The 277,312-nt window shown below is 40.2% G+C and overlaps 10 protein-coding genes across 13 annotated transcripts; 5 read left to right on the forward strand and 5 right to left on the reverse strand.

Annotated features, from left to right (window-relative positions):
* Positions 1–802: 802 nt before the first annotated feature.
* Positions 803–228,522, reverse strand: LOC145440732 (WD repeat domain phosphoinositide-interacting protein 2-like). The gene is made up of 4 exons (XM_080318471.1): positions 228,515–228,522; positions 3,840–4,032; positions 3,592–3,734; positions 803–3,076 (listed from the first exon to the last, which is right to left on the reverse strand). The coding sequence occupies exons 2-4, from the start codon at positions 3,975–3,977 to the stop codon at positions 1,996–1,998; spliced, it is 1,362 nt and encodes a 453-aa protein (XP_080174597.1). The 5' UTR covers positions 3,978–4,032; positions 228,515–228,522; the 3' UTR covers positions 803–1,995.
* On the forward strand, positions 6,851–24,890 carry LOC145440734 (GLIPR1-like protein 1). The gene is made up of 10 exons (XM_080318474.1): positions 6,851–9,272; positions 10,191–10,301; positions 12,439–12,533; positions 12,661–12,808; positions 18,753–18,865; positions 18,937–19,040; positions 19,403–19,453; positions 21,965–22,124; positions 23,587–23,680; positions 23,754–24,890. The coding sequence occupies exons 1-10, from the start codon at positions 9,102–9,104 to the stop codon at positions 23,895–23,897; spliced, it is 1,191 nt and encodes a 396-aa protein (XP_080174600.1). The 5' UTR covers positions 6,851–9,101; the 3' UTR covers positions 23,898–24,890.
* Positions 25,505–26,866, reverse strand: LOC145440739 (thioredoxin-related transmembrane protein 2-like). Its single transcript, XM_080318481.1, has one exon. It carries the CDS (start codon positions 26,779–26,781, stop codon positions 25,948–25,950), a length of 834 nt encoding a protein of 277 aa, XP_080174607.1. The 5' UTR covers positions 26,782–26,866; the 3' UTR covers positions 25,505–25,947.
* On the forward strand, positions 28,985–39,444 carry LOC145440743 (lactoylglutathione lyase-like). Its single transcript, XM_080318485.1, has 6 exons — positions 28,985–29,001; positions 31,184–31,307; positions 33,491–33,573; positions 34,520–34,660; positions 36,228–36,385; positions 39,258–39,444. Exons 2-6 carry the CDS (start codon positions 31,233–31,235, stop codon positions 39,335–39,337), a joined length of 537 nt encoding a protein of 178 aa, XP_080174611.1. The 5' UTR covers positions 28,985–29,001; positions 31,184–31,232; the 3' UTR covers positions 39,338–39,444.
* LOC145440742 (tRNA-specific adenosine-34 deaminase catalytic subunit ADAT2-like) lies at positions 34,675–35,604 on the forward strand. Its single transcript, XM_080318484.1, has one exon. The coding sequence runs from the start codon at positions 34,687–34,689 to the stop codon at positions 35,251–35,253; it is 567 nt and encodes a 188-aa protein (XP_080174610.1). The 5' UTR covers positions 34,675–34,686; the 3' UTR covers positions 35,254–35,604.
* On the forward strand, positions 54,550–209,411 carry LOC145440738 (ryncolin-1-like). 2 transcript variants are annotated; one of them, XM_080318479.1, is made up of 5 exons: positions 54,550–54,912; positions 54,987–55,057; positions 55,408–55,504; positions 56,820–56,916; positions 209,004–209,411. In XM_080318479.1, exons 1-5 carry the CDS (start codon positions 54,582–54,584, stop codon positions 209,323–209,325), a joined length of 918 nt encoding a protein of 305 aa, XP_080174605.1. In that variant the 5' UTR covers positions 54,550–54,581; the 3' UTR covers positions 209,326–209,411. The 2 variants fall into 2 exon arrangements, with proteins under 2 accessions (XP_080174605.1, XP_080174606.1); XM_080318480.1 differs by lacking the exon at positions 209,004–209,411 and adding an exon at positions 61,629–62,160 and having other exon boundaries at positions 54,551–54,912.
* On the reverse strand, positions 82,642–152,287 carry LOC145440729 (trace amine-associated receptor 7e-like). 3 transcript variants are annotated; one of them, XM_080318468.1, is made up of 8 exons: positions 147,926–152,281; positions 139,246–139,418; positions 128,504–128,651; positions 128,122–128,276; positions 127,892–128,057; positions 126,267–126,369; positions 126,118–126,206; positions 82,822–82,915 (listed from the first exon to the last, which is right to left on the reverse strand). In XM_080318468.1, exons 1-7 carry the CDS (start codon positions 148,806–148,808, stop codon positions 126,125–126,127), a joined length of 1,710 nt encoding a protein of 569 aa, XP_080174594.1. In that variant the 5' UTR covers positions 148,809–152,281; the 3' UTR covers positions 82,822–82,915; positions 126,118–126,124. The 3 variants fall into 3 exon arrangements, with proteins under 3 accessions (XP_080174591.1, XP_080174594.1, XP_080174593.1); XM_080318465.1 differs by lacking the exon at positions 126,118–126,206 and having other exon boundaries at positions 82,642–83,001; positions 147,926–152,287; XM_080318467.1 differs by lacking the exon at positions 82,822–82,915 and having other exon boundaries at positions 123,102–126,206.
* Positions 87,322–98,990, reverse strand: LOC145440731 (uncharacterized). The gene is made up of 12 exons (XM_080318470.1): positions 97,840–98,990; positions 95,065–95,275; positions 94,887–94,993; positions 92,829–92,898; positions 92,613–92,745; positions 92,326–92,488; positions 90,317–90,485; positions 89,848–89,948; positions 89,710–89,781; positions 89,060–89,218; positions 88,035–88,215; positions 87,322–87,969 (listed from the first exon to the last, which is right to left on the reverse strand). Exons 1-12 carry the CDS (start codon positions 97,933–97,935, stop codon positions 87,857–87,859), a joined length of 1,575 nt encoding a protein of 524 aa, XP_080174596.1. The 5' UTR covers positions 97,936–98,990; the 3' UTR covers positions 87,322–87,856.
* LOC145440737 (ficolin-2-like) lies at positions 175,204–184,588 on the forward strand. The gene is made up of 5 exons (XM_080318477.1): positions 175,204–175,565; positions 179,940–180,010; positions 180,148–180,244; positions 180,981–181,077; positions 184,084–184,588. Exons 1-5 carry the CDS (start codon positions 175,208–175,210, stop codon positions 184,394–184,396), a joined length of 936 nt encoding a protein of 311 aa, XP_080174603.1. The 5' UTR covers positions 175,204–175,207; the 3' UTR covers positions 184,397–184,588.
* Positions 214,439–240,359, reverse strand: LOC145440730 (uncharacterized). Its single transcript, XM_080318469.1, has 12 exons — positions 240,188–240,359; positions 239,149–239,359; positions 238,971–239,077; positions 233,074–233,143; positions 232,858–232,990; positions 232,573–232,735; positions 229,170–229,338; positions 227,631–227,731; positions 227,494–227,565; positions 227,028–227,186; positions 214,871–215,051; positions 214,439–214,806 (listed from the first exon to the last, which is right to left on the reverse strand). The coding sequence occupies exons 1-12, from the start codon at positions 240,281–240,283 to the stop codon at positions 214,694–214,696; spliced, it is 1,575 nt and encodes a 524-aa protein (XP_080174595.1). The 5' UTR covers positions 240,284–240,359; the 3' UTR covers positions 214,439–214,693.
* Between the last annotated feature and the right edge of the window lie 36,953 nt (positions 240,360–277,312).

The raw sequence follows: 277,312 nt of genomic DNA on the forward strand, positions 1-277,312 counted from the left end.
GGACTGCAATTACTACCATAATTGTGGCACTGATTGTGATACCTGTTGGCGAGAAAATAAATAACCTATGTGATTCACAGTCCAGGCGAATGTTATTACTCAAATCGAATTAGAAATCAGGTTGCACAGTTTTAAACATGCAGTGTACATTATACGGATACTGAATGGATTTTCCTACAAAGCAAAAGCACTTTCAGTGAAAGGAAATGACCTATTCGTAAAGCACACTGAAGTAACCTTCTTCGAAGCTATCGTAAGCCCGTGGGAGTTTAATTGATTGACTTCACCAATTCGTTTGCACTCCTACTCCCTACTTATAATTGTGTTGTAATTCATATGGTATCTTGAACTGATAACAACGGCAATAAAATTATACTGCTATTGATAAAGGAGCTATTTTACTGGTAATGACTATTACTCGTTAATCAGTGTGATTTTATCCGTTAAATATAAAATTCAGATCCACCAGTATCGAGTGTGTACTGCTGCCTCTCACACGTGCTCAACAAGGATTAGAAGTTGATCAAAAATCCATTTATTAGCAAAAATAGAGGCAGCCTATGTCGCCAGTATATAGGATAGGCATCTGATCCTCTTTAAGTGCAGGGATTAGTAAGATAGACTTTTGTTATAACACCGGTGGACTTCGTTCCTGACTAATCTAATGTATTTTACCTCTCGCAAGCAACTACCGACTAAGTATAGTACTAGCTGATTCGCAATGCTACTGATTTATATGTTACACACCTGCGGTCCTGCGCGTACAAAATCTCCATCCTCACTAACAGTCATCCAACCACTGTAGGCGAAACTTTCGGTTTATTGTATAGCCATTCGCGGCCAAGATCAGTAATGGGAAAAAGCGAAGTAAGATACACCGGCATGACACGGGCTTAGTTAACGCAATGGAAAGAACAGGTACTCGGCGACAACTCGCGTATACGAAAAAGACACATAACTTTACAAAATAGGAGCAAATCTTGTACCAGTATATTAGGCGCGGTGCGCGACCGAACTCACCAGATCTAGTTTACAAAATCGAAAGTTATCAAAATATAAACATTTACTAAGCAAGGGTTGGTCGCTGTGCCAAACCCTGTTCTCATACAGACAGGTATTAAGATGAGCTCCGACAAGATATCCAGCTTCACAGTGGAGTCGCAATGGATGTCCCTGACTGAAGAAACGCTTGGTGTAGCCAATAAGAAGAGATCAAATTTCTAAAGTGCAATAACTAAAATAGAAGGCGGCAGTTGATGAGGTGGTTCAAACCGACTGCGTACCGAACGTACGGCGGCATCCGCAATTCATGACCTGCATGACACCACAGGCCCGAGAATGCAATTTCTATGAATTGAGCATCATACGGTTTACACCAACAAAATATCAATTTGAGATAACAAGGAAAGAAAATAGCATGCAAATCAATCAGAATTCAGTGATGGGCATTACCATTTTGATCAGTATATGGATCACTTATTGATAGTGATTCAAATTTACTTTTCAAACAACTATTTGACCTCAATTGAAGCAGTTTTATGCGAATGTTGGCATTGTATTTTGATAAATTCGATATGGGATGGCTCACCGAAGCCAAAACTATTATCAGCATATAGGGCACCAGCAGAAATGAATCACAATAATCACTTCACACCGCAGAGGTGTTATAAATTAATTCTTATGAAAAATAGAGTTCTGAAAGATTCAGTGCAAGCAAATAAAATACAGGTTAACCACTATAGCACAAAGCGTAAGTTTCGAAAGATCCATAAAAATATCTCCATAGCGGTCAGACACTTTGAGAATTTAGCCAGTGTCCAAAAGGTAATCGTTTCGTTCTCAATATTCTATTGCACATGAGCATGCAGATCGACCACGCCCATTCACACCCATGAAAGGACGAACGGAAATCTACAAATAATACGCGGAAAAAAAACCAAGTCGCTGTACTGTACAGTCTGAAAAAATAAAAGTTTGAAACGTATGTACAGCACATCACTTGGCTGAGACAGCTACAGGAGGAAACTCTTTTACATCATCCAACGGTAATGGGTCTACCGAGTCATCATCACTGGGGCATTGTAAGATCGCGTTATTTAAGTACTGGCGATAAGAAGAGGATGAGTCACTGCTACCACTAGCAGAACTACCAGTACTTTCGGTTCGATTTTTTATCCGTTTCACCCTTGTGGCCTCAGCATAACTTGCGGGTATATCAATTGAAGGCGTGTTGTTCATAAATCCGGGTTGTACATCAAGTCTGTGCTGCCTTATCAATGTACATTCCCCACCGTCTTCCGGGTCTAAGTTGTAGATGTATAAGTAGCCATCGACAGAAGCTACCACCACTCTCAAAAGTTTCTGAATTACTGCGAGAGTGCAGATATTTCGCTTGCTCGATGATGGCAGCTTTACAGTGGCGAAGGCACGGTCTTGCGTTAACATGTCCGAAACTTGGGCTGGAACAGGCAGGTACGTTGACGACGACGCCAGGACTTTGCTGAAATAATCCATCCAGGACATTTCGGTTTTGGCGGAATTGGAGCGTACGCTTGGGGGCGGTTGGTTCGCTGGCGAATTTTCTTCGAGTTTGAACACGTGGACCGTTTCTGTGTTGCTGGAGGCTGCCAGAAAAGTAGAGTCGCCGCTAAACGCAAGGGAGCAGATGGTCACACATCGTTTTACCCCGCGTCGAAACTCATGTAATTTCTTGCCGTCTTGTACCGAAAAGACTCGGATGACAGTGCCTTTGTCAGAGGCGGTGGCGATGAGACTCGCGTCTCTGCTAAAAGCGATAGCGGCCAACGGATTGTTGTGCGCTTGAAACGTGGTGACCGCTTTCAAGTTTGTGGCGTCGAAAATTTGTACTTCGCCGATGTGCTGACTGCCTGGGTATGCGAGAAGGGAATTTTCCGACGTGCAGCTTAACGCGCATATTCCTTTGAGGTTCGATGGCGTGTCGCGAATAGTGTGCAGCGATTTCATGCCGGCGCTGCTCAGGATGTATATGGCGTTCTCCAAGACAACGACAATCCTCGACCGGTTCATTTTGACAGCCAGGATGGTGTTGGGATAGCTAGGATGAATTTACAAAAAATATTTAGTGATTATTGCGAGTCGTGTTAACGCGACAGACTTGGACAACTAGATAATTCTGGTTGCCTGATTAGACTAATTATAGCGAAATGCCGTTGATTCAATTCAATGAATTGTTTCTTTGTTCTAATGGTAATAATAATTTAATTTCTCGTTTCACTGAAAATGCCACATGAGAACTGTATTGTGTAAAACGAGCCAAGATTGTCGTACGGTATTTATGAGAATGAACTTTGAACTGAATTTAATTCAGTATCCAAGTTTTCATGAATTAAACATTTCTAATTCTATCGAATTTGGAAAAATTGTGTAGGCTAGCTAAAATTCTAATTCCTGTATAATTCAGAAAAAAAATATGTAGCCATAATTCTAATTATAGTATGATTTGGAGAAAAACTGAGTGGCCATATAATTATAATCATAATCTAATATAATGTAGAAAAGTTTAAAATTTCTACCAAGTTGTCCAATTCTATAATGTGGATTAAGGTTTACCTGCTTTCCCATATGTCGCGTCCTTTCTTCATGTGGCACAATTTGACTTTTCTCGGCGAGTTGAGGCTGACCATAGCCACCAAACTGCTGGAAAATAACCTTTCCACCACGTTGACGTCTTTCACGCTGTCATCGCAATGGACCTGTGATAATAAAGAGATTGATTTTCTTCATGTTATTATATACGTTAGACACTTATATCAACAGAATGCCACAAAGGCAGCAAAAACAAGCAAAACAATACTTACGGGTTCGAGCTTGTCGACAGAGTCCAACGAATACATTTTATATCCATGCTGGCCGCCAATAGCAAGTGAGGTAGAGTTTTGATTGAATGCGGTAAATAGCAGCTCATTGGATTGGTGATCGCTTTTTGTAAAGGCCATATTTTGTGATTGGAGGTAATGACAGATAAAATACGATAGCGCAGTAGTCAGATGTCTGTGATCGCAAAACAATTCATGTCAGATACTATTAGAAATCATGCATGTCTATGAATGTTAAAATTGCCATGCTGCCCCTATGGAATCTCGGTTCATTTTTTGAAATAAATCCTGCGTGATGAGAGCTTTTCTGCTTAGAATAATCAAGTAATTAAATAGAAAGTTCTGCGTGACATTGCCACCAATTCCACTCTGGCCATGCTGCAAACACATACATTGCTCAAGAGACAATGGAGGTGCAAAACTTCAGTATGCAACTAAATAATATCTTCATATAGAAACACGCCCGAATATTTTTCGGGTCTGTTTCAATATGAATGCATTATGTAACTGCATACAATGCTTAGCATGCAGCATTGGTTCAATTTGTTGAGTATGCAATTATCCTGTTTGGCTAGACTGCAAGTTATGTAATTCCTTCCTACATACTGGATTTACCTCAGCAGTTAACCGTAAAATCTTACTCAGCTGAAAAACCTGCGTTACTCATAATTTAGGAATGCCGTCAAGCACTGCGGCGGTTAGCGGTTGTTATTGCCGCCGCAGCTGAGGTAGTTTGTCCTGCGCACTCAGCGTCCTGATATGAAATGAAATTCGCTACGTAACGTCATATCACTTATATCAGACCGCAGTCATAAATATTTGAGCAAGACCAGTTCGACTTGATTTTCTTTGTTGCGCCAAAACCCACGGATTTGCGTCCATTTTTACAGTGGCCTGACATCCGCGAAGGGCGTAATGTTCTTTGTTCTGCTGCCTCGCGCGAGAGAGAGCCGTCCGAAAATTTTCCACTGTTTATCAACAACATCACGTGACACAGCCGAGCAGCTGATTGGGCGGGTCGAAAAGTATGCGAGAGACGCCAGGATCGCGTCACGTTTCCTTGACAGTTTATCACGCAGAATGGGCGTGAGCCACAGTGCGTCGACGCCCTCCGTGAAGTTATATAACCGAATTTAGAAACTTATAAAGGCGAATGAGGATCGGATGTCGCTGGTTCGTGCCAGCGGCTGTTCTGATCAACAACAACAATCTCTCCCGTATCGATGTGACTCTGTTTACAGATACACAAATAAAGAAATAGCCTACTTTCCAAAACGAACAGGCATAACAGCTGTAATACTACTTATCGATCAGCTAGATTGAAAGCAAACTTGTACAACCAACTGAATTTTTAAAACGCTCCGCTGGAACTAGAACTTTTCAAAACTCGCAACTAGAACTAGTTCTAGTATTATCGACATTTAAAAATCCGCGACTAACTAACTAACGCATAGTACATTGGCGTGTCTTGATCGGATCACATTATAATCTCACGATTATTGACATTATTATTATAACACAACTAACTGATAACGGATGACGCGAATTACTGAATTGCAATTGAGCTAAGAAATGTTGGAGATAGAATCGGCATTTCAAAAGGACGGGGTTTCTGGTTTGAAGTGGGAGAGTTTTCGACCCCAAAAACCCACCCCAGGCTACGCTACGGTTAGCCGCGATGGCTCTGAGCTAGCCATGGTTGCAAGAACATCACACAACAGAACACCGGTGTCACGATTCATGCCAAGGAAAGACCCGTGTTTTCTAGTTACTACAACTAAATTTCTTTTGAAATGCGTAACTAGAACTACAATTACTCATAAACAGTAGTTAGTTTTATACCGTTAACCAGGTAGATTGGTAGTTTGGTTGCAAGTGAACAATGAACATGCGACCGGCTGCCCTATTTATTACACACGCTTGAATAACGACGATCGCCGCATCTGTTCTGCGAGCAGCACGGTAACAAGCCGCTTTCAATTGTTTAGACGCGGTCTATATCAGTGCTCTTCAACCTTTTTCGTCGTGGTACACCCTTTTAACATTTTCTCAAAACTCGTACACCCCTGACCGTATAATACACCGATAACGCCGAAAGCCGCATTTTGATTACATATACAATACGTCCGGATTCCAACGGGGATTCGCCATGGCGCATGGACGACAAATGCTCATATGAAATTGGATACTGGGAACTTAACACCACGGAGAGCCCGTGTGGTGTTCTGTGCCTTCACTTATTTCTTGAGATATGCAATGCGCAAATTTTCTTACTGTAGAAGCAAAACATCCCAGCAGGCTTACAATATATAATTTATGTACCAAAATCGCGAGTATAAATATCAAGAAAAGACACTAGTATTATGTGTGTAGTCGCGCAAAGCGCGAAAATTTTGCACCTTAAATGGATTTCATCGAAAATGTTGGTAGTTTCACATATTATTGTCAAAAATTTATTAATTCTCAGCTCACGTGATCAGATTAACCCGTAGAGCTGATGGAGGGTGTTTTCGAAAATATTGGGTACAATATTAATGATGATGCATCTTGCGGTTCCTATTAATCACTTAGTTGCATGTTGTTATTTCTTGGCCTCTCACCAGGATTGTTTGTATTGTTATTAATAATATTTTATTACACATCAATGACAGTGGTGATAATCGCCTGTTTAGAATTTGTGCGCCACGAAAGTGCATTTCCTAAAGTTTAGTATTTTTGCTTTGGGTAATGAGGACGACTTTTGCTTGCACGCGCACTCCCATTCTTCATTCTCTCTCGCTAACGTGCGTCCACTTTCAGGACTTTGCTGCTGACTTTGAAGCTCGGTTAACTCTTCTTCTGGGCTTTTCATGACGCTACGTTAACAGGGGGTCGGCGACGAGGAGCCTAGATAAACATCCGACACATAGAAACATGGCAGAGCCGAGACTAGAACCAGCAACAATTGGTTTTATAATGACGGTCGCCAACACACGCTAATCTGAATATGTGTAAAAGATCGCAAAATTATGGTTATGCGGCTGAATGAGGCCGTACGTCCGCAGGTTGAGCACCCCTGACGTAGCCGAAATAAGGATGGACATTTGAGCAAGGCTGCAACGTATAGTAAATGATAATACGAATAAGGGCTCGAGGTTACTGGACCACCATCTAACGCAGTGGTTCGCAAACTCGACCCCGTGCCTGCGTAAATTGGCTATGTATTCTGCACTATTCATAAGCTGGCCGCAGGAAGCACAAATTCAAAATGTCCGAGATCTCCTCGAGAATCATCAGACGGATATCGCAAGCTGAACACATGCTAACTCCACCCTGCTCTACTCAAAAAGGAAGTAATAAGTCCATTACCAAAGGTTGAATGATTAGAAACATTTGCTTATGACATCACATTGTACGATATTACACATCCGGTCATTCTGTTTTGAAGCATAAACTGGCGTATTTTTGTGATAGCTATATTCATCGTATCATCGGTTCATCATAATGTGGAACTGGTACACCCCTGTACACCCCATCCGAGTGGTACACCCTTTGAAAATTCTGGTACACCCTAGGGTGTACGACCACCCCGGTTGAAGAGCACTGGTCTATATTATCTCAGAAATCGGTCGAGAACAGCTGTCTGATCTGGCGTTGAGTTTGAACTGAAATTTTGACGCTACAGACCGCGCGCTGCGTTATTACGACATGAATCAGTGCGTGCCCTGTAATAACCTTATTCATGACAGGTACCGTTTTTGGTTCTACGACTGATGTTCTTGATCAGTACAATGTCAGAATCTAATTCACCGTGACTTATGTTTTGAGATAGGAGATGACTTGGTCGCATTAACACTCAAATTTTAAGCTTCACATACTGCAAGTTATCGCGAATTTCATTATAAAACGAACTGATCTAAACCGGAAAGTTGAAACGAGTATTTCCAAGAGCTATCTGTCTGACTGCACAGTGCGCAACTGCACATGCTGATGCATATTGCATGTCCTTCAATAATCCACGTACGATTTACAAGACTGAGTAAGCTATCTGATGTTTTCACCAATACCATGTCGCGTTGACAACCATATTCCGACAAAAATAATTGTACTTGAACCATGGTAACTGTGCCTTTCTCATTTATTTGGTTGCTTCTGAAACGTTTCATCATACATGGTATTTTCCGTTTCGTTTGTTACAGAAACTAGCACGCCGGATGTGCACTTGTACAGCACAGTTATGCGATACAGCTTTACATTTATCCAGTGTGTTGTGTTAGTTATAGTAACGAAATGACGTATCTTATTGACAAACCTCTACCATACCTACACTTAAATATTATTAAAGCCATCCAATGCCCTGTACCTTACTTCGTTTAAGTTCCATCGGTTTTGAAATAGCGTGGTACGTCATACGTGCGTAGTTGAGGTTATTTTTCATTTTAAACCTACCAAGCCTTCAAAAACGCCCTGTTGCTGACCAATGGGGTTCGGTCAAGTTATTCCGTCACAGAGCAACTCAGGTTCGTGACGATTACGAACATTCGAACAATCATGACGCAAGAAAGAAGTATATTACTAAAATAGCTAAGTCATTTATACATATTCCATGGTCTACTATACTACATCAGGCCATGTACGCTCTGCTCACATTGCTCAATGCTCATAGCTCATCAAAACATTTTGACGTTGCAACCAACTGAATCCTGAGAAGCAAATGTGGTAGGAAAGTGAAAGTGTACTTGCATGACTACGCGAGATGTATCACCGAATGGCGAGTTACCACACCACCATAAAATTCGGGATTCCGTTCCCGGCTATGAGCCTGTGTACCTGTACATGCCATAGCACACGTTGCAATGTTCAAACATGCCTATTCCATATTAGGCGATAAAAGAAGATGGCATACTATACGCACTACTCGACATATGAACTGCATCGCAGCTATTTTGAATTTTGTCTTGATTGTATATCGGTTTGAATTTATCAATGGTGGCGAGCAACTATACCGTGTAAGGAAAATATCATACGACACGATTTCAAGCTTAAAACCTGATAATACAGCTGTTGCTTTATATTTGTTATGGTTTAATGCTACCTAAAATGTTCCTAATGTGAACGTTACATATGAATTCATATAGATGGGCCCGATATCCGTCTGGAAAGTCTGATACAATCCAATGAGATCATCGACATTCGGTTTGAATGTAACAAAACCAATATTTGGACGTATGGCTACATCCAAACAACCCGTATTGGTGATTTCGGATGTACGTCACAGAGGAAATATTGAAATTCGAAGTGAAGGTGCAGGATACCGTCGGTTCTGGTGAGATGAGTATTGTGTCTGGCGTGATTTCATGTAGAGTTGCAATGTGGTCGCATCTAATCTATTTATTTATCTTCCAGTGTTACGTAGTGGCTTCCCGGGTTGGTAGGGTGAGTTATTGACTTACTACTTTACGTCTGGGTGCGGCTGTGGTGTAACAGCAAATATTGCGCTACGATGTTGTTATTACGAACATAGGATTGCGGTCGGTGTATATAGCTACAGGTTGAGATAAGCTTCGGAAAGTATAGCCATCACGTGACCGCATAGTTACCAAAAATCAAAAACAATTGCTGAAATCAGTCTCAAAATGATCACTTAAAAGGATTGAATAGTATATTCATATTGAACTGAGACTGAATATTTTCGGCTGACACTCGTCAGCGGTAATGGTCAGCAACTAGCAGTTCTGTTGTCACAGTCTTGTTTGGCGTATTTTGATAAAAGTCGACTCCAAGGCATACAATGTTCTTTCCAATTTTCCGCTAGTTGTTAGCGATTAAGAACGGTCAAAATCGAATTACTGTCAACTAGGAAAACATAAGTAGTTTGAACTTCAGTGATACGACCGATACACCATTAATACTTCAAAATACTCCTGTCTCGAATCAGCCATTGTTGAGCACTCATGGTTGTATTGTAGTCAATATGCTTCCGCGAGCCATCGCTCCAATGTCAAAGAAAATCGTTCACTATGATCGATCATGTGAGTTAGTTAACGTAGCAATGAAGAGCTATCAATAAAAATCGATTTTTCTAATGAGAAAATAAGAATAATTCACGATGTGATCATTTCAGTTGGTTAGCTTCGAACCATTCGAGTTTATCTTCAAAAGACTTCATTAGCTTCGAAAGGCATATTTCGAATCTTAAACCCCGAAAATCATTCGAAGCGATTTCAAATCAATGATTCGTATATCCTATCCCTATTGGCTACACCAGTACACCCTTCCTTGGTTTACCGATATTTCAATTCCTTCCGATACCGATATCATACAGACTTCACGGTCAATAATATGTATTTTCAGGCAAGAAGGAGCGTGGTCCAAATCACATTAACTGACAGGGACAAGTCTGACATCCTTCTGCACCACAATGACCTACGGAGATTATCGGCGTCTTCAGACATGAGATTCATGGTACGCTCATGGGTGCATAACAATTAAGACACGAGTTGTTTCAAAACGCTTTGTTTTAAATACCTTAACAAGCAAAATTGTTTTTATTTTAGAAATGCCGTATAATTATATCATAACTATGTAAACACTATGTAAACATGTAACATTAGCCTTCGGACAATACTTGCACTAAATATATTAGACTTATACGCAGGGTTGCCATACCGTCCTTATTTCTAAGATTTGTCCTTAGTTTTAAGGGCCACGTCTTAGAAAACTCGACTGTCCTTATTTCTAAGAAATGTCCTTCTTTTCGACTTGCGTCCTTATTTTGTCTTATTTTCAACAACTACAAAACTTCGATCGTTTTCCTCTGGTAGGCTATTTGTGTTGCATAATATTTTAAAATTACGCTTTTGCATCATGAATGAAAGGAACTGCCGTTGCGTACTTACCCCAAGATTTGACTTCCATGTGGTGAGATAGCTAGGGCAGTGAGTGGTATAGCAGTTTCGGCTGTACCAAGCTATGGCAGCGGACGTCATTTTAGCCGTAAACAGCAGCACCAGGTTTCTGCTATTTAGTGTACAGCAGAATATAAGCTGTGGGGAAAGCAGCATTTATCGGTACTGAAAAGGGCCCAGTGCAGTCGACACTTGGGTTAAAAGTAGTAAAGCTATAAATCATTGATAAATTGATCTAAATTATATTGCACATATAGTTTTAGCTATACTCTAAATCTTATCAGTTAAAATGATCAGGCGTAAAACGTTTTTCCTGAGGGCGAGTGTTTCGCACGTTGCAATATCTGCAATTGTGACATTAACCTGGGGGCCGTAGGAAAGACCGCTATTTCAACCCCCATTGATACCCCAAAACACAAGAAGTGCGTCATAATCATAGATTCGAACCAGTCGATGAATAATTTTCTGATAAGTCGATCACCACCAACGACCACATACCACAAGAGGCAGCTGTTGCTGACGGTACCTGGGCATTCCATACCATCAACCACCAGCAATCATTCCTCTTTTACGATTGCACATCGCAATTGTTCAAAGGAATATTCCCGGATTCCAACATCGCAAAGAAGTTTGCTTCGGCCAGGACCAAGACCAATGTTCCCTCTAATTTTTGACGAGTCTGCGCACACTCACCAACTCACTGCGCAGACCCTTGGACAACAGTGCGTAACAACTAAAAAAAAAATGGTCATCATTTCGGTTTTTTTTTGCGCAACTTATATTGTCTGTGCGCTGAGACCTTATCTTCACTGCGCATTTGCGTACGTGCGCAGCTTAGAGGGAACACTGACCAAGACTACAATCATCGTTAGTGGAGTTCTTGCTCCACGCGCTCAAAAAATGATTTGTCTAAACTCTTGATGTACAGTGCAGCCTTTATCCATCTTGGTTGACGCATCTAATCAGAACGAAGAGAAGGAGTTTGGTTTATCACCCTTCGAGGCGCCCCAGACCAACGGGTTCTTTTTTTTTTGGGGGGGGGGCTGACGAAGTGATGTTTTGGCCCGGAGTAAAGGTAAACCTAGACCTCAGCTATCGTGAGATCCGTGAAGATCTTTCTAATAACAAAAAGTTGCTGCAGAAGGTTGTTTCTTGCGAAAAGTATAGAATGTGATATTCCACGGCTCGTGTAAATACAACGTCTGCACGAAAACGCTTTTTAATCTAATTTTTCGACTGTCCTTATTTTTGGGTCCATGTCGATGGCAACCCTGCTTATACGATATGGAATGGTGGGAAACCTCAGAATCGTCTTCGATCCAGCAGTTATAGCACGTAGTTATATATCACTACAACAGAATGGATGTTCTGATGATGATGACCGCAATCCGCAAAAATGCTGCATGACCAATGGCCATGTATAGTACTGGTCAAATATATTTTTGGGCCCGCTTATGACAAGGGTCGGAATCGTTTTTCATCAATGGAGAAATATCAATCCTATATTTTTAATTGTCTTTCGTAAGGAGACATATAACAATGTCGATCAAATGTGATGCCATAATTCAAGGATCCTTCAATTAAAACTTGTTTTAAACATGGTTCTCTTAAATAGATTTTTGTTTTAAATGCAACCCTGCATACAATACGACCATGAAACGACAACTAATTAGAATTTCTTTAATTCACTACAGTCATGGGATAGCGAACTGGAATGGATGGCTGCAGAATACAGTAAAACTTGTAATTTCCAGCATAACCCGAACAGAAAGCACAGCCGTGGATGGAGGTTAGTCAATATGCGGTCTGTTTTCGCATTCGGATAATGACGGTATCATTACGTATATTTGATATCAATGTTATGCCCAACGCACAAATGTTGACACATGCATAATATCATTATCATGCATTGGCAGCGTCGGTGAAAATATGTACACGCAGTCGGGAGATATGACCGCTACGGATGTGCCTAGCGCGATACAAAGCTGGTACGACGAAATAAAATATTTCAACTACACTGCGAGAACTTGCAAATTGGGTCATGCGTGTGGTCACTATACTCAGGTACGAATGGTGTTTTCTTGGACACGTTAGGGTTTATTATTATTATTATTATTTGCACAACACAGTGGCGCTTATCGCCTTTTCAGGCTATGTGCGCCACGACAGTAACATGTGTAACAATTCATTGTCTTTGATTTTTCGTCATCTTCCGGGCGACTTTTCACGCTCGCACTCTTTCACCATCGTTCTCCCTCGATTTTCATGCGCCCGTATATCTTCGTCTGTGCTGCCGACTTTTTTTCTGGCGCGGCTCACCAATATCTGGGCTTTTCGTACGACACTGCATATGCACTATGCAGTGAGGTCGGCGATGAGGAGCCCAGAGAAACCTCCGACACATAGAAGTTGGTCCGAACCGGGATTCGAACCACTACAATTGGTGTCGTGACGCTGGCGCTTAACCAACTGCGCCACTCGCTTCCCCGACACGTTAGGGTCTTCAATCATTAAAATCATCATTATTGTCTTACGCTACCAAGTACCATCATTCTAGCACTAGTTACTCTCGACCCATGCCCCGAATTTGAATAGGTCCATTGAGGGCTGAGCGGTTCCATACAAACTATCTGAACTGCCAAAATGTAAGCCACGCCTTACGCCCTTATGATTGTATAATGTATACGAGACGTTGGATTGATGGTGGTCTTCACCACGTAATGACAGTGCGGTCGGTTCGGTACGGGCTCTCAAACGGACGTCAACAATCGTTTCGGGTTGTTTCCCCATTTAATGCACCTGGTATACGTACCCCACTGCCATACTACTACTTTCATTCACGACCGGCGTTTTGCCTCAGAACATTTTATCAACCCGAAGCAAATTTTCGCATTATATTTGCGACTTTGGATAATGAATACCCCATCTAGTGTTCTTTCACTAAATGACATTCTGGCAGAGTCCATTTACTCCATGCGTGCGATCGTGAATGCATGATGGTGAACATATTTAAGTTCACTTTGATTTGACATACGTTGCGAGCGATACTGACTGGGTGTGTGTCAGCCGCGCAGTGTCACACATGACAGGATTTACGTACGTTCTGACTGATATGCAGTGACGTCGACTTTGGCTTTCATTCATCAGAATCAAGGGCACTATCATCTGATACAGACCCTTTGCACCATGGATCAGTAAATTCAGGCAAACAAAGGCCTGCGAACGCCTTGCGCATTTATGTGTCAGTATAGCTTGTCCCGTATAATTATTGTCTCATAATCGTAAGTTGTTCAAAATGGTTGGGGATAGGTTGAAATTACGGTTAGGCTAAGTCAGTGGTTCCCAACCTTTTTCTACCCACGTACCATTTCCAGAGGTGGTCAGAAACGAAGTGCTTCTACTTTTTTGAAGTACTCAAGTAGTTTTCCTCTACTTCTGGTACTTACCCAAGTAGATATTTTTCCCGCTACTTCTACTTCTACTTTGTAAGATTTTGTGAACTACTCACTTACTTTTCGCTATTTTCAGTTTGTCAAGTAAAAGTAGTTTAATCCCCCAACAAGAAAGATAGCCTAAGGAATTTAGGGGCTGTTTTCACGTAGTACGAACATTTAAATTCAATAAAAGTCATGCAATACCCAGAATTTTCGTTGCGCTTCGCCTACAGTAGATATGGAGTGACAAATATGTTTTTACAAAAGTATCGCTGAATATAATTTAGACGCTGGGTTGCGTGGTTCCGTTCACACCGCATTGTCGTCTATACCAAATATTTCATCACGGTAAGTATGGCCCCCATAACGTTTGAAACTATCGTTTCGCAATCTAGCAATAACCTATTATACCTAACAGCCCATGATGTGTCCTAATCTAGAAAATCGGACTTTGAATTTAGACCTGTTTTAGCAGACCACCGTTGATACTTTCTGGACAAAAGACATGAAATATATTTTCCGCTTTTTAGAAGTAGTATTTGTATTTTTCTTTCAATTACGAGTATTATACGTTGAGTTCTAATTATAGTTTCAGTTGTTTTGTCTGGAAAACATACATGTTGAAGTATAAAAGCAAGTGTAGCAAGTAGCAAGGCCTTATATTTTCCGAAAATAAAGTTATACACTATATGGCATTTTTACGATCTGCCATATTTTTAACTAACGTATACTAATCGCGCAAAGTGTTAAAGCCATATCCGACACAACTTCCCCGTATTGTTCCTCGACTGAACTAGGGGCCTTATATTATGGGAGAGGGCGCCATTCCATAAACTTCTTTAAAACCAGGCGTTCGAGTAAACAAAGAATTAGTATCGCATTTCCATATCAATGCTATCATTTACATTCCATGAAGTGGACGACTGCTTATTCTGTCAGAAATTGACACCTCCTGGGATGCATCAATATGAATCAAGCTTTTTACACCTTCCGCATAGCTCCATTTGCAGCTTTTGACAGTCCATGGGAACAAACTACGATCGTTTTGACAACTACTTACTTACTTGAGTAGATTTAAAGTCAGTCAATTCTACTTCTACTTCATGTAGTTTTAGGTTGCTTTTAAAAAAAGTACTTCTGCTTGTACTTAAGTAGATTTTTTCATCCCTACTTCTACTTCTACTTGAGTAGCTTTCTTGACTACTTTGACCACCTCTGACCATTTCAAAGTTGTATGCAGTGCTCGCGTACCACCTACATAAGTTACTCGCGCCAGAGGCGGTCAAAAATGTCTCCACCGTGTTGAGCTGCCGAAGACAGCGAAACAGAAAATAAAATGACCATTTTAAGGCGCAGTATATGATTTCTGTAGTGGATCCATTTGGAATTCTTGTGGTCAAATATACTAAAACGGAATTTGGTTAGGTAAGAATCCCAATGCTTTACGACTAGATCTCTTCCCCGTAGGCCGTCATTGGTGGGATTACCCCTACCCACGACGACGACGGCTTCAAAAAACTCAAAATCAACTCTTCCACAACTAAGAACTTCCTTCGGTCGAAAAAGAAAACAGAATCTACTCGCGTACCACCTGGAAGACCTTCGCGCACCACAAGTTGGGAACCACTGGGCTAAAGTCTATGCGATAGTTTAAAGTTCGAGTTGAAGTATGGTTAGGTTAGGGTCAGGTTCAGTTTAAGTTAGGTTACGGATGGACATTGTTAAACCTATTTGACAGTTTGGCTGACCCGCAATTATGATACTCACTGTTTTGACACTTGTCATTTTGATACAGTCGCTTTTTAAAAGATTCTGACACTCCCTAACTTTATAGACTCGCTATCTTGAATAGGTGGCTGATGGCTATCATAACAGCCTTGACACTTGCTATTCTGAACGCAAGCCGTGCGCAATGCATGGCTTATCACGCGGTACATCGTGCTGCATATTGTCATGTCGCACCTAGCAACGTCTGAGCGTAGATCTAATGTGATACTGTGATGTGATACATCCGACAATTTGGCGGAATGCGGACACAACAACCGCCACTAATCGATCACAAGCCGATTGAATCGCGATTGATGACTTCGATGGAAACCTAATCAATATTTCTGTGAATTTTAATGTCTGATCTATTAAATACCACGGTGGGGCAGACCAGCAAAATATGAAGTATCGCGCTACGATTATTGTCTCTGAAAAGCTTCCTGGAGGTACAGTACAGAACTTCAATATACAATTGAAAAATATATTTATATTGAAATGAACCGAGTATTTTCGGCTGACACTCCGCAGGTAATTGTCAGCAACTATATAGTAGAGAATTGGAAATATCCATCATTCAATTTCGAATAACCGGGGCGGAGAGAGCGCTTAAGCTCAATGTACTATTTCTAGATGTTACACAGACTCTTTCTGTAGGCACAGGCACAGGCTTTGTTGGCGTATTTAGATAAAAGTCGACTCCAAGGAACCCGAATGAAAGTGTGAAAAGTGTGAACGGACTTTAAAGCTATACTGGATCGACTGGTTGTCAAGTTTTCGCATTGGCATCGCGTGTGCGACCGGGCTTGTGTCTATTTGCTCAATGCTGATTCAGCGGTCACAGTATCTTTTGTTGCATTGAATGTCGCCGAGGGCTACTTACAATGACTAAATCAATATGAGTATTCCAAGTCACAAATATGAAGGAATGAACTCGTCTGATCCACGGTTCGGGGTTACAGCTAACTCGCATCTACCGTAATGCACACCATGCTACGTAACTATACCAATGAACTTCGCAGCGACGTAGTTTAGCCGGCGCCCTATAAAAACTGCGGATATTAACAGAACAACACGGTCATATACGTCATGAACACCTGCGGATAATGCTACACACCTGCGCATTCGTGTTCGGTACTTTTTCTTTCGAGTTTCTGCTTGGATATAAATAGCGTTACAATATTTTGGAGTCGGGAAAAGAGGACACTTTTATGAATTCATAACAGTTAGTTACTGGAAATAGAAAAAATGCTTTTGGAATATTTACTGGAAATCTTGTTGTGTTGACTGATTAAAAGGTCATCACTTCGATTCGGCTCCCGAATTACCCGCTTTATTACGTTATTACGTTCTTTGGTGGTGTTGACAAAAAGAAAAAAAGGTCATCATTCTGATTCGACTCCCGAATGACCCGCTCGAACGTCCGCATAACCTACTTTGCGTCATTTAAGCAGATTTTCAGCTGACCCCTGTCCTTTAGCCTAGCTGTAAAAGCTGTAAGGAAGGACCAATTTCCATAATGGAGGACATTTTAAATTTCCTGAAAAAGTAGGACAAAGCCCCCTAAAGGACGTAGGCCGTATGTTAACGTATGATAACCCTAATATAAGCCAAAAGTTAATCCCATACCATAGATATAAAACTTGAAGTCGAACGAAGCAAACCAATTACAATAATCGTAGACCCTACATCAGGGCTGTGGAGTGGAAGTTTTGTTAAATTATATCGCGGCGGAGTCACATAAATTTTGTAAAACGGTTTGGAGTCGGAAAGTCGGAGTTTTCGGAGTTCGTGAAAAAGCTCGGACTCGAACTACTTTAAAATTGAACGAAATGTTCTCAATTATTTCAAAAAAGTGTCGTTTCAGTGACCAAAGTTAGCAAGTTTTACACGTAACCTTCTGTAAGCACAATTTGTTTTGATTCAATTGATAGGTTAATTCGCTTGGTAATAATAATCATTGGAAACACATTAAACGATAAATTTTGCTAGAGGATTTCCACACAGGAATGTTGGAATCAGAGTCAGAGTTCTATGACGAAAATCATCTGAGGAGTCGGAGCTGGAGTTAGTGCGGTTAAAATCTGCGCGGTTCGAGTCAGAGTCGGTATGAAAGCGTCTGCATGGTGTCTGTGGTAAGGCAAACCGGTGTCTGCTAATAATTTGGGTATACTTTTGGCATTATAGATATCATCGATTTATGCGGGTGAACTATAATTAGCATAATGTCCTTGATATCTATGTCATCGGCATAGGAAGGAACGTGTTGGGAACTATAATACTCCCCGGAATACTCGGGAGAATTCGGTCATGAATGAGCGCAAAAATGTTCTTAAGTTTACATTATATCTCAGACTGGCAGAATTAATACATCCGCAAAGATTAATCACTGCATACTTTATACAGTGATTTAGAAGAGTACGCTATGCTTCCAGGCCATTCATGGCAAACAAGCTTCTGGTGATACCAAATTTCCACAAGCGAATTAATATCGAGGCGTTCCATGACCTTTGACACCAAATTACACTCGACGTGACTTCCAATATCTACCGTATATTTATGCTATATATATTTTATAGCCAATCCGGAACTAAATTGTGTCGGTCAATTCTACGTAAGATGGTGCAGATACACGGAATAATGGACATGGACACTGAATAGCGATTCATAATGTATATTTCGTTTAAATGAAATCTTTCTCCGGAAGAATAACCTCTGCAAGCAGTACCTATTAATCCAATCCCTTGACTGTAAATGAGTAGGCAGGAATATTGAACAAAAGGCAAATACATGGATGTTGTTCAACGCAGATGGTATGGGCGCGAACGTTCAAAATTGGTTGCGCTTTATCGAGGTGCAGTTGGATTCGAAATTTCTCCATAAGAGGGCGAGGCAGCATTCTGATTTGTAATTATGCAACCAGGTGCTATCTGCTTTGCAATGCCGTTTCAAGTAAGCCTTGTATCACGCGATTTATGCTTCTTGTCAGCGTAGCGGAAACGTAGCTGGACGCGACCGAACACTTCAATCCGTTTACGAAAAAGGCGTACCGTGTTCTCGATGTGATCAATTCGACTATTGCCGCGATCATCTGTGCGGTGAGTAAATAATAAACACGCTGCCTGTCAGACAACCCGGTTCATAGTCCGTCAACAGGATCGGATTTTGTTTTCTATCCGTTCTGACAATGAGATATTCCAAACCTTCATGATTAATTGAAGCTATATTTGGATCATATGCATCATCTGTCGAAAAACGATCCCAGATCCCACAATTGCCATAGCGCGCGAGTGACTCATACAAATCAACATATGGGCAACAGATACATGCCGGCATTCCGTGTAGTTTTTAACCCGTTGTTAGATTTGTTGCGTTGATTCCCATCTGAGGTTGACAAAGTTTGGAAACAGTTATGGATTCAGCATCGCGGTTCGTAATGCTGTTGTTATTCTATTTATAGCGAATTCGGCCAGAGATTTCGTGGGACCAGAAGATGAAGTCTTCATAAAAGGTATAGGTTTGGTGGCGACATCACTGTCCTAATCATAGTCATTACATGTTCTCGCACATCTGCCCCAAACTTGAATGGACAATCCGATCTGATTCAATATATTAGTCGGGTGAAGAGGTAATTCTTACCGATACATAAAGTAATCATTATAATACAATTCAAGTTTGGTGGGTGATGTAGGTACTCTATTCAAATCAGGCACTCCGACAGGTCGCTTTATTATGTGATTACTATACGACAGGGATATCTCGACTATGGGTAGGCCATACAAGAGCCGTTCAAGCAATAAAATCTGTTGCTGAGAACATCGATTAATATTTGATGTTTGGTTTTATCCAACCGTTTCAACTGCTTAAAATTGCAACTGAATCAAATAAGCAGTCGCCGGGAAGTAGTTTCATCACATTTCGCGGCAGAAACCTCTTAAATGACGTCCTATACGTTTATCAAAATAGGTCTACTGTGCCATTGATTAAGTAAACAAAGATGTAGGCCATGCTTGTGGTACTTTAATAGAGAGGCCGTAATCCTACAGCGTAGTGACACAATTGTTCAAATCATGTCAAAGAACGTTAGCAACACTGTCGGCCAATTGTACGAACTACCTATTTGTCAAAGTGTCCAAGTATACGAAATAATTGTCGTCAACCATTGGCGTGGTTTCCTTTTAACACAAGAACTACCGGAACTTCGAACTACCTAAAACTACCAAGTGACTTTTTGACGCATGTTGAATTTTTTCCGATTAAATGCATTCAAGGAAGCTAAAAATCGACAGAAAGATCTACAAACGGCAGGAGAAATCATTGTTTATTGCGCTGACTGTTACCTGTAATATTTTAGACACACTTTTGTGCAACACTTATCACAGATCGCCGTTTTGTTTTTGGTGCAACATATCAGTGTGGTTCTGATGCGCATTTGGTATTTGAGCACGTTCTGTAAAAATTTTGGGTAAGTTCCAGATCCGCTTTAGCCACATCACAATTCTTGGTTCTTGCTCACATATCACAAAGCTCATAAGCTAAGAGTTGCATAATGCAATCTCGCGACTAATCCTCGATTTGCACATTCTTATAGTATCGACTTTTTGGCGAGTGGAAGATCAATCACATTCTAAGAAAATATGCATGGACCATAATCGACATTGCTGGTATCCCTACAGCATGAAAAACCCATTCAGTTTTCCATGCTTTTAAATACTACATTATAACTTGGTCAATAATATCCCCCCTGGTTTTGTTTTGTTATAATATTTAACCGCCAGTGGGTTCTTGTTTGTATTGTTTCTGAAGGAAACAGTTACCTCCTGTTGAAGTGGGCTCAATATGTATGTGTACAGTACAGACAGACTTCGATCTCTACACTGGAATCTCGCCGTTACACTAATCGACGAGGTGATAGTTTTGAAAAGGGTGGCTATATGAAGCTGCTTTTTTTCCTTCTGGGCCTGGAAAACCTCCAGCAACTTTTGACAATAGTGTCAACTGTGATATTTTTCTTCACCAAGCGTATACAACCACATCCACGTAACACTGTTTCAATATGGGTTGCATCAGATTCTTAACATTACCATGCTTGGAAAATATATAGATTATAGAAGAGGTGTCGCGTCTTATCCTTGCCTAAATATGAGACGCCCTTGTACAAATACTCGGTAGCAGCAGCATCCACCATCTGACATTTTACCCCAACTTTTTTCTGCTAGTTGATCATTGATCATGTAATAAATGAAAACAAAATGATCTCTATCGAGTCTACACCTTCTTTCACTCTTTATGTCGATAGAAAGTTCAGGACTTCCATAAACCTCTTCCACGAGAGGGTCTGACTAAACATAATGCACTCATGCCCTCAGTCCTCATATGTATTCAATTTAGAAGATCCAGCTCCCCCCCCCAAAGATCCATCTCGTAGACTAGAGCAAAGGCTCTTCGCCCTGGTACAACTCTGGTGTAATAATATGACCAATACAGATGTCGGCTTGGTCTAGTGGTAGCCTACGTTCCAGTTGTCATGTCCTGTAGCACGCAGGTTTTCAAAAATATGTTAATACAGATATTTGATGATTCGGAAAGCGGAAGATGCACTGCCTTCTATTACAAGGGATGTTGTTGCTAACACAGTTAGACCACTGAGCCGATATTAACAAAGTTCAGTTGTTGCAAACGACTTTGGCAGATACATAACCAGTGTCAAGAATATGAAACTGCGATGCCTCGCGGTAGAAAAACTGTAATGCGTCAAAAAGCCACTCGGTAGTTCTGTGTATACCTTATTTATTTTTACTAGACGAGCGATTGAAATCATAGGTAAGGTGGCCGATATAAAATAAATAATTGGCAAGAAGTTTTAGCCGAACAGCGCAAGATTTGACCAAATGCGAGCTCTTCAAAAATGACAATGCGTCAAAAAAGTCACTCGGTAGTTCTAGTGTTAGTCATGCCTGGTGGCTTTTGAGATACGAACCATCACTGGATAAGTGATATCTATTTATATTGTTCCATTCAGAGTCAGCTGATTGTCTGGCATTGTTTATCGCCGTGATATCTCTGGCCGTTGCGATACTCGTCCTGCTTGCTGTCATTTTGTATCGCGAAAGAGTGAGAATTATGGTTCGCATTGGTCTGTGGAAAGCTCGGAGAAGACCAATGAAATCGAGTCGATTCAGGTAAATGGGAAACCATTTGTATTCCCTAGTATTCTACTGATCTTGCTGTTGCCCTAGCTAACGTGGGATAGGGTTGCCATACGTCCTCTTTTAAGAGGATTTGTCCTCTTTTTTGACTTTTTTGAAAGTGTCCTCGGAGGACGCACTTTTGTCCTTTTTTTTGAGATTTTGTCCTCTTTTTTGAAACTTCAGGTCATCTTTAGAGCAAAATGCGAGTGATATGCCGTAAATTAGCACAGAAGTGACGCTCCGGCTGGGCGAAAAGTTGACCTCTTTTTTTTAGTCAACCGATCACAAATTGAGAAAAATTCACCGATTTTTGAGAATTCTTCTCCGGTTTTGCAAGTCTCAAATTTCTGAAAAAGTGTCCTCTTTTTAGATTTCCAAAATATGGTAACCCTAACGTGAGAAGTACTTAAAGTAGGGTTTTACCATAATTTTAAATACGGAAAAGAGGACACTTTTTACAGATCACAAAACTTCATATCGGACGAGAAAACGGGTAATGTATGGTAATCCTACTTAAAGGCCTTAACTTATACAGCATACAGAATCTGTCTGAAATTTAGGTTAGCCGTTTGGAATTATCGTACTTGCATTATTCTAGTGAAATTAAACAACAGTGACAATTGACAGACATTCGTTCACATTTCAAAACAATCTCCTTGATTTCACCAAATAGATTACTGAGTCCCACTTATCAAAGTCCCTACAGTTGGAAAAATAGAATGAACAAGAAAAATGCCCGCAGTTTAAAGCAAACCTGCGCCTCCCCCATGGGCGTGCTACATGCGAGTACGTGTAATATCATCGTCTAAGGTTGCGGTATTGGATTGCAATACTCAAAATTGCAATGCAAATGCAATATTCTGCTGGATCTATCAGCCTACAGACTTGTGCGTTCTGTATTTCATTTGAAACCTACAAAACATCTTAATTGGCATCGCAATTGCCAACTCGCAATTGCCATCTGTCAGGACATTTCGGACTATGCGCACTAGGCCAAAGCTGTTCGGTATTAGGCTCTCCAGCGCCACGATAATTTCCTATTCAAGCAAATTTCTCTCGGCCACCATCATTATTCATCATCCTTTCTTGAGTCCTGACAGTCCATAAAGTCATCATGCAACCTTTTCGATAGCCGGGCCAAATTTAATAACGCGGTGAAATTTCGAAATCACAATAACGCGAAAAGTCTGAGGTGTTGAATTTTGTCAAACATATTCGTGCGCAAAATCAGCATATCTATATTTTAGTTATTTTGCCGCTTTTCATAGCCCACTAGATATTATAAGCCATATCAGGGCTTTATTACAAACCTATTTCGTGGGACGTACCCTATTCAAAATTAGAACACATCTCCGGGGGACCGCAGGTCCACACCCGTGATACGGACAATTTGAAGAAAAATGAACCCTTATTTGTGTATGCGTCTTACTAATATTGCATATTTTTTCAAAAGTAATCAGAACACTCCATCGGCTAGCGTGATAAACACCCCTCGTCATTCTGTGACTGCACTTCACGGTATCCATCGAATCGGTTCGGCTTCACCGGTAAATACATATGTTGGCATATAGGCTACAATATACGATGCGGTGTCCCCATGTAATAAATCCTTACTTCCAGAGACTCGACAGAATTCAAACCAAAGTAGCAACGTCATCCCCTAAGGAAATACGCTCCGCGCGAAGAATTCCGCCAATGTCAAGGATACCGCCAATCGGTGCGCCTCCATCTCTTCCATCAAGGATCGATAACGTTGACGAATGAATGTATTCACCGATGGAAATTCTCAAGAGCAGAAAGGAATGAGATTTTAGCCTAATGTTCGACGAAGGACTCGATGGCTGACGCGTCCGTAAAAGCTTGCGGCGCATCATTTCACAATTTTGGACAATGTTTAATGGATTTATTGGGAGACGGGCTCGGGCCATACCTGGAATTTAGACGTGTGAAGCTTTTAATATGTCTTCTGTGTTCAGTTCACACGCCTTATCGACAACATTCACCAATTCAAGTCGGACGAGAACAAGATTGCTCCACAATATCCCGCATTAAAGAAACCCACCTTGAAACCATCACGCGACTGGAACTATGACAGCAATCTTACTAAGGTTGCCTGGCAATGATTCCGCTTCACAGGACCCTACATCACCCAGCAACCCGGCACATATTTCGAAAACCATTTGTCACGCAGCAAACTTTACTGTGGTTGATATAAATATCACAAAATGTAATAACATAAAAAGTCGCTATCACGTAACTAGCACACAGGGGAGAGAACCCTATTGCATTCATATGTAGGTGTACTATGGGCGCAGGTGCATAAGAACAATAGCTTCCTATTTGAGATAGGAAAGCAAGCACAAACACTGAATCGAAAAGTGGTTATCATGTATTACAGAATCGTTAGTCTTGGCGATTCTGATGTCTTACCTTTACCTTGGGATAGTTAATGATCACTAATTAGATATGGCTTTGTTAGGGAGTACCATTAGGGTTTGAGATCCGAAAAATAGGACACTTTTTACAAGTTACAAAAGCTATAATAACAGAAAGGAAAACGGTAATTTGAAAAGAAAGTCATTTTTCCAGCTCGACTGCCGAAAGGCCCAGTCTCCACAACAATCGGTTGGAGTTGACCTTTTTTTTGGTCAACCATGCCGTCACACTCAAGATTTCGTGTCACTCAAGGCATTTTTGTTGTTGCCTGGCTCTCGAAGCTATAAAGGAGGACGGATTGCCAAAATGAAGGATATCTTTGCGATTCCTTTAAAAAGGAGGACGTAAGGTAACTCTCAGTAACATATCAAATGGTACCATGATATTGTCTCACTTTTGTACAGCATATGTAGTATGAAAATGGCGTGGACCATTGGTTACCTAACTTTTTTGACTCACCGCCCCCTTATCAAGCTCAACGTATCTTTTTTACCCCTAAAGGCAAGAGGTCATCCTTCTACTTTCCCATAGTATTCAAGTAGATGGTATCCACTTAGTCAACTAGCTTTCTTGTATACTACCTATACTTCGACAATGTTTTTGTCACTGGCAACCACAGTCATACACACATGCTGTAATCATGTGCTATTTCTAAAAAGCCTTTTAGGACCAGAAAGCGATTGAGAAAGGGAAGTCAGCCATGAATTGTCTTGGTTCGCTAATTTGGAGTGTTAATTCAGAATACTAGATGGCAACAATCATTCATGCCACATATACAGTAATTTCAGAGGTAGAACAGGCACATAGCCTGTATTTTATCAACACTTAATGCTCCGGTTCTCACAAACCCTATCATCCACCTCAGGCAGATTCCAGGTAGGTTTGGTAAATTCATCAGAAATACGATGCCGTGATGTCCAAAACCATTCAAATAGTTCTTTCAGTAGATGATTGTTATTTGTAATACACAAATGCAGTGAAAATGCATCCCGTATCGTGCTGATATGCCGCAACTGACATGAAGCATGCCACATATTCTATCGGATATTTGCAATAAAATAGCATGAAGATGGCACAGCATAAAATGGTGCATTGCATAAAGTATTACTGGGTTACTACTAGGGCTGGGTTGAGTGACTCCATTCTGAATCAAGCATTAGTCTTCGAGTCGTGTATCACTCATTATTACCTAATTAATTAGTACTTGATTAATATTCGAGGACTCGAATTATCTTGCCCAGCCCTAGTTACTATTCAAACCCCCATATTTTAAACCACAATAAAGTTCCCCGACAAACTACACGGCACAGTAAGCTTGACTGATCAAGTCACATCAATCCCTGAATTTGTGCAGCGGCATTATCACGTGATATTTCACTCAATTCTGTTTCTTTTTCTTCATGTACGTTTCTCTCTTCTTTTCGGCTTCTTCGTGTAATTGCGTGAGACAGAAATCCCTCACGATATTGTCTTCCGTGAACGCGTACTTGACAAGTTTCCCGTTTTTCCCAGCCATTGGCCGCCATGTAATTGGTTTCGTGTCTTTGAAGATAATTACAGTGGGGAGTTGTTTGCTCATGGTTGTGACATCGATACCATATTCCTTTGCAGTCTTAGAGGATTTGTTGACGTTAATTTTTGCGAATCTCAAATATTCGGTGGAATATCTGCGTGCAAGTGCCGCAAATACGGGCGCGACTGCGTGGCAAGATGATGCCCAATTTGCATAGAACTCGACAACCCAAATTCGCTTTGTATTCTCACGGAGGACGTCTTTGAATGTGTCGTCGTCAACGTGGAGGACTTCATCTTCTTCCTCGTTGAAGATATCAGGGAAAACCCAAATACGCATAAAACACAACAGCACGTATACAAACCCAAACCTCGGATCGATACGAAAAAACAACACCGTGTTCACGACCTTGGAGTATGTTAAAAATCGATCTATCATTTCTTGTATTGAAACTGCAGTCCGATTTTTAATCATAATCACACACATGAGACACATGTACATCTCGGCTTCTCGCCACTGGAACTCGCATCCACCGCCGTCGCGCGTCTCGCTTGGCAGTTTGGAGCAAATCGGTGGAAATTTGCGAAAGATCAGAAACAGTGAGCTGAGCAAAGTGCTGGTGACTAAACCCGGCGTGAAGATGTGCTTGACGGATTTGTAGTTTTTGAGTAATAAAATAAAAGGCGTGATGATTGCCATAGTAAATGATTTTATATGACTACTGTACGGTATATACTCAACAACCTGCAAAAAGGCAAAAGCGGTTGATGAAATAGAAGGTATCACTAAGAATAAGAACGTGACGTTACTTCTAGTTCTATACTAGTGTATCAATGACTACCACTTTGACCACATCTGCCTGTATCAGCTATGAGAATTATATATCAATATTCCAAATCTAGCAGTCTCAGATCGATTACCTACTACCAGGCTGAGATGCAACGAAAATTGCCTATATGTTTTTAAATTCTAATGGCCAATACTGATGTTATCGACAAACCGCTAAGGCGCTATTAGTCGTGCTCTATAAGGAATCTTACTATGACAAATTATATCCCCGCACAAGAGACATAGTACACAACATACGATGTGATGCATTTAACATATAGGAGAATGTTGAAACAACCTATAGTAGCCTACGGTCTGTCAATGACTAGCATGGTCCTCGGCCTAAACTGGCATTAGTAATAAAAATAATGCTTGATCAACATCGTGGACTGTTCTCTACTGACTACTGTCCATCTTTTTGACCCAATCCATGCCATCCGTCCAGAGTGGACATGGTGGCAACGTCACGGGCAACTTTCCATTCAATTACTTAATTAGTCTAGGCAAGAAACCCCATCGTCACACGCAATTATTGCCGATAAAAGCCAACAACTCCCACGTTACGATATTGATATTAAATTACGTGAGTTTACATAAAAACATCTTCGTCTCACATATTACCCTATTCATATAGTATGCTTTAAGGCTACTCTCCTCACTATACACCATTTACAACGTTACCAATACGACACCAATACTGATTTTGCCCCCCAACCTCCGCTCACTGATTGTGTTCACTCTCGTTAATTTGTTAAACATAAACACCATTCACTTCACATCACCAGTGGGATTTCAACAGACAAACAAGTTCTTGACTTGACTTCGCGGGCTGCGACAATTCCATATTAACCATTCATCCTGACCATTTCCTTTAAATTCAAACGACCTTGAACGGCATTGCCAAAACTTCACTGACAATGTTTTTGCAGACAAAACATCGCCAAGTGCAGGAGGCCAGAGATGAGCGGATTTGAAATTTCTATGCCCTAATCCAATCCATATCCGAAGCTTCAAATCCTAATCCAAATCCTAATCCAGAACTTTTGTATATTCAAATCCATGTCCAATCCTAATCCGATTGTAACTTGAAATCCAGATAAAATGCTAATTTATGCAAAAAAGTTTTCTTTCACAACCAACAATTCTCTTGATTTAAGATAACTTAGCATAGGGCTGCAACTCTCATGTTCGTTGGCAGCGGGTGTATCATAGTTTAGTGTACCATAAGCACTTTAAAAACTGATCTAAATAACGTTTGTCGCCATTCGCCACACGACATATCAATTTCACAGAAAATCGGTTAATCCAATCCAAGGTCACTCAACTATGAGTCATAGTTGAGTGACTTTGATCCAATCCAAATCCTAATCCGCTCAGAAAAAATATCTAATCCTAATCCAGTCCAAATCCGACAAGAGAGAGAGAGAGAGAGTCTTTATTTTCATCGAACCAAAATACATAACAAACGGCAGTGATGGTGGTACAGAAAATATGCGTGCACAGTATTCGGTATTAGATAGGAATGATCGATAAGACCGTGAAGGTCATCTAGTCTGACAAAATTTCACAAATCCGTTTTTTTCAAATCCTCATCCTAATCCATGCTCATCTCTGTGTATAGATAAAGTGGGTGTCAGATTCCATAGACAACCTAGTCGCTTCGACATCTTCCTTTCTTTCATTGTATCGCATTTTTTGTGGTGTATTGAACTGATAAAATTGCTAATAAACCAATGATGAGATAACTAACCTACGTAGGTTAGTTATCTATACTCTGTGCAGGACCACAAAAGCCACCAGAGCATGGATGCGGATCCGGAGTTGGTATTGGTCGGAGTTTGACAATATCCGACAATATCAGACTTTGCAAACCCCTTGAGATAGTGTCTTATGTGAATAAAACCCTTTTGTAAATCAATAAGCACAACAGTGATACTGTAATGGAAATTGTAGTTGCTTTATACTTTTGAAATAATCGAAAAGCTGGAAAACTTGCCCGAAGTCAATCAACCATTACCTTTGAATGTTGAGGGTTCGCATTTCGCAATGAGCAAATTTGCAACTGTCTCGAAAAAAACGAACAAAAAGTCGGTAAGTGTTTGTTATCAGGATTTGACCTTGCAAAATTATAACGTAGTTTGTACCGTGGGCACTGGGCATAGAAGTAGACCTATAATGTTCGCCGGTTGAATTATAATGTTTGCCTGCTAAATTACGACGTAGTTTGTACCGTGGGTGTAGAAGTAGACCGATAAAAATAAATGAAAGAAAATTTCAGAATTTTCTGTTCACCCCATGAAAGAGTATGGTTGTCTACAGAAATTTATCTTCACGAAATCTGGTTCAATTCCAACCAGTGGAAGCGGAGTTATTGCCGTCGAAAACTTTGGATTATCAATAAAATAGTATTTACAGTGACTAATTCTTTAATTATATATTATAGGTGTGCCTACCATACTATTTTATTCGAATCCAAATTTTTCGACGTCAATAACTTCGCTTCCACTGGTTGATGGAATTGAGCCAAATTTGGTGAACACCGTTTCTATATAGACAACCTAACGCATTCATGCCGGGTGAACAGAATATTTTGATTTTTTATTTATTTATTCATTTTTATGTAATAAATAGAAACTTTCTTCTCCTGTAGCAATGCGGCTACTGGGTGGAATTGAACTAAATTTGGTGTGTAGGCTTGAATTAGGTAACCTAACAATTTTATCAAGTAGCCAGAACAATTTGAGAAAAAAAGTCATTTTTGAACACCCCTAATGCCAGACTGGAATCGGTGGTTGTTTTCGACAACATGTTGTGCGTGACAGACACATTTCTCGCGTGATTGTAAGATTTCATCCGCGTGGCGGAAATATTTTTTGCTCTGATTCGATACTGAATTACTTATTAGACGACAATATGTGCTGAAATATACCTCGTATACACCGGACTAGGGTTACACCGTATATTCACTGTTGCGCAAATGCCACGGTTGCTTGCGTTCATTGTAAAGCGCAAGCGCCTTATTCTGCATCTGGACTCTGATATCGCTTTGTGACGTCAGCATAATTCATTAATCGGCGTGATCAGATATAAATGCTCGCGTGACCATGCGCGTGCCGTTGCCACTGATTCCACTCTGGCCCTAATGGACAGCTGTGGAATGGGTTGCCGGAGAACCCGGACCTTGGAGAACCCGGCCCTACAAACTCGGCCCTCGGAGAACCCGGTCCTTGGAGAACCCGGCCCTCGGTGAATTCCGCTCTAGGGAAATTTTGAAATTAAGTGTATTCACAAGTATTAATATGAATTATTAAACTAATAATGTTATTATCAACTGATTTGTCAATCTTGTAAGGAGGTCAGGGCATGCGTAGATCACGCAGTCACGGAGTGATCAGATCACGTGATCACGATTGCGTATCTGTTCATGACATCGCATTGGGTCTTATCGCATTGTACATTGTGTGTGAATTGTTCAGATGAAAAATATATCCCAACGATTGTTATTGCTCACATATCAACCACGCGTGGTCTGCTCGTTATTGCAACTGTAGGTTGAGGTGGGGTGTTAGGGTTGGGTAGGGTAGTTGGGAAAGGAGACATTAGGGTTCGGGGAGTGGGACATTAGGGTTGCCGGAGGTGGGATACTAGGGTTGCCGGGGTGGGATATTAGGGTTGCCGGGGGTGGGATATTAGGGTTGCCGGGGGTGGGATATTAGGGTTGCCGGGGGTGGGATATTAGGGTTGCCGGAGGTGGGATATTAGGGTTGCCGGAGGTGGGATATTAGGGTTGCCGGAGGTGGGATATTAGGGTTTCCGGGGTGGGATATTAGGCCACATGCTGCAAAGCTGCGGCATCAAACTCCAATTGCCGAGTTCCCTGGCTACCAATCATGGTGAACCGGTAGCATGCGTGGTAGATTCTTCGATATCAGGCTCTCGCACTGGGAGATCTACCACGGCACGTGATTTTTCTCTACCTGAGAATCATATCACATTTAATGCATTTTTAATTCATAATTGTTCGAGGGCCGCATTCACCGAGGTCCAGAGTCGTCGAAAAACACCATGAATACCACAACAAGTAGACCACGCGTGCTTGATATACAAAATTTCGAGTTCGTCGAGGGCCGGGTTCTCCGAAGTCCGGGTTCTCCGAGGGCCGAGTTTGTAGGGCCGGGTTCTCCAAGGTCCGGGTTCTCTGGTAATCGTGGAATGTAGATCAATAGATTCAAAGCTCATGATCTTCTACTTCATTTATTTTTCCTTCATATAGGTATATCCTCAGTATTTGACAGTCTGACAGTGACACTGAATGTTACAAGATGTCGCAGGATGCTGGACCTCTCACTGATGAAGAGATCAACGCGTGCGTTCATCAAAAGGATCCAGTTACATCAGTAAGCTTGGATCATTTAAAAATTCATGTTCTGTGGTATGGTATGTTACGCACCCATGTCTACAAAGTTTTCAGAAGTCCCCTGTTGTTGATATTGATGGGGGCTGAAACTTTTATTGTTTGAAGTTGGTCACAAGTAGCGTTGGGACCCCGGGAAATCCCGATCCCGGGATTTATAGCAATCCCGATCCCGGGATTTGAAGCAATCCCGATCCCGGGATTGGTCCAGATGAAATCCCGGGATTTGTGAACAACATCTACCAAGGCTTATGTAGCGCCATATCTCTTATTTTGGTAATAAAGCAGTGTCACAAACTCGACTGATTGTCTAGAACAGTGGCCTCAAACACGCGGCCCGCCAGAACTGTTTTTGCGGCCCACGTCGGCGTTTTGATTTTTCAAGCATTCGACAATAAACTCAAAAATTTCAGATTTCGGATTTGAGAACTTGAAATTTCATTCTGAAACCACTCCAAAAACCTGAATCGCTATCACACATCAAACGTCCACTAGCTGCTAAATTATAATGCGACAGCTTTTACGATGACACGATGCATTTGTCGTCTCGCATGGTTTCTAACTGTCCATATAACTCCCTATGTCGCCAAATTATGCCAAGCACAACAATATTTTTAAAAAATATTGAAAAATATGACTTTTTCGTGGCAACCGTGAATATTACAATAGTGTATTACATTTTCACAATGTGTATGGAATGCCAATGTGCAAGGTCCGACAAAACAGGCGTACTGGGAAATACATATTATACCCCTATTTGATGCTGCTGCCCGCCGCGAAATTAGCCCGCGAGCAAATTGGAGTTTGGGACCCCTGATCTAAACGATGATACTCTTGATGCTCTTATGTTTTGCGTCAATTCAATATCACAAGGACTAAATGTTATTTGTGTAACTTGTATGTGTATTTCACAACTTTTCTAGTCCCGGGATTGAGGAGCGATAATCCCGGGAAATCCCGATCCCGGGATTTCAAATTTGATCCCGAAGTCCCAACCCTAGTCACAAGGCATATGGAGATGTGTGTGATGTCCATCCGAATCTCGATTTGAGTCTTCAGTATTTACCCAACATTACACTGATCACATAATGGCGTAGATTTCACAGTGCCAACGTGCCAGTATGTGTTTTACATCCAGTGTGCTGTAGGATTACCAGTGAACTCGGACCTCGGTGAACTCGGCCCTCGGGAAATTTTGTATTCGTGGATTGAGTAAGCGTGGGAGATAACGCGACGCTCACATATCAATATCCCACCTCCACCAACCCTAATATCCCACCTCCCCCAACCCTAATATCCCACCTCCGGCAACCCTAGTATCCCACCTCCACCAACCCTAATATCCCCCCAACCCTAATATCCCCCCAACCCTAATATCCCACCTTCACCAACCCTAATATCCCACCTCCGGCAACCCTAGTATCCCACCTCCACCAACCCTAATATCCCCCCTCCCCCAACCCTAATATCCCACCTCCACCAACCCTAATATCCCACCTCCGGCGGAACCCTAATATCCCACCTCCGGCAACCCAAATATCCCCCCTCCCCCAACCCTAATATCCCACCTCTACCAACCCTAATATATATCCCACCTCCCCCAACCCTCATGTCCCACTCCCCGAACCCTGATGTGTCCCTTCCCCCTATACCCTACCCAACCCTAACACCCCACCTCAACCTACAGTTGCAATAACGAGCAGATCACGCGTGGTTGATATGTGGGCAATAACAATCGTTGATATATATTTTTCATCTGAATAATTCACACACAATGTACAATGCGATAAGACCCAATGCGATGTCATGAACAGATACGAGGATGTCGAACGTCGCACGTCCGCCCCTCGCCAAGTCAATTCAACACTGAGCCGACCACGCAATCGTGATCACGTGATCTGATCACGCCGTGACTGCGTGATCTACGCATGTCCCGGCCTCCTTACAAGATTGACAAATCAGTTGATAATAACATTATTAGTTTAATAATTCATATTAATACTTGTTAATACAAATTTCCCGAGGGCGGAATTCACCGAGGGCCGAGTTCATCGAGGGCCGGGTTCACCGAGGTCCGAGTTCACCGAGGTCCGAGTTCACCGGCAACCTGCTGTAGTATAGCCAAACATCAGGTAAATAAATTTTAATTTTGGCTATTCCTGACAGGAATTCATCATGCAGCAAACCATGTTGAGAGTGAAAGATCCAAAGAAATCATTGGAGTTTTACTCGAAAGTACTGGGAATGAGGTTAGCATAGAATTTGCTGTAGTTTAGCATGTCCAATTGCAGAGTAGGTTGAATTGCGTATGATGGTAGGCTATGTTACCAACCATTACCATTATTACTGCCGTCAGTGCCATGCATAGAAATGTCTTTTCTAGTCAGTCTAAAAGTCTTATTTTTTACATACCGTTTCAAGCTCATACTGTGATATGTGGCCAACTAGTCATAGTTGGTACTTGTGTGGAAGTAAGTGACCAATTTTTACGTTGAAAATCTGTTGAGTAGAGTGAAATTAGTAAAAAAAAAACACTAGAGGAGGGTGAGTGAGCACTCTGGAAAAGTCAAACTTCCGCACACAAACTACATTCATATTAATGACAATTGTAGTAGCCTACTGAGAGGCGCAGTTTTTTAAGATCCATGAATTTGGATTCTCCAGGAATGCGAGGCCCAGTGTTGCTGCTTAGTGCTTACGCTTAAAGACGATACCTTAATCATAATGAACGACCCGTCCTAATATTCCCAGACGACGGATCAACATTTAGTATAATTTACACATTATGACAGACTTGGACAATGATATAATTTTACTTGTCCAATTAGAATAAATAGAGCAAAATGCTGGTACTTATAATCTAATTCTAACCCAATTTGAGAAATGTTTCTATGCCCTAATTTTAATTCTAATCTGAATTCTGACTTTCCTGAAAACGCTACAGGAGAAATTAACAGTGCGAAATGAGCCAATCTTGGTGTACATACAATTGCCGTTTCCATGCTTATGAGGATGAGGTCTGATGGATATGCACTTACTTGGTTTTTTGATATTCCTAAAATTCTGATTTTGAGTTTTTGCGAACTCAGTATTTCTAATTTTAATCTAATTTGAAAAAAAACTGGGGCTGTAATTTCAACTCTAATCTGATTTGGAAAAGCTGGAAATTTTCTACTTTTCCACCTCTTCATTCAGACTCCTTTCAGCATCACACTTTCCTGCGATGAAGTTTTCTCTGTACTTCATGGGTTATGAGGACGAGAACGACATTCCTACTGACACCTTAGAGAGGAAACGATGGACATTCTCAAGGCCAGCCACGATCGAGCTGACGCAGTAAGTATTTACGACACGCGTTCTCCATGTTTGTGTATTTCTACAGGTTTTTACTCAACCATATCATGGTAGATAACTCTTATAATAAACATTGGATGCATAAAGCATTTTCCTTTGCGGAAGAAGCTTTACGGCATGGAGAAGTTCCGGTTGGATGTATCATAGTTTTGAACGATGAAAATATAATCGGCGTCGGCAGAAATGATGTAAACCGGACAAAAAATGCAACGCGTCATGCGGAAGCTGTTGCCATCGATGACTCATATCGTTATTTACTCTCAAACCATGGAGATAATGTCACTGACACGGAAATTTCGGAGTATTTTCGAAACTGTACCTTGTACGTAACGGTGGAGCCTTGTATCATGTGCGCGGCGATGTTAAGAGTGATGCAGATACCAAAGGTTGTGTATGGGTGCCGGAATGAAAGGTTCGGGGGTTGCGGGTCTGTGTTGGAAGTCAGCTCTGAAAAAGACTTGACCTCTAGTCTGGGGCCGGAGTTGGTTTGTGTCGGCGACGTTTGGTCGGATAGAGCCGTGGCGCTGTTGAAAGACTTTTATAAACAAGATAATCCTAATGTTGCGAGCAGCTGAGAATTTGTAATTGGCTTGACAATATGATAGCCCTCTGTCAAGTATACTCTTACATTCTTCAACCAGCTCGGTACTAGAGTGATCGACTGATCATGCTTGCGGGGCATGCTTTTTATTTCTACAGATTTGTGAAACGTGTCGCTTATTTGTTTTGTTGCATTGTTAGTACATTTTGAGTAAATTTACGTCAAGTTTTTGTTTGTCACATTGTTTAAAACATAACCATGTCCAAGATGAGGCCGAAAGAATATTAATATTTTACAAGAACTTGATTTTCCCAATGTCAAATGGCCATAAGCTACTCTAATTCCACGGCTACGACATGGTCCTTTTGTTACAATCCCAACCCCAGTGTAGTTTTAATATTGCACTTCTAGCTTCGCATCCTGTTTGCAAAATGACAGCTTGTAACTTTGGAATTCGCCACGAGCTATAGCACCATAAAAGTTTTGCAATGTGTTCTTGTCACTATTTATTAAAATGCTTCTATGAATGGGCTGTGGATTACCGATAATTGAAATTGCGTACTTGTTTTATACTTATACTCGGTGCCTCTGCACACACATTCAAAATTTTTTGTTTTATTTATACCTGGTTATCATCAATGGCGACTTCACATACATCTGCATTCATGCAGGTACCTAGACCTGATGTAGTTAAAAGTGGGCCGTGCTACAAGTCGCGGGTCAGGAATTGTGATAAAGAATATAGACTTGGTGTAAATGACCATTGTCGTCGAAACGCTATGAATACCAACACAACAACCTGATGTAGTCCTTTATGTTCAGGTCTTCAGGTCTTATTCAGGTACTTGCGAGTACTGCAACAAATTCCTGGATTCAGACTCAACTTGGTATTTGGCTCACATTTTCATTACTTTGCACTGCTTTTGCCTATATCTTGGAACTGAAATGCTGCGTCTATTTGTTATTCGTGTTTTTCCTTTGTTTTCATCACTCCGCTTTCGATTTCAGCAATTGGGGCTCCGAAAGTGACCCGGACCAGAAATACCACAATGGAAATTCGGACCCGCGCGGTTTTGGACATATAGGGATCGCAGTTCCAGACGTTTACGCAGCTTCGGAACGCTTTGAGAAACTAGGTGTGGAATTCGTAAAAAAGCCTGATGATGGTGAGTTTGGTTTTTGATTGTTTGTGAACTCGAGCCGAATTCAAAGTGGAATCTTTCTGAGTCTTCGAAACAGACATGGGCAACTAGATAATCAAGATGATTAGTTGTCCAATTAGAACGAAATGGTGGTAATCGAATTCTAATCTGATATATTTGTAAAATGTTTCTGTGATCTAATTTTAATTCTAATATAATTTCTGGTTTTCTTTCAAACATTATGGGAAAGCCCATCATTTCAGCAGGGAGCTACCTTACACGATTCGAACATAGGATATTCTATAGTACTAGTACTAGTCAAATATTTTAATATCATTTCTAATAATAGAACAGATGAACTTCAACATTAATAGTAGTGACATACTAATTTTTTTGTCATCTAATACAGTGGTTCTTAACCTTTTTCATACCGTTACCCCCAAGAAGAAAATGACAGGATGCAATTACCCCCAAAAAATAACAAATTACAGCTTGCACTCAACGTGACGTCATAATGTACACTGAAATGCCTGTTAGGAATATCAAATCAATGGGAAGGCTGATGCTGTTTTTGTGTTATCCAGTTGTCACATCTAGGAAAACAGGAGGATCATAGATAGCATCTCATGCAATTGTCAATCACAAACTTATTTCGTTTTGATGGATACCATTGAAGGAAATTCAATCAGAAAGTTCAACACTATTATGACGAAAAATGATTATTCATTTTGAAGGTGGACCCAAAAGGTTGCAACATCTTCCCCCATTTTCTTGGAAGGCATTTCGATGATGTCAGACATAATTTTTCTAACTGGACTAGACCACTACACTTTTCAATACTAGCAACTATATTTTTACGATATTGTTACTGCATTATAGGCGTAAAGCTGAACTTAGACAGCCCTTGTTGTCTTTCAATTTGCCAGCATATGTAACAATATATGATCCTCACTACTGCAAAATAAATTGGACTTACCTAGCATTATACTAAACTACATTCGACCCTGTTATTCATAATCACTATTGGTTCTGGTAACTATGATATCAGAGCAGGCATGGCATGTTAAGTGAAACACAATATATAGCCTACAAGCTCGCAAAAACATATGTTAACCTACATTATTATTTACGTTTTAAGTGCAGCGTCATAGGAATATGTCACTTCGAATTACCCCCCGAAAATTGGCAAATTACCCCTTTGGGGGTAATTACCCCCAGGTTAAGAACCACTGATCTAATAGAAATGCACAATCGTAAACGTACTTCCGTTAATGCAGGAATTACGTCGCATAAGCGCCTTCATTCTACCAGAGTTTGTCAGAGTAGTCAGTGTTGCTACCCAAGCTGAGTAAGTAGCGTCCACTCAATTACAAGTTGAAGTAAAAGTTTCTAAGACCTGTCGAAACCACTTGGTGTGAAATTCCTAATACCTATACAATGCAATATATATAGGAACAATTGTCCAAAATATATTCAGTTCGTCGTCGTACATGAGTTATTTCGTGCGGTTATAACCAATGTAACCAGTAGTCTGAAAAACAACCACTTGAGCATGTAGTCAAAGTAGGTAACTCTAAAAAAGTATAAATATGTCATTGCAGACCACCACTGCATTCTACACACCACCGGACGACCGTATTTAAATTGTTGCAGCCTACATTAAAAGCATATGCAAAGTTGACATATGGTCGGCATGGGCTACGTGACATGCAGCCAGTGTTAAGATTGATAAACACAGGCTGAAATGGGCAAAACGGCTTGTAAAATGACTATGGTGAATCTGAGCGTATAGGAAATACAAGTACCGGTAATGAAAGAGATCAATCTCCAGACTTGATGTAATCATAGTAGCAATATATCATCATTTCGTGGGAAATGACCACCTAGTATTCTGTGTTGCATAATCTTGTTGTTGGCCACACCAAAAAGCCTAGAGTAGGCCTATTGCTGACACCTGCTCTACTTTGTCATCATCTACTGTGTTTTTACGATTCACTGACAAGAATTGGATGCGGGCTGAACCGTAACTTCCGCACCTCAAACCCCCCAATTGTGAGATCGAAGGGGGCCCGAAATTATTTTGTGAATGACCAAAATTATGGAGTATTTTGTTAAAAATTTATGCTACTTTATGCAAAGTTTTTCGCGCCGCGCGTGGTTTAATGTTTCAAAACATCTAGTTATTGGGTACCCTACTAACAAGAAAAAATACGCAGGATTTATAGGAATTGGCATTTCAGTGTCGGCTGTTGCCGCGCCACGACGTACCAAGACATTTGTAGTTTTAGCCCACGTACCATGCGATTCCAAGAAGTGTGCCAGAATGATCGGCAGGGAGAAAGCCTTGACCGAAAAGGACTGCCCTTATGCAGACCAAAAACTTCGTTATAGATACAGCTACAACTACATGTTTAATTGTCCATAGGCGCCTAAATGGCCGGCGCCAAATGTTCCTGTCTTGGCAATCTGAACCCTAAAAGAGAAAAGCCGCAGAGAAAAGTTATTTGCTAGTTCAGAATTAACAACTTGAAATCGTGGGTGATTTCAACATATTTTCACATCGCAGACACGAGGTCACGAAATAACATAAAACAGTCATAATACCAATGGTCCCGCCCAAATATGTTCAATTATTATTAGATATAGGTCCTATACATTTTTTAAGACAACACCTACCTCAGCTCTACCGGTAAATCTGATTACGTGGGCAGAGAGAGGATAAAAAAAATTATAGCAATATATATGCAATTCCCAATATTATTGACCGACTCAATCATAAATTATGGGGAATTTTCACGCGAAGTGCAGTTTCGGCCCTGGTGATGGGCCATAGCTGAAGTCCTAGCTTTTATCAATCAGAATATGCTTTGAATCTTGATCATGGAATATGTTGCAGGCAGCATGAAAGGATTGGCCTTCATAAAGGACCCGGATGGCTACTGGATTGAAATTTTGAATGGGAAGATTTTCAAATGAGCGCCTACCACACAATCTACACACATTTATAGTCTAATTTCCAATCACTGCTGCTGAATTACTGACATCTCTTAATTTCGTTTACAAATACAATTATGTTTTATGAATGTCTGTGTTCCTCTGTATTGATTACATACAGTTCCAGAAACCTTTGAAACTATATGTACAGTTGCACAATGTATGTATGGACAATTGGACATGGTAATGAGCAGAGGTGGTCAAAGTAGTCAAGAAAGCTACTCAAGTAGAAGTAGAAGTAGCTACGAAAAAATCTACTCAAGTACGAGTAGAAGTACTTCTTCCATAAGCAACCTAAAACAACTTGAAGTAGAAGTAGAATTTACTTACTTTAAAAGTACTCAAGTAAGTAAGTAGTTATGAATACGATCCCAATTCGTTCACATGGATTGTAAAAAGGTGCAAATTGAGCTATGCGAAAGATGACGAGCTTGATTCATACTGATGCATACCAGCAGGTATCCAATTGTCGATAGCATAGCCAAATCCACATCATGGGATGTAAATGATAGTATTGATATGGGAATGCGATACTAATCATCTGTTTTCTCGAACAGCACGTTTTAAAAAATAGCATGGTACGGCGCCATCCCCTATATTATAGGGCCCATAGTTTAGTCGAAGAGCAATACGGAGAAGTGATATAGTAGGCTTACCATATTTTGGAAATGTAAAAAGTGGACACTTTTTCAGAAATTTGCAAGATGCAAAACCGGAGTAGAATTCTCAAAAACCGGTGAATTTTTCCCACTTTGTGATCGGTTAACTAAAAAAAAAAAAAAAGTTCATCACTTCCTCTCAGAGCCCAAAATACCGTTTTTTTCTCCACATTTCCAGGTGGATGACTAAAAAAAAAAGGTCATCACTTTCGCTCAGAGCTCGAAATACAAAAAAAAAAGGTCATCTTTTCGCTCAGAGCTAAAATCACCGTTTTTCACTCCGAAATACCCGCCGGATCGTCACTTCTGTGCTAATTTGCGGCATATCACTCGCAATTTGCTCTAAATCTGACCTAAATTTTCAAAAAAGAGGACAAAATCTCAAAAAAGAGGACAAAAGGGCGTCCTCCGAGGACACTTTCAAAAAAGTCAAAAAAGAGGACAAATCCTCTTAAAAGAGGACGTATGGTAAGCCTATGATATAGGATACGGTGTAAACACTTCGCGTGATTAGTAAACGTTAATAAAAAATATGGTGGACCGTAAAAATTTCATATTGTGTAGCTTTATGTCCGGATATTAAAGGTATTACTACACTTGCTTTAATACAGTGGTTCCCTACCTTTTTCATCTCGTGCCCCCCTTTGCCGAAATTTGAGCCGGAACTCCCCCCTTAGGAGAAATCAGCCCAATGATTAAAAAAATGTTATTTTACCGCGCGAGCACCTGATGACTGAAGAATAAGATGGGCGGCACCGAGTGTTTGTTTCTTGCAGGGCTGTAACAACACTTTGTAGACCTCCAAAAACAATGGTATTGGTCCTAATCAAACAAATTCTGGAAGGCTTGACGAACAGACCCCCACACTTCCATTTCTGTTTTCGGCTGACCATTGTGGAGCTCTGGCCCCTTCTCTCTCATATCTGTACATCACGTGACTTATATCTTTCTTCTCGCTACCACGTGACTTACCATTTATTAGCTCGCGCATTTCAATTACAAGCAGACTCATATGCGGTACCCTACTGTATATTCCATGCATATTCGACCAATATATCTATCTGAGGCAATACTGTCGTTGGATTCACGTTGAAGTTGTCAGACCAAGGACTAACGCAGGGACGTGTGCCTACTACCCTGAGCTAAGTATATCTACCCAGCCACCCATTACGTGGGACTCAGGTTACAACTCTAGCAGGTTATCAGACGACCCACTTCTTCTACATGATGCCAACTCGTGAGATGATTTCAGCTTCAACGAAGGACGAATCGCCTCCTACACAATTGGACTTACAACTGCTATATGGAGCCATCCAGGACTTTTCCACCCTTACACGGTAAATCCGTTTATTTGACTTCGAATTTCGGGAATGCATTTTGCAGTGAGAATGATTTATCTCACTTGGCTTTATCGGCTAGCAGCAAATTTCCTCGTTATTGCTCGATTCGTGCTTTCTACATAATTATATTAGTTGTTTGTGTTTCTGTATTCAATGCCATGACATTCAGAGAACCAGATTTGAGTGATACTCTGACACTGACAAGACGTTGTTCATTGGTTTCGTTTTTATATTACGGCCTTCATAACTATTATTTGAATCTTAGCGTTTTGCTTTCTAACGAAATTATCACACCCATTCCTCGTCGGGAATTATACTCTCGACCACCCGATAAAATTGCTTCTCTCTCCCGTGAAATCGAATAATTACTACCGATCCATTATTCACTAACTTAACTTTCGCACGAATAGCCTACCTTAGTCGTGTAACATACCATTTGCTTACAGTTGTCTAATTGTTCAGCAACTTAATTTCGATTGTAATTATAAATTTTGCGGTTTTTCCTACCTTCATATTACCACGTAAATCACTGCCAACCACCGTCGTTATTTACCAATCTGTTTTTTTGTTCGTTTCATTAAATTCACGGCATTTCCGTGGAACATAACTACCAATCCCATTATTGTAATTTTATAATATTTCTTTAAACCTAATTCATACATTGCTTTTTGTGATTTCATCTGTCATTCCTGCTACATTGACTTCCGCGCGTATTTAAGCGCTACCCTTTTTTTAACTACCGTAACTATATACCGTCACTGGGAATTCCATAACAATAGTGACGCGTCTTTTCGGCCGACTATAACATAACATCCCACCGTATTTAATATGATAATTCTGCGGCAACAGCAGCTCTTTTTAACCGGCAATTTAGATCTCGGCTATGAACTATTAAGATATACCAGTAGCACTGGGAATTGGGATTTTATAATTAACTTTATTTTTCTAACTTCAATTCATCTTATCTAATTACGCGTATTCGCATAGCCTCGCTTTACTACAATTTCTCATAATGGTTATTTGATTTTAATCAAATATTTGCATTACTTAAAACTCAGCCTTATGCTGTAATTTGTGGATACGGAATTAATTTCCCATTTTTTTTTAAAAAACATTGACTTATTTACTTTCTTTATACTAGGTCTTTTACATAATCACTTACTTCTAATTACCCATGCTTAAATAAGGCCTCTTTAACACGGTAACAAATTGTCATTTTTCTTCGTAAATTGCGTCTTTACATACTTACCCGCGATAATGTCATCTGAACATACTCAGATTTTACAACCTATTTACATGCGATTAACGATACATTTATTTTACCCCCAATGCCATTTGGACGCAATATTATCTAAATATCCCGTGATTTATTTTCGCCACGGACATTTCCCTTTTTATATATGCTACTCCGACTAGGAAATCAAGAATTGTTTCGGCTTATGTGTTGTGATCTAAGGCACAAATTTCGACCCGGGGGTATCCGAGTCTTCTCAAAGCGTCGGCCACGGGATTGCATATCTGGTCCCGCTTTACCGCCTTGATCAAGCGGTGGGGCGGAGTCAGTGTTGTAATTAGACTCGTGGTCTCCAGCGCTCAGACTCGCGATATTACGAAATCTGATGCTGACGTTCGCACCGCAATCTGAGTCATTTCTTCGATCTACCTAGGAAGTCCGTACTTACAAAAGCGTTACAGTCACTGTATATTATATATATACTTTTAATGTGAGGCACGATTCTTACTTACGCAATTGTGCATTAACTGTCGCGACGTGTTTTAACGGCACACGTCAATTTATTTCCGGAAACCTTTTTATATCTGGATAGCATATGGCGCGCAGATCCAGCGATATGTCTGGATTTGTGGTATACCATGCGGTGTACATATCGCTAGGGACTTTTCTTGACATGACTGCGTGTTCGCAGCACTAAATTCGTACATGCCATTAGGCTACCTAACAATACACACATTTGTCATGAATTCGGCTATTGTTATTACATTCTCTTTATAATTTTTACACTATACCTTCACGACTTACTTTGTCATATAATTAAATGACGAATTCCCCACGTTACGCTACGATTACATTCATCTTGACATGCTTTGATGCGAATATTTCATTTCTAGATACTTTTGAGCTGATTAATACACCCGGCTAACCCGGCATAATTTCCATTCACTTCGAGATTCCGTAAACTTTTATTAATTTCTACTTAAAAGCTCAAATTACTCACAAGGCTTATATAACGGCCTTGCGTCGCTCCTTCACGCATGTAATAATCGATTCAATACTTAGTACTTACGCTTACATTATAGCGTAGGCCTACTCGGCTCATTTCATTCCTATCGGTGCAGATTTTCACCACTTCATATCTGGTTCGCTGACATATAATGTGTCTATTGTGTTTAATTTCTTTTCAAATTTGTCATTAGGCTATCTATACTCTTATTGCTATTATTATTTTCCTACTTTGTGAAATAGCCTGTTTGCTGCCGATATTGCTTTGCATCCCAGATTCGTCGTCTTCTGCCAACGGGTCTCGCGTACTGCCGAAATGCTCACTACTACACGACATTCCTCCGCTCTCCGATTCAGCCACATATGTCAATATTTCGGGACATACAAGTTCAACATGGCTTTGGTAACACCACTTATATATACGCACTTTTAAGTCGACTTCGACAGTCGTGAAGAATATTCGCAGAACAGGCGATACGCGTTTTAACCTTGGCGGAGTGAACTAATTGGATCTAAATACAATCATTATTGTGCAATGAGCATTGACTGTTAATTATTCCAGGCAGGTTCGCGGCCCACGGTGCATGGCTTAACTGTATATAAATAATTATTCGGTCTTCCGAAAGACTGATGGACTGTTCACTTTTCAAACGCGGCGAATTTCGTAATCCCTATACACGCGATTATGATTCATACTTTTATCTATCTCTCCCATACGGACTTATTAGCATTTTAAAATTCATTCGTATAGGCTACCCATTAGCGAATGCGTCAATACGACTGTTCTTGCCGAAAATATATACGGCTCACATAATTTCGGGCCCCGGTCTTTGTGACTATTCCGTTGGTCATTAATCTTAATGGTTCAAGAAATTTCCCACAGATCTCGCCATTCTACGCGGTTCGACTACGGGACGCCATTTGAATAATTTTCTCTATTTCACTCCATTGACTCATAAAAGCAGTCTCTGGTCGCTAGAAAACCCAGACATCAGTTTCCTACTTTCGTTACTTCCTATCTTCTAATACCACGTGTTTCGATTAATTTGAAAAGTAGTTTTGACTTTAATATGCTCCCAAACCATACACTAGATTCCGCTTTTAGGATTTTGCATTTACAAATAACATACACTCATTTCGACTTACCACCAATTTGTTCTGGCGTATGACGCATTCGCCATACCTAATGTCAATTCCTTTGTGTACATATTTTTTTCTTCTTTCGTTTATTGTTCTTTTAATAAAACACAAAAATTGCCTCAGATATGACCAATTCGCCATTTTGACTATATTTAATCTAATCCTTAACGTGTTATCAATACACTATCTCATATATGGTTTCATTGCTATCATGTTGTATCAATATTGCAACATCAGGCTACAATATTGCATTTTAAATTGGTGTTATCGCCTTTCTACCAATACTTTATTAACGGCAAACTTCGGCCTTACCACGTTAACAATACGCTATGTTTTTTTTTATGTTGCAATTATTACGCTTCGTAATCGTACCGGTCTGCTATTCATGTAAATGTCATTTTATATTGTCGCTAATCACGTCTTTTATTGGAGACGGTGTGGAGCTCTGGCCCCTTCTCTCTCATATCTGTACATCACGTGACTTATATCTTTCTTCTCGCTACCACGTGACTTACCATTTATTAGCTCGCGCATTTCAATTACAAGCAGACTCATATGCGGTACCCTACTGTATATTCCATGCATATTCGACCAATATATCTATCTGAGGCAATACTGTCGTTGGATTCACGTTGAAGTTGTCAGACCAAGGACTAACGCAGGGACGTGTGCCTACTACCCTGAGCTAAGTATATCTACCCAGCCACCCATTACGTGGGACTCAGGTTACAACTCTAGCAGGTTATCAGACGACCCACTTCTTCTACACCATGCACCAATCGCTAATATAACTGCTGTGAAAAATCAGAACGCATAGATTTACTGGTCTTGCGATTTTTCCTCAAGTTTGCGTATGCATTTGGCCAATAATATTGGTACTTTCATATATAGCAGGGTTGACCAGACTCGAATCCGACTCGAGTCATCATTTTCTGATGACTCGACTTGACTCGAGTCATTTTCTCAAAATACGGAAACGACTCGACTCGACTCGAGACAATATGTGTATTAACTCGACTCGAACCAAGCCATATGACTCGAGACTATAAGACGGCCAAGACCGACATTTCATTGTAATTTCTAAGAACAGTAAAGTGACCACCCTATTGAAATTTCGTCTATTGGTCCAGGTACTTGAAATTGCGACAAGAAACTGCTCAAAGTGAGGAAATTTAGTATACTATAATTCCAAATCATTCAATATCACCAAATAGAGTTATAAAAATTGGGTTTAACAAGACTTCAACTGGAAACTGAGCAGTCAACGCAATGACTTGGACTCAGACTCGAGTCATAATACCGTGACTCGGACTCGGCCATCAGCTCGGTGACATGGACTAGGACTTGACTCAATGGTGAATTGAAAATGAACATGACCTTTTTCGATAGGGTAGCTGTTCACTAAAAATAAAGCAAGGGTAGCGATCTCTTTGACTTGAATCGATGACGTTGGAATATTCTGTCACTGTTTGAAAATGTTGACTTGAAAATGTAAGATAAATATTTTGACTAAAGGCCTTGTTGTGATAGATTCGGCACGACATTTGCTCGCTTAGGATATATTTGATTGAGAGGCAGTCGCTGGTCTACAAAATTGTCTTGCGAACTGCAGCACATCTGAACTAGTTTAAAAAAATCAAGGGGGAATTTGTATGTGAAAAAGAGATTTCAAATAGCATTGGAACATACTTCCAGCAAAAAAACAGCCGTAAGGAGCATACGTTCGGAAATAACCGGTTGACTACATGACAGTTCGGACATGAACAATTTGGGAATTCCGTTACAATTCTAAAGTAGAATTCCTCCCTAAAAATTGCAAAATTTCCCCCAAGGGGGAATTCCTCCCCGGTTGGGAACCACTGCTTTAATACTTCAACATGTATGTTATCCAGACAAAAGAACTGATAACAATTATAACTCAAAGTATATGATGCTGGGAATTTAAAGTGAAATATAAATACTACTTCTGAAAGTGGAACATGTATTCCATGCCTTTAGTCTAGAAAGTTTCAAAGGTGGTATGCTAAAACAGCTCTAAAACTAAAAAAAAGTCGGAGTCCACTTTTCCAGATTAGGACACGCCATGGACATGCTAGATTACGATATAACAAGTAAATGCTAGATTGCGAAACATCAGTTTCAAACGATATTACGAGCCATATATACTGTGATGAATTATTTCATATGAGCGAAGGGCGACAATGTGGTGTGAAGGGAACCACGCCAACCCGCCACCTAAATTATATTCACCGATACTTACGTGAAATCATACCGATCACACTGTATCAATCTGCGCGCGAAGCGCGACGAAAATTCTTGGCTTTACTCAACTTTTATAAAAATTAAATGTTGATACTGATACGTGAAAACAGCCAAGAAATTTCTCAGGTTATCTTCCTTATTGGAAGATTGAACTACTTCTACTTGACAAACTGAAAATAGCGAAAAGTAAGAAAGTATATCACAAAATATTACGAAGTAGAGGTAGCGAAAATCAGATCTACTTGAGTAAGTACCAGAAGTAGAGGAAAACTACTTGAGTACTTCGAAAAAGTAGAAGTACTTCGTTGCTGACCACCTCTGGTAATGAGTAATGACTATATGGAGTTAGATTTAGAAAACAATGATTGGTGACAAATATCTACCATGATTGGGGATTTTGAACGGGAGATGCAATTTTTAATGTGATTTGAGTCATTGCCACTTTGCCAGTATTCAATCATTGGTTTCAAAACTTAAATGCAGGTCTCGATTAGGATTGGAAGAGAAGAGAGGGATCGATCAGATTTATTTTCGCCTGCACCAACGAGATGTCTCGACGATGGAGATGCGATACGACCTTTAAATAAGGTCGTCTAGGCTGCACCACCATATTTTCTTCTCCATGCTATCCGTGGATGCTGATTTTATTTTATTTTTCGACATATGCATATATACTTTTATATATTCACCTGGTGAAACTATATAGGCCTATCGCGCGAATAAATGCTCATATTGGTTTAGAAGTATAATCAGACCGCATTCGGCCGTGGTGTAGCATATCGACTTGCTAACAAAATTATAGCTGATATGAGTTCGCTTCCTGGAGGCGCTATGATTTTCTATTTTAAAAACTTCTGTTTCACATTTCGCAAATGTGGTTATAATTCAGAGGTGGTCAAAGTAGTCAAGAAAGCTACTGAAGTAGAAGATGAAGTAGCGACGAATAAAATCTACGCAAGTACGAGTAGAAGTTCTCCTTTCATAAGCAACCTAAAACTACTTGAAGTAGAAGTAGACTTGACTGACGTTAAATCTACTCAAGTAAGTAAGTAGTTGTGAAAACGATCGTTCGCATGGATTGTCAAAAGCTGCAAATTGACGTAGGCGGAGGTGTAGAGAGCTTGATTCATATTGATGCATCCCTGGAGGTGTCAATTATTGACAGAATAAGCAGTCGTCCACATCATGCGATGCAAATGATAGTATTGATGTGGAAATGCGATACTTACTCTTTGTTTACTCGAACACCCCGTTTTAGAGAATATTATGGTATGGCGCCCGCCCCCATAATTATAAGGGCCTTAGTTCAGTCGAAGAGCAATACGTAAGAAGTTGTGCCGGATACGGCTTTAACACTTTTCACGATTAGTATACGGTAATTAAAAATACGGCAGATCGTAAAAAATGCCATATAGTGTATGGCTTTACTCTCGGAAAACATTATGCATTACTATACACTTGCTTTTATACTAAAACATGTATGTTTTCCAGACAAAAGAACTGAAACTATAATTAGAACTCAACGTAAAATACTCGTAATTGAAAGAAAAATACAAATGCTACTTCTAAAAAGCGAAAAATAGATTTCGCGTCTTTTGTCCAGAAATTTTCAATGGTGGTGGTCTGCTAAAACAGGTCTAAAACAAGTCAAAGTCCACTTTTCCAGATAAGGACACGTCATGAGCTGCTAGGTATAATATATGATTGCTAGATTGCGAAACGATAGTTTCAAACGTTATGGCGGACCATACTTACTGTGATGAAATATTTGGTATAGGCGACAATGCGGGGTGAACCAAACCACGAAACCCGGCATCTAAATTATATTCAGCGATACTTTCGTTAAAACATATTTCTCACTCCATATCTACTGAGCGCGGAGCGCAACGAAAATTCTGCGTATTACATGACTTTTATGAAAATTAAAAGTTGCTAATACGTGAAAACAGCCCCGAAATTCCTTAGGCTATCTTTCTTATTGGGGGAATAAACTACTTCTACTTGACAGACTGAAAAAAGCGAAAAGTAAGTAAGTAGTTCACAAAATAATACGAGGTAGAAGAAGCGAAAAAAGATCTACTTGAGTAAGTACTAGAAGTAGAGGAAAACTACTTTGAATACTTCGAAAAAGTAGAAGTACTTCGTTACTGATCACCTCTGTTATAATTAGGGTTGCATTCAAAACAAAAATCAATTTAAAACAAACATGTTTAAAACATGGCCTTTGTTTAAAACATATTTTTGTTGTTGTTTTGTCATTACGTCACGAATCTTTAGTTGTGAAGTCACAGTGGATTTACATTGACAACTGAAAAAATAAGGTAAATATGGCTCCTTTGACGAAAAAGGCTTCCGACCCCGTCATAAACGGACAAAAATCATCTTTAAACAGGACTACATTGTTATGCATAAATATGGTCGATTAGCACAGCTATGTGTTGCAGTGTAAAATAAAGGTACCAAATTAATGTACGATGCGACAGTTTGTAATACCGCACCAGCACGACACGAAAAAACATCGGGGTACTAATTGCGAAACTTTTATCGTTACGCACCGTATGCTCCTCACAGCTCACGGCATGAGTTAAGTATATGTAATTGTATTATATCCTCAAAGCTTTTGAATCTGGGATACGCGGAGCAACGACGCTTTTGAATCTTGGATACGCGGAGCAAGGAATTGGTAATTTCCGCTGAACAGCACCTATCGTAGCGTCTTATTTTCTGATGCTAATTCTTGATTCATCGAGTTTAATGCTCCATACATCTTGAATGTCGATTGCCTATAAATATATCCTTGGCATTTGGTGAATTCGATTCATTGCTTGGGAAAGGCAAAGGAAATGAAAGTAGAGGCAACTCGATGGCCCCAACATGTAATTTCTCCATTAAAAAGCTCAGAACTACATGGTTTTAACAGCCATGAGAAACAAAAACGGAAGTATTCCAAAATGGTGATAGTGATGTATTCGTGATATAGTTGGAAAGAAATTACTTGTGACAAGGATAAACAGTACACGGAGTTGGCGTAAACTTGTTGCAAGATTTCCGAAAATGATTTGCAATAATCTCGCTGAGAAAGTAGGCTATCAACGTCAATGTTTAGTGTTCGCTTTTGAAATGTACGGCCTTCAAGGAGTTCAATTGGCCAGACGTAGACCTGGATAAATATGGATGGGATGCGTGATAAATAGATATTAGGCTAACGTAAAGGCGATAAAACAGCTATCGTTTGTCGAAGCCATTACCACTCGAACCGAGGTAGATTGAAGGTATATAATCGCCGACTAAATATGCAGACATACAGTCTTATATTTGGATTTTTTCTTCAACTGTTGGTTATGAATAGGGGAGCGTAGATATGTAAAAATAGACAGGGATGAGCAACGGGGATCACTGATACGAAATTAGCGTTAATTCTTCTTGACCCCTGTCCTTCCGATTACAATCAGCCATTTTGAATCGATTAGGTTTCTGCAACTTTCGAATTAGATTATTAGAAAATCATATTGTGAGCACGTTCTAATTTGGCAAAGCAGTTTTGTTTGACAGCTTTCAATAACCATATGTAAGACGATTAGTGTGCGTGTCTGACAGCGCGTAAAGATATTTTAAAGGTCTTAAAATGAAGGAAAATGGCGTGTAGACATGTGCATTGGTGCAATTCAAATATTTGTGCACCATGGAGAACCCGGTACCCAGCAAGCATTGATACACGCCAGGGTACGGAATCTAACATTATAATGATTTCTCAGAATAATTTGAATGGGTCCGATGGACAGGACGTAAAATAGCAATGCTTCTTTTTTTAACACGACTGTTGTAACGACACACAACAGCGCTTATCTTTTCTCTCTTATTCGAAATAATATTGACTTTAAACAATATCATTTATCCTAATATCTGGAATGCTGATATATGCGAGTAAATTTTGCTTCATTGAAATTAGAGTTGTATTTAAAACAAACGGTGTTTTAAAACACTTTGTTTAAAACATGTTGGAAATGAGCCGCGAAAAATAACGGTGACCATAATACTTATTTAATTATTTCTATCAGCACATTTCTTTTCTAGTCGTAAAGTTTTCAAAGTCAATGAATCAATTTATTCCACAGGTGTCAAACTCAATTTGGGTCGCGGCTCGGATTGAAACATTTTGATCGCTCGCGGGCGGCACCAGCCAAATGATGCCAGGATGTTACCGCCAAATACAGACGTTTTTTTACTCGTGGAATGATTCATTACGAAGCGTATACATAATATATAATATTACGAATGATAGGGGCGATATTCTGGCAACATCCGTATTCGCAAATAATGGAAATGGCAAAATACGATTAGAGGCCGATTGCATACAATACGGATGTAAAACAGTGGCTCGAACCTAGTCACAACGCTATAAACTGACTCGTTTGTATGCCCTCACCCCTTGTTTTAGACGTGACGCGGCGTTTGCCCTGAGTATGTGTTGTGGGGCAGAAAAAAAGTAGAACTGTAAATGCGTACGCTGGAATTTTGCTCGTTATCATGCCATCATCGTACGGGTTTCTACAGAAGCCGGGGACCTATAGCATTATAAGTTATACAACTGGACGAGCACGAATATTTTCATTGTGTTCTTTTTGAAACCATACAATCTCTATATAACTTGCATAGAGTGGTTTTGCATTGGCGTTTTGGCTCCTGTAAATAATTGCGTTTTCGCACATTAAAAAAACATCTTTCCGGAATTTGATGACGATGTCACTGACTTGGCACTACTAGTAATTATAAAGCAGGGGTTCCAAACCTAGGGGTCTCGACTCCAATGCGGTCGTTTGCGTACTCTTGGAATCGCGAAGACGAATATTAAATACCAATTAATCTTACAGTAAGGACCCCGAATTCTGTCGGCGACTCATTTCTGAGGCATGCGAACCCGGCAACCAAGTATCAGATCAGTTGAAGCTTCATTTTAAAGCGCCGGCTACTATAACGTGTGGTTGATGCCTGGCCACCAACATATGCTGGTTATAATGTCGGGTGCATAGAAATCAAGAAAACAGGAAAACTACGAGTGACAGGTAGTGCCATGTGTCAACAGTATACGAACACACACGGTCAGCTCGGCGTGCCACATATAATTCAACGTGTAACACTATAGTTAACTACTTTTATTGGATATAGAATAGAGTCGTCCCAAAACAGGCCTGATTACCGGTATGCAACCATCATGTTACTCCATACCAGAGTTGGATCAATTGTAATTTGTAATGTAATTGAATGTAATTAATTACATATTTCAATGTAATTGTAATGTAATTGTAATTGAAGCATTTTTATTTTGTGTAATTGTAATTGTAATTTGACAAAAATTTTGCTCAATTACAATTTCAATTACATTAAATTGCTATTGAGACCTGACAAGCACAACATAAAATAATTGACTTATAATGCATTCTCTTTAAATATCGACAAGGAATTTGGTGGATCCATTCGCGGAAGCCCTTGACTGCGCCCTTGCGGGCGAAGTTTTTTATTTTTACCGCTATGCTGGCCTCGGCTGCCATTGTATACAATTATTAGATTACTAACCAACGGATGGATTCGCAACACGTGACTCACGATTGAATACGCCGAGAAGCGAACTGCTGAGCCGGCTAAAAGCAGCAGAATTGATAGTCCCATAGCTTCATCATCATCATCATTGGTTTATTAGCAATTTTATCAGTTCAATACACCACAAAAATGCGATACAATGAAAAGACAGGAAGATGTCGAAGCGACAAGGAGTAGTCTATGGAATCTGACACCCACCTTGGCCTAGGCGATGTAAAGAGGAGGCATGCACACTGAATGAAAGTAAAGAAGATAGTATAGAAAAAGAATGCGACAAGAAATAGGGCGATCCAAGCGTCGAAATTTGATATGTATGGACCTAATCGAAAGCTAGTGTCGCACTGATTCCGCAATAAAAGTATATTTCTAGGCAATGGTACCATCCCAAAATAGTCGTGAAAGTCTGGGAATCGGCATTGTTCTGAACAATCGCTGGGAGTAATTGGTCATTGTTGTGGTCATGCTGCTGCGGCGCTCTCACTTTTCAGAACAGTCGGCCTTAAACGGCTATTTTGGAGCAGTTACATTGCCCTGACGAGATTTTAATTTGTACTTTCGGAATTAGTGCATCAATAGCTTACGATAAAGACCAGATGCATCAAATTTGGACGCTTGAATCGCCAGCTCTAGGACTACAAAGTTGGCTGGTTTTAGCCGGCTCTGCAGTACGTTTGTCGGTGCATTCATCCGTGACTCACATCTTGCGCATCTATCCGTGGGTTGGCAATCTACAATACGATTTCAGATCACGATGCTGCATCGTTACTTCGTCTGGCTAACTAACCAGACCACCGGATATTATATATCGTCTTATCTGACAAAGCACGGTTTTGTTTTCACCCCTCATCCTAATTCCTACGTCCCTCGATGAAAATAATATTATTTCTTTAATTATATACTATATACGCAAATCCAATAATATAATACTTTTTTCAACGACATACTGCGTACTGGAATAGTTCGAAAACGTTTTTCTTTTATTAATTACCGGGTATTTGCGTATTATGAATGAAACATGAATACTTGAATTGTTGTTAATTACGACGCTACGGTTGTCAAGGAGCATGGTTGAATTTATGATTATTCAATTACATGTTCAACAGCAGCAATTGTAATTGTAATTGTAATGTAATTGAAGCGTGCAAGGAGTAATTGTAATTGTAATTGTAATTTGATATTTTTAGCATGGAGTAATTGTAATTGTAATTGTAATGTAATTGAAACATGCATGGAAGTAATTGTAATTGTAATTGTAATTGAACTGAAATAATGTAATTGATCCAACTCTGCTCCATACCAATTCCAAACAGGTTGCTGTCACTTTTGGCTTACAGCATTCACATTACCAAACCTAGAGTGGGTCTTTAATTTAAAAAACAAACAAACAGGAAAATATATCCTCCCGACAATAAAGCGTTTAGGAATGAGACTGAATCTCAGAATCATATTGGTGATAACAGAAAACTGCCTATTTATTAGGTCAAATCCTCATATCCGGGCTCTCATTCGTGAATTACAAAATCTGCTGATTACTATCGACAACCCTACTCCTACTGCCGTGATGATCATCTAATTCCTACCCGTTGGATTCATGAATCAACGGATTTGCCGTAAATCCAAAATTTATGTACTCAGCTTTTGGCATATTCTATACGATTTCAATTTGCCTTCTACGGACCCCTGAAAACTAGTCCGCGAACCTTCAACGAGTACACAGTCCCTGGTATATATAAGATCCCAGTATATATAAGACCTCCTGGTGTAGACAGACTATCGTGATTCCCGAAATGGATTCTTGATTTCAGTTTGTTTAAACTTTTATATACTCACATTTTCACTTCTTTCAAACTCCTCCTATTCATTTTCCAGAATTTTGAAATCGCATTGGCGGCCTCTCGAAAGACTCGTATGCCTGCATGTAGATTGAGCACTCGGGATGTAGTTTGCCTTTTTTCATCATATTCTCATGTAAACTATATTGCTATCAGATGAAAGTACTCAATATGCTTTTTATGCTCGCTATGAGCCAAAAAATGGACGCTACTCCAAGTTTTGGGGCTACCTCGTTTAAATCGATAGTCTGCCAACAATGCGAGCGCTGGTGCGATAGCGCGGACACTATCAGCGTTGACAGTCCGATTAGAGTAGGAAAGGCTGGAGCTACAGGAAGCCGTGGACCCCCCGGTCCGATTGGTCCAATAGGAAGACCAGGTGCTGTCGGTCCCAGTGGTATTGCTGGACCTGTCGGACCACCGGGACCAGAAGGAGTCGTGAACATGACTGCTATCGAGGAGCTCATTGACAGAAGGGTCGAATTAGGTAGCCTATTCATAAGACAATTCCAATCATCTGGACAGTATGATAAAATGAGAAAAACAATTATCTGTTTTAAGCTCTTGGAGCAAACGTTGGATTGGAAAATATCGGTGAAGTAAGATCGAGATTGGAACGAGGAAACTGGATTGTGAGTTCCGTGCGAAGTATTTTTCACGTCAAAGCTATGGGCATTACGATATCACTAGCCTGTAAAAGGGATACCGAGATACAGGGCTGTAATGATTCACCTAAGAGTTTCACAAAAGTGTGTTGAACCTGACGTGAACTTGATAATGACCAGTGAACTCCATGACTTGGAATCGGACTCGAGTGTCCAGGTCCACACTATGACTCCGATTCGACTGTTTGCTCCCTGACTGGAACTTGCACTTGACTGGGTAACGAATTGAAAATGACTCGACTTGACTCGGGTCAAAACTATTAAAGTAAAATTGACTTGTGATTCGAAACCTCATGACTTGGAACCTCTTTTGTCAGGTGTTCCAGAGGAGAATGGACGGAAGCCTGGATTTCGATCGGAATTGGAGCGATTACAGGGACGGATTTGGGAAGACAAATGGAGAATTGTGGCTTGGTAAGAAATCTTACTAAATCTATTCATAAATAGAATTTACTAGTAATTGCAAAATACGCTAAGCTGTCATGTTGTCGTTGCACTACAACCGCAGCATCAGAATGAAGATTTTATTGCAACGCAAATGGGTAATGGATTCCATCTCCCCGATCGGATGACTCCTGGTATAGTACTTTGTTTGTTTGTTTGGGGTATTCATGGTGTTTGTCGACTACTGTAGTCATTTACACCTGGATCACCATACGTCCTCTTTCAAGAGGATTTGTCCTCTTTCTTCAATAAATTGAAAGTGTCCTCGGAGGACGCCTAAATGTCAGTTTTTTGGAATTCGTCCTCTTTTACTCTGAAAAGGCTTAAAATCACGCAAAAAAGGCGACTCCGAGTCAGCGAACGCCAGAGTTTCGTAAAACATCGGGTAAATCGAGAGCCGAGTCAAGGTGATGAACTTTTTTTAGTCAACACAGTACTATCGGTCGAAAAATCTTTGAAATCGCCAGTTTTGTTGGAGTTTTCAGAATTTACAAAAAGTGTCCTCTTTTTAGGATCTCAAAATATGGTCAACCTATTTACACCAGGCCACACACTATTATTCCATAGCTGCCGACGTAGCACGGCCCACTTCTAGTACTAGCTACATATACCAACATACGGTTGGCTTACTCACATCTCTATTTATATTTCGTCGTAAACTAAAAATTGAAATAAGCGGTTAGTGGTAAGTGGATTGTACATGAAAAATATTCTGCTGTTAATGTAATATTTAAGGGCGAATATCGTAAAATAAATCGCGCTTCGCGACATGTAGAAAACATTGTAGAAAACGTTGTACACAATGACGGTGATCCTGCTATGTTCCTCCCTGATCTTTGAGTTGATAATGTTCTTGCATGAATCCATCCAAGCGCGCCCCCCCATTCAGATTCTCGCACGTTTCCATGTATCCGCTTCCGATACCTTTATGTTGGGTGCAAGCACTTTCCGTCTGCGCTTTTAAAACTCACTTCAGTCATAGTGAGATCGGCAGTGCGTAGGCTCTACCAGATTAACGTCCAACACGTTGGAGACAGGCAAAATCGGGATCGAACCAGCTTCCATTGATCGTGACGGTGTTGTTCAACCATTCGCGTCACTCGCACTTTCTCATATTGTGCAATGTAAAGAATAGCCCATATACCCAGTACCCAAATAGCGTCGCTGGTTTCTGGAATCAACTGCAACTGGTGCGATTTTGAATTGATTCGTTAATTTTTTAAAATAGACTTCATCGTTGTCAAAAAGTCGGAACTATATTTGTTACATTTGCTTTCTACTGCAGGTCTGGAAAAGTTACACCAACTCACTAATTCTGGAAGCCGCGAGTTGAGAATCGATATGATTGCAAGAGATGGAGCACATTATACTGCAAAATACAGGTGACTGTATGATTTGTTGATGAGGTATAGCTGCGGTTGGCTGGTTCTGCGATGGAGTTTCACCCCGACAGGAGAGAACAAAAACAAACTTGGGAAAGGGTAAACTAAGTATATGGTATCAAGTGATCTTGTGATTATTCCATGACGTCCCATGAGATATGGAAGCAGGGTGGCCAACTTCTGCGTAGCCACGTCTTGCCTCACGTAATTTAGCAATCAAAACTTTGATTAGCTTCATTAGCATGACCAAGACATTCGGGAAGTTGGTGACTTGCAAATCAACAATGTCGACGCATTGGCGTAGCCATCAGGTAAATGGACCATCCCTCACATTTCCGTAAATCGTTGTAAATCAACACAAAGTGGAGTATTTTACATTGATTTAACCCAGTGGTTCTCAAACAGGGAGGTGTGAAACCATCCGAAGGGGAGCGCGAAGCTCCGTTCGAATGAAAATTTTTTTCGCGCTCTACGCGATTTACCTGCAATTCATAGTTATTGCTCCGTGTACAGTCCGCATTTCATATTTGACAATTCTCTCATCAACCGTCATAACCATCCACACCATCAAACTATCCGTTGGGATTGCCAACATTCTGGTTGCATTTAGTGATATGACGATAAGTGATTAACCTGTATTTATTCGCGCTTCGAGCGGCTATCTAGATTTCTTTCTTCTAGAAACCCTCTCGAAAAATTAAAGTGATTCAATTCTTTTCATTAAGCGTATGCAATATTCCATCTAATTTTTGACGCGTCTGCGCACACTCACCAACTCACTGCGCAGACCCTTTGACAACAGTGCGTAGCGACTGAAAAAGGTCATCACTTCAGATTTTTTGTGCGCAGAGGCCGTGCCAGCACTGCGCATTTGCGCACGTGCGCAGCTTAGAGGGAACAGTGCGTATGAGTGTATTTGCAGTTACTATATCAGTGCTCTGCAATTTTTTTCGTCTTGATACACCCTTTTAATGTTTACTCGAAACTCGTTCACTCCTGACCACATAACACACTGATTCCGTATATTAGGCGTAATCCAGGGGTGACCCTTTTGCTATAAACGGTCGTGTATTGATTACATATATAGCATAAGCCGCTTTCCGGCGGAGAATCGTCATGGCCAATCTGGACGTCATATACTCATGAAAAAATTGGCTACTGGGAACTTCGCACCGCGGAAAACCCGTGTGGTATTCTGTGCCATCACTGATTTGAGTATAAAAGTTTCTGATTGTAGAAGTAGCGCTCCTCGGCAGGGTTACTATATATTATGCACCAAAATCGCGATTAAATGCCAGGAAAAGTTATCGGGATTGCGTTTCTAGTGGCGCATGCAGTGTAAAAATTTTCCACTTAGAAAATTAATTTCGTTGATAATATTGGTTCTTTTATATATTATTTTCAAGTATTTATCCATTCTCAGCCCACTTGATCATAGAGCTGATGGAAGGGGTGTCTTCGAAAATTTCGGGCACAAAATTAATGATAATGCATTTTCTGGTTTTTATTAATCACTTTGTTGAACTGCCATCGGGATAGTAGGCATAGGTTAAATCAGTGGTTATACCCTTTTTCATGCAGCGCCCCATACGAAAATTGCCGGGGTATGGCGCCCCGCATATTTTAAGGACGGTAGTAAAGACAAGGGGTAGGAATTCGAAGTACGGTCAGTTTTTTCAGGTTGGGAATTCAGTATTGGAAATAGCTTGAATCGCGCCCGAGGACCACTCGATTGATTAACGCTATGATAATTCTATGTGCTATATTCGGGATCGAATCAAGGTTGTTATAACAACCATCGGGCCGGGCTCATACCATCTGCTGGTCGATTAACTACAGCATTAATGTATTCCAAACAAAGCAACCCATTTTATATTACGTTCATGTAAGGTTGAGGGTCAAAACACTAAACAGTGTCATCCTTTATGATACGATGAAGAAATATTCTGAAGATTTAATTCTGCAGCTCTCAAATACAAATATATTTAGTTATAATCATTTCGATCACAAAGCTTCAAAGCTTCTTTAATGTACAAAGGGCTCTTACTCTTAAAGAGTAACAGTGCCTCTTTCGTCGATTTCGACACGCTGTTAGCTGCGAGATAAAATACCTAGTTCGAAACATTTTGTGGATATTAACGTGAGGTAGCGTACTCGCCATTAATTTTTCATGAATTATAATAATAAACCCACTGCCTACATGGAAACATTTTGCAAACATTGTCGGCATATATTTTGCGCGTAGAGCGACGAAAAAGTTCGAGATTTGACTGATTTTGTCGAATGTTAATTTGCAATAAGAACTCAGGGATACAGGCTATAGAACTGTTGTTGTACTATACAATCATATGTCCCTACTGCACCCTCTACCGCGACAACATTTTTCTTCAGCGCCCCCCATACCGATCCCTGAGCGTTTTCGCCCCCTTAAAAATCCATATCGCCCCTTGGGGAGCACTAGCGACAAGGTCCAAAAAACACTGCTCTAAATACATATTGGACGTGTCATATAAACATTTAGCGGATATTTCACGTACCACGACCATAGGTTAATATTTTACAACGTAACAAATATTGATCGGATATCAAAGCATTTGAGCAGTGTAGCCTAATTCGAGTTTTGGCATACTTCTTGTCAGTGTTGGGATGACTCGAGTCACCTTTTTCGTATGACTTGACTTGACTCGAGTCACTTTGGAAAAATGACTTGACTTGACTTGACTTGACTCGGAGCTTCGAAAATGTGCATTGACTCGTGACTCGGAGTAAAATTTACGAGTCAATTTCAAGTCATAAAGTAAACAGTGTCAAATACATCGCTGTATCTTGTGTATGTTCGTATTTCTCCATATGCGCCGGTGTCACTTGTGAGAGCAACCAGTCATTCAACGATTCTACGTTACACTAATCCTCCATTGTTACATCACAAATAAACTGACCGCAAACGAAACGATCACAGCTTACGTTGTCGAAGTAGTAGTAGAAGATTGATCTAAATAGCAATGTGCCTCTGTTTCTTAGGCGGCACAATGCTTACGTTGCGCAGTGCTCACATTTACCAACCGTTATTATTTAAATCAAACAAATACGATCTGTGCGTTTATATTCTCACTGTCGTGTAGATATGGGTAGTACAGGCTATTGTATCGCATCAATTTGTTTCAACTTATCGAAGCTTCGCATTAGGTCCTATATTTTGGCTGATAATAACTGACTGTAGCATGAAGCTGTACAGTTACTCGCGTATTTTATTAGCAGTTTTAATAGTGCGCGAGGGATACAACGTCTTTTTACATGTATATTTACCTAGATATTTGTTACTTGATTCAAGATAAATGATCAATTAATCTATCTTTCACACAACTAGCAAAATGTATTGGCTTTGAATCATCACTCATACTTCGAAAATTCAATTTGACTAGAATTTTGACTTGACTCGTGACTTGACTTGACTTGACTCGACTTGACTCGAGTCACTTCCAAAAAACGAGTGACTTGACTTGACTCGAGTCACCTTTGAAAATCGATTGAATTGACTTGACTCGAGTCAAAATCTGCAATGACTCGAGATGACTCGTGACTCGAAGGTAGTGACTTGATCTCAACACTGCTCCTTGTAAGTAGGCTATTGATCATGTCATTACCAAAGTCAAATTGAATCAGCATTCGAATATTGAAACAGATCAACAGCAACTTAAATATAATAATTGTGCGATTGTAATACAAATGTCCGATCGCCGAAGAATCCATTGTTGTTACAGCTGTGGAGCGTACTCCTACTCACCTTCAATTGGCGATAATATCATCGATAAAGAGACCCAAACTGGCGCATGATGCAACTAACTAACTAGACATCAAGGGGGTAACAATATGCCAATGGTTGTCATACGGACCTGCACAGATAGCTAAACGCTACGCAACGCAAGCAACGACTTTTTGATATATTACTATTCTTCATGACATTTTGATAGTATATGTTGCGTCCCGTGATGGTACCAAGTCACGACGTTTTCAGTCACAACTCCTTCTCTGATTTTAACGTTTAACCCGTCTTAACTCGAGTCAATTTTATTTTATCAACCAATCAGTCCGAGTTCGAGTAATTATTAGAAAGGTCGCGCCCAAGTCCAAATCACAATTTTCAGTCACGAATAATCAGCGGGTCATATTTTATCATCGTGATCCGGTAATGTGACATCTTTATATCTGATCTTCCATTGCATGGTATCTTTTAAAAGTGCTGTGATAGCGAAGTTTGATGAGTAGTTTCAGGTTTTTGGAGTAGTTTAAAAATGAATTTTAAGCTCTCAAATCAGAAATATGATATGTGCCAGGTAAAGATTCTCCAATACTTGAAAATCCCAAATGCCGACGCGACCGCACAAAATTGTTCTCGCGGGTCGCGTGTTTGAGACCACTGATCTAGGGGAAAACTGAACAGTCCTGCAGTCACATGCTTCGAATCTATCCGTCAGTAACTAAAACCCACCGTTATGAGACAATGACCTTCTTGTTAATATTATGTTTATCAAATCAAAAATCAAAGGACATAACATCTGCACAAAATAACAAATCATTATAATATGTTCAAATGACTTGTGGCACAGTGAAAAAGTATTGGTATATATCGGAGTTGATTTTTCATTTTCCACATATCGATTACGCATTGCTTGCAGATAAACTGGCTGGATGACTCTCGATTTCCCTTGCAGTACGTTCAGGATTGGCTCGAGTCACGACAACTACAGATTAGACGTTGGTGGGTATTCTGGAAACATGAGTGGCAGTGGATTCATGTACAATAACAACAGAGAATTTACAACTCGAGATGCGGATCATGATGGTTGGAGTTCTGGCAATTGTGCAATTGATGATTATCACGGTGCATCTATTGACGGTGGATGGTGGTATGTTTACTGCAGCTATTTATATATCAATGGATTATTCGAGAACATGAGATGGTATGGCGCAGCTGGCAGGATAAATCTGCGATTCACCGAGATGAAGATTCGGAAAACTGCATAACGTGGACCGCAGCAGCTAATGCGTTAATTATTATGGTGGTATCATTTAAAGTGTTAGCAACCATCCACTTATTCACGCGACCCATATTTGAAAAATATTGAACCTGGAAATATATTGCAATCCGAATAATTTTGATCATCAAAATATTATGTTATGAAAACGTGCGTTTACATCAACTCATCGATAACATGACGAACATGAGAAAGGTGGTTGATGCAGTCCGGTGCCGGGAAAGGGATGTACTAGCAGGGCATTGGAGCAGCCGTAAATTTTAACTGCTCCCGCTCCGGCGCTTTCTTCTATCATACATTACTTCCGGCTCCAGCTCCGGGGCCGCATTATCACCACTGCTACGGCTCCAGCTCCGGCTCCGGCTCTGAAAACTATCGAAGGAGTCTGTCTATATCGCAGGAGTGGGCAACCCGCGGGGTGCGGGCCATATGTGAACAGCGAGAAGGTTTTGAGTAGCCCGCGAGCTAATCTCCCATTATAATATCGAAATCCTGTTATATTATCGAAATTGAATTGCTCTGGCAAGGCCAACCAAAAATATGATTAGTCTGGCCGCAACACTTGGGATGTTGATGACTAAAATATCCGTTTTTACGCATTGGCAGATCCAGGGTCCAGTCACATTTTTAGTAAATCGTCGTACATTACAATAAACTAAAATAGTATAGTAAAATGTTTCTTCCCGCTTCGCGTGTTTAATTGTCACACGATTTCTTTCTTTGTAGCCTACCCCCACCTGAAAATGAAAAAACGCCTGATTTAGCCGATTGAGTCTAACTATATTCGTAATTACGAGATAAAGTATTTTCGCGTTTGCGCTCGCAGAAAGATCGTTAGCCAGACTGTTTAAAGTCAAGTGTACCTGTTTGATGCTGGTGTGATGACCTTCATGGTCTTATCGTTCATTCCTACCTAATACCGAATACTGTGCAAGCATATTTTCTGTACCACCACCACTGTCGTGTGTTATGTATATTTTGGTTGGATGAAAATAAAGACTCTCTCTCTCGGCGATGAAATGTAGGCACAAAATGATTGTCGTATATTAGCGGAAATCCTCTATATCGATATGTCCAGATGCCAAATAGTCCTGTCCTTGCAAACTGAGCGCAGTGGGCGGTATACCGTCCACCCGCAATATACCCAAATAATAATAATATTAACTTCGAAAATTTTACGCGCCTGGCACGGCTAGTGGGCAGCGCACTCGTTCGTCAATTTCATGTGGCCCTTTAGCCGAAAAGGTTGGCCACGCCTGGTCTATATAGATTACTAATTTACCCGTAGGTTAGTTATCTATAGTAATCTAGAGTCTGTCACCCGTCAGTAACATCGGATGCAGCAAGGAGAACATAGGTGCCGCCGTACCGGCTTGTGACGACATAATGAATACTTGTCAATTGTCGATAACATCATAGTTGCACTAGAACGCACTAACTCCGTGCCATTGCTGTGTACAGCATTACAATTCTGGTGCGGCGTTTTAACACTGGCACTGTATTCGTTAACATTAAGCCATACAGCTCAATTCAATTTTTAAATGTGCGATTATTATTCAACTGTAACTGTAGTAAGAGCAATATGGGCGGATATAACAACGTGGTCAAGAGAAATTCGATTTGGCCAATGGTTTGACGTTCGATATTGGTTAGGCTTACCCAGTGTTGGGACCAAGTCAGTACCTTCGAGTCACGAGTCATTTCGAGTCACTGCACATTTTGACTCGAGTCAAGTCAAGTCAATCAATTTTCGAAAGTGACTCGAGTCAAGTCAAGTCACCCGATTTTTGGAGGTGACTCGAGTCAAGTCGAGTCAAGTCAAGTCAAGTCACGAGTCAAGTCACAATTCAAGTTGCCTTTTCGAAGTATGGGGCATGATTACGTTATTGCATTGATTTAGCTGTCTGAAATGCAGATTGAGTAGTCATTGATTCTGAACCGATGAACGAATGAAAAGTTAAATATACACGCTGTATCGCTCACATATATGTAGAACTGTTAAACTACATGGGTAATTGCATAGCCTCAGTGTATAGTTCGCAGCAGAATAGAGAATAGAGAAACGAATTGACAAGATGCAATACATTACCCTCTTTCAAATTGATTTGATACAATTCGAGCCTGCGCCAATGATTGAGAACTATATAAACTATATTCGAATTCAATATCAATAAAACAAGAGGCTTGGTTAAGGTAAGAACAGAAATAGACATTTTGCTGTTAAATTATTTTACCATAAGTTTACGACAACGTAAGCTGTAAGCTTCGATGACTTCGTTTGCGGTCAATATATTTGTGAGAGAACAATGGTGGCTCATTTAATCATTGAATTATTGAATGATTACTCACTCCCACGGGTTACGCTAGCGTTTCGCGAACAATTCGACCATATGCAAGAAACAGTGATTTTTATCGACACCGATTACTTGATGACTTGAAATTGACTCGTGAATTTTGCTCCGAGTCACGAGTCAATCCACATTTCTGACACGGCGAGTCAAGTCAAGTCAAGTCATTTTAGCAAAGTGACTCGAGTCAAGTCAAGTCATACGAAAAGGTGACTCGAGTCTAACTCGAGTCAAGTCATGACTCGAGTCATCCCAACACTGGGCTTACCATATTTTGGAAATCTAAAACGAGGACACTTTTTCAGAAATTTGCAACTTGCAAAACCGGAGTAGAACTCTCAAAAACCGGTGAATTTTTCCCACTTTGTGATCGGTTGACTAAAACGAAAAAAAGGTCATCTTTTCCGCTCATAGCTCAAAATACCGTTTTTCTCTCCACATTGCCAGGTGGATGACTAAAAAAAAAAAAAAAAAAAAGTCATCTTTTCGCTCAGAGCTAAAATCACCGTTTTTCACTCCGAAATACCCGCTGGAGCTTCACTTCTGTGCTAATTTGCGTCATATCACTCGCAATTTGCTCTAAATCTGACCTAAAATTTCAAAAAAGAGGACAAAATCTCAAAAAAGAGGACAAAAGGGCGTAGGGCGTAGGCGAGGACACTTTCAAAAAAGTCAAAAAAGAGGACAAATCCTCTTAAAAGAGGACGTATGATAAGCCTAATATTGGTGCACTCGTTACCAGTCTGATTATCTGAAGATAATATTTTCCGGTTGAAACAAATCGAATAATCGAATTAAACACTGTGCCATGCACATTGCGCCATGCCCATAACGAATTAAACTATGCAGTATGCACATTGCACATTTACAAGTCACAGTGCGCGAAAATCCGGGAATACTAGAGTATCAAGCAGACATCAAGAATGAATTAACGAAACAGATGATTACAAATTTGAAATCGCGCATCAAATCAGTAATTTGTCTCCAACCTAAAATACCATGGGGTTTTGGGCTACTCTTCTGCCATCCCCTAGCTAGGCTATTTACGCTCGAAAATCCTTACTGGAGTGAATGACGATGATGCGCAGTAATGAATTCCAATTAGCATGCATACTCAATAACATTGTCCAATTTCGCGGCCCGATTAAAGAACTATCACGAAAGAACGAGTATTTGCTTATCCGAATCATAGCAACGATAAGATGGAATTTCTCGGCTCGTGCTCGTCATATCGACATGTGCAACGAAATCACGTTTTTATCCTCTCTCCTAGGGATGGTGTGAACGTGAGGTTCACGTTCGCGTTCTGTGTGTGAACCTCGTAAATTTGGAGGTTCACGTTCACAATAGAACCTTGATAGGTTCTGCACTGTGAACCTTTTTCATATATTTCAATTTTCACTTCATTATTACATCTTTGGTTCGAATTTATTGCATTTCAACTGCGGACCACTCTATGCACGGCGCTGGCAGCTTAAAAATATCAACACTAAACGACCATGCACCTTGACAATCTCAAAAATTTTACTTGCTTTGTTTGCTCGAAATATCCAGCTTTCCGGTTGTGAATATTTAGTGACTCTCTGCTGTGGTATTGACCCGCAATCACACGACATCACGAGCGAAATACACTACATGTAGTCAGCGAATGATGCATATCCAACCAATAAATGAGATTGACATCGTTTTCTGATGTAACAAATATAGCGGGTTTACTGTATCATTAAAACCAAATCCGTGCGATTGAGGTGTTGGCTACAGCTGTATAACTTGTGAGGTAATATCAGTAGTAGGGATGGTGTGAACCCCTGAAAGGTTCAGGTTCGTGTGAACGCGAACCTTTTTAAAAGGTTCTGTGTGAACACGAACGTGAACCTCATGACGTCACGTGACGTCATATTGCTAATTCCAACCCTATCTTTCAATGAAGTGATAGCCTATATTAATGTAGACGATACCTAGCGACGACTTGGGCCACATAATGCAACAATTCTGAAGTACTTATTGGTGTTTTAAACGTCGCTAAATGTATCAACTGAGGCAATCAAAGGATATATAATCCTACCATAAAATCAATATCTTTCGTCGCTTTGCCAACAATGTCGACGAGGACTTACCATAGGGAATATACGCTTATCCCTTATCGGTCTAGGCCAGACCGGACAATGTATTCAGTGTCTATGAGTATTGCTACATTGATATTGATCAGAGTGTAAAATGGGTTTCTATATTTGCTACCGATATTAATGATACAGTAAAGATATGAAGTCCAGAGTGACCCCATACGCCTTCTCGAATTTTTATATCAGAAAACGATATCAATCTTATTGATTGGTTGAATAAGTATCCTTCGCTGACTACGTATTTCGCTCGTGATGTTGTGTGATTGCGGGTCAAACTCACGGCAGAGAGTCACTAAATATTCACAAACGGAAAACTGGATAATTCGAGCAAACTTTTGTAACAAAGCAAGTAAAACATTTGAGATTGTCAAGGTGTATGCTCGTTTAGTGTTGATTTTGAATGCTGCCAGCGCCATGCATGGAGTGGCCCGCAGTTCAAATGCAATAAATTTGAACCAATGATGTTATAATGAAGTGAAAATTGCAATATATGAAAAAGGTTCACAGTGCAGAACCTACCAAGGTTCTGTTGTGAACGCGAACCTCTAAATTTCTGAGGTTCACACACAGAACGCGAACGTGAACCTCACGTTCACACCATCCCTAATCAGTAGCAAGTATAGAAACCTGTTTTACACTTTGCTCAATATCAATGTAGCAATAACCAGACGCCGAATGCATTGTCTGGTCTGGCCTAGACTTTTAAGACGTAAGCTTACATTCCCTGGCAAGTCCTCGTCGAAATTGTCGGCAAAGCGTCGGAAGATATTGATTTTATGGGATTATTATATCATTTGATTGCCTCAGTTGATACATTTAGCGACGTTTAAAACGCAAATATGTAGCCTACTTCAGCATTGTGGCATTATGTGGCCCGAGTCATCGCTAGGTATCGTGTACATCAGTGGTTCTCAACCGCCGGTCCGCGGACCGGTGCCGGTCCGCGACGGCATTCCTGCCGGTCCGCGAGGTATAATACAATTTTATACTTCAATTTCAAGATGCAATGTTGAAAGCTTGTCCATTGATAGAATAAATAAAACATCAATTTTTAAAATAATTAAGAAGTTCGTGAGGTAACATTAGGGCTTGAAACATGTTCGATTTAACTTGACGTTCAAGACGTGTTATTTGGCGAGCGACAAGTACAGAACAGGTACGAGCTGACTCATCGCTATACAGCGCAGTTTGCGCGATCATTCGTTTTCGATTCATTCATTTTGTGTAGGATCGTATCTGGGGCACCCAAAACCACCCAATTGGAGAGGGGTCGAGCTTGAAAGTGCCCAAAATTATTTTGCAAATGAACCTAAATCATAGCGTATTTTTCTGAAACCTTTTCCAACATTTTTCGATTTCTTTTCGCGCTTTGCGCGATTTAGTGTCACTAAATGTCTTGCTTATTAGGTGCCCTTCTCCGAGACGTACGCATGATTTATAGAAATAGGCATTGCGGCGTCAGCCATTACCGCGCCACGACGTACCAACCCCTAATGAAGTATAGGCTAACATGGAACTCCGAAGGGTGTGCAAAAAATTCGGCAGCGAGAAAACCGATTCAGTCATGAATGATCGATAATATTCGGTATTGCCGCGATTAAGCTACATAAACTCTCTGCTTACGCCGAGTAGAATGAATGTGCTCACAAGTACAGGTGAAAACATTCACCGAACTGTAGGGTCTGGGGGTGAATCCCCCGGAAGTTTAGCTTATCTCCATGTGGGGGTTCAACACCAACGTTTTTGGGGTGGGCTAACGAAGTGCTTTTGCGGCCCGGATTTCCGGATGGCCGGTATAGTTGCTGTAAGGTGTTTTCCTCCGGCACACATTGTATTCGTAGTTGCTAGAGTAGCGTATGCGTCTGAAGTGGGCAATGAGTAAGGTAGCACGGCAAGGTGCTTGGTTCGACTTGGTGCTTGGTTCGAGTTGGCGTGGTCGGTTAAACCCACGGCCTTCGGCGCGAAAGACTGTAAACGACTCTCGGCGGTAGCACGTTTATCTGGATAAGACAATTTTACCTCGAGTCTGCAGACTGACTACCACAAAATCACATGGATGTTATCATGAAGATAATTAATTACGATCGAAACCCTTTAAATGTCACTCTCTAGCACCATATAATTGCAAAAAACGGTTGCATACTTTACATTTTGGCTTCATTTCATTTTTCGAAGTGCACCGGTCCGCCAGACATTTTTTAAAATTTTACCGGTCCGCGAAGTGAAAAAGGTTGAGAACCACTGGTGTACATTAATATAGGCTATCCACTTCATTAAAAGATAGGGCTGTAATTAGCAATATGACCTCACGAGACGTCATGAGGTTCACGTCCGCGTTCACACAGAACCTTTCAAAAAGGTTCGCGTTCACACGAACCTGAACCTTTCAGAGGTTCACACCATCCCTACTCTCTCCCATTTCACGTAATACTTGCAAACCGTATACAATTGGCCAACAAGGTTGTGCTGATGATGAAATTGCGGGTATGCCGAATACCAACAATATTCACAGGCATATTTCGCATACCGAGGTTCGGCACTCATGTATGAAAATTGAACATTGAACATATGACTGCTCTGTTGTTAAATCCCCAGGAACATGGTGAGTCGAAAAAGGTAGCGCAATAGAGGAAAAGATTCTTAATTTCGCGAAGGCCCGCTGTTGAATTATGTGAGCTCAGCAGATATGGTTGTTGCATATATAATAGCATCTTATGAAATACGTCGGAGCCGGAGCTACCCCTCAAATAACTGGCTCCAGCTCCGGCTCCGGCTGAATTTTATGTAGAGCTCCCGCTCCGGCTCCGACTGAATTTTATGTAGAGCTCCGGCTCCAGCTCGGGTAAAAATGCACGGCTCCGGGGCTCCGGCTCCGGGCTCCGGCTCCGGCTCCAAAGCCCTGTGTACTAGCACTAGCGTTCTTGCCAATATTAGTCAATCATATATTTGAGAAGATGGTAAATGTTTTGGAAACAATAAGTGCAAGTGGATTTTCCTCCGAAATTCGTCATAGGCAGGCTTGACCCTATCGACTAGTATTCAAAAATCCGATGTTTTGGTCAGATATTATGATATTATAATCATCCAAGACAACTTCTGAACAAGGAAAGGTGTTCATATGACCTTTTCCACACATCACCAGTCTTGCCACGTGGTGTCTCAAATCTACTATGCCGTGTTTCGCGTTTGATAATTTTGCCACGGCCGACCGAATACCCAAAAAACTTCTCGTGAACCCGACTCCATACATATGGCACGTTGTCGATTCTCGGTACCGTATATCGGACATGCAAGTTTTATAGACAGGCGTTCAGTTAAACCACAATGACCTCGTGAGCCATTGAAAGATTTCAACAGGGTTGCTACTCAAGTAAAACTACAAGTAAATCCAGGTATGATAAGCAGGGCATGGTATGGTATGTTATGGAATGGGAAATTTCCATACTCCATACCAGCCTCAATCGTTCCATAACATACTTAACAATTTTCCATACCAGAGGAACATTCTTTCATGCCATATTTGGTACATTTTCCATACTTTCCCAGTTGCCCAACATCTCAGGTTATGTTTAATTTTTCATGTGTGGAAAGTGTCTGGCGTTTATATTGTGATTATTGTGGATGCAATTAACCATTGAAACAGCCTGATGAACCAATTCCATCCACAATTTCTTTGTTTAATATGTCAGCGATGTAGGTTGATAATCATAAACATAAAATATTCACAAGATTATTTGGGAATGACAACAAAGACTCCGGTTATGTAATGTCATGCAAAACTAGTGTGGCAACGCAGTCCCAGCAGTAACACGGAGATAGCATCTACAACAGTGGTTCCCAATGTTTTCGGTGACAGGGCCAAATTTAGAATTTCAGAGCACGGCCGGGGCCGCACGAACACCAAGGCAATGAAAGGAACCCAAAATAGTCACCAAAATATGAAAATTGGCATTGTTCCGATCATTCGCTTGACGCCATTGGCCATTGTGTTGCCGTGCTTCCGTTGTTCAGAACAATCAACCTTTGCTGGCTATTTCGGAGTAGTTTTATTGCCCTGGCGAGATTTCAATTCGTATTTTTTGAATCAGTGCGACACTTGCTTTCGACAAACACCGACATTTCAAAATATTCGGACGCTTGGGTCGCGAGCTATAGGACTACCAATTATGCTGCTTTTTGCCGGCTAAGCAGTACGCATCTCGGCGTATTCAATCGTGAGTTACTTGTTGCACATCTATCCGTAAATTAGTTATCAATACCCAGGGCCGTAACGGCACTTCGTCAGCCCCCCCAAAAAACGCTTCTCTTGCCCCCCCCCATAGGGCGATAAACAGAACTTCGAAGCCCCCAGACCCCTCAGGCCAAATGGCTGTTTACCGCTAATTATCATCTAAATCGGGTGTCCATTTTAGGCAGCCTATATCGACTAATCGCGCGAGGCGCGAAAAATTTCTATAATGCATGATTGAATCGGTCAATATAATCGGGCATTGCATATGGTATCAATTTTTATCCTCTCTCTGCTCACGTAATCAGATTGACCGGTTGAGCAGAGTGAGTTGTGTTTGAAAAGGTAGGACCACTCTATAATAATTAAACATCTTCGGGCGTATACCCGTTGGCAGGAACGAAACAGCACTTCGTCAGGCCCCCCAAAACACTTAGGTCTTGAGCTCGCATAGGGTGATAAACCGACCCCCCGTGCCGTTGTTCGCTTCTGCCACGAAATCAGGATCCCCGTTTAGTGAGCCAGCGTGGAGCGGGAAAATTTTCGATAATTCAAAATAAAATAGGTCAATAAGATCGGGAATTGCCTATATATTGCTATCAATTACTTTTCCTCTCTGCTCACGTAATCAGATTTACCGGTAGAGCTGTCTTGGAAACTGTAGGGCCCCTAAATAATAATTAAACATATTCGGACGGGCGGCCCCGTTGGTACGACTTTAGGACATGATGTTATTTGTTATTTCGAGACCTCCAGTCTGCTATATCAAGAAATATAGAATCGCCCAAACATACTACACTAAAAGATGCACACGATTTCAAATTGGTAGTTCTTCACTGGAATATGATTCTTCCCTGCGGGCTGGTAGTCTATTTGTCTCGTGACGTTCAGATTGCCAAGAGAGGAACATTCGGCGCCAGTCATTTCGGCGCATATGGTCAATTATACCTATATAAGTGATGAGCGGATAGTGCTTTTCGAGACTCCGAATCCCTCCGACAACTTTAGTGTCTGAGGAAAACTCCCTCCGACTCCGGAGACCTCAATCCCAGACTCCGAGATACTCCGATGAATCTCGTCAAGTATCCGAAACAGTGGGAAGCACGGTACACTTGGTAATGTGTTTTACTAAATTAATCTGATAATATGGTTGGCCTCATATAGTATTGTCTATTCTCCAGTCCCCAATTGCAGTGCAGATGGCTGATTTTTATGCACTTGGCAATCATTTTTGCATGTTATCCGTCATATTACAACTGTACAAGGTGTCAACTGTCTGTGTTTTGGTTTGTAATCATAATCAAAAGTGTATTCTGGTCAGCGCTATTCAAAGATATCGGAGACAAAAGTTACAATACTCCGAAATTCCCCGAAAAAATATCTTTAGTAAACTCCGACTCCGCTCCGACTGTCACAAAATCGGCAAAACTCCGCTCCGAATCCACTCCGACTCCGCTCCGATGCTCATCACTGACCTATATGTATTTTGAATATGCATAACGAAGTTTTCGGTCGGCGTAAGGGCAGTCCTTTTCGCCCAAGGTTTTCTCCCTGCCGATCGTTCTGGCACACTTCTTGGAGTCGCATATTACATGGCCTAAAACTTTATATGTCTTCGTGCGTCGTGGCGCGGTAATTGCCAACGCCTATATGCCCACTTCTATAAATCTTGCGTATTTTATCTTGGTATAAGAGTATCCAATAATTGAACTACTTGGAAACTTGAAATCGCACGCAGCGCGAAAAATCTTTGAAAAAGCTGCATAGAATTTCATAATATACTCTATAATTTATGCTAATTCACTAAAAAATTTTGGGCCCTCTTCGAGCTCGCTCCTCCAATTGGGGGGCTTGGGGAGCGGCAGTTACGGTCCTGTCAATACCTTTATCTATACCTATAGCTATAGGTACTGCCCGTTCAACTGGAAAGTTAGGGCACATTGCATTGAAACAGCAGTGACGTAATCTTAGCAGTCTACTCACAACTTTCCTGCAATCCTAATTGAAAACTCCAGACTCCAAGCCAAGCAAGAGTATTTAAGGGGGCACTTCTATTTAGAAATATTTTTTTTGTGTTTTTTTTTCTTCATCGATCTAGAACGGAAATTTCACGCTCTTTCCAAATATGTCCTTATTTTTATGATATTACAACTCCTTCTTATCCAAAACTAGTTTTATTTGGGGACCATTTTATAAAAAAAAAAGAATTACAGCCCAATTTTTGCTGCAGTCGTGTTCATTCTAATCCAACATTCGCGTTTGCTGGTGGAAGTAGCGCCACCTGGCGAAATCTCTCCTGTAGAGCTCGAAATGAGTGTTCTAGCCAGTCTGCCTTCATAAACTTGGCTGCTTCACAGACTCAGTAAACAGGCGAGGTGAGGCTGTTTTTTTTTTCATTTATTTTTTGATTTGTTGACTGATAACTGACCATATTGGGTAGCATTTATTGTATGCTTATAAATAAGTGTTCTAGCATGTATGCTTTCATATACTTGGCTGCTTCATTTATTCAGTACCAAGGAAATGGTCGAGATGGAGGTTGTGTGTTTTCCTATTTCAGCTGTTTTTATTCATTGACTGCTGACTGACAATATTGGGTAATATTTATTGTTTCAGGATAACTGTCTTGGATTGGTTTTCATTTCTAGCTATCAATTTGCCTAGAATGAGTCGATCAAGGAAATTTAGAGTTTAGAAGAATCTTTGAAATGGAAAGATGCATTGGTGGATTCACCAAATCCCAAAATGAGTCATTCGTCGTGACCATAGGGACAAGGCGCCTGAAGAATAAGTACTTATGAACTATGGCAGTAAAACGTGCTGTAGCTACGTCCGTACTGAACTGGAATATTGGATGTAGTGGGTACTTGAGTGTTCTTGAAAGCCTAAACTTGCTAGTGAACACTTTCACAAAAATGAAACTGGTTTGAAGGACAAAAAAAGTAAGACTGCATCTCGACGGTCTTTCGCTGTGAAAAATTGAAAGAGTTCAAGACTCCTAAGACACATCAGACTATGTGCCTGGCGGCTATTAATGCTCAGGTTGTGTTATATATGGTTCAATGTGTGATGCAAATCAACTAATATGGTCATTGATGTCATGATCAGTGTTCTTATCCTTGTTTTTCGAAGTTATTGTGGTTTTATTTTTTCAAACGCGATTTTCTCAAAATATACTTTTTCTGCACAAAAATTGTATCTCCTCTGCACCTGCTTGTTCGATTCATCTGAAATTTTGTACAAATGATGGTTAGGGTATGTATAATAAAATGATTGAGCGTTTTCTCAAAATTTTGTCCAGAAAAATTTTTACAGAGGAAAGAATTTTGAAAAAAATGAAAATTTAGGGTTCGCTGACAAAAAATATCATAAATTTTATTAGAAGACCTATTTTTGAAAATCCCTCAATTGTTTTGTAGATATATATATGTACTATTACTACAGTAATATTTGAAGGAAAATCTTGAAAGACTTTTGAGTTTTTAGGATTTTTAATACGCGTGTTCAATATTTTCATTATTTTTTGAGTAAGTGTACCGGTGGGGTACATGCTCATGGTACAACATAAAGACCATATTTGGAAAGGAAATTTCCTGCCCTTTCCAGCAATGTATGAATCATGGGGCTCGCATCTACCTTTACGAATTCATGACTACAAACGTGAACACCTAAAAAAATCATTTTCAAATAGAAGTGCCCCCTTAATAAATATAATTTTTTTTCACAAATCGATTTCTCAATATTTTTGTGGGGGCCGCAAGAAGGCTAGCTGGGGGCCGCATGCGGTCCTCAGGGCCACGGTTGGGAATCACTGATCTGCAAAATTACACAAAATAAATATATTGTTCCATTAGCACAGTGGTCGGGAACCTATGGCTCGCGAGTCATATAGGGCCCTTTTGGGTGTAACATATGGATCTTTGAATTTTTTATATTTTGTACCTAATTTATCAATATTGCAGCAACTTCTTAGTACATTTTCATGACGATGAGAATAATAATTCTCGTGGCAGCGCAAACATGCCATTGAGAGGTCAAGACAGTGGGGTGTCCAGGGTTAGGGGCTCGTACCGCCCTCTTTTCAAAATCCCCAAATTTAAGTTGCTGTCGCACAGGCGACTACCACCACGTACGAATTCGATCTACCATCCATAGCGCGCCTTGAAATCTTGAATTGCACGATACCTTGATTGACGAAAGATTGTAGCAGACGTGGCGACACTTGTAGAACCAGGCAATTTTCAAATACACAATGTCTTCCTGATCCACACCGAGAAATAAAATGCCTTGGAACGACATTCTCAATTACAAATTCAAATTAAAAACAACGCCATACCTATCCATTTTCTTGATTGGTTATTAACTTTTTCAGCACCGCCGTAAAAATGTAGTCGTGTAACGCAACGTTACGTTACGCCGAATATATTAGGATTCCATCAATACTCAGATTTTCAGAATCCGCGCGACAATTACATTTGATTAATATCAGCGATTATAAATTCTAAGCTATTTACGATGAGTTGCGCTGTACCAGGTGAGGCTTGGTCCGCCTGTGCCTCATCTGAGTCTTATACCACTCCTTTCGCGCATTATTTTCGAACAATAAATATGAAAATTCCGTGATTTTGGGAATAAAAATAGTCAAAATCTAGTCATTCATAAACATCGACAGAAGATACCAATAATCATTGAAGGGTTCGCAATTTTCCTTCACCCGTCCCTGACGACATCTGAGGCACTACCTCAGTTGCCTCCCCTAAACCCACGTCACTGACGTATCACACGGTGGGTATATACTGCTGTAGTGACCATGTTTGGCTCCACCTACCCATGTGGGCAAACTAATATGGCGCACACCACGCATCCCACATATTAGTGTTACCAATTCGTCACGGATGTCCAATTGTGACGTGACAGTTGATTGACATGCATGGCTCTTTGAGAGTTACAACTAAAAGTATTGGGTCAATATGGCTCTTCGGTCGAAAAAGGTTCCCGACCACTGCATTAGCATATATCTTAGAATACAATTTTACATCGCTATAATCATTAGGGATCTCGTGACAGTGGGTCAAGTGTCCGATTCTACCATTAATGTGCCCATCATGCTCATTATAGCTTTATAAGCCAACATCTGCGTGTCCACTGTCCATTCTTTTATCAGAAATAACCCGACTTATGAAGTTGCAACGATTTTTGTAGGCCAGCATGCCGTAACGTCCCTCCGAGACAAGCTACAAATTTATTAATTAGAAAGTTGCATCATGTCAAATAGATATTGCGTGATGATCATCCGATCAAATCGCAGGAAACTACTTCCAAGTTCAAAAAATTGCTATGAATATTCATGTAACTGAGTCACGGAGTATACGATTTCAAAACCCCTGTTGGTAGTTTACGGAGTGGAAGTTACCATCATCGAAATGTTAGCTTAACGCTGTACTGCCCCAGCGGTCTCAAATCATATATTTTTATGTTATTTAGATTTGGATGATTATCATAGATATTATTTTCATTCAGATGCGAGTTGCACAACTTTTTGTCTTCAAATATATCAGGGGTCACCAACGCGGTGCCCGCGGGCCCGAGATAGCCCGCCAGGAACAGATGAGTAGCCCGCGGGCCAGTGTTAAAAATAGATTGAGTAACAGCGCTTACCAGTGAGCTTTCAATATAGACATTGATTAATTTATTTAGCTTTTTTTGTGTAAATCTCGCAAACTTGTAACAAATTAAAATGCATATCCAAGGCCGTAACTGCACTTCGTCTGCTCCCGCCAAAACATTGGTCTTGGGCCCTCATAGGACGGTAAACCCAACTTCCAGGGATGTGGTGTCCCAGACCCCCATTGGGATCCACGTTATTGTCACTGCTTGTGAGAGAGATTTCTTATACTCATTAGTCAGCAGGTTTGTTTGCTCTACTCACTCAGAGTTGAAGTCTCGAGTTACATACCAGAGTACAACCCACTAGTTGATAGCATGAAATGTCCGAGCGAGATAGTGTAATGGTGACGCGTCCTGCTTCTCAATTGGTACGTCGTGGATTCTATCCTCCGGCGGGTCAGACCAAAGACTCAAAAACCGGATTCCACGGCTATCCTGCTGGGCGATCAGCATTCACGGACAGATTGGAGGAGAATAAAACGGGTGTGCAGTAGGGTTGTTCAAAAAATTTTTTTTCCAAATTTCACTCGCTTAATGATAAAATTCTCAGGTTTCCTATAAAACGTTACACACCAAATTTCTGTCAATTCCGACCAGTAAAAGCCGCCCAATCTTAAATTGAAATTTCGATCATTTTTGAAATTGTAATATTTACGGTGGCAAATTTTGACTGAGGGGAGAATGATGCTTTTTTCACGCGCGTACATTTTGTTAAAGGCCTGTGATATAGTTTGGATGATGAAATTGCTAATAACTAAAAAATGAATATGACACTGATAAGCTGGAGCTACATTGAAAGAGCCCCTTGAAAACGATGGGGATATACATTGCAAATAGAATACTTTCAGCACTGAAATCTGGGACCATAAAGAGGAAGTAAATTGTCAGGCAGGTAAAATACAGTAAAATATATTTCCCAGGCTTTAGGCGATATCTTTAGTCGCACCAGTGTGAATTTCACGTAATCAGAGCAAATAAGCTTGTGGATGTAGACTTCACAACGCAATATGATATTTGTTTTATCCAATATCCTGCGGTAGAATGTTTATATCCCTTGCTGGCAAGCCAACTATACTGCTTGCGAGACGTTTTGTTGACTTTCAGAGATGCCACATCATTCTCCAGACATTTATATTAAGGGAACTCCAGTATCTCGCGTGTTCAAGGAATCTGAGGTCATCATTAGGTTGATAGCGATGCTGGTCTCACGTTTCGGTATTTGAGACAACGACCTCGTAGATACGCCATGTTGAACTCACTGTCCAATGTTTGCTTACACCTTATTTTTTCATGGGGTCACAATCTTGTGGTGTATTGAACTGATGAAAATTGCTAATAGAACAGAACAAACTCCGTTTGGATTGATTCTAACTTCTTACTGATTCCAAATACGCAGTTCCAAAAGCATTAGCATCGGTCAGCAGCCCAATCAAATGCTGCTGATTGCAATCGGGAATGATCTGCACGACTATGGTCATTTACACCAGGCCGGTATTCTTCTTATTTTCCGTAATTGCCGACTTATAGCACGGCCCACCTATTAGGCTTTTGTAAGACACCGCTGACGCGGATGAGGTGGCGACAATTAATGACATATATGATACTTCACTTCAGATTCGCCTTGCAGAGGTATAGGAGTCGAGAAAACCAAATATCATAACGCATTGCGAAGAAGACAGCCACAACAACGTTCTGATTTCATCAACTCTACATCGGCACGACATAAGATACTTTCGGGTATCGACATTAACCTCGAAAATATATTTTGCTGTATTTTACCTGAGCGTCAGTTCATTTTTATCTTCATGGTGCCCGGTTTCAGCCTTAAAAGTATTGTATTTGCTAATTTTATCCCCACCATTTCAAAGAGACTATTTCAATATCGTTGACTAATTTCCAGCAAATCAGTGACAAAATAATTTTTCATTAATTAGCAACTTCATTATTTCAACTCTATGTCAGGCCAGTATCAATATGTACACTAGGGTTCTGACTTGAAAAAAAATTCAAAATTTTGTGTGTCCTGTAGTCACAAACGATGAACTTTTGTGTCCTGATTGCAAAATTACCAAAAGTTAAGACTGGTTAGACAAAAACGTCCCGCACAAAAATTTTCCAGTTTTCACGGTATGAAGGATAGGCTTTTTTGTAGATACAGACTATATAATATATATACCGACTGATTTGAATTTAACTGACACAATTCCAATTGCGAAGATTTAAAATAGTATCTTGGTGAATTTTGATCGCTCAGATAGAATTATTTCTATCGTTTTCTTGCTTACAGTGAAAATTAAATAATTAATAAATAATTTCGATTTTAGATGTAGACTGTATAGATCGTATAATTTCAACTTGTCTGACACAAATCGAACTGGGTGTTCGAAAAGGCGAAAGTAGAACAACTCAACATATTTTCAGCGGTCTAGAAAACCGATTAGAGGAATATGATGAAAATTTGAAAATGTCATATCATATGTGACTCAGCATCTGTTGATACTGGGCGGCGGAATGGCGTTGTTGTGAAACTGCAAATTGCAGTGATGAGCAAGGGTTTTCATAAACCACAATACATTGGTTGCCAACATAATATTATCGATTCTTTAAAGCACATATTAGAGTTCTTCAATCCAACATCCTCAACAAATCCAACTCTCAGCTACAAATTTGGAGATGATATGGCAAAATACTACGAAAACTTGGTACAATCCATCAAGCCAGGATTTCAAATGAAAATATTAGAAAACCGAGGATGGAGGGATGATTTTAAGTTTATCTGTGTTGTGCAGAGCATCCCGCTCTTTCAAAGGAAATAGTAGATTACCACTAAGCCGTTGGCATAAACCTCCATCTCTACGCAATGCGAGATGGAGCTCAAGGGCTTTTTCGGTACTTCCAAGTCCCCAGATGGAGAGTATCTCTTGAGATATCATGCTTATTCCTCGCAAATGCGTGTCAGGAAGCCTGGTATTCTAACCAGATGTCTATAGATGGAATATACTGGAGCCCGACCGTTTATCGGTTCGCCGATAATATCGGGACGATATCACACTTCGACAGAATTATCGGTATCAGCCATTGAAGCTGAAAAATTATCGGCAATTCTCGTGACTTCACAACATGGCGGTAGGAAGTCAGAAAACTATAATCTTTGACCGCTAGATTGAGAATATTGATATATGTCACAAGCTTACACTTAACAGGTGTCCAGATGTAGCCATTCTAGTTTATTTCATGTTCAAATATAACAATGGCTGTAAAGATGTTCAAATAAATGCTCTGAAGCTTTGAAAATGTGCTTATGTATATCCAACTTCTTTTGAATATCGGCTGAATGTGTTGGGGTTCTCGGTCAAGGTGTGAGATATCGGTTTTATCGGTATCGACCCAAAAATCCAATATCGATCGGGCTCTAGAGTATACCAAAGATTATTTGATGCTATTTTTGCGCTCGAATGTCCTGCAGCGATAAAGTGCCTTAAAATCCCATTGGAAGTCGGATATTTGCGTTGTAGATGTCCCTGGCAATAACATAATAACAGAAAAAGAAGTCAAATTGATGGATGAACTTTACCAGAAGTACAAAAGGACATATATATGAAGATTAAATTTGTAGCAAAGAATACCTTTGAATTGTAAATTTTTTCTATATTTGGACCAGTGTCGAAAATTGAAGTTGGTTTGTGCGGGTCATTTTTTTCGATTTGAACAAAATGATTATAATTTTTCTAATTTATACCAAAATGCTCATCAATTCCTGCTACAGGCGAAATATTTTTTCTTCTAGTCATAACCCTAATGTACATCCGTGGAAAAAGCATCATTTTCCCTTCAGGCATGCCTGGAACACGATGTTTGGTCAGATCGAAGTGTCGAAATTTGCCACCATAAATACTATAAATTCATAAAATGGTCGAGATTTAAATTTAAGATTGCGCGGCTTTTACTTGCCGAAATTGACCCAAATTTGGTGTGCAGCTTTTGTGTTTAGGCAACATGACAAGTTATCAGTAAGCAAGTGAAATTTGGAAAAAAAGTTATTTTTGAACAACCCTAGTGTGCAGACTTCATGACCTTATCGTATCGCATCTCCGTCGTCGAAGCATCTCGATGGTGCAGGCGAAAGAGAATATCATCCCTCTCTCTCTCTCTACCAGGTTCCCTCTAATTGACACGGAAAAGTGCCACGTGTCCCGTTCAAAGTGTGACATGATTTATTTAAAAGTTTCAGTTGACTGTTGTATTTCACAAGATGATTAATAATTGAAACAAACGTGGTGCAAAGTACTTGAAGATTTCAAGAGAAATATTAGTGGCTAGCTAGTTAAAATGAAACGTTGGGATCCCGCAATGTGATTCCTGTCCAGTGCTCTGAATATCAGAGTGGAAATTCAGTCGGCACGGGTAAACGGTGGGAGTGAATTAAAGCCCGTCGCGTCAATCAGTACCTAAGAAGTAGCTCTTGGTGGCAAAAAGGTTGGTGAACCCTGAAATAGATGTTGACCAGGTTGGACGAGTCTGAGTAGCAATTTGACAGATTAACATAGACCTGTCACTGTCATAGGGTTACCATATTTTGAGATCCGAAAAAAGAAAATTCTGAAAGCTGAAGCATCGGAAAAGAAAACTGGTGATTTTGAAAACTTTTCGACCGATAGCACTGTGTTGACTAAAAAAAGACTATCACTTTGACTCGAATCCCATTTTGCCGATTTATTACGAAACTCTGACGTTCGCTGATCAGGGCTGAGTTTTTGATCGCATTTTAATACTATTTCTAGAAAAAGAGGCCATATTCGCAAAAAAAGAGGACATTTGGGCGTCCTCCGAGGACACGATCAATTTAGTGAAAAAAAAACGACAAATCCTTTTAAAAGAGGTCGTATGGTGACCCTGTCAGTGAACTATTTTCTGAGGTATGCAATCTATATGGCAAATCGAATGTTTGATCATTGTTATGGTTCTGGCAAAACTGCCAGAGTATGGAAAAAACATTCCATATCATACTTGTAAATTTCCATACCATACCATAATTGCAAATTTCCATATTCTATACCGAAATTTCGATCCATACCATACCATGCCCTGCTGCCTACTCATGCCTTCGTAGTTTCAAAATGTGGACTTGGTGGAGGGGTCAGATACTTCTAGCAGTTGGTCTACCTGTGTTAATATTGAACCCATAGACATATGGCTCCATAAAACAAAAATCAATTTAAAACAAACATGACCGTTTTTCAAACATACATATGTATTTTGTTTTTTGGTCACGACGTCACGAATCCCTAATTGTGACGCCAGAGTGGATCGACATTGACGATTTAAAATATAGGGTAAATAAGTCTTCTTTGACGGTAAAGGCTTCCGACCCCTGCCTTAAACGGACTAAAACACATCTGTAACCAGTACTGCATCGTTATACAGCATTTATATGAAGTCGGCGGTCATCGTCATCAAAACATTCATTCCGTGCCAATGATATATGTCTAAACCTGCCATAACTGTTGAAGCGACGACGATTTCAAAGGTTCCAACCATTCCGCATCGTATACATCGACTACATCGGGTGAAAATCGGCCTCATACTATATGTTTTTTCTGCAGAATTTTTACACAATTATAAAACTGAAAAAAAAACGATTTACTTTTGAACAGTGCTTTAAAGCACCAGTTGTTTTAAATGCAACCTTGGGTGTAATAAAGTAAGTACAGCTGACTTTGCCTAGCGTTAATTTTTTATTATTATATTATTACGTCATACTTTGCCTTTTTGGTTTTCGTTCGAATCTCTCTCTGTATGCTTATTATTGTGCCGTTAACTCTCGATAAGGGGCACACGAAAAGTCTTCGAGTTAATAAATTCTTTACTGCAATGAATGTAGTTGTGAAAGCAATACTCAAATAAAGTAAGTAAAGCCGTTGGTTTCCGTCGCCAGTAAATATGCTGTGAAATGAAAATGTGAAGACACAGCAAACACCCTGGAATATTTATGTATGTCTGATGCAATAATTAGTGCTGGGCGCAATGATTTGAGTACTCGAATCAGAATCGAGTATTAATTCTAATAATTCGAGTCGAGTAGTGAGAGATGGTGTTCTCCAGTACTGAAATTATCCGATCCTTGCCAGTAAGAGAAAATTTATCACTGAGAATTATAACTTCGATACTATTTTCCGCAACGGAAGGCTGTAAACCTCGACTTCGCTTTTACTTACTGGGTAACAGCTACTTCTACTTGTGTATCAATGATAACCACCTCTGCTCACGATACACCCGGTGGAACCGTACCTCCTTAGGAACGTGGAAAGACTCAATCATCCATCTCGTGTGCTTTGGGTTTTATTCGAAATATGAAAATTGAAAAATATTGTAGCCAGCCGAAACTTTTTATGCAATTCATGTGGCAGTACTCAAAATGTCCGCCGAGCCTGTTTGAAGAATTCGCTTCATTCTTATACCTAGGCTATGTTTAATAGTTTCAACAATGTGTGTATTTTTGAACTGAAAATATAACCAATAACAGTTGTACAATGCAATCGTCTCTGCGTTCCAAGTTGCTAACAAAATTCTTGCTGATTAAAAATAAGGAATTCACATCTATTTCACGATTTAATCCGCAACAATCGTTTGACGGCTTCACGAAACTTCGCTCCCTCACCGAATACGCCAACGCGTTTGACAGACTGTAACGACCGCAATAAAAACACCTTTTCCACGGCATATCTAGTTTCCGTCCATACACTCGCTATTCTTGGATATTATAATGAGCGAGCGCAACTAAACTATAAACGGGTAATCCGGAGCAATACACAGTATAGATTCAATAATACTGAGTACCCAATGAAAGAAGGTCACACGGCGTCATTGTTGGAGTATCGGCCATTGTTCGGGTCTGGCATGTTTCCCCGTCAAGCGCATTCATTGCTCTCAGTCGGTTCAAGCACTTTGTCACAGGAAGGAATGGCAGCTCGTTGATTTACGAAACGACCATTTTTAAAGGCTTTTTCCACAAAATAATTGAATGAGTTTTTGCTTGTCTGCATCCTAATCCTATTCCGTGGTCGGTGCAAGAGCAATCAACAATACAATACCATTTTCATCTTTATAACTATGCGAACACGACTTTTGTGACCCCAGAGGAGAAAAAGATTAAATCCAAGATGGGTAAACTATGGATATTATGACATGATTTCACGATGTTGTAGATATCATGAACTCCAATTAGCCTACCGCACGCAGGCATGCATCCTCTATCAAGAATTGCTTCCAATATTATCAATATGAAACTCTACTCTGTAATTCAAATAGAATTACATGCGCGTTGTGAAAGTCTGTTTAGACCAGGGGTCGCCAACTCAAAAGCGGTGAATGATCAATTCTGTCACTTCATATAGACGCACCGGGTAGCATGGTCATTGGTCGAACGGTCTACGTATAGCAGTCTTCATAAGAAGAAACGATATTATATTGAACCTAAAATACCTAAAATAAATTATGCGCAGTTTGTGTCGGTAGCCTAATTTTGAATTTGCAGCAGACTCAAGAGCAGCACGCGAGTTTAATCGCGAGGACTTAGGTCGATGTAGTGTAGGATCATGTTTAACGTCGATGCCCGTCTGACAACCTGCATGGGCAACTTATTTTTGGCATTTTTCAGATTTTATTTTTGGCAGTTTTTGCATCGCCATGAATTCATACGTGGGAAGAACGTCAAAACGTCTGCAGGAACGCATAAACCAACATGTCCCCAGATTTATCAGAACACGTGTATCACGCTCAGTGAAAGCTCACCCTTAACTCATCCGCTTAAGATTGATGCTGACCGATCAAAGGCCATTAACTCTGCCATCGGCAAACATCTGTTGGATAATCCGATTTGTGCGAATAATTATCGAGACGACCGATTTCGAATCGTTGGGCGGGGCCGTTCACAATTCCATTTGTGTGCCTTGGAGTCGACTTTTATCAAAATACACCAACCAAAACTCTGTCAACAAAAGGAGTTCGTGTACCACCTAAAAATAGTACATTGAACGCTCTCTCTTTCATGCTGGTGACGTCATATTTTGTGATACGATTGTTGATATACAAAGTTCTTTCCAATTCTCTACTAGTTGCTGCCGATTACCCCTGACGAGTGTCAGCCGAAAATATTCGGGTTCATTTCAATATGAATATACTATTGAATTCATATTTATAGACTCGAATTAACGCTTCAGTTCGGTATTTCTTATGAAACGGAAGTCACAAAACATGCAGTATCCACACTGGGCCATCAAACAGCAAGATTTCAATCCGAATTGAAAACGATGAGGGAGATAGAGACCAAATTTACCCGATACTAAACCGGGTGCCTCAGCAATATATATTCTCAATAGTCGATTCAATATGCGCGCGACCTCAATTACCGGCATTCACACAGGTAACAATCCTTATGATAACAATTCGAAAGGATTTCTGACACGTTTGGATCGCAGCCTACACTACCCAACCAGTTGTTAGAAATCATGAGTGACTTTAACAATCAATATTTATAATATGGAAAATTACTCACCCGGCAATGAAAAACTGGGAAAGGACTGAATGTACTGTACATATGTATGTATGGTACTTATAGATCTGGAGACCTTTTGCACAATGTCTGTTCATTGATAAAACTATTTGAAAACATGACACAATCTATGAGGTATTGAACAATGAACATGCAGACAGTTTTCAATTGCAAGTTGAAGGGGAATGGAACCTAGTATAATGCACATTGAGCTAAATACAGCCTGGGTCGCACGTGGCGGCTACATGATGTAACAAAATGCATGATCCTATTCATCTAATTTTGTGATTAACATTGAGTCTAAAGCAATTCATCCCGGCGTGGTGCAATATTTTAATGGTGTGCATTAGTGAGAGCCAATATTTCAACAATTCATCGTCACGCGGTTCGTATCCCGGCGTGATGCAATATTTTAATGATGTGAATTATTGAGGACCAATATTTCACCACTTGATCGTCACAGCTCTGGTGCGCGTCCATTTCGCAGACGTGGATATATCCATAAAGAACGCAGCTAATATTTTGTTTTACTCCGCAGTTTGGAACAAGGCCGAATAAACCATGATTATTGGGGATTGTAAACGAATGGCAAGATTGCTGATCAGTGATTACGAAGCGATCATGAGACACTATAGGCTAAGTAAATGTAGAATATTGATTCAGCACGGTTGCCATGCTCTCAATTTGAATACGACTCCGTGAAATGTCAGGGTTGTGAATATGACAAACCGTGTCAGAGTGTCAATAATAAAATATGTTGATTTTCATCGATTTTTAAATGGGATAGTGAGATCTCGACAATTTCATTGGTGGATTTACAGAGAAATGGTCCAGGTTTATCGGTTACTAAAAATAAACCCAGAGCAGTGGTTCTCAAACTTTTTCCGTGATGACAGTGAAAAATTTCGCGCCTCCCTTATCGTCATAGCAAAGAATATTAAAAAGAGAAACCAGAATGTTTGCAATCCCATTGCATAGGTTGATGGCATGGAAGGTTACGAAAGTTGAGAGACATCTCATACATGAAACTCGGGATATACAAATAGCAATAGACATAGGATGGAGGTAAATTGCGGGGAGACCTAAACATTTTTCAGTTGAATATTTTGTCAAATATATACATGTGTAATGATAGCACGTAGCATATAAATATTTTAGCGATTTCGGTGTCTATATACCTTCTATTTACCGACTTGGTCTTGGCTCAAACGTATCGTACCTGACCATAAGCGAAATCAAAAACCATTGGCGCGGGCCACACACCATTCAAACTTGGCACTTTTTCACGAGACAAGCAACCTTTTTCAACCAGTAGCAGGTGTTCAGCAAAAGGATAATTCAATTGATTACTTTTGGGCTGTCATAAAATGCGCTTCTGAAATGTGGGATTCTACAAAATGTGTCCTAATTGGGTACACACAGAGTGGCTACTTCTCGACGTTGTAATATTAAGCCACTTCGACTTAAATCCTTGCTTCTTACATTCAAAAGGCATGATATGTAGGGTTACCACTTACCATACGTCCACGTTTAAGATATACTGTTTCGAGGTGTCATTTTATTGCAGCCATTGTTAAGTGAGAATCATCACTATTAACAGTGGCGTTGCCAGTGCTGGTTTATGAAGGTCGAGACCCCATCCTGTACTGATCTTCATGTTGACTGGAAATTCGATCCGATTCCGATAAAATGAAATTGCGGAATTTTAAAGGCCGTTATAGTTGTAGTCCTAGTTCTAGTTGCTGATTTTGTAGAGCGAGTGGTTTTAGTTTTAGTTCTAGTTGAGCATTTCCAAAATCCAGAAGTTTGTATTATTCTATTGATGCAATATCTTCAAGAAAGCCGGAAGCTGAAATTCAAAGACGGCTTGGAGCACTAAACGCATCTTTTTAGTTTGTGCCGATGCAGGGACAGCGATTTTCAGAAGAACTACAAAATTCGCTCAACAGCAAGGCTATTTCACCGAGCTGCACACTGCTCGGAAGGCAGCGACTAAGACAATAAGCTTTGTAGTATCCGAAATACATTCAATGCCTTAATAGAAAAACGTGAATAGGGGTTTAAAGAGAGTTTAAAATGTATCATGTTTAACATTGTTCCGAGGTATGACGACAAATTATCATTACTATTGTTTTTATCAAATAACGGTCACTTTCTCATTACCTAATATCAACACATCTACTGTGCAGCATTTATTATTGATGTAATTCACTGCTTCCAATTTAGAAAGAAAATTAATACACTGGAGGATACAGCTAAGATTTTTGACTCGGCCCGCCAACGTATTTTCTGCTTTTCCCTGTGGAGAAAAATATTGCCCAGTCCAGATCCAAACGGAAGTTACTAATTAAGTCCGTTAGACGACATTGTACGAAAACACGGGAGACCATACATGTCTACCATGCACGCAGAACGACTTAATTGGTATAATTTGAAGAGAAAGTCATTGACATGTCACTATCACAAAACTTGTTTTATTATCATGCCGTGTATCTATAGACAAAAACAGCTATCTCATTTTAAGCACGCGACAAATCATAAGCTACAGTCTCGGTACCATAATGATTTTCCATCTTACACAAACTATACATATATTCCGTCAATTTAAATTCGGGTAACTAAAACTGCTCCGGTTCGATTCCCGTCGGAGGTTTATCTGGGTTCCTCTTCCCCCGCCGTCGCCGTTCTTACGGCGATAAAAAAAAGCCCAGAAAAAGGCCCGACGAAAGAAAGCATCCACAAGGAATCGAAAGAACTAAAAAGGGCCGCGGCTTTAAAAGATCAACATCGAAAAGAACTGTTACATCGGGCACGCTAGGTCGAGTGGGATGCCAGTCTAAAACGATCGCAACTGCGTGTTGTTCGATATCCTCCAATCCTTTCATTACATCGCATTGTGTCTTATCGCATTGTACATTGTGTGTAACTTGGTCAGAAGAAAATTATAACCCAGCGATTATTGCACACGGCAAAATGGAAATATACATTCAAAATCCAGCAAGTTTTCTCAAGACGCCACGCTGCATCTTCCCGGTTGCAGATACGGGGATTGTGAAGACTAACTCCACCCTTCGCAAAAGCTTGCAATCCAAAATTTGTTCTGGATTGTATGCATGCGTGAAAGATGCTGAAATAACCTTGATTAGCAATCGATCAGAGACTAACCGCTCAGGCTTTGATGCATGCTTTCGGCCGACACTCTGTGATCACTTGGGACGATGAATGCGATCGGTACTTCGCCGTGTATTTCGTCAGGTATGCCAACCACTCCGACGTCAATGACTTTTGGGTGTTTACTGATAGCCGTCGCCAGCTCAGACGGAGATATCAGATCGACTTTTCCACTCTGTAGATTGAATTATTATTACAAAAGAAAGGCGCTTTCAAGATGTAGTACGGTTCTCATTTCGTACAACAGTGCGTACGCATATATGCGTCTGTATATAAAGCACATACGTTTAACATACGACTCGTTTTCACCCATGTATTTTTATTAATGCTTTAGCCATGATATATGAATGGTGATTTGCGACAAATAACATTCATATATGCAATATTTGGCTCATTCGTATGCATCTGACCGACATATAATGCTAGGAAATTATAGTATACTGTAGGCCCACTGTATTAGAGAAACCGTGTCGTGTTTTTAATTCAGTTAGAGGCGTCCATGAACGGCATCAGACTTAGCTGGTCTTAGCAGAAATACCTTTACTTACGCACGTCCTCTTCAATGCTATCCATAAAATGTCATCTTAAGTCATGTCCGAAATTGCAAAATGAATTATGTTGCATATTTAAAATGTGTCATTGTCAATATGACAATTTTTCTGGTATCAAACGTGCTTCAGAAATGCGCTGACGCTGAGATTAATTCCATGCCCTGATGTATCCATTGGGTGCATTTCGTAGGTTTGAGTTGTACGTTTCAAATGATCAAATATGACTCTAGTGACACTACATCTTTTTAATAAAACCTTTGTTTCATAGTAAAAATTGTTTTAAATGTACTCTAAATGCAGGCTATATATATTACTTGAGTCCTAGCAAAAGTGTTCCCACGCATCCCTTTAAGTATATTTACGCTATAACGGTAAGTTTCGTAAAGACTCAGTCAAGTGATTATATATTCATATATCGCAATCACTTAAATACATGCTATATAGTAAAATTTATCATAGCTTCATCACCTGTTGTGTGGATTTATACATGATTATATCTTTCAAGCGGTCTACTATGAAGAGTTGTCCATCTTTGGTCACGTGACCTATATCTCCGGTCCTGAACCAGCCATCTTGGTCAAAGGAGCTGGTGCTTGCAACTGGATTCTTGAGGTATCCTTTTGTAACCTGTAAAGGGATGCCAAAAGTATTGGTCGCCTTGTCGATCACATAAAACATCCATAGCATATATATGCCTTTACTTATATATACAGAAGAGATCAAGATAGCCAGCATTGTTACTCGAGTACGAGCAGAAACACCACAATAAATTTATTCTCAATTACAGCTAAAGGTATCGATTTTCAAGTTACGCCAAAACGATATCAATGTAGATGTAAAAAGTGAGTGATTTCAAAAGTACTGGACAATTTAAAAAGTTTATTTGGTCGAGGCGTCACATGGTGGTGCAAACCTACCCAAAACCTACTTTCTACTTTATAAAATTGGAAATGTAAAGCTATGTAATTTTTCTTAATGCTTTCAAGTAGAATTGGAACTATAGTGGAACAGCATATCGAATAAGTAGGCAAAGCCTACTCAAGTACTTCGAAAAGTAGAACTAGTTCGTTACGGAATATTTTTATGTTGTGTTAAAAATTTCTGTCGAAAATACATACCTGCGCACTTTTAACACAGATTTCACCGTTCGACCCATTTTCACATTCTTGCCCACTCACGACATCTGAAATCTTGGTAACAGAAGCATAAGATTATTAAAATTAATAAATTGGTTACACAGAGACACATCACCGCACCTTAATTTGGATTCCAGGTCGGATTTTCCCAGCGGACACTGGAGGGTCATTCTGTGATATCATGATTAGGGACATCGAATCCACTTCGGTCATACCATATTCTGTAATGGGTCGTATGTATCTGTGATGTTCAACTACAAATTCACGAGTAGTACAGCTAAACTTTGATCTCCTTCATCGAGTTGGATGTCTACATGCATCGGACGCGACTGAGTAACAATGATAGAGTTTTTCAGCTTTTCTAGATCTTAGCGTTGCCCCAGTTCAAGCGTGCGCACACCGCCTTTACCGGCGTTTTTCTTCGGAGGCCCTTCCGAAGGTAATGTGTGCTCACCATACAGTGACTAAAACAGCTCACCAGTGTTTTTAGATACAGATATAGTCAATCGAATCAGATACCTCTGGTATGCGAAGGCAGAGATGCCACCACCGAGCGACGAGCTCAGTGAAATCGTAAATTATACTATACCTAATATCAGAGTGCAGTTGAATTCCTTTGTTACTTTACGAATGAGGTCAGGTGCGTGAACTGCTCCACCGCTAAAAATCCATTTCAAAGACGACAAGTCATACATGAGACGCTCCTTTGCTTCTAACATCTGTCTCAGATCCGAAGCTACCGATGGTATTGTAGTTATCTGCAGAAAACCTTCATTCATGGCTATGTTACACCAGTGATTAGCGGATATAGTGATTTCTGAGAATGTCGTCCAGAATCGGGAAAATCCGAATCGAATAACTTTTCCGAAGAATCCTAATTGCACATCTAAGCAGAACAGCCTTTACAAAGGCCAAGGTTAGTGTTAACTGATATATAGGCTATTTGCGTAAATTTTTGACAGAACAGCTTTAGAGTGCTACCAGTGCTATCAGAACGTGTTTGTAGTCCGTGTTTAGCTGTTTAGCGGACGATGTTTTGTTTCGGATTGAAATCAAAAGTTAAGTCCGGTCAGAACTATCCAATCATATCCGAAGCAAAAGTTATAACTATCCGAAAATATCCTAAATAAAATTTGCAATAGAATCCGAATCCGTTCCGACTGTCTCAAAATTGTGTCTGATGCTCATCAATATGTCACACCTCTAATATGTCAGGATTTCTGGGTGTCGAGAGTGCAAATTTAGGCACTGCTGCAATGGAATGTTTTCTTCGAGCTTTGCGCAATCCTCTGTAGTACGTTTGTGCGTATCCGAGTCCAATGTATTTCGTAGTATAGCCAATCGCACGGCCATCTTCATCGGAATTCACGAAATAACGACTTGATCGAACAAAGTGATTGATACCAATAGACCCGCCCGAAGCTAACACGCGAGACCCCCTAGTCTTAACGTTGTGGCCTGAACAGGACTTATTATAATGTAATATTGCGTGACCTAAATTCTAGAGGACACAACCTAGATCAGTTCCAACGGTGAGTCTGATCACATGAGCCAAGAGAGTAATATATGGAAGTAATAATATTATCGACCTAAGTCATTCAATTACACGCTTTTCGCGACTAGAGAACTTATGCTTATTGATATTAAATAACCTTTATTGATTGCTATTATGGTGAGTAGCCAATGGGAACAAATACATACGTTTTTTGGTTCCCATATACCTATATACGCATGTTACATTAGTGTTACCATATTTTGGAAATCTGAAAAAAGGACACTTTTTCAAAATTTTCAGACCATCAATACTGATGTAAAAACCGGAAAAATGGTAATTGTTTTCCGACTTTGGGGTTCGTTGACTTTAAAAAAGTCATTTTTTTGACTCGACTCCAGAATTAAACACTTTTGTTAAATTCTCCGTTGGTTGACTAATAAAAAGGTCAAGTTCCGGCTTAACTCCCGAAATACCCGCCGGAACGTTACTTGAGTATAGGCCTATTGATTTCCTTTTTCTTAGTCGAATTTTAACCTAAATTTGCCTAACATTTTCAATAAAGAGAACAAATTCCCAAAAACGAGGACACTTGGGCGTCCTCCGAGGACACTTTCAAAAAAGTCAAAAAAGAAGACAAATCCTCTTAAAAGAGGACGTATGGTCACCCTATGTTACATGGAATAAAAAAAACTCGACGACCGGGCGGCTAAATAATTGCGGTAGGGTAAGTAGGCTAGTCAAAGTAAGCGGTATATTGAACGTGATACATGCTTCGACAAGGAATGTCCGGTGAAAGTCATATTTTTTACAATGTAACAGTATATGGACCAATGTTCCCTCTAATTCCGGACGCGTCTGCGCACACTCACCAACTGACTGCGCAGACCCTTGGAAAACAGTGCGCAACGACTAAAAAAAAGGTCATCACTTCGGATTTTTTGTGCGCAACTTAGATTTTCTGTGCGCAGAGACCATGTCAGCACTGCGCATTTGCGCACGTGCGCAGCTTAGAGGGAACATTGATATGGACTACTGATTCGAGGTTCTTAACTATACTTAAACCATGGTTCTATTGCAACCGAAATCATTACATTCATGCTCACCCGATAATTCTCAATCATCTTTAACATCTTAGGTACTTGACAGTCGCAATCTAAAATGACTTTGGCCCCAATTCTCAGACCGGATAATGCAACTCCGAATCCGCCAATGTGGTACATGGGCCGGTTACAATAGATGGTGTGCTGAATCTCTGTCGAAGGAAATCTGTAAATTTCAGAAGTTCAGAAAGTACGGAATTCTGTTCAAGAGAAATTCTGCGATGCTAAAGTATTGTAAACCGTATATTTTCGAGAATAGCTTTGTATCAGATCCGAAATTACAAACTTACATCTCAAGAATAGCCGAAGCAACGTAGTTTCTATGAGTCATCATAGCACATTTCGGAAGTCCAGTCGTCCCGCTTGAATAAGGTGCAGTCGCAAGGTCATTCTCTGGGTCGATATCCACCACCTGCAACGATTCTATAACAAACAAGATAATACAATGAAATCGCTTGGACTTACGATTATTAGGAATAGATATCTTGTGGATCTAGCAATATTACCTGAATTTCCTTCCTTCAATATTTGATCCACTGTTAGAAATGTTGAGCTTGGGCCAATCACGAATATTTCCTTGTGAAAGAATTTACAAGTACGCCCAGGACCGTAACTGTTGCACCCCAAATCCCCAATTGGGCGTGGGCGAGCTCGAAAGGGACCGAAAATTACTTCGTGAATGAACATAAATTATAGAGTATTTTTATGGAAATTTATGCAACTTTATTCCAATATTTTTGCGATACTTGCGATACTACCTCAAGAAAAAATGCGCATGATTTATAGAAATGGGCATTTCTGCGTCGGCCATTACCGCACTAACACATATGAAGTTTGAAGCCATGTAACATGCGACTCCGAGAAGTGTGCCAGAACGATCGGCAGCGAGAAAAAATATTGGCCGAAAAGGACTGTCTTTATGCTGAGCGAAAACTTCGATATAGACACATTACACATATATCGTCGCAGTGGAATCAAAGTGACTTATGTCCCATTTTCACATTTTGAGAAAATTGACTTTACGTAAAGTTGTCATCTTCTTTCTGCCATATATTGGTCCTGATGAACTTTGAATTAATGAAACAGACATAATCATGGCTAAGATATGACCGAAAGAAATTGAAAATGTTTCAAAAACTTGATTTTTTTCAAGTTTTAAAAATGGATCTTCAAAATTTGAAAACTGGACATAAGTCACTTTGACTCCACTGCGACGATATGTTTAATCGTCTCTATGCGCCCAAATGGCTGGCGCCGAATGTTCCTGCCCTGGCAATATGAATCCCACAAGAAAATTGCCATTCCGCAGAGAAATATTATTATCCAGTGAAGAAATCCCAATTTGAAATGGTGTGCGTTTTGTAGTTCAATACGTTTGGACGATTTCAATATCTTTTGATATAGCAGACAGGTGGTCACGAAATAACATTATATAACGAAGTCATTATACCAAAGGACCCTCCCGAATATGTTCAATGGGCCCTACATTTTCCAAGACAACACCTGACTCTGCTCAGCCGGTACGTCTGATTACACGGGCAGGGAGAGGATAAAGAATGCAGGAATATATATGCAATTCACGATATTATTGACCGATTCAATCACGAATTATTGCAATTTTAGGTGATTAGGCGACATGAACCTGCTCACTAATCAGTATAACAAATTTCGCTCTCAAAGTAGCGGTTAAAACACATATCCTGACATGGGGCTTCGTCTCTTAGAAGTGTGGTTTACCACCCTATTGGGGACCATAGACCAGCGCTTTCTTTGGGCGGGGCTGGCGAAGTGCTGTTTCGGACCTGTGTAGGCCTATCCTGGTAATAATTTTCAATAGTTCATAGAAATCTATGCTTTTTCGACAGTTGAATCCGTTGTTAAACATTCCATTATGCAGTTATGTGGAACCAAAGGGCATGATATCGCCCTCTGGGGGATTTTTACAGACAGGGGCGAAAAACACTGATGAAGTAGAATATTCATGCAAATCCAATAACGTAAGTGAATAAAACCTACTTGAATACAAGGTAAAAGTATAAGGATAAGGTTCCTAATGATCTCTAGTCTTTAGAAAAGCGATAAATATATGTTGACTAGGTGAGGGGGCGATGAGTCCAAAATGTTTGGGAACTACTGTGTTTCAGGTTTGAACCAGAACGTTATTCCTTGAGAGCAATGCTACCTTTCTTTCCTGTACTAACGTGTCGGAAGAAGTAGCGTCTTTCAATCCAAGCTGGAACTAATTCATTAAAACATACTCTTGCCATCAAAACTACTGATTAACGGAGAATAAAATTGCAAAAGTAAAATATATATGATTTTACTTCTACTTTGACGATACCTCTGGTTTGAAATGCAGTGAATTAAAAACGAATGGTGTTCTATTATCAAATTTGAAATTGATCACATCAACAAACGAAAGTAACACACCTTAAAGTGTTCCACGCCGGTGGACACCCTACACAGTTTTATAGAATTTCTGATGGATCTCTGTGGCCTATTGATTATACTCGGCAATAATTCGCATATTGCCACGTTCAGCCGAAACGCTGACGCCGGGTTACCTCAATGCATGACATTTCCGACTTAACCGCCACCATTTTCTCCACGGTGTCTTCGTCTACGAAAACTATCCTCGGCCGAGTCACCGCAAATTGTTCAAGTATTTCATCTAAACTCAGAAAAATAAAGAGCAATTCGAAATCTAACGTGTTGACTTAGTCCAGAAGGGGGACGTGCTACCTTTTCGGTAATTCGGATTGCACGGAGTTAGCACGGCGCCGCATCCCAAAATTCCTATGGCAAGAAAAATATACTCCGTGCATCCAGACGCACATATGGAAATAAAATCTCCTTTTTTGATGCCAATGGATTGCAAATAAGCTGCGCATGTTCTTGAACGCTCATACATATCCAAGTAACTCAAAGACAGATCATCCCGAAATGCATCGATCTGGAATTAGGTTTTGAGGATAAGAAGTCAAATAAATCTTCATAAAGATAATACAGAATCAGGACATATTCGATATGACCACCTCATCACATATTACATACTCATTAGTGAAGTACGGAAATTGCGTATTTTTGCAAGCCAATTTACAACACTTTGTCAAACTGAACTGAATTTCACATTCCTTGTTGATTTTTTTTTAGGGGGGGGGGGGGTTCCAGTACTCTGACAACAGCATTACAATTTTCAGAATCAGTGCAAAATTCGAATTCGATCAATACCAGGTAATGAAATATCTGAGCTGTCAATGATAAATAAGGATATCACAGGTTGAGCACGGCTCGTGTGTGCCTGAGCCGTGCCTCACCTCTCCGTCACTGCATGTTTTAAAAAATGAATCATTCATGAACATCTCTAGAAAAATTACCAATATGCATTGAAGGTTTTGATTATTTTAGTTTGCTTATCCTGACGACAGCTGAGGCACTACCTTACTCCCCCTATGCCTACACTCCAGTTCTACAGACCGTTATAACACCACATATGTACAATGTTCAAAATTTGCAGTAATGACTATAACTATAAACCAGTGGTTCTTAACCTTGACTCCAGCGCCCCCCAGGGGGCGCTGGCGATTTTGAAGGGGGGCGGAAACGCTAAGGGGGCGATATGGGGGGCGCTGGGCTCAGGGGGGGCGGTATGGGGGGCGCTGGAGAAAAATAGCTTCGCAGTAGATGATGTGGTAGTAGGACATATCCTTAATGAGTATATTCAGAGCGAATTAACACCGAAAACTTCGTTATTTATAGCCTACAAAAGACATAAAGGTTTAATTGTCCATAGGCGCCTAAATGACTGGCACCGAATATTCCTGTCTTGGCAATCTGAACCTCAGAAGACGAATTCCATCTGGCAGGAAAAAATAATATGCCAGTGAAGAAATACCAATTTGAAAGCGTGTACGTCTTTTAGTTTAGTACGATTGGACGACAGGGATATGTAGAACTAGATATACCCGTTGGGCGATATCCCTGTTGGGCGATTCTACATTTTTTGATATAGCAGACAGGAGGTCACGAAATAACATCATGCTACGAAGTCATATCAACGGGTCCGCCCGCCCGGCTATGTTTAATTATTACTTACGGGCCCTACAGTTTCCAAGACACCTCACAATGTTCCCTCTACGTTTTGACGAGTCTGCGCACACTCACAAACTCACTGCGCAGGCCCTTGGACAACAGTGCGTAACGACTAAAATAAGGTCATAACATCGGATTTGTTGTGCGCAACGTAGATTTTTTGTGCGCAGAGACCGTGTCAGCACTGCGCACGTGTGCAGCTTAGAGGGAACATTGCACCTCACTCAGCTCTACCGGTAAATCTGGTAACGTGAGCGGAGAGGACAAGAAATTGATAGCAATATATAGGCAATTCCAGATCTTATTGACCGATTTTATCGTGAATTATCGAAAATTTTCGCGCTTCGCACTGTCTCGCTAAACAGTACAGCTGATTTCGTGGCAAAAGCGAACAACGTGATGGGGGGCGGTCGGTTTATCACTCTATGGAAGCCCAAGACCCAAGTTTTTTCGGCGGGCCTGACGAAGTGTCGTTTCGTTCCTGCCAACGGGTATACGCCCTAAGATGTATAATTATTATTGAGGGGTCCTACCCTTTCAATCACACATCACTCAGCTCTACCGGTAAATCTGTTTACGTGAGCAGAGAAAGGATAAAAATTGATAATAATATATATGCACTTCCCGATCATATTGACCAATTCAATGAATAATTATTGAAATTTTTCGCGCTTTGCGCGTCCAGGCGAGAATAGCTGGCTCAGTAAATGCACACCCAATCTAGATGACAAGTATCAATAAATAGCGGATAGCCGAAGGGGGCTCTGAGGGTAGAGCCCCCCGGAAGTTTGGTTTATCTCCCTACGGGGGACTCAAGACCAACGTTTCTTTGGGGGCTGACGAAGTGCTGTTACGGCCCTGGTAACGAATTAATTGTACCTACGGGCACGCCCGAATATGTTTATTATTAATTACGTGCCGTTTATTTTCGAATACAACAGCTCAGCCCTACTGGTAAATCTGATTACGTGGGCTGAGAGGATAAAAAGTTTATAGCGACATATATATGTGATTACCACCTATCCATTTATGGATTATAGAATATTTTGGCACCTAAAGCGACCAGGCCTAGGCCACACAAACTTTGATGACCATCAAAATCACGTTACGGGGTTCTTGGGGCGAAGCCCTCAGAAGTTTGGTTTATCACTCTATGGGTGCGCAAGGCAATCGTTTTTAGGGGACTTGACGAAGTTCTGTTACGGCCCTCCCTCTTACTCATTGTCTTTGGTACATTCCTTACAATATGAGGTTGGGGGGCGCTGAAGCCCGATAATCTTTGAAAGGGGGCGCTGGAGGAAAAAAGGTTAAGAACCACTGCTATAAACTAACTGTAACTATGTAACTGTAAATATCGTATCTTTGAAGACAAATAATGATATATCATATATAAGTATTTCAGTATGTTATTTCCAAGTATCTCACGATTGCAATGCGACTTCCATATGTCAATATCTTCTCCCACATAAGCTCATGTAGTGATATATTCGGCACAGATACATCTCCACCACAGAAAGGCATTATTACGGCGTAGGTTTACGTGCTTTGTGGTTAGTAGGCCTTCACAAAGTATATATGAATTCAGGATAATGGTTTCGGAAAACAGTACTAATAGTACGACGTGGAATAGGGTTGTTCGGGATTGACACACTGTAAGAAATTCGTTGGGGTCCGTCAGTTCTCCATGCCTTGTACTTTGGAAACATACTATAGCTTCACTTCGATTCGTTTTTATCACTTACGACAAGGTAACGAAATCGAAAAATAATGGGGATTCGCCCTGTTGCGATTTTGCTTAACCTTCCAAATGCAATAAATAGTAGGGTTTCTGCATTTAGTATGGAATACAGTGTCAGCGAATCCTACGATTGTAAATCCCTCGAGTCTAGGGCGACACTTTCATATCGCACACTGTCTTAAAAATCACCAGGCGCAGTGTAAACCAACTATTGAATAGTAGATTAATTACAAATATTATCATATGCAATCGTAACAAGAAGACCTTCCCGAGTGCCTCCAACTAAAGTCTTTCATTTGACATCGTAGTAGGCCAAGTGTACTACACTTGTGTTTATTCCCAACATATTGATAAACAGTCGACTCGCTTGATTCGGAATGGTTGGTTCCGCTCACTTTAGGCCGAATCAAGCGAAGAAACGGCGTTGCTAGAGTCAGGCGGAAATCGCTTCGGCGTCGTGCGTAAAGGCACACAACGTAAAATATCGTAATGTTGCGTAATAAATTAATTGCAGCTGCGATGCACTGCAGTAATTGGCACAGATCGCATAAAACGCGCAATAGTTATACCTTCAGGTTATATAGTTGTATTGTACACTGTACAATGTACAGTATTTTCGATACCAAACCATTCATCAAATACTATATTACCGGGTAACACACACATGCAGGGTTCTAACAGTACATTTTGATATCCCCAATAACGTAGCTAACTGCCGAACTGTCAAGAAAGCGTCTTTACTTTTTCTGCTAAACTTTTCTGCTCCAATTTGTTCTACAATATGCACGCCATGGCGCCCAAATAAAAGCGACTATGAAGCTGAGACGTCCGTGTGTGAGTCCATTGTTGATTGTGACTGCGTGGGTCGTCATTGTTTGACTTAAATCATTCACCTTGTGTTGAAACGGACGACGTACTATTTATTGTGTCACAAGCTAGCAATAGGAAGAGGTAGCCTGTGTCTGAATTAGGCGGAGTATTGTCCGATTTAACTTTTGTTTCATTCCCGATCATTTTGGCAGAATATAAAGCGGTTATCCGGTGTCCGAATTAAACGAAGTCGACTGTATATCCAACTGACAATTACCTCGTCAATAAAATGACGTTAATTCACCGAGATAGGCCACATCTTCCGGTATTGGGGCTTACGTTATTATCGAATTCAATACCTCGTGTAAATTTATTCAATTGGAGAATATTAAGTAAATGGAATTTTTTAATTCTTTTACGACAAATGGACGCAACTTCAACTCATGCACGCCAGTATACAATACTCGCTTAGGTAACGAAATTTAGAATAGAGATTCCTGATTTCGCTCTAATAGGCATATTTCATAACATACTTCTACAAGGCACTTCAAAGTATAGTCTTCGGTACGCCCGATAGATGCGCCCCTTAGTCATGATGACATTGAATAATTCGAACTTATCACATCCAGGGATAAATACAGCATATGACAGAGGCTACCGCTGCGTCTTTCAGGAATTGGAAGGGGATAAATGATTCAACTCTATTATAGTCTGCTATGTATTGCATCCTAGCCTGGTACAAATGATTGGCGATTATGTGCGACTTTTCGACTTCTGCAATAATTTTTGAACCTATCTATAGGAACGAGCCCTCCAACTGCTTCTTTGGAATATAGCAACCAAAGTTATACGCCCTGCCGTATGAATTATTAATTTCCACACAATTTGTCAACCGTGCCAGGAGTTGCCGACCCCTGATGTGGCATACAGCAGTTCTCCATGTAGTAGCTTTGGCGAAAATATCGTACAGTGATTTCGTACCGTACCAAAATCGTAACACACTAAATATTCTACATAACCGTTCCGTATCTATTCTCTGGTTACAAGTGATAAAACCGTAACGAAGTGAGGATGAAACGACTTTTATGGTACATGGAAACTGATTTAAAACAAAGTTTCTGAAAGTTAGCCAATCCTGGATATACCTAATGGACGTTATCAATGGAGAAGTTGAGATTACACCTCGGTTAATAGAAATTCTGTAATTTGAAAGCAATAATGCTGACTGTCTGCAGAAGGAACATCTTTCCACGCTATCTGCTCATAGGCTTATCACCGCCAAACGATTTGAATACGGCCCTAACGTTGGACATCCCAATAAAGTAGGTATAGCTGTGTCATTGTTGGTTGCAGAAAGCAGTTTAAAAACCACCGTGCTTCTACGAGACTGGTAGATTCACTATGGCATTCAGAAATTTCTGTTGGAGAAATTAGGGTAGACGCTCTTTCGCTGACACGTGTATAAATTGCTCTTTGGTTCGTACATTACGCTGTAATGCCTATATAAAACATTGGCTGCTCTGTGAAAGAAATGCCGATTCCTTTCCCTACAGAAACGTACTCTAGTCCGATTCAGTATATGTCAGACAAATCAACTGCAGCGCAAACCTTTCATACGATACGACGGCTAAAATGATATTTGTATAAAATACTCGATGATGTCGAACACTTCTTCCATTGCATAGTCAACTCTGACATTCAAAAGTATAAGTTGAAATTGTCGCTGAAATATTAACTAGCGCTTGTGCAATACCTCTTCTTCAAAAAAATGCCTTTTGCCTATTTCCATCCGGAAAATAAACAAACATTGTTGAAGTTGAACTTGATATTGTGAGTGAAAAGAATGTGACTGCGCGTAGTGATGTGATACTGCAACTGCAGGAAATGGGACAGACAGTAAAAAAATCGATACCGAGATCATGTCACAATCTTCTACATATTAGAACACACACAATTCGGTCGAGCTATACTGATATTGGGAGTAGGTTCACTGACTCGCTTGCGACAAAATTCCCTCCTGCAATAGGTATCGCGACTCGCCCTCCAACTCAGCTTCAGTTAAATTGGCCGAGGGTTCGATATCCACCGAGGTAAACTCCGGATTTCCTGCAGATCTCTAAGCTATGTCTTTGGGCTCTTCATCATCACCAGCTCTTCGCAAACGGTGTCTTACAAATTTCCGACAACGGAATTGCGCCAAATGACTCTAATCAATGTATTTTGTGTAGGCCAGTGGTGCCCAACCTTTGCGGTATTCACGGTCGCATTTCAATTACTTCTATAGCATGAGCCGAATGCCGGCGGTCAGTCGCAAAGGACAACCGGAACGCTAAATATCCCTGTCAGATTCAGTATACGTGGATAGCCTTTATGATTTCTGTACTATCACTGTTTGTAAAGCATAATGCGCATGACAGTTTCGAATTGCGGAAACAGAACGCTTCATCTACCATGCTTTGACTCGGACTTGACTCAGTGGTGCAACGAAATTGACTCGTGTCAAAACTATAAAAGTGAGATTGACCTGTAACTGTGGCCTTGTGACTTGGTGACAACCCTGATACAGTACTCATCATCAGAGTTGGATCAATTGTAATTTGTAATTAGCTGAATGTATTTATTAAATTTTTTCATGCAATTGTAATTGTAATTTAAGCCTTTATATTTTGTGTAATTGTAATTGTAATTGTAATATGATAAAAGATTTGCCTAATTGTAATTACAATTTCAATTACAGTACATTGTTAATGACACTTGACAAGCACAACATAAGATAATTGGTATATAATGCATTCTCCTTAAACTTGGACTAGGAATTTGGTGGATCCATTCGCGGAAGCCCTTGCGGGCGCAGTTTTCTGTGTTTTTCCCGCTATGCTGCCCTCGGCAGCTTAACATTGTATACGATTTCGGATCATGATACTGGATCGTAACTCCGTCTGTACAGTTCTTAGATTGGCTAACTATATCCAGACTACTGGATATTGTGTGGCGAGATAGCGTAGTGGTATAATCCACAGCTGCAACAACAATGGGTTGCGGGTTCGAGTCCGAACGAGGTCGACTGCAGAATTCCTACCCAAGTGTTGGAGGGTTAGCTAGGCTCCTCCTCGCCATATCATCCGTGTAAGTCGTGTCTTGTAAAAGTCTAGAAGTGCGAGTCGTCATCTACGGAATGAAAAATGAAGAAAATTGGCCTGGTGTAAATGACTATAGCAGTTGATAAACACCATGAATACCACAAACAACAACAATAGAATTATACTGGATATTATAATATATAGCATATTATCTTACAAACACCTTTTTGTTTTTCATCCTCATCCTAATTCCTACGTTCCTCGATAATGATATCATTATTTCCTTAACTATATAATACAGTAGGGGCGGGAAACATACGCGAAGGGATTTTGTCCGGCCGCGGAAAGTTTTCCGTCTTACATGATAATGCGGCCCGCGCCCCCAGTGTGCCAAGATTCCGCACTACTTGCTTACTATGTCAAATTTTATTGACTGTGATGTTATTATAGACGTGTATGCGCACTGCGCATCGTGCGAGAGGGGAGCTTGCGCGTAAGTTCGTCGAAGCGGGAAGACTTGCATTATCAGCATCTACGATGTACTCAACCCCAATGTCGTTTGTGGTAATCATGGTGTTTGTCAACTACAATGGTTATTTTCACCAGGCCGATATTTCTTATTTCTGATTCCGTAACCGCCGACTTGTAGCACGGCACACTTCTAGGCTTATGCCAGGGGTCGCCAACTTAAAACAGGTCGCAGGCCACTTTTCAAATTTCGTAGAGGCCGTGAGCCACATGAATTCAGTATCGATATAAAATAGGCCACACAAGTGAACAACGCGCTATCTTGTTACCTACTCAACCCTAATGAATTGATATCTTGGTAAATTTGGGGTGCCGGGCTTATCGAACGCCTTGAAATCTTAAATAAGGATTGCACCGTGTGTTGATTGATCAGAGAGAATGTTAATGCTGTTCTAAAATCCGCATTGTCTTCCTTGTGGTATTCATGGTGTTTGTCGACTACTATGGTTTGTAGACTTCTAGGCTTTTTGTAAGACACCACTTACGTGGATGTGGTGGCGAGGGGGGGGGGGCTAGATAAACCTCCAACACTTTGGTATAGGAATTCGGAAGTCGACCTCGGTCGGAACCCATTGGTGTTGCAGCCGCGGATTATACCTCTGCGCTATCTCACCATATTCTCTACCCGAATGAATTGATATCTTGGTAAACTTGTGGTACCGGGCTTATCGAGCGCCTTGAAATCTTAACTAAGGATTGCACCGTGTGTTGATTGATCAGAGAGAAGCAGAGATGGTGACTTCATATTCATGACAATGCTGTTCTCAAATCCACATTGTCTTCGTTATTATCGGCGAGAAATGGCTTTGAAGTGACATTGCTCTCGTTAAAATACTTCCATTACATACGATTTATTCCTTGTATAAGTGGATAAATGGGCGAATAACGTGTCGATTCAGCAATCCGGTCCACCAACTACCTAATTTTCCTATATCCGGCCCGCCGGCTGAAGAGGTTGCCCGCCCCTGTTCTACAGTATACTCATTAGGGTTGTCCAAAATTTGGAAAATCTTAAAAATACCCCGTGATTGTGTCTCATTCCATAGATTATTGATAAAAAATCACAATGAGCCCAAAAGAAGCTCACGGGAACGCTGTTAAGATTTCGGCCAAAGCGTTTTAAAGTAGCTGCCCAAGAATGGACGTGCCACCGACCATAGAACGGCGAGAAGACTAGTAATTAAATAACCACGACTCCTGATTGGCTAATTGGCTATGCTTCAATGATCACCACAGCAACAATTTGCTGATTATGTGCTCAAGGAGTCTGCTACCGGTGGGGATTCTGAAATCGCGTTGTTGGTAGGTTGGCAGATGATGATTTAAGATTAATTCAGGACATGTTAAGGTACGAAATACATGATGAACAATCAACAGCTGCTTCACAAAAACTTCTACAGCATGACTGCTTTATTGGAAGGAAACGGCTGTAGCCTACATGCCGTGTTTTCACCGAGGGAAAGCAAAGGCGCTTATGCAAGCGGTAAACGAATTCCCCGTTTGGAAAGGATCCATCATCAGTGAACACAAATATAAAGCTTATCAATGACACGATACCGTAATTTGTGTGATCTTATTAGGCTCAAGCTGTAATATATAGGTGACGTTTTGAATGATATTGGAATCGGCTGAATCAGCGGGTTATGCTTGGCACTCATCAGATGCTTACAGTAAATTGAATTCACTTTTACGTGTTGCTAAAGTCCCTAATGATAACGCACACTCGCACAGGCTATGCCCAATGTGGTATGTCAAAGTCCCTATTGATCCCGCAGAAAATAGGTGTAAAGATAATCACAGACTATACTGCATAGTATCCAGCATAGTTTGGACATAATATCCAGCATTGTGCTTACTTTACACCTCTTTTCTGCAGCATCATTAAGGACTTTGACAACACATACATGTGAATTCAATTTGCTGTAAGTATAACTGCCAAGCACAACCGGCTGATTCAGTCAATCCCTAGAGCATTCAAAATATCAACTATATACTACAACTTGAGTCCAATAAGCTCACACAAAGTATAGTGTCATGGTCAAGCTTTATATTTGTATTCACTGATGATGGATCCCTTCTGAAACGGGGAATTCGTTCACTACTTGCATAAGCGTCTTTGCTTTCCCTCGATGAAAACACGGCATGTAGGCTACAGCCGTTTCCTTCACAGCAAAGCAGTCATGCTGTAGAAGTTTATGTGAAGCAGCTGTTGATTGTTCATCATGTATTTCGTACCTTAACATGTCCTGAATTAATCTTAAATCATCATCTGCCAACCTACCAACAACGCGATTTCAGAATCCCCACCGGTAGCAGACTCCTTGAGCACATAATCAGCAAGTTGTTGCTGTGGTGATCATTGAAGCATAGCCAATTAGTCAATCAGGAGCCGTGGTTATTTGATTACTAGTCTTCTCGCCGTTCTATGGTCGGTGGCACGCCCATTCTTGGGCAGCTACTTTAAAACGCTTTGGCCGAAATCTTAACGGCTTTCCCGTGAGCTTCTTTTGGGCTAATTGTTATTTTTTATCAATAATCTATGGAATGAGACACAATCACCGGGTATTTTTAAGATTTTTCAAATTTTGGACAACCCTAATACTCATATCCTAACTCGTAGATTTATAGTATTTTTTCTCTCACTATCAGGGGCCGGCAGCCTTTTGTGTGCAGAGTGCCAAAATTCCAAAAAAATGTCAAATTAGTACTACCTTGCGTGCCAAACATTCAATATAATATTGTTTAACGTTACGAGCAAAGAATACCACCAACCGTTTTTCTGCAGCTGGCAGTAACATCCGTACCGCCAGTGACTCTTGAATTTGGTCGCGAAGGGATTCAATTTTGGTCGTTTAAGCAACCGACCAAAAGCTTACACGTACGTAATATTTCCGTAATTTATTTTCAATCGAGCCATGGTAGATCTTCTGTGGTTGATTTGGTCGTTTCCGAGTCTACTGTGTTCGGTATCATATCCAATAAGTGACAGGCCAATGAATGTTGTTACGATTATATGGTCTGATTATGAGGAAAAATGTGCCCACCCCCGTATCATTCAAGTCGGTTTGGTGTCTGACACCGGATTTGTCTGCAAAGGCCGCGGTAAAGCGGTAAAGATTGTCGTTGCTCCATATATATTGGAATCCCTAACAAACCAGACGAAACTAAAAGAATATCTCCTTCCGAGAGACGAACACGATTCCAAATTCGCATTTCGACACGGGACTCATCATTTACCTCGGCGGGTCCCATTTGATACGTGCGGCTCAAGCTGCGGGCGCTGCACTATTTGCCGCAGGTCACTTCGGCGCCTGGACAGTGGGCATATCAATAACGAACGCTTTGGTCAGCACGCGGCAGTTATTTTATTTCAAGGTTTTATCTCCGTCAATCATTTTGGCAACGCATAGCCTACAGCGGCCGGGAGTCGCATTGTGCCCATTGCTGGAATGCTGGTTCGTACAATAGTTGCGCTCCCGTAGGCTGCACACTGCACAGTGAACACTCCTAGACTAAAGCATCCAAACGGTCTCATACGATATTTGGTTGGTGTTATTCCATAACTGCTAACGGTTGAGTAATTTCTGTACATTATGCATAGTTTTTAAAAACATTTTCTATATACGTAAACATTTGTTTATCGGGGTTTCCCACATTACAATCAAGACATCAGGTTCCAATGAATCGCGCGAATCGCCGAAAAAAATTCAAGATAAGTAAAATCTGCCCTAAAACACTGTATTTTATGTTGATTTAGGAAATAATATTTGTATATTTTGAAAACTTCTGTTTCAATTTTTGCAAAAACATGCTCTCAATATGACGATTGCGTGAAATCATTTGGCGTGTAATGAAAAGTCATCTCGCGTGCCACAAATTCTTGCACGCGTGCCGGTGGTTACCGACCCCCTCTATAGACTACACCAGAACCCTAACATGTGCATATATAATAATACCTTTTAAACCATATACTGCACCCCAACCCTAACCCTAACCCTGTCATGTAGCCAATTCGTTGTTAGTCGTTGCCAGTCGCTCAAACTTTTGGTTGTTAACAGTCGCTCAAAAATGTTTTCTGTGTTTGTATTTTTCAGTACTCGTAATTACGAATAGTTCGAAAACTTTCGAGTGTCTTTTAATTGACGGGTAGGCTATTTACGTACCATGTATGAAACATGAATTGAATGGCTTGTGATGTTTTTTGTTTTGCGGGGTGTAAACTAAATTTAGATCGACGTATACATTTTTCTTTGTAACCTTCAACACGAACAAACCAGCAATCATTTTTATTGTGAAGTCCAGGGTTTGTATCAGGCTATACAATGGAACCTATTATTTTTTTCAGTACTTTCCTTCAGTGGAATTGTTTTCGATTCATGTACAAAATTAGTAGGGTGGGGACCGATGATACAATAGCCAAATCAAGCAAAATAATCAAGCATACTAATCATGAAACAAATGAAACATGACTACGTACAGAAAATCTTTATGTAATAATTGCATATGATGTTTTATCGCTATAACGAGGTATTTGGAAGTCACACTGTCGATTTTCGGGCAATATGAATGTACCCTCAAATTTATAAGTCCGAGCCTAAATCGAAACGTGATTTTATGACAACATTTGAGTCAATATTTAATCTATTTTTTGACGGTTGCGACCGAAAATTCTTCTTTGGCTTGCTGTAGCTCAGATTATAATACTGAGCAGGAAAAGTTGTCTCATCTGAGTTTTTTATGGTATATGTCTCATAGATCCCCGGGTCGTGTGCCATTGGACCCACCGGGTGGGGACCTATGACATGTTCGAGCAACAAATTTTAAACGTCCATAAATATTTTTTGAGGAGAAGACGGATATTCATGTATATGTGCGCGATAGGTAGAGCTTGTATCAAAGTGCTGAGCCAGCACATGATCTGCTGTTTTCGGCTGAACATTTTGGGGCCAGCGATCATTTTCCAATTTTTGATCCATCGGTACCACATCTCCCCTACCTCTCTACCGAATTTGAATTTTTGATTGTTCAATTACATGTTTAACAGTAATTGTAACTTGATATTTTTAATATGGAGTAATTGTATTGTAATGTAATTGAAACATGCAAGGGAGTAATTATAATTATAATTTGATATTTTTAGCATGGATTTTTAGCACGTAATTATACTACTACACAGCCGAATTGACTTGTTGTTGACTGCCCTCATATATAGGCAACTTATTGCTATCACGTACCTGTTTCCTTCATTTGAAGGATGAGCGGACCAATTCTTAAAATAGGATAACAGGTGTTCATGTTCCAACTTGCAGCGATGGAATGGGATGGTAAATTCTGACGAAAGTGTGCATGCTATTATACACCGTATCTATCTTTGGTTTTGAAGTACCGCGCATAGTAAGCCTGTAGGAGTGTAGGACATACAAACCTTCTTTCTCCTTCGATGTGACACATCCATCACATCAGTTTATGATACAACATCCTGCCTAAAATAAGCGAACAGGATATGTAAGCAGTCGAGAATCACGATTCGTACTATCGTTCATCTTTCTTACGCATGAACGCATCCTCACAACTGTATCTTGATTACGAGATGACTTAATATCAATCTCCTTCGCTATCAACTCCCAACTATAGGTATGAAACAAAAAAGATCGGGGAGTTTTTAGACTAGATTATCCAACCATACTACCGGACCGGGTAATACATAACACAGGGACGTAAGGTCAGAGGAGGCAAGCGAGACAGTGCCTCAGATCTCTCCAGGATGAGTAGGAATAATTGTGAAGACCTTCATTGATTATTGATATTTAGCGTTGATGTTCATGAATAATTAAATTTGAACACTTTTTGGTCAAAATACCACCAATTTTCATATTTATTGTTCAAAAATACAGCGCGAAAGGGGCGGGTCTGGCGGGTCGTACCTCACCTGCGACAATGCCATTCATCATAAACAGCTCAGAATTGATAAAAACTGGTATCACTAAAATGCTATTGTCGCAACGATTCCGACAATACGAATATTATAAATCGCACAGCTCTGGAGCCCCCTCAAATAGCCAAGGTATGTGAAATTCGGCTTTATTACGTACAATGACAGCTCACTGAAACAATAGCCGGGTGAGGCACGGACGAACCTGCCTCATTGACTATTCGCTGACAATTGGATAATCGCAGCACAGTGCAACGCGCTATCAATTTCAGAAACCGACAGTGATGTATGAATCGTGAAGTTGCGGAGCAAATGCATTCCTTTACAGACGTAGCTGTATTTTCCATCCATACCTACCTTATATTAGGCTTACCATATTTTGGAAATCTAAAAAGAGGACACTTTTTCAGAAATTTCAGACTTGCAAAACCGGAGAAGAATTCTCAAAAACGGTGAATTTTTCCCACTTTGTGATCGGTTGACTAAAAAAAAGGTCATATTTTCCGCTCAGAGCTCAAAATACCGTTTTTCTCTCCACGTTTCCAGGTGGATGACTAAAAAAAAAGTCATCTTTACGCTCAGAGCTAAAATCACCGTTTTTCACTCCGAAATACCCGCCGGAGCTTCACTTCTGTGCTAATTTGCGGCATGTAACTCGCAATTTGCTCTGAATATGACCTAAATTTTCAAAAAAGAGGACAAAATCTCAAAAAAGAGGACAAAAGGGCGTCCTCCGAGGACACTTTCCAAAAACTCAAAAAAGAGGACAAATCCTCTTAAAAGAGGTATGGTAAGACGTATGGTAAGCCTACCTTATATTGTGTTATGTAATAGCTACTTACATAACATGCGTTATTGTTGTTATTGCCATTTATACTGTTTTTGACTGCGATGGTCATTTACACCATCCTACATTATAATTCTATATTTGCCGACTTGTAACCAGGCCACGTCTCGGCTTTCGTAAGACACCGCTACGCGGATCAGATCAGATGGCGACCGGAGCAGTCTAGACAGCATGTATGGGAAGATAGCTGCAGAGAAAACGATATGGCCTACCAGCTTTCTCTTGCTGCTGATGTTATTCACATCTTTGCGTATCTTTACGGGGTACTTTACATGTGTGTATGTGTGTGTGTTTGGGGGTGGGGTCAATGCCTCACCAGCCATGAACCTCACCGCACGTCACTGACAAAACATAATCCTGGTGTTCATGTCGCAAATAGTGATAACGGTTGGTCGCTCCTGATATGAAGGGGAGGACATGGGCCCAAAAAGAGTTAGAGTCCGAAGCGCCACATGTGACGTCAGAATCCTTCTGGCAGTGAATGAGTACGATATCTCCATGTTCATCATCATCATCATCATCATCATCATTGGTTTATTAGCAATTTTATCAGTTCAATACACCACAAAAAATGCGATACAATGAAAAGACAGGAAGATGTCGAAGCGACAAGGAGTAGTCTATGGAATCTGACACCCACCTTGGCCTAGGCGATGTAAAGAGGAGGCATGCACACTGAATGAAAGTAAAGAAGATAGTATAGAAAAAAAATGCGACAAGAAATAGGGCGGCATGTCATGGGAAGCGAGATCGATAGGTCAGTCGTGGTCCGGTAATCTTGAGGATGGACTGTATTTATTTAGTAGTAATTGTTTGTATTTCGACTTGAATGTGGACATGCTCGTCGACTGTCTGATGGCCGGCGGGATACTGTTCCACACATCAGGTCCGGCATATTTGATGGAGCGATGATCTTTTCGGTCGATCATATGATATTTGGACGACGTGGACGCGCGTGTGTTGTACTTGTGCGCTTTTGATTCAGAGGTAAAGAAGTCATTGAAATATTCAGGGCAACGACCGCAGTGAAACTGATACATAAACTTGGCGATTTCTAGTTTCCGCATATCTTCTATGTTTAGGACGCCAAATCTCTTCAGCAGCGACTTATTGGATGGGCAGCCAGGCCCCTTTGGAGCCCTAGCTATGATTCGGATGACATCCCAAATTGTTAACACGACATGACATCAACGGTTCCCGGTAGACCACAGATCTATTGGGGAAATTATGAAAGTGCTAAACGGTTTATTTTATTCGTCTTAATATTTCATTGAAATACATGAGAATTGGTAATATATAACATATGACTTTATGGATAATTATTGCCAAAACTACGTTTACCCGATGCTTATCGGCTGCATCAATGAGCATAACTATGTGCGGGCAATTGGTATAATATTGATAACAAAACAACTCTGACGCAGTCATGAGATTCATGACGTAAATATTTCGTGAACAATTTACTTATGAGAATCAGAAATACTTTCAATAAATTGTTTAAAAATCATAAATCAATATCAAAAACACGGCCTGAATATGGCACCACCACAATCAGTAGTAACCAGACATGGGGTAATCGCGATTATTAATCGTAATCGATTACGGCGATTACAACATTTCCAAGTAATCGTAATCGCAATCGATCACATTCGAAAAAATTCCAAAGTAATCGTAATCATAATCGACTACTTCGCATATCTAATCGATTTCTTTGTGTAATAACGATCACTTTTTATTCGTACAAGGACCATGACATAAACTGAACATTTCTGAACAAGGAAGCGATATTATATCAGGCTTATTGATAGCACCAACGTCTTATTTTCAAACGTCACTGCTCATTATTACGTCAGAAGCATTGGCTTTGCTCATCATTGCGTAAGAAGTATTCACACATAGTAAATAGATATCCGATGTACAATGTAGAGCACATTGTACATTGTAATGTGATTGCAAAAACACCCGCTCGCGCTGGATATCAGGTTTTCAGTGCAGTACAGACGTCACTCCTCGCAGCAGGATAATAATTAATAATCACCACTCTGCCTAATTTCACTTAGTAACTTATTAATTGATGTTTAGGTAATGGGTATGCTTAATTTAACGCAGTTGGACTGTTGTTGATTGGCGAGCCGTATGCCTATGCATCTGCGTACGTACACCGGAAATCGATTTGAAATTTTGTACTACTAAAATGAGACATTACGATTTCCACAATGAAGCATTGAAAACGAACAGCTGCATTTATATACCATAATCGAGCCTTTCTTTCTCGTAACGGCAGCTTGCAGCATATCTGTATTAAATGGAAGGCAGAATTTTATGTTCACTTTATCTTTTTCTCATATGACTCTATTTGAAACGGGCGCCAATCGTTATTGTCCAATTCTTTACTCAATATTTGGACCTGCGCCATAGCCACCCGCTTATGCACCATGTTAGTGTGGGTTGTAGCTAGAATCAGGACCAAAACAGCAATTCGTCCCCTAACTCCAAACGTTGGTTTCGGGATGGCTCCCATAAGGTAGTCAATTTTCAGGTTGATGACTGAAATTCGTTAGTAATATTGATAATTACATAGTAATATTGATAATTACATAATATTATTATTCATTTTCAATCGTCTCCCAGCCACCGATGTCCAGATTTACCGGTCGAGCTGCGAGCTCGTAATTCATATTTATAACATCTGATGTGCTGTTATAATTACATTATTGCATGACGTCTGTTATATAATCAAAATATATTGTAGTCACCCAAACTTGTAGCAGACTAAAAATGTCGTGGGACGCACACACAAACTCCCATGCATTCATTCCTCTGAGGGTGCCAGGGTTGCATCTGTATTTTGGGGCTCAGATTGGGAGGACATGACTATTCATCACGTCCATCCATCGTGGTTATTGACAATTAACACATACGTAAAGTTTCGGTGTAAGACTTTTTTGGTAGCACACTTCGTGGAATCACATGTTGGCTGAAACTGCACCGGTCTTTTGGTGTGTCGTGGTGCGGTTACGACGTGCACCGAACTTCCTATTGCTATAAATTAGGCATGCTATTTTGCTTAAGGGCAGACGTATGCATTTCAGAACCAAGGTATCTACAGAAATTAAATTATGAAGCTTGACGAAAATTTTCAAATTGATTAAATTTCTCGAAAATAGGCTACAATTTATGTTGATTTACGAAATACTTTTGATTCCCCTTCGAGCTCGCTCCAGGACCGTAACTATACCGCACCCCAAAACCCTCCAATGGGGGGGGGGAGCTCGAAGGGGGCCCAAAATAATTTCGTGAGTATTTTTTGAATATATATGCAACTTTATGCAACAACAATTTGATGGTGCCGAACCTCTTCGTTCTTGAGTACCATTCTCCAAGAAATATACGCATGATTTATAGAAATTGTCAGTTCGGCGTCGGCCATTACCGCGCCACGACGCTTCAAAACAGTTTTAGGCCATGCAATACGCAACTCCGATAAGTGTGCAAGAACGATAAGCAGCGAAAAAAAACTCGACCTACTGCCCTTATGCTGTCCGAACACTTTTATATACATACAAATATGTTCAATTGTCCATAGTAGCCTATAAATGACTGGCGTCAAATGTTCCTGTACTGACAATCTGCAAGACTATTGCCACCCCGCAGAGAAAAAAATATTTGCCAGTGAGGAAATACCAATTTGAAATCGTGTGCTTCTTTTAGTTTATTACGTTTGGGCGATTTTAATATCATCTGACATAGCAGACAGGAATACATGAAATAACAAAGGGCCCACCCTAATATGTTCATTGTTCAATTATTATTTACGGGCCCGACATTTTCCCAGGCAACACCTCACTCAGCGCTACCGGTCAATCTGATTATATGGGCAGAGAGAGGATAAAAAATTTATAGCAGTATATATGCAATTCCCAATAATATTGACCGAATCAATATTGAATTATATAAAATTATCAAAAAAATTATGTTCCCATGGGTGCCCAAGAAAAATGATTTTTTGGTGGGGGGAGGGGGACGAAGTGATGTTTCGGCCCTTTCTCGCTCACCATCATATTAGGGAGTTTGGGGTGCGGTAGTTACGGACCTGCCAAGAATGCAAATCGGTGGGTGCGATAAATCGTCCCATATAAAGTTGAGCAAATAGTATGACGTAACAAGAAAATGACGTATCATCGGTAAAAAGGTTGTTTTCAGGCGTTTTCATCGTAATCCTTATATTGTCTTCCAATACATTTTCTTTGTTTTCTAAGCAAAATGAATGTAATCGTGAGTAATCGTGATTACTTTGCCAATGTAATCGTAATCGTAATCGACTACTTCCTGAATTTGCTGTAATCGTAATCGTAATCGTAATCGCGGGATTCAGAAGTAATCGTAATCGCAATCGATTACATTCATGAAGTAATCACCCCATGTCTGGTAGTAACGACTAGTCCAGTGACGTCCTGTCAGGGCTTGCAAGTGTCACAGTGCTTCATCTGTCGTCAGGATGATGAGTATTCGAGTATCACCTATTATGACGTCGTCACAGAATGGATGATGTGGAAAATCAAATACGTGCGTTTTATACGACCGCAATGAGAATAACGCCAGACAAAATAAAGATAGTTTTGTGTTTTTCAACCATACCATTTTTATTGTACTTAGTGAAAATGATGTGGGTCGATCACGACTCCACAAAATTTAAATTTCCATTAACTTGCATAGTCTACTACTGCATATGGTGATGCTGTGATTAGGGTTGCATTTTAAACAAATTGTATTTTGAAACATTTTGTTTAAAACATGTTTTAGACAGTGTTTTAGAAAAATGGTACTTTAAAGATAACGTAACTGTTTTTTTAAAGTTGTATAACTATAGATAACTAACCTACGTAGGTTAGTTATCTATAGTATTACCATGTCATAATTGTCTAAATCAGTGGTTCCCAACCTGTGGTACGCGTACCACTAGTGGTACGCGAAGGTATTCCAGGTGGTACGCGAATAGATTCTGTTTAGATAATGAAGTTTCCCGTGAAATCATTGATCACCTCTCTCAGCTCAATGCTACGTTGAGGCATTACTTTCCGGATGCGACATGTTGCGCCTGCATGACCGATATATTCTCTCTTGATCCAGCCGAACTGCAGCCTGTCGGGGCTGGGAAACATGAGCAGCTCATAGATATCCAGGATGACCAGACAGCAAAGACGAAAAACAAAAATTGGTCTCCAATAAACTTCTGGCTAAGCATGGCCTCCTCGTTCTCGACGCTAGCTTCTCACGCTCTTCCCTAGCTGCAAGTGCGAGTGCGAGCAAGGATTTTCATCACTGATGACTATCGAGTCGAATAAACGAAACAGACTTGTTGCGCCCATACATGATTTCTGATGCGCTTTGAGCAAACGTATGCCACGCATCGAACAACTAATACTAAAACAATGCAGCCATCGCACTAAATAAATGGACTTCTGTTGCTTGCTGTTATTTAATTATGCTGTTCTTCTTGTGACTGGTGGTGAAAAAACAATTCCATGCATCCCATCGACCCTGGCAGATAATGTCTAATTTGATAGGATTTGTTATTGCAACTCGCATAGGTCAAATACGTGATTGTGACGTCATGAATGGGGGAGTTTACGTAGGTGGTACGGGAGCACTGCATAAAACCTCGAAATGGTACGTGGGAGGGAAAAGGTTGGGAACCACTGGTCTAAATACTCTAAATACTTTCGAAAAACATGTAGCATGAGCATACGGACGATTTCAACCCGATATAGCCTATGTACACGATACGGAATGGTTGGAACCCTCGAAATCGTCGTCGGTTCAACAGTTATTGCACGTAGTTATAAATCGTTGATACGGAATGGGTGCTCTGACGATGATGACTGCCGACCGTACAATGCCGCATTACAGTGTAGGCTTTGTCAAAGATATTTTTGATCAGTTAAGACAGGGGTCGGAAGCCTTTTCCGACTAAGGAGCCATATTTTCCCTATAGTTCCAATTATCAATGTCATTCCGCTGTGGCGTCATTATTAAAGATTGATGACTTCATGGCTAATAAAAAAGAAATAAAACAATAAAAACATGTTTTAAATAAGGGCCATGTTTTAAATATGTCTGTTCTAAATTGATTTTTGTTTTAAATGCAACCCTAGCTGTGATACTACCAAGCAAAGTTTAAAATCTTACGCACTGAGAAAAAAACCGAAAGTATAATTACAGTACCCGAAAAAAATCGTGTTTTACTACTCGTCTCAAATCATAACATTATTACTCGATTCAGATTCGAATACTCGAATCATTGTGACTAGCCATAATAACGTAAGAACTAGAGATACCGTAATAACTATGGCAAGTTTGTGCATCTTTTGCAACTTTTTTTTACAGCTTCCGGCAGCTTCCTAGATACCCAGAAGTTATGCAGTATGGTGTTTTAAGCTGTTTAGGGGGATCTTATACTGCAACTTTTTACAATTTTTCTCCATCTTTAATGCCACTTTTTGCAATTTTTTGCAACTTATTTCGATTTTTCATGCCACTAACTTTTTACTGGAAATATTTGGCACTATATGTAAATAGATCTCTTGATTATTTCACTGTCGTATAAATTTGAAGTCTTTTCTGATTTGACGTACTTTCAGGCTAGACCGCCGAAAATTATATTTTCACTGGCTCAATTTTTTCAGGCTATTGATTTTGTTGTAGTCGCCAATACCGAGTTTTGCTACAATGCCTTGCATACAGATCGATTCGAGTATTTCATACCATACTAATTTCAAAGAAGTTGTCCTTGAATACAACTTTTTAGTGCAACTTTTGTGAAAAATAAATGCAACTATCTGTAACAAAACTTGCCCTAGTAACAACTGATAGGCATATATAGCGAGGACTCAAATGTATCAACTGCGGATAAATCAAATGATATAATACTCCTATAAAATCAATATCTGCGATCGCTTTGTCAACAATTTCAACGAGAACATGTAGGGGAATATTTGCTTACGCCTCAATGGTTTATGCCTGGCCGGACAATGTATTGAGAGTCTGACTACAGCAAAACAGAGCCTTGCCACCGATATCACCCCATTAACAAGTTATACAGTTGCCAACACCCAAATCGCACGGATTTGGTCTTTCTGATACAGTAAACATACAAAATCAAAATGGATCCTGTTCGCCTGCTGGATTTTTTACGTTAGACAACGATATATTCTTTATATCAATTTCATTGATTGGTTGAATGAGCATCATTCGAGGACTACCTTCATGTAGCGTATCTCGCACTCGATGTCAATAATCCGATAAAATCAATATTTTCCGTCGCTTGCCAACAAATTCGTCGAGGACTTGCAAGAGAATGTAAGATTATACTTATTCGGATTCTGACTATGGCCACATTGAGATTGATCAGAGTGTTTTGTTTTGTTTTGTTTTTATACTTGCTACCGATATTACATCTTAAACCAGTTATACAGTAGCCAACAACCCGATCGCTCGGATTTGGTTTTTCCGATACAATAAACATATAAAATAAAAATGGATCATGTACGCCTGCTAGATTTTTTACATTAGACAATGATGTATTCATTATATAAATTTCAATTGAAAAGTATATTGTATATAGAGGTATATTAAATTGTATATTAAAGTTCTGTGCCTCCAAGAAGCTCTTCAAATATCAATTTCAGTGACTGGTTGAATAAGCACAATTCGCCGACTACCTACATGTAGTGTATTTCGTTCTTGATGTTGTGTGACTGCGGGCGGGGCTCACAGCAGAGAGTCACGAAATATTCACTAAGAGAAAGCTGAATATTTCGAGAAAACTTTTGTTCAATTTACTTTATTGTTGCCAGCACCATGCAGAGAGTGGTCCGAAGTTGAAATGAATATACGCAAACGTCGATTTCAATCGGGATTGGGAAGATTACAAAATCGGTTTCGTAAAAATCGATGGTGAGTTATGGCTTGATAGGAAAATGTTTAAACAAATAATAAGTAGTACTGAAATCTTTGTAATGATTCCAAATTAAGCTGTCAGATCACCAATCTGTACCCATCGTGAGATGGCTGACTGAAAACGACGCGAGTCTAGTTGTAGAATGCAGATATATGTAATTGCATTCATTTCCGAATCTGGGTCACAGACAATTTTGAAGTCTCAGTGGTCACATATGGGTATCCGACCTATCTTCAGAGGCAACATCCACGCAACCTACACGATATATAATAATTTTGCCTGGATGTTTTTGAGTCATATAGCCTACACCGATTCATGCTACGCACGATCTGTACATGTACATTAGGGCTGTTCAAAAATAACTTATTTTTTCGGATTCCAGCCATTCACTGATTAAATTGTCAGGTTACCCTAAAAAACGCTGCACACCAAATTTAGTTCGATTCTAACGAGTATAGGACTCCGCAGATCCAATTAAAATTTTTAATTTATTATGGAAAATTAAAAAAAAACATTTTCCAATTTTTCTGCCAACCACATGAAATTGTTGAGCTGTCTTCAAAGACGTTGCAAAACAAATTTGAGCCAATTCCGACCAGTAGAAGCGGAGTTATGTGAGATTTTCGTTGATAAATCGCAGATTATCCACCGATCAAGGATAATCCGATGAATATCATCGAAAAACTCACATAACTCCTCTTCTACTGGGCGGAATTGACTCAAATTTGTTTTGCAACGTCTTTGAAGACAGCTCAACAATTTCATGGGGTTGGCAGAAAAGTTTGGAAAATTTTTTATTTTATTTTCTATAATAAATTAAAATTTTTAATTGGATCCGCGGAGTCCTATACTTGTTAGAATCGAACCAAATTTGGTGTGCAGCGTTTTTTAGGGTAACCTGACAATTTAATCAGTGAATGGCTGGAATCCGGGAAAAAAAGTTATTTTTGAACAGCCCTAATGTACATACCATGATAGCATAATGATATGGCTCTCTAAGTCTTGCTCCACCACTCCAGGATATGCTTATCGCCAAGCGGGCAAGCCACAGATACGAGATTTACTGATCAGGTCTTAGGTTCGACCCGTCCATGGATCGAATCCACGACCCCCGATCAAGATTCCGGACGCTTCACCATTATGTTACCTCGTCGGCAATCTCATAATTAGTCTTCCCAGGTCAGATCTATACAACTAGCACCTTCAATATTCATTCCTTTGCGAGCGCGTTTCGTGTCTATAGTATTCTTTTTAGCTTAGATCAGGGGCGTCTGACCCGTGGCCCGCGAGAAAGTTTTGAGTGGCCCGCGAGGTAATTTTCAAAATTTGTTAAGTTATCAAAAAAATCATTACCCAGGTAATTTATTGTGAACTTCTAAGGCCAACCAAATAATAAAATATTTCGCGGCAGATTTACTTGACTTGAAATTTTTCTTAGAATTTCGCGCGTTTAATTTTCACTCGATTTCTTGATTTTAGTATTGGTGCCCTCTCCAGAGTTGAGTCTAACTATGTTCGCAATTATGAAAGAACATGTCGTCCAACACGCGTGTGCACTCGTAGAAAGATCGTCGGCGATGAAAAGTTGGCACAAAATGATGTATGTGTGCTTGTTCGCCGAAACCTTCGATAATGATATGTCCAAGCGCCTGATAATCATGTCCCTGCCAAATCCGCCCATCGGTATACAGACTTACAGAGGCAACCCGGAATATATGCAAGCAACAATATTACTGACCGAATTCATTTATTATCTTTGCGAAATTGTCGCGCATCGTGCGGCCAGGACAATGCTCGTTGAGTATTCATGACATAATTGTTATCGCTTTAGATGCGTAGTAAAACCGAACCTGGTTCGCTCCTACTGGACGACTAATAAAATGTCATCGACATTAAAGTGGCCCACGCAATGATTCGTAAATCTCATATGACCTTTTGGCCGAAAAGGTGGGCCACCCCTGGCTTAGATGGCCCTATCAAGCACAATGAATCCGTAATGAAGTAGTCTTGCTTTGACTGAGTTCACAGGACGGTTTTATGTATGGAATATGGAAATGTGCAAATATGGTATGGTACAGAAGTTTCCAGAGTATGGTATGGAATTGTTTTTCATACTTCCATACTTTGACAGTTTTGCCAAATCGATGAAAATGATCATACTTTCGATTTGTTAAATTGATCGCATACCTCGGAAAATCGCTCACTGTCTTTGTTCATATCTCAAATTGCGTTTCATGACACTCCTACCCCAGTCGACATCTGTTTGAAAACATAGTTGCGCAACGCGCATATGAAGGGAAAATAGTATTAGTAACACAGGCCAACAAAATAAACAAAAAACTTTTCGGCAGAACATCTGAGAGCCGTTTCTGGGTTTTTTGAGGTTGCTGATTACGAATATCACATTAGTTTTGCCAAATTGGCTCTTTGTCAGAAGATATTTATACCTCTAAAAAGCCCAGAATTACTGTATTTACCCTTAAATATTTCACTTGCTAGGGAGAAAATCGTAGTTTTTCATAATTTTACACTGTGGATAAATAGATTATTGACTATAAAGAACCCTCATGTCGTTCTCAGTCATTTTATCAATATTAAGATGACATGATGCGAAATATTTGTTTGTCAAAAAAGCAGTTTGTGAAGCCAAAAATTGTAATTTTGCACAAACGGAAATACATATTCTTCTGTATCAAGTGGTCATTCTACCAAGATTAAAGAGGAGTATAAAACTGTAAATTTTGTCCTTGCAAAGCTTAACTGCAATACTCAAATGCGTCTCATTTCTCTTGACTGGTAAATGGATAATTTTACGCTGAGTCAACAAAATCTGGTATTTGGTATATTCGAATTCGAATGAAAGATTCCAATTTCACATTAGGAAAGAGTTCACTGCATGTAATTTCCCCTAAGATGTAGCAAATAGAACTTTTTAGATGATCACAAAGCACCCAACTGTACAAACAGTTGGTCCGAAAATTAGTAGCTGCATATCGAAAACTTGAGTACAAACATGAGCTAAAAGTTCACTTCCTGTTCAGTCATCTTGACATATTTCCTGGTCATCTTGTTGATTAGCAAGGAACCTTTCGAGAAACTGCACTAAATAGCTTACAGGCGAAAATTGTACACAAAACAATTGTGCTTTAAAATAACTAATAACATTATATTCCAACTGATTATTTCAAATTTACAATAGGTGGTCAACGTACAACTGATTGAAATATTGCCACGTTATTTGAGTATTATGGTAAATACCTATATACATGACTGGAGTTTATTTATGTACATGATATCCGTGAAAGTCTGTAACTATGATAAATCTCTATTAACCCTAAATAAAGTGATGCATCTGTATTTTGATTTAAAAGAGTCTTCTGTGTGTAAAAACAACTAATTGATTGAATTTTAAAACATTATACTACGACTGAGCCGATTTTATATCTAGTCATTACCGCGAAAATGGGATATTTTGGTCAAAATAGGCCCATGGGTTATCTCCACAACAAGAGCCAATTTGAAAAAGTAAGGTCATATTCGGAATCAGTGGCCTTCAGAACCCCCAAAACCACTCTTACTTTGTTTGCCTAAAAATAAGTGTTGACCAGTGTAATTATTCCGATCTAAATAATATGAAAATGAATGATATTCGACCGCTGTCGTGGTTCAACTTGAATTTCGCTTATCGTGACTTACACTCCGTAAACTACCAAGGGAGTTTTCAAATCGTAGACTCTAAGAATGTAGCTACATGGTTTCATAAATATGTATCAATTTGTTGAACTTGGAAATAATTTTTTACACATTGGTCGGATGATCATCAGATTCATCACGCAATATCTATTTGACATAGCCATCGTTGTAATTCAAAAATTTGTAGCTTGTCTTGGAGTGACGTTACGATGTACCGGCCTCCAACACACATTGTAACTTCGTGAAATCTGGTTATCCAGGATAAAAGAATATGCCTTGCATAGGCTACCCTGCTGTTGGCTAATGAAGCTAATATGTGTGACTGTTTGACCCACAAATTTACAAGGAAATGGGACATTTGATTCGCTGTCGCAAAATGATTGTGCGGATGCAAAATGATATGGTAAGCTAAAATATAGACTAATGCAGTGGTTTCCAACCGGTGGGGCACTTAGGGGTTTCTAGTTGGGAATGGGCACTTCAAAAAATTCTTTACATTGTTAACCTCGTTTGTTAAATGTCTTTATCAAATGCCGATCGTATCTCTAATATTTCTCAGCTCATTTGCAATTCAGCACTTCGTATTATCAGTGCCTCCAATGAACAGGAATCGCCTGGACCGCGGTGCACGATCTATATTTCATGAGATTTTGTTGTGATTTCAAAAGAATCTCGTCTGTTTATATTTTACGTTCCGTCCTCCATGATTAGACAGCCTGCGGGACAAAATATGATATAAAGAAACTGTTGATATCATTGGGGCATCAGGGCTGTTCAAGTGGATGATTTCATTCAAAATAATTAGAATGTAGGTAGCACGCCGGAACATTTCCACACATAAAAAAAGAATATCGCTTGAGAGATTGGGCAAGTTGCGAAAGTATGGAAAAAGTATCAAATATGGAATGGAAGAATGTTGCTATGGTATGGAAAATTGTGAAGTATGGTATGGAACGATTGGGCCGGGTATGGAGTATGGAAATTTCCCATTCCATTCCATACCATACCACGCCCTAATGGTTATATCACGTTTGTCTCCCTGTGCTATAATATTGGCCCCATAGTAACGTGTCCAGGGTTGCTTTTAAAAAAATGAAATCAATTTGAAACAAACATGTTGAAAACATGCCCCTTCTTAAAACATTTTTTTTAGTTTATTTTTGTTCACCCACGACGTCACGAATCTACGTTCTGGAACTGTTGAACCGACGACGATTTCGAGGCCCGCGGGTCAAATGCGGCACGGGGAGCTATTCTGAGTGGCCCGTGAAAGGTTGCTTGAAATTCAAACCATAAAACCCACTTTTTAATGTTGCGGCGTAGACTAAATCCATATGCCGTCTAAACAAAAATTCGTTTACTTTCAAGTCTGTTCAGTAATATGCCGCGATTGGGTAGCCTAAATACCTCGCATGCGCACTTCATATTCGAAATAAAGTTAATGTAGAAAATTATGCTGTACCAATTAAAGTCAGAAGAAGTCGCCAAACATTCTTTTTGGTCATGGTCACATTATGCATGACAAGGTATGTGCTTCAAATTGTTACGTTGTTGTTGTTGTTTGTGGTATTTATGGTGTTTGTCGATTACAATGATCATTCACACCAGACCGACAATCCTTATTTTTGATTCCGCACCTGTCGAATTGTAGCACGGCCAAATTCTAGGCTTTTTAGGACACCGTGTCCGTGGATGAGATGGCGAGGAGGAGCTTATAGATGAGCCTCCCATACTCAGGTAGAAATTCTGGAGTCGGCCTCGGTCGGATCAGAACCGACAACTCATTGGCGTTGCAGCTATATGAATTATACAACTATGCTATCTCGCGACACATTGTTACGCTATTTGTTTCCAGATTCCTAATTCGTAAAACAAAGTCAATCAGTGCCCGTAATTACTATCATCACACATAAAGGATTAACGAGCATTTTAAAAAAAGGAAGTCGAAAGTTGAAATTCCAAGAAGGTTTGGAGCACGAAATATTTGTTTACTGAAGTCAGGGGTAAACACTTAGTTGCAGAGGTGGTCAAAGTAGTCAAGAAAACTAATCAAGTAGAAGTAGAAGTAACGACGAAAAAATCTACTCAAGTACGAGAAGAAGTACTTCTTTCTGAACCAACCTAAAACTACTTGAAGTAGAATTGACTGACTTTAAAAGTACTCAAGTTAGTAAGTAGATGTGAAAACGATCCTAATTCGTTCACATGGATTGTAAAAAGGTGCAAATTGAGCTATGCGAAAGGTGACGAGCTTGATTCATATTGATGCATACCAACAGGTATCCAATGTTCGATAGCATAAGCAATTAAGCATTCATCAACATCATGATAGTATTGATATGGAAATGAGATACTAATCCTCAGTTTTCTCGAATAGCACGTTTTAGAAAATAGCATGGTACGGCGCCATCCCCCATATTATAAGATCCGTAGTTTAGTCGAAGAGCAATACGGAGAAGTTGTCTAGGATACGGTGTTAACACTTTGCGCGATTAGTGAACGTTAATAAAAAATACGGTGGACCGTAAAAATGCCATATTGTGTAGCTTTACTTCCGGAAATTAAAGGCATTACTATACACTTGCTTTTATACTTCAACATGTATGTTATCCAGAAAAAAGAACTGTTATTAATTATAACTCAAAGTATATGATACTGGGAATTAAAGTGAAATATAAATACTACTTCTAAAAGTGGAGCATATATTTGATGCCTTTAATCCAGAAAGATTCGAAGGTGGTGTGCTAAAACAGCTCTAAAACTAAAAAAAAGCCAGAGTCCACGTTTCCAGACTAGGACACGCCATGGACATGCCAGATTACGATATTACAAGTAAATGCTAGATTACGAAACATCAGTTTCAAACGTTATGATGAGCCATATATACTGTGATGAATTATTTCATATGGGCGAAGGGCGACAATGGGGTGTAAACGGAACCACGCCAACCCGCGACCTAATTTATATTCACCGATACTTTCGTGAAATCATACTGGTCCCTTCGTATCCACTGCCCGCGAAGCGCGACGAAAACTCTTGGCTTCACTCAACTTTTGTAAAAATTAAATGTTGATACTCCGTGAAAACCGCCCCGAAATTTCTCAGGCTATCTTCCTGATTAGAAGATTGAACTACTTCTACTTGACAAACTGAAAATAGCGAAAAGTAAGTAAGTAGATCACAAAATATTACGAAGTAGAAGTAGCGAAAATCAGATCTACTTGAGTAAGTACCAGAAGTAGAGGAAAACTAGTTGAGTACTTCGAAAAAGTAGAGGTACTTCGTGACTGACCACCTCTGTTAGTTAGTGCCAAGCAGGTCGCCGTGTATAAGGATTATAATTTAAGTCAGTTATATGACAAAAAACGCGAAGACATGCACTAGGTCAAGAGAGGGCGCATTTCAGACGAACTGCAAGCTTCGCTCAAGAACAAGGCTCTCCCTTAGACGATCGTCCATTCTCATTCGAATGTAAACGGGGCATTGTAGACTAAACGCTCATCTGTATAGACTTGGACTTCATGGACCGGGAGTGTGTGACACATGTAATCAACCAGAGACGGTTGAGCATTTTGTTATATCATGCAATCGCTACGACCGATTCAGGGTTCATCTAGTTAGTTCAATTCGCATATAGACACAATATTCCACTTTCGTTTAGTTCGCTATTGAAAAATCGTTACACGATAAAATTACTGATGTGAGACCTTGTAATATTGTCGCTAGGGATCTAAAGTTCCATGAATAAACAAGCAAGGTGCAAAAGGCCTCAGTTTCCCGAGAAGCACCCCCCTTTACATACATACATACATACATGCAAGGCTATGTCGCCAAGTGACACTGATCGGAAGGCAGCGACAAAGACAATAAGCTTTGTAGTATCCCAAATACATTTTAATGTCGTCACAGAAAATCGCGGATTGGGGTTTAATGAGAGTTCACAATCTATCAAGTTTAACATCGTTCCGAAATATGACGGCAAACAAATATCATTGTTTGGTAATAAATCGCCACTTTCTCATTCCCACCGACACATCCACTGAGCAGCATTCATTAGCAGTGTAATTCACTGATTTTAATTTAGAAAATAAAGTGATACGCTGGAGGATACAGCTAAATTTTTTGAGTAGACCCGCCAAGGCAATTTTTGCTTCTCATTTGGCCCGCGGAGTAAAATAATTGCCCACTCCTGCTTTAGGCCTATATACTGAGCACTCGTAAACAAATTTAAATTCTTTGATATGAGATTCTCAAAACTTATCTTAACCATGACATAGAGATCTTTTTCACGCAGTGCATGTACATTGCGTATCTAATTGATGCCGCTTTGAAATGATATGTTTGCAATGTTTGCATACACAAATGACTGTCACTAGAGCACAACCGATATCGGATTTTTGAGCCCGTACCGATGAAACCGATCACTAGCGGTGTCGCCGATATATTCATCCGATATTTAAAAGATACGCGGCATCTAGCGTTAAGGCACATTTTCAACACTTCAGAGCAGTATCCATTGCTATGTTTGGACATGAAATGACCTGAAAGGACTTCATCTGGACACCTCCAAGCAGAGGTGGGCAGTAACGAAGCAGTTCTACTGTTTCAGAGTACTCTAGTCGGTGTTGCTTACTTGCTCAAGTAATTATGATTGCATACTACTTCTACTTAACATTTTTCAATTGTGAGGCAAAAACGATGCCTAGAACACTTACTCTCTTGATACTGGGAGCTAGCCACTTCTACTTGTGTATCAACGATCACTACTTTGACCACTTCTGCTCAAAATGCACCCCAGTGGAACCACGCCTGCTTGGGAACGTGGAAAGACTCATTCGCTCATCACGTGTGCTTTGGATTTTATGCGGAATCTGAAAATTGGACAATATCGTAGTCAGCCGAAAATGTTTGCGCAATTCATGTAGCAGTACTCAAAATGTCCGCCACGACTCTTTGAAAAATTCGCTTCATTTTTACACATAGGGTATGTTAAACAGTTACAACAACGTGTGCAATTTTAAACCAAAAATATAAACAATAACAATTGTGCAATGCATTCGTCTCTGTGTTCCAAGTTGCTGAGAGAATTCTTGCTAGTACAAATATGGAATTAACGTATATTTCACGATTTAATCCGCAACAATCGTTTGACGGCTTCACGAAACTGCGACTCCCTCACTGAATACACCAAGGCGTTCGACAAACTGTAACAAATGATACGCACACCAAAGTTATTTCGACATCTTGACAACTGCGAGACGTACCTGTTTAGTTTTCCGAAAAAGAAACATGTCGCGTACACCTCGGTATGGTTTGAACAAGTAAGAGCGCCTGTCAGGAAAAGCAGCGTAGCAATTACGAAAGGAACTGGAAAACAGAAGTAGAAATTAGGAATGGCGGAAGTCTTTTTATCTTCCTATGTTCAATGTCTTTTTATATATTTTTCCATCTGTAAAAATGAAATCAAATATTGGTGAGGAAGCAACGGAATCAATAAATGACACTGTTCAAGAGCTAATTTGCTTCTGAAACGAAACAAGTCAATCTTGGCTAGTTTGGGTCACAGATCACGAATATCAACTTGAAATTAGTTGCTTGGCGCTAGCTGTGGAGAAATGGCACTATGCCACTATGCCTGTACCCTAGGTCCCTACGTAGGGTCATGAAAATATGTTTTAGTGTAACATATGGTATATAGATACTGTAGGTCCCTCCATATAAGTTTGTGGTATAACTATGCATATACAATATAGCATAGCATAGGAATATTCCATATAGAGCGATGTACATGGGTTTACCATTGGACAATGCATATAAACTTATACAGTAACTATAGTATACCTTATGATCTGTACTCCTGGCCCCTCTATAGGAGTCTAACATAGGACAGTGCGCATGCGCATACCCTGTATCTATCCGAGCTCAATCTGACTGAGTATTCAAAAGCAATATCTGCCTCCATGCATATGGTATGCAGAAATACGAAAACATGCAATTGATAGACTACTTCTACGTTGAGTTCAATAAAGTTTACCAAGGCTTGCCATCGGTAGATTTCCAAACAAAAATGTGAAATAAATTTTTCAAATTGGAGCTAATCAGCAATTTTACCTGAAATTTCTGGATTTAGCAACCAAAAGTATATACGAATCAACTCTGTTCTTTTCGGAAACACAACTTTTCAAGAATTGCCGAACCGTGTTATTAATGTTCATGTCCAAAAAACTGATGTGCTGCTCACCGGGGTTACATGTGAAACAAAAGGCCGTAAAAAAAGTAAACGTCTTTTTTTGCAAATGACTGAAGAATACGTCTCGACGAAGATAATAATAATTCGAGAACCGCTTAGGCTCGGACTTGTACAATGTACATATTACCGATGTAGCTATTTGACTGTCAATTAACTACTGTTTTTTTTTTGAGTAGCTCTAGTTTTAGTTATAGCTGGGCATTTAAAAATAAACATTAGTTCTGGAACAACTAGAAAACACGTCTCGTCGTTTGGCGTGTATCGTGATACCGGTGATCAGTTGTGTGATGCTCTCGCAGCCATTGCTAGCTCAGTGGCGTAGTCATGGGTTGTGGAGGTCGAAACCCTTCCCATTTCAAACTCGAAACACATTCTTTTGAAATGCCGATTTTATCTATTTCCGAGTTCATTTGCGAGAAAGCCGATCAGATTCCAATGAAATTATCTTTATTGAGTTGTTTCGGAATTGAAGCAGGTGATTTTAATAATTATTACAAAAAATGGTTACCTGCGTTTTAGTTAGTTAGTTAGCCGATTTAATGGGTCGGTAATTGTAGCTCTAGATCTATAGTTGCGCGTTTTAAAAATTCAGTAGTTTGCACAAGTCGGCTTGGGCCGCATTTTCAGAACATTACTTACGCAAGGTTAATGTGAATGCTGCGATCATGAAGAGTATCGTGATAAACACAGATATCTCAGATTGGAGACGCTTGTCGACCGAGTTGCACCGAGAACCGTTTTCAATAGATGCTCCATGCCTCAACCTTTGACGCGATACAACTCCCGTAAGAACACAAAATAAAACCTAGAATATAATTAAGGATATGAACTGAATTTATCAGTTTCACAATTCCATACACTGCACGCACCGTGAGTAGGTAAGGTATGAGGAGTTCCACTACTGCAAGAAATATACCAGCGGAAGCCGCTTCAAAATCCAAGGCACCGCCCCGTTCTTTCAGCATCAGCAATTGCATGAGCAGAGCGGGTTGAAATTTGTACTCGAAATGGTTGGGAAGGAATGCTGAAAGGTTTCACATCATATTTCATTGCAGGACAGTTTATCTATACATGGCATGATTTCGTTATTGCAAGTATAGTTGTATCTAAAAAAATACTTATAAGTAACCCAAACCTATTCGAGTACTCCAAAGACGTACAAGTACGCATGTGTTGCTATTTATACTTCAACTCTAGTACCGACGATGACTACACTGAGCAGCAGTGAGCACCTCGTGTAGATTTGCATACCTGGCATAAACGCCGACATGAGAGAGAAGACCCAGATCAGCGCAAGAATGATCTTGATCGTTACGGGACGTCGCCTCCTATGAGCCAATGGCCACTTAATGGCCGAGAATCGTTCCATGCTCATGAAGCATAGGTGCAGCAAGGATGCCTGTGAAAAGGGACTGGTTATTGATAGGGCTGGACACAATGATTCGAGAAATCTGAAATCAGAATCAAATGGTAATTCTTATGGTTCGATTCTATTCGAGTCGAGTAGGGAGAGATGACTCTGCCGAACTTACCAAAATAATACCCTCGTAGCCACTAAGAGTTTAATTAGTTAGCGAGAATTCTATGTTCTATAAAATTGTGGAAGCCTGCTTCAACCTTCGATTGGTGGTATCGCATGTGGCACAAAGTTTCGCAAGCGATTGAAATTACATATCTGTGAAGTCTTGATCAACCCACAGCACATGTCAAAAAGTACAATAAAATACAACGCTATTTTTAATGTGATGTAGAACTAGGACTGTATTCTTTGTGATCGCAGAAAAGGTGCATATTTGATCTTTCCCCATTATTCATACTGTCATGACGTCATAACGAGTGATTCTCGACTAGACGCCCAATGTCAATTCATAATCGAATAATTGAATTACTCGATTTTGCCCATCTCTGGATAATAGCTATCGAGCGAAGTTCAGAAAGTAGGCGATATCCGACTTTATAAAAGGTAATTCAGTTTTCAAACCGGCGGTTCCCAAATATTTTAATCTAATGGCACTCTAAAAAAATTGTAAAAAGTTCGCGGCACACCTGTAAGAGTAGAAGCGTTGCTATAAAAAAGTTCTTTCCACGGTTCAATGAGAAGCTTGCTCATGCGACTGAAATGAGGTTGCTTCGTTGATAAATTGTAAGTAGTGTAGTAGGTTTTTTTGTTGCCCTTTCGTGACGTCACAATTTCATCAACTTGCGAATTCAGTTATTTGCACTTATAGAATGAGGTCATTCTGGGATTTGGACTCGGTAATTGCGGAAATCGAATCAAGAATTTTTCCATTGTGTTATCACGCTCAAATGTTACGATAATCTGTATTTGTGAGCAACGTTCCCTCTAAGCTGCGCACGTGCGCAAATGCGCGGTGCTGAAACGGTCTCTGCGCACAGAAAATTCAAGCTGCGCACAAAACATCCAGAGTGATGACTTTTTTTAATCGTTGCGCACTGTTGTCCAGTCCAAGGGACCCCGCAGGCGCTCAGACTCGTGAAAAATGAGAAGGAACATTGTCAGGGGTAAATAGTGCTATCGCTGAAGTCTGAAACCGAGGTAGGCCTACAACTGCGTCCCGCAAAGGTAAATATTGCGTTCCGTGAAGAAATGAGAATTTGCAATCGCGTGCGCCTCACGAAAGAGATTTTTCTTTTAGTATGGTATCGTACGCGTGAGCGATACTGATATCATTTCAATAGCGCAATCCTTTGTGGGAATGACAAAATAACATGGTTTAACATGGTTTAACAAATTTATAAATAGCAATGGGCTAGCTCGAAGTTGATCTGCGAGAAACTAACGAAGTGTCTTCTCCGCGTGGCATGAACATTGTGTAAGATTTACTGTACAATTACATGCCGCGAATTTTCGAAGTCATCACTTCCATGAGGCAAATCTGATCACGTATGGTGAGATAGGATAATATGCAGAATATGCAAGTACAAGCACCAATATTTTTGAAAAAATCGATCCCTTTGCAAACGTTGATCGGGAAATACTGCAACTGTGCACTGTAGGGCGTTGCATTAGATCAGCTTCTCAGCAGCACAGATTTGTGATTTTATTCGATTTGTTTGAACGGGTATCTTCTGTCGATAAGGTCACACGCTGATATTGTTCTTGCTTCAGTCAGACTTGAATATTCGTATCATTATATCTAACTGTATGTCTTGATAGTAATGAGTGCATTGCCGGCATTAAGACGTCACATCAGTGTTTTAACGCGATAGGCCTACATCGATCGCATGTATTGATTTGAAGTGCGTTCTCGTGCGTGTATGTCTACTAGTAATCTATAGCAGTGCTCTTTAACCGGGTGTTTCGTACGCCCCAGGGGGTACCATAATTTTTATAAGGTGTACCACTTGGACGGGGTGTACCAGATTCGCGTTATAATGAACCGATGAGACGATGACTATAGCTATCACAATAAATACGCCAGTTTATGCTTCAGAACAGGTTGACTGAGTGTGTAATATCGTACAATAGGATGTCATAAGCAATTGTTTCTCATCGTTTAACCTTTGGTAATGGACTTATTAGTTCCTTTTGGAGAAGAACAGGAAGGAGCTGGCGTGTGTTCAGTTTGCGATATCTGTCTAATGATTCTCGAGGAAACCACCGCTATAGCTCAGACATTTTGAATTGGTGCTTCTTGCGGCAAGCTTATGTAACTGTAATTGTAATTGTAATTTGATAAAAATTTTGCCTAATTACAATTTTAATTACATTGTTATTGAAACCTGACAATCACAACATATAATAATTAGCCTATATACATGGGTGTTCTATATGCGTGCCTCGTCAAGTAATTCAGCCTTGCTAAAGTTGTTTCCCATACCTCAGCAACAACAGAAAACTTGGTGAATTACAATATAGGCTAAACCAATGGTTCTTAAACTGGGGGGCGCGCCCCCTTGGGTGGCGTGAAAGCATCTGAAGGGAGGCGCGAAGCTCCTGTAAACTGAGAAAAATTTCCGCGCTTTGTGCGATTTACCTCCATTTCATAGTTATTGCTCTGTGTAGAGCCCGAATTTCATATTGGAGAATTCTCTCATCATCGGTCATAACCTTCCATACCATCAAAATATCTGTTAGGATTGCTAACATCCTGGTTCCATTGTGTGATATGACGATAAGGGGAGCACAAATTATTTCACTGTCATAAAGGGGGCGCGTCTAAGAAAAGTTTGAGAACCACTGGGCTAAAGTAAATCCTAATATTTGAAAAATGGACGAACAGAAAATAAACTCTTCTGAAAACTGTGTTGAACCATTTCCCACACCACGGTCAGAGTTTTTTTTAAATCTCTCACCAGTACTGAGGCTTGCTGCAACAATTGCAAAAAGAAATTCAGGATTTCAACCAAGGCTTCATCAAACTTGATCACGCATTTGTGGAGATGTTATCCTATTCTCACCTATAATCTTAGCAAAATTTACTGGGGCCAGAAACTTTCCGCACCCTAATGTTCATCAAATGCAATCTAACGGTTTTTTAGCAAGTGAAAACGTAGATGCGAACCAAAATTTTGTAATTCGTAGTTATCAGGAGATTTTTTACTTTTGCATTTATCTTAATTTTACACAACTTATCGGTATCATCCTTATCGCTGACGCCTTACCAATTGCATTTCATTTGCCTTACTCAACTCTCAGTATTCCTTTGATTACATTTCATTTACTGTCTTGTAGCCTATTCGCTGTTAGTCGTTGCCAGTCTCTCAAGCTTATGGTTGTTAATATTCGCCTAAAAATAAATTCTGTGAATGTATTTTTCAGTACTCATGATTAGGAATAGTTCGAATACGTTCAAGTTTTTTTTTATACATGGTATTCTACGTATCATGAATGAAACATGAAGAGACTGAGATTGTTGCTAATTATGTCACTGCGGTTGTCAACGAATCAATTACACGTTTACAGTAACAGTAATTGTAATTGTAATTGTAATTATTAAATGTTTAACAGTAATTGTAATTTGATATTTTTATCATTGAGTAATTGTAATTGTAATGTAATTGAAAGATGCAAGTGAATAATTGTAATTGTAATTGTAATTGAGCTGAATTATAGTAATTGATCCAACTGTGATGTAGACACTATTGTCGGAATGAAGCAACATGGTGTGTCACCAGCAGTGTACGCACGCACAACTTCAGTGTTGTCAGCCAACAACTGCTATACTGTTGAACGTTCTTTCTCCATTCTTGGCAAGCTACTTACTAAGGACAGACACTTTCTACACGAGAATGTGGGAAAGTATCTTTCGTTGTACTACAACAGATTTTAATTATTTTTACCATAATACGTGATGTAACTACTGGAATTCTTCATAGGGCCAGATTTCGCTGAAATCAAGCATTTTCATGAAAAAATTTGTCAGTTTTCATGTCAAAAAAGTTTTTTCAGGCCGAACTACTTCGTAAGGACAGTCAGTTCGAACCAGAAATGAAGATAAGTAGTACAATTCTAACATTACGTGGTAAAACACCTAATTTGCATACGTCAGGTCAAAATTAAGTTTTTAAGAAAAAAAAAAGTCGAATTTTTGATTTTTTTAGGTCAAAATTTTCCGTTTTTTAGGTAAAACAAAAATTGCCCTACTAATCATAATTTGTTCATGAGTTGGACTATTATTTTGTAATTTAGTATGACGTAAATTATTGAAACACTTTAAGTCAGTGAAAGAAGTTGCTGAATACGGGATTACGAATCCGACTATCTGATTATACCTGCTTCGAAATCAATCTTTCTGAAAGTGACATGGGAAAAATTTGCAATGTTCCACTATTGCGAGATAATTGTTTTGACCTAACGCAAAAGTTGGTATTGGTCGGTGTTGATTTTGACAATATACGGAGCTTATGAGACAAGATTTCACACGACATTACGATCATATGACATCTGACGTCGAGCCAAGTTTCAAACCCTTAATCCAATGATTAGGGTATAATTTTTGCTCTCGAAGTCTCTTGTTTATACGAGGCGCGCACTCAACTAATATTGGCCAACGCAAAACAGATTTATGCAAAAGTCGATACTGGTCTGTGTTAAGTTTGCAGATCTGGCCAAAGCAGTCCAAAAAGCTACTAAAGTAGACTTAGAAGTGGCGACGTAGAAATCTACTCCATTACAAGTATAATTGGTATTTTTAAATGCTTTTTCACTACGATTTTGGAAAATAAAAATGCAAAACTTGTGTCAGATATGCTTGCGTTACTCTTTACGGTTACGGAGGGTTGAAACCAAGTCACAAGATTCCGAGTCGCAAGTCAACCTCACTTATAAGTCTAGTCGAGTCATTTTCAATTCACCACCGAGTTAAGTCGGTGAGCAGAGGGTCGAGTCCGAGTCATAGTGTAATGACTTGAGTCCGAGTCCAAATCATTGTGTTCAGTTTCGAGTTACAGTATTGGTAAAGCGACTTTGTATACCTCTGCTGGGTGATATCGAATGCTTTGCATTTATAGTATACTATTTTTCCTCACTTCAGCTTCGAGTCGCATTTTGAAGTACCAGATGAAAGACCAATACTGTGGTAACTTTATTATAATTACAATGAAATATTGGCCTTGGCCGACCGAGTCTCGAGTCATATGACTTTGTCCGAGTCATGGGCAATAACTTGAGCATACAAGTCGAGTCAATACACGTTGACAAGTCTAGTCATTTCTCGTATTTTGATAAAACGACTCGAGTAAAGTCGAGTCATCAAAAATCGCGACTAGAGTCAGACTCGAAGCGAGTCATGACTCGAGTCATTACAATCCGGAAGTTACTTTCTCACAAAACCTACCGAAATAACCCCACTCCGAAACCGTAAATCACTTCGGTAAAACTAGGCCTGGACTACTTACTTTTACTTACATGATAAGCCAGTTTTACTTGTACTTAAGTTTCGTTTTTTTCTGTGATATTTCATGTGGACTACGGTATTAATTAGAACGCTAGCATCGATTTCATTCAACTCCCATAACGACTCAAGTGACTACGGTGTTAGACTACATTTACTTCTACAGTTTTCAGTTTCAGGTAAAGTTCGGTCTAAAATAACATCCGATTTACTTACTTGGAAATAGCTTTATGACCTTTTAGACTACTTCTACTTAGCAGATTTCAGTTTAGGGAGAACTCGTACTAGAATAGTATCTTGTTATTTACTTCGAAATCGTTACCCGATTTCTCGGTCGATTTCCACCCGCCACACTTACGCTCAGTAACGGATTATTACTCTTTTTCACAGTATTCAAGTATATTTGGATTACTGACAAAAATTACTCAAGTGGTTACTATTCTCGACTACTCCTGCTCAATAATTTTTAGTTGTTAGGTGAACTCAGCCTAAAATAGTATGTGAAATGGGAAATTAATATGCGGAAAACGCATGCGATGAAGTACTTATAAACATGACCCGATGGCAGGTTCCCGCTATGTCAGGTGTTATCAAAAGCACCGTAAACCTGGCAATGTCGGTTTTGGCTCAATCCGGTAAATATTATGGATTTTATGAGCTTTAGTAAAAAATATGCCGCCGCTTCCTGGCATAATTGCATTTTACGTTTCGGCGTATCGGTCTGATGACGATGTTAGTCCCCAGCGAGACTGGATCATTTTCGCGTTAAATCGATATATTTGAGTAAACTTTGGTCTGACTCGGTGAGAAATATTATTATTCTGATTAATTATTAAAATCGTGCTGTGATCCTTTTTATGGCAATTATAGCTATTTTCGCAACATGACTGTTTCCAAGGGACAATAAGCGCTGATTAGTTATTTATAATACGGATATGACTTTTATTATTAAAAAAATGGTTATCCATGAGCAATAGCGACGTATGCGTATATTTTGTTAGTTATACAGCATATGCTGGAATAGAGAGCCGTCAGAATTCGAGGACATTTGTATGAGCTTGTAGTCAGAAGTGATAGATACAGTCAACATTGCCACTCAAATACAGTGAAGTAAAAGTTGAAGTAATACCGCAAATATCTACTCAATTAAAAGTAAATAGCTTGTTGCGCAAAAGAGCTTCATTGGTATAAGCGTCACAAAGCGATTTTAATATTTAATAATAATATTAATAATTAATTTCACAAGTCAGACCAAAGTTTACTCAATTTTATCGATTTAGCGCAAAGACGATCTAATCTCGTTCTAATCAGACGAATACGCCGAAATGTTAACATGTAATTATATAATGTAGCAGCAGCATATTTTCTGAAGCCGACATCGCTCATAAAAATCCTTACTATTTACCGGATTGAGATGAAACCTGTATCGCTAGGTGCTGAAGTTTACGGTGCTGTGGAGTGAGGCTGTAGAGTCGGTAAACTTTATCACCGACTCGAAATCCGGCTCCGACTCCAGCTATTTCAAATAGACCGACTCCAACTTCGACTCCAGCGGCCCTCCAAATTTACTTCGAAAATTAGAAGCCACAGTGGTTTTCTTGTAACCATAAAACGTATGAAAACATATAAATCATGCTGACACGGTAAATTGTTTCATTGTGACGCTACTAGTAGCCTACTCCTCACTGCGCAATTAGCATGACTGTATCCATGTCCAAATATCCTTCCTTGCTTCATACATCATAACAAGTTTTCAAAACACAGACAACCCACAAATACTTAAATATGTATGAATAATTCAAAATGATATATATACATCCCATCCTCTATAATTAAAATGTGAATACAAAACAATAGAATTTTAGCTGTTGTGTCGAGTCGGCAACCAATAGAGAGATTCACAAATTCTCACTCTACATACATGCTATACTGATGCCAAGCACACAGTCGGCAACGGTTCTGGTCGCAAACGAAATTTAGTGAGTAGTAAATAGTATTTGTCTGCATAAAGTATTCATGAACTACTTGCACTATTTGTTCGACCCGAGCGGCTGAAGTGGAAAGCAATGTTTGATTATATTTGCATCAATTTGATAAGTGACGTTGTCACTTACGATACACATGGTCCCACCCGCGACGCGATTTTGAGCGGCCCCCTATACAGTTTCCGGCCATACACTATTATGTGACCCGCGTCCACAGTCTGCCGCCGTCCCCTACTTACTTTTACAGACTGTAGGTTATTCTTTCACTTAATAAATTCAAATTTGCCAACCTGAGAAATGTGACTATGAAACTACTTAGTTCTGGTTGGGTGTACATACTTTGCAAACAAGCTTTTCCGACCATGAACAATAACATGACAAAGCTGCGTTTCAATCCAACTGAGTTTCAAGTGCAGTGCAGGGTTTCTACTTTCGACATGAAGCAATAGTTCAAAAAACTTATTGACAACTTTGATCGATCACAGATGTCTCGTTGAATTCAACGGCCCTTGAAATACATTACGCTAATAAGTTCAATAACTACTGTTTTGGTCTTTACGCTCTAGTCTGAAGTTTAAATTAAATACGCTTTATTCTTCGTATAGGTCAAGCCTGGGCAAAGTGCGGTCCGCGAGCCAGATGCGGCCCGCGAAGCCATTCTGTGCGGCCCGCGAAAGGTTGCTTGGAATTCATAACATTAAACCTGTTGTTTGAATGTTGATGCGTGGACTAAAACCATAGGCTGTATCAACTAAACAGGAAATTCGTTTACTTTGCAGCCTGTTCATTAATATGCCACGATCACGCTGCCTACGTACCTCGCATGCGTAAACCAGATGCAAAATAAAGGCAATGTGGCAAAGTATGAGTAACAGTTATATTCACAAGAAATCACTATTTCCCTATAGTTTTGCTCAAACCTTCTTTGTTGCCATTTTCACATTACTCATTCGGGTAGGCCACGTGTTTCAAAATGTTACGTGAGGCGTTTCCAAATCCCTAATTCGAAAAACAAGTCAATCAGTGCTCGCGATTACTATATGACTCATCATATCTATCACCCATAAAGGATGAACAGACATTTCAAAAAGAGAAAACTAAAACCTGGAATTCAAGGAAGGTTTAGAACACCAAATATTTGTATACTGGAGTTAGGAATAAACCCGTCCTTTTAGTTTTTGCCGAGCACGAAACACTCGGTCAAGGAAGGGCGAATTTAAGAAAAACTGCAAACTTCGCTCAACATCAAGGCTATTTGAGCTACACACTGTTCGGAATGCAGCAACCAAGACAAGCTTTGTACTATCCCATATACATTTCAGTGCAGTGGCTCTCAAACTGAGGGGCGTGTGTGCATCTGAAAGGAGGCGCGAAGCTGAAGTTGAATAAAAGAATTTTTCTCGCTCAGCGCGATTTAACCCTAGCTTATAGTTTATTGCTTTGTTTATTGTCCGACTTTGATATTACAGAATTCTCTCATCAGCAACCATAACCGTCTATGCCATCAAACTATCCGTCGGGATTGCTAGCATGCTGGTTGCTCTTTTTAATATTTCGTGATATCATGATAGGGAGGTGGGCGCGAAATTGTTCACTATCATAAAGGGGGGAGTGTCTAAAAAAAGTTTGAGAACCACTGTTTTAGTGTCTTTATTAAAAGAACGTGGATAGGGTTCTAAAGAGAGTTAAAATTGCATCATGCTTAACATTGTTTCGAATCATGACGGAAAATAGATTCTTTTTAATTAACCGCCACTTTCTCATTACCTAACATCAACGCAATCACTCAGCTGAATTTATTACCAATGTGATTAAAAAATAAAATTAAAATACGTTCGATAATATAGCTAAATTTTTCACTCGGCCCGCCAATGTATTTTCTACTTCTCATTTGGCCCGTGGAGGAAAATAATTGCCCACCCCTGGTATAGGTGGATAAACACGCGAATCATGTATCGATTCCTGAGCCCGTTAAGTACCATATTTTTCCATATCAAGCCCGCCAACCGGAGAAGTTGTCCGCCCTCAACTAGAGCCTGACCGTTATCGTGTATATGTCCCGATACAGATAAAACTGATTACTAATATCCTCACCCATAAGCTCGATATATTCAGCCGATATTAAAAAAATATGGCTTTTTCGGCGCATTTGTGAAACTTCAGAGCATTTATTTGAACAGCGTTACATCCCTTGCCCGACAAAAAAATAAACTAGAAAGGCTTCATCTGGACAGCTGTAGGGAGAAGTCGTCAGTGACGAAGTATTCAAGTAGGGTTTTCCTACACTTTGACTGACAATCTCAAGTGGTATTTATTTTAGACTGTTTGTGTTTCTGCTAGGCCAAGAATACTACTATTTCATTTACTTGCAAATCAGTACCAGAGGTGGTCAAAGTAGTCAAGTAAGCTACTCCAGTAAAAGTAGAAGCCGCCTGAAACTACTTGAAGTAAAAGTAGAATTGACTGACTTTAAATATACTCAAGTAAGTAAGTAGTTGTGAAAACGATCCTAATTCGCTCGCATATTAGACTGTCTAAAGCTACAAATTGAGCTATGCGAAAGGGGTGCAGAGCATGAATCATATTGATGCATCCTAGGAGGTATAACTTTTCGACAGCATAAGCATTCGTTCGCACCATGCGATGAAAATGATAGCATTGATATTAGGGTTGTATTTAAAACAAATGGTTGTTTAAAACGCTTTGTTTAAAACATGTTTTAAACTGTATTTTAAACAAAAGCCTTTCAAAATTTTTTTTTTTACTTAAAATCGTAAAATCATGCCATAATTGTGTAAATACTTTCCAAAAACCATGTTTTATGAGCCTACAGACAATTACCAGCCGATATAGCCGACGTATACGATATGGGATGGTTAGAACCCTCAAAATAGTCGGTTCAACAGCTATAGTACGTAGATATTTTGTCAAAGAAGCTATATTTACTCTATATTTTCAATTGTCAATGTCAATCCGCTATGACGTCACAATTGAATACTCATGACGTCATTACTTGGAAAACAAACAAAAAACAATAAAAAACATGTTCTAAATCAGTGCCTTCTTTTAAACATGTTTGTTTTAAATTGATTTTTGTTTTAAATGCAACTCTAGATACAATTATGTGGGCTCAATCTGTACTGTTACATACCTCCATTGTCACAGTTAGCATAGAGCCAACTACAATAGCCGATGGCGAATTAACATCTTCAAGGATAAATGTCGCCAGTTCCACTTCGGTTAGTGTTCGGACCCAGCCTGAATCCGGAAGAACGGTGGCAAACACCAGAAACCCGATCAGAGAGTCGGCAATTGCAAGTGAGGCTGCAAAACGTCAAAGATAAGAAATCTCAATGCCAATATCGTTAAACAAATACCACAATGTAACAAAAAAATTTTTGTTTTGTTTCCAGGTTCTTACCAATTTTTCCCTATTGCTTAGGATCATTAAGTGTCGAAAATCAACCTTATTTCATATAAACTTTGCTTTTCTGGTTTAGAGAATGAAATTCTAAAAACGCAATATTTTGGAGAAAAGATATCAAAGATATGGCTAAAGAGCATCCAAGACGGATGTTAATCTCTTTTAAATGTTAATATACTCTGCAAAATTTGTCATTTTTGAAAACTATGAGAATGTTGAGACTTTGTTGAATGTTTTAAAGTATGATTAATATAACTAAGAAGTAATTGGGAACTTTACAATGGAAGCGTTTTGATGGGTATGCAAGGGGGGTTCAACAAGTATCTTCGTCAACTTTGGCTTTGGGATAGTAGGGCTACCACAGAGCACTACAAAAAGCAAATATGACCAAAGCGAAACGAATTTGTGGTTGGAGAGAAAAACGAAAAGCAAACTCGGCTTATTAACCCAAACAAAGTGCCTCACATTCAAATAAAACTTGGCCGCATAAAGCAATTTGTGAAAGCATATGATAAATGTGATGACGCATTCCAGATTCTCCAGAACTTGTTTCCCGAACTATCAGAAGCTAAACTAAAAGCTGGTGTTGGCCCACAAATCAAAAAAATTCTCAAGTCGAATGATTTTATCCTAGTGCTTAATGCTGTTGAAAAGAATGCTTGGGATAGCTTTGCAGATGTGGTCAATGGGTTCTTGGGCAATAAAAAGGAAGACAACTATGCTGAACTCGTTGCCAATTTGGTAAAGTCGTATGGAAACATGGGGTGTAGAACGTCCATGAAATTACATATATGCTTGATCCTCACATGGACGAGTTTAAAGACAATATGGGAGCTTATTCAGAAGAACAAGGGGGACCGGTCCCACCAAGACATAAAATCGTTTGAAAGGAGATGCCAAGGGAAATATACTGAAAGCATGCTGGGATATTATGTCTGGGCCTTGATGCGGGAAAGTGATGTAGAGCAGTGGTTCTCAACCTTTTTCGCCTCGCGGACCGGTAAAATTTCAAAAAATGTCTGGCGGACCGGTGAACTGTCAAAATTGAAATGAAGCCAAAATGTAAAGCATGCAACCGTTTTTGGCAATTATATGATGCTAGAGAGTGACAATTGGAGGGTTTTGATCATATTTAATAATATTCATGATGGCATGGATTTTATGGTAGTGAATTTGCCAAGTCGAGGTAAAATTGCCTTGTCCAGATAAACGTGCTACCGCTGAGAGTCGTTTACAGTCTTTCGCGCCAAAGGCCGTGGGTTTAAACGGCCACTCCAACTCATTACTGACCGACAATATCAAGAGAAGAAGCGTATCGGAGTCGAACCAAGCACCTTGTCGTGCTACCTTGCTCATTGGCCACTGCCACCAGACGCAGGCTACTCCGGCAACTGCGAATACAGTGCGTGCCGCAAGAAAACACATTACAGCAGCTATACCGGCCATCCGCAAATCCGGGACGTCAGCCCACCCCCAAAAACGTTGATCTTGGGGCCCCCACAGGGCGATAAGCCAAACTTCCGGGGGCTTCGCCCCAAGACCCTACACTTGGGTGGATGTTTTCACCTGTACTTGTGATCACATCCATTCTACTCAGCGTAAGCAGAGAGTGTACGTAGCTTATCGCGACAATGGCGACAATTTTCGATCATTCACGAATGAAGCGCTTTTTTCGCGGTCGAATTTTAGGCCCAAATTTCGGAGTCCCATATGTTAACCTAAACTTCATTATGTGTGGATACGTCGTGGTGCGGCAATGGCTGACGCCGAAATGCCTATAAATCATGCGTATTTCTCGGAGAAGGGCACCTAATAGGCAAGACCTTTAGGGACACTAAATCGTGCAAAGCCCGAAAAGAAATTGAAAAATGTTGGAAAAAGTTTCAAATAAAACGCTATGATTTATATTCATTTGCGAAATAATTTTGGGCCCTTTTCAAGCTCGGCCCCTCTTCAATCGGGCATCATGCGTATTTCTCGGAGAAGGTCACCTAATAAGCAAGACATTTAGGGACACTAAATCGTGCAAAGCCCGAAAAGAAATTGAAAAATGTTGGAAAAAGTTTCAAATAAAACGCTATGATTTATATTCATTTGCGAAATAATTTTGGGTCCTTTTCAAGCTCGACCCCTCTCCAATTGGGCGGTTTGGGGTGCCTCAGTTACGGTCCTGCACAAAATAAATGAATCGAAAACCAATGATCAAACTGCGCTGCTTAGCGATGAGTGAGCTCGTATCTGTTCTGTATTTGTCGCTGTCGTCAAATGAAACGTCTTGTACTTTAAGTCAAATCGAACATGTTTCTAGTCCTTATGTTACCTCACGAAGTTTTGAATCAGTTTAAAATTAGATGTTTTATTTATTTTATCAAAGAACAAGCCTTCAACATTGCATCTTGAAATTAAAGTATAAAATTGTAATATTCCTCGCGGACCGGCAGGAATGTCGTCGCGGACCGGCACCGGTCCGCGGACCGGCGGTTGAGAACCACTGATGTAGAGTACAAAAGAAAATCCCGCAAAACATCCCATTTTTAACTGATTTTATACCCAACTGTTTTAGCCTGAACTATTTTGTTTTGCATTTAACATTTAACGGTGGTATTGATTCGGATAGTTAATACATTTGTGTGCAAATTTCCATGTACTAAATGTCCGTGCTTTGTGATTTGGTTAGATTTACAAAAATTCTAATTTGTTGCCTATTACTATGAAGCTTATAGAATTAACCCTTCGCCAGACAGAAAAATAGCCAAAAGTTGACTGTAATTCGCTTTGCGAAAAAAGCAATCGATAGCCTATACGACTGACGCGTCAGAATATTTAGTAAATACATTGACAGAATATAACTTCTTAGTCGATGCCAAGCGATTAAAAATGGACTTACAGCGATAAAGACAGTTTGATAAATATCCATTTCCTATAGGGTATATCAGTATAACTGTTGTACCCTTCGATAGAACTCAATACGATCGGTTCCTAGGCTTTTATTAACATAAAAGTAAGCTAGTGTATCTGAATACAACATGGCAATAATACAGAGTTAACGTAGGTACAACTAACAGAAGCGACGCGACACCCAACTAGTACGAATGAAATGAAAAGTCCCGACGTGAAGGTAATCAGAAGAAATCAGTATAAACACCCACTAGTGGTCAAAAGGGACTGATATACCACAAAAACCAATCACAATACTGCACATATACTAGCAAATTCAAACAAATACTCTTCTAACCGCACAATCAATGTTTGGAATGAACTATATTGATTTTTGGACGTTTCTGGGCGAGAGAGATCAAGAAATATCAATTAGAACCCGGGAACAAAAATCGTGCCACACGGTGTAATTTATATAAATGCCACGTGTAAGTCTAAATCAGATGTGTTCAACTTTTTTGCTCTTCACGTCCGAATTTCGACTACATATATGCTGTAGGAACCAGAGTTGGATCAATTGTAATTTGTAATTGAGCTGAATGTAATTATTACATTTTTCATGTAATTGTAATTGTAATTGTAATTGAAGCATTTATATTTTGTGTAATTGTAATTTTAATTGTAATTTGAACAAAATTTTGCTCAATTACAATCTCAATTACATTTTCATGGAAACCTGACAATCACAACATAAAATGATAATTTAATAAATCATTTATTCGTCGCACCAGTGAAAATCCTGTACGAACCAGGATGACGACGAGGGGCCATAAGGCCTTAGAAAACAGTCATCACATGTAATAATTAGCCTATTTACATCGGTGTTCTATGCGTGCTGCGTTATAACTAGATAATTCAGTCAAGCTAAACTGTTTCCCATACTTCAGCAGCAACAGAAAACTTTGTGAATTACAATATAGGCTAAACCAGTGGTTCTAAAACTGGGGGCGTGCCCCATTGGGCGGCGTGAAAGCATCTGAACGGGGCGCGACGCTCCGATGAACAGAAATCTTTTCCGCGCTTGGCCCGATTCACCTCCGTTTTATGGTTATTGCTCGGTGTAAAGTCTGAATTTCGTATTGGAGAATTCTCTCATCAACAGTCATAACCAGGCCGTGTTATTTTTGGCATTTCAGGAGCCAGATGCCAAAACTGCCAAAAATAAAAATTTGAAAATGCCAAAAATAAGCAATTTTTGGCATATGCCAAAAATAACGCGGCCTGCCAAATAGTGTATTTCGTTCATGGTGTTGTGTTAACAGGACCGCGTTTCAAGCGAGAAGAGCGTTTGTGAAAGGCAGGTTTCTTAATCTGGGTCCAGCCCACCCATTAGGTGTGAAAGCATGGTGTCCTAAATGGTGTGGGCACAGCGTGATTGAACGGCTGACTGCATTTGGTTTACGTCATACTTTCCATTTGTCCAAAGGCAATTTTACGACCATTTTTGACCGGCTTGTCGAGCACTAAATTTGATAAAACGGGTATCATTGAGAAGCTGCCGCAGTACTGATGATTAAAATATAAATTATATTCTGCTCATTGAGCTGGAACTCCCAAAATCAACCACGATTTTTGCATTGTGATCGAGTTGAGCATTGTGACGCAACAAACTGTCTGGCTATTTCTGAGCTGCATAGTCTCGTTTTTCCGGACAGTCTTGTTGCATCAATGTTCTTAAACAAGCTCAGGACTCTTCCATGCGAGTTGGTAATATTAAAGCCACCTGGAGTGACAAAAGTCCTCCGAAAATATATCGGTAGACTGAAGGAGAAATGATAGTCGGGCTACTAATGTGTTGAGAGATCCTGAAAAAGGATCGGGAAGAAAATTCTTTCCGCGATGAGACCGATGGCACTGGCGAAGTGATCTTTTTTCATGATGCGTGGAAGCCGGTCCGGCCCTCCAAAGATTTACAAGCTCTGAAAACCTTTTGTGGATGACTGGCTACATTCTTTCCCTCAACGGCTACTGTTGAAGCCGATATTTCCCAGATTCGCTGGGCGAGAAATGAATTTAGGAGAAACTTAGCTGACCTGAGTTTGGAAGCACTGTTACAGTGCAAACGATTTAAGTCTATTCAACAGCTGTAACAATCAGCTGTTGAGCGTATTTGTTAGGCTTTTCTTTTTTTTTTTTGCTTATTGGCTCCGAGTCCGATGGATACTGCACATTTTGTGGTTTCGTTTGATATTATTAACCTATGAAATCGTTAGGTTTTTTCTTCTTCTTATTGTTTGTTGGCGCTGATTATACGTGGATCCTGCACATTTTGTGGTGTCTTTTGACAAACTAGCCCAAATAAAGCGTTTTTGTGACTAATTCGAGGCTGAAACTATCTATTTAGAGGACGATGCCAAAACTGCCAAAAATAAAAATCGAAAAATGCCAAAAATAAGTTATTTTTGGCAGTTTTGGCATATGCCAAAAATAACACGGCCTGGTCATAACCTTCCATACCATCAAACTATATGTAAGGATTGCTAACTTTCTGGTTTCATTGTGTGCTATACTGCTATGACGATAAGGGGGCACGAAATATTCACTGTCATAAGGGGGGCGTGTCTAAAAAAGATAGAGAACCAGTGGGCTAAACTAAATCTTAATATTTCAAAAATGGATGAACAGCAAATAAACCCTTCTGAAACCTGTGCTGAACCATTTCCTACACCACGGTCAAAGTTTTTTGAAATCTCCGACTAGTACCGAGGCTTGTTGCAACAATAGCAAAAAAAATTCAAGTTTCCAACCAAGGCTTCATCAAACTTGATCACGCATTGGTAGAGATGTTATCCCAATCCTACGCCCACCAAATTTACTGGGGCCGGAAACTTTTCGCACCCTAATGTTCATCAAATGCAATCTAACAGTTTCCGAGCAAGTGAAAATGTAAATGCGAACCAAAATATTGTAATTCTTAGTTATCAGGAGGTTCTTTCCTTTTGCATTTGTTTTAATTTTACGCACCTTATCGGTATCATCCTTATCGCTGACGCCTTACCAATTACATTTCATTATCCTGACTCAGCTCTGAGTAGCCTAATCGCTCGATTACATTTCATTGACTGTCCTGTAGCCTATTCGCTGTTAGTCGCTCAAACCTTTGGTTCTTAACAGTCGCTTGAAACATTTTTCTGTGCTTGTATAGTTTTCAGTACTCATGATTAGGAATAGTTCGAATATGTTGGAGTTATTTTTAATAAAAGGGTATTCTACATATCAGGGAGGAAACATGAATAGCTTGCGCTTGTTGCTAATTACGTCACTACGGTTGTCAAAGAACACCTCTTTACTGAATCAATTACCTGTTTAAAAGTAATTGTAATTGTAATTATAATTGTAATAAATTACATATTTAACAGTGATTGTAATTGTAATTGTAATTTGATAATTTTAGCATTGAGTAATTGTTATTGTAATGTAATTGAAACATGCAAGGAAGTAATTGTAATTGTAATTAAAATATTGTAATTGATCCAACTCGGGTAGGAACGCATCTCTACAGACATACGTATTGGACCACTTGGACGGCAAATATCCACGTTGAATTGGCTATCAAGGGACTTCTCATCGGGGACAGCCATTGATGTGTTCTATGGCATCAATGTTTTCTGGAGATATACGTTGCGCACGACGAACGCTTTTAATTTAGAATCAGAACGTCCCGGCAGGCTTTCCGTACGGACCGAACTCGCGAGCAACTAATTAATAATTATGCATCTTCGGGTGGGCGGAGCATTGTTATTTACAACTTTGTCGCATGTTGTTATTTCTTGACCTCCCATCAGGATTGTCGGTTTATAGTCTAATATATATTGGGATCGGCCAAACGTACAAACGTATACCGTATCAAAATCGAAAATTCAACTCGCCCTGAATCCCGTTGAGTGCGAAGAAAATTTTTCAGTTCAATTAAAATGTCTCAAGAATTTGGAAGCAGATTCGTAAATTCAAATTGCACGTTGACGACCACCAACACACGTATTCGTACACGCTAATTGAATTACCTATGGCCGCACATTAGGCTTCTACGACCGTAGGTTGGCCACCGGTCGTCTAAATATACCAAGAGACGAATTATCAGGTCGACAAGGATTATGTCAATTTCAAGGAGGACATGAAGTCGCGCAGCTATTGAGTACGATTGGAAGTTGATTAAAAACATATAGTCCTTCGAAAAAGTATCGCAAGTAGGGTTGCATTTAAAACAAATGGTTGTTTACAACACTTTGCTTAAAACATGGTTCAAACAGTGTTTTGAACAAATAATTTTATAAAACAAAATGTTTTTTTTTTTCAAGTTGAATAATTAGGCCATAATTGTGTAAATCCTTTCCAAAAACATGTTGTGTGAGCATACGGACGACGATTACCACCCGATATAGCCGACGTATATGATATAGGGTGGTTGGAACCCTCGAAAAAGTCGGTTCAACAGCTATAGCACGTAGATACAGATGATTGGTACGGAATGAATGTTCTGATGATCATGACCGCCGACCGTAAAAACGCTGCAAGACGATGTAACCCTGGTTAAAGATATTTTTGCTCCAAATATGACAGGGGTTGAAAGCCTATTTCGTCAAAGGGGCTATATTTACTATATTTTCAATTGTGAATAATTGTGACGTCACAATTGAATATGCGTGACGTCATTGCTTAAAAAAAAACACAAAAACACACACAATAAAAACATGTTTTAAACAAGGGCCTTATTTTGAACATGTTTGTTTTAAATGGAATTTTGTTTTAAACACAGCCCTAATCGCAAGTATAAGAGAATCCTGCTGAATTGAGTTCTTCAAAAAGGTGCAAGTCCTTCATTACTGGTCAGTGTACTGTAGAGAGTTGCGTATGTGAATCAGGTGAATGGCATTTTCAGGTATCAAATTTTGCTTTCACTCTCTTTCAATGGATGAAAATGAGCACAAATCCCTGATATATCCAACGGGTGTGGTATAATTTTATATCGGAAAGTTTGCACCAGCGCTCTGGTGAAATTCTAATAAATACATCCATCTTATGCCCACATTGTACAATGTGTGACCACCAGTGCTGTTCAAAAATGTATTGTTTTTGAATTTTACTGGCTATTTGATTAATTTGTTAGCTTGGTTAAAATAATATCTGTAAACCAAATTTGACTCGTTGGTGTTCGCTGTTCAAATTTTGGATTTGGGGAAATTGTTTAACCATCAGTTTTTGCACCATCAACCGTAAATAATATTATTTGAAATTCAATAGACTTTAATTCGGTCGCTCGCTTCCGCTTTTTATTTAATAAAATATTTTTTAGTAAATTCACAATTTTCTATCTCTGATAGCTTCGCTTCTACAGGTGAGAATTGACCCAAATTTGTTGAGCAGTGTTTGAATCTGACAATTTATCGAATATGCAGTAAAATGAGAATTGAAAAATTATTTTATAACAACCCTAGTGACTAGACTACCTCTGATAATAGGTGTTGCATACCTTTTATGTAGCAGTACGGAGTCCTCATTTTCGAGTTGGTCACGATTACAGTCAAGATGAGTAAGTTCACAAGAACAACGGCCGTCGCCGTCGATCCGACAATAACCGTGAAGAAAATACGGCCGGATTCATACTCGCAATTTGAGAGTGGGTCCGTGAAGAAATTTTGCGATAAACAAGCCGTTCTGTTGTTGTAAACAGGAAGTCCGCAACTCCCTGCCACGGTGCTATTATACGGGATTAACGTTCCGGAGGGACTATATCTGGGACGTACTTGTGAAGTATTTTCTCTCATTACAGAGGAACCATGTTTGTTCTTCTCGTAGAATCGATCGCTGACATTCGTTAATAGATCGTTCATCCTGCTGAAAGTGTTAAATGCTTGTGTAGGTTCCGTAGCATACGATCCATTTACGGAGTGACTTGTGATGCGATGTTTATTTCGCGACAAATTCACGTCCACTTTCATTGGTGTAATCTCAGATGTACTGCCCGTGGACTTGGACACTGACACCGTGGTCCGCGTCCTGTCAGCAGAATTCGTAAAAGTCGGTAGTGCGGTAGAGATGAAGAAATCCGGGACGGCGCTATGATTGACTTCAGGCTTTATGGTTGCAATCGAACGCTTTTCCAGTAAAATTGACGGTCTTATTGTGTCTGCCGAAAACTTTGTCTGGGTTCTTCTTTTCGCAAACCACGAAGAACTTGGTGTCAGTGTTCGGGACATCTTACTGGTTCTTTCAGTTGGCGTAACATTTTTGGTACTTGTTAAGACAGGTGTTAAGTCGATTGGGCTATGTTGTTCGGTCATTGTACCGCCCATATTCGCAGGGGTGGCTAAAATCGAAATTGCTATATTGATTACAAATAGGTTGCTTTTCATCTTTATATCTCTGAAGAACTATGAATTGGGTGGCTTCCGTTCCCTTCAGCTCATTCGACAATTCTTCATAATTACTGCTTCGATTCATTTCCGGACCATGCGAACACGGAATTTACAGATATCGAAAATTAGCATTCTGATTGAAAGTATTCTATTGTACATAACGGAATGTAGGATATTTCTCACGATAGTATTCGGAAACGAAATGTCAAAGTAGCCTACATATTTCTGGGAATTCATGCAATAAGTCGCTAAATGGTATACTGCCACTGCTTTAGACACTGTTGCAAATGATGCCGTGATTCCGTCTGGCCGCAAAAATTGAGTAGGCTACACTCGAATCCGAGTGGAATGTTGATTGCAATGACTCGGGTCAAGTAGATAGTGTTCTTTTCGAATACTGAAACTATAGCCTAGAACAGGGGTATCAAACCTTTGCGTAGTTCGCCAGTCACTCTTTCGAATTCGCATGTATGGAGTACCGTACCCATTGAAATAATATCTCATAAAGCAGCGCGTCCCAGCCTGCGGGTTGCGAATAATTTTTCAATGCTACAGTTTCCCTTTGCCAAATATGTCCGACACTTATCTTTCCGTGAGTAGACGAGCACATATACGTTCTCCTCTAAATTAAATTGTTTTTGCACCCGTAATCGTCTCCAGCCACGCTCCGTGCTCATAATAATTCGTTAGCCAGATTCTCGTGTCAATCATTTTGATTGAAATTTGGCGGTATGTTATTGTGTATGTATGAGACATGGAATTATTTCCTTCCTACAACGTTAAACGGTAGATGCAGCAATTCAGCCCGATTTGTTGTTGTAATCAGCCTACAACTGGCGCGACAAAAGCCACTCTGACCCCTTTGTGTTCGACATAAAAGACGAACACGCGCTTTATCGTTTGTAATCAGCAGCTACGTGTACTAATTCTTGTAAGCGTGATACACATTACTTACACGACGCATTGTGCCCATGTCCTGTACAGTGTACACTGTACATGCTTGAAAAACCGTGCCAAAAAGTCAGCGAAAGTGCGGGAGAAGAACAGAAGACTCCACGCAACATGTTGACAAGGCTGGATACGACTAAACGACACTAGACCAGTGACATAAACTATAGCCTGATTTGTACTTAGAAAGAACACTGAAGATTGCAGCAGCGCTAATAACATAGCCTTCTAGTAGACCTACAGTTCTACTGATTTACAAATCCAATCACCGAGGCTCTAGTTCAGTGGTTCCCAACCTTTTTCCACCAACGTACGATATCGAGGTTTAATGCAGTGCTCGCGTACCACCTAGCCTACATAAGTTAACGCGCGCCGGAGGCGGTCAAAATGTTTCCACCCTGTTGAGCTGCCGACGGCAGCGAAACAGAAAATAAACCGCTCATTATATGGCGCAGTAGGCCTATATGATTTCTGTATTGGATCCATTTGAAATTCTTGTGGTAAAATATATTAAATCGTAATTTGGTTAGGTAAGAATCCCAATGCTCTACGAATATATCTCTTCCACGTAGGCCGCCATCGGTGGGACTCATTGCTCATACCCACGACGACGACTTAACCACGACGGCGACGGCGGCTCCAAAAAACTCAAAATCAACCTCACCTGAACTAATCTCTGCCTTCGGTCAAAAAACCAGACTCGCTCACCACCTGGAAGACCTTCGCGTACCACTAGTGGGAGCCACTGCTACTACGAAAATCGTAGATGAAGTGAGCAAGGTTACACAACAATGTAATTACATGATGTTGGCGCCACCGGCCAAAACATAGGTATATCGACATGCAAAGGTTCCACGACACTGCTGCGTCACCCATTTCCATAACAATATTTCGTCCTATATGTGACCCCTGATTTGGTAAGCTCAAAGTTTTTTCTCGCTTGTCACAGAAACGCTAAAACCGCTGTTTTTCACAGGACCAGAAAAATGAAATTACATGCGTACCCCATAAAATTCTCTGGCATATACCTCGTTTCGAGAACCCAAGTCTAATAACTTTTTTATCACTGAGAATTATCATTTCGACACTTTTTTCACAATTGACGAACAGAGACCTTGATTAGCGTCAACACAACAGCCAACACCAGTAGCATATACGAATCTTCGCCATTGTGCGTGTTCATTAGGGTTACCATACGTCCTCTTTTTAGAGGATTTGTCCTCGGAGGACGCCCTTTTGTCCTCTTATTTGAGATTTTGTCCTCTATTTTGAAAATTTAGGTTATATTTACAGCAAAATAGGACTGATATGCCGTAAATCAGCACCGACGTGACGCTCAGACGGGTATTTCGGGAGCTGGGCGGAAAGTTGATAGATAGAAACGACCTTTTGCTGTAACTACATCGTAACGATGCCCTCTAGTCCGAGGTGTGGCTATCAGATATGAAAACACTGATTTCGGTACTTGTAAATGACAGTGTACTTACAATTTGATTTCGTGAAAGGTACTGATTTCTTCTTTCAGTTCAATTACTGGATATCACAAGTACAATACTAGATATTGCGTAATAATGATTGGAAGTCCACTCGTAGCTCAATTTGGAATCAAACCATGCAGCCAGATACTGGGTATGCCTAGTCCTATAGTCGCGATAGGTATTGATTAATATTTTATAACATGTTACGCGACAATCAATGTATTGCAAAAGTGTCACTACCTTTACATTGATAATGATTCTAATGCTGTGCCCGAAAACCAATTGTTGACGAAGACGAAATTTCAAACCCTTTCCTTTATGCCAGTGGTTCCCAACCTTTTTCCTCCCACGTACCATTTCGAGGTTTTATGCAGTGCTCCCGTACCACCTACGTAAGTTCCCCCATTCATGACGTCACAATCACGTATTTGACCTATGCGAGTTGCAATAACAAATCCTATCAAATTAGACATTATCTGCCAGGGTCGATGGGATGCATGGAATTGTTTTTTCACCACCAGTCACAAGAAGAACAGCACAATTAAATAACAGCAAGCAACAGAAGTCCATTTATTTAGTGCGATGGCTGCATTGTTTTATTAATAGTTGTTCGATGCGTGGCATACGTTTGCTCAAAGCGCATCAGAAATCATGTATGGGCGCAACAAGTCTGTTTCGTTTATTCGACTCGATAGTCATCAGGGATGAAAATCCTTGTTCGCACTCGCACTTGCAGCTGGGGAAGAGCGTGAGAAGCTAGCGTCGAGAACGAGGAGGCCATGCTTAGCCAGAAGTTTATTGGAGAACAATTTTTGTTTTTCGTCTTTGCTGTCTGGTCATCCTGGATATCTATGAGCTGCTCATGTTTCCCAGCCCCGACAGGCTGCAGTTTGGCTGGATCAAGAGAGAATATATCGGTCATGCAGGCGCAACATGTCACATCCGGAAAGTAATGCCTCAACGCAGCATTGAGCTGAGAGAGGTGATCAATGATTTCACGGGGAAACTTCATTATCTAAACAGAATCTATTCGCGTACCACCTGGAATACCTTCGCGTACCACTAGTGGTACGCGTACCACAGGTTGGGAACCACTGCTTTATGCAATTTGCAGTAACATCAGGTACATACCTTGATTACGTAATGCAATAAAAACTTGCTATAACCAGACGTTTACATCCTTGATGAAACTCAACACAAACCTGTCTGGATATACTAGTTGAAAAATCCTAAAATTGCCTTCATTACCAACTTTTATCATCCAGAATTCACGACTTTAACAGACAATACAACAATAGCCACCATCTGAGACAGAATACGTCTTATGTAGGCTATACCACGCATGCAAAAACCCAACCCAAACAATTAACACGACTGTCGCATTATTGCACAGAATCGACGCTTAAGCAATTTTAATTGAACTATTCCGATTTCCGTCGATCAGAGGTCACACGATGGTTTGAAATGGTTTATTTAATTTGAGTGTGGCGCCCCAAATAACATATTGCACGTATGGCAAGTACTCAGTACGGTCGTATTGCGTTCGCGTCACTTCAATATTATTCATTCGCTATGACATACATTCGTTGTAACATTCAAAATAACGATATATAGTCGAAAAAACAAGTTCTGCTCTCTCTTCCCTTGCATAAACATGCAATGCGTCTTGAAATGTGATTCTGTTACGTTAGTGTCATGGCGAATAGCAACATACATTGAAAAAACGGAGTACGCAATGTATGCATCGTCCACGCGCGTGCCTCCCGCGATCTGATTTGAGATCTCGTACGAACGCCTGGTTGTGCATTTTAAGACGCTGAAATTATATTCAGTTTCAAAATGTTGTGTAATTTCACAGCGATAAGCTCGTCTCCTGCGCCCATATTGTCACTTTACCTCTCAGTGGCTAAAGCGGCTTTGGCGATGGCAACAGCGAGCTTACGAAACAGACTTGCTGTATTAGACAATTCCAGTTGTATAATAAAGCGAATCAGAGTGAAATGCGGAGAATGTAATTCCAATCTGATTTTTGAAATGTTCCTATGATCTCATTTTAATCCTAGTCTAATTTCTGGCTTTCATGAAAATGCTTCAGGAAACCGTGATATAGTGTGAAACGAGACAAGCCTTGTAGGGATGGTGTGAACCTCTGAAAGGTTCAGGTTCGTGCGAACGCGAACCTTTGTGCAAGGTTCTGTGTGAACGCGAACGTGAACCTCATGACGTCACGTGACGTCATATCGCTAATTCCAACCGTACGACGATTCGGGCCACAATACTGAAGTAGGCCTACATATTGACGTTTTAAACGTCGCCAAATGTATCAACTGGGGCAATCGAATGATATAATAATCCCATAAAATCAATATCTTTCGTCGCTTTGCCCACAATTTCGACGAGGACTTGCAAGGGAATATTTGCTTACGCCTTAACGGTCGAGGCCAGATCGGACAATGTATTTGGCGTCGGAGTAGCGTTGATATAAAGCAGAGTGTAAAACGGGTTTCTGTACTTCCTACATATATTACCCCATCAACAAGTTATACAGCAGTACCCACACCCCAGATTTGGTTTTTATAATACAGTAAACATGAAATCAAGGACTCCGTACGCCTTCTAGATTTTTTACATCAGCCAACGATATCAATTGCATTGTTTGGTTAAAAAAGCATTATTCACTGACTACACATATGTAATGTATTGTGCTCTTGATGTTGTGTCATTTCCGGTCAAGCTAAGAGCATAGAGTCACTAAATATTCACAAACGGAAAGCTAGATATTTCGAACAAACTTCTGTAAAAAAGCAAGTATAATTTTTGAGATTGGCAAGTTGCATGCCCGTTTGATGTTGATTTTTTTATGCTGCAAGCGCCATGCATATAGTTGTGAGAAGTTGAAATCCAAATAATTTCAACCAAAGATGTTATATTGACGTGAAAAATGGTATTATATGAAAAAGGTTCATTATATGAAAAAGGTTCGTTTGTGAACGTGAACCTGTAAATTTCTAAGGTTCACACGCAGAACGCGAACGTGAACCTCACGTTCACACCATCCCCAAAGCCTTGTGTACACTACAGACATTGCGATTCCCGTGCTTACGAGAATGACCTCTGATTTGATGTGAACTGAGCTTGAATCCTGCTGGATTTTTAATTCTAATCTAATTCGGAAAATTATTGTCTCTATCATTTTACGTCTAATCTAATTTGGAAAAGCCGAACATTTCTATAGCTGACAAACTCTGCTCACGTTGAAAAATCGGCTGGTATGAATGGGCTTGGCGTCTCGGTGTTCGGTTATATGCAGTCTGACTGCTGGCATTGCTCGAGATTCTATATTTTATCAGTTCGTATCATCCCGAAGAAAGAATGTTCTCATGCCAGAACATGATATTCGATACCGAGTGCAACGGCCGAACCCGATGCCTCGTCTGCTGCTCCGCCGTTGCTGTCTAAAAGCGATACAATCTTTGTTGGCACTATGAGCCATTGCCCGAGGATAAATTCCAGAACTATTCTGGTAAAGACGGTAACAGTGTTGCAACTAAATGGCACCAAACAGACATGTGCAAACTTAACTTTGCAGGATGCGCAACTAGAACTAGAAATGGATCTATACTCGTTTCGTAAAAACTCTCTCCTAGAACTGACACTGACGACAGGGAAACACATATCAGCAAATGATGGTTGTTGATTAAGTTTTGGGACGTCTCAAATCTCGTTGGCTATGCCTCTTGATGTGATGTGAAAAAAGTGACGGTATAGTCCGACCAACACAAGCCTTGTAAGTGGAGCTTGTGCAACGCTAGGGTTACCATACGTCCTCTTTTAAGAGGATTTGTCCTCTTTTTTGACATTTTTGAAAGTGTCCTCGGAGGACGCCCTTTTGTCCTCTTTTTTGAGATTTTGTCCTCTTTTTTGAAAATTTAGGTCAGATTTAGAGCAAATTGCGAGTGATATGCCGTAAATTAGCACACAAGTGACGCTCCGGCGGGTATTTCGGAGTGAAAAACGGTGATTTCAGCTCTGGTGTCCTCTTTTTAGATTTCCAAAATATGGTAAGCCTATGCAGCGCTCCATATCCTCTGCTATTCACAGAGAGGCCTGATTCAAGTTCTGGATGCAGTTGATGTAAAATGTTGATGGAGGTGACCATGTTGCACTTGAAAATTGCTGCAACGACTACTGATGTAGCTGCAACTAGTGCAACGTCATGTGTTGACAGCATATGATGCTTTATTTGCAAACTTTTGAATTTAAATTATTAATTTTTACCAGCAAAACCCCAAATCCCGTTTTAAGTGATGCTGATCATCGTTGAATTATAGAGTACAGAACAGTATATAAATGCTTTAGTATAGCCGGGGGAAAAATTGAATTGTTAATCGTTTCACTGAGAGATGCATTTTGCTTAATTTTCTGCGGCGGAGTCGAGGTGCCGACTTATTTCCTGTTCGTCATCAGGAAACTACTCGACACATGGTTTCGCCACAGAACTCCCCGAGGCATATGCAGTGTGCGCCGACGACTGCTACCTAAAACTATTCAAGTGGTCAAGAGTTGGGGTCAAACATACTAAAACTAAGTTTGTCACATCGGATTAAAATGACTGACTAGGAATTGTAATAGCACAGCGATGGTTGTGCCTGTACCAGCATCTTCATTTGATGCGCCCTTTCCTATTCTTCTTGCTTTTTGTGAAACCAGTGGTACTTGCATTACTAATTGATTCGAAATTATATTATTATTACCAACTATCCTAGAAAGAATCTTCGTGCATGATGGTTTTAAATACCGCCGACTGATATAACCCTACTCTTTCATTACTTGGAAATCCATCCAACTATCTGAGCTTCTATAGGTTGTTGTTGTTGTTTATTTATCAGAAAGATGTAGTGCTTATCGCCTGGCGGCCTTTTGCACCCCGGTAAGTTTTTATAAGTATATTGATTTACTTGAAATTCAGCTACTAGCTTGAAAATGTTAGCGATCTTTCGACTTGATGCAATCATAATTTGCATGTCCGATTTGGACCAAGCTATTGCCAACTGCAACACTTCCGTTTCGCTCCAAATATTACCCCTTACCATCTGACAGTTGTCGAGCATGTCCGCATTCAAGTCGAAATACAAGCAATTTCTTCTAAATGAATACTAGCCAGCCTTCATGATTACCGGACCACGACCTAACATCCGCCTCGCCTTCCGCCCAATGTCACCTCATTTCGTCGCTTGCGTCTTTTATTCTCTGCATTACTTTTCATTCAGGCTACATGGCTCTTCTTTAGTTCGCCTAGGCCCTAGGCCAAGACGGGTGTCTGATCTTGAAGACTACTCCAATTTGTTTCGACACCCTCCTATCTTTTCATTTGAAGAGCTTCTTGGAGGTACAGAACTTCAGTATACAATTGAATAGTATATTCATATTGAAATGAACTCGAATATTTTCGGCTGACACTCTTCAGGGGTAATCGTCAGCAACTAGTAGAGAATTGGAAGGAACATTGTATATCAACAATCGTATCACAAAATATGACGTCACCAGTATGAAATTTCGAATGAGAGAGCGTTCAATGTACTATATTTAGGTTGTTGATTTACAATGTTCTTTCCAATTCTTTACTAGTTGCTGACGATTACCCTTGACGAGTGTCAGCCGAAAATATTCGGGTTCATTTCAATATGAATATACTATTCAATTGTTTCTTTTCATTGTATCGCAATTTTGTGGTGTTTCGAAACGATGAAAAGATTATTAAAACTGATTGATTGATACACTGATACAGCCTAGTTTCAAATATGTGAAATGTAGACACTCTCTGGAACACATACATCATTACTATATAAACTAGGGTACCCAAAATATATACAGTAGGCCTCTCTCTCTCTCTATATATATAAGTAGTATATAGTTTGGGCGGAATCCCCCCATTCGAGATTTATAATAAACAAACAAAGAATATCAATATAATAATTATTTAAAGAATTAGCTCATTCTCAATTTTGCAGCAATACTTTTATGACCCTGTGTGCGGCAATAAAAAAGGGGGAATAATTAACGATAGAGAGAAAACGAACAAAGAATCTGGATTGACCTTTGTACTCAGACATGAGACTTGGGTCATTCTACTTGTACTTTTCCACTCCTGATTTTACCTCGCTTGACCTCTGAACACGAGACTTGTATATTTAGTTTTTTTTTTTTTAATGGGGCTTGATAATAGCTACCTGCCCTGACCTATCGGTCCGTGGTCAATCCAAGGACGAGTCTTGGGAATAATTGCCCGTCAAATCCCCTGGATGACTTGTCGTTCCGCGGCTGATTCAATTTCGTGTACGGTGGGTCATAGGAATAATTGCCGGTCGTTACGTCAGTATAGTTTTCTCCTGATCCGTTAGATTCTGGTGCGTGTTTTAGGTGTCCATACGTTCGGCTGTGTAAAGTGATGCTTGTGGTCTGTCTCATACTGTCGTACTTGTCCACCTTTTGCTTTTTTATTGACTTAAATAGTGAGGAGAAAGGATCTGGTATGATGATAAATATGTGTGTCATTTCGAGTCATATCGAGAGTCAGAATGGATGTCGTAGTAGAAATTGGTATTAGGCGATCCGACATAGATTAACTTAAATAAAGTAACATTATGACATAATAAGTAATTAAACAAATAGCTGATTCTCAATTTTGCTCGCATCAACGTGTTAACTTCCGGTATTACGTACCTAGTAATCGGTACAAGCAACAACTGTAGCTGTTCCATACCTATACCGCGTTCTAGCGTCTCATAAGGACAGAAAGTCCCAACCAAATAATGTATTTATGATGGGTTCTTTTTACTGCTTCACGTCTGGTCAAGCGTAATCATGCCGGTGACTGTAAATAATATGTAATTTACCACGGCATAATAATTTTGCATGCTGTACATGATATACAACTTGAATCGATCTGTTGGCGAACTAATGCATCGTCCACATAGATATCGATCACGAGCTCATCGCGCACTTGTCATTCGAGAGCGACTCATTTCGCTGCAGACAATCAGTTGTGTTCGCGTGTACCGTAACATATCCTCAACACTTGGTATGCCAACACCTCCACGCATATTTACAATATCATACTAAGGAACTATTGCTTCGGCAGCCACGCACTGTCGTTCGAATTCGACAAATTTCGCTGCAGACAGTCAGTTTTGTTCGCGTATGTGTCGTAAATATATCCTCAACACATGTTATGACAATACCTCCAAGCATATCTGCGGCATCATACTACGGATATATTAATTCGGCGGAGTGTTACCGTCAGAGAATTGCTGTGTCACCCCTTTGAGCCTTCGTATTCCCCGTTCGAACTCGGTAACTGCGAGTGCGATATCAGATTCAATTGTACAGTGACGAATCTGGGATAGCTCGCTTCATCAGGGATCAGTGGACTGTCTTATTTGGCTGAAACGGGCTCGGTGGTGCAATAATGGCAATGAATTGTGACAGATCATACCTGATACGATCTATAGCCTGAGGTGAGGTGTAAAGTAGAGTGGGAGATTTCGAAATCGGAATCCACTGCGACTATAGGATTGCAAAATCAAAGTCCAAAAAATCCGACTGGCCCGTAAAGTCCTGGTATTTCCATGTATTAGGCTGGTAAAATGTAACATAAATCCAACTCTCAAAGACACTTGGCCGCATCCAGTCCGGGTTTAACCAAAACTGATGAAATCTGCGCCGGGTCCGGAAACGAATCGTGACCACCCCCGTCCAGACAAAATAGTTCTGCTGTAAGGGGGGTGTCGTTGTACATTAATTTGCGTACAGCGAGACTTTGTATCGACTCATTGACGGACTTCTGTTTGTATCGCGTTTGGTTTAGAATCCCAATTCTATATAGTGCGGCCCGCGAATGGATTCAAATGTTGAATGCGGCCCGCGAGCTAAAAAGTTTGCCCACCCCTGATGTATATTGTACCACTTGAATCGATCTGTTGGCGAACTAATGCTTTGCCCGTCTGTAACATACACATATCGATCACGAGCTCACCACGCACTTGCCGTTCGAGAGCGACTGATTTCGCTATAGACAATCAGTTCAGTGTTGCAAATTTAGCGATTTTCGCGCTAGATCTAGCGATTTTTCATCCGGTTTAGCGCTAAAAAATATGGATCTAGCGCCCAGCGATAAATCTAGCGATTTTTGAAAAGGTATTTAGCGATTATTTAGCGCTTTTTACCGAAAATAACTAATAAAGATCGGTTCTGGCCGACGACTATGGCGACTCATCTGCCACCAGAGTGCGGACTCCAATGATATGTAATGAAATTAATGATGGATTACTAACGTACGGATAGATACGCAACTCCTGGCGGTTACGCATGGGCAAACAGTGTCTCTTCTTGCTGTGTAATCTAAAAGTAGCATAATTGACAGTGCTACATCCGGCGACCTGAGCGCTGCAATTTAATATGATTGGTCTTGAGCGAAAGCTAGTGTCGCAGTGATTTCGAAGATACAAAATAAAATCTCGTCAGGACAATGGAACCATGCACCCCGAAACAGCCCTCGAAATCTGAAAACCAGCATTGCTTCAACAATGGCACCGCCGCAACACAATGGACATAACAATGACCAAGTTCGTCCAGCGATTGTTCTGATCAATGTCGATTTTCAGACTCTTGGGGCTACTTTGAGGTCGTTGCATTGTCTTTACAAGAATTTAATTCGTATTGTCGGAATCAGTGTGACACTGGCGTTTAAGACCAGATTCATTAAATTTCTTACTCCGGGTTAGTCCTCTACTTTTAGTGGCTGGCAAACCCGGTTCAAGTCGTGTTGTATCGGGTCAAGTCACATGTTGCGTACAAGTGTGTCAAGTCGCATGTCGTGTTCAAGTGCTCCAACTCAGTTTCGAAAAGTCAAGCGCATTTCCACGGTACATCGCATCACTATTCACGGACGCATGGAGCAAGGCACGCTTATAGAGTGAGCGGTTATGCCTGCAAACCTGGTCAGTGGTCACGTATAGCGATCATTGCGCAAAGCGATCCGCTCTACCGAAACGCACTGCCGTTTTGTCCCGCTTAGAGATGAATATTACGTATTATGAACTAGAAATATGATAAGTGACTTTGGCCCCCAGGCGAGTAAAATACAGCTGAGAAGAGTGTATTGATATTATGGTTCAATTTAACACCTTTAGCAATTAATGTAGATCTAGCGCTATTTTTTAGCGCTTTTTTCTCAATATTTAGCAACATCTAGCGATTTTTGACACCAGTTTTAGCGATTTTCTTCCATCCGGAGTTGGCAACACTGAATCAGTTGTGTTCGCGTGTACCGTAACGTATCCTCAACACTTGTTATGCCAACACCAATATCATACTAAGGATATATTGCTTCGGCAGCCACGCACTGTCGTTCGAATTCGACTAATTTCGCTGCTGACAATCAGTTGTGCTCACGTGTGCCGTAAAATATCCTCAACAAATGTTATGTCATATTTGCAGCATCATACTATGGACGTATTGACTCGGCGGAGTGTTACCGTGAGAGAAATGCTGTTTGAACCCCTCGTCCTAGCCTTGGATTTACCGTTTCGAAAAATTCCACCAGAAGAAGCTGTGATCGAGTGTCACAATCAATGTCAGCCACGCTCCATCAATCTGTTGTTTTGACAAAACCAGTACGTATACGCCGGAGATGAGCATTGATTAGGATTTAGAAAAAACGTATTTGTGAAATTTTTCTGGATTAGGTTGAATTAAGTTTTGAGATTGATTTACTATATCGTACGGGCAACTACTACCGAGACCCGTCGTGACGAAATCGGATTAATCAGTCATGGAACGACAAGTTAGGGCTAACCGCTTATATTCCTAGTTTATTCTTGAAAGCTCTATAGATTACTGGTTAGCTGTATGTTGTGGGCGATTGACAACAGTTAGTTGTCGCTGTTATACAATTTACACTTTGTGTTATACATTCCTCGTTACCACCGCGAACTAAGAGGTCAATCACGACGACGGGCAACTACTCCCAATTGGCGGAATACTGTTTGATTCATCTGTATAATCAGGTTTAGCACCACAAGAAGTATATTAGTAGTTTATGATTGAATGAAATCTATCAATCAAACAACGATAACAACTATATAGATCTCGTTCGTATTACTATGAAAGCTAATCGATCACGTCCACACAATATTATTACGTAGCATTCATTTGGTGGGGTTGTTGTTGTTAGTATTGTAACATGGTTATCGGCTACTATGACCTTTACACCAGTTCTAAAAGGGTAAGGAATTGGTTAGTGTTACAGCTGTCTGACGGTGGGGTATTCGACAAAATTACTATGTTTTACGACGGAAGTTATGATCACACGGACGGGCTCTCATCACTTATCGTACGAATGCTTGTAATCTCGATGTAGTGTGATGCACACGAATCAGCTGTGATCAGTCGAGTGTGACACGATCGAAGTCACTATTTACTGTTGGAAATATCGATGAATACCGAAAGCGACTCAAGCTACCATTACACGAAAAATCGAGCACACTCGTTCCTCCCTGTCGGGGTATACCCACCTTCGTTTCGTACAGACAAATGTTTCCATGTTGCAGCGAGAATAGCGGGGAGGGTGGTAGATCATTATCACAATAAGTACCTTGGGATGAGTGTGAAATCGACATCGTCCGTTAAGCGATTGAAGCAAGTCGCCACTACAATCACTCTCTGCGTAGTGCGTAAACGCAACGTACAAAGCGCTGCCGGGTATACGAAACTACGGATTCTAGCCAAAGCGAGGTTATCGAGATAGCTGTAGCGATTCACAGCACATGCTAAATCTCCTTGAAATGGGAGTACAAAATGTATCGCTTTGAAATACTCAAGTAGAAGTAGTTGTTAAAGAGTAATTCGCACCGTAAAATTGCAACTGTTCTGGAGTGCTAATGTCACACAATTGCTATATTGATCACTCGCTTATGTGTAGAAAGCAGAAATTGACCCCTGGGTTGTACGATCTCGTGGCCTTGACAAACGTTCTATAGTTCAAAAGTCACTGTCATGTTGGGCTTTGATTGCTGTTGTACTCTTGTTAGCGTCGATATTCATTGGTACGTGTTTTCATGGTCTAAAATGTTGGTTATTATAGAGTGTTTTCGTAAAAGGTTGGGAGCCACTGATTTAGGCCTTGATGGGTTCAACCAAATACACGTGTAACACATCCTATTCCTGGGCCGTAACCGATCCTTTACCACACCTTCTATACGATAAACGTCCTTTTTATCCAGAGGTAAGCCGACGACATACGGGAAATGCAGGCGCTGACGTGCTATTTTGTTATTCTCTCCGCGTAGCATGAAAGAAGGTATTGAGGTACCCTCCCAAGGTCACTGCGAGCGTAAGTTAAGTCAATCTCTGTGTATGTAGTGTTAATGTCGCACCGTCGCAATAATGATCACTTATGTGTAGAAAGCAGAAATTGACGACTCGATTACTTGTACGAGCTTGTAACTTTGGTAAGTTTGCTGAAGCGGAAAGCCACTCAAGTTGGACATTAAATTGATTGGTGTTCGTTCTCTTGTTAGCGTTGATAGTCGTTGGTACGTGCTTTCGTGCTTTAAAATTTATGTTATTGTTATCATCGAAGGATGGTCATAAATAGGCAGGAACAACTGATTTAGACCTTGATGTGTTCAACAAAATACGCGTGTAACAGTGTAACACATCCTACCCCGGGCCGAAACCGATCTTTACCACACGTTCTATATGTTAAACGTAGCTTTTACTCATACGTAGCACGATGATCTGTGAAGACGCAGCACTATCGTGCCATTTCGTTATTATTTCGACGTCACATGACAGGGTAGGTAGACATTGGGCTGTGGTACCCGAAAATACAGTGTTCAACGCGATCGACAAGTACCCCCCACTGCGTGCTATACGTTTAAATAAATATTTTTACTCGTTTCCGCCACCTAGTGTGTAGTAATGAAGAGGGTACATAAATGAAGTAGCAATATAAACTAGGCTGTACAACTGACTATGATTTCCGATAATACGAATTAATGATGATTTGGAAATGAGCTAAGAAGTATTAGACATAGAATTGGTACTTTGAAAGGATAGGTCTTTGAATTTGAAGTGGTTGAAACCCTTCCTAAGCCACTGTTAGTATCGCTGACTGTGAGCTAACAACGGCCGCAAGCACATCACATAACAGAACATCGGTATCATGATTTACGTCAAACCGCGACACATGTTTTATTCTACAGTTCGAGTTTCACAGCGAAATCAGTTCTAGAATGCGCAACTAGAACTCGAACAACTGACTTTTTTAACTCCGCAACTATAACTACATAAAACCGCAGATGGCTGACCGTCAACCAATTAGTTAGATAATTCGTACAAGTCCGCGAGCTGTCGTTACCACCAGGCTCGGTTATGATTTATTTTGGTACCCGATGATTTTATTGCTTTGATGTGGAAATTTGTCATGTATTATTTGATGCGTGTAAAACTTCAAATAGATGTCCGCTGTTCGTACTACTGGCCAAGGAGCAGCGTTCCAAATGTGTTTAACACGCAAGAAACGTCAATAATTGCTTTGCTATTTGAAACTAAGCAGAGTGGAGGGTTATTATTCTCCCCTATGCGAAGTAGTGTGTCTGCGATTTGTTGATAACTCGCACACTGTGGGGGTTACGAGTGATAACTTTTGTAAAAAGACATATTAGCATACAGCAGGGGTCCTCACGTATCACGGTCAACACTGCATAGTATCAATTCTTATTAGGATCGCATTCAATACTGCATTGTATCAATGCCCATACCCGGTGACATATGACGGAGGAGAGATAACAAATTAGCACCTTGGTGATTACGTTTCGACTACTTGTGGGATTTTTCTGTAACCGTAATTATAGACGGATGATTCAGCAGTAATCGTAATCGCAATCGATTCAATTGATGAAATAATCATCCCCATGCCCACTAACACACATTACAAAGTAAATTAACATACATTTAAGCTTGTGTAAGTTATTGTCTGATACCGATGTGTTATAATGTGTAACCGATTTTATAGTCACATGACATCAAGACATCATATCTAATTCATTAGTTGATGTTGAGTATGTCTTATGGTACTTTACAAAATTTATCAACCCCATTTTTTGAAGTTTATTCTATTTCGCTATGACCTAAATCTCCTCTTTTCATTACCGCACAGCGGGATACCCGGAAGTATTGCTTGCAAAAGTGTGAATCAGCTGTTTCTTTATTTATCTTTAAAATTCGTTGAAAATTTTGAAGCACGAAAGCACGTACCAACGACTATCAACGCTAACAAGAGAACGAACACCAATCAATTTAATGTCCAACTTGAGTGGCTTTCCGCTTCAGCAAGCTTACCAAAGTTACAAGCTCGTACAAGTAATCGAGTCGTCAATTTCTGCTTTCTACACATAAGTGATCATTATTGCGACGGTGCGACATTAACACTACATACACAGAGATTGACTTAACTTACGCTCGCAGTGACCTTGGGAGGGTACCTCAATACCTTCTTTCATGCTACGCGGAGAGAATAACAAAATAGCACGTCAGCGCCTGTATTTCCCGTATGTCGTCGGCTTACCTCTGGATAAAAAGGACGTTTATCGTATAGAAGGTGTGGTAAAGGATCGGTTACGGCCCAGGAATAGGATGTGTTACACGTGTATTTGGTTGAACCCATCAAGGCCTAAATCAGTGGCTCCCAACCTTTTACGAAAACACTCTATAATAACCAACATTTTAGACCATGAAAACACGTACCAATGAATATCGACGCTAACAAGAGTACAACAGCAATCAAAGCCCAACATGACAGTGACTTTTGAACTATAGAACGTTTGTCAAGGCCACGAGATCGTACAACCCAGGGGTCAATTTCTGCTTTCTACACATAAGCGAGTGATCAATATAGCAATTGTGTGACATTAGCACTCCAAAACAGTTGCAATTTTACGGTGCGAATTACTCTTTAACAACTACTTCTACTTGAGTATTTCAAAGCGATACATTTTGTACTCCCATTTCAAGGAGATTTAGCATGTGCTGTGAATCGCTACAGCTATCTCGATAACCTCGCTTTGGCTAGAATCCGTAGTTTCGTATACCCGGCAGCGCTTTGTACGTTGCGTTTACGCACTACGCAGAGAGTGATTGTAGTGGCGACTTGCTTCAGTCGCTTAACGGACGATGTCGATTTCACACTCATCCCAAGGTACTTATTGTGATAATGATCTACCACCCTCCCCGCTATTCTCGCTGCAACATGGAAACATTTGTCTGTACGAAACGAAGGTGGGTATACCCCGACAGGGAGGAACGAGTGTGCTCGATTTTTCGTGTAATGGTAGCTTGAGTCGCTTTCGGTATTCATCGATACATGTTTGAAAAGCACAGCCCCCATACCCACGTAATAGCCTGTGCTAAGTCATGGGAATGCAATGTGAAATTATGTGCAAACTTCAGATCATGGACATGGCCATTGGTGTGTACATCCCAACATGGACCGGCTACTGAGCTCGTATTTTTTTTCATGAAATGATAGCTTGTGGTCGCTTTCGCTATTCATCAATACATGTTTGAGAGCACAGGTCCCATAACCGTAATAGCCTATGCTTGTCATAGGGAATGTAATGTGAAATTATGTGCAAACTTCGATGTTCAAGTCCGAGACTAAAAGCTGGTAAAATATAGGGTTAACATAAGCCCCGAAAGGAGGACACTTTTCACGAGCTGCAAAAAGTTACTATAGCGGACGAATGATTTGTATGTTTATACATCAAATTTCATGGTGTTGACTAAAAATGCTCATTTTGTCCCCTGACTTGACTCCCGAAATACCCATCTCTCGTAAACTAGGTCATCATTTAGTGCCATTCGTAGTCTTTTTAGATATTTTAAGATAAAAAAAAGGAAGACAATTTGACAAAAAGGAGGATATTTGCACAAATTAGGGACATTTCTTGAACGGAATATACGAGTTATTTCCAACAGTAAATAGTGACTTCGATCGTGTCACACTCGACTGATCACAGCTGATTCGTGTGCATCACACTACATCGAGATTACAAGCATTCGTACGATAAGTGATGAGAGCCCGTCCGTGTGATCATAACTTCCGTCGTAAAACATAGTAATTTTGTCGAATACCCCACCGTCAGACAGCTGTAACACTAACCAATTCCTTACCCTTTTAGAACTGGTGTAAAGGTCATAGTAGCCGATAACCATGTTACAATACTAACAACAACAACCCCACCAAATGAATGCTACGTAATAATATTGTGTGGACGTGATCGATTAGCTTTCATAGTAATACGAACGAGATCTATATAGTTGTTATCGTTGTTTGATTGATAGATTTCATTCAATCATAAACTACTAATATACTTCTTGTGGTGCTAAACCTGATTATACAGATGAATCAAACAGTATTCCGCCAATTGGGAGTAGTTGCCCGTCGTCGTGATTGACCTCTTAGTTCGCGGTGGTAACGAGGAATGTATAACACAAAGTGTAAATTGTATAACAGCGACAACTAACTGTTGTCAATCGCCCACAACATACAGCTAACCAGTAATCTATAGAGCTTTCAAGAATAAACTAGGAATATAAGCGGTTAGCCCTAACTTGTCGTTCCATGACTGATTAATCCGATTTCGTCACGACGGGTCTCGGTAGTAGTTGCCCGTACGATATAGTAAATCAATCTCAAAACTTAATTCAACCTAATCCAGAAAAATTTCACAAATACGTTTTTTCTAAATCCTAATCAATGCTCATCTCCGGCGTATACGTACTGGTTTTGTCAAAACAACAGATTGATGGAGCGTGGCTGACATTGATTGTGACACTCGATCACAGCTTCTTCTGGTGGAATTTTTCGAAACGGTAAATCCAAGGCTAGGACGAGGGGTTCAAACAGCATTTCTCTCACGGTAACACTCCGCCGAGTCAATACGTCCATAGTATGATGCTGCAAATATGACATAACATTTGTTGAGGATATTTTACGGCACACGTGAGCACAACTGATTGTCAGCAGCGAAATTAGTCGAATTCGAACGACAGTGCGTGGCTGCCGAAGCAATAGTTCCTTAGTATGATATTGTAAATATGCGTGGAGGTGTTGGCATACCAAGTGTTGAGGATATGTTACGGTACACGCGAACACAACTGATTGTCTGCAGCGAAATGAGTCGCTCTCGAATGACAAGTGCGCGATGAGCTCGTGATCGATATCTATGTGGACGATGCATTAGTTCGCCAACAGATCGATTCAAATTGTATATCATGTACAGCATGCAAAATTATTATGCCGTGGTAAATTACATATTATTTACAGTCACCGGCATGATTACGCTTGACCAGACGTGAAGCAGTAAAAAGAACCCATCATAAATACATTATTTGGTTGGGACTTTCTGTCCTTATGAGACGCTAGAACGCGGTATAGGTATGGAACAGCTACAGTTGTTGCTTGTACCGATTACTAGGTACGTAATACCGGAAGTTAACACGTTGATGCGAGCAAAATTGAGAATCAGCTATTTGTTTAATTACTTATTATGTCATAATGTTACTTTATTTAAGTTAATCTATGTCGGATCGCCTAATACCAATTTCTACTACGACATCCATTCTGACTCTCGATATGACTCGAAATGACACACATATTTATCATCATACCAGATCCTTTCTCCTCACTATTTAAGTCAATAAAAAAGCAAAAGGTGGACAAGTACGACAGTATGAGACAGACCACAAGCATCACTTTACACAGCCGAACGTATGGACACCTAAAACACGCACCAGAATCTAACGGATCAGGAGAAAACTATACTGACGTAACGACCGGCAATTATTCCTATGACCCACCGTACACGAAATTGAATCAGCCGCGGAACGACAAGTCATCCAGGGGATTTGACGGGCAATTATTCCCAAGACTCGTCCTTGGATTGACCACGGACCGATAGGTCAGGGCAGGTAGCTATTATCAAGCCCCATTAAAAAAAAAACTAAATATACAAGTCTCGTGTTCAGAGGTCAAGCGAGGTAAAATCAGGAGTGGAAAAGTACAAGTAGAATGACCCAAGTCTCATGTCTGAGTACAAAGGTCAATCCAGATTCTTTGTTCGTTTTCTCTCTATCGTTAATTATTCCCCCTTTTTTATTGCCGCACACAGGGTCATAAAAGTATTGCTGCAAAATTGAGAATGAGCTAATTCTTTAAATAATTATTATATTGATATTCTTTGTTTGTTTATTATAAATCTCGAATGGGGGGATTCCGCCCAAACTATATACTACTTATGTATATATTCAAGTTTCAACCAAATACACATTTACATCTTTCATTGTTTATACTTACTTGAAACACTCTAAAAATTTCCGAATGGTTACGTGACATCCCCCAACTAGACTGCGGAAGCCGTGATGCCATCCTTCAACGGAACTGTTGGTTCGATCCATGCCATCGATGGTAGGTTGTCGCACATTCCAAATGCTGGGTGGGAACATTGGCCACCTATTACTGCCTTGTTGATCATTCGTGCTACCTACGGCAGAAACAAGAATGAGAGAAATACTTCTTATATTCGCGACGCAAATCCATAGGGTCAATGTTCGATATAATGTGGTAATGACAAAATGTTAGCCACGGACAATAGGGATGGTGTGAACGTGAGGTTCACATTCGCGTTCTGTGTGTGAACCTCGCAAATTTAGAGGTTCCCGTTCACAAACGATCCTTGGTAGGTTCTGCAATGTAAACTTTTTTCATATATTACAATCTTCACTTCATTATAACTTCTTTGGTGGAAATGCATTGCATTTCACCTTGACAATCTCAAAAATCTTACTTGCATTGTGACGAAGGTTTGCTTGAAATATCAGGCTTTCTGTTTGTGAATATTCAGTGGCTCTCTGCTGTGAGCTTGATCCGCAATCACACAACATCAAGAGCGAAATACACCACAGGTAGGAAGTCAGCGAATTATGCTTATTCAACAACTCAATGAAAGTGATATCGTTGTCTGATGTAAAAATCTGGCAGCCGTGCGGGGTCAATCTTGATTTCATATGTTTATTGGATAATGAAAACCAAATCATTACGATTGGGGGTTGGCTACTGCTATATAACTTGGTAATAAGGTAATATCGGTAGCAAGTATTGAAACCCATTTTACACTCTGCTCAATATCAACGCAGCGACGCCGATTACACTGCCCGGTCTGACCCAGACCGTCAATGCGTAAGCTTATGTTCCCTTGCAAGTCCTCGTCGAAATTGTAGGCAAAGCGACGGAAGATAGTGATTTTATGGGATTATTATATCATTTGATTGCCCCAGTTGATACATTTGTCGTTACATCAGTCGTTAGTCGTTGAGCAGTGCGGACGTCCGTCGCGGAGCCTCGAGCCTACTCGAGACGTCATTGCACGGAAGCGCTTTTATTTTAGCTGCACGCCGATGAGATGAGTATTCTTGAAAATAAGCAAAGAAACGTGGAAGTGTGTGAAGATCCTACACATCAACAGCATTCATCCTACCTCACGCGGAAGACGATCTGTACGTAAATCTCCTCGACACATCAAGGTTCGTGTCACCAACCACCGAACGAAAGCTAGTGTGCGCCGTACTCGTACCTTCCATGATCTAATACAGTGGTTCTCATACGGGGGTCCCGCGAAGCATTTTCAGGGGGTCCGCAAAGCCTCAAAATTTTCAAAATGATTGATAACCGTATTTTTCTATTATTTTCAAGATGGAGAAACTACGAGTAAGTTTCGCTTCATTACTGCCACAACTTCATGACTCGCATCAACTGAATTACCGTCTGAGATAAATATCCTACTGTTCAAACTCCTTGTAATTGCCAAATTGCCAACAGCCTATACTGATACAAACATATTGCTGTTTAAAATATTTTGTTGGGGTTTGTGGAAAAAATAAAAAATAGTAAGGTCAATCAGCGTAACAAAAATCCATTTTCCTGCGATTGCCTATACAAAACCACTATTCTAAAACAACTTGGAGATGAAATGCTAGACAGAAATGACTAGGATGGACGTTATATGTTCAATAAGAAAAATCTGCGTCTCAATTTTGACGGCATATATGTTGCGATGCGATTACACCCAACGGAGTTGTCGGAAGCGTTGTCCGTTATTTATACCATTCGCCACCACCTATCTTTGTGGAAATAAATTTTCGGCACTCTTTCATATAAAATCGAAGACTCGGATTTTCAAGACACAACCTCGTATTTCAATAAATGCAGCTGTAAAATTAGCTACCTTCTACCCAGGGGTGTCAAACTCGTCTTGTATCGCGGGCCGGAGTCAAAGATTTTGATCGCTGGCGGGCCTGACCTGTCAAGTAATTCCAATACGCTACCTCCAAATCCATACCCTTGTTTTTTGCTGGAATGCTTTATCATCAACGCCATGCAAAATTATATTGCAGATCATGTGGGCTTTATACGAGCAATACCGTTAGTCGCAAAAAATAAAATTGGCAAAAATGCGATGATCGGTTAATATAATACAGGTATAACCCACTAAAACAGCGGCTCTATTGACGATATAAGTTGCAATATTTCTGTACTGCCCCTGTGTTAATCATGATGCCTCGTTCCCACCACTACTAGTAATATTCGAGATTGTAAGCGCATTATTTTTATATCACTTGACCAATTCACCATTTAAGTTTGTCCGGAGGCTGGTGCTGGGGCCTTTTTTGTCAGAGCAAAGCAAACAGAAGAGCGACCAACGATAGTTAAATTATATGTAGGTCCATTTATTTTACAACGGTTTCGCATTGTCATTTCCTCCTCTGTGAATATGTGGTGTTATGATATGCTTGATTGAGCATAGCGATGGGTTCCGTATTGTTTTGATGAGAGACAAGCATGTGGTCTGCTGGTAATACACTTGGAGTTCGACTTGTAAAGGTATCTGTCTAAGTAGTCAGTCTTACAGCTAGAAGCTCGGTGATAATACTACAGAATACCATTATTTGGTACATTTTTCCAGAAATCGCTGAACTCAGCTTGCACTTCTAGGCCTTCCGAGAAAGTTATGTCAATGTGACGTAGCCTACTTGTTCCTGGTGGTTACTTGGGTTAGAACTCAGCATTGCCGACGTATGGTTATAATGTGGCATATGAAAAAATGTTCAACATTACTGTCTTGAAGAATTATTTAATATTTACGTCAAAGGATATATTAATAATAATCTCAACTTCTGAACGAAATGTGCGGAATTATACAATAATTCTTCAAATTGCTCAGAATGGCCTCGGGGGCCATGAAATGGTCTGGCGGGCCGGAGGTTTGACACGCCTGGTCTATCCAATTTCCACATAAATAGTGTGAGGTTATTTTCGTGAATAGTCATTTTGCTGCTGATTGTAACTAGCCTACTGTTAGTATTCGAAAAACGCAGATGACGCTTGCACGATAATTGAGCTAATTTTGAACTCAAACTTCATGGGGTTCGCGGGGTCCTTGACTGTCGAAAAGGGGTCCGCGAAGACAAAAATGTTGAGAAGCACTGATCTAATACATATCAAGTGCAAGTCAAGAGTGCCAAAAGAGAGCGTAGAACAGAAGACGACCTCGATGATAAGCTTAAACTGCCGCTCTATCAACAACAAGCTCACTTCAATTCACGAGCTCATCCTCTCTCAAGGCACTGATCTGTTGGCGTTGACTGAAACTTGGCTTGGATCCGCAACAGATAACCAATCAATACAGGAGCTGCTTCCACCAGCATAGGCGAGTATGCAGACTCCAATATCCACCCTTGCTCATGCAGGTGTAGCGCTCTACACATTTTGTAAACCCACCGAAATGACGTCTATGATTTACCTGCAGTAACTCTTTGTACATGGATACGTCTTTATGGGTCAAAAGCAATGTTCCCTCTAAGCTGCGCACGTGCGCAAATGCGCAGTGCCGACACAGTTGCGCACAAACAATATAAAGTGATTACCTTTTTTTAGTCGTTACGCACTGTTGTCCAAGGGTCTGCGCAGTGAGTTGGTGAGTGTGCGCAGACTCGTCGAAAATTAGAGAGAACATTGGTCAAGAGAGCGTAAACTCCAGGAACAGTTTCATGATCTTTTGTAAAATGGATGGTGTACATCTGGCAGAAGAGATTTGGCAGTTTTAAATATGCCTTCGGCGTGCCATGCTGTGTATCTGGTGAATAATCGAGAATAAGGAAAAAGAAAAACAAACCTTTTAAAATGCTTAGTATTAAATTAACAGCAGTGCGACAATACAATAGATTAGCTAACGATTGTTTCTGTTACAGTACTGTATATAAAAAGACATCACTAGGGCAAGTTTTTGCTACTTTTGCAACTTTTTTTACAGCTTCCGGCAGCTTCCTAAATACTCGTAAGATACGTAGAATTCTGTTTTAAGCCCGTTGAAGGAATCTTATAGTGCAACTTTTTGCAACTTTTGTCCATTTTTTTCATGCAACTTTTTCGATTTTTCATGAAAGTATTTTCGATTTTGGTGAAATTCACGGCCAAATTCGACTGAAAACCGTAAATCAACACCGAAATAATGCTTTTACGGGTATTTCGGTAGCTGAGCCGGAAAATTGCCTTTTTTTTAGTCAACCGAGCAAAATGTGGTCAAAATGCAACTTCTGCAACTAATGTTGAAATTAAAAAAATAAATGCAACTTTCTCAGGTTTTTAGTGCAACAAAAACTTGCCCTAGACATCACCAAACCTGAATATTAACGATAGCGGCACTCCGCTATACCAAGAATGCCTATGTTACGTAGGTATACTTTGACATGTGCAACGTATCGAATTGGTAAAAAAAGCGATAGTCCATTCTCGGTGGTGTCCATTCTCGTAAATGTCCATTCTCTGTGGTGTCAATTCTCGGTAATGTCCATTCTCGGTGGTGTCCATTCTCGGTAATGTACATTCTCTGTGGTGTCTAATTCTCGGTAATATTCATTCTCGGTGGTGTCAATTCTCGGTAATGGCATTATCGGTATGATTTTCTCGGTATTGACCGGACACCGTGGCTTCCAGCCTTTCGAATTCGTGACGCAGCCTATCGAATGCAATAATATAATATTGCGACACACAGTTATTGGATTGGTCTTGTGAGGTCCCGGTATTTTGATTGATATAACACTGGCGAGTTAAAGACTCGAACATCAAAAGAGAATGAGAATAGATGTGTGCACAATGCAGTCAAGATACAACATGAACTCTAGCTGCCTTTTTCGAGTTCATTGTGTATGAAATAGCTTATACAGAGCACGGTAAAGCTGATATGGAAAATGAAATAAATTTAAATTAAAAGAAAAGTCAATGGAATGTAATCGGCGTTATTTCTCAAAGAAGCCACCCCAAAATTGCAGAAAACGACGAAAAGAAAAAGCTCAAGCATGGTAATGTCGTTTCCTTCATGCCATTAAGGATGAAACATGCACATTAGGGCTGTTCAAAAATAACTTTTTTTTCCTGATTCCAGCCATTCACTGATTAAATTGTCAGGTTGCCACAACAAAGGCTGCACACCAAATTTGGTTCAATTCGAACATGTCTAAGCGTCCGCAGAGCCAATTAAAATTTTTAATTTAATACGTAAAATTAAAAAAAAAAATTTCAAATTTTTCTCTCAACTCCATGAAAATGTTGAGATGTCTTCAAAGACCATGCAAATGAAATTTGAGTCAATTCCAACCAGTAGAAACGGAGTTATTTGAGTTTTTCGTTGATAATTCTCGGATTATCCACCAATCAAGGATAATTGGAGAATTATCAACGAAAAACTCCAATAACTCCACTTCTACTAGTCCGAATTGAGTCAAATTTTATTTGCATCGTCTCTGAAGACAGCTCAACAATTTCATGGGGTTGACAGAAAAATTTGAAAAATTTTTTTTTTCAATTTTCCTGTATAAATTAAAAATTTTAATTGGATCCGCGGAGCCCTATACTTGTTAGAATTGAACCAAATTTGGTGTGCAGCGTTTTTTAAGGTAACCTGACGATTTAATCACTGAATCGCTGGAATCCGGAAAAAAAAGTTATTTTTGAACAGCCCTAATGCACATGTTTGCCAGCGCAAGAATAACAATAGCGAGGAGATGAAGCTTACACTAAAACATTTGAACTGCTGATGCGAAACAAACTCGCAGAATAAGGTCGAAACGTAGCGTGCAAAACAGAAAGTGCAATGATCCCATCTGATGAGCTCAATGACGAGCACCAGTCACGGTGATGAACACGGTGATAAACAATAACTGTGAGCTAAACGATAGTGGCAGATCGCATTGTCGCGAATATAAAAAAAGAACTTCGCATCAAGGTTTTGCGTATTAGATTCACTACCGCAAGATGACGAAGAGGGTAGACAGTGATAAAAGCATGCTTCGGTAAGAATTAAATTTTACAGCGACTAACTTTGAGAAGCAAGTTCAAGAATACAGGGTAATATCCATCAATCCTAGTAATTATACGCATAGTTTTTTACATATATTTATTCAATGTAGGCCTACCTACGTGAATGCAGCCAGGGGGAGTTGACGAGCTCGAGCGCGACTATCTGGATTTGATATTTTCCAATGACACTGTGGCAATTTGATATTATTCCGTTAAAAAATACTCTATTTTGTCCCCGACTATATACAATGTACACACGTATACAGTCATATCATTATGGAAACGTCTTGTTCGAAATTAGATCTGTAACTTCATAGGTTCCTATCCACGTTCGCTATCACACGAAACAGAACATTTCAGGGGTTCGCACCATCCCTAATACTGATGGTCATTTCACCCAAATGGCATCGTCGATCTCTGAAACGACGACTACACCCCTCTATGCCGTATGGCCACTATGCAAATACTTTTGATTCATGATCCTCTTTTTTATTATGCCCGAATTTTTTTATTTCTATCAGATGCGGTTACTCTACGTGTTATTTCTGCTGGCCATGAGCCATAAAATGGATGCCATGTCGAATTCCAGCTCTTCCTCATTTAAATCGTCGGTCTGTCAGCAGTGTGTGCGCTGGTGCGATAGTGCGGACAACGTCGCCGCTGAGAGTCCGATAAAAGTAGGAAACGCTGGATCAAAAAAGATTTGTGGACGCCCGGGCCCGATTGGTCCAATCGGAAGACCAGGTGTTGTCGGTCCCAGAGGTATTACTGGACCTGTCGGGCCACCGGGCACAGAAGGGGTCGTGAACATGACTGCTATCGTGGAGGTGATTGACAGAAGGATCGAATTAGGTATTTGTAGCACAATACCTATGATTTGGATGGTATGAAAATGTGATAAAGAACAGTGTCCGCTCGTCTCAGAGAGATACTCGGAGATTCCCCACCTAATATTTCGTGCAATTACAATATTAACAACAATTTATAATGTATAGCTGCAACCATTGAAAACAGCGAAATTGCGGTTTTTCGTGGGCTCTCACTCGTACATGCCTGTAGCCGTGACTTACATTCTCTTGTCCCAGTTGCGCCCGTCAGGATAGCTTTACTTATCTATACTCCAAAAACCATTCAAAATAGAGAAAGCCCTGATTTAGTATCTTATATATATCTTCCTCGGTGAACCTAGTGCCAACATAGGGCAACTATTAATTTCACCTACTTCGTTTTTTGTCGTTTAGGCCTACCTTTTTTATATCAATAGTGTCTGTGTCTGAACTTTATATCGTCAGAGTATACGTGTGCACGGTGCACTCGGCACCCACACATCAAGGGTTCTCAACCATCTCCTGGCCGTCGCCCATTTTCGGGTTTGTTTGAATATATGCTGTGACCCAGTCATAGTACCGTTCAATGTGTGGTAATTGTCACTTCGAGCTACCCCAATTGAGGGTTTGTGGTGCGACAGCTACGGCCATGGAAGATTGTATAACTCTTGTGTACTTCCAGCCACGTCGCGAAACCAAATGATCTAATTCCCGCATCATCCACTGTGTGATTCACGTTTTCCACGTATTATTCGATAATATGAATATATTTTTGAACATATAAACATAACAAATATGACTAAACTTTCATTAATTCTATAATTTTGGAAATAGCTTTGAGGGCTCTATATAGTACGCAAGAGAGGTGCTCAGAATAGGCAACAAAGCTACTCAAATTGAAACGAAAACATCTACGTGAGTACGAGCAGAAGTAGTAATTTTAAAAGTATCTTAAATAACTTCAAGTGGAATTAGAATTGACTTGCTTTAAATCCACTCAAGTAAGTAAGCGGTTGGGAAAACAATCATGATACGCACGCCGAATTTATATTGATTCATCCCAGGAGGTATAAGATTTTGACCAAATCATGGCATGAAAATAAGAGTTTTTCCATGGAACAGTGATTCTAATCCAGCGGTTCTTAACAAGCGATCCGTGGGTGGACCCCTCAGGAGTTGCAAAGCACCAGAATATAGGGTGCGAGATGCAGTGTGACATTATTCGCTAATTAAGGCCAAATACGATTTCGAAAATCAACAGTAAGTACGAAATATGTTAGGCGGAATTATTCAACTCTAAACTATTGTTTGCGTTTCGCGCGATTCCGTGTTATGATATATGTGGCTTTCAATTTGGGTCTCTTCCTATTCGACGAAATAATAGTTAATAATAAATAAGGCGGAAGTTACAGGAATGGGTCCGACCCTTTTCGCTATATTGAGATAATGGTGACTTGAGGCCTCTGGCATGCTTTAGTGTACTACAAACCAGCAGCTCTACCGATAAATATGATGACGCGGGGTTACAGTAGGAACAGAAGTAACAGCAATAAATGCAAGTACAAGTATTATTGGCAAAATATTCACTATGTAACCCTGTATATAAGCGGTAGATATGACAAGACCCATATGATAAGAGGATAAAAGGTTAAGAAACACTGTTATAAAATTTTATTTACTTGAACACCCCGTTTCCGAAAAAGTTATACCCCCTCCTCCGTATTATAGTTTAGACCAGTGGTTCCCAACGTGGGCGATATCGCCCCCCAGGGGGCGATTTCGCGGCCTAGGGGGGCGAAAATGACGAAGGGAGCGATAGGGAGGCGAAAATGGACAAATGGGGCGACAGGGGGCGATAGGGGGCGATGACGTGTTAAAACGGCAATATTGGAGTCAATTCGGAGAAATGAACTTTTTTTTTTTTAGTCATCCCACGGAAAATTGGTTGCAAAAGTGTAAAATTCGACAACGAGCCGGAAGGTTGACCTTTTTTTTTAATCCACGCGCCGATGATTACATATTGTATACCGATTTTTCGGATCACAAAAGCTGGGGGCCGATGATCGGCGTTAAGCTTGAAGAGGGGGCGATGAGTCGAAAAAAGTTGGGAACCACTGGTTTAGACGAAAAGCAATACGGAGAAGTTGAATCGGATACGGTGTTAACACGTCACGCCGGTGGTTCTTGTCTATTTGTCCTGCATCGCCCCCTTTCGAAAATTGCCTGGGTGTGGCGCCCCCCTATTTTAAGGAAAAAAAGTAAAGAAATATTATGAAGATTTAATTTTGTAGCTCTAAAATACAAATATATTTAGTTTATGATTTCGACCAAAAAGCTGCAAAGCATCTTTGGTACAGTGCCTCTTTATTCCTATACCTAGTTCGAAACATTTTGTGTAAAATAACCCGAGGTAGCGTGATGGTAGCATTTTAACGAGGACTTGACGATCTAAAAGTACGCGCAATTCATTGCACGGGACATATAATAAACCACCGCATACATGGAAACATGTTGCAAAAACAGCCGGCACAAATTTCGTGCGTAGCACGACGAAAAAATTCGAGATTTGACAGATTTTGTCGAATATATCAATTTGCAATAAGAACTCAGGGATATATAGGACTGCTGTAATATTATATCACTATCTGCAACCTCCACTGCAACGCCATTTTTCTTCAGTGCCCCCATACCTCCCCCTGAGCCCATCCCGCACATCGCCATCTTCAATATCCAAAACGTCCCTTGGGGGCGCTGGCGACAAGGTTAAGAAACACTGCTTCACGCGATCAATATACGTTGATAAATAAAAGAAACGGATCGTACAAATGCGATATACCAAACTTGAACAACTCGACAAATTCCAACTTTTCTAAATTAAATTACAATTAGAATCATAGCTATACAATTTTTCCAAATTCACATGAAATCAGAGCTCATTCTCCTAAGCGAAAGAAAGGCATATGTTTCTACAGCAAACGTGGGTCATTTCGCACGATACAGTTCTTCTGATGCATTTTCAGGAAAATTGAAAATTAGATTAGAATTATATTACCACCCTTTTTTGCTCTAATTAGTCTAAATATAGAAACAACTAAAATTATCTAGTTGTCCAAGTCTGCTATATTCTATAATTTCACTACATTCGGTTTGAAACGACAACATGTACGTTTTCAAAACAAAAGAACTGAAATTAAATAGACGAACTCAAATTAATGATACTGCGAATTAAAATAAAAATGAAAATACTATTTCTAGAATGTGGAAACATATTTCATGTGTTTGGTCCAGAATGCTTCAACGGTGGTTTGCTAAAACAGGTCTAACCCTAAAAACGTAGAAGACCACTATCCCAGATTAGACACATCATGTGTTCTGCGATTGCGATACGATGGGTGGATTCTAGATTGCGACTCGGTATTTCCAAACGTATTGATGAGCCATATTTACTGTGATATGACAATGCGCAAGGTGTGAACGGAAGTACGCAACCGTTTTTTAGCCACTCGAATCTAAATTCGGGTCTTTACTTGACTCGTGTAAATGTTAAATTTTTGTTTATACTCCTTGAAAACAGCCCCGAAATTCGTCAGTCGCGCCCTTTACTCCGATGGAAATATCTTTTGCTACACAAACTGGAAATGCCAAAATATTACGAAGTAAAAGTAGAAGTATACTTAGATTTACTTGAGTATAAGTACTGCAAGTTGTGAAAAAACTAATTATGTACTTCTTTACTAAGAACCTCTGATAGTTGGCCTACGTATAGTCGACCTTTCATGTCAGGACATGTACAAGTGATTGCTTGGCAGGTATATTTGATCATTATCAATGACAAGCACGAACTGCATTGAATCCTTTCACACCAAATTTACTAAGCGCACATATAAAATGCAGTGAAATACAAATTGGTAGGCAGAGTTCATGTTCCAGGCCAATGCATATTATTCCTTATCCGTTTTCCATCACAATGAACTTTGTAGGTAATGTATAGGTAAAAACCTGCATTTCATCTTCCGGGTGATTGCTGCGATTAAATTTATTGGATTTCATGATTTGTCCATTCTTGGCTGCGACGAGAAGGAAGATACTCTACGCATGTGGTAGTGGTATTTGTCAATAAAATTGCTTACACGGCTTCGTTGGATAGAATATTGTGCAAGCATCTTGAAACCTCACGAAAAAACTCGTGAAGAAACCTATCACGGCGCACTAGCTTGTCACGAGAGTCTGGTTGAAAAGTACTGTTTGAGAGCACTTGTGTGAAGTCACATATAATGTCAGAATATGCCACTTAGACCAAAAATAAAGTTTGCGTGCTACCGGGCGCATATAGTTTTTAACCCTTTCTGACCTACCCGATATTTTCGTGGGCCATCATGAAACTATTTATCTTTCAAAGCTATTGGAGCGAACGCTGGATCGAAAAATCTCAGCGATATAAAATCCAGATTGGAAGGAGGAAACTGGGTTGTGAGTTCCTATTGATATTATGATATAACTATAGCCTAAATACGAGATCGAGATTTGCAATGATATCATTAGTTTTTAGATTGTGGATGTGGACGGTGTACAGCTATACGTAATTCGGCGTAACCATCATTTTTCAGGTGTTCCAGAGGAGAATGGACGGAAGCGTCGACTTTAATCGGTACTGGGACGACTACAGAAACGGATTTGGGGAGTCAAATGGCGAATTCTGGCTTGGTGGGATATCGTTTTAAGAACAGCTCACAAATTGAAATTCCTTTGTAATTATTACAACGTCATCTGTCATGTGGCACCATATCCACAGCATGACAATATGAATTGATTGCCACAAAATTAACGTTGTCTTGGATAATGATTGAAGTAATTGATTTTATCCTGCCGATCCGTGAAAGATCTATATTTTGTTGACAACGAATAATTCATCCCGGTAAGCGCATCGTACATGCAGAAATATTCTATCTATAGTCAATAAAATGTGTGATGAGGAATATCGCAAATGACTTTGTGGTTCGCGAGACTCATGATATTCATCACTGTTCATTTTTATGATCACACCCAGGTGTTTGGAGTCAGCGTATTTTCTCTTGATATACCACCATAATTCCTAATCCGGGTTTTGTGGAATACGATTTGGCACTGCCAAGTGTTCTAATTATCATGACTTGTTAAACGAATTCCAGTCACGGTGAGGTTGGCAATGCGAATCTCCGATTAACTTCCTCAACGTGGAGTATAGGCGGAAGCGGGTTTCAATACTCTTCCATTTATGTCGTGACGCGCTTTACCAATCGCTTCCTGATACTGCGAAGTGTAGGCTATACCAAAGTAACCATTGGTAGCCTTCTGGAATAAACAGCAAAATTTGCGATTTTAAATTTGGAATGTTATCGCTTCTGTGAAATGCAGCTCTTCGTTGTCAATATTTGTTATATTTACCTTTTGTATACCTTAGGTCTCGAAAATGTGTACCAACTCACTAAATCTGGACGCCACGAACTAAGAATCGATATAATCGCGAGAAATGGAACCTATTATACTGCAAGATATAGGTGAGTGCTTTGTTGACGCATATTTGCGGTCGGTGGAATCAATTTTTTCGTTTTATAAGGTGTAAAAAGACCAAGAGCAAATTTAGGAAGGTATAAACCATCATGGGTTTCCAGCTAATGGGCCTTGAGTCAGTAGGTTTTTGGAGTTCAGACCTTGCGCGGTATATAGTGCTATCATGAATTATGTTATTTATACGAACCCATAAGAAAAATAAATAGAAAATGAACGTGACCTAATGTTACGATTTAATTTCGCTCACAATTATAGCAGTCCTGTTTCTGCTGCGGTCATGGCATCAGCACGCAGAACTAATTAACCTCAAACATGATTTATGTTGTCGCGAACTACATCAAGATGTGTCAGTCGCTTAATTCTGGTTTCATCATATCGACAAATCGACGAAAATTATTGCCTCGGCATTTTCATCCCGTTGGATGAAAATAGGTCAAAGTCGCTCAACAAACTTGATGTTAGAGTTGACATACGCTACTCAGACGCGTCCACTGCGCCGAGAATACAAAGTCCTGCGGAAATAATACAGCAACAATCGTCTCATTAAATTGTAGTTAAGTTTGATTTGATTAATTTATTTTGCTGTTGAATCTCTGGGTTTTCCGCATTGAGCGTTAACGGGTCAACTCTATGCAGGGCTATGACAAAAACTGGGATGAGAACTTCTGGTATAAATCATGTGAATGCTATCAATTGATCTAATGCAGGGGTTCTCAACCTGGGGGCCGCGAGAAATTAACCACATTTTTATGAATTCTGACTAAAAATGTGCATCACAATCATTCTGAGAAGACGATTGTTAAAGATGAAACCTATTTCGTATTCAGGAAATCTCGCCAAATTCCAACTTCAGCATACGCGCTCAACGGAGTATAGGCTGATTTTAACTTCATTTGAGCAAATTTTTGATATTCTTTGAAAATTAGGAGCAATTCCCACGTGTAAGTCATTCATTACTTCATAGCTTTGCAGTAGCCTAAAGGTCGGCGCGCTGGGTAGCTGTTGTTAATAATTGGCGAACTGCACTGCCTAAGACAGATTTAGATGCGATATAAGTTGCCCGGTTTCGCCCTCAATTAAGCTACCCTAAATAAACACAATTTATTCAGTTCCAAAACCGATCGAATTTAGCATGTCAGTACAGAACGATGCCGTGCTCTCTGTAGTCACTACCATCATCAGGATTTCTCAGTGCAACCTACCTTGAAATAATTTGATGTCCTGTTCAATGTTTTCTTGCTATTTTCAAACAAGTTTGGGGAAAGTTGTCAGAAATGTTAAAGATTCAACAACCGGCATGCGGATTCAAACTTGGTGTAAGACATACCATATGTATCGCATATGTATACTATTAGATCAGGGAAGAGAAACCTGTTGCTGTGGATGGGAATTTGTGCGGCCGTCGACACCTAATTCAATTAGTATGTGTTGGCATCCGTCGACATGCAAATAGAAATTACGAATTCACTCCAAAATTTTTGAGAGATTTTAATTAATCTTGAAATTTTCTTCACACTCCGCGCAATTCAACATAACCTAATTTTTCGATTTTAATATAGTAGCGCGCTTCTCACTCTTAGTCGGAATCAGAATCGTGCGTTCCGCACGAAAGAAATTTGTTTATGGTACATTTGGGAGATTTTAATATATTTCCACTACCGATACAATCGACTATCCTGATCGGGGGTCAAGAAATAACAGCATGCAACCAAATGACTAATAACATTTGGCCCACCCGAAGATGCATTATCATTTATAACTTGCCCTAAAATTTCGAAAGCACTCTCTCAATGAACCCTACCGGTGTATCTGATCACATGGGCTAAGAGAGGATAAATATTTGATAATAATATGTGATACTGCTACTATTAATTAAGGAATTCATTCGTGAATCTGAAAAGTTTTCGCGCTCGGCGCGACAATATGCAATCCCAGCATCTATTCATAACATTGCGACTCCCGATTTCGGTACGTACAAAAAAGGCTTTTGTTAAAAGTATAATCGTCCGGACTCCGTAGTTCACCGGCAATGGATACGGACAGATTAACATAGGTATTTCGCGTCCAGTTAGTTCATTACGGCTATGCCCTGGAATGCGGCCTCAGGCTGCATAAGTAATCGAAATGGGCCGTGATTAGCAAAAAGGTTGCCTACCTCTGTATTAGATGATGTTCTCATTTTGACATGACGAAAAGTGTAGAGGGGGGGGTGGGTCAGGGGGCGCAATATTTTCGACCATCCCCAAGGGGGGCGCATGTCCAAAAAGGTTGAGAACCGCTGATCTAATGGCTCCGACGTCCCAGAGATTGAAGTAAATCCAGCAAGCTCGTCCTCCTGCTCCCTCTCAAATTATGTTCCTTGTACCGCTGATCCCGGCCGCAGTGACAACTTCATTTATCGTTACGTACAAAGTTCGTTTGAGGCGATAAATCCAGAATAATAAATCCGTTTGTGACTTATTTGACCTGATGATTGTAATGTCACTTTGTTCGGAAACTTACATAAACATTGACATAATTTAGCATAAGTAAAGATAAATAAAGTTTATTATACAAAAAATAGGTTTATTTTCATCTGGTTTCTATATTGAAAACCGAAATTGGCCAAGAACAACTTGACCTGCAGTCGATCTCAAACTATTTGTCTTATCTCCCTTATTATATTCCCTACACTCAATGAAGTTGTGAAAAGTCAATATTAATTCCAAGAATGAAGATAGACACATATTAGGGAAATTTCTGTTACCTCATAAACACAGTAAAGGGTGCTATCTGAAATATCTTGTGTTCGAGCCTGCAGTTTAGCTAAGTTGCACATAGGTGTGGGACTGTGGGTGCATTGGGCTTTGATGAGTATTATGTTAAGAGCGGGCTTGATGTTGTGTTCATTATAGAAAATATACTGCGGCAGATGTTGCGTATTACAGCTATCGCATCCTCATCGCCTGCGGATATTTCATTTAGATCACTCAAATATTAATATTCACTTGTAGTTCTTTCTGGATTGGAGCGAAGGACGACAACTACAGATTACACGTTGGTGGTTATACTGGAAACATGAGTCGCGAGGGTTTGATGTACAATAACAACAAACAATTTACAACCCGAGACGCGGATCATGACAGTTGGGGTGACGGCAATTGCGCAATTGATGCTTATAACGGTGTATCGACTGACGGTGGCTGGTGGTATGGAACCTGCACCTATTTATATATTAATGGATTATTCAAGAACATAAGATGGTATGGCACAGCTGGCAGGTTAAATCTGCGATTCGCGGAGATGAAGATTCGAAAAACTGCATAAGGACAGAAGCAGCTTGATGTGCAATTCATCGTGCCGAGTTCGTTACGAAATGCATAAACAATAAGCATGTTTATAGTTGTGGCGGTACTAATTTAAACCATTTGTTATCAATCTTTTTTCTCCGAGATGGTCAACTTCGCAACCATCTTTCGAATCCAACAATTTTTAATAATAAAAGAGTCATGTTACGAAGACACGCGTTTCCATCAATAAATCATGATGATGGTAAATACGCTTTAGATGGGAAGTTGTCGCAGTCGGTTACCAGGAAAGGGGTGAGTGTCACGAGTTGCACTTCATACATCTCCGTAGTATCAAGGTCAAGTCTCAGCGTTCTTTATCACGCTGTTAAATTTCTGACACTCATTTCTTCCTTGTTACACTTACATTACGAGATCACGCAGTACCCCAGATAAGGCAATTCAGATTGGCTACCTTTCGGCCGATGTTATTATCGAATATTGCAAAGAGTCAAAAGCGATGACGCGTGACGTCGATATCACCCATTTTGTTCAAGTGCAAAAGGACCACTCGTGAAAATCATATAGCTGCAGTTTGAATAAGGTGACTTTCTGAGGACAATGATTGCTACCAAGCGATCTCCACACCAACTGCTTCAATGTGAAACCACGCGATATTCGAACTGTACGAGTTTCTTTCTACAATGTTCGGCAGCTTTGCTTAATCACTAATTCGATCTACCCACCATCGCGCGCCTCGAATCATGGATTGCACTATACCTTGATTGATCAAAGAGAATGGCAGACATGACGGCTAGGGCTCTTCAAAAATGATTTTTTTTTCTCAAATCGTACTGGCTATTTGATAAAATTGTTAGGTTACCTAATTTAAGCCTACACACAAAATTTGGATCAATTCCACCAAGTAACCGCTTTGCTACAGGAGAAGAAAGTTTCTATTTATTATTTAAAAACAAATGATAAAAAATTTGAAAATTTTCTGTTCACCCCATGAAAGTGTTAGGCTGTCTATAGAAACGATGCTCACCAAATTTGGTTCAATTCCAACCAGTGGAAGCGGAGTTATTGCTGTCGAAAAATTTGGATTTGAATAAAATAGTATTTACGGTGACCGATTCTTTGTTTATTTATTATAGTTGTGCTCACCGTAAATACTATTTTATTCAAATCCAAATTTTTCGACGGCAATAACTCCGCTTCCACTGGTTGGAATTGAACTAAGTTTGGTGAGCAGACGAATGCAATAAGACGACTACTAAAAAGTGTATCGGATAAATAAGTATTGAAAGCCGTGTTTATAATAAAATACGGGTACTCAGACGTCACCAATTTGAGTAAATCAATCCTATACACTCAGAACAAGAAAGATGAATGAGCTTGAGAAAGCTGTCGAAAGGGACAGATCAATAGATGTATTAATACGTGAAGACATAACCACGGATGAATTCCTGAAAAAAATCCTTCAGGATGAGCAATTGAAAGAAATGAAGGAAGACGTACAGTCGATTTTCCAAAACGGACCGAGGTCCTACAACATCACATTCAAAAATGAATGGGATGAAAACACAAGAAGACTGTTCTTGAACAAATCAAAAGGCAAAATACAGGCAAGCGGATTGCAAGCCATATGTAAATTACCGAGAAACACAACCGAAGTTGTGTGCCTCAGAGCAGTGCCTACAGAAATTGACGATGAAATTGTGGCCCAAGAAATAGAAAAAACAGGGGTGGGATCTGTGACTCAAGTCACAAGGTCATACCACAAAGATAGTAATATACAGAATGGATTCAGGAAAATTGAAATTGAAAAATATAATCCAGAGCTCCTTCCGAAATTTCTAAAATTCGGAGAAATATGGTGCAAAGTCTTTCCCCCGCTAAAGAGGAGAAATGAAAAACCCATCTGCAACAGATGTCTGCAAGTGGGCCACATACAGAAATGGTGTAAAAACCCGAAAAAATGCAAACAATGCAATGAAAGCGGGCATGAAAGGCAAAACTGCCCAACGCTCAATACTGACTTCCCTGAGCTAGGGGTAAGCAACAAAAGGGCCGAACCAAAAATAAATGAGGAGGAGGTAGCAGGTGGCGAGCAGAACAGAGGAAGCATAAACGCCGCAAACAATAATACACACTCGGACAAAGAAGGTCCAATAAAAGAAGGTGAAAAGGAGGCTGACACAAGCCAAAAAGCCTTAACAATGTTACAGACAACGAAGGTCTGACAGACATTATTGGAGAAATCCAAGAGGACAAGGAAGGTCTAATGAGTCAAAACGAAGAATTTCAGAAGGACAATGAAGGTCCGGAAAATAGAAAGGGAGAAATCCTAAAGGACAATGAAGGTCCTAAAAACAACGAAGGAAAAACCCAAAGAGAGATCAAGGGTCTGAGAAAGGATGGTGGAGCAACTCAGACAAATAACGTAGACCTCAACACAAAAGTCAGAACAAGCTGGGAAAGTGCAAAACAAATGGAACTGGGTCTGGTACTATCGAGTGACGGCCCAGATTCAGATCAAAAACAAGAATATGACATTGACCTAGCAAACGTACAGACTGAGATAATCATGGTCGACAGCCAAATAGAGAACTCAGAGGAGCACACAGATGAAAGTGCTAATGAACAGCAGACGCTGTCAGAAGATGAAAATCCTACTGAATATGATCAGAAAGGAACCCCAGCGAAGAAAAAGAAGAGAAGAATGAGCAAAAGGCAGAAAAAACAACGGAAAGCCAGGAAACTTCTACAATCCAAAATGACTCCATAAGAGTAAACTTCCTCCAACAAATACATTCAACAAAATACTAAATATAAAATTGTTATCCTTCAACATAAATGGCATAACTAGGAAGAAATCAGAACTAAAACAGATATTAAGCAAGAGAAGTTTCGACGTAATAGCTCTACAAGAAGTTCATAGAGTCGATACAAAGAAAATAGAGAACTTGATGAACAAACACAACTATAGAGCCTATAACAATTCACTAGATAAAGAAGAAAAGTGGACGAACCAAGATGACTCCCCAGCACTATATTTCTTAGGAACCATGATACTGGTTAAAAATGAGATAGCGAACGAGAATTCATATACACTGAAGCATGAAATAGACTGATGCCACACAGAGTACAAAAACTCGAAATAGCATCAGAAGAAAATCTTGAGAAGATAACTATATGGAACGTATATGCGCCAGCTAATGTAGGAAAGTTACAAACCGACTTCTTTAAAGAATTAACCGCAAAGCTAGATGAGAAATGGAATGATAACTCAACACTCTGTGGAGACTTGAATATCGTAACATCGATCAAAGACGTGAAAAACAAAACGAACTTCAAATTAAAACCCGCAGAGAAAATTTGGAAAAGATACACTGAAATCAACAAAATAATCGACGTATATAGAACCAGGAATCCGGACAAAGAAATCTACACGATGACTAAACACAATCAAGCAAGGCGCATAGACGCCATATACATCTCGAATACCATTCAGCAGAATATAAGAAGCTTCAAATATGTAACGAACGCAATCTCAGACCATAATCATATGTGCGCCATTGAAATCCGAGACCTCCAAAGACAGAAATGGGGCAAAGGTTTTTGGAAACTAAACGCCGAACACCTACAGCACAAAGTGCTAAGGGAGAGCATCAAACAAGCCCACGAGATCTACGTAGAGCAAATAGACACATTTGACAACGTTGCGGAGTGGTGGGACGCAATGAAGATAGAATACAAAAAAATATGTAATAAACACGCTAAAAAACAAGCTTACATTGAAAAACGTATAAACAGAGACCTAGAAAAACAACTGAGGGAAACAAAAACTGAACAGGAATATGCATCAGTGCAAAAAAAGATTAGGGAAAGAGAGGAAAATAGAATTCTGCAAGAATGTAGAAAAGCCAAAATCCTAGACCTTGAACAAGGAGAAAAACCCACGAGGTACTTCTTCGATAAGATCAAGCTAAGACAGAAATCAACAAGAATAGAGGAACTAATTAATGAGGAAGGAAAGTCGCTAATAGGAAAAGAAGACATAGTTGAAGAAGCGACGTTGTTCTATAGAGAACTATAGAGCAAAAAACACGAAGTAATAGAGGAGGATAGAAAGGAGGATAGAGCGAAATTCATAGAAACTATGAATGATAGCGGGATAAATAGTCGAGATAGAGAAGAACTTAACTCGGAAATTACGCTAGAAGAGTTGCACCAAACGATTAGAAACATGAGTAACGGAAGCACGCCAGGCTCAGACGGGCTTCCCTACGAATTTTATAAGTCGTTTTGGAATGTAATAAAAAACGAATTGCTAGCAACTCTTAATGGAGCCTTGAGGGATGGTCAAACATGCGAATCGTGGCACGTAGGCATAGCTAAACTTCTTTTTAAAAAAGGGAACCCAAAACAAATCAAGAATTACAGACCGGTAACCCTATTGAATTCGGACTACAAGATCTTGACAAAAATTATTACACAAAGACTAAACAACATATTGCCAGAGGTCATATCACAAGAGCAAAAATGTGCCGTAAAAAATAGATCGATATTTGACGCAGCCCTAAATATAAAAACCAGCATCGACATAGCGAAAAGGAAGAAAGAAAAGATACACATAGTGAGCATAGATCAGCGTAAAGCATTCGACATGGTGGATCACAGCTTCATGTTCAGCGTATTAGACAAACTAGAGTTGGGAATTAACATCAACACACTCATCAAAAAACTATACGAAGGAGCAATAACGAGAATAGAAATTAACGGGAAAGCGTCGGAGGAGATTGCGATTAAGAGAGGGATAAGGCAGGGCTGTTCGCTCAGTATGAGCCTGTACACGCTATGTGGAGAGCCACTGACCAGAAAGATAAACAAAGACCCAAGAATAAAAGGATTAAGATGGGGTCAAAACGAGACCAAAATACAGAACTATGCAGATGACGTAACTGCGATAGTTAAATCATCAGAATCTATAGATGAACTGATGAGAGAATTTGGAAGATTCTCTAACGCCACAGGGCAAAAGATCAACGAAGAAAAGACGCAAATCCTCGCCGTCACGGCTGAAGCGAAGGAAGAATTAGAGAAAAGCAAATACAAAAATATCATTAAAACACAAGTTAAAATATTAGGCTACAAATATGGAGTAAATAACGTAAATGAGGTGGAACGAGAAAAAAGATAAAATAAGAAAAATCCTTAAAAACTACGAAGGAAGAAGCCTGACGTGGGTAGGGAAGATCCTTATACTTAACAGTCTTGCAGTAACACAACTCTTGTACACTGCCAGGATCTTTCAACCGCAGAAAACAATAGTCAGGGAAATAGAAAGGATGTTTTTCAGATTCTTGATAGTACCTGAGAAAATGGAAACGATCAGTCGCAAAACACTGATAAAATCCAAGTATGAAGGAGGACTAGATGTCCCATACCCAAGTTCCAAAATAACCGCCTCTGATTTAATGAAAATCAGCAGGCTGGCAAAAATAAAAAGACCGAACGAACTTTGGGAGAATGAAGCAATATATCAAATTAGTACAAAAATAAAAAGATTCAATGAAGGAATCTATTCAAACAGTACCCCACATGCAGACAAGCCAGCGAAAGAGTGGGAAAAGCTGATAGAATCACAGCAAAAAATAAACTGGAATCAAGAGAAATGGGAAGAAGCAAACTTCAAATTGATATACAAAGAAGTAAACAAACAATTCGAGAACGCATTAGAAGTGGAAAACAAGAATAAATGGTACAAAGTCAACAACGCTTACAGAAATGCAGAACCAAAACTAACGAACAAAGAAAAAGTTAACAACTACAGAATTGCGATGAACGCATATAACTTTGGAGAAAGAAAGGAGAAAAGAAACCTCTTGTCGCCAGGTCAGGCGAAAAGAGAGAAGTACGAATGCAAATTTTGCAGACATGCGACAGATAATGTCAAGCATGTTTTTGCAAAATGCCAGGTGTCGACTCGGGTTTTAAGCAAGGTTGCAAGAATCCTGAAAACAGGTAAACTGAAAGAAGAACAGATCCTTCAAAATAAAGACAACGGTAGCAGCCTAAAACTGCTGACGATCACAATATTCAAAAAGAAAATTTTAAAAACAAAACAAAAACTGGACATCGAAAACAAATGGCAGAATGAAACTGAAAGCTGGACACTAAACATGACGAAGAAAATCAAAAGAAGAATTCAATCGAGAGAGATGATCTCCTTGAAGGAAAAGGCCGACGAATGGATAACGCGCATCCAAACTTACCTTGATGGAAGCGAAGACGGACCCGAGTCCGATCGAGAAAACGAGACGCGAGCCGGAAATGATCCTGACGACGACGACCCGGCTGGAGATGATCCCGACGACGACGAATCTGAGGGAGAGGACTCGGCCGATGATGAATCTGATGACGATGATCCGAGTGATGATGATGACGAAGAAGACGATGAAACCGAAGCAGAAGCAGAAGTGAACCTGCGAAGGAATGAATGTATATTGTGCCGATGATATTTTATTGTCATTTCACAACTGTTTTTATGACCATATATATTTGAAATATCTTGTATTGCAATAAGTCCTTTTAGAAATAAACGCCCACGTCGGGCACATACAAAAAAAAATGAGCATCGTTTCTATAGTCAGCCTAACACTTTCATGGGGTGAAGAGAAAATTTTCAAATTTTTTATTATTTATTTTTATATAATAAATATAAACTTTCATCTCCTGTAGCAAAGCGGTTATTGGGTGGAATTGATCCAAATTTTGTGTGTAGGCTCAAATTAGGTAACCTAACAATTTTATCAAGTAGCCAGTACGATTTGAGAAAAAAAGTCATTTTTGAAGAGCCCTAATGACGGCACTTGTAGGACAATGTAGTTGTCAAATACATATTACCTTCCTGATCTACGCCGAGAAATAAACTGCCTTGGAAGTGACATTCACAATTACAAATTCAAATAAAAAACAGCGCCATAGCTATCCATGTTCTTGATTGGTAAGTAGCTGTCTATCACCGCCGTAAAATGCAGGTGTGCAGCGCAGCGTTACGTTACGCCGAATACTGTAGAAGTTCTTCAATAGTTAGAGGTTCGGAATCAACGCGACAAGTACTTTTGATTATTATCATTGATTATATATTCTAAGCTTCATTGATCATATATTCTAAGCTAATTACGATGAGTTGAGCTATCGCAGGTGAGGCTTGTCCCGTATGTGCCTCATCTGTGCGTTGCCTCGCCGTTCGCGCTTTATTTTCGAACAAAGAATATGAAAATTCCTGTGATTTTGGGAATAAAAATGTTCAAAATATAGCCATTCGTTAACATCAATAGAAAATCACAAGAATCATTGAAGGTTTAACAACTTTCCTGCGCTCATCCCTGACGACATCTGAGGCACTACCTCACTTGACTCCCCTAACTCCGGGTCACTGACGTATATCACACCCCACAGTGGGTAACTGGGTATGTACTGCCGTAGTGACCATGTTTGGCTCCGCCTACGCAGGTGGGCAGAAATATGTGGCGCACACTACGAATCCCATATATTAATGCTACTAATAGGCCTACGCAGAGGTGGTCGGTAACGAAGTACTTCTACTTTTTCGAAGTACTCAAGTAGTGCTCCTCTACTTCTGGTACTTACTCAAGTAGATCTGATTTTCGCTACTTTTACTTCTACTTCGTAATATTTTGTGATCTACTTACTTACTTTTCGCTATTTTCAGTTTGTCAAGTAGAAGTAGTTTAATCATCCAATCAGGAAGATAGCCTGGGGTGTTTTCATAGAGTATCAGCATTTAATTTCCATAAAAGTTGATTAAAGCCCAGAATTTTTGTCGCGCTTCGGGTGCGCCGCGCAGTAGTTACGGAGTGACCAGTATGATTTCATGAATGTATCGGTGAATATAATTTAGGTAGCGGGTTGGCGTGGTTCTGTTCACACCGCATTGTCGTCATTGTCGCATTTCAAACCCATATGATATATTTGATCACAGTATATATGGCTCATCATAGCGTTAAGAGCTTATGTTTCGAAATCTAGCATTTAGTTATCACATCGTAATCTAGCAGTCCATGGCGTGTCCTAATCTGGAAAAGTGGACTCTTGACTTTTTTTTTAGTTTCATAGCTGATTTAGCATAGCAACCTTCGGAACTTTCTGGACTAAAAACATGAAATGCATATTCCGCTTTTAGAAGTAGTATTTATATTTCACTTAAAATTCCCAGTATCATATACTCTGAGTTCTAATTAATATCAGTTCTTTTGTCTGGATAACATATATGTTGAAGCGTAAAAGCAAGTTAAGTAATGCCTTTAATTTCCAGAAATGAAGCTACACAATGTGGCATTTTTACGATCCACCATATTTTTATCAAGGTGTACTAATCGCGCAAAGTGTTTACACTGTAACCGATAAAACTTCTCCGTATTGCTCTTCGACTAAACTACGGGCCTTATAATATGGGGGAGGGCGCCATACCATGATATTTTCGAAAACGTGCTGTTGGAGTAAACAGAGGAGTATAGTATCGCATTTCCATTTCAATACTATCATTTTCATCCCATGATACGGACGAATGCTTATGCTGTCGAGAATTGGATACCTCCTGATATGCATCAATATGAATCAAGCTCGGCTCCTTTTGCATAGCTCAATTTGTACCTTTTGACATTCCGTGTGAACGAATTACGATCGTTTTCTCAACTATACCTAATTATTTGAGTAGATTTAAAGTCAGTCAATACCATTTCTATTTCAAGTAGTTTTAGGTTGCTGATGGAAGAAGTACTTCTACTCGCACGTAAGTAGATTTTTTTCGTCACTACTTCTACTTCTATTTGAGTAGCTTTCTTGGCTACTTTGACCACCTCTGGTAATACGTTACGGATAATTGTGACATAACAGTTGATTGACATGTAAGGCTCGCTCTTTGAGAGTTACAATTGAAAATATTGGGCCAATATGGCTCGTCGGCCGAAAAAGGTTCCCTACGCCTGGCCTAAATGCATTCTCATCGTCTACTCTCTCTCATTAGGCAGCACACTTTTGCTCTCTCTTTCTCTCTCTCTCTCTCTCTCTCCAAAAGAAGAAGGAAGGCAGTATATTGTAATCTGCACCACGTTTATTCTTGAATGGGGGTCGACTGCAGAATCGCTTGTTAAGTGTCGGAGATTTGCCTAGGCGACGCTTTGCCATACTATCCAGCTAAGCCAGGGGTCGGAAACCTGCCCTGTCAAAGGAGTCATATTGGCCTATTTTCAATTGCAATTCGGAAGGATCCATACAACAATATCAATCAGCCGTGAAGTCATAATTGACGATTCGTGAATTCATGTTGGCACAACATCGAAGTTCAGTATACCTGCGACTTATCGTGCGATCGATATTGTATGTGCTAAAAGCTAATGTGATGCTATACCACCGTTAAGTCGGAATTCGTGGTGTCGCAGTGCTATCAGGACAGGTCACGGCTTGACTATTAGAAATTCACTTTCCACGAAATTCCCAACAGTTTCAAATTATATTCTTGTTCTCTCCTAACGGGAATTTCGTTAGTAATTTTGGATTTGCCCAGTGAGTTAGCAGTATATGTCTGGAAGGAGCTAGTGTTGATTCAATACAGCAAATTATGTCACTAGTGTGCAAAGAGTGGAGTGTGAATCACTGTCACACCTGTCAGCAGCTTGACGACTAGTTTGCCTCGAAACCAGATCTCAGTATTGATGAAATAATAAATCCGCGGATTTCAGCCGGTGCCACTCAGGGTTTCCACTGAAGGCCAAGACACACATTGAAATCACACATATATGAGTGGTGATAACACGCCTGCATTGACCAATTTTGGCCCGAGATGTAGTCGAAATTTGACTGTTGTGGTGGTACATCATATATGCAGTGGAGTACCCAGGGGTTGTTGGGGTACGAAATCAAAACCTCGTCATTCTGAAATGACAATTTATATCCAAATGTTGATAGCTCATTTGTGATTAAGCAACTGGTGTTGCGTTTCGAACGAAAAATAAAGACCCTTGTTAAGGCCTCGGATTTAAAGCTGGGGTCGGAAACCGAATCGCAGAAGTCACACTGATTTGGAATAGGTATCCATTGTAGTGTTTTCATTTTGAGTGAAATCCATATTTTAATTGGTCTGTTCTTTTAACACTCTGTTGCTGTCCCTTTTATTCTATGCGACAGTAATCTATATAGTAATGTATTAGATGTGTAGTTAGATGTGTAATGTTGTGGACATCGGTCCGGCTCTATTCATAACGTGTTAAAAAATACTTTCTTCAAATTTTGAAGTGCGCGATCTTGTTGCGTGACACCATCCCGAGTTGTTGATTTTTTCACTTGATCATGATCTCCAAAGCAGAGTTTAGAATTGTGTGTATAGCGAGTACGTAAAGTACATTATAGCTTGTGTTTTAGACCGACGACTCAAACCATTCATCAAGTGTACGCGATATCAACATAAAGCTTGAGAGTTGATTAAACGATCCTGTGAAATGATGAATAAAGATGATAATTGAATGTACGCTTATTTGGTCGGTGGGCTTACCACCTGTCCTCACCGTGCATTCGAGTTTATTTTGACTATCCGTGCCTTCAGCAATCACATCAGTCACGCACATTCTGTCTCAAGTTAATGCATGTAAGGGCGACTGTTGTTATAGATGATATGATGATTCGACTGTTGAAATCATTTTTCAAATACCAAATTCAAGTGAGCGTGGACATTTTTGTTGAGGTACACTTCACTTGATTTCATGCGTCATGAATTTCAACATTATAAACTCAATAACATACGAAGTGTGGATTGGAACTAGAGGTCGACCGATATTGATTTTTACAGGCCGATACCGATACCGATATTTTGACGCTCAGAAGGCCGATAACCGATATCATAGGCCGATATTAATATGGAAGGAGCAGAGAACTATTTCGCCAAAAATATTATATATTAGGCAAGGTGGCACTTGTTCATGCCACAGAAAGGTGAACAATAAAAGAGACAACTGAAATCGAAAAGACTTATTGCTTAATTGTGAACATTCGTTGAGATTTGGGATAACCCGAAAATCAAAACATGATACAGAATTGCAGATCAGTTCAGAAAAGGTAGATTGTAGTTAGATATAAAATATCGGTCGCGATATCGGCCTAGATTGGCCGATACCGATATTCGACAAAGTTCCAATTATCGGCGCCGATAATCGGCCAAGCCGATAATCGGTCGACCTCTAATTGGAACAGGTAGGATTTAGCTTTGATCTACTGCTGCGGCCATTTTGTAACTTTGCTAGTGTGCCATAATCTGATAAGTTTGGGAATCATAAGTCTGTTACACCCTAGCAGTGGTCCTCGACCTTCTTCGATATTCGGGCACTATGTCCAATAGATTAATATCGGCATGCTGGTCCTTGTTCTATTTTACGGCGCCACTAATATCTTATGACTTGTTGCACTGAAATTGACATTGCACAACGAATAGATGAGGCCGTATCAAATAATGATAGAAACTCAACTATATACGGAGTTATGCGAGAATCAATAAGCAAATCGACAAAGGAAAAATTTTCTCTTAATTGGGCATATTTTTACACAAGAAATCTACGACGAAAATCATATTTTGGACTACTAAGTAAAATGATCCACATTTTCGGATTAGCGACAATAACAACAATGATAAGAATCTACCAATCCAAGTTCAAACTAATGAGAATTTAATCGGCAGTGACCAGATTGCAAGCGAAAAATAATGCTATCTATAAGTCAATTTCCATAGCTGGAAAAATAATGAAAGAATGAATTGCAAAAGTCTTGCGCATATTATGTATTTGTATTTATTCAGATGTATCAGGAAATTTTGGAAACTTATGACTTGGACGGAAAATCGTCCTTCACGATGTGCGGTGAGGTTCATGGCTGAAGGCACTGACCCCTTTAGAGTCAGATTTACAAACATGAAAACCAAAATGATAGCTGATTCAGTTGGCGACTAGTTTCTTATCACTATAGCGCGATTTGTTTTGACAAGTCAAAAATAGACAAAATGAGGTCAAAATGTAGCGTTAGGTCAAAAAATGGTTACAATTTTTACAAAGTTACAACTTTTTTGCAACCTGCATTTTGTCTGTATCGTAGATTTTTCACTGTCGGTGAACTTATCATTTGACATTTTACAGCTTGTAGCCTACTTTATTGGCCTGCCGTTGTAGACGGCCCATTGTCTGCTCATTGTGAATCGTAACATTCAAAAGAAACAAATAGTTTGACTCGGTGTTATGCTCAACGTACCGCCATATCCCGAATGAAGCAAGACTGCGTGGGCGTTGCATGGTTATTCTATCAAGAAGCGCATGATGAAAAATCGTGATGTAGAAACCATTGTCAGGATGAAGCAACACGGTTTGTCACCAACAGTGTAGGCTACACACAACTTTAGTGTTGTCAGCCAACAACTGCTGCTGTTGAACGTTCTTTCTCCATTCTTGGCAAGCTACTTAGTAAGAACAGACACTTTATACCCGAGTGTGTAGGAAAGCATCTTTCGTTGTACTACAAAAATTATTTCCACCATAAGGCATACTGTAACTACTGGAAATCTTGATAGTGCCAGATTTCGTTTTTTTTTCATGTAGAAATTTGTCAGTTTTTGAGGCAGAAAAGTTTTTTCATGCCAAGCTACATTGTAGGGACATACAATTCATACAGATGAAGATAAGTAGTACAATTCTAACATTATGTGGGAAAACACCTCATTTGCACACGCTAGGTCAAATTTGGTTCAAATTAAGATTTTTAGGGTCAAACAAGGTCAAAATGTTGATTTTTTGGTCAAAACCTTCCGTTTTTTGGTCCAAAAATCGCCCTACTTATCACATTTCTAGCACCCTTCACACGTAGGCTACGTAAGAAGATACTATATCCACAATTGTAGGTATAGGTATGGATAGAAAATACATAACAGCTACGTCAAAATTGAATAAATTTGAACTTCAATACGTGTTTGCCGTCGCAACTACACGATTCATAGCACATCGTCGGTTTGCGAAATGGATACCGCTAGGGATGGTGTGAACGTGAGGTTCACGTTCACAAACGAACCTTGGTAGGTTTTGTACTGCGAACGTTTTTCTTATATTTAATTTTTCACTTGATTATGGCACCTTTGGTTGAAATTGATTGCGTTTCAACTGCGGGTCACTCTCTGCATGGTTTTGGCAGCAAAAAAATCAACACTAAGCGTGCATGCACCTTGACAATCTCAAAACTTTTAATTGCTTTGTTACAAAAGTTTGCTCGGAATATCCAGCTTTCCGTTTGTGAATATTTAGTGATTCTTTGCTGTGAGCTTGAACCACAATCACACAACATCAAGAGCGAAATATACTACATGTAGTCAGCGAATGATGCTTATTCAACCAATCAATGAGATTGATATCGTTGTCTCATGTCTCAAAATCTAACAGGCGTATACGGGATCAATCTTGACTTCGTATGTTTACTGTATCATAAAAACCAAAATCCGTGCGATTGGGGTGTTGGCTGCTGCTGAATAACTTGCTAATGGGGTAATATCGGTTGCGAGTATAGAAACCTGTTTTACGCTCTGCTCAATATGAACGTAGCAATACTCAGACGCCGAATAGATTGTCCGGTGTGGCCAAGACCGTTAAGGCGTAAGCGTATATTCCCTTGCAAGTCATCGTCGAAATCTTTGGCAAAGCGACGGAAGATAATTATTGCATGGGAATATTATATCATTTGATCGTCCAGTTGATACATTTAGCGACGTTTAAAATGTTAATATGTACTTCAGAATCAAGGTATTATGTGGCCCAAGTCGTCGCTAGATATCGTGTACATTAATATAGGTTATCACTTCACTGAAATATAGGGTAGGAATTAGCAGTATGACGTCACGAGACGTCATGATGTTCACGTTCGCGTTCACACGAACCTGAACCTTTCAGGGGTCCACACCATCCAGGGCTGTAATGACTCGAGTCCCACTCGAGTCACGATTTTCTGATGACTCGACTTGACTCGAGTCATTTTGTAAAAACGCGGATTACTACACCATTACTACATACCGCATTGTATCAGCACTCTGCGATTGTCGGATCGTTAGCTAACTGTGAGTGAGGCAGATCCATCTTGCATTGTTCAATGGCCACACCTGCTTTTTAGAAGAAACATATCCGTTGATATGTGTACTCGAGATCGGGTCGAACACTAAGCATGGCTTAGTTCAGTGGTTCCCAACCGGTGGGAAATTCCCCACTGGTGGGGTAATCGATGGTTTCTGGTGAGGAATAAACACAATTGTCAAACACTATATACGGGGCAGTCTACATATTAACGGAGATACATGCGCAATTACCATTACCAGTTGACTGCTCTGGAATATATGTATCGAAAATTATATTGCGTGTTGTTCACAAAAACACAATTTTAACTCCTGATAACCAATAATGGCGTCCCAAACGCATCCAGCACAATCAGTATGACGTGAAAAACGCTTCCGCTAAATTTTGCGGGTTACTGGTAGGGGTACCGGTTGAGGGTTACCGGCAGAGGTGGTCAGTAACGAAGTACTTCTACTTTTTGAAGTACTTGAAGTATATTTTGCCTACTCAAACTACTTTTTAAGTAGTTATGATTTTAGACTACTTCTACTTCTACTTGACAGTTTTCAGTTTTGTAGGCAAAAATAAGCGTAGAATGCCTACTTACTTACTTACTTGTGAACCACCACTTCTACTTCTACTTGAGTAGAAATTCCGGCGTTACTTCTACTTCTACTTGAGTAGCGAAGATGGCTACTTTGACCACCTCTGGTTACCGGTAGTACCTGAGTGATTCGATTCTGAATAACGTATTATGCTTCGAGTCGAGTATTCGCGTATCACTCATTATGACGCCACAACATGTAAAATGTCAAAGTTCAAATATGTACCATTTGTGCCACCACAAAGAACATAATGCCTGTTATCCGTCACATTAAAGACACTTTGTTTTTTCTTCGACCCTACGGATTTCATTGCACTTTGTGACAATGTTGTGGGAGGATCATGACTTCGGAAATGTTTTTCAAGTAACCGTCGTAGCTTTGCACTATATATTTCGTATGCTGCGATACGACCAATCAAGGTTTCAAGGCTTCTACATTGGAAACTTGTATCGAAAATATGATTATCGTTGATAAATTAACTTTCAGTAGCGATGAGCGTATAATTTCAGTACTTGAAAAAGTCGTATTTTGCTACTCTACTCGAATCATTAAAATAATTACTCTATTCAGATTCGAGTACTCCAATCATTGTACCCAGCCCTACTTACCGGTATCGGTTCACAATACTTTTGATGTTGCAGTTATAGGCTATTGTCTTGCATAAGAAGAAAATAGCAGCTCCGTAACGACAAAAGTTTTGGGTAGTGGGGGATGAGGGCTATGAAAAAATCTGAAGTGGCGAATGACGACAAAAAGGTTAGGAACCACTGGCTTAGTTCGACCATTTTTTCCACGCCCACTTATAGCTAGTATTTAAAACACTGCTACAACAGTCGGTCCACGCATCAGCCGTGCTCAACTGTAACAGTCTTTAACTAGCGACAAGTAACCGGCGTGTGAATCGTGTAGTTGGAACTATGCAAATGTATTGGAACATAACACTCCCGTACAGCACTTATTCTATGGGATTGAAATAACTGTTGAGTGTTCAGTGTGCAGTCCTGTCATTTTTAATATTGCATTTAACCCAAAATTGCTGTAATAAAATACTTGCTTCACACTGAAAACACGTATTCGTGAGGTGCCGCGAGTCCAATTGTGCTTACACACGGTCATATTATTGCAGCAAGTTTTTCAAAGTCTCTTTCTGGTTTATAATCCAATAGCAATGCATTTGATTCCAAATGTGGTCACAATGAGGAACGGAACAGTATAGGCACAATGGAGGGGCTCTTAAACTTGGGTAGCCTACGTGAACACAGGGGAGAGGGTTGTATAATATACAATTGCACATCCTTGATGGTTATGCAAAGTAATTTTAAGCGACCAATGAAAGTCTTTGTATTTTCAATTCAAGTTCGATAACACATTTTCTCATAATCGATAATAGCATAATACCAGTTAAGATCGAAATGAATACTGGCGATTTGTAGTGTATAGCATCTATATCAGCGATGACAATCTTGTAAAGTGAAAGGTGAGCTCATTGAACCAATGACAATGGAACCAGTAATAAATTGGTGATTTTTTAAGTTCGCTAACTGAAGCATGTCATCTTTTCATTGAGAAAGCTCTGTCTGCTATATTCAATTTTGCCACTAGGTCCACACAACACTGTGAGTCAGGATTTTCATCCTTAGTTACAATTGTTACAAATAGACAAAAGCAATCGAAAGCAAAGGAACAAATTACATTCATTTGTTCTCAAATTTAATAAAACGAACATTTGTTACCAATTCATTATAATTTCATTGCGTTACGTCGGATGCACTTCAAAAAACTGTCACGGACTTGGTCACATAGGGAGGGAGTCCAGGTGGACCAAAAGGAATCGGCAACTATTTCACTAAAATCTGTTTGATATAGATAGCGCAGTGGTACGTTGAAATGCTCCACAGCTACAAACTCAGTGAGTTACGACGAGATAAAATCCGATGAAGGTCGGATTGAGAAATCCTACGTAAGTATTGCAGGTTCATATACTTTTAAAACCCTATTTTGCAGGATTATCACGGAAGACGATACCATATCAAGGCCGCGGACAAAGTGCTACAAATAACGAATGTGCCAAGCGATGTAGGCCTGAGATGACGTTGACCATGCAGTTATACACAAAGAACAGCCAATAACAGCGAGAGCAATAGCGGCAATCCAGATCCAGAATCTACAAGAAAAAGGCAAGAATTTGAGAGTATTATATGAAGTGATGAGGCACTGCCACAATGTAACAGCAGTCATTACACTGTGTCCCGCCTGAACGCAACGCCTGCAGTGCAAAGACTTATTAAAGAGAATGAGACAGTCTAGTAACCAGATTAGATGGGGATGCTACTAGTTGAATATAGTCGGTCTAGCGAAATATGGGATTATGTCAATGGATTTGTGCAGCGAAATGTGAGATAGTATAATTTTGTGCTCGTTATTTTACCGACACAGTACAACGAAGGATACCTATCGTCCATACCCTTCTACTCTTCTGCAACAGTGTTTAGAGAGCGTCCGTAGAGCTATTAATGAACATTAGCCTACTGAGCATTCAGTTAATTTGAATCGTGTAATTTCAGTGAAATATTTCAAAGTAGTCGTTTGTTTATAATCAAGTACAAATTAAATAAATTTCTATAGAAACTATCGAAGTAATGAGAGTCAACATAAAGTGAACGACCAAAAATTACCCGAGAAAATGCCAAACCATGAAACATATTCCAGCGCAGGCTGAGACATCGGAAATTGGAAAAATCCACTTTCTGAAAAACAGCCAGACTCCTGTGTGGATCAGGACCGTAACAATCACACGCCATTTCCTCAATTGAGTAGCGAATCCGAAATGAACCCAGAACTCGGTTAACCAACTTAAAGTAGATTTATGCAACGTGAACTTTTTCGTCGCGCTTCGCTTCACTATGGGTACCCGTCCAAAAAAATAACTTAAACAAAATACTCACAATTTACAGAAGTGAGTACCACTGATTTCTCAATGGGAGACATTCATACACCTGCGGGCGCCAAAAGCTCGACCCAAGTGATCCATTGTTTGCATTGGATACCGAAAGAAACGTCGTCTTGATTTGTTGTCTTTTGATATCCCTAGCGTAGCTCGTTGGAAGTCAAGTGCCCCTACACGGTAAGGGGTGACCTAATAACACCTGAAAAGTATTTTCCATATTTGATGATTGCTGCAGATGGCAATCATCTGAAGAAAAATCGCAGATGGTATGCCCAAGTACAAGGCCAAATGACTTACGCTTGAATGAAACTATGTTGTTTTATGTATACATTTAGTGATGTGCACATGGAAAATATAGAGTTTGACCCAGAACTTGTTCCTAAATTTATGATTCCGAAGATGCAAACGTTCTACGAAATGTATTGGCGTCCTTTTTTTGGTGGTCAAGATTGCGTCCCCGCAAGATGAAAAACTGAAAACTGCTGAATGAAATGTAGCAGGGGAGACCGGGGACAATTGTAACACTTTTCGTATTTTCCAACATTATGTGTTTTTCTCGTGGAAATTTCACTTCCAAAGTTTTATATAAAGAAGCCAACAACTCGATAGTTGATATAAAAAATAAATTGGAACTCAATCAACAATCAATCATGGTAATATTGGGTCGCAAAAATCGCTGCTCAAATGTTACAATCGCCCCGTACCCAGGGGCAATTGTACCAGCCGTGCGGGGCAATTGTAACAGTGTTATTTATAACTAAACACAAACTAAATGAACAACGAATGCGGAAGCACAAATTGTAATATTGCATGAAACTAAAGGAAGAGACGTTTGAACGCTTCCAGGCTACGTCCCATCGCATTTATGGCATCTGAATGCAATATCACCCTTCGTGTCTTGCTCAAGCTTAAAGTGTACAAGAGACACATTCATTCCATCATCTCCCTACACACATTCGGCCTCTTCTAACAAGGTTCTGTTGTTCAGCGTGCATAATGGGTTGGTCATTCGGTCACCTGCGAAGGTGCAAAACCGACCTGGCTAACATATCTTGCTTGAATGGACCGATGATAGTATAGTTGAACGAGGACGAAACATTGTGTGGCGTCAAAGCTATAATGACATTCTTCTGTGCTGTAGAAAATTGACATAAATTGTTCACATCAAATATCAAAATGTAAGTGGGCCATGATCAAAGTCGAGAGAGGACGAGAATTAAGCCATGACTATTGAAGTTCGACACACCAAAAGTCAATCAACATGAGAAAGGGTGGTTGAATCACGAAAATAACCGAACCGTCAGATTCACATCACCACTATTGCATGGCCGTTTCGACAGATGATCATGTTAGAATCGGTGTCGCAAGGCAGTATCTGTTCTGGTGAATTTCTGGCTGTTGCAAGATTATTCTGCAGTAGATGAATGGTAATACCAACATATGAACAAAGACATTCAGAATTGATAACATATTGTAACGGGGCAAAAGTAACAGAGTGTTACGATTGCCCCTGACACGCTCGACCATGATTAGTGTCTCAGTATGGTACCTTCCCCGACGATGCAAGTCCTATTCTTTCCATCACCACGGTAGACTATAGTAACATTGTTCCAGCTACACATATAACGTTGTAACTACTTGAGGTACTATTCGTCTAGACAAATAATTCCAGACCAGAAAAACTTTACTCAAGGGTCAAAAATTTCGTTTTTTGCAAATTATTCCGGGGTTTCGCATCGTAGGTATATGGCATGACAATTTTCGCAGCTAACTCCAAAAAGTCCACCTTGTTGTCATAAGTGCTCTTAAAAGCGCTGGTGAATAAATTGTGACTTTCGCTTAGCAGCAGCGCGTGGGAGTTCAAAAATCCAAACATATCATTTAAGTGGTGTATGCAGGTAAACCTAGTTTCAGCTTCAAGTTTAAATCTGTTCGAAGCTTGAAACATGCATCGTCTAACTTCTTCAACTACACTGAGGCCAGCATCTTCTGATTGTTCGCCAGGCATTCTCCTTTTTCTGCGAACTCTCCGAACAATCGGCATTGACGGCTGTTTCGAAGTGGTTTCATCGCCATACTAACATATTAATTTGTGTTTTCGGAATCAGCGCGACACTAGCTTTCGATTGAGACCTGCTTGATTAAATTTTAGCTCATGGGACGCCAGCTATAGGACTACCCATTAACGCTTCTTTTAGCCGGCTGTGTACACTGTGCCGAGCGAGATAGTGCATAATGGTGATGCGTCCGGCTTCTTGATCGGTAGGTCGTGGGCTCGATCCCCGGCCGGGTCAGACCAAAGACTCGATAACTGGTATCCGCGGTTATCCCGCTAGGCGCTCAGCAATCACAGAGGGAAAAACGGGGGTGCAGACCAGACATGGGGTGATTACTTCATGAATGTAATCGATTGCGATTACGATTACTTCCGAATGACGCGATTACGATTACGATTACGATTACAGCAAAATCAGGAAGTAGTCGATTACGATTACGATTACATTGGAAAAGTAATCACGATTACTCCCGATTACATTTATTTTGCATTTTAGATGTTATATTGGCAGACAATATATGGATTGCGCTGAAAAGGCCTAATGAGATAACAAACTTCTTTAAAAAAAGATGCGTCATTTGCTTGTTACGTCATAATGTACCCATTGCCCATATTTATAGAGGACGATTTATCGCACCCAACGAATTGCATTCTTGCCACGTGCATGACTGCCGCACCCCAAATTTCCCAATAGAGTGGGGAGCGAGCTTGGAGGGGACTCAAGAGTATTTCGTAAACCAACATAAATTATTGAGTATTCTCAAGAGATTTAATTAACTTGACAATTCTCTCTATAGATAAGCTTGATTTTTGAATGCATACGTCCCCCCAACAAAAAAAAAGCATAGGCCTGCATAATTTATAGTAGGCTTGCATTTAAAACAAATTGTTGTTTAAAACACATTGTTTATAACATGTTTTGAACAGTGTTTTATGCAAAGGCTTAAAAAAAACTAAGTAGAGTTTTTTTAAGTTGTAAAATTATGCCATAATTCCACAATTATCACCCGATTTGGCCGACATATATTGATATGGGATGGTTGGAACCCCTCAAAATAGTCGGTTCAATAGTTATAGTACAGATATTTCGTCAAAGGAGCTATATTTAGTAGGGATTAGGGATGGTGTGAACGTGAGGTTTACGTTCGCGTTCTGTGTGTGAACCTCGGAAAATTTGAGGTTCGCGTTCACAACAGAACCTTGGTAGGTTCTGCACTGTGAACCTTTTTCATATATTGCAATTTTCACTTCATTATAACATCTTTGGTTCAAATTTATTGACTTTCAATTTCAACTGCGCGCCACTCTATGCATGGAGCTGGCAGCATAAACATTCAACACTAAACGAGCATGCCCTTGACAATCTCAAAAAATATTGTTACAAAAGTTTGGTCGAAATATCCAGCTTTCCGTTTGTGCATATATAGTGTCTCTGAGCTGTGAGCTTGACCCGCAATCACATGACATCAAGAGCGAAATACACTGTATTTTGACAGCGAATGATCCTAATTCAACCAATCAATGAGATTGATATCGTCTTCTGATGTAAAAATCTAGCAGGCGTACGGGGTCAATCTTGACTACATATGTATACTGCATCATAAAAACCAAATCCGTGCGACTGGGGTGTTGGCTATGCTGCTGTATAACTTGTTAATGGGGTAATATCGGTAGCAAGTATAGAAACACATTTTACACTCTGCTCAATATCCGTGTGGCAATACTCATACGCCGAATACATTGTCCGATCAGGTCGAAATTTATGGCAAAGCGACGCAAGATACTGATTTTATGGGATTAATATATCATATGATTTCCTCAGTTGATACATTTGGCGACGTTTAAAACGTCAATATGTATACTTAAGTACTGAGCTATTATGTGGCCCCGAGTCGTCGCTCGGTATCGTGTACAGTAGATTAATATAGGCAATCACCTAATTGAAATATGGGGTTGAAATTAGCAATATGACGTCCCGTGACGTCATGAAGTTCACGTTCGTGTTCACACAGAACCTTTCAAAAAGGTTCACGTTCACACGAACCTGAACCTTTCAGAGGTTCACTTCCACGTTCTGTGTGCGAATCTCAGATATTTAGAGGTTCACGTTCACAAACGAACCTTGGTAGGTTCTGCACTGTGAACCTTTTTCATATATTACACTTTACACTTCAATATAACATTTTTGGTTGAAATTTACTGCATTTCAACTGCACGCCATCACTCTATGCAGGGCGCTGGCAGCATAAAAAATCAACACTAAACCAGCATGCACCTTGACATTCTCAAAATTTTTAATTGCTTTGTTATAAACGTTTGCTCGAAATATCTAGCTTTCCTATTGTGGATATGTAGTGACTCACCGATGTGAGTTTGACTCGCAATAACACAACATCAAGAGCGAAATACACGACATGTAGTCAGCGAATGAAGCATATTCAACCAATCATTGAGATTGATATCGCTGTCTTATGTAAAAAATCTTGCAGGCGTACGGAGTCTATCAATTGACTTCATATTTTTACTGTATCATTAAAACCAAATCCGTGCGATTGGGGTGTTAGCTACTGCTGTATAATTTGTTTATGGGGTAATATCGGTAGCATTCTGCTCAACATCAACGTAGCAATACTCAGACGCCGAATGCACTGTCCGGTCTGGCAAATACCGTTAAGGCGTCAGTCTATATTCCCTTGCAAGTCCTCGCCAAAATTGTTGGCAAAGCGAAAGAAAATATTGAATATTATATCATTTGATTGCCCCAGTTAATACATTTGGCGACGTTTAAAACGTCAATATGTACTGCAGCATTGTGGCAATACGTGGCCCGAGTCCTCGCTATATCGTGTACAATATAAGCTATCACTTCACTGAAATTTAGGTTTGGAATTAGCAATATGACGTCACGTGACGTCATGAGGTTCACGTTCGCGTTCACACAGAACTTTTCAAAAAGGTTCGCGTTCACACGAACCTGAACCTTTCAGAGGCTCACACCATCCCTAATATTTAGCCTATATCTTCAATTGTCAATGCCAATCCACATTCGTGACGTCAAGGCTTAATAAACAATAACAACAAAAAGAATAAAAACATGTTTTAAACGAAGGCCTTGTTGCAAACATGATCGCTTTGAATTTATTTTTGTTTTAAATGCAACCCTAATTTATAGCAATAGGCATTTAGGTTCCAGTCAATACAGTGCCACGACACACCAAAAGGCATATGCAATTTCGACCAACACGCGACTTCACGAAGTGTGCTACTAAAGAAAGACCTTGGCCGAAACTTACGGTATGTGTCCATTATCAATAGCCGCGCTGGGTGGGCGTGACTAATAGTCCGGTCCTTCCAATCCGAGCCCACAATGCAAATGCCACCCGGACACCCACAGAGCATTAAAGACATGACAATTTGTGTGTGCGTCTCACGAAAGTTTTTCTTTTAGTCTGCTACGTTAGGAATACAACAATATCTTTTGATTATATAACATACCGGAAGTCACGAATTACCAACACACACTAAAGTAATTATGACAAGATAACATACGGTATAATTATGAATTACGTGCCCCCAGCTCTACAGGTAAATCTGACCATCGGGGGCAGAGAGAGAGAGAGAGAGGATAAAAAATTAATAATAATGTAATGCGATTACGAATCTTATTGACGAAATTCAGTCTTCAACTTGAAATTACCACCCTATGGGTACCAAAGACTAACGTTTAGACTGGGGGTCGAATAGCTGTTTTGGTCCTGATTCTAGCTACAACCCACGCTAACATGATATATAAGCTCATGGATATGTCGGCATATCCCAATGTTGAGTAAAGAATTATGAAATAACGATTAGCGCATGTTTCAAGTAGAGTCATATGAGAATAAGATGAAGAGAACATAAAATTCTGCCTTCAACTTAATACAGATAATGTACTGCAAGCTACCGCTACGAGAAACGGCAAAAACTGCTCGGTTGCGATATATATCAGCAACTGTTGATTTTTATTGCTTCGTTGTGGAAACCGTAATGTTTTATTTGACGAGTACAAAATTTCAAATGTTTGTCCTGTGTACGTACGTACGTAATACATAGGCCTACTGCTCGCCAAGCAGCAACGGTCAAACTGCCTTTGCATACCCATACATCAATACACAAGTTACTAGGTAGAGTGGTGATTAATTATCCTGCTGCGGGGTACTGGCGTGTGAAACGTGTTGATATAACGTGATATACAGCACGGCGGGTGTTTCTACAATCACACGAATGTACGTGAAGTAGGCCTACATCGAATATCTATTTACTATGGATACTTCTTACGCAATGACTAGCAAAGCTTATAGGCTACTTCTGACGTAATAATGAGCAATGGCATTTAAAAATCAGTCGTTTGTGCTATCATGAACCTGGTATAATACATCTTCCTTGTTCACGAATGTTCAGTGTATGTCATAGTCCTTGTACAACTAAAAAGTAATCGTTATTTCACATAGAAATCGATTAGATATGGGAAGTAGTCCATTACGATTACGATTACTTCGGATTTTTTTCGAATGTAATCGATTGCGATTACGATTACTTGAAAATGCTGTAATCGTCGTAATTGATTACGATTACTAATCGCGATTACCCCATGTCTGGTGCAGACTAGATGACCTTATTATTAAAAAAAAGTCCGTATCGCATCTCCGTCGTCAAAGCATCTCCATGGTGCAGGTGAAAGAGAAAACCCTAACTATCTCTCTCTCTCACTGTGCAGCCACATTTTGCCGCCCCCTTGGAGCCTGTCGCCCCTGGCGCAGAGCCAGAACCGCCAAGTGGCTGCTACGCCACTGCGAGCGGTATAATAGTGGAATTCGAATTTGGCACCTTGTTTACATTTCCAGCACGTTTGGGATCGGTGCCAGCTCTGAAAACTACAATCTGCGAGTTGGTGGATATTCTGGAAACTTCTCCAACATATTGCTGAGTCATAATCGGAACGGTCAACAATTTACAACACGGGATGCAGATAACGATGCTCGGTCAACTGGAAATTGTGCTACTACAATTGCCGACAGTTACACTATTAACGGTGACTGGTGGTATGGCAGTTGTAGTCACGCCTATTTAAATTCCATATTCGATAACATTAAATGCTATCGCTCACGCTCATACCAATGGGTAAAGATGCGATTCAGTGAGATGAAGATTCGTAAAACAGCGTAATCCGAATGAACAAATGGCTGCTAGATTCATCGAATATATATCGCGTGTATAGTAATGACTGTAAAATATAAGCGACACCATAATGACTCGAGTTCAAAACAAAGAGTGGCGAAATATACGGAGTCATTCAATATAGCAAGATTCAAAACAACAACCTACAGATCGGCATTCACGGAACATAAATGACGTAAGTTGGCCTAGTGTAAATGACCATAGAACTAGCGTTCAATCATACAGAACACCAACAAAAAGCCTCGAAACCATTTACAAACATCACTAGAAATTAACCAATGCTCACCTCAGGCTCTGTTCCAGCATAGGAAACATGGTATTTGGTGTGTAGGCCACAGAATGTCCTATCTCCAGACGGATCGACTGTCCTAGAACCGATGCATATTAATTCTGTTGTGAAGTAACACGCACTTCAGGTTTCGTGTTGAGCCGTTACTAAATAGTCGCCATTCAACTGATTGTCTATAATGGACAATGCAAAAGAAGCCCTTCATATCACGGCCATAAACGAAAAAAACAATTCAGAAATAGCTTATCTCGATTCCGATAAAATGTGACATTGTATGGAAACTGGAGAAAAAGAATTCGCAAGATAAGTACAGGCGGAGATTGTTGTTGATAAATTCTTTCAAGTCAGCATGATAAGCACTTTTATTCTTTGGAAAAGCAGACAGCCTGTTTCTTTTAATGTTTCAAAATAAACTCTAAGGGCCACGTATTTGGGTCATGTACCCGAGTGAATAATTCTTTTCTACATAATATTCCAACAATACAATATCTATAGAGTGCAGCATTTACCAAAGAGCAGTGTGCTTTCACAAAATGCATTGACTGATTAAGTCTGCAGGACAGATGCATGAAGATTGATAAAGGAGGGAACTAAATTAGGTACAGAGCAACTAATCACAATCTTTAAACGAAGAGTGGTATATAAAGATGATAACTGCTACCGACTAGAAATAGTTGCGTCCACATAAACAAATTTATGGGTCGAAAAGAGGTGATGATTGGAAAAAGATAGAGAACCGCTGGATTCAATTCACCGAAAACTCAGTTATTCTGTTCTACAACAACCCAGGTTTCAACATTATAGATGATTTCAATAACAATATTTGATCTGTTGATGTTGTAGGCTCACCGTAATGTCACATAGCGGAAGCCGAAATTTGATTAATTTATGAAAATGAGAAAAATACATACTGAAAAGCAGAGTTGGATCAATTGTAATTTGTAATTGAGCTGAATGTAGTATATTACATTTTTCAATGTAATTGTAATGTAATTGTAATTGAAGCATTTTTATTTTGTGTAATTGTAATTGTAATTGTAATTTGACAAAAATTTTGCTCAATTACAATTTCAATTACATTAAATTGCTATTGAGACCTGACAAGCACAACATAAAATAATTGACTTATAATGCATTCTCTTTAAATGTCGACAAGGAATTTGATGGATCCATTCGCGGAAGCCCTTGACCGCGCCCTTGCAGGCGAAGTTTTTTATTTTTACCGCTATGCTGGCCTCGGCTGCCATTGTATACAATAATTAGATTACTAACCAACGGATGGATTCGCAACACGTGACTCACGATTGAATACGACGAGAAGCGAACTGCTGAGCCGGCTAAAAGCAGCAGAATTGATAGTCCCATAGCAGGCGATCCAAGCGCCGAAATTTGACATGTATGGTCCTAATCGCACTGATTCCGCAATAAAAGTATATTTCCAGGCAATGGTACCATCCCAAAATAGTCGTGAAAGTCTGGGAATCAGCATTGTTCTGAACAATCGCTGGGCGTAATTGGTCATTGTTGTGGTCATGCTGCTGCGGCGCTCTCACTTTTCAGAACAGTCGGCCTTAAACGGCTATTTTGGAGCAGTTACATTGCCCTGAAGAGATTTTAATTTGTATTTTCGGAATTAGTGCATCAATAGCTTACGATAAAGACCAGATGCATCAAATTTGGACGCTTGGATCGCCAGCTCTAGGACTACAAAGTTTGCTGCTTTTAGCCGGCTCTGCAGTACGTTTGTCGGTGCATTCATCCGTGACTCACATCTTGCGCATCTATCCGTGGGTTGGCAATCTACAATACGATTTCAGATCACGATGCTGCATCGTTACTTCGTCTGGCTAACTAACCAGACCACCGGATATTATATAACGTCTTATCTGACAAAGCACGGTTATGTTTTTACTCCTCATCCTAATTCCTACGTCCCTCGATAAAAATAATATTATTTCTTTAATTATATACTATATACGCAAATCCAACACGTGCATATATTATAATACTTTTTTCAACGACATACTGCATACTGGAATAGTTCGAAAACGTTTTTTTTCTTTTTATTAATTAACGGGTATTTGCTCATCATGAATGAAACATGAATACTTGAATTGTTGTTAATTACGACGCTACGGTTGTCAAGGAGCACGGTTGAATTTATGATTATTCAATTACATGTTCAACAGCAGTAATTGTAATTGTAATTGTAATGTGATTGAAGCATGCAAGGAGTAATTGTAATTGTAATGTAATTGAAACATGCATGAAAGTAATTGTAATTGTAATTGTGATTGAACTGAAATAATGTAATTGATCCAACTCTGCTGAAAAGATATAACGTGATAGAGAAATTCTTAGCGCATAATCGGATTCAGCAACTCAATATTAGCCTACATCAAACATGAAAATTTTTGGCGCAATTTTTTTTTTGACATTGGTAGATCAGTGTTATTAAGTCTGTTAATTGCCATCGATTTTTAAATGTAATAGTGAGATCTTGAAAATTTAATTGGTGAGTTTATAGAGAAATGGTCCAGGTTCGTCTGTTACTAACAAATAAATTTAGAGCCGTGGTTCTCAAACTCTTTCCGACACGCCCACCTTGGTGATAGTGAACAATTTTGCGTCCCCCTTATCTTCATATCAAATAATATTAAAAAGAGGTACCAGAATGTTTGCAATCCCAATACATAGTTTGATGGCTGGAAAGTTACGAAAGTTTGGAGTCCTCCCAAACATGAAATTCAGGCTATACACGTGGCGAGATAGCGCAGTGGTATAATCCGCGGCTGCAACACCAATGGGTGCGGGTTCGAGTCCGACCGAGGTCGACTTCCGAATTCCGATACCTAAGTGTTGGAGGTTTACCTAGGCTTCTCCTCGCCACCTCATCCGCGTCAGCGGTGTCTTACAAAAGCCTAGAGGTGGGCCGTGCTATAAGTCGGCAGTTACGGAAAATAAGAAGAACATCGGCCTGGTGTAAATGACCATAGTAGTCGACAAACACCATGAATACCCCAAAACAAACAAAAACAAACAAACAGGCTATACACAGAGCAATAAATATAGGCTGGAGGTAAATTCCGGGAGACCGAAACATTTTTCAGTTGAACATTTTGTCAAATATATACATGTGCACAGTGCAACATTTTAGTGATTTCGATCTCTATACCTTATATTTCCTGACTTGGTCTTGGATCAAACGTACCTGTCCATAAGCGAAATCAAAAACCAGTAGTGTGGCCCGTACGCCATTCAAGCATGGCACGATTTCCCGCGGGACAAGTAATTTTTCTTCACCGGTAGCAGATGTTCAGCAAAATAAGAATTCAATTGATTATACTGTTGGGCTGTCATAAAATGCGCTTCTGAAGAGCGGGATTCTACAAAATATGTACACTCCGAGTGGCTAGTCCTAGTTCCAATTCTAGTTGTGGGTTTTGAAAAGTGAGTAGTTACAGAGTTCTAGTTCTACTTACGCACTTGAAAAAAGCAGTTGCCGAACAACTAGAGAAACACGTGTCGTCATTTGGATGGAATCGTGATACAGGTGTCTTGTTGCGTGATATTCTTGCCGCCATTGTTTGCTGAGAGTCATCACTAGTACCAGTGTCGTTGCCAGGAGTGGGTTATGAGGGTTGAGACCCTGCCCTGTACTGATTGATCTTCATGTGGAGTGGAAATTCGATCGATTCCGATAAAATGAAACTTTATGAGTTGTTTCGAAATCGAATCTTGTTATTTGTGTCTTAGACTTTTTTTTAGTTAGTTGCGGGATTTTAAAGGCTGTCAGTTGTAACCCTAGTTGTAGTTGAGGATTTAAAAAAGCGGGTAGTTTTATTGTTAGGTCTAGGGGTTAGTTTTGAAAAGGGAGTAGCTCTTGTTCTAGTTTGCCATTTTGAAAATACAGTAGTTTGTACTATTCTATTGACGCCGATAAATGCGTCAATAAAATAGCGCAGATTATGTGTGCAGGCATATAAATGATTGGTGCTACAGGCCTGCATATCAGAGCACCATAGTTTAGAGACGTGCCAAATCAACGTGATCTTGGCCAACGGTTGTAAATCAAGATATGATGTCCGAGTGACTCAACAGAGTCTGAAAATACCAGACTGCAGACTGCAGACACGGTGTCCGCGTGTCAACACAGTCCGAACCTAGCCAAACCATGGTGTCCGAGTGGCAACACAATGCAAACATACCACAGACATGGCGTCTGAGTGGCAAACACAGTCCGAACCTACCCCAGACAACAATGTCGTACGGCCGCTTGCATACAGGTTCTGTTCACGAAAAGATCGACAATAGCTAGCTCTCCCTGGGTATACTCAACCGTGACTCACGTGTTGTGCATCTATCCGTATGGGTTTATCGTTCTTCAAAGGAAAATTCGGTTTGACACTCGAGGTTTTAAGTTATACGTGAAATATACATTTTGGATTAGAAATCACGTGCAGATGATGGAAAAATACAAACTTTCTTTCATACCTTCTCTATGCGGATCAGACATGCGTTATGTTTCCACGGCTATGACCACATGTTGAAGATCGGTGGCGACGAGTTACCATTAACTTGTAATGTGGACGCCGGTAACTTAAACCTCAAACTAATATATGGTTTTGATCTCCATGGACCAGAGGCTATAAACGCATCGGGTGTAATTTGACATGAACTGCTCTATCAATAAAGTAACGAAATAGGTTCCATCATCCACATTTTGAAACTGTCTGCTAGCACTGGCAACGGGAGTTGCTAATTAAGTCGGGTAGATGACATTGTACGAAAACACGTGAGACCATACATGTCTACCATTCACACAGAACTACTTTATTGGTATAATATGAAGACAAAGTCATTGACATGTCACCATCACAAAACTTTTTATTACCCTGCCTGTGTGTCTATAGACAAAAACGTACACCTCATTTTTAGAACGCGACAAATGATAAGCTGCGATCTCGATACATCGAAAAGTTTTCCATCACACATAAGCTGTATATATAGTCGGTCAGTTCAAATTCGGGTAACTAAAACTGCGCAGGACAAGATTGAAATATACATTCAAAATCCAGCAAGTTTTCTCAAGACGCCACGTTGTATCTTCCCGGTTGCAGATACGGGGATTGCGAAGACGAACTCCACCTTTCTCAAAAGCTTGCAATCCAAAATTTGTTCTAAATTGTATTCATGCGTGAAAGATGCCGAAATACCCTGATTAACAATAGACCGGAGACTAACCGCTCAAGTTTTGACGCATGCTTTCGGCCGACACACTGTGATCACTTGGGACGATGAATGCGATCGGTACTTCGCCGTGTATTTCGTCAGGTATGCCAACCACTCCGACGTCAGTGACGTGAGGGTGTTTACCGATAGCCACCTCCAGCTCAGACGGAGATATCAGATCGACTTTTCCACTCTGTAGATTGAATTAATATTAGGAAAAATGCGGTTTCGGGTTGTAATACGGTTCTCGTTACAGCGTGGTTGTGTATAACATGAAAATGCATATAGGGGGCATATGTTTAACATGCGACTCGTTTTCAAACATGTATGGGAGATGTGGTACCGATGGATCACTAGGACCGAAAATACTTTGAAAATTCTCTGAACAGCTTCTTTGAGGTACAGAACTTCAATATACAATTGAATAGCATATTCATATTAAAATGAACCCGAATATTTTCGGCTGACACTCGTCAGGGGTAATCGTCAGCAACTAGTAGAGAATTCGAAAGAACAGCGTATATCAACAATCGTAGCACAAAATATGACGTCACCAGCACGAAATGTCGAATACGAGAGCGTTCAATGTACTATTTTTAGATGATACACGAACTCTTTTTGTTGACACAGCCTTGGCTGGTGTATTTTGATAAAAGTCGACTCCAAGGCGCACAAATGAAAGTGTGAGCGACCCTTTCCGAGTATGCGAAATCTGTCGTCTCGATAATTTTTCGCACAGGCGGGATTATCCAACAAGTGTTTGCCAATTGCAGAATTTATGGCCTTTGATTGGTCCGCATCAATCTTGAGCGGGTGAGTTAAGGGTGAGCTTTTCATCGAGCGTGTTCTAATGAATCTAGGGACATGCTGATTTATGCGTTCCTGCAAGCGCTTTGACGTTCTTCCCACGTAGCCACAATCACAGTGGCACTTAAATTCATAAACTACATTGCTTTGCTGAAGTGCGGGTAGCACGTCTTTACGTGTTGCGGGGAGCAGTTGCGTTGTCGTGAAAATCACGTTGGTCTTCACTGTGTCGTAACACTTATTGACCGCTGAAATCAATTGCTTTTCAAAGCGGGTGGAAATAGGCCCTATCCAAGGTAGATGGATGTAAACATCTTTGGTTGTTCGTTCGGTAGGCTCTGTTGACTTTTCTGCATTGAAATGTGTTACTTTCCTCTCTATGCCACGGTTGATGACATGTTCAGGGTAACCGTTATCAAGTAAGATTTTCCGGATATTGTCAAGTTCTGAGTTCAGTTTATTACCCGAACATATCATCAACGCTCTATGCACGAGGGTGCCTATGAGGTTGATTTTTCTGCGGCTAGGACTAAATGAGTTCCAACGAAGGTATTGGCCAGTGAATGTCGGTTTCCGGAAGATTGATGTTTCAAATTTATTGGTATCATGTTTTTCGACTAAAACGTCCAAAAATGACAATGAGTTATTTCGTTCTTTTTCAATTGTGAATAACAGAGCCGGGTGAAGCGAGTTTAAGTGAATGAGAAATTGATCACAGTCTATCTCATTTCTGAAAATGACAAAAGTATCGTCTACATAACGTCGGTACAACACCGGTTTGACGGACACACGCTGGGTGAGAAGCTCGACCTCATAAAATCCAACGAAAATGTTAGCCAAAGTAGGTCCCAAGGGAGATCCCATCGATATGCCGTCTATTTGTTTATAGATAACATCGTTAAAGCTAAATTCAACAGAACATGTAGCTGCCTGTAAAAGTTCAACAAAAACTTTTCGCGGCATTGATGGTGGTGCTAGCTTACCGCCGTAAAGCGCGTTCGCACAAATATCGATAGTCTCTTGCAGCGGAACGTTTGTAAAGAGACTAGAGATATCAAATGAGCTCAAGAACACTTCTGAATCCGGCAGGTTCAGGTTTCGCATCTCACTGGCGAAAGTGAACGAATCACGAACACATTCGGTGCCGTACAGTTCGCGAACAGGTTCCAAGATGCCGATAAGCCATTTTGCCAGTTGATGTTGAGCAGACCCGATCATGGACAGTATCGGTCTCATGGGCACGTTTTCTTTGTGAGTTTTTGGTAGTCCATACATGCGTGGTCTTTGCGATCCCGTTGGTCTGATTGAGCTATATATTTCCGCAGTCAAGACACCGTTTTTCTTCAACGCCAGCAGTCGGCGTACCAGTCGTGTTTCAATTTTGGCTGTGTTATCGAATTCAGAAACCGAACCAAGCGAGATAAATTTGGTTTCGTCATGCAATATTGATTCCATTTTCGAAATGTAGTCAGCTTTGTTTAGAATGACAACCCCGGATCCCTTGTCTGGTTTAGTGATATGAATTTCAGTGTTGGAGCGTAATGCTTTGATAGCGAGGAAACACTCCTTGTTCATCAAAAAATCGGCCTTGTCGATGGGGCACCCGCAATACGAATGTGCCAAATCTGATAACCGAGCTTTAAGAGCAGGTATATCCTCGTCTGATTTCGGTTCATGGTGATCTAATTGGCCGATCAGAACTTCAAATTCTGCAAATACCTCCTCACTCTTGATGGCGGTCGGCGGTAGGCAAAAGTTGAGCCCATGGGATAAAACGAATTGTTCAGTCGGAGTGAGCTCGTGATCTGATAGGTTTACGATGTTCCTTTTACTGGGACTTGCGTTACTACCAAATCGCTGGCTGACCAAGCGGTTGATACTACGTTCGTTCTTTGTTAAATTCTGCTTTTCTTTGATAGTGTCTATCGATGCCAAATATCGGCAGAAGCGAATCAAGTCGAAAAATGACAGGATACTGCGCACTTCCTTCTGCAGTGATCGACAAACACGGCGAAGGGTGGTGACCAGCTTCTCGTTCTTCCCAATCTCATCATATAAAAACGCGCGCTCCATTGTAGGATTGAGGCGGGCGCGAGACTTTTCTATCCTGCTTTTGATAAATGCTGGCAACGTCTTTTTTGCGATACAAGCCTTCAAAAAGGCTGTTGTTGATACTGCAGTTCTTAATCTTCCCCTAGTCTTTATCAGCTGGTTTAGGATACGCAACTGACCTTCACTGTACCGCTTACGGAAATATTTGAACAGCTTCTTTGAGGTACAGAACTTCAATATACAATTGAATAGCATATTCATATTAAAATGAACCCGAATATTTTCGGCTGACACTCGTCAGGGGTAATCGTCAGCAACTAGTAGAGAATTCGAAAGAACAGCGTATATCAACAATCGTAGCACAAAATATGACGTCACCAGCACGAAATGTCGAATACGAGAGCGTTCAATGTACTATTTTTAGATGATACACGAACTCTTTTTGTTGACACAGCCTTGGCTGGTGTATTTTGATAAAAGTCGACTCCAAGGCGCACAAATGAAAGTGTGAGCGACCCTTTCCGAGTATGCGAAATCTGTCGTCTCGATAATTTTTCGCACAGGCGGGATTATCCAACAAGTGTTTGCCAATTGCAGAATTTATGGCCTTTGATTGGTCCGCATCAATCTTGAGCGGGTGAGTTAAGGGTGAGCTTTTCATCGAGCGTGTTCTAATGAATCTAGGGACATGCTGATTTATGCGTTCCTGCAAGCGCTTTGACGTTCTTCCCACGTAGCCACAATCACAGTGGCACTTAAATTCATAAACTACATTGCTTTGCTGAAGTGCGGGTAGCACGTCTTTACGTGTTGCGGGGAGCAGTTGCGTTGTCGTGAAAATCACGTTGGTCTTCACTGTGTCGTAACACTTATTGACCGCTGAAATCAATTGCTTTTCAAAGCGGGTGGAAATAGGCCCTATCCAAGGTAGATGGATGTAAACATCTTTGGTTGTTCGTTCGGTAGGCTCTGTTGACTTTTCTGCATTGAAATGTGTTACTTTCCTCTCTATGCCACGGTTGATGACATGTTCAGGGTAACCGTTATCAAGTAAGATTTTCCGGATATTGTCAAGTTCTGAGTTCAGTTTATTACCCGAACATATCATCAACGCTCTATGCACGAGGGTGCCTATGAGGTTGATTTTTCTGCGGCTAGGACTAAATGAGTTCCAACGAAGGTATTGGCCAGTGAATGTCGGTTTCCGGAAGATTGATGTTTCAAATTTATTGGTATCATGTTTTTCGACTAAAACGTCCAAAAATGACAATGAGTTATTTCGTTCTTTTTCAATTGTGAATAACAGAGCCGGGTGAAGCGAGTTTAAGTGAATGAGAAATTGATCACAGTCTATCTCATTTCTGAAAATGACAAAAGTATCGTCTACATAACGTCGGTACAACACCGGTTTGACGGACACACGCTGGGTGAGAAGCTCGACCTCATAAAATCCAACGAAAATGTTAGCCAAAGTAGGTCCCAAGGGAGATCCCATCGATATGCCGTCTATTTGTTTATAGATAACATCGTTAAAGCTAAATTCAACAGAACATGTAGCTGCCTGTAAAAGTTCAACAAAAACTTTTCGCGGCATTGATGGTGGTGCTAGCTTACCGCCGTAAAGCGCGTTCGCACAAATATCGATAGTCTCTTGCAGCGGAACGTTTGTAAAGAGACTAGAGATATCAAATGAGCTCAAGAACACTTCTGAATCCGGCAGGTTCAGGTTTCGCATCTCACTGGCGAAAGTGAACGAATCACGAACACATTCGGTGCCGTACAGTTCGCGAACAGGTTCCAAGATGCCGATAAGCCATTTTGCCAGTTGATGTTGAGCAGACCCGATCATGGACAGTATCGGTCTCATGGGCACGTTTTCTTTGTGAGTTTTTGGTAGTCCATACATGCGTGGTCTTTGCGATCCCATTGGTCTGATTGAGCTATATATTTCCGCAGTCAAGACACCGTTTTTCTTCAACGCCAGCAGTCGGCGTACCAGTCGTGTTTCAATTTTGGCTGTGTTATCGAATTCAGAAACCGAACCAAGCGAGATAAATTTGGTTTCGTCATGCAATATTGATTCCATTTTCGAAATGTAGTCAGCTTTGTTTAGAATGACAACCCCGGATCCCTTGTCTGGTTTAGTGATATGAATTTCAGTGTTGGAGCGTAATGCTTTGATAGCGAGGAAACACTCCTTGTTCATCAAAAAATCGGCCTTGTCGATGGGGCACCCGCAATACGAATGTGCCAAATCTGATAACCGAGCTTTAAGAGCAGGTATATCCTCGTCTGATTTCGGTTCATGGTGATCTAATTGGCCGATCAGAACTTCAAATTCTGCAAATACCTCCTCACTCTTGATGGCGGTCGGCGGTAGGCAAAAGTTGAGCCCATGGGCACCGAATGTGTTCGTGATTCGTTCACTTTCGCCAGTGAGATGCGAAACCTGAACCTGCCGGATTCAGAAGTGTTCTTGAGCTCATTTGATATCTCTAGTCTCTTTACAAACGTTCCGCTGCAAGAGACTATCGATATTTGTGCGAACGCGCTTTACGGCGGTAAGCTAGCACCACCATCAATGCCGCGAAAAGTTTTTGTTGAACTTTTACAGGCAGCTACATGTTCTGTTGAATTTAGCTTTAACGATGTTATCTATAAACAAATAGACGGCATATCGATGGGATCTCCCTTGGGACCTACTTTGGCTAACATTTTCGTTGGATTTTATGAGGTCGAGCTTCTCACCCAGCGTGTGTCCGTCAAACCGGTGTTGTACCGACGTTATGTAGACGATACTTTTGTCATTTTCAGAAATGAGATAGACTGTGATCAATTTCTCATTCACTTAAACTCGCTTCACCCGGCTCTGTTATTCACAATTGAAAAAGAACGAAATAACTCATTGTCATTTTTGGACGTTTTAGTCGAAAAACATGATACCAATAAATTTGAAACATCAATCTTCCGGAAACCGACATTCACTGGCCAATACCTTCGTTGGAACTCATTTAGTCCTAGCCGCAGAAAAATCAACCTCATAGGCACCCTCGTGCATAGAGCGTTGATGATATGTTCGGGTAATAAACTGAACTCAGAACTTGACAATATCCGGAAAATCTTACTTGATAACGGTTACCCTGAACATGTCATCAACCGTGGCATAGAGAGGAAAGTAACACATTTCAATGCAGAAAAGTCAACAGAGCCTACCGAACGAACAACCAAAGATGTTTACATCCATCTACCTTGGATAGGGCCTATTTCCACCCGCTTTGAAAAGCAATTGATTTCAGCGGTCAATAAGTGTTACGACACAGTGAAGACCAACGTGATTTTCACGACAACGCAACTGCTCCCCGCAACACGTAAAGACGTGCTACCCGCACTTCAGCAAAGCAATGTAGTTTATGAATTTAAGTGCCACTGTGATTGTGGCTACGTGGGAAGAACGTCAAAGCGCTTGCAGGAACGCATAAATCAGCATGTCCCTAGATTCATTAGAACACGCTCGATGAAAAGCTCACCCTTAACTCACCCGCTCAAGATTGATGCGGACCAATCAAAGGCCATAAATTCTGCAATTGGCAAACACTTGTTGGATAATCCCGCCTGTGCGAAAAATTATCGAGACGACAGATTTCGCATACTCGGAAAGGGTCGCTCACACTTTCATTTGTGCGCCTTGGAGTCGACTTTTATCAAAATACACCAGCCAAGGCTGTGTCAACAAAAAGAGTTCGTGTATCATCTAAAAATAGTACATTGAACGCTCTCGTATTCGACATTTCGTGCTGGTGACGTCATATTTTGTGCTACGATTGTTGATATACGCTGTTCTTTCGAATTCTCTACTAGTTGCTGACGATTACCCCTGACGAGTGTCAGCCGAAAATATTCGGGTTCATTTTAATATGAATATGCTATTCAATTGTATATTGAAGTTCTGTACCTCAAAGAAGCTGTTCAAATATTTCCGTAAGCGGTACAGTGAAGGTCAGTTGCGTATCCTAAACCAGCTGATAAAGACTAGGGGAAGATTAAGAACTGCAGTATCAACAACAGCCTTTTTGAAGGCTTGTATCGCAAAAAAGACGTTGCCAGCATTTATCAAAAGCAGGATAGAAAAGTCTCGCGCCCGCCTCAATCCTACAATGGAGCGCGCGTTTTTATATGATGAGATTGGGAAGAACGAGAAGCTGGTCACCACCCTTCGCCGTGTTTGTCGATCACTGCAGAAGGAAGTGCGCAGTATCCTGTCATTTTTCGACTTGATTCGCTTCTGCCGATATTTGGCATCGATAGACACTATCAAAGAAAAGCAGAATTTAACAAAGAACGAACGTAGTATCAACCGCTTGGTCAGCCAGCGATTTGGTAGTAACGCAAGTCCCAGTAAAAGGAACATCGTAAACCTATCAGATCACGAGCTCACTCCGACTGAACAATTCGTTTTATCCCATGGGCTCAACTTTTGCCTACCGCCGACCGCCATCAAGAGTGAGGAGGTATTTGCAGAATTTGAAGTTCTGATCGGCCAATTAGATCACCATGAACCGAAATCAGACGAGGATATACCTGCTCTTAAAGCTCGGTTATCAGATTTGGCACATTCGTATTGCGGGTGCCCCATCGACAAGGCCGATTTTTTGATGAACAAGGAGTGTTTCCTCGCTATCAAAGCATTACGCTCCAACACTGAAATTCATATCACTAAACCAGACAAGGGATCCGGGGTTGTCATTCTAAACAAAGCTGACTACATTTCGAAAATGGAATCAATATTGCATGACGAAACCAAATTTATCTCGCTTGGTTCGGTTTCTGAATTCGATAACACAGCCAAAATTGAAACACGACTGGTACGCCGACTGCTGGCGTTGAAGAAAAACGGTGTCTTGACTGCGGAAATATATAGCTCAATCAGACCAACGGGATCGCAAAGACCACGCATGTATGGACTACCAAAAACTCACAAAGAAAACGTGCCCATGAGACCGATACTGTCCATGATCGGGTCTGCTCAACATCAACTGGCAAAATGGCTTATCGGCATCTTGGAACCTGTTCGCGAACTGTACGGCACCGAATGTGTTCGTGATTCGTTCACTTTCGCCAGTGAGATGCGAAACCTGAACCTGCCGGATTCAGAAGTGTTCTTGAGCTCATTTGATATCTCTAGTCTCTTTACAAACGTTCCGCTGCAAGAGACTATCGATATTTGTGCGAACGCGCTTTACGGCGGTAAGCTAGCACCACCATCAATGCCGCGAAAAGTTTTTGTTGAACTTTTACAGGCAGCTACATGTTCTGTTGAATTTAGCTTTAACGATGTTATCTATAAACAAATAGACGGCATATCGATGGGATCTCCCTTGGGACCTACTTTGGCTAACATTTTCGTTGGATTTTATGAGGTCGAGCTTCTCACCCAGCGTGTGTCCGTCAAACCGGTGTTGTACCGACGTTATGTAGACGATACTTTTGTCATTTTCAGAAATGAGATAGACTGTGATCAATTTCTCATTCACTTAAACTCGCTTCACCCGGCTCTGTTATTCACAATTGAAAAAGAACGAAATAACTCATTGTCATTTTTGGACGTTTTAGTCGAAAAACATGATACCAATAAATTTGAAACATCAATCTTCCGGAAACCGACATTCACTGGCCAATACCTTCGTTGGAACTCATTTAGTCCTAGCCGCAGAAAAATCAACCTCATAGGCACCCTCGTGCATAGAGCGTTGATGATATGTTCGGGTAATAAACTGAACTCAGAACTTGACAATATCCGGAAAATCTTACTTGATAACGGTTACCCTGAACATGTCATCAACCGTGGCATAGAGAGGAAAGTAACACATTTCAATGCAGAAAAGTCAACAGAGCCTACCGAACGAACAACCAAAGATGTTTACATCCATCTACCTTGGATAGGGCCTATTTCCACCCGCTTTGAAAAGCAATTGATTTCAGCGGTCAATAAGTGTTACGACACAGTGAAGACCAACGTGATTTTCACGACAACGCAACTGCTCCCCGCAACACGTAAAGACGTGCTACCCGCACTTCAGCAAAGCAATGTAGTTTATGAATTTAAGTGCCACTGTGATTGTGGCTACGTGGGAAGAACGTCAAAGCGCTTGCAGGAACGCATAAATCAGCATGTCCCTAGATTCATTAGAACACGCTCGATGAAAAGCTCACCCTTAACTCACCCGCTCAAGATTGATGCGGACCAATCAAAGGCCATAAATTCTGCAATTGGCAAACACTTGTTGGATAATCCCGCCTGTGCGAAAAATTATCGAGACGACAGATTTCGCATACTCGGAAAGGGTCGCTCACACTTTCATTTGTGCGCCTTGGAGTCGACTTTTATCAAAATACACCAGCCAAGGCTGTGTCAACAAAAAGAGTTCGTGTATCATCTAAAAATAGTACATTGAACGCTCTCGTATTCGACATTTCGTGCTGGTGACGTCATATTTTGTGCTACGATTGTTGATATACGCTGTTCTTTCGAATTCTCTACTAGTTGCTGACGATTACCCCTGACGAGTGTCAGCCGAAAATATTCGGGTTCATTTTAATATGAATATGCTATTCAATTGAAAATTCTCTATGATAATTCCATGATTACACTCCGTGAACTTGTCTACAATTGCATGCTGGCAAAATCTTTCCTTACATACAAAAAAATTCGAAGTGCGCGAGCTATGGGGTCTCACAAATGTTTTTTGTTTTGGGGGTGTAAACTAAATTTAGATCGACATATGCATTTTTCCTTGTCACCTTCAACACGAACAAACCAGCAATCATTTTTATTGTGAAGTGTAGGGCTCGTGTCAGGCTATTTAATGGCACCTATTATTTTTTTCAGTACTTTCCTTGAGTGGAATTTTTTTCGATTCATGTATAAAATTCGTAGGGTGGGGACCGATGATACAATAGCCAAATCAAGCAAAATAATCAAGCATACTAATCATGAAACAAATGAAACTTGCCTACGTACAGAAAATCTTTATGTAATAATTGCATATGATGTTTTATCGCTATAACGAGGTATTTGGAAGTCACACTGTCGATTTTCGGGCAATATGTATGTTCCCTCAAATTTATAAGTCCGAGCCTAAATCGAAACGTGATTTTATGACAACATTTGAGTTAATATATATACTTTTTCTTGACGGTTGCCATCAAACATCTTTCTTCGGCTTGCTATAGCTTAGATTATAATACTGAGCAAGAAAAGTTGTTACATCTGAGTTTTTTTGGGTATATGTGTCATAGGTCCCCGGGTCGTGTGCCATTGACCCACCGGGTGGAGACAGATGACACGTTCGAGCAACAAATTTTGAACGTCCATAAATATTTTTCGAAAAGACGGATTTTCATGTATATGTGCGCGATAGGTAGAGCTTGTATCAAAGTGCTGAGCCAGCAAAAGATCTGCTGTTTTCGGCTGAACATTTTGGGGCCAGCGATCATTTTCCAATTTTTGATCCATCGGTACCACATCTCCCCTATTTAGTTTTTATGCTTTAGCTATGATATATGAATGATAATATGTGAATGATGACATTCATAATTACGATATTTGGCTCATTTGAATGCGTCTGAACGACATAGAATGCTCGAGAATTATTGTGTATACTCTACGCCAGACCTAGGCAAACTGCGGACCGCACGCCAAATGCGGCCCGCAAAAAGCTGCTTGGAATTTTGAACATGAAACCTAATTTTTAATAGTAATGCGTGTACTAACACTATACACTGAACATGAAAATGCGCTTACTTTGAAGCATGTTACGTGAGTGCCGAGCCTATACATATGTCGTATGCGTGGGCCTAATAATCCATATTCAAAATGAAGTAAAACATAGTTAGGTATACGCGGTAACAAATATAGTCACAAGTCCAATTCTGACTGCCCCGCAAAAATATCCTTGGAATTTAGACCATAAATGCATTTACTAATGTCAATGCGTGGATATTACAGGATATATAAACGTAACCGGATGGGCGTCTACTTTGAAGTCAAGTATATTTAGGTACCGTGATTGAGTAACCTACGAACGTCGTATGCGTAATCCAGGTTCACAATGAAGCCAATTTAGCAAAGTATACCGTAACAATTGAAATTACTAGTCACTGTTTCCATATTCATGTTCAAATCTTGTTTGTTGCCTTGAATGTTACATATATTTGTGCCTTAGCGGTAAGCTTCGTAAAGGCCAGTGGTGGCACTCCTCGTGTTTTTACACTAGATTTAGTGTATTTCGACTTGGTCTATTGTTCTAGTGTATTTTTATCAAAATTCTGCAAATCTAGTGTTTTTCATAAAAAATACATTTAAATGAAGATGTTATTTGATGTGCTTTACATTATATATACTTTAAGGAATAATAATCATTATCCGTCTACACTTGCTAATTTAGCAAAAGAACAAACTCCATACGTAAATTGCCTTGCTGTCGCTCATCATTTCTATCACTGGCAGGGTGAAGATCCTAGCCTGAGACCCATTTTTAAGTCCGAAAAGGTAGCCGATGACAGAAGCGAATATGATAACTGGCCGAAATTGCCTGGGCCTAATCATGAATGATTGCATATTCCGTGCAGCCCTGGGATATACACTCAGTTATATATCCCTGGTGTTGTCAAGGATGTAAATGTCTTGGGGTACACTATTTGAATTGAAAAATGGTGTGACGTCATAACGCTAAAGTCAAATTTTGCATGGACATTCTTGCTTGCCTATAGTGATTTGGCTTCGTTGTTTTTTAATTTTTTTAATGTCACTGTGTAGTTTTCTTTGGTCCTTTGACTGCGGAAAAGCCGGAAAACCAATCATTGATATGTGAGGGCATGACACTCACACCAATTTTTATATCCCTCAATTGGATTGGATCGAATGAAATGGATATTATTTATATTCGCTAGAATCTGTTTTAGTTTAATTTGTTATGGGGAAATAAATAATTATCAATATTGTCTGATAAAGATTGCAGAAACGTGATGAAATTGTTATTTTTTGAGTCTTCTCGAAACTTCTTTGGTGGTAATGCATCCCCCTCATATTTTATGATTTATGCAATAGATTTGCCCTACATTTCAAAACTAGTGTATTTGTTGTCGATCTAGTGTTGAGTAGTAGTAGATCTGTAGTTGGCAAATATAGTGTTTTGTCACGAACTTCGAGTGGCAACATTGGTAAAGACTCAGTAATTCTATATGTAGGCTCTACATCCTGGTCAGTTAACTACATACTATTATAGATTGAAATCTATCATTGCATTACCACCTGTTGTGTGGGTTTATACTTGATTATCTCTTTCAAGCGATCTACTATGAAAAGTTGTCCATCTTTGGTCACGTAACCGATATCACCGGTTCTGAACCAGCCATCTTGGTCAAAGGAGCTGGTGTTTGCTGCTGGATTCTTGAGGTATCCTTTAGTAACCTGTGAAGGGATACAGAAAATATTGTTGGTGACGTTTCCGATCACATAAAACATCCATAGCATATATACGCCTATACTTATATATTCAGAAAAGGTCAGGTCAGGTCAGGTCAGGTCTTTCTACTTTATAAAATCTGAAATGCAAAGGTATATCTAATTTGTTTAATGCCTTCAAGTAGAAGTGGAACTAGTGGAAAAGCATATTGAATAAGTAGGCAAAGTCTACTTAAGTACTTCGAAAAGTAGGAGTAGTTCGTTACGGAATATTTTTTCTGTTGTGTTACAGACTTCTATCGAAAATATATACCTGCGCACTTGTAACACAGATTTCACCGTTCGACCCAGGTTCACACTCTTCCCCACTCGCCACATCTGAAATCTAGGTAACAGAGCATAATATCGTTAAAACTAATCAATTGATTACACGCAGACACATCACCGTACCTTAATTTGGATTCCAGGTCGGATTTTCCCAGCGGACACTGGAGGATCATTCTCTGATATCATGGTTAGGGTCATCGAATCCACTTCGGTCATACCATATTCTGTAATGGGTCGTATGTATCTGTAATATTCAACTGCAAATTCACGAATAGACAAGCTAAACTCTGATCTCCTTCATCGAGTTGGATATTAACATTTATCATGCGCGACTGAGCAATAGGGCTCTTCAAAAATGACTTTTTTTCTCAAATCGTACTTGCTACTTGATAAAATTGTTAGGTTACGTATTTTAAGCCTACACACAAAATTTGGTTCAATTCCAGCCAGTAACCGCTTTGCTACAGGAGAAGAAAGTTTCTATTTATTATATAAAAATAAATAATAAAAAATTTGAAAATTTTCTGTTCACCCCATGAAAGTATTAGGCTGTCTATAGAAACGATGCTCATTTTTTTATTTTTTTTATTTTTAGGGGTAACCGGGAGGAACCGCAGTAAACCTCCACCCCGTTACGCTTGTGGCAGCCCCATGGCACTACACCATGTTACTATTGCCACAAGCGCCTTAATAGGTCACTCTTGAGTCCAAAGTACCCAAGAGCTCCCAGTTAGGTTGCTTCTGGTTGCTATTTTCCCTTCAAAGTTTCTTCACCTGTTGGTACTAACAGCTGTCACAAGCAGGCTTTGGCTGGGGGCGTCTGCGGAGGCTTGTCCCGCCGCCACCATACTTGTGACTGGGATACTGGCCCGTCAAGCGGACACAGATCCCGGGGTCGGAATATGAAGGCCCAAGGCCATACTCTTCTTGGGTGTGAGAGTGATTGGAAGTATCGGTTGTACCGCTAGGGTTTCGCACCGCCCAGCGTCCAGTAAGGCGATGCTTACCTTAATACAACCAAGTACTCCAATACTCCAAATACTCCAGCAGAACTATAATAAATAAACAAAGAATCGGTCACCGTAAGTACTATTTTATTCAAATCCAAATTTTTCGACGGCAATAACTCCGCTTCCACTGGTTGGAATTGAACCAAATTTGGTGAGCATTGTTTCTATAGGCAGCCTAACACTTTCATGGGGTGAACAGTAAATTTTCAAATTTTTTATTATTTATTTTTATATAATAAATAGAAACTTTCTTCTCCTGTAGCAAAGCGGTTACTGGCTGGAATTGAACCAAATTTTGTGTGTAGGCTCAAATTAGGTAACCTAACAATTTCATCAAGTAGCCAGTACGATTTGAGAAAAAAAAGTCATTTTTGAAGAGCCCTACTGAGCAACCATGAGAGAGTATTTTTGCCTTCTCAAAATCGTAGCGTTACCACAGCTCAAATCTGCGCATGTCGATTTTACCAGTTTTACTTCAGAGAGGCCCTTCGCAACGCAATGCGTGCTTTCTAAAGGGAGTGAAACCGCTCACCAGCGGCTGTTCGTCTGGGATACAGTCATAGTCAATTGAATCACAGACCTCGGGTATGCAAGAGCAGAGATGTGACCACCGAGCTACGTCAGCTCAGTGGAATCGTGAATTATACTATACCTAATATCAAAGTACATTTGAATTCCTTCGTTACTTTACGAATGAGGTCAGGTGCGTGAACTGCTCCACCGCTAAATATCCATTTCAAAGACGACAAGTCATACACGTGACGCTCCTTTGCCTCTAACATCTGTCGCAGATCCGAAGCTACCGATGGTATTGTAGTTATCTGCAGAAAACCTTCATTCATGGATATGTTACACCGCGTATATGTCAGGATTTCTGGGGTTCGCGAGAGTAAATTTTTGCACCAGTGCTATCGCCACATGTAATATATGCTGAATTTACTGCAACGGAAAGTTGTTTCGTGCCTCGTGCTTCACGCAATCCTCTGTAGAACGTTTGTGCATATCCGAGTCCAATGTGTTGCGTAGAATAGCCAAAAGTACGGTCATCTTCAATCTTCATCGGAGTTCACGAAATAACGACGTGATTCAACAAAGTAATTGCTAATAATAGACTCGGCCGAAGATAACACGCGAAACCCCATGAATAGTCTTAACCAATGTTCCCTCTAAGCTGCGCACGTGCGCAAATGCGCAGTGCTGACACGGTCTCTGCGCACAGAAAATCTAAGTTGCCACAAAAAATCCGAAGTGATGACCTTTTTTTTAGTCGTTACGCACTGCTCTCCATGGGCCTGCGCAGTAAATTGTTGAGTATGCGCAGACTCGTCCAAAAGTAGAGGGAACATTGGTTCTAACCTGAACAGGACTTGATTATATTGTAACATTGCGTGACCCAAATTTTAGAGGACACAACCTACATCAGTTCCACCGGTAATAAAATTGTATGAGCCAAGACAAGAGAGTAATTTATGCAAGTATTAACATGATCGACGTAAGTCATTCAATTTCACGCTTTTCGCGACTAAAGAACTAATGCTTAGTGATATTAAATAACATTTACTGATTGCTTTTATGGTGCGTAGCAGTGTTGGGATCAAGTCACTACCTTCGAGTCACAAAACATCAGGAGTCATTGCACATTTTGACTCGAGTCAAGTCAAGTGAATCGATTTTTGGAGGCGACTCGAGTCAAGTCAGGTCAAGTCACGAGTCAAGTCAAGTCAAATTGAATTTTCGAAGTATGAGTGATGATGCAAAGTCATTAAACTTTGCCAACTGGGTGAATGATTAATCATTCAATTAATCATTAAGTCAAATAACGAACATAAAGTTTAATATATATACAAAAAGGCGTTGTATCGCTCACGCACACGTAGAACTGCTAGTAAAATTATGGAGTAACTGTATAGTGTATAGCTATAGCTATTAGCTGGACCGTGGGCATAACAGTATGCCACAATTGGAAACTGGCGACATTTCAGCATGTGGGTAAAATTTGGGGTCAAGGCTGGGTATGGTTGAGACTGAGGATTACGTTAGGGTTAGGTTTGGGATTAGGATGTATAAAAGTTTTGATTACGGGTTAGGGTAAGTTATGGGGCTGTGAAACCACATGCCAAAGTGACGCATGCTAAAGAGTGTTGCATGCTGATCCGTAGTTTTTCATTGTGTCGCATGCTCATTGGGCTACCCTATTACCCACATGCTACATTCTGTCATTATCAGCCAAAATAGAGGATCGAATACAAAGCCTCTATAAGTTGATACAAATTGATATGGTACAATGCACTACCCATACACTTCCGTGAGAACATGAACGCATAAACAATATTCGTTCGATTTAAATTAAACAAGAGGGTTGGTAAATGTGACCACTGCGCAATGTAAGCACTGGACCATCAAGAAACAATGAGATACGTTGCTACTAGATGAATCTACTATTGCTACGACAACGTAGGCTGTGATCGTTTCGTTTGTGGTCAATATATTTGTGATGTAACAATCGAGGATCAGTGAAACGTACAATGACTTGTTGTTCTTACATGTGACAACGGCGAATCACGAGCAATCCGAACATACACAAGATAAAATGATTTGGTCGACATCGTTTACTTGATGACTTGAAATTGACTCGTAAATTTAGCTTCGAGTCACGAGTCAATCCACATTTCTGAAGCGCCGAGTCAAGTCATGACAAGTCATTTTTGCAAAGTGACTACTGTCAAGTCAACAGAGATGAGCATGGATTAGGATTACGTTTTGAAAAAACAGGATTTGTGAAATTTTGACGGATTTGGATTGGATTTGGATTAGACATATTTTTCGGAACGGATTAGGATTTGGATTGGATTTACCTGTTTTCTGGGAGATTGAAATGTCGTGTGGCGAATGGCGACAAACTTTATTCAGATCAGTTATTAATGTACTTATGGTTACTAACTTATCTTGAATCAAGTGAATCGTTGGTTGTGAAAGAAAATTTTCGAATCCCTTCACTGTATAAATTAGTATTTTTTCTGAATTTCCAGTTGGAATCGGATTCGGATTGGACATGGACTTGAATATGAAAAAGTTATGGATTAGGATTTGGACTTGGATTTGAAGGTTCGGATTGGGATTGGATTAGGACATAGAAATTTCAAATCCGCTCATCTCTGCAAGTCAAGTCGTACGATTAGGTTGACTCAAGACAACCCAACACTGGTGCGTAGCCAATGGAAACAAAAAAAAGAGTTTTTTTTCGTTTGCCGTATAGCGGGAGCGGGCAACTTCTCCAGTCGGCGGGTCGGATATAGGAAAATTAAGTACTCGGCAGGCCGGATTGCTGAATCGATACATTATTCGCTCATTTATCCACATATACTCGGGAATAAATCGTATTTAATGAATGTATTTTAACGACTGCAATGTCACTTTGAAGCCATCTATCGCCGATAATGACAACAACAATGTGGATTTGAGAAAAGCATTGTCACACAGGCGCCGCCATGTCTGCTTCTCTCTGATCAATTAACACACGGTGCAATCCAATCAATTCATTGGGGTTGAGTACATGGTAAATGCCGATATAATGCAAGTCTTCTCGCTTCGACGAACTTACGCGCAAGCTACTCTCGCACGCTGCGCACACACGTATATAATAACATACAGTCACTAAAATTTGACATTTAAGCAAGTAGTGGGGAATCTCGGCAGGCTGGGGCCGCGGGCCACATTATTATGTAAGACGGGAAACTGTCCGCGGGCTGGACAAAATCCCGTCGCGGGCCGGATCTGGCCCGCTGGCCGCATGTTGCCTGTCCCTGCCATATAGGCTACCTATATATGCATGCTGCATGGAAAAAAACTTGGTGACCGGGCTAAATAATTGAGGCAGAGTCAGTAAATTAGTCAAAGTAAGCGGTATATCGAACGTGATACATGCGTCCTCAAGGAATGTCCGTAGAAAGTCATATTTTTACCAATGCAACAGTATATGGCCTACTGATTCGGGATCGGGAGTTATATGTACAACATGGTTAAATTGCAACTGACATCATAACATTCATGCTCACCTGATAATTCTCAATCATCTTTAGCATCTTAGGTACTTGACAGTCGCAATCTAAAATGACTTTGGCCCCAATTCTCAGACCGGATAATGCAACTCCGAATCCATCAATGTGGTACATGGGCCGGTTACAATAAATGGTGTGCCGGCCCTCCGTCGGGGGAAATCTGTAATTTCAGAAGTTCAGAAAGTATCGAATCCTGTTAAGGGAAATGTTGCAATACCAAAGTATGGTATACGGTATATTGTCGAGGATAGCTTTGTACCAAATTCAGAATTACTAACTTACATCCCAAGAATTGCCGAGGCAACGTAGTTTCTATGAGTCATCATAGCACATTTCGGAAGTCCAGTAGTTCCGCTTGAATAAGGTGCAGTCGCAAGGTCATTCTCTGGGTCAATATCCACCACTTGCAACGATTCTATAACAAACAAGAAAATACAATGAAATCGCTTGTACTTACGATTGTTAGAAATAACAGTCTTGTGGATCTACCAATATTACCTGAATTTCCGTCCTTCAATATTTGATCCACCGTGAGAAATGTTGAGCTTCGGCCAATCACAAATATTTCCTTGTGAAAGAGTTTCGAGTTCATACAAGTAGGACCAGGACCGTAACTGCTGCACCCCAGACCCTAATTGGGAGGGGGGAACTCGAACGAGGCCCAAAATTATTTCGCTAATGAACATAAATTAAAGAGTATTTTCATGAAAATTTATGCAACTTTATTCAAGCTTTTTTTTTGGGCCACGCGTGATTTAATGTTGCCGAATATCTTGATTCTTGGGTACCCTTCCCTCGAGAAAGTAATACGCGTTATTTTTCGAAATGGGCATTTCTGCGTCGGCCATCACCGCGCCAACACATATGAAGTTTTAAGCCATGTAACATGCGACTCCGAGAAATGTCCCAGTACGATCGATAGCGAGGCAACATTCGCCAAAAAGGACTGCCCTTACGCTGACCGAAAACTTCGATACACCGACACATATATGTTTAATTGTCCATATGCGCTCAAATGGCTGGCGGCGAATGCTCCTACCCTGGCAATATGAACCCCACAAGAAAAATGTCATCCCGCAGAGAAACAATATTTGCCAGTGAAGAAATACCAATTTGAAATCGTGTGCGTTTTGTAGTATAATACGTTAGGGCGGTTTCAATATATTTTCATATAGCAGACAGGAGGTCTCGAAATAACATTATGTTACGAAGTCATTATACCAACGGACCCTCCCAAATATGTTTAAATATTATTTACGGGCCATACATTTTCCAATACAACACCTTACTCAGCTTTACCGGTAAGTCAGATTAATTGGGCAGGGCTAGGATAAAAAAATACAGCAATATATACCCAGCTAGCACGCCCACTTGGTATCCAGGTGGAATTTAAGTGGTTAGGTGGGATGAATGATCGGAATGGGTTAGTAACATGTAACCAGCACCGTAACTGCCGCACCCCAAACCCCCCAATTGGGGGGGGCCCGAGCTCGAAGGGGGCCCAAAATTATTTCGTGAATTAGAATAAATCATAAAGTTTTTTTTTTAATTTATGCAATTTTTTCAATTTTTTTTCGCGCTGCGCGCGAATTCCAGATGCCATTTATATTTATTACTGGGTATTGGGCCATTACCGCACCACGACCCACCAAGACATACAATCAAGTTTTAGGCCATATAACATGAGACTCCAAGAAGCGTGCCAGAACGATCGGCAGCGAGAAAACCTTTGCCGAAAAGGACTATGCCGTTATGCTGACCGAAGACTTCGCTATATATACAAAATACATATAGGCTTAATTGTCCATAGGCGCCTAAATGACTGGCGCCGAATGTTCCCGTCTTGGCAATCTGAACCTAACAAGACAAATACCATCCCGCTGAGAAAAAATTTACGCCAGTGAAGAAATACCAATTTGAAATCGTGTGCGTCTTTCCGTTTAGTACGTTCATGCGATTCTATATTTTTTGATTTAGCAGACTGGAAGTCACGAAATAACATCATGTAACGAAGTCATATCAACGGGTCCGCCCGCCCGAAGATGTTTAATTATTATTTACGGGCCCTCCCGTCGTCAAGACACTTCACTCATCTCTACCGGTAAATCTAATTACGTGAGTAGAGAGAACAAGAAAGTGATAGCAATATATATGCAATTGCCGATCTGATTGACCGATTTTATCATAAATTACCGAAAATTTTCGCGCCTCGCGCTGGCTCACTATACCGTACGGTACAGCTGATTGCGTGAAAAACGCGAACAACGTGGTTGGGGGGGGGGGTCGTTTTACCATCCTATGGGAGCCCAAGACCCAAGTTTTTAGGTTCCCTGACGAGGTGGTGTTTCGTTCCTGCCAACGGGTATACGCCCGAAGATGTTTAATTATTATTGAGTGGTCCTACCTCTTCGAACACAAGTCACTCAGCTCTACCGGCAAATCTGATTACGTGAGCAGAGAGAAGATAAAAATTGATAACAATATATATGCAATTCCAGATCATAGTGACCGATTCAATCATGAATTCTAGAAATTTTTTGCGCTTCGCGCGCTTAGGCGACAAAAGCTGACTCAATAATCCCCCCCCCCAATGTAGATGATAAATATCCATAAACAGGGTAAAGCCTGAGGGGGGTCTGGGGGGCGAAGCCCCCCAGAAGTTAGGTCTATCACCCTATGGGGGGCCCAAGACCAACGTTTTGGGGGGGGGCCTGACGAAGTGCTGTTACGGCCCTGCATGTAACCCACATCGAAACCAAGCGGGATTTCCATCCATAACGATGCGTGGTTATACCATACCAATCCCAGGTAGATTGCAATAAGTCTCTTCTAATTGTACCTATCAATTTGAACTCGGGGGAGTTTTACTTGTTGAGTTTTTGATATCAAATCATCTTGAAACATGAGAAATCCACTTATGGAGGAGCTCAGATTTCCCATATATCACCCACACAGGAATCAACCTTATTTTCCATCAATGTTATTTGGTTTATTTCATCGAATAATAAAGGTGGTTCCATATGTAGTAAAGTTTTCTAGCTATTATGCTATCCCTGTTGGTTGCTCGAACCTCGAACATTAAAACCCCTACCATGCTTTACTTCGTCAATGTGATTTGAACTATTTAAAATTGACCGTTTGTCACACTGCAGTAAACTTAAATTTCCGTTGCTAGAGTACTCAATTCCTCACAGCGTGCGGTATAATTTTTTTGCGTAGATCCCATTACCATTATCCCTTATCTGTATCTATTATTTTTAACTCAGGATTAATTTTACTCGTAAAATTTCTGTGATCAAATAATTGGAACTTGTTATTTTCGTCAATGAAGATTGGTCGACTTTTCATACGGCTCCCACATGTGACCGAGTAGTTTTCCGAAATAGATGCCTCTATTATATTTTCCTACAGCAAGGTTTGTTCATCTATATAGTAAAGTCATTATAATCGGTTTCCGATTTATTCATTTGCGATGCTGGTCGCTGGGACATTTCCAAATTGAATTCCACCACCATATGAATTGAATTCGGGTACTGGTGACGATAAGCGCCTAAGAATCGGGCGGCCTCGGTTCGACTCCCGTTGGAGGTTTGTCCGGGCTCCTCTTCTTGCGACAAGAGACCCGAGAATGACTCGACGAAAGAATGCACTCACAAGTTATGGAAAGCGCTAGCAAGGGCCGTGGCCTCGAAAATGATCAACGTCGAGAGTAACTGTGACGGCGGGCACTCTAAGCCGAGGTAGATGTCAGTCTAAAAGACGGCAACTGCGCGTCGGTCGGGATCCTCCTATCTGTTCATGACATCGCTTTGTATCTTATCGCATTGTACATTGTGTGTGTCTTGTTCTGTTGAAAATATAACTCAACGATTACACTTAAACAGTGATGATGGCCTCACTCACCCACCGTGAAGGTTATATTATACACTCAGATTACCGTATATATTTTTTGGTTTGAGTGAGTGTTGGTAGCAGGTATGTACTGTACAGTATACAATGTTAAAGATAACTAACGTGTAGGGTTTACCTAACATCCCCTTAGCACGTGTCTACATCAAATTCTCGGCCCACATACACTGTCACTGCCACAAGGACCGGGGTCGTAATATTGTCTTCTCTATCAGCTTGGTGGGTTACCCACATGGTTCCCCAGAAAATACCTCACCTTGATACCTTGTGGTACCCAAGTAGCCGTGCTACCTAGGTATGTAATTTCCGATATTATTGACCAAATCAATCACGAGCTATAGAAATTTTAGGCGATTAAACGACATGAACCGGCTCATTTATCAGTATACCAAATTTCGCTCTCAAACAAGCGGTTAAAACGCATATCCTGTTATGGGGCTCCACCCCTCAGACGTTTGGTTTACCACCCTAATGGGGACCATAGAGCAGCGTTATCTTTTGGTGGGGGGGGGGGGCTGGCGAAGTGCTGACCTGACCTGAGTGGGCCTATCCTAGTAATAATATTCAAAAGTGCATAAAAATCTATGCTTTGTCGAGAGTGGTGTCCGTTGTTTAATATTCCATTGTGTAGCTAATTGGAACCAAAGTGGATGATATCGCTCCCCCGAGGATTTTTACAGGCAGGGGCGAAAAACACTCATGAAGTAGAAGTAGTGTTCATGCAATTCTCATTCCGTACGTGAATAAAGCCTACTTGAATACTAGGGAAAATATAAGAATAGGGCTACTGATGATCTCTTAGTCTTCAGAAGGACGATAAATACATGTTTATCCCTGTGATGTCAGGTTGGAACTAGAATGATATTCCTTGAAAGCAATGCTATAACCTTGATATACTATACTCACGCGTCGGAAGAAATAGCGACTTTTAATCCATCTGGAACTAATCCAATAAAACATACTATTGCCACCAAAACTGCTGATTGTTGCAGATTAAAATTAGAGGAGTAAAATACATAAATTTTATTTTTAATTTGACGATAATTCTGGTTTGAAATGCGGTGAATTCTAAACGAAAAGTATTGTATTATCAAACTTGATATTGATCACTTTAACGAACGAAAGTAACACACCTTACAGTACTCCAGGCTAGTAGGCCACCTATATAATTGTATAGAATTTCTGACGGATCTCGGTGGCCAATCGATTATGCTCTACATCAGGGCCGGGCAACATACGGCCCGCGGGCCGGATCCGGCCAGCGAGGGCATTCTGTCCGGCCCGCGGGCAGCTTCCCGTCTTACATGATAATGTGGCCCGCGGACGATCAGTCTGCCGAGATTCCCCACTACTTGATTACTACGTCAAATTTGAGTGACTGTATGTTAATATATTCGTGTGTGCGCACTGCGCAGCGTGCGAGAGTGGAGCTTACGGGTAAGTTCGTCGAAGCGAGAAGAGTTGCATTGTCAGCATTGACTATGTACCTAGAACCGATATTGTTTGCAGCAATCATGGTGTTGGTCGACTGCAATTGCCATTTACACCAGACCGATATTTCTTATTTTTGATTCCCTAACCACCAACTGGTAGCACGACACACGTACAGGCTTTTGCGAGACACCGCTTAATTGGTATGCCGATGAGATGGCGAGGAGGAGCCTAGAGAAACCTAAAACAGTTAGGCAGCACTTCTTGAGTCGGACTCGAACACACAACACATTGGGTTTTGTAGCTGTGGATTATACCACTACACTATCTCGCAACCTATACTCAACCCTAATGAATTGATATCTTGGTAAATTTAGGGTACCTGGCTTATCGAACAAATTAAAATCCTAATTAAGGATTGCTCCTTGTGTTGATTGATCAGAGAGAATCAGACATGGTGGTGCATGCATGACAGTCGTTCTCAAGCTGGGGGCATGAAAGCATCTGAAGGGGGCGCGAAGCCACAGTTAACTGAGAATTTTTTCGCGCTCCGCGCGATTTATCTCAAGTTCATGGTCTTTACGCTATCTATTGTCCGAATTTCATATTTGAGAATTCGCTCATCAATAGCCATAACCTTTAATACCATCCGACTATCCGTTGGGATGGTTAGCATTCTGATTCACCTCTTTAATATCTGTGATGTCACGATAAGAGGGCGCGGAATTTTTCACTATCAATATAGGGGGGCGTGTTAAAAAAAGTTGGAGAACCACATGACAATACTGTTCTCAAATACACATTTTCTTCGTCATGATCGGCGAGGAATTGCTTTAAATAACACTGCTTCGTTAAAATACTATCATTAAATACGATTTATACCATGTATAATGTGTATGTGAATAAATGGGCAAATAATCTATCGATTCAGTAATCCGGCCCGCGAAGTACTTAATTTTCTAATATCCGGCCGCCGACTGGAGAAGTTGCCCGCCCCTGCTCTACATTAATGCGTATATTGTCACGTTCAGCCGAAACATTGACGCCAGAGTTACCTCAATGCATGACATTTCCGACTTTACCGCCACCATTGTCTCCACGGTGTCTTCGTCTACGAAAACTATCCTGGGCCGAGTCACCGCGAATTGTTCAAGTATCTCGTCTAAACCCAGAAAGATAAAGAGCAATTTGAAATCTAAGGTGTTGACTTAGTATAGAAGAGGCACGTGCTACCTTTTCGATAATTCGGATTGCACGGAGTTAGCACGGCGCCGCATCCCAAAATTCCTATGGTAAGAAAAATATATTCCGTGCATCCAGACGCACATATGGAAATGAAATCTCCTTTTTTGATGCCAATGGATTGCAAATGAGCCGCGCATGTTCTTGAATGCTCGTACATATCCAAGTAGGTAATAGACAGATCATCCCGAAATGCATCGATCTGCAATGTAGTTTTGATAATAGGCCAAGAAGTCAATGAAATCTTCATAAAAATAATACAGAATCGGGACATAATCGATTTGACCACCCTATCACATATTACATACTCATTACGGGACGAAGAAAATTGCGTATTTATTTTTGTGAGCCAATTTACTTATATACACTATGTCTAACTGAACTGAATTTCACATTCCTTGTTGAATTTGGGGGATTCTGGTACTCTGTCATCATCACAATTTTCAGAATCCGTGCAAAACTGGAATTCGAATAATTACGGGTAATGTTATATCTGAGCTGTTAATGATAAATCAGGATATCGGAGGTTAAGCACGGCGCCTGTGTGCCTGACCAGTGCCTCATCTCTCCGTCACTGCACGTTTTTGAACAATAAATATAGAACTTTCAAAATTAGTCATTTATGAACATTGCTAGAAAAAATACCAATACGCATTGAAGGTTTTAATTATTTTCTTTTACTTATCCTGACGACAGGTGAGGCACTGTCTTACTCCCCCTATGCCTACACTCCAGTTCTACAGACCATTATAACACCGAAAAGCGTTCGAAATTTGCAGTAATGACGGAACTTGGAAATATTTTTCATTAAAAAAGTGGAATATTTTTGATACAAACTAATATGTAAATGTTTTCATTTCTCATTTACTCGTCATTCAATCACGAACCTGGTTTATTTTTTACAAGCCTGTCCATATTAAATCGTATTCCAATTTCAATACTATGGAAAACAGTAAATATCGTATCTTTGAAGATAGATAATGATATATGATATATAGGTAGTTCAGTAAGTTATTTCCAAATATCTCACGATTGCAATGCGCCCTCCATATGTCAGCATCTTCTCCCACATAAGCTCATGCAGTGATATATTCGGAACAGATACATCTCCACCACAAAAAGGCATTGTTACGGCGTAGGTCTACGTGCTATGTAGTCAGTAGGCCTTCAAAAGTATATTTGAATTCAGGATAATGGTTTCAGAATACCGTACTAATAGCACGTCGTCGACTATAGGGTTGTTCCGGATTGACATACTGCAAGAAATTCCTCGGGGTCCGACAGTTTTCCATGTCTTGTAATTTGCAAACATATCCGCTTTACTTCGATCCGTTTTCATCACTTACGGCAAGGTAACGAAATCGGAAAATAATAGGGATTTTCCCCTGTTGCGATTTTGCTTAACCTTCCAAATGCAGTAAATAGTAGTGCTGCTGCATTCAGTATGGAATACAGAGTCTGCTAATCCTACTATTGCGAACACCTCGAGTTCAGGGTGACACTTGTATATCGCACACTGCTTTCAAAATCCCCGGGCGTACCTTAAACCAACTATTGAATTGCAGGTTAATTACAAATATTAACATATGAGCTCGAAACAAGAAGACCTTACCGAGCGGCTGGAACTGAAGTCTTACATCTGACAGCGTAGTAAGACAAGTCTGCCATACCGGCGTTTATTCTCAAAATATTGATATACAGTCGACGCCGCTTAATTCGGAAAGCTTGGCCTGCTCACTTTTGGCCGAATTAAGCGAAGAAACAGCATTTTCGAAGTTAAGCGACAAATCTATTGTGCGTTTCATCGTCGTGCGTAAAGGCACACGACGCAAAATATGGGACTGTTGCGAAATAAATCAATTGCAGCTGTGCTATACTGCAGTAATTGGCACAGATCGCATAAAACGCACATTAGTTATATCCAGAGGTTCAAATAGTACTTTTTGATATCCCCAACAACGCAACTAACTGCCGAACTGTCAAGAAAGCGTCTTCATTTTTTCGCCCTTTACTTGAGTGAGGAATTTCACTTTTTCTGCTAATCTTTTCTGCCGCAATCGTGTCTAATTAAAAGCGACTGTGAAGCTGAGATGTCCTGAGATGCTGAGATATGACCGCTTGGGTCGTCATTGTTTCACCTAAATCATTCATCTTGTGTTAAAACGGACGATGAACTGTTTATTGTGCCACAGGAATAACAGGAATAGGCAGCCTGTATCTGAATTAAGCGAAGAATTATCCGATTTCACCGGATTTTTGTTTACGTGTAACTTTTCCTTTTGTACCATTCTTGAGCATTGTGGCCGGATAAAGCGGATATCCGGTGTTTGAATTAATCGAAGACGACTGTATATCCAACCGAGGATTACCTCGTCAATCAAATGGCGTTAATTCACTGAAATAGGCTACATCTTCCGGAAATTTGGCCTACTTTATTAGCAAATTTACCAACTCGTGTAAATTTAATCAATCGGGAAACATTCAGTAGATGGAATTTCATAATTCTTTTACGAAAAATGGACACATTCAAATTTTAACTCCAACTCACAATCAAATTTAGAAAAAAGACTCCTTATTTCGCTCCTATAGGCATATTACATAACATACTCCTACAAGGCACTTCAAAGTATTATTCGGTATGCCTGGTAGATGCGCCCCTTAGTCATGACTTACAGTGAATAATTAGAACTTATAGCATATGATAGACGCCACAGCTGCGTCTTTCAGAAAGTGGAAGGATATAAGTGATTCTACTCTATCATAGTCTGATATGTAGTGCGTCCTCGGATACAAATGATTGGCGATTATGTGCGAATTTTCGACTTCTGTAATAATTTTTGAAGCAATTCAGGAACGGGCCGACCAACTGCTTCTTTAAAAGTTAGCGACCGAAGTTAGGCCTTGCCGTAATAATTATTCATAATCTCGACCCAACTGTCAAGCGCGCCAGGAGTTGCCAACCCCTGATGTGGCATATAGCAGTTCTCTATGCAGTAGCTTTGGCGAAAATATATTACAGTGATTTCATACCATACCAAAATCGTAACACATTAAATATTCTACTAAACCGTTCCGTATCAATTCTCTGGTTATTACAAGTGATAAAAACGTAACCAAGTGAGGATGAAACGACTTTTATGGTATATGGAGTCTGATTTAAAACAAACACTTTCTGAAAGTTCGCCAATCCTGAATATACCTAATGGTCGTTATCAACGGAGAAGTTTGAATTATACCTCGGTGGTAAATAGAAATTCTGTAACTTGAAAGCAATATTGCTGACTGTCTGCCGAAGGAACATCCCTCCACGCCATCTGCTCGTAGGCTTAACACCGCCAAACGATTTCAATACGGCCCTGACGTTGGACATCCCAATAAACTAAGTATAGATGTGTAATTGTTGCAGAAAGCAGATTAATAACCACCGCACTTCTACGAAGTTAATAGATTCGCTGTAGCATTCAGACATTTCTGTTGGAGAAATTAGGGTAGATGTTCTTTCGCGTAATGACACGTATATAAATTGCGCTTTGGCTCGTGCATTACGCTGTAATGCCTATATAAAACATTGACAGCTCTGTGAACGAAATACCGATTCCTTTCCCTACAGAAATGTACTCTAGTCCGATTCGGTACATGTCAGACAAATAAACTGCAGCGCAAACCTTTCATAGGAGACGATGCCTAAATTAAGATTTGTATAAAATACTCGATGAGATTGAAAACTTCTCCGATTGCATAGTCAACTCTGACATTCAAAAGTACAGGTTCAAATTGTCGCTGAAATATTAACTGGCGCTTGATGTACAATACATCTTCTTTAAAAATGCCTTTTGCCTATTTCGATCCGGAAAAGCAACAAACAACGTTGAAGTTAAACTTGATATTGTGAGTGACAAGAATGTGACTGCGCGTGATGTGATACTGCAACTGCAGGAAATAGGACAGGCAGTGAAAAATCGATACCGAGATCATGTCACAATCTTCTGCATATTGGTACAATGTACAATTCGGTCGAGCTATACTGACATTCTGAGTAAATTCACTAACGCGCTTGCGACAAAATTCCCTCCAGCAAAGAGCATGGCGACTCGCCCTCCAACTTCGCTTCAACTAAATTGGCTGTTGATTCGATATCCCCGAGCTAAACACCGGATTTCCTGCAGAACTCTCGGCTATGTCTCTTGGCTCTTCATCATCACCTGTTCTGTGCAAACGGTGTCTTACAAATCTCCGGCAACGAAATTGCGCCAAATGACGCGGTGCCCAACCTTTGCGCTATTCACGGCCGCATTTCGATTACTTTTTTAGAGTGAGCCGAATGCCGGCGGTCAGTCGCAAAGGACAACCGGAACGCCAAATATCCCTGTCAAACGCAGTATACTGAGGGACGTCGCATCGCGGATAGCCTTTATTATTTCTGTACCATCACTGTTTGATTGGACACAATGCGCATGACAGTTTCCTGTTGTGGAAACAGATCACTTCATCTACCATACAGAGCGGAGTCTTTCTTGACCACAAAAAGCACTCCGCTACTACTACTGGTGCTCCATTTGTTAGCATCATCACCTGTACCCTGTCGATATAGATTTTTCGAAGTGTAATTTACGATTTCGGGGAATTTGATACATTTTCGTTGGCTGATAAAACTTGCACATTTAGAATAATTCTAAATAGCAACGACTTAATTCCTAAAATAGATCAATTCACGACAAAAGGTAAAAGTTAATTCACGTCAGTACAATCGGACCCCTCGCTGCCGGATCACACCCCGTTGGAATAACACCCTAATAACCACAAACAGGCAAAGCTCGGTATTGCTATTCGTCCCATACTTACGGCAGCTACTGGTGACTTACGATCAATCCCATGGAGCGACAGGATGAGCTTAAGCTTGATTATAAGTAGCGGTTTTAGAGGTTTTTATCCCTTTATAGTCGTGGCCCGGCTGTCCCGTTAACATTTCAAAGCCAATCTCCGAACGCAATACGGCAAGAACGATAAGATATTGCATTTATTCTCACGGCCGAATACCGGGTATATACGCTAGGGTGGTGGAAACTGTTTTTCACGTGGTGCTGATATAAACTATTATAGTTTCACAATGAAAACAATTGATTAAGAAATTCTGGAGTGACTGGAATTTCTCGATGGTTTGCAGAGGACTAAGGCAATTTGTTACTATTATCGAGTTACTTACGTTATTGGAGACTGAATAATAATCGGAGGGACCGTCGTTATAATCCAAATAACTCATGTTTTTATTCGAGTCGACTGTCTGGCTTATGGTAAAAAAAAGTGAATGTTCTTAATCCGCGATTCAATAACGTAAACAAATGCACATATATCTCCGCAGTTATTCTATGTTAAGTTGTGGTTTGCGTGGTTGTGTCGAAGCAATAAATCCAACAGGAATTTAGGCAGAGGTAGAGTTGCCTTACATCAAGTACTTTTGCATGTGGCCTGCATAGCATAGGTATATACAGTAATCATCACATCCCTACTACACAGCCGCATTGCCTTGTTGTTGATTGCCCTCATAGGCTACTATTTGCAATCACATTCCTGTTTCCTTCATTTGAAGGATCAGCGGAGCAATTCTCCTAATCGGGTAACAGATATTCATGTATCATCTTGTAGCGATGAAAGGGGATGGTAAATTCTGACGAAAGTATGCTATTATACACCTCATCTAACATTGGTTTTGAAATACCGCGCACAGTAAACCTTGTAGGACATAAATGACTTCTTTCTCGTTCGATGTGACACATCAAGCACAACAATTTATGATATAACATCCTGCTTAAAATAAGCTAACAGGATATGTAAGCAGTCAAGACTCACGATTCGTACTATCGATCAGCTAACTTACGCATGAACGCATCCTTACAACTGTTATGAATGAATCAGGAATAGGCCTTTTGCAGGACTTCGATCACGTGACTAGATACGCATAGCAACAACAAATTGGTTAGCAAGCTACTTTCTCGCGCACCTGCTTCAGTGCTAAATATCGCATAGTGTACTGTTGATTTCTGGTTGTAAACGTTTCGGAAATTTGTTGTAGAAGTCATCAGAGATTCACCTATGCTAGATGTCAATCCTGTACAAAGCATTTAGAATGATATCGTCAGAATTACGCAGAAATCCATCGGTAACGTAGTCGTATTACGGTACTCAACTCTGATCATATGTACTTAAATTTATGCATTTGAAGTAAAGCGATTGCCTTATATTCTGGTAAGAGTATTTGTTAGTTCAAGCAGTACTATTTGTCTGTTGTGGAGCCTGATTTTGGATGGAAGATATGGCTGAAGCAGCCGGGACCCGCAAGGATCAGGATATACTGTCTGCTGGTTTGGGTGCTGGCGTGCTGCTATAAAACAAATGTCGCTGAACACATTGGAAGTATCTTTTGGGAGAACCTGCCGTCAAGACTAAGCAAATCAGTGCACTTTATTGTTGCCTTATACAATGCCAATTTTATTACCACTACTTCGCAACTGCGATTGAAGTGGATTTGGCAAATCACACTCGATCTGGACAAATAGTTGATGTCACATATGTGCGATATTTAGCGAACTAAGGGAAGTAACTATCATATAACTCTTAGAGCAGCTCAAACGCATTGACAAGATCGGTCATCCTATACCCAGACGTGGTCAACATGGTCATTGTTGGGAACCGAGTAGAAGTAATGCCTTAATTTATACTCCAGTACAAGTAGCACTAATTACTTCCAGGACATGTCCAAAGTACTTCAAGTGGAAGTAGAAATGAATTTCTGAAAAGCGGTCAAGAAATTCGTTACATGAAGTAGATCTGGTTGAGGGTCACTTAGTTTTAGAAATTGATGCCATGTGACAACTGTAAACATTGGATGTAGCATCTTCTTGATCAACGCAAAAGGGTGATGACACCACAAATAAGTGCAATTTTCAAAAATTAATTTAGTTACCGTGGTACTGGGGCTATTTTGCCCAGTTGTTATGACAACCTCACGCTTGAAGGGGATGCAATCATGCGCCAAAGCTACTTTCTAGTTGACAAAATCCCAAACCTGATAAAAAAGTACTACCTAAAAAGTGTCAAGTAGAAGTGGAAGTAGCCTAAACTCATATTGACGCTAGTACTCAGGTAAAATAGTACTTCGTTGCTGACCCCCTCTGTGTATTGGCTCAACCAACTCAGAAACATCCTCTAAAGACGACTAACATTGTTTCTTTCGCATTGACTCCGTAATATTCTGAACTTATGATATTCTTTGATTCATTGAATTTACAAATAAACTTGCAAAGAAGATCGATTTATTAATTTTTGTGCATTCGATACTCAGAGCATAAGAAATAGTTGAAGAAAAATGGATGTTAACCTTATCAAGTTCAATAACTGCCGAGACGGTTATGCCTATGTATTTTCCACTACCTCTATAGCCACTTGTCTAGACATATTCATAGCATCCACGGAAGAGCGCTTGTCTTGCTGTACACAAATGAAATATCATTTTCAAAGCAGACATCAAAATCGGGAAAGAAGTTCAGGACAGTTAGTCAGTGGTCAGATCATCTGCTGACATTTTCTGTTAGCATGAAACCACGCTGCCTTCCACCGCATGACCAAATTTTATGCGGTGATAATAATTGGCTCCAGGCTGAATTCTTGACGAGGGCCTCATCAATTTCTTAGTTGCCTATGTTCGGCTCTCTTGGGATAATCCATCAGATCATTAATCCGTATGCATGTGGTATAGGCCATATGTCTTGAAACTCAAGATATTTGCACTGTGCCATAGAGTGGCGTAATCCAATCCAGGCAACCAATCAAGTAATCCAGGCCCCGGGACAGTTTGTTTCACCCTCAATTGGAGCTGATGATATTTTCCTTCGGGTAGTGGCACTTGGCAGCATGACAGAATGATCAATAACTTGTAATATAGGTGTAGAGGTCTAAATATTTTGAATTGTTCAACTGAGAAGTCATTCAATAGCTTAGGATATTATATATATTTATGGTATGTAGCACATTGCATGAATTCATAACACATCAACGTACTGGCACTGGCAGTCATTGTCTCTTAGGCTTAAAAATATAGCAGTATCCATATATATTGCGATCGATATCAATCATCAAAATGCTGCAATGATTACCAACTACCGCTACAATACAACTATAGTATACTATCCACACCTAACTTAATGCTGCAATAAATATCACGCAGTCAATGTCCTGCAATGTCGAATTTTGTGTCATAAAATCATAGTTGACTACCAAATAACGGCTACAATGTCGATCATTTTGACGCAAGGAGTTTACATAGTTCATGAATCAAAGACATCCAACATCTTTGAATCCTTGCGCATCTCCATGACACTTGCGAACGTTTACAGCCCGAAAACGATAATATACTGTATCCGAAATACGGCTACGGTAACGACGGATTTCTGCGTAATTCTGACGATATCATTCTATGTGCTCTGTACAGGATTGACATCTAGCATAGGTAAATCTCTGATGACTTCTACAACAAATTTCCGAAACGTTTACAACCAGAAATCAACAGTACACTATGCGATATTTAGCACTGAAGCAGGTGCGCGAGAAAGTAGCTTGCTAACCAATTTGTTGTTGCTATGCGTATCTAGTCACGTGATCGAAGTCCTGCAAAAGGCCTATTGCGTTTAATCATAATTAAGGTGCAGCACCTATCCAGTTTTACATTTGTCGCAAGGATGAGTAAAGAAAAATTGTGAAAACCTTCAATGATCATTGATATTTAGCGTCGATGTTCATGAATAACTACTTTTGAACATTTTTTGTTAAAAACACCAATTTTCATAATAATTGTTCTAAAATATAGCGCGAAAGGGGTGGGTCGGGCGGGTCTGCCTCACCTCAGACAATGCAATATCATCATAAAGAGCTCAGACTTCATAAAAACTGGTGTCAATCAAATGGTATTGTCGCAACGATTCACACAAAATGAATATTATAAATCTTAGAGACCCGGAACCTCCTCAAATAGCCAAGGAATGCGAAATTCGGCTTTATCACGTACAATGTACAATGGCAGGAGTTTCGGAGCAAATGCATTCCCTTACAGATGTAGCTGTATTTTCCATCCGTACCTACCTTAAATTGTGTTAGGTAATAGCTACTTGCATATACCCTGGGTTACTGTTGTCTGTGCCATTTATAATGTTTTTCAGCTCGATGGTCATTTACACCATCCTATAATATGATTCCATATTTGTCGAGTCGTAGCCCGGCCTACTTCTAAGCTTTTGTAAGACGCCGTTACTGGGATCAGATGGCGATTGGGAAGCAAGTGGCGCAGTTGGTTAAGCCAGCGCCACGACACCAATGGCAGTGGTTCGAATCCAGGTTCGGACGAACTTCTTCTATACGTTGGAAGTTATATGGACTCCTCATCGCGGACCTCACCGAATTGCAGTAACTTAAAAATGCCCGGAAATTGAAGTGAGCCGATCTACAAGTCGGCATCAAAAGAGTCGATGAATCTCAAGCGAGAGTGTAAAAATAATTTTAAAGACAAGAAGAAATGCGTTGATCTAATCAAATAATGTCATATCGTGGAGCGCAAAGCCTTTATCACTCAAAAAGCACCACTGTTATGTATAGTATTATTGAAAATCAAATCGCGATTGAAGCAGTATAGACAGTAGGGATGGTGTGAACCTCTGAAAGGTTCAGGTTCGTGTGAACGCGAACCTTTTTGAAAGGTTCTGTGTGAACACGAACGTGAACCTCATGACGTCACGTGACGTCATATTGCTAATTCCAACCCTATCTTTCAATGAAGTGATAGCCTATATTAGCGTACACTATACCTAGCGACGACTCGGGCCACATCATGTCACAATGCAGAAGTACATGTTGGCGTTTTAAACGTCACTAAATGTTTCAACTGAGGCAATTAAATGATATAATACTCCTATAAAATCAATATCTTCCGTCGCTTTGCCAACAATTTCGACGAGGACTTACCAGGAAATATAAGCTTACACCTTAACGGTATAGGCCAGACCGGACAATGTATTCGGCGTCTGAGTAGCCTATCGCTACATTGATATTGAGCTGAGTGTGAAACTGGTTTCTATACTTGCTACCGATATTACCCCATTAACAAGTTTTACAGCAGTAGACAACACCTCAATCACAAGGATTTGGTTCTCGTGATGCAGTAAAGATATGAAGTCAAGATTGCCCCGTACCCCTGCTAGCTTTTTTGCATCAGAAAACGATATCAATCTCATTGATTGGTTGAATATAAGCATCATTCGCTGACTACGTATTTCGCTCGTGATGTTGTGTGATCGCAGGTCAAACTCACAGCAGAGATACACTAAATATTCACAAACGGAAAGCTGAATATTTCGAGCAAACATTTGTTACAAAGCAAGTAAAACTTTAGAGATTGTCAAGGTGCATGCTCGTTTATAGTGTTAATTTTTAATGCTGCCAGCGCCATGCATAGAGTGGCCCGCAGTTGAAATGCAATTATTATGAACCAAAGATGTTACAATGAAGTGAAAATTGTAATATATGAAAAAGGTTCACAGTGCAGAACCTACCAAGGTTCTGTTGTGAACGCGAACCTCTAAATTTCCGAGGTTCACACACAGAACGCGAACGTGAACCTCATGTTCACACCATCCCTAATAGACAGCCTGCGTGCGAAGATGGCTGCAGAGGAAACGCTCTGACCCATCAGTTGCATATCATGCAACTTTTACTATTTTTCATGCAACTTTTTCCGATTTTTCATGCAACTAAATTTTTACTGGAAATATTTGGTATGAGAGTCGGTTATCCGTGAGGAATGTTTTACCGGATGTCAATACAATTGATGCGCTGCTTCTTGCCGTATCGTATTCAGGTCTTGCGGAAATGGAGAACGATTCCTAGCTAATCTGGCACCTACCTCTCATGTTATAGAGCAGGGGTGGGCAACTTCTCCATTCGGCGGGCCGGATATAGGAAAATTAACTATTTGACGGGCCGGATTGCTGATTCGATACACTATTCGCCTATTTATCCACATATACAAGGAATCGCATTTATTGAATGTGTTTTAACGACAGCATTGTGACTTCACAGTCATTTCTCGCCGATAATGACGAGGACAATGTGGATTTGAGAATAGAGTTGTCATACAGGTGCCGCCATGTCTGGTTCTCTCTGATCAATCAACACATGGTGCAATTCTTAATTAAGATTTCAAGGCGTTCGATAAGTACAGTACCCCAAATTTACAAAGATATCAATTCATTAGGGTGGAGTAGGTGACGAGATAGCGTTGTTGTTCAACTGTGTGGCCTAATTAATCTCGATATTGAATTCATGCGGCCTGCGTCCTCTACGAAATTTGAAAAGTGGCCCGCGACCCGTTTTGAGTTGGCAACCACTGGCATAAGCGGTGTCTTACAAAAGCCTAGAAGTGTGCCGTGCTACATGTCGGCAGTTACGGAATCAAAAATAAGAAATATCAACCTGGTGTAAATGACCATTCTAGTCGACAAACACCTTGATTACCGCAAACGACATTGGGGTTGAGTACATGGTAAATGCCAATAATGCAAGTCTTATCGCTTGGACGAGCTCCACTCTCGCACGCTGCGCATACACGTATATAATAGCATACAGTCACTAAAATTGGACATAGTAAGCAAGTATATAGTGGGGAATATCGGCAGACTGGGGATGCAGGCCACATTATCATAAGACGGAAAACAGTCCGCGGACCGGACAAAATCCCTTCGCGGGCCGAATCCGGCCCGCGGGCCGTATGTTGCCCGCCCCTGTTATAGAGTATAGACGTTCTTCACACGTAGGGTATGATTCCCGGGGCCGAATTAGAAGGGGTATTTAGAGCGGTGCCATATCCACGCCATATGAACGATTTATATGAAATTGGCTCGGAATATAGACACGTCCGTCACTCATCTTCTTTCGAGAATGAAAGCAGGGCTTTAGCATAGTTCAGAGGTCTCAAACTCAAATGTGCTCGCGGGCCAATTTCCTAGTTTTTGATGACGCCGCGGGCCGCAGCATCAGTAATAGGGATATTCAATGTATATTTTCCAAGTAGGCCTTATTTGATGGAAGCTTGTAGACAGCCATTCCGCAGACATCGTGAAAATGTAATTTACTATTGTATTATTCACGCTTGTCACGAAAAATATCACATTTTCAAATATTTGAATAAAATTGTTTTTGTGCCGGGCATAATTTGTTAAAATAATGAGTTATAGCCTGGACATCATGCAAGAGGATGAAACATGACATCGTCAAATTGTCGGGTTATAATATTGCAGCTAGTGGACCTTTGACGTGCCGCAATGTCATGTAGAATATTTTAAAATCTACTGAAGATTGATCTGATATCAGAGCATTTGAGCCGTGTAGCCTAATCCTAATCCGGGTTTTGATATAGTCGTGATAAGTAGTCTATTGTTACTGTCATTGCCAAATTCAAATTAAATCAGCGTTCGAGTTTGCCTTCGATTATTATTGGAACATATCAATAACAACTTGAATGTAATAATTATGGAGCCATAGTAATAGCATTGTATCTTAACCTTGGCGATCGTACCCCTCGTGCTTCCAAGAAGATTTCCGCAGCCCCTGTTCATTTTCAACACAATTTCTGATGGTAACTATATTAAAATCAGAAAGCCCATTCACATAAAATCGCGCGTAGCGCGAAGACCATTTCCCAGTTGAATAAATTGGCAAAATAAATATTCCACAGCATATTGGCCTAATTCGGCAATGCATCTCATACCCCTGATGTGGTGCTTCGTACCCCAATTAAAAAACTCTGGAATAGAAATGTCCAATCGCCGATCAATTCATTGGTGTTACAGCTGTGGAGCGTACTACTACACCTTACTCGCCGCCGATAATAAGATGGATAAAAAGAACAAACAATACCCAGCATGTAACCGACGATGTCAAGGCGGTCACATAATGCCGATGATTGCCATACTGACCTCATTAGATAGCTAGCCTATGCACCGCACGCAACGCAAGCTACGACCTTTTGATATATTACTATTCCCCATGACAGTTTCATACATTGTTCCGTCCGTAGGATTACCTAGTCACTGTTCCGAGTCGCAAGTCCTTCTATGATTATAACGTTTGATCCGACTCACCTCGAGTCATTTTATATAATCACCCAGTCAATCCGAAATCGAGTCATTTTACGAAAAGGTCGCACCAAACCATATCACAATTTTCAGTCACGAATCATCAACGGGGTCATGTTTTATCATCAGGAACTAGAAATGTGATGTAATACCGGATATTCTACCGTAGTGGTTCCCAACCTTTTTTTAGACACGCCCCCCTTTATGATAGGGAAAAATTTCGCGCCCCCCTTATCGTCATATCACAAAATCCAGCCGGGATGTTAGCAACTCACACAGATTTTTTGATGGCATGGAAGGTTATCACTGTTGATGAGATAATTAAAAAATATGAAATTCGGTGTATATATAGAGAAACATGCGTGAATTAGAGGTAAATCGCGCAAAGCGCGAATTTATTTTCAGTTGACCGCTTCTTCTTTCAGGTCTTGCAGAGTTGGGGTAGGACTCCTAACCCATTACAACTCATGTTGCGGTTGTTCATCACACCTAGGCAATGGTTCCTGGGGCAGAATTAGAAGAGGGAGTATTTAGGGTCGTGCCTTATCCATACCATGTGGATGATTTTTACCAGTGGTTCCCATCCTGGGGGGTGCGCCCTCTTCTGAGGGGGGGGGGGGCTGGAGGCTCTCAAGAGGGCGCGAGAAATTGACAAAGTCCATATAAATCGTGACTAAACATGTGTTTCACAACCATTCTGAAAAGACGATTTTTGAAGATGAAAGTTATTTCGTATTCAAGAAGGTTTGCCAAATTCAAATTCGACCCCTGTCACGCAATACATATTTTGTATTTCTTTATCGTAAACTCCCCTCCTTAAACTACCAAGAGGAGTTTTAAAATCGTAGTCTCTGAGAACGCAGCGCAGTTGCATGAACATTTATATCTCTATGCTGAACTTGAAAATCTTTTCCCGCGCGCTTCTCGGATGATCATCACGCAATATTTATTTGACATGAAAATCATTGTAATTCAACAATATGTAGATTTTCACGGAGCGACGTTACGCCATGGCGGTCTCCAATACGCATTGTAACATTAAATGTTGTTCTTTCTGATAAAAATGGACACTCTGATGTTGGCTAATGACACTAATGAATATGACTTAACTAGACATTGGTGGAGGAATCGGACATTTTATCCGCTGTCGCTATAATGATTGTAGCGATATAAAATTGTTTTTATAATATATCTTCCAATGCAGTTGTTCTTGAAGTATGGGTTGCGAAGATTTTAAATTAGGGTCGCGACAGCAACAGAGCGATCGTATATTATGTATGCGGTATTAATTGATTTCTTGCAACAGAAAAAATACTTTCGCGCTTGGCGCAGACTCCAGTGGGTCATTTATATCTCTCAAATTGCACTGTGCTGGGTGTACTATTGCCGATAAGTGAAACGCACAGAAAAGTGGTAAGGCATTAACTTGACTTTATTGGGATGTATAATTACGTGACCTAAAATTTCGAAGACACTACCTAGGCAGAAGTAGTATAGTCGATCGGTCGCATGCGGCCATTGTGGCTTATGGGTGCGGCGGTGATGTGCCTGGAAACTCGTGTTGGCATGCGGCTTTTCAGACCCCCCCCCCCTTCCGCTCGCATGCGGCTTTTATGTCTTATGGCGGCGGCGGCATGCGGCTCTTATTTCTTGTGGGTGCAGTCGCATGCGGCTTTTATGTCTTATGGTGGGGGTGGCATGCGGCTCTTATTTCTTATGGGTGAGTTGGCATGCGGCTCTTATGTCTTATGGGCCCGCTCGCATGCGGCTATTGCGTCTTATGGCCCCTCTCGCATGGTAACTCTTTTCAGTATAGGGATCGCTCGCAAGCGGCTGGGAAACTCGTGTTGGCATGCGGCTCTTATTTCTTATGGCGGGGTGGCATGCGGCTATTGCGTCTTATGGGTGCGGTCGTGATTCGTACTTTGGGGTATAGGCTGCGGCGGTGAATCGTAATGAAAACTCATGGTCGTGATTCGTACTTTCCCGTGATTCGTAATGGTTCTTATGGACGCGGTCGTGATTCGCACTTTCGGGTATAGACCGTGGCGGTGATTCGCCGTGAAAACTCGTGGTCGTGACTCGCCTTTTTTGCTATAGACGGTGGCGGTGATTCGTCTGTCGTGTATTCTTACGGGATCTGTGGTGATTCGCCATGTGTTCTTATGGGTGCGGTCGTGGTTCGCACTTTCAGGTATCTCTCGCGTGGTGTTGAATATGTACGAGTCACCAACAATAACCGCACAAACGGAAACGTGGTTTGTTGTGAGGATTACGCAGCGCGTGCGACCTATATTTCGAATGACCTGCGCGCTGAATTGTTTCCGTGCAGCTGTGTGCTACTATCGATTATTACACTAGGCCAGTCAGTGCGAAATAGTTTGCTAAATCTAGGAATCACTTCCAAGGTAATATTTTGGTAATTAGTTTACTGCAGAGCCGGCGTAGACGGTGATTCGAATATCAACAATAACCGCGTTCACAAACTAACACTTCAAAAATGTGTGAAATAGTTTGCAAAACCCCGCGATCGCTAACAAGATAATGTCTCGGGCATAAACATTTTAGTGACTTGGTGTTAAAGACATACCGATCGCTCACAAGGTAATATTTCGGTAATTAGTTTGTCACAGAGCCGTCGCAGACGGTGATTCGAAACCAACAATTTGACACTTTCTGGTGCTTGCTATATGTTTTGACACTTCGGAACGTGGTTGACTTTAGTTGTATGATAAGAATCATGTGAATAAACAAGTAATGTGTCAATTTGTCAACTTGAAATGAAACTTACTACACAAACCAAGTTGATTCGTATCTGAATGTGTTAATTCGGTACAATTCTAATTATTTTGAGAAATCTTTTCGTGATCTTTTGAATCGTACGTAACCTGAATATTAGCGACACCGACTTTCAGCCCATCGAGTTATTCACACATTCCACGCCGCTGTTTCTCGCCTATAGAATCAATACCAACTAGTTGTATGAAAATCAAGAATCACAAGTATGTGCATTATACAGTTATTGTCTTTATCAACATGAAATCAAACTCTTAACAAAAACACGCATCTTATCACTCGTCAACTCTATCATGAAAATCCTCGAGTCCTTATCATAAAAAATTTTATAGCGCGGCGTCGGAATCCATTCGTGGGATGTAATAAAGCTAAATTCAGATAATCCAGAATGAAATATTTGGACTTTGAAATTGCGTGAATTGAAATTGACAAACATGACTACCAACTTTCACCCAGTCACATTTCAAGATTATACTTTGAAACAATCCTTGAAACTGACAACTCTATTCACGACTCCGTTTCCGTTTGTAAAATAGAGTTTCAGAAATACTATCACTATGACAACTCAACATTTCAACATCTTCCCATACTCAAAAGAGTAAAATACAAAAAGCCTTGTCAAGTCAATCCGTTTGTATCTTACCCAACCAAAACAAAAAGTATCCTTATGAAAAGTAGACAAGACTACGCGAGTAATCACCACAATCCAAAATCCATAGCAAGTTCGGTTGTAGTCATATACCGCCAAATCGTATTTTATTCAACTGTAAAAGTCGTTACTATTCCGCAAGATAAAGTAATTACTATGTGGTATACAGGGCCGTAACAGCACTTCGTCAGGCCCCCCCAAAAACTTTGGTCTTGGGCCCCCATAGGGTTATAGACCCAACTTCTGGGGGGCTTCGCCCCCCAGACCCCCCTCCGGCGATACACTCTTCACCGCTATTCGTCATATTCATTGGGAGTTTGTTTAGTGTTTAGAACTAGTAGTTTAGAACTAGCTTTTGTCGCCTAAGCGCGCGAAGCGCGGAAAATTTCGAGAATTAATGATTTCATCGGTAAGTATGATCGGGAATTGCATATATTGTTATCAATTTTTATCTTCTATCTGCTCACGTAATCAGATTGGCTGGTAGAGCTGAGTCAGGTGTGTTTGAAAAGGTAGGACCACTCCATAATAATTAAACATCTTCGGGCGTATACCCGTTGGCAAGAACGAAACAGCACCTCGTCAGGCCCCCAAAAACGTGGGTCTTGGACTCCCATAGGGTGATAAAACGACCCAACGATCACGTTGTTCGTGTTTGTCACGAAATTATATGTACTGTATTGTGAGCCAGCGCGAAGCGCGAAAATTTTCGATAATTTATGATAAAATCGGTCAATCAGATCGGCGATTCCATATATATTATGCTATCAATTTATTGTCCTCTATACTCACGTAATTAGATTTACCGGTAGAGCTGAGTGAAGTGTCTTGAAAACAAGAGGGCCCGTAAATAATGATTAAACATCTTCGGGCGGGCGGACCCGATGATATGACTTCGTTACATGATGTTATTTCGTGACTTCCAGCCTGCTATATCAAAAAATAGAGAATCGCCCAAACGTGGCTTCTAAACTAAGAGACGCACACGATTTGAAATTGGTATTTCTTCACTGGCATAAAATTTTTCCCAGCGGGATGGTATTTGTCTTGTGAGGCTCAGATTGCGAAGACAGGAACATTCGGCGCCAGTCATTTAGACTCCTATGGACAATTAAACCTATATGTATTTTGTATACATAACGAAGTCTTCGGTCTGCATAAGGGCATAGAGATTTTCGGCCAAGCTTTTCTCGCTGCCGATCGTTCTGGCACACTTCTTGGAGTCGCATGTTATATGCAGGGTTGCCATCGACATAGACCGAAAAATAAGGACAGTCGAAAAATTATAGTAGCATGAAAAAACGGTTTTGAACATACTTTGTATTTATACGAGCAGTGGCATATCACATTCCATACTTTTCGCCAAAAACAATCTGCTCCAGCAACTCCTTGTTATTAGAAAATGCTTCATGGATCTCACGAGAGCTCAGGTCTAGGTTTACCTTTACTCAGGGCCAAAACAGCACTTCGTCAGCCCCCCCCAAAAAAAAAAAAAACGTTGATCTTGCCTCCACCCCCCATAGGGTGATAAACCAAACCTCGTTGTGATTAGAGGCGTCAACCAAGATGGAAAAAGGCCGTACACCATGTTTAGACAAAATCATTTTTGAGCGTATGGAGCAAGAACTCGAGTAACAATGCTTGTAGTCTTGGTCCTGGCCGAAAAAATATTTGTGATGTTGGAATCGGGGAATATTATTTTGAACAATTGCGATGTGAAATCGTTGGTGAGGAATGATTGCTGGTGTTTGACAGTATGGAATGCCCAGGTACCCTCTGCAGCAGCAGCTGCCTTGTCGTCTGTGGTAGTTGGTGCTGATGATCGACTGGCTCAAATTAATCATTATGACACACTTCTTGCGTTTTGGGGTATCAATGTTAGTTGAAATAGCGGTCTTTCCTATAGCCTCCAGGTTAAGGTCACAATTGCAGATATTGCTATGTGCGAAACACTCGCCCTTGGAACTTCGTTAGATATCTTTGAATTCTCTCTCATAATAGTCACGAAAAACGTTTTTACGCCTGCTCATTTTTACTAATCAGATTTAGCCTTATTAGTAACTAAAAATATGTGTGCAAGTGCAATATAATTTAGAAAATTTTTTCAATTATTAATAGCTTTACTACTTTTTAACCAATGTGTAGACTGCACTGCGCCTTTTTTTCACTACGCCTTAAATGCTGCCTTCCCCACCGCTTGAGCTTATTCTGCTGTAGACCAAACAGCAGGAACTTGGTACTGCTGTTTACTGCTAAAATGACGTCCGCCATGGTAGCTTGGTGCAGACGAAACCAATCACGGCCCGAGCTTTCTCACCACTTAGAAGTCTAATCTTATGGTGTGTACGTCACGAGAGTTCCTTTCCTTTATGATATCATAAAATCTCGACACAAAAGCATAATTTATGCATATTATGCAACACAAATACCAGAGGAAAACGATCGAAGTTCTGTAGTGGTTGAAAATAAGACAAAATAAGGACGCAAGTCGAAAATAAGGACATTTCTTAGAAATAAGGACAGTCGAGTTTTCTAAGACGTGGGCCTTCAAAATAAGGACAAATCTTAGAAATAAGGACGGTATGGCAACCCTGGTTATATGGCCTAAAACTTGATTGTGTGTCTTGGTGGGTCGTCGCGCGGTAATGGCCCAATACCCAATAATAAAAAAACTGGCTACTTGAATTCGCGCGCAGCGCGAAAATTTTTTTTATAAAATTGCATAAATTTTCAAAAAATACTCTATGATTTATGCTAATTCACGAAATAATTTTGGGCCCCCTTCGAGCTCGGGCCCCCCCCAATTGGGGGGTTTGGGGTGCGGCAGTTACGGTGCTGGTGGTATATTTTGTAAGACAAAAGTAATTACTTCTCGGTGTCGGTGACTTGGGATTAACTATGTTTTGAGTATATGATATTTGAATGTCTGACCAATGTAGTTAAAAATTCATTTCTTACGATCAAACGCCGGTGTTACATTGAAAGTAATCATGCTGTGAACATAAGGATTGACACATTGATTTGACATATGTAATAGTTGATCATGACTTGATTATTAAATTATTTGCGTTAATTAGACCCGGCGTTGTGGTAAATGTTATGACAGCCACAAACTTTTCAGTACCAATGTTATTAACATATTAAGCTGTAAAACTATGTGTGTCTGAAATGTTCTTGATAGGAAAATTACTCCACCTTGGTAAAAATCACTCTGCGTATCGCGGATATCAGAAAATATTTCCAGTAACCAAGACTAAAGATGAAACGACAATATCGGTATTATTACATTCAACAATCAGTACAATTATTAAAATCTATCGTTTGCGATAAACAGCGCTAAAGATGTAATTATTCCAGTATTCATACATCCGATACAAAATGCTTTATTATCCCGATTCACAACGGATAATTGAAACGACTAAGTGTAGAGTCAGTATATTACAATGACACGTCGTTACTATTGAATCCAGCAATTGATACGATTTATTGTCGGGATTTGTGACAGCGCATTGAAACATACACAACTTACAGAGTGTGAAAATATCACTTTGGGTATCGAGTACCGTTTGAAGCGTGCGATCAATACATAATTCCGTTCACACTCTCTAAGGCAGTGGTTCCCAACCTTTTTTTATCTCGTGCCTCCCTTGGCCGAAATTTGAGCCATAATTCCCCCCTTAGGAGAAATCTACCCGATGTTTAAAAAATGTCATTTTTACTGCGCAAACGCCTGTTGACTGAAGAATAAGACGGGCGGTATAGAATGTTTGTTTCTAGCAAGGCTGTAACAACACTTTGTAGACCTCCAAAAACAATGGTCTTGGTCCCAATCAAAATAAATTCTGGAAGGCTTGACTCAACAGACCCCAATACTTCCATTTTTGTTTTCGGCTTACCATGCACCAATCGCTAATATAACTGCTGTGAAAAATCAGCATGCATAAATTTATTGGTCTCGCGATTTTTTTCCCAAGTTTGCGTATGCATTTGGCCAATAATATTGATACTTTCATACATAGCAAGGTTGACCAGACCCGGGTCGCCATTTTCTGATGACTAGACTTGACCCGAGTCATTTTCTCAAAATACGGAAACGACTCGACTCGAGACACTGTGTGTATTGACTTTACTTGGACTCGAGTCATGCCATATGACTCGAGACTATAAGACGGCCAAGACCGACATTTCATTGTAATTTCGAAGAACAGTAAAGTGACCACCCTATTGGAATTTCGTCTATTGGTCCAGGTACTTGAAAATGCGACAAGAGACTGCTCAAAGTGAGGAAAATTAGTATATTATAAATCCAAATCATACAATATCACCAAACGGAGTTATAAAAAGTGGGTTTAACAAGATTTCAACTGCATGGAAACTGAGCAGTCTACTCAATGACTTGGACTCGGATTTGACTCAATGGTGAATTGAAAATGACTCGACTTGACTCGAGTCAAAACTATGCAAGTGATTTTGACTTGTGGCTCGGAGCCTCGCTGACTTGGTTACAGCCCTGATGTATAACATAGGCCTACACGTGATCAGATTTGCTGCTGGAGCTCATTGAAATTTAGGACACCCCTTCCGTTTCGGCAACATGGCACCAAGTTTAACATGTCTTTTTTCGATCGGGTGGCTGTTCACTAAAAATAAAGCGAGGCTAGCGATCTCTTTGACTTGAATCGATGACGTTGGAATATTTTGTCACTGTCTGAAAAAGTTGAGTTGACAATATAAGATAAATACTTTCACTAGAGGCATTGTTGTGATAGTTTCGGTACGACATTTGCTCGCTTGGAATATATTTGATTCAGAGGCCGTCGCTGGCCTACAAAATTGTCTTGCGAACTGCAGCACGTTTGAACTAGTTTAAAAAAAAACAAGGGGGGATTTGTAGGTGAAAAAGAGATTTCAAATAGCATTGGAACATACTTTCAACAACAACAAAAAAACAGCCATAAGGAGCATACGTTCGGATATAACTGGCTGACCACATGAACAATTTGGAAAATCCGTTACAATTCTAAAGTGGAATTCCTCCCTAAAAATTGCAAAATTCCCCCCAAGGTGGGAATTCCTCCCCGGTTGGGAACCACTGCTCTAAGGCGTTGTGAAGTCTGCAGATTTACACTTCAAGACTTTGATCAACACAAAAACAATTTGGAGTATCTTTACTGGATACATCCTATTCTACTAGACTTGAGTAACACACAAAACTCATAGCATTAACAAAATCGCAATAGGCGCTACACTGAAATCTACAAAATGTGTTTGTATTGTTGTTAGTGATCATAAATTATCATTTGAATAAGTAATTGTAATCATAAAACCAAACTTGCGAAAGTCATTACCATAACAAAAGAATATTGTAGGTTGCTTGCTAAATGTACGCCAGAAATATTTGTAGAACGCTCACGACCAAAGAAATCGGAACTTTCCCCACATGGTCATTCGTCAAAGTATATGTTGTCACAATAGGCTACTCATCCCGTAAAAGATCTTACTTGTATGTGATTGAATCGCTGGTAATTAACCCGCTAAATCAAACCACAAGGAAATTTCACTCACTCATCGGATATTAAACAGCGTCACTTAATCGGCGTAGATCGTTTTTTCTAAATGCAGATCATACCTGGCCAACAGAAAACAATTTTCACCCACCTTGTAATGAACCCAAGTGGTGGGCCTTCGTTCAATATTTTGTCTGTGTCAAATACTTTGCAATAAACACAATGGAGTGGTTGAGCTTTACATCATCATGCTGTCATCTGAAAATCAAGCTTACATCCGATTTGTAACTGTATCGTTTACCTAACCGAGTTGTATGAGCAGTTCGATATTTTTTGTCATTTAGTGATTGCTGAACATACCAAACGATACACATTCACCTCCGAAATACTGCGTTGATCTCAATCCCCTTTGACGTGATAATCGAAGTACATTTGTTTCGAATTCGTAACAGCCGACTATGACACGACGATTTTTGGAAAAGTTATGCTTGGAAGATTGGTTGTATATCACGAAAAATAATTACCGCTCATATCGATACTGTTATCCCTTGTTCGGTATTTTCAAACGAGTAAAATTTATTACTTGAGTTACTCCGCTTACTATATTCAAATGTAAACACAGCCGTCTTGCAACATCACAAAGACATCGATATAAAGTATACAATCAAACGCAACAAGTTTTACTTTTGTAGTTTGTGTATGATTATCCTGCATAACTCATTTCTTACCAAAGGCATATGAAAAATATTTACGTCACAAAAATATTCGACGTCACTCGATACTAGAGAATGGTCAACTACGCTTTCAAAATGTTTCGATACCTCAAGAACTTTATTGTCTGAATGGTTGGTCACGTATCTTAATAATCAAGTAGTTCAACACAGAACTAGTATTAACAGAAACACCAGAGTTGTTTACACAAAAGTTTGTATGTGTACAGTATGCGAATACCATGTGTAAGTCCAGCACAATTGTGGTATCCATCCGATTTAGTTAACACAATTTACGACACCGAGGTCGCCTCATCTTTCGTAAGACAACAAACCAAGGCTTCAGGATATGTCCATGTCATAGCAATAAATCAGCTACTCCAACAACAGAGTACATATGTTTTCTAGTTACGGTGCTTACATCTTACACACAAATCAATCTACTTTGCTAACGAAAAGTGCTGAGTCATCACATGGTTGTCCTCGCAACAATACAACTAAAACATACTATCATACAAAATGGCCGTTATAGTCACCAATGGTACATCTTACAAGTAACAAGTCTCGAGAATCCAGTTATTCAAAAAACGTGAAAGTATTTCTACATCAAGTCGTTATGTTGACGAAGACGTATATTGTAATATCATGATCGATTTGTATTCGTTGACCGCAAAATGTCACTACTCTAAATAATTATTTTTCACTCAAACACAAAAACCTACTTGTCGCCATTCGTTTTCATCAAGCACGAGTTTAAGAAACTTACTTACTACGACATGAATTGTTATTTTATGTTGTGTAAATAGGTAATAATTAATTCAAGTAACACTATATCAACATCATCGAGCTGTGCGAATAGATTTACATGTGGTCTTGTGGTTTTAATCGAAGTACACAGTACGGTCTAATGTAGAGTCATCTCTATTGTACAGCAACTCGGTAATCGAAATGCATTAAAATTTAAACAGCGATCTTGTTTCATCACGCGAAAAATATGTTCACTATCGCGATACTCTGCACAGGACGTGTAAATCCTTTTCACACTCGTAATAGTATACCAACGGCTACCGGCGACAACGTTTAACAACACCAACGACACTAAACATACGATACCTACCCAAGTAAAATTTCCATTTTCACCTGGAGGTCAGCCGTTACCTGAGTAAAAATACCATTATTCTTTGGAGATTTATCGTTTAATCAGAGTAACAAAACATTTTCACTTGGGGGTCCATCGTTTCCCAGAGTAACAAGCCCCCTTTCCTTTGGGAATCTATTTTTTTCCGTGGGTAACAAATCTTTTTCACTTGGAAATATCTTTTTTCCTCGGGTAACAAACCTTTTTCGCTTGAAAACATATTTTTTTCCCTGGGTAGCAAACCTTTTTCACTTGAAAATATATTTTTTCCTCGGGTAACAAACCTTTTTCACTTGGAAATATATTTTTTCCTCGGGTAACAACCCATTTTTACTTGGAAATATATTTTTTTCCCCGAGCAACAAACCTTTTTCACTTGTGAATATATTTTTTTCCCCTGAACAACAAACCATTTTCACTTGGCGGTCCGTCGTTTACCTGAGTAAAAATATCATTTTCCTTTGCACACAATGCATGCAATGTCACACACCTCCATTTACGCGTATACTGATGTGGGCAAACAAGCGCGACGTATGTCTGGATGGTCTTTTTTCGTGGAAACACAGGGTGTAACATGTTTACTTTGAATATTGTTCATTGGTTTATCGATTCAGAGTTGATATCCGGATCCGGTTGCATACTTTATCAGGGTTTCCGATTTCAAACTGAATGTCGAGACATACATGACCAATAAAGACACAATATAGTAAACACGCGGGGGAAAACTCGACCTGGAGATGTTATCGCGATGGGTGACATAAATCAAACCGTTTTCCGAACACCGTTATCCACATACCAACCACCGTCAAGGAGGTGTTTTATTCAGACATTTTGACTCTGGAAAATCCAAAGCACGAACCCGGACATCACAGAACTATCGAAGCCTATTGTCCAATTTTCCAAAAACATAAACGTCGATGTACAACAGCACATTGCATGTGGGTAACCGCTGATTTTGATGGGTTGCATCAGCACAAGTGAATATGCGATTACACAAATGTATTGGAGTTGTTGTTGGTGTATATTTTGTCGCTATCCGTTGTAACAATATACAAAAATATCAAATTGTCAGGTGTGTTTGTCAGATTTCAAAATGAAAATGGTTTTGTTACTCTAGGAAAAGCTAGATGACCAAGAGAAAATGTGTTGTTACACTGGGTAAACGCCAGATCTCCAAAGGAAAATGATATTTTTACTCAGGTAAACGACGGACCGCCAAGTGAAAATGGTTTGTTGTTCAGGGGAGAAAAATATATTCACAAGTGAAAAAGGTTTGTTGCTCGGGGAAAAAAATATATTTCCAAGTGAAAATGGGCTGTTACCCGAGGAAAAAATATATTTCCAAGTGAAAAAGGTTTGTTACCCGAGGAAAAAATATAATTTCAAGTGAAAAAGGTTTGCTACCCAGGGAAAAAAATATGTTTCCAAGCGAAAAAGGTTTGTTACCCGAGGAAAAAAGATATTTCCAAGTGAAAAAGATTTGTTACCCACGGAAAAAAATAGATTCCCAAAGGAAAGGGGGCTTGTTACTCTGGGAAACGATGGACCCCCAAGTGAAAATGTTTTGTTACTCTGATTAAACGATAAATCTCCAAAGAATAATGGTATTTTTACTCAGGTAACGGCTGACCTCCAGGTGAAAATGGAAATTTTACTTGGGTGGGTATCGTATGTTTAGTGTCGTTGGTGTTGTTAAACGTTGTCGCCGGTAGCCGTTGGTATACTATTACGAGTGTGAAAAGGATTTACACGTCCTGTGCAGAGTATCGCGATAGTGAACATATTTTTCGCGTGATGAAACAAGATCGCTGTTTAAATTTTAATGCATTTCGATTACCGAGTTGCTGTACAATAGAGATGACTCTACATTAGACCGTACTGTGTACTTCGATTAAAACCACAAGACCACATGTAAATCTATTCGCACAGCTCGATGATGTTGATATAGTGTTACTTGAATTAATTATTACCTATTTACACAACATAAAATAACAATTCATGTCGTAGTAAGTAAGTTTCTTAAACTCGTGCTTGATGAAAACGAATGGCGACAAGTAGGTTTTTGTGTTTGAGTGAAAAATAATTATTTAGAGTAGTGACATTTTGCGGTCAACGAATACAAATCGATCATGATATTACAATATACGTCTTCGTCAACATAACGACTTGATGTAGAAATACTTTCACGTTTTTTGAATAACTGGATTCTCGAGACTTGTTACTTGTAAGATGTACCATTGGTGACTATAACGGCCATTTTGTATGATAGTATGTTTTAGTTGTATTGTTGCGAGGACAACCATGTGATGACTCAGCACTTTTCGTTAGCAAAGTAGATTGATTTGTGTGTAAGATGTAAGCACCGTAACTAGAAAACATATGTACTCTGTTGTTGGAGTAGCTGATTTATTGCTATGACATGGACATATCCTGAAGCCTTGGTTTGTTGTCTTACGAAAGATGAGGCGACCTCGGTGTCGTAAATTGTGTTAACTAAATCGGATGGATACCACAATTGTGCTGGACTTACACATGGTATTCGCATACTGTACACATACAAACTTTTGTGTAAACAACTCTGGTGTTTCTGTTAATACTAGTTCTGTGTTGAACTACTTGATTATTAAGATACGTGACCAACCATTCAGACAATAAAGTTCTTGAGGTATCGAAACATTTTGAAAGCGTAGTTGACCATTCTCTAGTATCGAGTGACGTCGAATATTTTTGTGACGTAAATATTTTTCATATGCCTTTGGTAAGAAATGAGTTATGCAGGATAATCATACACAAACTACAAAAGTAAAACTTGTTGCGTTTGATTGTATACTTTATATCGATGTCTTTGTGATGTTGAAAGACGGCTGTGTTTACATTTGAATATAGTAAGCGGAGTAACTCAAGTAATAAATTTTACTCGTTTGAAAATACCGAACAAGGGATAACAGTATCGATATGAGCGGTAATTATTTTTCGTGATATACAACCAATCTTCCAAGCATAACTTTTCCAAAAATCGTCGTGTCATAGTCGGCTGTTACGAATTCGAAACAAATGTACTTCGATTATCACGTCAAAGGGGATTGAGATCAACGCAGTATTTCGGAGGTGAATGTGTATCGTTTGGTATGTTCAGCAATCACTAAATGACAAAAAATATCGAACTGCGCATACAACTCGGTTAGGTAAACGATACAGTTACAAATCGGATGTAAGCTTGATTTTCAGATGACAGCATGATGATGTAAAGCTCAACCACTCCATTGTGTTTATTGCAAAGTATTTGACACAGACAAAATATTGAACGAAGGCCCACCACTTGGGTTCATTACAAGGTGGGTGAAAATTGTTTTCTGTTGGCCAGGTATGATCTGCATTTAGAAAAAACGATCTACGCCGATTAAGTGACGCTGTTTAATATCCGATGAGTGAGTGAAATTTCCTTGTGGTTTGATTTAGCGGGTTAATTACCAGCGATTCAATCACATACAAGTAAGATCTTTTACGGGATGAGTAGCCTATTGTGACAACATATACTTTGACGAATGACCATGTGGGGAAAGTTCCGATTTCTTTGGTCGTGAGCGTTCTACAAATATTTCTGGCGTACATTTAGCAAGCAACCTACAATATTCTTTTGTTATGGTAATGACTTTCGCAAGTTTGGTTTTATGATTACAATTACTTATTCAAATGATAATTTATGATCACTAACAACAATACAAACACATTTTGTAGATTTCAGTGTAGCGCCTATTGCGATTTTGTTAATGCTATGAGTTTTGTGTGTTACTCAAGTCTAGTAGAATAGGATGTATCCAGTAAAGATACTCCAAATTGTTTTTGTGTTGATCAAAGTCTTGAAGTGTAAATCTGCAGACTTCACAACGCCTTAGAGCAGTGGTTCCCAACCGGGGAGGAATTCCCCCCTTGGGGGGAATTTTGCAATTTTTAGGGAGGAATTCCACTTTAGAATTGTAACGGATTTTCCAAATTGTTCATGTGGTCAGCCAGTTATATCCGAACGTATGCTCCTTATGGCTGTTTTTTTGTTGTTGTTGAAAGTATGTTCCAATGCTATTTGAAATCTCTTTTTCACCTACAAATCCCCCCTTGTTTTTTTTTAAACTAGTTCAAACGTGCTGCAGTTCGCAAGACAATTTTGTAGGCCAGCGACGGCCTCTGAATCAAATATATTCCAAGCGAGCAAATGTCGTACCGAAACTATCACAACAATGCCTCTAGTGAAAGTATTTATCTTATATTGTCAACTCAACTTTTTCAGACAGTGACAAAATATTCCAACGTCATCGATTCAAGTCAAAGAGATCGGTAGCCTCGCTTTATTTTTAGTGAACAGCCACCCGATCGAAAAAAGACATGTTAAACTTGGTGCCATGTTGCCGAAACGGAAGGGGTGTCCTAAATTTCAATGAGCTCCAGCAGCAAATCTGATCACGTGTAGGCCTATGTTATACATCAGGGCTGTAACCAAGTCAGCGAGGCTCCGAGCCACAAGTCAAAATCACTTGCATAGTTTTGACTCGAGTCAAGTCGAGTCATTTTCAATTCACCATTGAGTCAAATCCGAGTCCAAGTCATTGAGTAGACTGCTCAGTTTCCATGCAGTTGAAATCTTGTTAAACCCACTTTTTATAACTCCGTTTGGTGATATTGTATGATTTGGATTTATAATATACTAATTTTCCTCACTTTGAGCAGTCTCTTGTCGCATTTTCAAGTACCTGGACCAATAGACGAAATTCCAATAGGGTGGTCACTTTACTGTTCTTCGAAATTACAATGAAATGTCGGTCTTGGCCGTCTTATAGTCTCGAGTCATATGGCATGACTCGAGTCCAAGTAAAGTCAATACACACAGTGTCTCGAGTCGAGTCGTTTCCGTATTTTGAGAAAATGACTCGGGTCAAGTCTAGTCATCAGAAAATGGCGACCCGAGTCTGGTCAACCTTGCTATGTATGAAAGTATCAATATTATTGGCCAAATGCATACGCAAACTTGGGAAAAAAATCGCGAGACCAATAAATTTATGCATGCTGATTTTTCACAGCAGTTATATTAGCGATTGGTGCATGGTAAGCCGAAAACAAAAATGGAAGTATTGGGGTCTGTTGAGTCAAGCCTTCCAGAATTTATTTTGATTGGGACCAAGACCATTGTTTTTGGAGGTCTACAAAGTGTTGTTACAGCCTTGCTAGAAACAAACATTCTATACCGCCCGTCTTATTCTTCAGTCAACAGGCGTTTGCGCAGTAAAAATGACATTTTTTAAACATCGGGTAGATTTCTCCTAAGGGGGGAATTATGGCTCAAATTTCGGCCAAGGGAGGCACGAGATAAAAAAAGGTTGGGAACCACTGCCTTAGAGAGTGTGAACGGAATTATGTATTGATCGCACGCTTCAAACGGTACTCGATACCCAAAGTGATATTTTCACACTCTGTAAGTTGTGTATGTTTCAATGCGCTGTCACAAATCCCGACAATAAATCGTATCAATTGCTGGATTCAATAGTAACGACGTGTCATTGTAATATACTGACTCTACACTTAGTCGTTTCAATTATCCGTTGTGAATCGGGATAATAAAGCATTTTGTATCGGATGTATGAATACTGGAATAATTACATCTTTAGCGCTGTTTATCGCAAACGATAGATTTTAATAATTGTACTGATTGTTGAATGTAATAATACCGATATTGTCGTTTCATCTTTAGTCTTGGTTACTGGAAATATTTTCTGATATCCGCGATACGCAGAGTGATTTTTACCAAGGTGGAGTAATTTTCCTATCAAGAACATTTCAGACACACATAGTTTTACAGCTTAATATGTTAATAACATTGGTACTGAAAAGTTTGTGGCTGTCATAACATTTACCACAACGCCGGGTCTAATTAACGCAAATAATTTAATAATCAAGTCATGATCAACTATTACATATGTCAAATCAATGTGTCAATCCTTATGTTCACAGCATGATAACTTTCAATGTAACACCGGCGTTTGATCGTAAGAAATGAATTTTTAACTACATTGGTCAGACATTCAAATATCATATACTCAAAACATAGTTAATCCCAAGTCACCGACACCGAGAAGTAATTACTTTTGTCTTACAAAATATACCACATAGTAATTACTTTATCTTGCGGAATAGTAACGACTTTTACAGTTGAATAAAATACGATTTGGCGGTATATGACTACAACCGAACTTGCTATGGATTTTGGATTGTGGTGATTACTCGCGTAGTCTTGTCTACTTTTCATAAGGATACTTTTTGTTTTGGTTGGGTAAGATACAAACGGATTGACTTGACAAGGCTTTTTGTATTTTACTCTTTTGAGTATGGGAAGATGTTGAAATGTTGAGTTGTCATAGTGATAGTATTTCTGAAACTCTATTTTACAAACGGAAACGGAGTCGTGAATAGAGTTGTCAGTTTCAAGGATTGTTTCAAAGTATAATCTTGAAATGTGACTGGGTGAAAGTTGGTAGTCATGTTTGTCAATTTCAATTCACGCAATTTCAAAGTCCAAATATTTCATTCTGGATTATCTGAATTTAGCTTTATTACATCCCACGAATGGATTCCGACGCCGCGCTATAAAATTTTTTATGATAAGGACTCGAGGATTTTCATGATAGAGTTGACGAGTGATAAGATGCGTGTTTTTGTTAAGAGTTTGATTTCATGTTGATAAAGACAATAACTGTATAATGCACATACTTGTGATTCTTGATTTTCATACAACTAGTTGGTATTGATTCTATAGGCGAGAAACAGCGGCGTGGAATGTGTGAATAACTCGATGGGCTGAAAGTCGGTGTCGCTAATATTCAGGTTACGTACGATTCAAAAGATCACGAAAAGATTTCTCAAAATAATTAGAATTGTACCGAATTAACACATTCAGATACGAATCAACTTGGTTTGTGTAGTAAGTTTCATTTCAAGTTGACAAATTGACACATTACTTGTTTATTCACATGATTCTTATCATACAACTAAAGTCAACCACGTTCCGAAGTGTCAAAACATATAGCAAGCACCAGAAAGTGTCAAATTGTTGGTTTCGAATCACCGTCTGCGACGGCTCTGTGACAAACTAATTACCGAAATATTACCTTGTGAGCGATCGGTATGTCTTTAACACCAAGTCACTAAAATGTTTATGCCCGAGACATTATCTTGTTAGCGATCGCGGGGTTTTGCAAACTATTTCACACATTTTTGAAGTGTTAGTTTGTGAACGCGGTTATTGTTGATATTCCAATCACCGTCTACGCCGGCTCTGCAGTAAACTAATTACCAAAATATTACCTTGGAAGTGATTCCTAGATTTAGCAAACTATTTCGCACTGACTGGCCTAGTGTAATAATCGATAGTAGCACACAGCTGCACGGAAACAATTCAGCGCGCAGGTCATTCGAAATATAGGTCGCACGCGCTGCGTAATCCTCACAACAAACCACGTTTCCGTTTGTGCGGTTATTGTTGGTGACTCGTACATATTCAACACCACGCGAGAGATACCTGAAAGTGCGAACCACGACCGCACCCATAAGAACACATGGCGAATCACCACAGATCCCGTAAGAATACACGACAGACGAATCACCGCCACCGTCTATAGCAAAAAAGGCGAGTCACGACCACGAGTTTTCACGGCGAATCACCGCCACGGTCTATACCCGAAAGTGCGAATCACGACCGCGTCCATAAGAACCATTACGAATCACGGGAAAGTACGAATCACGACCATGAGTTTTCATTACGATTCACCGCCGCAGCCTATACCCCAAAGTACGAAACACGACCGCAACCATAAGACGCAATAGCCGCATGCCGCCCCGCCATAAGAAATAAGAGCCGCATGCCAACACGAGTTTCCCAGCCGCTTGCGAGCGATCCCTATACTGAAAAGAGTTACCATGCGAGAGGGGCCATAAGACGCAATAGCCGCATGCGAGCGGGCCCATAAGACATAAGAGCCGCATGCCAACTCACCCATAAGAAATAAGAGCCGCATGCCACCCCCACCATAAGACATAAAAGCCGCATGCGACCGCACCCATAAGAAATAAGAGCCGCATGCCGCCGCCGCCATAAGACATAAAAGCCGCATGCGAGCGGAAGGGGGGGGGTCTGAAAAGCCGCATGCCAACACGAGTTTCCAGGCACATCACCGCCGCACCCATAAGCCACAATGGCCGCATGCGACCGATCGACTATACTACTGGCAGAGGTTTCAAACTCAACTGTGGTCGCGGGCCAATTTCTAGTTTTTGATGGCGCTGCGGGCCGCAGCAACAATAATAAGGGTTTTCAATGTATTTCCAAGTATAGGCCTTATTTAACGGGACCTTGCAGACTGGCATACCACACGCAAAGCGAAATGTGATTTACTATTGTGAATTCACGCCTGGTACGAGAAATATCACATTTTCAAATGTTTGAATAAAATTGTTGTTGTGCTTGGCATAGTCTGTCAAAATATGTAGTTATAGACCCCATGCGAGAGTACAAATGCATCTCATGACATCGTAAAAGCTGTCGCGTTATAATTTGGCAGCTAGCGGACATTTGACGTGCCGCAATTATTGGTAGATGATGTAAAAGTTTAACAAATATTGATCTGATCGAAACATTGGAGCAATACATCCTAATCTGGGTTGCGGGCATCTGATAACTTGGCTATTGATCATGCCATTACAAAAGTAAAATTAAATCAGCGTTATATTTACAGATCAATGACAACTGCCGACTGATTAATGTGCCATAGCAATATGAATTTCTAGTCGCTGACGAATCCATTGGTGTTACAGCAATGGAGCGTGACACCGCTACTTTATACTCGTCACCTTGAATAGGCAATATTACCATGGTTATACCCAATATTACGCAGGAAATAACAAACTTCACAATAAGAGGGGGACAGAATGTCAATGGTTGCCATACCGGCCTACTTGGATAGCTAAATACGCTCCGCAACGCAAGCTACGGACTTTCGATATATTACTATATAAGTTTGTTCAGTTCATTTGCTATAACATTTTGGTAGTTTGATGCGTCTGTGATTGTACCAAGTCACGGCTTTCCGAGTCACATGTCCTTCTCTGATTGTAACGTTTCACCCGACTCAACTCGAGTCATCCTTATTTTCTCTCCCATTCAGTACGCGTTCGAGTAATTCTACAAAACGTCGCGCCCAAGTACAAATCACATTTTTCAGTCCCGAATTATCAACGAGTCAAGTCCTATCATCATAAACAAGCAATGTGACGTATATAGCTGATCTTCCCCCGCATGGCAACTTTTGAAAGTGATACGATGGTGAAGTTTGATGAGTATGGTTTCAGGATTTTGGAGCAGTTTTGGAGCGAATTTCAAGTTCTCAAATCTAAAAAGAGATATGTTGCAGTTAAATATTGTCGAATGCTTGAGGATCCAAACTGCCGACGCGGGCCGCACAAAATCTCCTGGCGGGCCGCATGCGGCCCGCGGGTCGCGTGTTTGAGACCTCTGACCTAGAGCAACTCCACCGGTATACCTAATCAAGTGGGCTGAGAGAGGACCAAAAACGATAGCAAACTTACGCAAGAACATCTATGTTATTGAAAAATTTAGGACATGAATTTGAAGAACATTTCTTGCTTGGCGCGTCTTGAGAACTAATGCACACTGATATTCAATAACAATAATAAGGGTAATTTTTGTTGCCATAAAAACGGAAGATTTTGACCTAAAAATGAAACTTTTGACATTTTTTTACGTTAAAAAACTTGATTTTGACAAGATTCTGCCCTCGCGGATGTCAATTAGTCATTTTCGCAGATCTTGTTAGATTTGTAGTACTTATCTGCATTTCTGGTTGAAACTGTCTGCCCTTACGAAGTAATTTGGCCAGAAGAAGCTTTTTTACTTTAAAACGGACAAATTTTTGCATGAAAAAACTTTATTGCAACGAAATCTAGACCTATGAAGAATTCCAGTGTTAAATTACGCATTATGGTAAAAATAATTCAAATTTGCTGTAGTACAATGAAATATATTTTACAACATTCTCCGGTGGAACGTGTCTGTCCTATGTAGCTTGACAAGAACAAAGAACGTTCAACAACAGCTGTTGTTGACAGGCAACACTAGAGTTGTGCGTACACTGCTGGTACACTGCTTCATTCTGACAATGTTGTCTACATCACAATTTTTCATCATGCGCTTCTCGATATGAGAACCAATGCCCATGCAGTCTTGCTTCAATTAGGCTATTGTGGCAAAGTTGAGCATATTACCATGTCAACCTATTTGTTTTATTTGACCGTATGATTCACAATGAGCAGACAATGGGCCGTCTACAACGGTAGTCCCATAAAGTAGGCTACAAGATGTAAAATGTCAAATGATAAGTTCCACAACAGTGAAAACATCTAAGATGAAAACGAAATGCAGGTTGCAAAAAATTTGGACTTTATAAACAATTTTTCCATTTTTTTACCTAACGCTACGATTTTGACAAAATTTTGACCTTTTTTGACATGTCAAAAAAATCTCCTTAATTATCATCTTCTCGAATGTTGCTATATGTTGGCGAGTGCGCGCTCCTTAGCTATTGACGGTGGACGCTGCGATTTAATTCTTGGCAGTAGCACGTTCCGACGCGCCGGATGCTGATCCAAAAGATTCTCCTCCTCTACGCCGCTGTGCTAGCAGAGTCCTTACAAAAACCCAAGAGGATCAAGGATGAATTCAACGAAAGGAATGAAAAGAGAGAGGAAGCCTATATGAAGAAAAATAAAGATCGAACACATCTACATCGGACACTAGAGGCTGAGGGAGATGCCAAATCGAGAGACCGTACTTGGTCGTTTCGATATCGTCCTGTATGTTCATTTCCTCCCGTTGTATACTGTGGGTCCCGAGCGAATATAAATAATAGAACCTCCGACTATATGCCACACTCAGAATTTGGATCCCTTAGTTTTTGTTAGTCGTCGACCTTATTTACCACATGATCAAACGGCATCTGTTGGTAGTCTATTCGTCACCCTAGTGTGACGCGGCACACTGGTTGGGAACCGCTGGATCAGCCCGAAATTATGGTGTTGCTCGGAACCTTTGATATTGATATGTCAATGCGCTGACTACACCTGTCCTTTCAATCTCAGCACCACGGTGCAAATGCGACCAGCAATATGAAATATACAAGCACAGGTAATATAGACCAAATTCATTGGGCAACTTCAAAATATTTTTGCGCCTTGCCCCGCTAGCACATGAATGCGCGCTGCGCAGCGCACACCGATTTTTCATGACATAAATGTTAGCGATTTTGGAGCGTGGTAAAATCAGTCTTATGTTCACGATTACCTCATCCGACTTGCTCATATCGGACGACTAAAATGGCCATCTACACTAGGGTTACCATATTTTTGTGAAGTAAATTCCGGACACTCTTTAGCGCCCACTAGCGGAATTTAAAAGGAGGTGTAACACATTGCCCGTCAATATGACGTCACACGATCAAAGCATGGTCTATCGACTGTATACACTATATACAGGAATGGAGTGGAACATATGTCATGAATATGTCTGTAATGTGAGCTCTGGTGATTGCTACTTGCTAGGGTCTGCAATAGATTCCTCCACGGGCCGGATGAAATCATCTGACGGGCCGTGGCTGGCCTGTCAGGATTGTGTTTGACAGCCCTGCTATACTGTTAGGTCGGTGCGGCTATCTGTTTATGCGTTTTAATCAGGTCTAAAACAACACTTTTTCTTCCCCCCTTCCGCCCAAAAAAGCACTGATCTTGGGCCAACCACAGGGTAGTCGATGTAACTTTCTGGGCACTTACTATATGCATTTGGCTGTTAAATTTTATGTATGAATTCTGTCAATAATATCGATTCTTCCATATATTAGGCTACTATAAAATGCACCAGCAGGTTGCACATCCGGTGATTTCCAACCTTTTATGATCGCGACCTCATTTCCCACTTGAAAATATCCCGTGGCAAAGCTCAAAACTTGATAAGCTGATTACTAAAAAAAAATCAGCTTGGCCAAACTTACTCACGGCCTAGGAAGCTGATTACGTCTAACATCATCGCGATCCCCAGATAAAGGCGAACGAACCTAAGATTTGGAACCACTGTCTGTGATTGAAGCATCCAATCCGCCTTAACCAATTCTAGGAATATTTCGTTAGCTTATAATTGCGATCACAATCAGACTTATTTCTGTAAGTGATGGTTATTTATATTTCTTTTGATTGTATTTTTGGCGAGGGTGGTGCCTGGTGTCCATAATGATATCATTAAATTATACGTTGCATAAACAATTTTGAATAGCATAAATCTGCTTGAAAATGATATTGTTTATGTTGATTTACGAAAAACTTTTGAGCCTGCTTTCAGCCTTCAAAATTCCGGACATTTAGGCATATTTTAGAAATTCCTCCCGGACGCAGATTTTTCAGTGAAATTCCGGACGTATGGCAACCCTAATCTACACTCAAAGAGCCCACGTAATGGTTCGGATCCCGTATTTGGCACTTTGGCCAAAAAGGATGGGCACGCCTGGTATAATTGATGATAAAGGCAAAATAACTGCTCCATAAACTTTATTTAAGCATAAAATGTGGCCCTGCGGAAGACACTTCTGTCAGCGATGTGGCCAGGTGCGAGTAAGGTGAACACGGCACGTGACATCGCTACTCCAGCTGCCACAGGAAGCAGTATGAACACTGCTGATTCATTATTGGGAATAAAGTAAAGCACAGAAAGCAGAACACATTTATATTCATGTTGTGGGCAAGAGTCCGAGTCACACCTAGAAACGATCCGAACAGAATTATTTTAGAAATCTGTTAAATCAAGCCGCTTAATGATCACAATAAATGTTGGCAGATTGGTATTATCACCAGCCTTCTACGCCGTGCATGCAGCTTCAGCAGTGGCCAATTGTCATCTACCAATCTTATTTTCGAAGGAGGCAGTTTTTAAAACACAAGTACAAGTCTTAGAATGTTACTAACTTGTATATCAAACGACAATGGATATGACGGTAATGTTTGTAGAGTTGGGCAAAATCGAATACTGAGTGATTCGAGTATCTTCTATTATGACGTGACCGTAGAATGGACTATGCGGAAAGTTCAAATGCTTACCTTTTATGTGACCACAATGAGAATAATGCCAGCACTAGACAAAATAAAGATAGTTTGATGTGATATGCGAATACGACGGCGATTTGAATCAATATAGTCTCAGCGCTATACTAGCGATAGCGAATTTGAAATCTAGGACATTTAAATAGACTTTGATGGAAAATATGCACAGTACGCAGTACAGTTAATCCAGTAGTGTTGATGCATAAACTCAGGCTGCCACGCTCGAGTTGATTGCCTATAAATTATCTCGTACAGGGCACGATTGAAATCAACGGCAATCAGATAACATCGACGCATTTCCCAACGAGAGCGCTCGAATGTAATTCATTCCAAAGGTTGCACAGAACGAAAATAGAGAAATCGCAAGCACGACTATATTGCCTATTGACTTTCCTGTCATTTATGGACGGAACATGCGAATTTGTGATAGTCCGATGCAGCCTTTGCAACATTTGAACGACTGATCTGAAACAAACTCGCATCATTATGTTCAACTCGATAACTGTATATTACAAAACAAGTGATTAGGTGCAATGATCGAAGCTGTGGTGAATGACGTTCGTTGGTCATTATGCGGTCATAAACAACTAATAACAGTGAGAAAAACGGTAATAATAACGTAACTCATTGGCATATGTATCAGAGAAAAACTTCCGAGTAAAGGTTTGCGTCTTGGACCTACTGCCGCATTATCACGAAGGGAGAAGAGACTTTATATATTCCCGATCTTTTTGACCGATTTTATAATTAATTATCGAATATATTTGCGCTTCGCGCTGGCTCACTAAACAGTACGGCTGATTTTGTGGCAAAAGCGATCAACACGATGGGGGGGGGGGTCAGTTTATCCCTATGGGAGCCCAAGACCAAAGCTTTTTGGGGACCTGACGAAGTTCTGTTTCGTTCCTCTCAACGGGTATACTCCCGAACATGTTCAATTATTATTGAGAGGATTTACCTTTTCAAATACATCTCACTCA

Source organism: Botryllus schlosseri, chromosome 6 (genome assembly GCF_051294905.1).
Source record: "Botryllus schlosseri isolate E-star chromosome 6, Bs_hap1, whole genome shotgun sequence".
NCBI lineage: Eukaryota > Metazoa > Chordata > Ascidiacea > Stolidobranchia > Styelidae > Botryllus > Botryllus schlosseri.

What these genes read in the sequence shown, in the direction of transcription:
- LOC145440732 (XM_080318471.1), bottom strand. Translation starts at nt 3,977, where the DNA reads ATGGCCTTTACAAAAAGCGATCACCAATCCAATGAGCTGCTATTTACC. An exon ending in CTGTCGACAAGCTCGAACCC is followed by an intron (nt 3,735 to 3,839) that starts GTAAGTATTGTT and finishes TTATTATCACAG; the next exon opens with GTCCATTGCGATGACAGCGT. An exon ending in CGCGACATATGGGAAAGCAG is followed by an intron (nt 3,077 to 3,591) that starts GTAAACCTTAAT and finishes AATTCATCCTAG; the next exon opens with CTATCCCAACACCATCCTGG.
- LOC145440739 (XM_080318481.1), bottom strand. Translation starts at nt 26,781, where the DNA reads ATGGCAATCATCACGCCTTTTATTTTATTACTCAAAAACTACAAATCC.
- LOC145440734 (XM_080318474.1), top strand. Translation starts at nt 9,102, where the DNA reads ATGTACGTCACAGAGGAAATATTGAAATTCGAAGTGAAGGTGCAGGAT. An exon ending in TGGCTTCCCGGGTTGGTAGG is followed by an intron (nt 9,273 to 10,190) that starts GTGAGTTATTGA and finishes ATGTATTTTCAG; the next exon opens with GCAAGAAGGAGCGTGGTCCA. An exon ending in AGATGAAGTCTTCATAAAAG is followed by an intron (nt 19,454 to 21,964) that starts GTATAGGTTTGG and finishes TGTTCCATTCAG; the next exon opens with AGTCAGCTGATTGTCTGGCA.
- LOC145440730 (XM_080318469.1), bottom strand. Translation starts at nt 240,283, where the DNA reads ATGCCTTTTTGTGGTGGAGATGTATCTGTTCCGAATATATCACTGCAT. An exon ending in CAATCCGAATTATCGAAAAG is followed by an intron (nt 239,078 to 239,148) that starts GTAGCACGTGCC and finishes TTCTGGGTTTAG; the next exon opens with ACGAGATACTTGAACAATTC. An exon ending in GCCTCGGCAATTCTTGGGAT is followed by an intron (nt 232,736 to 232,857) that starts GTAAGTTAGTAA and finishes CTGAAATTACAG; the next exon opens with ATTTCCCCCGACGGAGGGCC.
- LOC145440731 (XM_080318470.1), bottom strand. Translation starts at nt 97,935, where the DNA reads ATGCCTTTCTGTGGTGGAGATGTATCTGTGCCGAATATATCACTACAT. An exon ending in AGATGATTGAGAATTATCGG is followed by an intron (nt 90,486 to 92,325) that starts GTGAGCATGAAT and finishes GGTTTTCTGCAG; the next exon opens with ATAACTACAATACCATCGGT. An exon ending in CATGCATCAAAGCCTGAGCG is followed by an intron (nt 87,970 to 88,034) that starts GTTAGTCTCTGA and finishes CATACAATCCAG; the next exon opens with AACAAATTTTGGATTGCAAG.
- LOC145440729 (XM_080318465.1), bottom strand. Translation starts at nt 148,808, where the DNA reads ATGAAAAGCAACCTATTTGTAATCAATATAGCAATTTCGATTTTAGCC. An exon ending in TGCTAACTGTGACAATGGAG is followed by an intron (nt 128,652 to 139,245) that starts GTATGTAACAGT and finishes CCCTTTTCACAG; the next exon opens with GCATCCTTGCTGCACCTATG. An exon ending in TTTTTCGGAAAACTAAACAG is followed by an intron (nt 83,002 to 126,266) that starts GTACGTCTCGCA and finishes CGGTCGTTACAG; the next exon opens with TCTGTCAAACGCGTTGGCGT.
- LOC145440742 (XM_080318484.1), top strand. Translation starts at nt 34,687, where the DNA reads ATGTTTGTGTATTTCTACAGGTTTTTACTCAACCATATCATGGTAGAT.
- LOC145440743 (XM_080318485.1), top strand. Translation starts at nt 31,233, where the DNA reads ATGTCGCAGGATGCTGGACCTCTCACTGATGAAGAGATCAACGCGTGC. An exon ending in GCCACGATCGAGCTGACGCA is followed by an intron (nt 34,661 to 36,227) that starts GTAAGTATTTAC and finishes TTTCGATTTCAG; the next exon opens with CAATTGGGGCTCCGAAAGTG. An exon ending in CGTAAAAAAGCCTGATGATG is followed by an intron (nt 36,386 to 39,257) that starts GTGAGTTTGGTT and finishes AATATGTTGCAG; the next exon opens with GCAGCATGAAAGGATTGGCC.
- LOC145440738 (XM_080318479.1), top strand. Translation starts at nt 54,582, where the DNA reads ATGAAAGTACTCAATATGCTTTTTATGCTCGCTATGAGCCAAAAAATG. An exon ending in TGACAGAAGGGTCGAATTAG is followed by an intron (nt 54,913 to 54,986) that starts GTAGCCTATTCA and finishes ATCTGTTTTAAG; the next exon opens with CTCTTGGAGCAAACGTTGGA. An exon ending in CATTATACTGCAAAATACAG is followed by an intron (nt 56,917 to 209,003) that starts GTGACTGTATGA and finishes TTACATTTCCAG; the next exon opens with CACGTTTGGGATCGGTGCCA.
- LOC145440737 (XM_080318477.1), top strand. Translation starts at nt 175,208, where the DNA reads ATGCCCGAATTTTTTTATTTCTATCAGATGCGGTTACTCTACGTGTTA. An exon ending in TGACAGAAGGATCGAATTAG is followed by an intron (nt 175,566 to 179,939) that starts GTATTTGTAGCA and finishes TATCTTTCAAAG; the next exon opens with CTATTGGAGCGAACGCTGGA. An exon ending in AAATGGCGAATTCTGGCTTG is followed by an intron (nt 180,245 to 180,980) that starts GTGGGATATCGT and finishes TGTATACCTTAG; the next exon opens with GTCTCGAAAATGTGTACCAA.